Below are 277981 nucleotides of genomic sequence, written 5' to 3' on the forward strand. Positions count from 1 at the left end.
CATGGCGTCCTGGTTCTTCGTTGAGTGTCGAGAGGTGAGTGGTTTCTCTTCCAAGTCCTGTTTCCGCCATGCTTTTGATGGTGTTGGTACTGCCCCGGAAAAGCTGGTGGATTGGTTTGTTGTGATGGGGTGGGGGGTACATTGTCTTCCGCTGCGGTGTTTGTTGCTACCGCCTTGGTGGTTGGAGTGTTAAAGTGTCTGTCTGTGTTGGCAGTTTTCACCTTGGTCGTGATCCTATTTTTTTTACCGCCGGCCTGTTGGCAGTATTACCGCCGCTTTAACCCCAACCGCCAGGGCTGTAAAGAGGACCTATGTCTTTATTGTGGTGCTTCCGGTCATCTAATTCGTGCTTGTCCCATTCGTCCGGCGAGGTCCTTGGGAAATGCCAGCTCCCGTCCTCTGTGAGAAGGGAGAGGATGTGATATTCTGAGATACCTTCCATCTGTTCCTCCAGAGAAGAAATAACAGCTCTTTTTCTTTAACCTATCACCTTACAGTTAGCAGATGGCAGAGAAGAAAAAGCTTTAGCCTTGTTGGATTGTGGGGCCAGCGGTATCTACTTAGATGAAACATGGGCTCTGAAAAGGAAGATTCATTGGGTACCGAAGGACATATCAGAGCAAGTTCATGCAGTGGATGGTTCTCTGTTAGCTTCTGGTCCTGTTACTAATACCACTCCTACCTTGTGTTTGCAATTCGGAAAACATCAGGAATATGTTTCCTTTGATCTGATGTCTTCACCTAATCATGTCATGATTCTAGGTATTCCATGGCTTACCTGGCACAATCCCTGTATTAATTGGGAAACTTGAACCATTTCTCTGCCCTCCCAATTCTGTCAACAACACTGTTATTTAGCAGAAGCATATTGGTCCCCGAAGAAAATGTTGTCAACTAAAGTGAACTGTTCCATCAACCTCCTTCAAGGAGTACCCAGTCATTATCTGGAATATGCTGACGTGTTTCAAAAACCTGATAAACTAGTACTTCCGCCTCATAGAGAATATGATCGTGCCATTCCTTTAGAATCCAATGCTGTAGTCCCCTTTGGGAGAATGTATTCTCTTACTGAGCCTGAGAAGAAGATCCTCAAAGAATACCTGGAAGAGAATATACAGAGCGGTCTGATTGTTCCTTCCTGTTCTCCCGCAGGGGCTCCCCTCTTTTTTGTACCGAAAAAGACGAAAGACTTGCGCCCTTCGCAGATTAAATAAATAAGATTACTACTAAAGATCGCTACCCGCTGCCCCTCATTAAAGACATTCTAGAAGCCGTCAGAGGAGCCAAGCAATTTACTAAATTAGATCTTAGGGGAGTCTACCATTCTTTAAGGATAAAAGAGGGTGATGAATGGAAGACTGCCTTCAGAACCCCTTTGGCCATTTTGAGTATCCGGTAATGCCCTTCGGCTTACTAACGCTCCCTCTATATTTCAGAGATTCAGGGACGCCATCTTTTCTGACCTTTACACCAAACAGTGGTTGTCTATTTAGATGCTATTCTTATCTTCTCCATTCGCCCTGAGCAACACACTAAACATGTACTCCAAGTCCTAGAGAGGCTTAGGCAACATCATCTATTCTGCAAACCAGAAAAATGTGAATCTGACCAGATTGAAGTGAAGTACTTGGGGTACCACATCAACCAAGTAGGGATTGCTATGGACTCTGACAAGGTTTAAGCCATTCTGGATTGGCCATTGCCCTCTTCCATCAAAGAAACCCAGTGTTTTCAAGGACTGGCCAATTTCTACTGACAATTCATAGCTGATTTCGCCCAGCAGACCAGTAATATAACTCAAACTCTTAAGAAAGAAAAACTTTCAATGCCAAAATAGTTGTCAAGCGAGATGGGCCTTTTTTTTCAGCCAATACGACTTTTATATCACGTATATCCCTGGCTCCCAAAACATTCTTGCTGATGCCCTATCACAACTCTTTCTAGAATGTAGTGATTCTACTGCACAAAACCTAATAGAACCTGATAAAATAATTGGGGTTGTGCAATCCTTTCTTGACAAAGATCAATCTGAGTATTCCAATCTAAGGGAGACTGAAAGGAATAAATTACGTCCACAATTCTGCAAGGATAAGGAATGCTATTACAACAGGAAGGATTTGTTCCTGCCTACTAAAACAGTCCAAACTGAAGCCCTACGAATGTGCCACGACTTCCCAATTGCAGGTTATTGCGGAACCAAGACCACCCAAGATCTCCTTCTTCGCTCCTTTTGATGGCCCACTCTTAAGGCTGACACTGAAAGTTATGTGGCTTCTTGTCCTATCTGTGTACAAGCGAAGACATCTCGTAATAGACCAGCAGGATTGCTCCTTCCCTTACCGGTTCCCCAGGCTCTGTGGCACACTGTATCCACTGACTTCATGTGTTCTCTGCCTCCCTCAACTGGGAATCGAGTAATAATGGTGACAGTAGACTCATTCAGTAAAATGGCACATTTTACTGCATTAAAAAAGTTGCCCACGGCAAAAGAATTAAGTCAAATCTTTATTCAGGAGATCTTACGGCTTCATGGCCTCCCTGAAGTCATCGTCTCAGACCGTGGTTCCCAATTAATCTCACGCTTTTGGAAACAATTCTGTAGGACACTCAAGATCGACGTGTCTCTTTCCTTTGGTTTTCATCCTCAGAATAATGGACAGACTGAACGGTTAAATCAAGGACTTGAACAGTATCTACGAAGTTTCTGCAATGCTACACAAAGTAACTGGTACATGTACTTACCTCTTGCCAAATTTTCATATAATAATGCAGTGCATAGTGCTTTTATTGCTCGTATGGGTTCCATCCTAAGGCCTTTCCTTTTATACTCAGAGAATCTGTTACACTTCCTGCCATCACAGCGTTTGTTCGACGACTACGCACCATCCAACGTGTCATACAATCTAATCTTCAAGCCACCAAAATACACATGAAAAGATTGGCTGACAGGAGACGTTGTGAGGCTCCGTCGTATCAAATCAATGATAAGGTCTGGCTTTCATCAAAGTTTTTACCTCTCCGGTTAGCCCAAAATAAGTTGAAACTCCAGTATTATGATCCTTTTCTGGTTCTTCAAAAGATCAACCCCATCTCTGTTCGTCTTCGTCTACCTAGGACTTGAAAAATACATCCAGTATTTCATGTATCTCAGCTTAAACCATATGTACCTGATCCTTTTCACAGACAATTCTCCTGTCCTCCTCCCCAGTTGGTTGACAATGTGCCGGAATACAAGGTCTAGGAGATCTGTGACTCCCGGTATTTCCGTGGACATCTTCAATATCTCATCCATTGGAAGGGCTACCCTATGAGTGAATGCTCCTGGGAGGCTGACTCTTTGGTGCATGCCCCTCTCTTAGCCTGCTGTTTTTCCACCTTTTCCCTCATAAACCTGGGGCTTCAGGGGGGGGAGACCTACTGTCACATCAAGGGGGCCGCTGTCCATTTTATGGGCCGTGGGGCCCGCCGCGCCCTTTTCTGCCGGCCTCGTGCCATCCTTTCTGCTGCAGCGGGATGCGGGAGCCCAGGATTGGGCTTCGGTTCTCGTTGCGTGTTGTGCGCATCAGGGATATTAATTCTGGACGCCTGCGCACCCCCCCTCGGCCTTCCACTCAACTGTGCCCACTACTTGGCCTTCTCCTGTTCTTCTTTCTGCTGGTAACCATTTTTTCCTGTCTCTCCCAGTCCCAGCATACCTTTCTCTTTTCTAGTTCCCTGCATGCAACTGCTTCCCTTCTTACTATGGTGTTTTTCCTATCTAGTCCTATAACCCCCTTCCCAATCCAAGATGGCAGTTTTTTCATCTTCCTGTTTGTCACTTCCTGTCTAGGGGTATATAAGGGTATCGAATTCTCTTCTCTTTGCGTTGCAGCACTTCTCCTGTGGTGGTCACGCTCCAGCTGGTCTTCTATTCGGAATCCAGTTTTTGCTACTGTTTTTTCCTCTGTTCTTCCTGAGTTTTTCCTGGCATCAAGGTTCTGATTTTTCTTGTGTCCTCCTTTTCTTCCAGTGAGTTCCTGTCTGGAGGTTTTTTTCCCTATGGGGTTTTTCCTCTGGGACTCCTTCTGGAGGGCACGGACTGTAGTGGCGTATTACTGTCAGCAGCACTGTGGCTACCGGAAGGGGTCAACCCTTCCTCAGCCAGAGCCGGACTTGCAAGAATCGAGGCGGCACGCCATCTCCCTATGACCTGGGCGGTAAGCCAAAGACAAAACCTGACAAGGTGATGGATTGCATGCACAACCCCCCCTATGCACAGGGACAAAGGAAATCCAGACTTGTTGGGGCACATGATCCTCACAAGTTAGAAGACACAAATGTTGATCATGGACAATTGTGTCCGCTCAGATCTGGGCCCTGTTGTTTCAAGTAAATTTTTGTCATCCCAATGACATGTACATGTAACTGATGATTGCTGGTAGGAAATAGTCATATATGAGGAGTGTGTCATTTTTGAGGAATGTGTGTTGGACTGTATGTGTTATCTGCAGTTGCAGTGTACATTATATGTCTGTACAACCTCCATCCAATGCTGATACCGATGCTTGCGTCTCCTTGTGTTTCAGCTGCCAACATGACTGAGGCACAGAGGCTAGACTTCCATAAGAGGGCCGAACGATACCGCCACATAATGGAGGTTGATGATGCCTACCACCAAATGGGCAGGAGATTCCAAAGGGAAAAAGCATCAGGGGAATGGCATGTCTTTCCCCATGGGAGACCTACAAGACAGCCACAAAAGGACACTGGAGACAAGCCATCAAATGTGCAAGAGGCCACAGCTGGACCACAGCCTTCAACATCAGCTGCACCAGTGATAACACAGCCACCACCACTGCCACCTGCAGTAGTAGTCCCTAGTCAATTTGAGCAGCACACGAGGAGAGACAGTCACCAGATTTTGGCCAGACTGACCAAATTGGAGGATGATGCTGCAGAGGATCGCAAGTTATTGAGATACATTAAGAAAAAGTTTTTAAAAAGCAAGAAGTGAACTATTGAAGTGTTGTACAACATCCCAGTTCATTCCCCTCCTTTTCACTGTTTTGTATAGTTTTATATGGGGTTTTAGATGTGTAGTGTTAGGTTAGTGTAGGGTAGGCATGGGTTAGGTCAAGTATAGTGGGGGTGTTTTTTTACTACATTTTTTCATTGTTGGGGGTTGGGTGGGGCTGATGTTGGGGTATTTGTGTATTAAAAATAAAAATACTAAAAAATATATATTTGTTTAGGCCAGAGGTTAGGTTAGTACATGTGTAGTCAGAGTTTATGTTGTCCTACTTGTATCTCGTCTCTTAAAGGGGGTAGGGGGATCAATGTTTAGAGTATAGTGTTACATGTGTAAGATACGTTTAGAATATGTTAGCTAGGTGTAGTTTTAATTTAAGGATAGTTAGTTTAGATTAGTTTAGATTATGGTAGGTTTTAGGTTTTCATTTGCTTGATGGTTTAATATGAAATACTGTTCATCTTAGCCTAATTAGTTTTGTAATTGATTGGGTCTGGGGCTTGTCATGAGTGCCCTGAGTATGCTTACTGTCTTGATTTCCCAGGTTTCCCATACACATCCCTATGACTAAAGAGCTGTCAGAATGGCAGCTACATACTGTCCACTAGTGCATACATTCGCCATCCTGTATTCCAGCCATTTACAATGTGTATGCAATCTCTATCTAGGACAGGTAAACATGGTACTTCACCTGTAATTGGTGGGGTCCTTGTAGTCCAATTTTGGTAAGTGCGGTACATCTGACAACTCCCAATTTTGGAACTGTATTCTGCAACACTGACAAGTAGCCATCTCTGATCAGGTTAGCTTTTCTCGTTCCACACAAATCAGTTGTACGGGTACTCCCATCTGGCTTAGTTATAATTGATTGGGTAATTTGCCACCCATGCCGTATGTCTACTTCAAAGGATATGGGTTCCAAAGCATTTAGTAAACACAGTTAATTGGTTGTTGCCCACAACACCATCATTTAGCTTCCTCTTGTTTAGATCCTAGTGTGTGGCTTATTGTCTGACAGTCATGCACTCATGTACTGATATTGTGTACACACTGGCATGGATTGACACAATGCAAACCTTTAGCTGTGTAGATGGATCACAGTAAACGTAGAAATGCTGCATGGGTACAAGGTGCTTTATTTACAGGTACAATTATTATTGTGATTTCTATACAATATCCAATTCATAGATCCTATGAGTGAACGTTTGCCATATGTAGCACAATTGGAGTCAAGGGTTGAGGTACATGTCACGAGACATGGTTAGGATTAGTGTGAATAGTGAGGAGTGCCTAACATTGCCATTTAATTTGGTAGAGACAATGACCGCCTATAGCAGACATTTCTACAGTGGTTAGGTGAAGAGGGCACATTTCATGCTGTCACAACACTAGCATGAGCTTAAGCCCAGAACTAAGGAGAAACTGTCCATGTGGCACAGACTGGTGCTACCGGGTGCTTTTCCTTGTGAATGTTATTCCATCCACATCTTCATCCTCTGATGTGTGTAGTGCCTCTTGTGCCATGGCCGATGCTGGTGTAGAGGTAGAGGGGGCTGCACATACTTCAGGGGATAGAGATGTGGAGTCAAAGAACCCGGCAGTTGCCATTTGTGGCAACACATAAGGCATCACTGCTGCAAGGAGGAATTGCTGATTCTTCAAGACCAAAACAACATCGCAGTGGTAGGCAGCCATGTTCTTACTGAGGGAGGTGATGGAGCACCAACATCAGCTATTCGTCACCTCCAAATTGCTAGCTGGGAAGAGAGACGGAATATGGCAGCAAATAGTGGACAAAATAAACAGTGTCGCTGAGGTGAATAGAACTGTCACTGAGGTCAATAAGCGCTGGCACGATTGCAAGAGCAGAACTAAGGAGAAACTTGCCAGGAATCGAAAGGCAGCACTGCAGACTGGAGGTGGAAGTCCTGCACCACAGGAGGACCTAAATTAGCTGGAGGAGCTGGTTGCAGCGGTCATCCCAGAGGAGCTGGTGACTAGAATCTCAGGACAGGACAGCGCAGAATACTAGGAACCACTACAAATGCAGGGTAAGTTGCAGGGGGGGATATCTGGAACTCCACTGATGGCAGAAGGGGAAGGCACATAGTATACACTCATTGCATGCTAAAGGGTTTCATCCAGACACGTAGGCTCTGAGTAAAGACGTACCACCCTCACCCAAGCCACATATGTACTGACACTTTGGTTGTGTTATGCACACCAACATATACACAACGTCAACGTAGACCAATCACTAGGGCTATACTCCACCATGTAAATATGCACTACATTGCCTGGTAGGCACGTGCAAATAGTGTGGCTGTGGCATCACAACACCCATTGCATATAGTCAAAGCCCCTGTACCAGCACAACGTAGACATCAGAGATTAGGACAGAAGTCAATACCACCCCAGGGGGTATCAGGGTGGTGAAGCAGGACAAAATGCTTCACTACCTCTATGTCACATTGCTTTTACTTGTGTGTGCTGCACCTTGCAGCACACATTAAAATACCATCTCCCCCAAAATTGCTTATATATGTGCAGGAAGGGACACCTCCCTGACCATAAAAAAATCATCACTTCAAGGCAACCACCCTGTCATCATGCTGCAACAATGCCTTTGTTGGTACAGGGAGCACTAATCTGTGCAGGGGGGATTGCAGGGCTGTATTGTATACAGGTAAATATGGCACATCACTGTGTATCAAAACTGCTGCAGTGTACTGCAACACATCTTGCAGCCATGCCGAATGAGAGAATATCTGCCTTAAAGCTTTCAACCTGTGGAACACAGTGAATACAGTCTGCACCCACCCAACAACTCACACACAACCATATGCGTCAGATGGGAATGGCCACAGAAAAAATGCATAGAACACATTGTGCATGTATGTGAACACCATGTGTGAAGCTGAACAAGTGGCTGCAATTTCACCATTTGAAAAGTTAGAGGGCTAGATCAAACAGAAAATGATGGTGTGTGCTGCTGCACAAAATTAGGCACATTACACATCATTGTATTGAAAAAGGCAGAGATGCACCACATATATTAGAATACATCGCTCCCCTGTATACCTCCCTGTGCAAGTGGTAATCAGTTGTTGTGCACCAGTGCAGCTACCCTTGCACCATAGTGCAAGGATGGCTGCGTTGAGGGGGAGAATGTTTCTGTGCAGAAAGGAACATCGTCCTGCACAAGAACAACCTGAAAGTGTGATTTACTCTTACTCTGTGTGCTGCATGATGCAGCACACATAGTAAAAGCAAGAAATGCAGTACAAATGTAAGCATCACTCCTAGATCTTTACATGCGAAACCCAACCCTGGGCTGGTGTCGTATATTGGGCCAGAGTCCAGAATACAAATAGTCAAAAATCTGAGGCAATGTCAAAATGCAATGGGTGTTGCCGTGGCATGCCCATGGCAACACCCATTGCATTTGGACGCTGTCTCAGATTTACGAGTACCAGTGAATATGTGGCAGTGCAAAAATCTAAGGCCTTCCCAGGGGTGGTGTCAGCAAGGCCCAAGGAGGAGGCATACATGTATTTCCCCTTGTGTATACGTGCACACACAGAGGAGCCAAATTGCCATGAGTGATTGTGTATGTGCAGGAACGGACACCTTCCCACACATAAACAATCAAACCTTTCAACACAGACATCCTTGAACGATGGTGCAAGGATGCCTGCATTGTCGCTAGGCAGCTCTATGTAGTGCCAGCGCAGGGGACAACACAGGTGTGGGCCAAATGCAAATGAATAAGTTGCATCCCTGCATTGTGCAATTGACTCAGTGGGGCGCTGCCATTCTGAGCGCAGCGTTGCGCTCCGTCATATTCCATTACTATTGAACTTGACCCATGTGTGATGGACAATACTACATATAAGTACAACCACAACTTTGGGTGAGTGACATGTCAGTGAGCCTCCAGTGGCAAATACATGATGTCCCATGTCTACAGCCGATGCAATACAATATTGATTTTACACTATCTCTTTGCAGAGGATGATGGCTTACCTCCTGCCGACCTGCTTGTCCTGGATTTCCCTCATGACATGGATGACCAGCTGCCAAGCCTCAATGAACAGACCACCCAGGATGTCCTAGGAGCACTCCTTACAACACCTCCAGTTGCAGGGAGGACACACAGCGTTGCGGGGTCTCGACAGGAACTGCCCAGCCACCAACAAGTACTCACACAGCCCTGGACTCCGAGGACCCAGAGATCAGCTTTCAGAGGACAGTGGTAGGAGTCCAGCAGGAGCTAGCAAAGCAGGTTCGGTTGTGGATGGAGACCATGGCATCCAGCTTAGAAGGAGTGCGGACGTGCCTCAGTCCAAAGAAGGACAACTCAGCTGCCATCAGAGGCACCCACACCCCTATAGGTGGAGTCCAGCAGTCTCTGGTGGATATAGTTGCTGCCATGAAGCAGAGCATACGACACATGCCCTCCCAAAATGCCAGCAGCATGCAGAATACCCTGGAATACCCCACACACCCTCACACACACCACTCACACTACACCCATGGCACCACAAAGACACCCCAGGTTCTCAGAGGAGGAGGTAAGGGTCATGGTGGAGGAAATCATCCAGGTAGAGCCACAGCTATTCAGATCACAGGTGTAGCAGACGTCCATTGCTAGGAAGATGGAGCTATGGCGGGAAAGTCGTGGACAGGGTCAAGGCGGTGGGACAGCACCCCAGAACAAGGGATGACATTCAGGAAGAGGTGGAATGACCTACGGGGGAAGGTGCGTTCCATGGTAGCAAGACACCAGATAGCTGTACAGAGGACTGGCGGTGGACCCCCACCTCCTCCCCCACAACTAACAACATGGGAGGAGCAAGTCTTGGCGATCATGCATCCTGAGGGCCTGGCAGGAGTAGCAGGAGGACTGGACTCAGGTAAGTCAACTCTTTACTACTTTCACCCCCTACCTGCATGCCATCACATACCCCCACCCCTACCCTCACCCCCATCACTCCACCACCTCACATAAACCCCACTATCACAACCCACCCATCCCAATACCATGCCCTGCATGCTACACCAATGCATGGACCCCCATCACAGACCTGCATGGACACCCATCACCACAACATGCACACTAGTGACAATCACTTAGCCAACCAAATCACAACACACACAAGCCAAAGTTGCCTTGGTAATAACAACCATTGAGGGAAATAAACCCATGCACAAGATGTCACACGCAGAAACAATAACACTGCATTTACTTCCCCACAGGACCCCCACACAATGTCACTGGAGAGGAGGTGCTAGCCACATCCAGTCCCCCCCAGAAGAGGCCCACAGTGATGATAGCAGCTTTGCACGACTGGATCAGGATGATCAACCTGGCCCATCAGGGACCTCTTTACAGTCGGTGACCCAGCCACATCCCCAAACAACCACCAAGCCTCCCCCCTCAGGAAACCCCACCACAGCACCCACCCAGCGGGCCCATCCCTTTGTCCCCAGGACACGTCAATCAGCAGTGTGTCCACCATTACAGGGACCCCAGGCAACCCCACAAACACAGAACGATCAGGGACCTGGGATCAGTGGCAGTGGGAACACGGTTCAGGAGACAGAGGCACAGAACAACAGGGAAGCTGGGAGGACTGCTGTGCGACAGGGGGAGGACAGGCCCAGGCAACTGACTCTCCACGAGGCACTCACCAACATCCTAGGAGCATACCACCATTCCCAGGAGACCATGGGCCAGATATTGGCCAAGCTGCAGGAGACCCAGCGGCTGCAATAGGGACAGTACATGGGGATCATGGAGGACCTGCGAGACATCCACACCACCCTGGTCACCATTGCAAGGGTGCTGGCAGACAAGGCCGACCATGAGGGAGGCAGTGGCACACCAACGGGCCCCTGACACTAGCCACACCGGTGAACAGCCCTCCACCTCCGCTGATGCTAGTGAACAGGAGGCCCCACCAATGGAGCAACAGGCCATCAGAATCCCCACCCCCTGCAGGAGGAGAACCACCATGCAAAAGGTCCCTGCGATCCAGGCAGAAGCCAGAGAACATTGCCAAGACCCGCCAGGAAATTAGACTCTCCTGAATGTCACTCTGTGTCCCACTCTGTCATCCTGTCCACCTTGAACTGCCATTGCTCCACTTCCTATGCCCCCTTGGACAATTCACCTGTGATACAAATAGACTGGACTCTACCCTGGACATTCCTCCACCATCAACCCAGCCCATTGCAATACCCCCTACACTTATTATCACAGAAATAAACACCCTTGGAACTAATACAAGTATGGAGTCTGTCAATTGTTTGAAATATGTTTTAGTTTAACAATCTGTGAACATTGCAATTCAAATGTACAGTTACATATACATGGGCATGCCCTGTAGTGGATAGCAGTAAACACACCATGAGCCATGTTGGGGCACAGATATCTGAAAATAGAGATGCCAAAGGGTACAGCAAATGGCCATACAATTCTGAAATGCAGGCTGCCATGCACAATGTCCAACACAAAACTGCAATGGAAGGTGAAGTTACAGTGTCTTACCTGAGTATCACTGGAAGTACTGTTGTATTATAGTAGTGCTGTTGTCCACATCCTCTTCCTCTGCCTCCTCTTCGTCACTGTCCACAGACTCCACCGCTGCCACACGACCATCTCCAGCCTCATCCTCCTGTAGAAAAGGCACCTGGCATCTCAAGGCTAGATTGTGCAACATACAACTATGATCTGGCACACCTTCTTGGGTGAGTAGTACAGGGATCCATCTGTCAGATGGAGGCACTGGAATCTTGCCTTCCGATGGTCAAAGGTTAGCTCAATGATCCTCCTTGTTCGCCCATGTACCTCATTGTAACGTCCCTCTGCCATTGTCCTGGCATTCCTTACTGAGGTCAGTAGCCATGAAAGGTTGGGGTAACCAGAGTCACCTGCAAATATCGAGGGATACCTGTTAGCCAGACACTCACCCTTAGGGCCAACCCCACACCCATATACCCCCATGGGGACCATGGGCCACACCCTGTGCCTCTGGAGTTGAGACATCACATATGGGGTGCTGCTATTCCTCAGGATAAAGGCATCATGCACAGAGCCAGGATACTTTGCATTGACGTGGGAGATGTACTGGTCTGTCAAACACACCATCTGCACATTCAGAGATTGAAAGCTCTTTTGATTTCTGAGCACCTGTTCATTTCTCTGGGGTGGGACAAAGGCAATATGTGTACCATCAATAGAACCAATGATGTTGGGGATATGTCCCATTGCATAGAAGTCAGCCTTCACTGTGGCCAAATCATCCGCCTGGGGGAATACGATGTAGCTGCGCATGTGTTTCATCAGGTCAAACAAAACTCTGGTCAGCACGTTTAAGAACATAGGCTGTGACATCCCTGATGCCTTGCCATTGTCGCTTGGAAGGAACCACTTGCCAAGAAATGGAGCACTGACAGAACATGCACTAGAGGGGGGATACCTGTGGGGTGGCGGATAGCTGAAATCAGGTCTGGTTCCAATTGGGCACATAGCTCTTGGATTGTGGCCCTATCAAGTCTGTAGGTTAGGATAATGGGCCTGTCCTCCATTGTCGCCAGGTCCACCAGGGGTCTGTACACGGGGGTATGATTCCATCTCCTGTTCATCCTCAGCGGTAGAACTCTAGGGTGAAACACGGTGAGCAGATGGTCATATTCAAACATATACACAGATTGACATGCTTTTTTTTCATTTACAGAAACAGTATGTGAACTTGTAGGTCCGTTGATGTGCCTATGTCTGCTGTGACGCAGTTAGGTGCCATGGCCTGTGCCCCCCTGAAATGGTGGCCGCCTGACCTGTGAGGAGGGATAAGTGGAAATGAGGTACTTCCGCTGACGTTGTGTGCCGTTTCGGGAGGCGGTCGACGACTGCAGTGCAACACTGGATAGGTTATCATTGGGGCCTACGGGTTCCAGGAGCCAATGGTGACGTTCGCTGGCAGTGACGGTACGCACCACTGTGGACGTGACTGCCATTTTCTATCTGTTCACTCACTTGCTACCTGACGTTCAACAGGAGAGGACCTACATTGCAAGTGCTGCTGTGACCTGTGTCTGGAAGCAACCATGGCTCGAGTGTCTGGGGAAAGAGGCCCTGCCTTCACTTCGGAGGAGCTGGAGAGACTGGTGGATGGGGTCCTACCCCAGTACCGTTTACTTTATGGTCCTCCAGACCAACAAGTGAGTACACTGTGAGCACAATCCGTGGGGCATGAATGTATGGAGTGCTGTGTGTGTAAGCCTCGTGAAGGGGGGGCTGTGAGGTCCTGGGTAGAGTGCTGTATGTATGGTGGTCAATGTATGTGCTTAACAGGATGGGCGGAATATGTTGGGCCATGAGTATAACAGTCCGGACTGTATGAATAATACCTTTTCTGCTGTATTTTTTTCTGCAGGTCAGCGCCCATAAGAAAAAGGGTATTTCGCGTGCCATCGCCAAGGAGGTGAGGACCCTGGGGGTCTTTGACAAGCGGAGCACCCACTGCCATAAACGGTGGGAGGACCTGTGCCGCTGGGCAAGGAAGATGGCAGAGTCCCAGCTTGGGATGGCCTCCCACCGAGGAAGGGGTGTCGGTCGTACCCTGACCCCCCTGATGTTCCGCATCCTGGCTGTGGCCTATCCGGAGTTGGATGGGCGCTTGAAGGCATCACAGCAGCCATAAGGGGGTGAGTACAGATTCAGAATCATGACTTTGCGCACGTTAAGGTGTTACCAGGGTGGGGGATGTGGGGTGTGGGTGCCCGTAGGCCAGGGCAAACATGGCAGGGTAGGTTCCATGATGGGCAAGCTCAGATGCACTCCAACCCCAATAATGTTAGTGGACATCTACTACTGGGCAGGGTCCTGTGGGTTTCAGGTGTAAAGCTAATGGCGTTAGGCATTGTACCCCATGGGATGGTGACTAGCATTGTAATTGGTAGTGCGTGGCCTAGTGCATAGGGCTGGTCCCTGTGAGTTGTGTATGCCAACGGTAGTGTTGTTGCTGGCATTGACCAAGTGTATCCTCTGTCTCTTCCCCCCCTTGTGTTTGTCCTAGTGTGCATCAACATCATCTGGCGGAGGAGCAGAGGCAACGGCGACGGAGGGAGCTGCATCCCACATTGGCCTGGAGACCGAATCCACCAACGGTGAGGGCACCGGTGGGACGGAGGGCGAGGGGAGTACCATGACGGAGACAGGAGGGGATAGTACCGACAGCGACTCCTCCTCTGATGGAAGCTCCCTGGCGGTGGCGGACACCTCTGTGCCCACCCCAACTACAGGTACAGCCTCCACCCCATGTACCAGCACCGCCCTATCAGCAGCCCCTCAGCATGTTTCCCGTGCCTGCTCACCCAGGAGGGTGGGCATCTCCTTCGCCCCAGGAACCTCAGGCCCTGCCCCAGTCAGCCTTGCTGCCCTCAGTGGGGAGGCTATTGACCTCCTGAGATCCCTCTCTGTTGGGCAGTCAACCATACTGAATGCCATCCAGGGTCTAGCAGGGCATTTGCAACAAACAAACGCATACATGGAGGGCATTCCCTCTGGCGTGGTGGCCCAACAGAGAGCATTCCAGGCTCTGGCCAATTCACTAATGGCAGCCATTGTCCCTGTCTCCAGCCTCCTCCTCCAACTTCCTCTACCCAGTCCCAATCCCCTCAGCCACAGCCTATCCCAAGCACACCTTCAGACCTGCAGGCACCCAAATCAACACACAGAAGTGGCTCAGGCAAACACAAGCAACACACTTCATCCCACAGGCACTCACACAAGCACCATCTAGATGCAGACACACCAGCATCCATTGCCTCCACTGTGTCCCCCTCCTCCTCCTCATCCACCTCCCTTCCAGTAGCTTCTCCACTCACACCTGCATGCACTACATCCTCATCCACCACCTCCATCACCAGTACACCTATCATAACAAGCCCCTCACGGGCAGTCACCACCATCACATCCATGCACTCGCAACAGCATTCAGCCCATGCACCTGCACCCAAAAACAGCAGACACCTCCGACAACCACTCGCACTTCCTCCACTCCCAAACCTTCACCCTCTTCCCGCCCCAGTGTCCCTAAGAAGCTTTTCCTCGCCACCATTGACCTATTTCCTGCCGCTCCTCCCCCGTCCTTCACTTTGGGCCAGGGTGGCCAGAACCCAGCCCAGCACCTCAGCCACCCAGTCCACGGCCACTGTGGTTTCTGCAGCTACTGCTGGTGTGAGAGGCTCCAAAGAGGCACCCATCAGCAGAGCTAGTGTGCCTGTACCACCTGCCAAGGGCAAGAAGGGGCCGCCCCATAGCAAGGGCAAGAAGGGGACACAAGCCAGCAAGGGGAAGGAGGCACCACCAGCCAGCAAGGGCAGGAAAGGGACACCAGCTGGCAGAAGCAAGGATTCACCACCATCTGCCAAGGGCAGGAAGGGGCACACAACACCAGCCATGGGACTTCAGCCGTCCGAGGCTGCAGGGTAAGGGCTGGAGGCTCCCCCCACCACTGACAGCACCGCCACCTGCACCGCGGCCACCACCGCCACCTGCACCCTCGCCAGCACCGCCCCCTGCACCGCCAGCAGCACCACTACCAACAGCAGAAACCCCAGTGGGCAGCTGTCTGAGGCTGCAGTGGAAGAGCTGGAGCCTCCCCCCCACCCCTGACAGCACCGCCACCTGCACCACAGCCAGCACCGCCACCTGCACCGCCAGCAGCACCACTGCCAGCAGCATCAGCCCCAGTGGGCAGCCGTCCAAGGCTGCAGAGGAAGGGCTGGAGCCTCCCCCCCACCACTGACAGCACCGCCACCTGCACCGCAGCCAGCTGGCTGTTGGCGATTACCGCTGCGGTGCTTGTTGCTACCGCCATAGTGGTCGGAATGTTAAAGTGGCTGTCTGTGTTTGCGGTTTCCACCATGGTCATAATTCCATTTTTAATACCGCCGGCCTGTTGGCAGTATTACCGCCGCTTTACCACCGACCGCCTGGTTGTGGGATGCAGCTCCCTCCTGCTCCGGTACCACTGCTCCTCCGCCTGATGATGCTAATGCACACAAGAAAAGGGAGACTACAAAAAGGGGGGGGGACGACAGAAGAAAGACATGTTGAGTGCATGCATTACCGCTACAGTTGGCGGACACAACAGACACAGAAGCCCCCTGCACTACGCCGCGCCAGGATCCTGAACATCAGGGGGGTCATGGTGCGATGGTCACCCCTCCCACGTTGGGAGGCCATCCCCAGCTGGGCCTCTGCCGTCTTCTTGCTCAAGCGGCGAATGTCCTCCCATCTCTTACGGCAGTGGGTGCTCCCTCTGTGGTAGACCCCCAGGGTCCGGACGTCCTTGGCGATGGCACGCCAAATATCCTTTTTCTGGTGGGCGCTGACCTACATGAATTGTACGGAGGAAAAGAAAAGTTATTACCAACTGCACCGTCACAGTCATTGGCCCCCATCCCTACCCTTGCCATGCGGCACATACACTTACCGTCGTTTCATGCACGTCACATTCTCCCCCCCCCATCTTTCATCCACCCCACTCCACACAGGCATAGCCCATACAGCATGCTCCCAGTGTACTTACCTGTTTGTGTGGAGGACCGTAGAGCAGCGTTTACTGGGGGAGGATCCCATCCACGAGTTTCTCCAACTCCTCCGATGTGAAGGCAGGGGCCCTTTCCCCAGACGCACGAGCCATTGTCTCTTCCAGACCGAGGTCACAGCAGCACTTGCAGTGTAGGTCCTCTCCTGTCGAAGATCATGTATCAAATGATTGAACAGATAGAAAATGGTGGTCACGTCCACGGCGGTGCGTACCGTCACCGCCGGCGTACATCGTCATCGGCTCCTGGGACATATGATCATCACCTACAGGCTTGATCGTGCCACAATCCAGGAACTGTGTGCCCAGTTGGAGCCAGACCTGATGTCAGCTATCCATCATCCCACAGGAATCCCCTCTCAAGTGCAGGTGCTGTCAGTACTCCATTTCCTTGCAAGTGGGTCATTTCAAACAACAGTGGCCATAGCATCAGGGATGTCCCAGCCTACGTTTTCCAACGTGTTGTCCAGAGTGTTGTCTGCCCTGCTGAGACACATGCAGAGCTACATCGTTTTCCCTTCGGTAGAGGATTTGCCTACATTGAAAGGTGACTTCTATGCCCTGGGACATATCCCCAACATCATAGGCGCCATTGATGGGACCCATGTGGCTTTGGTACCCCCCGCAGGAGTGAACAGGTGTACAGAAACCAGAAGAGTTATCATTTCATGAATGTGCAGATGGTGTGTTTGGCAGACCAGTACATCTCCCATGTGAATGCCAAATTCTCTGGCTCAGTGCATGACGCTTACATCCTGTGGAGTTGCAGCATCCCTTACGTGATTGGTCAACTCCATAGGCAACGTGTGTGGCTAATTGGTGACTCTGGTTACCCCAACCTGTCCTGGCTACTGACCCCAGTGAGGAATCCCAGGACAAGGGCAGAGAAACGGTACAATGAGGCCCATGGGCGGACTAGGAGGGTGATCGAGCGAACCTTTGGCCTCCTGAAGGCCAGGTTCAGGTGCCTCCATATGACAGGTGGATCCCTATTCTACTCACCAAAGAAGGTGTGCCAGATCATCGTGGCCTGCTGTATGCTTCACAACTTAACTTTGCAACAACAGGTGCCTTGTCTGCAGGAGGGTGGTCCAGATGGAGGTGTTGTTGTTGCAGCTGTGGAGCCTGTGGACAGTGAAGGCAAGGAAGCAGAAGAAGAGGACATGGACAACAGGAACTCGGTGATCCTTCAATATTTTCAGTGAGACACAGGTAAGAATAGAAACCTGCCTACTACATGTACTTAAACACTACTACCTCTCTACTCTCTGTTGTTTTCACCCAGTGTATGGTCACTGAGTTGTCACTTTCCCTTTCGATTTCACAGATGTGGGTCCCACTGTGTTTCCTCATGGACTAGAGCTGTGTGACATAGGTATGTTGAGATTACATTTGACTGATTTGAAATCACAGACTGACTCCAGATTGTTTTGTGCTTCAAGGGTGTTTATTTAAGTGCTTAATGTTGGAGGGGATTGTAAAATGGTGAGGGGTGATGGTGGAGGAATGTCCATGGCAGAGTCCAGTCTATTAGTCTCACAGGTGCATTGCCCAAATGGGCATAGGAAGTGGAGCTGGGGCAGTTTGAGGATGGACAGGGTGACAAAGTGGGACAGAAGGATGACATTCAGGGTGGTCTCATTTCTTGGCGGGGGTCTTGGCATCGTTCTCTGTCTTTGTCCTGGATCTCAGGGACCGTTTGCGGGGTGGTTCTCCCTCTGCAGGGGGTGGGGTGCTGGTGTGGTGGTCCTCTGGCGGGGCGTCCTGTCCACTAGCGCCGGCCGAGGTGGTGGGCAGTTCATCGTCCAGGCTAGTGTCAGGGGCCCCTTGTTGTGACACAGTGTCCCTCCTGGTGTTGAGTACTTCCTTCAGCACCCCTACGATGGTGCCCAGGGTGGAATTGATGGATCTGAGTTCCTCCCTGAAGCCCAAATACTGTTCCTCCTGCAGGCGCTGGGTCTCCTGAAACTTGGCCAGTACCATTGCCATCGTCTCCTGGGAGTGGTGGTAGGCTCCCATGATGTTGGAGAGGGCCTCGTAGAGAGTGGGTTCCCTTGGCCTGTCCTCCCCCTGTCGCACAGCAGCCCTCCCAGTTCCCCTGTTTCCCTGGGCCTCTGTCCCCTGAACCGTGTGCCCACTACCACTGCCCCCAGGTCCCTGTTGTTGTTGGGGTGGTGGGTTAGCCTGGGTTCCCTGTAGTGGTGGACACACTGCTGATTGATGTGTCCTGGGGACAGAGGTATGGGCCCGCTGGGTGGGTGCTGTGCTGGTGTTTCCAGAGGTGGGAAGGTCTGTGGTGGCCTGTGACTGTGTGAGGGGAACCGACTGTCCCGAGGTCCCCGATGGGCCTGGCTGGTCATCTAGATCCAGTTGGACAGAGCTGCTGTCATCACTGTGGGCCTCTTCTGTTGGTGGTGTGGACATGTGTGGACCCTCCTCTCCGGTGACGTTGGGTAGAGGTCCTGCAGGGGTATAAAAGGATGTTTATTACATCTGTGTGTGCTGTGGTGTGCAATAGGTGGGTGACCGTGCACCCCAGTGCTTGCATTCCTGTGTGGGACCTTGTGTGATGGTGGTTTAGGGGTGTGTATGTGCAGTGGCCATGCTTTGGTGATGGGTGTCCATGCTTTGTTGTTGCATGCAGGGCTTGGTTTTATGATGTTTGGTTTGTGATGTTGGGACATTTGTGAGGAGTTGAACTGGTGAGGGTGAGGGTTGGGGCATGTGATAGCATGCAAGTAGGGTGGGGGATGTAATAGCTAAGATTTGACTTACCAGAGTCCATTCCTCCATCTACTCCTGCGAGGCCCTCAGGATGCAGAATCGCCAAGACTTGCTCCTCCCATGTTGTTAGTTGTGGGGGAGGAGGTGGGGGTCCGCCGCCAGTCCGCTGAACCGCAAGGTGGTGTCTTGAGACCACGGAACGCACCTTCCCCCGTAGGTCGTTCCACCTCTTCCTGATGTCATCCCTATTTCTTGGGTGCTGTCCCACTGCGTTGCCCCTGTCCACTATTCTGCGCCATAGCTCCATCTTCCTTGCTATAGAGGTGTGCTGCACCTGTGATTCGAATAGCTGTGGCTCTACCTGGATGATTTCCTCCACCATGACCCTGAGCTCCTCCTCAGAGAACCTGGGGTGTCTTTGCCGTGCCATGGGGTGGTGTGGGTGATGTGTGGGGTGGTGTGTGTAGTGATAAGTGTGGTGATATTTAGTGGTGTGTTGTGCGAGGTGCGTGGAAGTTCTGTGGGTGATGGTATTGTGTGCCTGTGGATGCTTGGTAGTTGTTTGTGTTGTCTCTCTCTGGCCTTCTCTCTGTAATTCTGGTCGTAGCGGTTTGTGGGTGATGTGGGTGTGTGTTATATTTTGTAATGGGTGTGTGGGAGAGGTGTGTGTATGTGTATCAGGTGTGTGTATTTCGATTTGTCCAATGTGGCTGTGTTTTGTAGATGTGTGTGTATTTTGAGCGCGGCGGTGTGTATCGCCAATGGAATACCGCGGTTGAAAGACCGCCACATGGATTCGTGGGTCGTGATAGTGTGGCCGTATTTCTGTTGGGGTGACGGTGGAGGATTTATTTTCGCCAGTTTATCACTGACCTTTGGTGTGGCGGAATCGTGTGGGTGTCTGAATTTTGGCAGATTCCGAGCTGTGGTTCATAATAGCTGTGGCGGATTTCCGCGGAGGTGTGTTGGGGGTCTTCTGCACGGCGGTAAGCGACTTTTACTGCCAATGTTGTAATGAGGGCCATAGTAATGTGTTTTATATGTCCTGACAGTGAAATATTGCTAAATTGGTTTTTCACTGTTGCAAGGCCTGTCCCTCTCATAGGTTACCATGGGGGCTACCTTTAAATCTGATTAAAGTGTAGATTCCCCTTGGAGCGGATGGACATGTGGAGTTTGGGGTCTCTGAGCTCACAATTTAAAAATACATCTGTTAGTAAAGTTGATTTTAAGATTGTGTGTTTGAAAATGCCACTTTTTGAAAGTGAGCATTTTCTTGCTTATACCATTTCTGTGACTCTGCCTGTTTGTGGATTCCCTGTCTGGGTCAGTTTGACAGTTGGGCTGGTTGCACCTCACACTAGACAGTGACACAAAGGGAGCTGGGGTGTAGTCTGCATTTCCTGAGGAGCCATATGTGCTAGGAGGGAGGGGAGAAGTAGTCACTTACACCTGAAAGGACTGTGCCTGTCCTCACACAATGCAGTCTCTGACCCCCTGGTGAGTGTCTAGGGGTGGCCTGGGCAAGGCAGGATTTCACATTCAAAAGAGACTTTATTGGGTATAAGAAGGGCACCCAAAACCACAGACTTTAGAACACTTCTGGAAACAAGAGGAACCTCTTCCTGGAGAAGAGCTGAAGAGCTGAGGAAGAAGAGCTGCCCTGCCTGTGACTGTGCTTTGTGGAGCTATCCAGCAGTTGCTGCTTCTGCCAGAGTAAGAGGGCAAAGACTGGACTTTGTGTGCCTTCCAGCTTGTGAAAAAATCTCCAAGGGCGTGATTTAGAGCTTGCCTCCTGTTGTTTGAAGTTTCAGGGACAGCAAAGACTTCTCTCTGCCAGCACCTGGAGTCTCTGGAGAGGCTCCTGCTCTGACAAGTGGTGCCCTATCTAGTCCCTGCACCCTTGAAAGGAAAGCTGGTGGAAATCCAAGGAAATCGACTTCGGACGACTTCGGACCGACGCCGCTGCTGAATCCGGTGATCCCACCTGCAACCAACTCTGTGATCTTCGCTGGAACGCGACGACCTACACATGCCCGATGCCGCTGCAGACCCGCTGAAGTCTGCGACTCCGTGGAAGTCACTGCACCACGTCGTGACTCACGCCACTTGAAGTGTGCGGATTCAACTTTTCGCACAGACGCCGTGATCCCTGCCTTCGGGCAATGACTTGTTTTCACTCTTCACCAAAGGTACTGTATTTGGGGGTCTAGGCGACTCTGTGTCTGGCGCCGCTGGTGTCGGCTTGTTGGGAACGACTCCGTCATGATGATGTGTTAACATCTCATCGAAGCATTTTGTGTTTCTAAGCGGTATTGTTGAGTTTAATCTCTAAAAATTCATAACTTGACTTGTGTATGCCTGATGTTTGTCGTGTTGGCCTTGTTTCGTTTAGATAAATATTTCCTATTTTTCTAAACTGGTGTTGTGTCATTTTGTAGTGTTTTCATTAAGTTACTGTGTGTGTTGGTACAAATACTTTACACCTAGCACTCTGAAGTTAAGCCTACTGCTCTGCCAACCTACGAAGGTGGTAAGCAGGGGTTAGCTGAGGGTGATTCTCTTTTACCCTGACTAGAGTGAGGGTCTTTGCTTGAACAGGGGGTAACCTGACTGTCAACCAAAGACCCCATTTCTAACATTGGTGAACAGGGTTGGGATTTGGACTTGTATTTGTACTTGACATACAGTGATTAAGTGTACACTATTATTTTGAGTGCAGACCACTATGTTACTTGTTTGGTGATCTTTTGCTTTTTCTCTTAAGGACTCCTTTTTGTTCTACTTCCATGATTTTGCTGATCCCTTGACAGATTCTTTTTACTTCATTGGGAACTTAGGGCCAGATGTAGGAAGCATTTTGCATGGTGCAAACTGCAAAAATCGCAGTTTGCGCCATGCAAAATGCCGAATGCGATGCTCATTCACAATTTGCGAGTTGGTACTGACTCGCAAATTGTGAATGCGACTCGCAAATAGGAAGGGGTGTCCCCTTCCTATTTGCGACTCGCATTGCTATGCTAAATTGCTTTGTGACCGCGAATGCGGTCGCAAAGCAATTCGCAGTTGCCAACAGTGTCACACTGGTGGTAACCCATTTGCAAAAGGGAGGGGGTCCCCATGGGACACCTGCCACTTTGTGAATGTTTCCAAAAAGGGGTTTTCAGAGCAGGCAGTGGTCCAATGGACCAGTGACTACTCGGAAAAACCGAAACCAAATGGTTTTGTTATTTTTTTTATTTTGCAACTCGTTTTCCTTTAAGGAAAATGGGCTGGAAAATAATTTTTAAAACTGCTTTATTGAAAAAGCAGTCACAGACATGGAGGTCTGCTGTCGTCAGCAGGCCACCATCCCTGTGAGTGCAGGGACTCGCTATGGGGTCGCAAAATGCGACCCACCTCATTAATATTAATGAGGTGGGTCCTTGTGACCCCATAGCGACTCGCAGAAGGTGTCTGAGACACCATTCTGCATATGCTTTTGCGACTCGGAAATTGCGAGTCGCACCGACTCGCAATTTCCGAGTTGCAAAAGCATTTCTTGCTACATCTGGCCCTTATTTTCTGCCTTTGGAACTTTGCACTTGTGACCATCATGTCTCAATCTGGAGATGCAACAGCTGGAGCTGTGTTTGAAATAGAGAAACTGAAGGAGTACCCAGTTGCTCAATTGAAGCAGTTCATTAAAGATCTTGACTGTCCCACTGAGAGCTTTACCAGGGAGTGGGAGCTGCAAAAGGCACAGAGGGCCTGGGTGACAGTCAAGGAGGCTGGTGGGCACACAGAGGAGGAGGATGTGGGTGGGGAAGTGCAGAAGATACATAGTGGTGTAGTGGAGGTACCTGTTACGCCTCAGGGGAGGATCCCCAAGAGGGGTAGCAGGGTGTCACCCAAGGGTGTCTGACTCCTGAAGAGTTACAGGACAGACAGGCAAAGAGGGCTCACCAGTTGAAGTTCAAGGAATTGAGGATGCAAAGGGAGAAGGAGTTGGAAGGAAGGAGGAGGGACTTAGAGATCAAAAAGAGGATTTGGGTTTATGAGCTCAAAATGAAGGAGCTGGAAGTCATGAGGGCTGAGTCCAGCTGGAACGGTGGCAGCAACAATTTTATATCCAGTGCTGCTGAAGAAGTGTACATGCCCAGGGACATGGTGCCCTACTTGAAGGAGGGAGTTAACACACACCAGGAGGTTCAGGGGTATGAGGTAGCTCCAGTGATGCATAGGGTCCCTGAGGTAGATTGGGGAACTGACATAGGGAGTCATATTCCTAGTGATGGGAGGGACACTCTACTGGCTCTAGGTGAGAGTGACAGGGAGAGGGGTTCCCCCCGATAGAAGTCCTGGTTCTGGAGTGTGAAGACATCCCAGAAGAGTGTGGGTTGAGTGTCAGGGATAGTCAGGTACTGTCTCACCAGTCTCAGGAGGGTGATGTGGGGTACTTTTTCAAAGCAGAGTCACTGGATGGTTGGGTGAAGAGTACTTTGGGTAATTCATGTGAGGGGCTGAGTGATGTAATTGCTGGAGAGCATATGTCTAGTCCTTATTTTCCAGAGCTACGCCAACACCAGGTGGAGTTTGAGTTCTCTGACCCCAGGGAACTTACACTGGGAGCAGACGTCTGGGTGAGTACCAGAGAGTCTGAAGAGGCATTTGGGGATGCTCCTGAGAGGAGTGGTCTAGGTATTTCCCAACCAGGTGAGGTAGGGAAGGATTGTAGTGTCCCAGGTAGGTTCCAGTGCAGTGGGATGGGTGAGGAACCCCATGTCCAATCTTAGAGGAGAGGAAATGGGGATGCGCTGAGGCCCAACGTGCCAGAGATCCGGTCCCAGGTCCTGGAGGGTTCCATGAGGGAACACTAAGAGGGGAGCCTAGCCTGTACCGTAGGGCCCTCTGTTACCCCACAGTGTCAGGAGAACTTGGAGGGGCGGCTGTAGCCAGTGTCCCACCAGTTCTGGTGTCTGGCAGTACCACTCCTAGTGAGGGGGTGCAGAAGTCCGGACAGAGGGTTGAGATGGGGTTGCGGACCATTTCTGTGACTCTGTCTGTTTGTGGATTCGATGTCTGGGTCAGTTTGACAGTTGGGCTGGTTGCACCTCACACTAGACAGTGACACAAAGGGAGCTGGGGTGTAGTCTGCATTTCCTGAGGAGCCATCTGTGCTAGGAGGAAGGGGAGGAGTGGTCCCTTACACCTGAAAGGGCTGTGCCTGTCCTCACACAATGCAGTCTCCGATCCCCTGGTGAGTGTCTGGGGCCTGGCCTGGGAAAGGCAGGATTTCACATTCAAAAGAGGCTTTACTTTGAAGTAGGCCTACTTCAAAGGAGAAATTGGGTATAAGAAGGGCACCCAAAACCACAGACTTTAGAACACTTCTGGAAACAAGAGGAACCTCTGCCTGGAGAAGAGCTGAGGAAGAAGAGCTGCCCTGCCTGTGACTGTGCTTTGTGGAGCTATCCTGCAGTTGCTGCTTCTGCCAGTATAAGAGGGCAACGACTGGACTTTGTATGCCTTCCATCTTGTGAAGAAATCTCCAAGGGCTTGATTTAGAGCTTGCCTCCGGTTGTTTGAAGTCTCAGGGACAGCAAAGACTTCTCTCTGCCAGCACCTGGAGTCTCTGGAGAGACTCCTGCTCTGACAAGTGGTGCCCTATCTAGTCCCTGGGCCCTTGAAAGGAAAGCTGGTGGAAATCCAATGAAATCGACTTCGGACGACTTTGGACCGCTGCTGCTGCTGAATCCGGTGATGCCACCTGCAACCGACTCCGTGATCTTCGCTGGAACGCGATGTCCTCCGCAGGCCCGATGCCGCTGCAGACCCGCTGAAGTCTGCAACTCTTTGGTAGTCGCTGTACCACGTCGTGACCGACGCCGCTCAAAGTGAGCAGATTCAATGTTTCACACAGGCACCGCGATCCCCGACTTCGCGCATCGACTTGTTTTCACTCTTGACCAAAGGTACTGTACTTGGTGGTCTAGGCGACTCAGTGTCCGGCGCTGCTGGTGTCGGCTTGTTCGGAACGACTCCGTCACGATGCCGTGTTAACACCTTATCGAAGCATTTTGTGCTTCTAAGTGCTATTTTTGAGTTTAATCTTGACTTGTGTATGTTGGATTTTTGTCGTTTTGGTCTTGTTTTGTTTAGATAAATATTTCCTATTTTTCTAAGCTGGTGTTGTGTCATTTTGTAGTGTTTTGTTGACAGCGCTCAATCGAACAACACCTCACTTGCAGACAATAAACTAACCAATAGTCTCCATACACTTGTATAATACTCAGGAGTCTTGGGCCTCACAGGACCCATAAACAACAAGAACCATGTGGGCAATGTATGAGCACAAAGTGCAACATTCACTTGAAGTACGCCAAATCCCCACTCTCTTACCTGAGGTACCCAAACTCCCTACTCAACTACCTACTCACTTCATACATCACACTTCATTGCGATTTAGCTAAAGCATTGCAAGCGCAAACCCTATTCAAAACACGTACCGTACACTTGTAACACATTGCTGGAACTTCATCAATTCTTTCACTACACCAAGAACAACTCACAATGTGGGAATATTCTGACTCTCCTCCTCACAAGACAAAACCATATCTCTGCTACCAAAACTGTGTGCGCATTGTGCCTGGAAGATTTTCTCCCCGATTGGGGTTCAGAAACCACAAAGGCGCTGGTGAGACACCATCACTATTCTTACCAATTAAGGTCGACTAGATCTTTGGACTTTGTGAAGAGTGCTATAGTGAGAATCATTCAATCACAACTCAATGACATAAATCATAAGCAATACAAGACACCATGAGCAATGTAACACTAAATCAAACTCCAAACAGATTTACGTTTCAAAGCTTTATTAGATTCACAGAATCAATGTCACATATATGTTGTGGAAAAATTAATTATGAGCATACATGAAAACCATAGGCTGACCAAAATGTCTGATAAGATTTAATCTACTGAACATCAATACTGTTAAACACTCCAAAAGAATAATATAGATTAGCAACAGCACAATATGCACATTATTATCAGATTTCAAAGCAAATGATGGTGACATCAGTAAATTATCAAAATACAGTTTTTCACAATCAATTTCAGGGATTCAGAGCTGGGCGATTCCTGTCACTAACACAAATTTAGACTTGCATGTGTGGGAACTGGCTAACACATGTGGACAAAAGCAAAAATGAAAGAAAGACAAAAAAAAATTGGAAAAACATCTAACTAGGGCAACTCACTATAAAAATACACTCTGGTAATTATCTAACTGAAAATGAAACAAGAAACTACATTTAGTTGTACCTCTCCTAATAGGACAGCAGACAGTAATACTTCATCAGATAGGATGGTCACTTTCTCTAGTTGTCAGTTGTCAGCAACATCAGGGCAGTGCAGAACACGATATGCACATGACAGATCAGCAGTTCAGAATTAGTTGGGCTTATTAGTACTGGAACGCATAACAGAATAGGGCAAATAAAACTAAGACTTTATTCTTCAGAAGGCAACTAATGGTTAAAGGGATTCAGAAGAAGCAGAGAGAGAGAAGCTGAACATCTTCAGCACCTCAGGACCGACTCGAACTCACACCAACAAAACAAACTCTTTGTTTTCAAATACAATTTTCATGGGAATCATAACTTTCCTGTTTTGTTCGACAGCTAGAACAAATAATGCAACATTGTTATTAACAAACATGTTCTTCGTCTTCAATACAATAGGACATTCAACATCACATTAGCACCTCAGGAAAATAATTCAGGCCAGAGGGGACAGAATAAACAAGTGATTTACCAGGGATTGTGGCCGGCAACATGGCCGATCAGAAGCACTAAGGGAGTGCTCTTGGCCCCGGTTTTTTAATCCTCCATCATCCTGCCGTCCAAGACCCAGCTGACCCAGTGGAACGGTTGTTGGAGGCTTCGGGATGGGAGTGGGGGTGTGAGCAACGGAGGAAATCACTGCGATTGAGCCAAGGGGCAGCATTAGTTGCGGGTGCCTGACCCTAACATGGCAGCCGCGATTGTGGAGGTGGACTGGGCCGGCAACAGTTGAGCGCTGAGCCCGGTCAGAGGAGCCCGAGTGAGTGAGGCCCCGGTGAAGGATCATCTGCTGGTAGGAGTTCGGCCCGGTTCGAGCTTCATGTCCCCTTCAGCCCCTGCGTAGTGTGAGCAGTGCTAACGGTGAGTGCCTGGGCCGGGAGGACCTACGGAAGAGGCCTAGTGAAAGTTGGTGTGCGGCTTGGTGAAGGTGGGAGACCGGACTTTTGAAGGACAGTGCGGCGAGGGAGGTGGGGCGCGCCTGCCCTGTTGATTGGCCTTTGAGGTGAGCGCCTTGACTGCATAATACTAGTGGCTGCCGATTCGCACCTGGGTTGCAGAGGCAGCTTAGGCCCATCGCTGGACCAGTGGTGGGGGCGCGGTCTCCCCCCACCGCAGCCCCCTGGCTGGATAAAATGTTGTTGATCCGTCACTTGGGCGTAGAGCTGGCTAGTTGGGGTGGACAGCGTACTGCGACACGTAGAGCGCTCACTCTGGTACTGCCTGTGCGGGACACAGACCTGGTGTGGTTAGGCGAGAGCTAGCCCCTTGGTGACCGTGATGTGGTGAGATGTGAGTGTAGAGATCGAGCGCTTGTACTGCTGCTGGCACTGTGCCCCCAGTACCCTGTGGATTTAGTGGTGGCCGGCACTTCGGGTGGTGTACAACATGGGAAAGACGGATGGAGCAAAGGAGTGCAGCAAACCCAGATGGACCAATACACTGCCCAGAACACAGGAGGGAGTTTGCAAAAAGAACTCTCTGGTCCCATGGAAAGGGGGGATGTGTCAACATCAGGACAGTGCGCGCTCTACGGGCGACAAAAAAGCAAAAACCCAGTCTTTATGCAAGAGCATAATTCATGCATTGTGTTTATATGCAGTATGTTAACCTTTTGCATTGCAGAGTTTAACCTTGAAAAGCACTATTAATGATGTTTGCAATAACTGTTCATTTGTAAGGTATTGCTGCAGGCTTACTGAATGTGTTAGGGTGTGGTCCCTTTCTAGGACCTTCTAGAGGCATTCTCTGCAGCATGATTGGGTGTGGTTTGTGGGCTGGGCTTGTCTCTATATAAGGGAACCAGCCCAGCTCCATGTGCTCACTATTCAGAGGTCCCGGTGCAGAGCAGCAGCACCTTCCTGAGCTCCTGTTCCGGAGGCCTACCTTGATATTCCAGGCCTGCCATCTGGGCGCCCGACCCCCCGTTCTCAAAGACATTTGAGTTTTGGGCCTAGTTGTGAAACTCTCTGTGTGTGTGAGTGTGATTTCATGGCATTCAGATCGGCAACAGTGTGGGCGATCATTTCATGGCATTTGCATATTCTTGTTCGAATCGGCAGAGTGCGCGATTCATTTCTAACACGTAAACCTTGGCATTCAGATCGGCAACAGTGTGTGCGATCATTTCATGGTATTTGCATATTCTTGTTCGAATCGGCAGAGTGCGGGATTCATTTCTAACACGTAAACATTGGCATTCAGATCGGCAACAATGTGCGCGATCATTTCATGGCATTTGCATATTCTTGTTCGAATCGGCAGACTGCGCGATTCATTTCTAACATGTAGACCTTGGCATTCAGATCGGCAACAGTGTGTGCGATCATTTCATGGCATTTGCATATTCTTGTTCAAATCGGCAGACTGCGCGATTCATTTCTAACATGTAAACCTTGGCATTTAGATCGGCAACAGTGTGTGCGATCATTTCATGGCATTTGCATATTCTTGTTCGAATCGGCAGACTGCATGATTCATTTCTAACATGTAAACCTTGGCATTTAGATCGGCAACAGTGTGCGCGCTCATTTCATGGCATTTGCATATTCTTGTTCGAATCGGCAGAGTGCGCGATTCAACCCTGGCATAAAACGCTTGGGTTTTAGATCGGCAGTGTGTGCGATCATTTCATGACATTGAAAACTATGGTGTGCCGTGTTTGTTGAGGTGCACACATTTATCCTGAGCATTTGGATTTCTTTGATACGCTTAATTCAAAGTGCGACATTCTTTGTGCATATTAAGTTACTAATACAGTTCCTGTTGTTACCAGGGAATGTTTAGATAGCCTTTGTCCTCATGTAAAAATGCAATGTTTATTCTGAAACATTATTGATGAAGGGTCTTGTATTCTAGACAGTATGTGATATTTCCTGAAGAGCTCATATGAAACATTGTATTAACCCATTCCTGATTTTTCCAGGTACCTAGATTTCTTGAGGTCTAGTTATAGTCATTTCTTAGGTTATCCATGATTACAGTCTAAGAACTCTTAGAACCATAGTCTATTGAAAGTCAATGTGATTATATCTTGACATTGTGTTGTTTAACCTCTTGCTTCCTACAGGTCTCCTTCCCAGCTTTTCCCTACCTAATCCCCTTTTCCCCCACTTGGACTCTCTCAGGCTCTGTGGTATATCTATCGGAGCTTTGGAGCTGTCTAGTGGTGGACATGTTGGGAACGTGCGCAGGCCCGAGGATCTGGTCACCCTGACAGGGTGAGCCTACCGGGGCACAAATCCTGGCTGCCATTGAGGCATGTGGTCAGGCGGTGCAAACACAAATTACGGCCATAGCGGTAGATGTCAATCTACTGAAAGCTGACTTGAGGATAGTGGCAGAACGCTCGGTGGCCACTGAGCAACAGGTGACCTGCATGTAGTCTGATATAGATAGGCTGAAGGCCTCAGTGGCCGCCCTCGAAGTTAAAAAGCGCAAACTGGAGGTGAGGGCTGAAGATGCGGAGGGCAGAGCGAGAAGATGTAATCTCCGAATAGTGGGCTTCCCCGAAGGTGCGAAGGGGGCGAATGCCGAGGCCTTTTTAGAGGACTGGATTAAAAAAACATTGCCTGCTGCCCCCTATCATTTGTGTTCGTGGTTGAGCATGCACTCAGGGCCTTGGCCCCACCGCTGCTTCCGGGAGCCCCTCCTAGAAAGATTATAGCCAAGATTCTCAACTATAGGGACCGCAACATTATCTTACAGGAGGTACGCAAACAATGAAACCCTATCTACGAGAATCACACCATTCGCTTTTTTCCTGACTACACTAGAGTGGTGCAGTTCCAAAGACAATCGTATATAGGTGTTAAGCGAAAGTTAAAAGAACTGAGTTGCACCTATATACTGCTGTATCCAGCCAAGTTGAAGGTTCTCCATGTGGGCCGCTCCCATTTCTTCCAGTCTCCTGAATCAGTTTGGGACTGGTTGGAATGGAGTGATGGAGCTGGAACCCTGTGGGGAGAGACAGGAGAGAAACCGAGGGGCAGAGGAGGTACAGGCCACTGAATGCAGAAATAACAGACGCCGTCGTACCGACCGTGGCGAAAGAGTGATAATACGTCCGGGTGGCACCCTGAGTCTTGACCGAAGAAGGCAGGAGCCAGAGGAGGCTAGGCTGCTTCTGCAATCCATCACATCAGAGGCATCCTCGCGGTCCAGGTCACCGTGTGGCAAAGATAGACTGTCTCCAGATACAGATAATGCTGACATCTGAGGGATTTTGTTGAAACACAGAATTGGACAGCAAGAGCTAGACCTGTCTGAGGCTGGGAAATCATGTTCTTCCCTCTTTTTGCTCTTCTTCCTCTTTCTTGCCCCCCTCTCCTCTCTGTCCTGCTGCCTTTTGGTGCTGGGGAGCAGGGGTTTAGGACGGCAACTGGACACGGGGTAGAGGCGGTGTGGTGTATTTGCTCTACCACCGTTGTTGTTCACAATTAACCCTCTTTTCCTATCTTCTTTTTCTAGACATAATGTGATGCTTACTACAGTTTATGCATTTTCTGTAGCAAATAACTCAGCTATTTGGGTACAGTGTGTGTGTGATTTGGATAGTTCTGCGTGAGGTGGGAGAGCTGATGAACAGTCTAGACCAGTACCTGGCTATCGAGCAGGGACTGCGATTCCTCTCCCTTTCTTCCGGACTCTGGAGAAGATAGCGGGGCACACACCCGGTTTGGACATACACTAGTTGAGGGAGGTGTTTACCCGGGATGGAATTGGGGAGTTGTATGTGTTTCCTAGTTGGAGTTGGAGTTCTGTTTTTGGCACTGTGAATACTGTATGCACTGTAAGGAAGAAAAGGCACAGAGTTACAATATTAAGAGTACACCAGACTTAAGGGCGGGGCTGTGGGGCTGCAGACGTGGGGGGATGGTCGAGAGATGACGTGATGAGTGTGAGTCGGCACAGATCATGGCGGGTACCTCATGCAAATAGTTACATGGAATGTTACATGGAATGTGAGAGGGCTGAACTCTTTTGTGAAGCGTTACAGAGTACATACATATCTTAGATGGCATGTTGTTTTATTCGGCAACATATTCTTCCTACCCAAGGGGGGTGGCTATTTGGGTTGCCCCTGGACTCCTTTCCAACTCAAAAGTCTAGCGGCGGACGTGCAAGGCCAGTACATATTCTTACATGGCGAATTAGACGGCTGGGAGCTCTGCATTTTAAATATTTACGCCCCTAACTCAGATGATGCGGAGTTCTATCAAAGGCTCTGACAAGAATTAATACCTTACACGGGGATGCCCGTCATTTGGGCGGGTGATTTTAATTGTGTCTTAGACTGCACTCTGGATAGAGACCCACCAAAGCTGGGCACTAAGCCACATGAATGCCAAGCTCCGTGACGTCATGAGTAACCTACACTTCGTAGATGTTTGGAGAGAAATGCACCCCACATCCAGAAAATTTTCTTGCTACATCCCTACGCATGGGGCATATAGCAGATTAGATAGATTTCTTCTAGCTAATGGAGGCAGGCTTGATATCCTCTGGGCTGTCTATCAGGTCTGATTCCTATCGGATCATGCCCCCCTGCTATTAGAATGTGAGACACTCAAATCCAAACCGGCGATCCCCCTATGGCGATTGCGACCTGAACTACTTGGGGCCCTGAATATAAGAGGGACTTGCAGGTGGCGCTGAATGGATATTTTAGAGTGAATTAGAGCACGGCCCGGACCCGTGGCATAGAATGGGAAGCCCTAAAGGTAGTCATCAGAGGCGAAAGCCTTAGTAAATCATACGGTATCGGGAATCAGCTGGACTGGGAGCTTACGCAGCAGGAAGACGCCCTGATAGCCCTGCAGTGTCAAGTAGACAACGGAGAAGCATCGGAGACTGATTGCCCCGCGATGCGTGGTAGAATAGAGGCCCTTTGGGGTAGGCTGGATAATTATGTCCGTTGGGACTTTATACAGCGGCTGTACCGTGAGGGGGACCGTTCGGGCGCATGTTAGCTTGGCTCCTCAGAAGTGAACGCCCCCATCATCCTATCTCTTCGCGGAACTTCCGGGGAAAAGATTTTGGGGCAAGTGCTGGTGAACATACATCTGTAAGAACACTAAAGAATATATACATCTCACTGAAGAGTGTAGATAGTTCTCCAATGCATGAGTACCTGGATGGACTCCGGCTGCCCCACCTTACCGAACCTCAAGTTGAGGAGTTGGAGGGGGAGGTGTTGCTGGAGGAGATACAGGAAGCACTGGGAGGTATGGCGTCGGGAAAAGCGCCTGGCAAGTTGAATTCTACCGAACATATTCTGCAGTGGTTCTTCCCCGATTGCTGGAAATGCTTCATGAGTCACGTACAGAAGGCCTTTTGCCACCACACATGAGAGAAGCATTGATAGCCATGTTACCGAAACCAAGGAAAGATGTTGAGGACCCGGAATCCTATAGACCGCTGCCCATGCTTAATGTTGATGTAAAATTGCTAGGTAAGGTACTGGCAACTCGATTAAGTCAAGTGGTGACTCATTTTGTGCAGAGAGATCAATGCGGATTCATACCTGGGAGAGGGACCCACATGAACCTATGGAGACTATTGCATAAAATGCACGAGACTTGCGACTCTGCACTCCGCGCAGCACTGGTGGCCTTAGATATAGAAAAGGCATTTGATACTTTATCCTGGGAATACCTATGGGAGGAATTATGCAGGATGGGCATAGGTCCATACTTCCTATCATGGGTACGTCTGTTGTATACAGTAGCGCGGGTGAGGGTGCGTACAGGGACGATAGTGTCATACTCCTTTACTATTGAACGGGGCACACGACAGGGATGTCCCTTGTACCGCTACTGTTCGTGTTGGCCATGGAGCCCCAGATCATACAGCTGCGGACAGGCCTGGATAAGTGGGGCATCCGAGTAGGGACTAGAACACACATTATATCACTGTATGCAGATGATGCTCTAGTGTACGTTATCTTGTTAAGCATGATGGATGCTTTTGGTTGGGTTTCGTGCCACCGGGTTAACCGTCGGAAGACGGTGTTATTCCCTATGGCGGGTCTGTCGATGGTGGTGGCATCAGAATTACCACAATTGGATCTGGATTGGGAGACTAAGGGGGTCATTCCAACCCTGGCGGTCGGTGTTAAAGCGGCGGTCAAACCGCCAACAGGCTGGCGGTAAAAGAAATGCAATTCCGACCCTGGCAGAAACCGCCAACAGAGACCGCCACTTTAACACACCGCCCGCCACGGTGGGACAAACAAACAGCGCGGCGGTCACCGCCAAAAGACAGGCGGAAGACAATGTACCGCCCACCCTATCACAACCCACCAATCCGCCACCTTTTCCGGGGCGGTAGCCCCGCCGATAAAAACACGGCGGAAACAGCCATTTCAAACGGAAAACGCTCACCTCCATACACCCCACGAGGAATCTGGACAGCATGGAACCCGAACTACACATCCTACCAGCCATTGTCTTCCTGCTCCTCTACCAGGAGCACGAATGCCGGCGCAGAAGACAACGGTGAGTACTGCACCTACGACACAGGGGAGGGGGAGGCAAAAACTTACGGGGACACACATATGCGACACACCCACCCTCACCCTCAACCACTACAACACACACATCAATGCATAGCAACACATCACAGTTACACCCCCAAGCCCCCTGGAAGAATGCAAAGGCAAAAGGAAATGATTATAAATATAGAATTATATTGTAAGACTGAGTATAAAATATATCACACATCTATTACTTTATATACATAAATTGTCCAGTCCGATATGTCTATCAGCCATTGTTCGTGGGCCACTGGGCCAAAACACATGGGCAAAGCCCACACAGGATACCTGCCTCCAACGGAGAGAACACTGCAGGGGCATCAGGTAGGAAAACCACAGGCACCTCAGGGGGAAGGGAAGGGGGGCACCTCAGCCAGATGAGTCCACGACGCCAGATCCACGAGGGGCCTCCATGGCCACTGTGCCATCCTGGGGAGTGCAAAGCCACAGTCTCACAAGTCTCTACAGTGGGTGGGTTGCCCACTGTGCCATCCTGGGGAGTGCAAAGCCACAGTCTCTCAAGTCTCTACAGTGGGTGGGGTGCCCACTGTGCCATCCTGGGGAGTGCAAAGCCACAGTCTCTCAAGTCTCTACAGTGGGTGGCTTGCCCACTGCCATATCCTGGGGAGTGCAAAGCCACAGTCTCTCAAGTCTCTACAGTGGGTGGGTTGCCCACTGTGCCATCCTGGGGAGTGCAAAGCCACAGTCTCACAAGTCTCTACAGTGGGTGGGTTGCCCACTGTGCCATCCTGGGGAGTGCAAAGCCACAGTCTCTCAAGTCTCTACAGTGGGTGGGGTGCCCACTGTGCCATCCTGGGGAGTGCAAAGCCACAGTCTCTCAAGTCTCTACAGTGGGTGGCTTGCCCACTGCCATATCCTGGGGAGTGCAAAGCCACAGTCTCTCAAGTCTCTACAGTGGGTGGGTTGCCCACTGTGCCATCCTGGGGAGTGCAAAGCCACAGTCTCTCAAGTGGATAACAGTCTCCACTGGTACTGGAGGGGGACTAGTGCCCAGAGTGCTTCGTGCAGCCCTGCCCGACACAGATGCGGGCCTGCCCCTTCTGTCAATGGGCCAGCGGTGCTTGAGATGAAGGGCCCAGTTCAGCGGGGCTTGAGATGAAGGGCCCAGTTCAGCGGTGCTTGAGACGGCAGTGCCCAGCGGAGCAGTGCTTGAGATGAAGGGCCCAGTTCAGCGGTGCTTGAGATGAAGGGCCCAGTTCAGCGGTTCCTGAGACGGCGGTGCCCAGCGGAGCGGTGCTTGAGATGAAGGGCCCAGTTCAGCGGTTCCTGAGACGGCGGTGCCCAGCGGAGCGGTGCTTGAGATGAAGGGCCCTGTTCAGCGATGCTTGAGACGGGGGTGCCCTGTTCAGCGGTGCTTGAGATGAAGGGCCCTGTTCAGCGGTGCTTGAGACGGCGGTGCCCTGTTCAGCGGTGCTTGAGATGAAGGGCCCAGTTCAGCGGTGCTTGAGATGAAGGGCCCAGCGGAGCGGTGCTTGAGATGAAGGGCCCTGTTCAGCGGTGCTTGAGACAGCGGTGCCCTGTTCAGCGGTGCTTGAGATGAAGGGCCCAGCGGAGCGGTGCTTGAGATGAAGGGCCCAGCGGAGCGGTGCTTGAGATGAAGGGCCCTGTTCAGCGGTGCTTGAGATGAAGGGCCCTGTTCAGCGATGCTTGAGACGGCGGTGCCCTGTTCAGCGGTGCTTGAGACGGCGGTGCCCAGTTCAGCGGTGCTTGAGATGAAGGGCCCAGTTCAGCAGTTCCTGAGATGAAGGGCCCAGTTCAGCGGTGCTTGAGACGGCGGTGCCCTGTTCAGCGGTGCTTGAGACGGCGGTGCCCTGGTCAGCAGTGCTTGAGACGGCGGTGCCCAGCGGAGCGGTGCATGAGATGAGTGTCCTGGTCAGCGGATCCGGCCCAGGCATGGATGTCACTCGCCACCTGACATGTGGCTGGCGGGGCCTTCCTGCCCATCTGTCTGGTGGCTTGCGGGGCCCTCCTGGGCTGCAGTTCCCGGCCTGTGGGTGTCCTCCTGCCCACCTGGGATGTGGTTTGCGGGGCCCTCCTGGGCTGCAGTACCGGGCCTGTGTGTGTCCTCCTGCACACCTGGGATGGGGCTGGTGGGGCCCTCCTGGCCAGCTGGCCTGCTGCCGGACTTGTCGGGCGTGCTGCCCTTCCCAACCTTCCCTGCACGCTTGTGGCCCTTTCCCACCTTTGGCGGTGTGCCAGGTGCCACCCGACTTCCTGCCGGAGCCAATGTAGGGATTTTTGTCCCTGGGGTCTTTGGTCGCTCGCGCCGGGCACTGGCAATCTTAGGATGCTTTTCCGGTGGTGGGCTGGCCGTGCCTTGGCTCCTAGCTGAACTGGATGCCCTTGAGGGTGGGGGACTCCACAGTCCATGGACAACAGTCTTCACAGGTCCCGGTTTTGTGGTGGCTGAGGTGCTGATTGGAGTCTTATGAGATGGACGGGGTGGGGGAGTTGTTGGAAAGAGGTTAAGGTTGGCAAGGAAAAGCAATTTGGAAAGAGAGGGACGGGTAGTTGTAGTGGGTATGGGAGTGGAGGAAGAGGATGTGGTTGTAGGAGTGTGAAGTCTAGTGTCTTTGGGTGCAGGTGCTTGGGCTGGAGGCTGTCGTGAGGTGGATGGCTGTTGGGTGGGTGGCTGCCTGCGTTTGTGTAGTTTGGAAGAGGGGGTGACAGACACACTGGGAGAGGACACAGGGGACGTGTAAATGGTAGTGGGGGTGGTGACTGCACGTGTGCGGAGTGTTCTGGTGGGTGTGCTGTGATGGACGTAGTGGCTGAAGATGTTGTGCATGCAAGTGTGAGTGGACACGTGACAGGGAGGGAGGAGGGAGACGAGGAGGAGGGGGACACAGTGGAGGCAGTGGCTGTTGGTATGTCTACATGTGGATGTTGCTTGTGTGAATGCTTGTGTGATGTGTGGTGCTTATGTCTGGATGAGCTTCCCTTGGGTGTTGAGGTGTGTGCAGGCTGGTCTGATGGTGTGTCTGGGATAGGCAGAGGTACAGGGGATTGGGTCTGGGTGGAGGGAGTTGGAGGGGAGGCTAGCGACAGGGACAATTGCTGCCGTCAGTGCTGAGGCCAGAGCGTTGAACGATCGCTGATGGGCAGTCTGACCCGAATGAATGCCCTCCAGGTATGCATTACTCTGGTGCACCTCCCTTTGTACACCCTGGATGGCATTCAAAAGGGTAGACTGCCCAACAATGATGGTCCTCAGGAGGTCAATGACCTCCTCACTGAGGGCAGCAGGGGCGACAGGGGCGACAGGGGCAGGGCCTGAGGTGCCTGGGGCGAAGGAGATGCCCACCTTCCTGGGTGAGCGGGCACGGGGCAAACGCTGAGGGGCTGCTGGGAGGGCGGTGCTGGTGTGCTGGGTGGCGGCTGTACCTGTTGTTGCGGGGGGCACGGATGTTGCCGCCACCATAAAGGAGCTCCCTTCAGAGGACGTGTCGCTGTCACTGACATCAGCACGAGTCCCCGCTGTGGAGCTCCCCTCGCCCTCCGTCTCACTGGTGAAATCCGAGTCAGTTGCATGGCCCGCCATGGCCATGTGAGATGCAGCTCCCTTGTGCTCCGATGCCACTTCTCCTCCGCCTGATGATGCTAATGCACACATGAACAGGAAGACCACAAAAAAGGGGGGGAGGAGAAATAACGACATGTTGAGTGCATGGATTACCGCTACCGTTGGCGGACAAGACAGACACAGAAGCCCCCTGCACTACGCCGCGCACTTGGGGTCCACTACGCAATCCGTGGGACATGGCCTACAAGCCTATGGACGACAACTGCACACATAGATGACACAGGGCCATGGATACCTGTACTTGGCACCCTACAGAGGTGGGGGGCGGGGGCACAGGGCCATGCCTTACGGAGGGGCCTAGCCTACAGAAATCGCCCTGGCCTAGGGATACCCACAGCCCTCCTCCCCCACCCAGACACCTCCACTGCGCGCAAAGTCAGCAGAATGTATTTGTACTCACCCCCTTGTGTCTGCTGTGATGTCCTCACGCGCCCATCCAAATCGGGGTAGGCCACCGCCAGGAACCGGGACATCAGGGGGGTCAAATGACGACTGGCACCCCTCCTACGTTGGGAGGCCATCCCCAGCTGAGCCTCTGCCGTCTTCCTGCTCCAGCGTCGGATGTCCTCCCACCTCTTCCAGCAGTGGGTGCCCCGTCTGTTGTGGACCCCCAGGGTCCGGACATCCTTGGCGATGGCACGCCAAATCGCGACTTTCTGGTGGGCGCTGACCTATGTGACGTGTACAGGGAGAGAAAAATTATCAGCACCTTCTGCATGCTCGATGAGTGGCCCCCCATCCCCACCCTTGCCATGTGGCACATGCTCTCATCTGTCGTTTGATGCATGCCTCAATCACTTCCCTCCCCACCATCTTTCATCCACCCCACTCAACCCAGGAATTGCCCACTAAGCATGGTCCCAGTGTACTTACCTGTTGGTCTGGAGGACCGTAGAGTAGCGCATACTGGGGGAGGACCCCATCCACAAGTTTCTCCAACTCCTCCGCAGTGAAGGCAGGGGCCCTTTCCCCAGTCGCATGAGCCATTGTCTCTTCCAGACCGAGGTCACAGCAGCACTTGCAGTGTAGGTCCTCTCCTGTCGAAGATCAGGTATCGAGTGATTAAGCAGATAGAAAATGGCGGTCACGCCCGCGGCGGTGCGTACCGCGGCGGTGCGTACCGCGACGGCCGGCGCACATCGTCATTGGCTCCTGAAACCCATAGGGTTCAATGTTAACCAATGCGGCTTAGCGCCGCGGTCTTTGACCGCCGCGGTGTGCCACGCCAGTGCAATGACCTCACATCCCACTGTCGCACTTCACAGGTCAGGCAGCCGCCATTTCAAGGGCCCACATGGCCTAATTACCAACTGCGTCACACATACCTAGGCCATGCACCAACACTCATACAAGCCATTCAATGCATTGGGAATCGTGTTATGTGCAAGCTGTGGTTACGTACCTGTGGGTTGCTTGACTCTGTGCTCGCTGTTGTCCTTCATAGGCACTGTCCGCTGGGACATGCGAGGAGATGGAGGAATCTTCCTGTGTACAGACCGCTGGTGGACCTGTCGACAATGGAGGAACGACATGTCATACTGACATACAGTCTTGACCGAGCCACTATACAGGAACTGTGTGCCCAGCTGGAGCCAGACCTGATGTCACCCATCCGCCAACCCACAGGGATCCCCCCTCTAGTGCAGGTGCTGTCAGTACTCCATTTCTTAGCAAGTGGGTTGTTTCAAACAACAGTGGCCATATCATCAGGGATGTCCCAGCCTATGTTTTCCAAGGTGTTGTCCAGAGTGTTGTCTGCCCTGCTGAAACAAATGCGGAGCTACATCGTTTTCCCTGAGGTGGCGGATTTGCCTACAGTGAAGGGTGATTTCTATGCCCTTGGACATATCCCCAACATCATAGGTGCCATTGGTGGGACACATGTTGCTTTGGTCCCCCCCAGCAGGAGTGAACAGGTGTACAGGAACCGGAAGAGTTATCATTCCATGAATGTACAGATGGTGTGTTTGGCTGACCAGTACATCTCCCATGTTAATGCCAAGTTCCCTGGGTCAGTGCATGACGCCTACATCATGCGGAATAGCAGCATCCCTTACGTGATTGGTCAACTCCATAGGCAACGTGTGTGGCTAATTGGTGACTCTGGTTACCCCAACCTGTCCTGGCTACTGACCCCAGTGAGGAATCCCAGGACAAGGGCAGAGAAACGGTACAATGAGGCCCATGGGCGGACTAGGAGGGTGATCGAGCGAACCTTTGGCCTCCTGAAGGCCAGGTTCAGGTGCCTCCATATGACAGGTGGATCCCTAATGTACTCACCAAAGAAGGTGTGCCAGATCATCGTGGCCTGCTGTATGCTTCACAACCTGGCTTTGCGCCGCCAGGTGCCTTTTCTGCAGGAGGATGGTCCAGATGGTGGTGTTGTAGCAGCTGTGGAGCCTGTGGAGAGTGAAGAGGAGGAAGCCGAAGAGGACGACATAGAGAACAGGAACACAGTAATACAGCACTATTTTCAGTGACACACAGGTAAGAGTAGACACCGGTATATTACATTTACTTAATGACTCCTACCTCTCTACTTTCTGACTTTTTCCCCCAGTGTATGGTAACTGTGTTGTGACTTTCCCTTCCGTTTTCAGAGATGTGGGCCCCACTGCGTGACATCTGCTTTGTTTCCCCATTGACTACAGCTGTGTGACAGCGGTTTGTTAGCATCACAATGTGAATGAACATTTTGGCACGGTCATGTCTAATACATTTCTTCTAAATCACAGCCATACTCCAGATTGTTTTGTGCAATAAGTGTTTTTATTCAAGTGCTCTAAATTGGATGGGTGGTTGCAAATCGGTGAGGGGTGATGGTGGAGGATTGTCCATGGCAGAGTCCAGACTATCAGTTTCACAGGTGCATTGTCCAAATGCCTGTGGGAAGTGGAGCAGGGGCAGTTTAAGGTTGGACAGGGTGACAATGTGGGACAGTGGGATGACAATCAGGGCGGTATCCTTTGCTCTGTCTTCTTCCTGGATCTCAGGGCCCGCTTGCGGGGTGGTTCTCCTTCTGCAGGGGGTGGGGTTCTGGTGGCCTGTTGGTCTTGTGTCGGGGCCTCCTGTCCACTAGCGCCGGCGGAGGTGGTAGGCAGTTCTTGGTGCATGCTAGTGTCAGGGGCCCTTTGAGGTGCCACAGTGTCCCGCAATGTCGTGACTACCTCATTCAGGACCACTACGATGGTACCCATGGCGGAACTGATGTTTCTTAGTTCCTCCCTGAACCCCATATACTGTTGCTCCTGCAGAAGCTGGATCTCCTGAAACCTGGCCAGGACCGTCGCCATCGTCTCCTGGGAGCATTGGTATGCTCCCATGATGGAGGAGAGGGCCTCGTAGAGAGTGGGTTCCCTGGGCCTGTCCCCCCCCTGTCGCACAGCAGCCCTCCCAGTTCCCCTGTTTCCCTGGGCCTCTGTCCCCTGGACCGTGTGCCCACTACCACTGCCCCCAGGTCCCTGTTGTTGTAGGGGTGGTGGATTAGCCTGGGTTCCCTGTAGTGGTGGACACACCGCTGATTGACGTGTCCTGGGGACAGAGGTATGGGCCCGCTGGGTGGGTGCTGTGCTGGTGTTCCCAGAGGGGGGAAGGTCTACTGTGGCCTGTGGCTGTGTGAGGGGAACCGACTGTCCCGAGGTCCCCGATGGACCGGGCTGGTCATCTAGATCCAGGGAGACAGAGCTGCTGTCCTCACTGTGGGCCTCTTCTGGGGGTGGAGTGGACATTTGTGGACCCTCCTGCGCGGTGACGTGGCGTTCGGGTCCTGCAGGGGTATAAAAGTATGGTTATTGCTTCTGTGTGTGTCATAGCGTGCAATGGGTGGGTGCCCGTGTACCCCAGTGCTGGCATTCCTTTGTGGGGGTTGTTGTGACGGTGGTTGGAGGTTGTATGGGGGTTGTATGTGTATGTGCAGTGGGCATGCTTAGGTGATGGGTGTCCATGCTTTGTGGACGCATGCAGGGCTAGGTGTTGGGATGGGTGGGTTGTGAAGGTGAGACAGTTGCAAGGGGTAGGATGTGATGGGGGTGAGGGTGAGGGTGGGGGTATGAGTTGGCATGCAGGTGGGGTGGGGGGAAGAAGTAGTTAAGATTTGCCTTACCAGAGTCCATTCCTCCGCCTACTCCTGCGAGGCCCTCAGGATGCAGGATGTTCAAGACTTGCTCCTCCCATGTTGTAAATTCTGGGGGAGGAGGTGGGGGTCCGCTGCCAGTCTTCTGCACCGCGATGTTGTGCCTGGATACCATTGAACGCACCTTCCCCCGTAGGTCGCTCCACCTCTTCCTGATGTCGTCCTGATTTCTTGGGTGCTGTCCCACAGCGTTGACCCTGTCCACTATTCTGCTCCATAGCTCCATCTTCCTGGTAATGGTGGTGTGCTGCACCTGTGCCCCGAACAGCTGTGGCTCTACTCGTACAATTTCCTCCACCATGACCCTGAGTTCATCATCAGAGAACCTGGGGTGTCTTTGCGGTGCCATGGGGTGGTGTGGGTGATGTGTAGGGTGGATTGTGTGGTGCTAAGTGTGGTGATGTGTATTGTGTGTTGTGTGAAGTGCGTGCAAATATTGCTGGGTGACAGTGAATTGGGCGTCTGGGTGCTCGGATGTCTTTTCTCGGTGCGTGTTCACGAATCTCTAGGAGTGGAGGTTTGTGGGTGATGTGGGTGTGTATTTTATATTTAATTGGGTGTGTGGGAGTGGTGTGTGTATGTGTCTCAGGTGTGTGTGTTTTGAATTGTCCAATGTGGTTGTATTTTGTAAGTGTGTGTGTATTTTGAGCGCGGCGGTGTGTACCGCCAATGGAATACCGCGGTTGAAAGACCGCCGCGTGGATTCGTGTGTCGTGATAGTGTGGGCGTATTTCTGTTGGCGTGACGGTGGAGGTTTGGTCATCGCCAGTTTCTCGCTGCCCTTTGGTGTGGCAGACTTTTGTGGATGTCTGTATTTTGGCGTTTTGCCTGTTGTGGGTCAGAATGACCGTGGCGGTTTACCGCGGCCGTGGCGGTGTTATGGCGGTCTTCTGAACGGCGGTAAGCGCCTTTTACCGCCGAGGTTGGAATGACCACCTAAGTCCTTTCAATAGTTGGGCATGCAGATAGCGCATTCCCCCAACTACAATATGATTTGGTCATGGGGAGAGTGATGGAAGGCCTCCGTGCCTCTATCCAATTCTGGACTTCCCTCCCGCTATCGGTTATGGGCAGAATCGCACTTAGTAAAATGATCTTGCTCCCGCGGTGCCCGTATGTTATGCAAAATTCGTTCTGTGAACTACCCCCTTTGCTGTTTCGACAGTTAGATAAACTGCTACTGTCCCTAGTCTGGGAAGGTAAGAGATGCAGAGTTCGCATGGAGGTGTTGAAGCTGGACCTAACTGATGGGGGCCTGGGGCTACCAGACCTACACTGATATTACATGGCATTGTTGCTACAATATGCAGCCAGGTGGTGTGACGATGCCCCCAACTGGGAAAAAGAATTGTTAGAAGGCTCTATATGTGTGTTGCGTCTACCGTACCTTTTAATGGGTGGCTCTAGGCTTCCGCAGGATGCCCCCTACCTGGTTGAGCAGGTGTCGCAGGTATGGAAGCGGGCTGTTATGCGGGTTCTGCGCAGAACGCCATATGCGCGCTTACTTCCGCTATAGTGGATCCGGCCCTTTGCCAGAGCTACTGACATGTTGGACTTTGCGCAGTGGCGTGCAGGGGGCTATAATAATGCACGGGATTTATATCAAAATGGCACGTTTATTACGCGGGAGGAGGCTGAATCCCTTTTCGGAATCGACCAGAGACAATTCCTGCAATATGCAAGCATATCACAGATGGCCCGGGAGATCTGGACGTCCTTTCCCGGGGAACCTACCGAATCCCACCTCGTAGTGGCACTTATTGACCCTGGCTTTGACCGTGGTCTCCTCTCTCGAACATACAAGGCTCTAAAAAGAAATAGGCTGATAAACATAAAGGGGACTAGAGATCGCTGGGATGCAAACTTGGGAACACCTCTTACGGATGGGGAATGGAATAGGACCTATTCTCTAGTACGGGGTGCGACTAGCAACGCTAGATTTAGGTTGACACGCTTTTATTATTTACATAGAGCATACCTGACACCTCAACGCTTACATGGAATATTCCCATCACGACCTGACAGCTGTGATCAATGCGGCAAGCCTTCAGCTACTTTTGCGCACATAACGTGGATCTGTAATTCTAGCCAACCCTTTTGGCACCGGGTGGTGAAGACACTGAGAGTGGTTGTGGCTGTTGGAGTGAAGGTTACAATGAGACACTGCTTGCTGGGACTACTCCCCATTCCTAAAGCAGGGCGCAAAATGGCATATAGATTTGTGCAGTTGGGGCTTATTTTTGCTAAGAAATGCATTGCGAGCCGGTGGGCCAGCCCGATTCCTCCACTACATGTTACGTGTCTGGGTGATTTTGTTGAATGGGCGACTGCGGAGGAATGCCGATTACGTAAGGTTCATGTAGATGAACACGCTGAGCGTGATTTGGAGGCCTGGAAGCGTATGATTGATGGGCTGCCCGGGGAGCATGAGAGTGATGGAGAGGACTCCTCAACAGATGCTTCAACTAGTTTTGACCCTGGTTGGGCTCATTGGGCAATGTGTATGTGAGCTGTGGGTGAGTGGTCGTGAGTTTCTGAGGGATGGGGTGCCTCCCGTCACCCCCCTTAATTTCCGTATGAGGTCCCTCCCCTCTCTCACCTAGGTTGAATTACCTGCTCGTCCGCAGGCTGGCAGCCTATTCCCCCTTCTCTTGTCCCCCCCCACACTAGGCACCTTCCCCATCTGAGCCCGATAGCTTGGATGATTGGACAATGACCGTTGCTCTCTCTCTTCAAGTTTTTCTCTGATAAATAAATCTCACAGTAGTTCAATAAAAGTTTTAATGTATTATGCACTGCAATCATTGTAGATAATGCCGCTTGTCCCTATAATTTCCGAATACTATAGAACTTGAGATAGCCTATTATATTGCCATCATTGTGTTGTTTATCCATACACTAGGCTTGAACGGCTGGACTGAAATGTAGCACTAAAGTAATGCGGTTACAGTACAGTGTGATTCTGTATGCATTGTTTTATATTGTATGAATAAAATTATAAAATATATATATATATTTTCCATTATTGCTGCAAAAGCAGTCATTTACGCCTAGTCAAGCTAAGAAAGCCTTAATACACATTAATACACTCAATACATCAATAAACCTATTGCACACCTTAGAATTCCATTCAAATATGCAAAGCAAAATATTTAATTGCAAACATAATTTATGACATGGTACAACAATTTTAAACATGCATTTATTTTTCTGTACACATGTAACTTGTATTAATAAAATTCATATAATTCAATATAAGTATGATTAATTTATATTTAATGTAATATTTCCATCCTAATATTACCCTTAATAAAACACTCTTTACGTTAACTCATTTTAGGACTTCATTTAATATGATAGCAAATATCTCATGTTAAAATGTAGTGCTTTATAAGAATGGTGGGTTTTAAATGTAGGTTAACTTCTATGCTACCTATATATTAATGCATCTGATCTCTTTCACTGTGAAAGACCAAAAAAAGGTACAGAATATTTTGTTTTTTTAGCCACAAGTTTGACCCTGCCCCCATGCTCTGGCCCTGCCTCCAACATGCAATATCACAGTTCCCATACTTTTTTAATGCATCTTGACCGCTGCACTGCCTGGCGACATTTCATGTTGGTGGGTTTCCTTTTATTCCGTGCAGTTCATCACCCAGCTCTCCTTTGCTCATGTTTGTTGTTTTCCTCACGTCCCTTCCCTCAAATTAGTCCTGCTAGGATTAGTCCTTGTTTTTTGGTGTTTCAGCTTTTTTTCAGTTGACAGTTGGTTCCAATGGGACTAGTCTCCTTCACTTTCTCTGGACCAACAGTCCCGGCCATGTAGCATGTCAGTGATATTCATTTTTTTGTGATAATTGTGTTGATTTTATTTAGCTACTGCATTAACTTTTGTTACTATCTTCTGAACCTGTTCGCAAGTCCTGGTGCATCCCATTTGGTGTTACTGTTTTTTCAAATTTTCCTTGTTTTGCTCCTGAGTCCCTCGGCCATCTCTTTCTCAGTACATTATACTATGGCTGCTGTGAAACTGGGGGTTATCAGCACTATCACTTCCCATATCCCTGAATCCTGACACATAGTCGCTTTAGATACTGTCCTACATTTTATAACTTACTTCAAGCACATCTTAAACCTCTCATCTATCTTAAACTGCATTTTGTATGTGACCATTTAAGTAAATCAAAACAGCTTCTTTATCACATTTTTCCTTGTTGACGTTTTTGTAGAAGGAGAGTTCATGAAAAAAAAATGCAAAGGCTGACTGTGATTGTACACCTCATGACGCACTCTCTCATAACTCCGGTGGTGGCCGTGCATAAAGAAACGTATGGTAACTGTGATCCTGAGTAGACTGGGGCCTGGGCAGCGACGAGAACAAAGAAGAACAAAATAATGTGGAACTTTTTTTTTGGCCTTACACCTACAGGTAAATGCATATAAAATATAACGCATAATAACGCATAAATGAAAAATAAATGCAATTAAACTTTATCTATGGGAAGCGCATTTTTCTGGTAGGACTGCTCGGCTGGATTATATGCTCAATTCAGATGTCTGTGGGTGCAACCGGATAGTCACTGATTTGAATCCTGTATGGTGCAATGGGGAAATCATGACATATTTGCAGTGCTAAGAGGTCCAAGGCTGTGACTAAAAGCACTGTGAATAAGTAAGTCAGTAGTTGAAAAAATGATTACATACAGTAGAAGTTGCACATGGTGTACATAGGCTGTAGCAAAATGTGCAAAAAGATTTTGTTTAAAGGTTTACAGAACTTTAAACAGCTATGGCTTTTATTAATAAACTGATTATTTGTAGTGCAAACCCTTTTTTATTGGTTTACATTAAAATGGCCCATTCCAGATTCAATTAAATAAAGCATATACTGGCACCCAAGCAGTCTTTAGATTTACATTTAGCTCCATTTTCAAGAAGCAGCAACTCAACCGTTCAAGAAAGATTGTTTTTAAAATAAATGTATGTCTTGATCAAATTAATAAAGCTTGGGAATGTTGTTCACCTGCCACTACCATCTTTGCTCCACCCCTTTTCTGTGGCAATGATGAGATGACATTGATGACTGATGCCAGTAACAAAGGCTTGGGCACTTTCCTGATTTAGAAGTCTGGTGGTCAGGACAGAACAATTTAATATATTTCAAGCGGTTTGAGAGGAGGTGAGATTAATCACTCAGTGGTGGAGAAAGAGGCCTTGGTTGTATATTGGGCAGTGAGGGAGCTCAGGAAGTTCCTCTAGGGACATAATTTTGGGATCAAGACAGATCACAAGCTTCTTAAAGAGGTCTTTTCAAAGAAAGGCATTGATCTGGTGTCACATCGCATCCATAAATGGGTTGTTGAACTTCAGGAATTTGAATTATGTATTCAGAGCAGGTAGTATACAGGAGGACTGTTTTTGGAGGTTGTGCCATGCTCACATGGTAGGTGATGAGGATGATGATTATATTGCTGAGGAGGATTTTGATGAAGAGATGAAGGTGTGTTTGATGACTGATGGAGTCATTCAGGAGTCAAAGTGGAAGAGAGAACTTCAAGATTATACAGTTTTGCAAAAAGTGATGGAGATGGTTTTGGGTGATTGGGGTACAAAATGCAAGTCTGATCAGGAAATTTTGGGTTACTGGCAGGTGAAGAGTGAGTTAGCAGTGATGAAATAAGTTACTTACCTTTAACTGTAATTCTCCAGTGTTAGACCTGACAGCCTTAGGGTGGTCACCCCTAACTTTTTGCCTGCCTCCCTCCAGTTTGTGGACACTGTTTTTGCTGGCTTTTAGACTCTGCGCACTTTACCACTGCTAACCAGTGCTAAAGTGCATATGCTCTCTCCCTTAAAACATGGTAACCTTGAATCATACCTGATTGGACTATTAATTTACTTATAAGTCCCTAGTAATGTGCACTCTATGTGCATAGGGCCGGTAGATTAAATGCTACTAGTGGGCCTGCTGCACTGGTTGTGCCACCCACTTAAGTAGCCCCTTTTACTTGTCTCAGGCCTGCCATTGCAAGGCCTGGGTGTGCAGTTTCACTGTCACCTCGACTTGCCATTTAAAAGTACTTGCCAAGCCTAAACCTCCCCTTTCTCCATATATAAGTCACCCCTAATGTGTGCCCTAGGTAACCCCTAGAGCAGGGTGCTGTGTGGGTGAAAGGCAGGACATGTACCTGTGTAGTTTACATGTCCTGGTAGTGTAAAACTCCTAAATTCGTTTTTGCACTACTGTGAGGCCTGCTCCCTTCATAGGCTAACATTGGGGCTGCCCTCATACAGTATTGAAGTGGTGGCTGCTGATCTGAAAGGAGTAGGAAGGTCATATTTAGTATGGCCAGAATGGTAATATAAAATCTTGCTGAATGGTGAAGTTGGATTTGATATTACTATTCTAGAAATGCCACTTTTAGAAAGTGAGCATTTCTTTGCACTTAAATCTTTCTGTGCCTTACAATCAACGTCTGGCTGGGCTTAGTTGACAGCTCCTTGTGCATTCACTCAGACACACCCCAAACACAGGGTACTCAGCCTCACTTGCATACATCTGCATTTTGAATGGGTCTTCCTGGGCTGGGAGGGTGGAGGGCCTGCTCTCACACAAAGGACTGCCACACCCCCTACTGGGACCCTGGCAGACAGGATTGAACTGAAAGGGGACCTGGTGCACTTCTTAGCCACTCTTTGAAGTCTCCCCCACTTCAAAGGCACATTTGGGTATAAAACAGGGCCTCTGCCCTACCTCATCAGACACTTGCTGGAGAAGAAACCTGAACCAGAAACTACATCCTGCCAAGAAGAACTGCCTGGCTGCTCAAAGGACTCACCTGTCTGCTTTCTACAAAGGACTGCTGCCTTGCTGTTGGCCTGCTGCCTTGCTGAACTCTTGTCTGGCTGTGAAAGTGCTCTCCAAGGGCTTGGATAGAGCTTGCCTCCTGTTCCCTGAAGTCTCAGGACCAAAAAGACTTCTCTTTTTCACTTGGACGCTCCGTGCGCCGAAAATTTTGACGCACAGCTTGTTCCGCGGCGAGAAAAACGCCGCACACCGACGCTGATCGACGCGACGCCTTCGGGACGACCGGAACTTCGACGCACAGCTTCACAAGGACAACGCCGCCCGACCTCTAGAGGAGAAATTGACGCGACGCCTGCCGTGAGATCGTAATTTCGACGCGCAGCCCCGCAGAACGACGCGCTGACGGAAAACAAGCAGGAAAATCCACGCACAGACCCGGGACATCTGGTAATCCCCGCGATCCACAGAAAGAGACTGTCCACGCGCCGGAAAACGACGCACGACTTCCCCGCGTGAAAAACAACGACGCAAGTCCGTGTGTGCTGGGGAGAAATCGACGCACACACCCTTTTTCCACGTATCTCTTCTTCTGTGGCCCTCTGAGGAGATTTTCCACTCGAAACCAGGTACTTTGTGCTTGAAAGAGACTGCTTTTTAAAGACTTAAGACATTTTATATCACTTTCCAGTGATATCTCTACAAATTCACATTGCAACTTTATTTCGTTTTGACCTACAATTATCCTGATAAATATTATATATTTTTCTAAACACTGTGTGGTGTATTTTTGTGGTACTATATGGTGGTATTGTATGCTTCGCAAGGACAACGCTGCCCGACCTCTAGAGGAGAAATTGACGCGACGCCTGCCGTGAGATCGTAATTTCGACGCGCAGCCCCGCAGAACGACACGCAGACGGAAAACAAGCAGGAAAATCCACGCACAGACCCGGGACATCTGGTAATCCCCGCGATCCACAAAAAGAGACTGTCCGCGCGCCGGAAAACGACGCACGACTTCCCCGCGTGAAAAACAACAACGCAAGTCCGTGTGTGCTGGGGAGAAATCGACGCACACACCCTTTTTCCACGTATCTCTTCTTCTGTGGCGCTCTGAGGAGATTTTCCACTCCAAACTAGGTACTTTGTGCTTGAAAGAGACTTTATTTGCTTTTTAAAGACTTAAGACATTTTATATCACTTTCCAGTGATATCTCTACAAATTCACATTGCAACTTTATTTCGTTTTGACCTACAATTATCCTGATAAATATTATATATTTTTCTAAACACTGTGTGGTGTATTTTTGTGGTACTATATGGTGGTATTGTATGATTTATTGCACAAATACTTTACACATTGCCTTCTAAGTTAAGCCTGACTGCTCGTGCCAAGCTACCAGAGGGTGGGACCAGGATAATCTTGGATTGTGTGTGACTTACCCTGACTATAGTGAGGGCTTTTGCTTGGACAGGGGGTAACCTGACTGCCAACCAAAAACTCAATTTCTAACATCCAGTATTGGAAGCTTTCATAGATTCACATGCTTGAATACTTCCCCATCGTCGAGATGGGAGTCCCCGGTGGAATATATAGACTATTTCTAGATGGATCTCAAGCGCAATAACCTTTTGCCATCAAAGGGCTGGTCGACCCCTGGACGCCAGAGTACGTGCACATTCCACCAGGGCAGTCTTTACATCCTGTGCGCTCTTCTCTGGGGTATCACTGGCGGACATCTATCGGGCAGCGATGTGGAGAATGACGCATGCCTTCACGAAGCATTACTGTCTAGATGCTGAGACGCTCCGAGATGCAGGGCTGGGTCAAGCAGTCCTTAGGCATTTGTTCCGATAAGGTGAGCGGTTTGTTTTCCCACCATCCGCTTCTGCTATAATATCAAATTTTCTGTTCAATATTAACGTACCTCTTATGCATATAGATTTATGTTTGAGTGGGCTAGCTCTTATTGCTTTGCGTTTACTTGTTTTAATGCAGATGATATCCTATTATGAGATAAGCAGTGTTTTATGAATACAGAAAATGTGCTGGTTACTGTTTGCTAGTCTTATTCAAGCATGTGAATCTTTGAAAGTTCCAATACTGGAATAAGAAATAAGTTACTTACCTTTAACGTAGTTCTCCAGCTTGAAAGCTTTCATAGATTGACATGCGACTCACTTGCCTCCTGGGGGGAGCTCACCTTTTCTCTTTTCTCAGTACATCTTTACAGCAATTATGTTCGGAAAATCTGAGGGAAGGCAGCTCCTCACAAGAGGTTCTAAGGGGTAAGGCAATCTGATTGGTTCAAATTTGAGTTTGGGTTTATTTGACAAAACAACTGTGATAGATTATTCTAATGAGGCCTAGGCCATGTATTGTATATGCACATTTTCAGGCCTAGGTTGCAAATTCCACTGGGGACTCCAATCTCAAGGACGGGGAAGTATTCAAGCATGTGAATCTATGAAACTTTCAATAAATGGGTTGTTGATGAGTAGCAGTAAATTGTTTCAGCCGCATAAGGAAAAGACTGGTTGATCATGCACATCAGCCATGTAGGCATATCGAAGACCAAGGAAAGCGTACAAGAAAATTATTGTTGGCTGGCTATAGACATGCTGATTGAAAGGGAGGTATGAAACTGTTTGGAATGTGTGTGGAATTAAAAGGTGCTCAAATGTAGGACTCAGCCCATGGTGGTTAGAGAGGAAGCTTCAGGGCCTTGGGTGGATATTGCTTTGGACATATTAGGCCCAGTCAAAGTGACATTGTGTGACAGGTATGTAAATGTTTGTACTGACATGTGTTGAAAGGTGGCCTAGGATCACATTTGTAAACTCAGTAGGGTCTAGTGTGAATATAAGGTTTTTGAAAGAGCTTTTTGAGATGGAAAGTTTCCCTTCCGCTATACTCACTGACAGTGGTGTTCAACTAACCTCTGAGGTGATGGAAAGGTTTTTGAAAAATAAAGGGATAAAACACAAGAAAGGAACGCTGTATCACCCGAGTCAAATGGTATCGTTGAGTGCTTTGTTAAAGTGCTCATGGAAAGTATCCCTAGTGTGTGGTGCTGCCTGGGACAATGAGATGAGAAACAAAGTGAGAGAATACCACCTAAAACTCATTCTATCACTGGTGTCTCACCTTTCTAGTTATTCAAAAGAAGGGTTCCCAGTTGTGAGGAATCTCCTGGGTGGGTGACAGAGAGAAGAAAGGAAGTGGATGAACAGGTGAGCAATGTTGAGGGGTGGAGAGAGAGAGAGTGAGAGCGGGTGAGGAAGGAGCGAAGTAAAGAACTCTATAACAAGAGAAACTGTGAAGGAGGCTCCTGTGCAAGTGGGAGTTTGGATAAAAATCAGGTCTCCATGGAAGGATGGTAGAGCTTCAAAATTTACTCAACCCTCCAAGGTTTTGAAATAGTAAAAAAATCCTTTGAAAACAAGTGATCACAGGATTAGGATTCTCAATAGGGTTGCCAAGTAATATCCAGTGAAACAGGAGTCGGAGACTGAGGCTGAAGGAACATATGAAGCGATCCATCAGAGGATTTATTAGTGAAACAACAAAGGCAACCAAAAAAACCTGTGTGTTTTCTATGATCATCCTTGTTGTAGTGTGCTTGTACATATGTGTCTTTGGTCATAAGTGTAGTTAGTGCTTTAGTTAAAATGTTTGTTTGGGATTGTATTGGGTGAAGGAGGTGATGTGGTGTTCTGTAACCAGGTGATGATGCGGTGTTCTGAAACCACTGCATCATTTGTGAAATGTAGGCATTACGGTTGGCTGAAAACTGGGAGACAGACCTGTTCCTACCTGCTAGTGTGGTTGGGCCTATTACCAAGATACTCAAATAAATACTGTGTTTCTTAAACTTACATCACCTCTGGAGAATACACTCTGTTTTCTCTTAGTTCGGAGTAGGAATTAATAATTTCTGAGCAGTCTTTCGCAAAGACCTGCGAGGGGACATTGTTCCTAAGAGACAGCATGACTCTGGCGTTCAAGTAGGACTGGGGCAGCGCCAGTTGTCAGGCTTGCTCCCAGTGTGACAATCTTTGACGACGGTTGAACATTCATTTGGAGGAACTGCTCTGCTGGGACATCAAGGGATTCAAGAGTAACCCACTCCACCGCAAATGATATCTGGAATGCATTTTTATGCTCATTTGAACAGTCTACATATAAGTTCCAGGAAAGACGACACTTTTTCCACTGCCAGTATGGTTAGTTTTATTGACATTGCTGAAAAGAAACAGTTTGAGTGCAGAATTAGCTTTAATTCTTCATGTTAACTCTGGCGGTTTTCACTGTTGGTTAAAAGCACAAAAAAAAATCAGCTACTAAAATTGTCCTTTCGATTGCAACATAACCAACCATTTTATCATTTACAAGCAGCCCTCTAATTATAAACAGGCCTCAAACCAGAACTAATGCTATCAATCAACCCCGTTTCAATGAACAATGTAACAGACCCATCATCAAAAAAAGCCCAATCACCTAACCACACCCCTAGTGCAACAAAACGGATCTTGCAACAACACATCTGTGATTTAAAAAAAATAATTGTCATAGCTCATCTACTGAAAAGATAATGCCCTTTAGAAGCAAGATATGATAGACTAAAGAAAATGCACATGAACAATATTTTATAACAAAAAATACCTTGGTCTTATTTTGAAAAATTGGTGGGCCTGGTCTCCTAACAGTGGGACTGGCCTTCTTTTGGCATGAAAATTGATTTAAAAGGATTAAATGACTTGGATCGATCGACTACTTGTCAAGTGCGAGACTTGGAATGCACTTGGCTTTGCAGCAGTGACCAGCTCCGGGGAGCTGAGGGATGTGCCCAGGAGAGTCCTTTAATAAAATGATAAACGTCCTGCTCTGTCATAACCCTGCAACCAAAAAATCGCACTTTTTTACATAATTATTGCCGACGAACAATACAGTACTACAATGTAATGTTTTAATCAACCACTCCCATATTTGTGTTTCAAGGCTGCCAATACCTTTGAGAACTTTTAAACAAATGTTCTGAACTATCAAGTTATAAAACGGAATTTCTCCCTTTAGACGTAAGTGGCAAAAAATTCAAGGTTCTCGTATGAGTTGAGAGATGCCCAGGAATGGCTTTCCTGTGGCAAAGGCGTCAGGAAACATGGAGTTTGTGATGTAGACCAATGAACCTCTGAGAAAAGTCCCTTTACAAATCTCTCAATATCGTTATAATTTCTACCTGGAAACGCAATATGCTACATGTTAGCAGCACAAGCAAATCGCATGTTTTTTTCTGGGCCAAGACGTTTCGCTGGCAAAGGAGCTGCAAAATGTATGCTTGCCCTCTCAAAGATAGCACCAAGGTACAGGCACAGAATGCCAACATTCCACAAGCCCCCAAAAGTGTGACCACCTGTAAACGTTAAGCAAAGGTGAATGCAAAATAGACAGAAATGCATACTCCATTTTAAAAAGTGGAATGTATGCAAAAATGTAATAAAAGTCATAATGTTAGCTAACATTACAAAAATAAACGCACTGCAACACACATAAAGCTAACATATTTTATATTATAATAAAAAATATTTCACAAATGTCTCAGAGATATTGTCATGGCTAAAGAATCACACTTACGAATAAAAAGCAACCTGGCAGTCCGCAATTATTACATTTTTCAGTAAGTGGATACGAATTTAGAGAACGGACGACACAGTATGTTACTACTGTGATTCACACATGACAGAGCAAGAGTAACAGCATGCAAATTCAAAATCCAACACTGCTGCACGGTTTGCAAACAACACATTCAACCTGATCTTGGAGGACATGACAAAGTGACCAGTGAGAGTGTAAGTGAGACAAGAACAGACAGGTAACTTGATAGATGCACGCTACTGTTGAAAGGCAGCAGGGAGCCACCTCCTAAAAGACAACTTAAATTAGTTGAAGATGGACCCTTTAAGGGAAAAATTTATTGTTTTATATCTGAATTAGACACATAAACTGAGAATAAATTCACTCTGAGAGGTGCAGAGGCAGCTGTCACAGAAGCAGTGTGGCTGGTGTCATCCGGACCAGGTAGTGATGCTAGTGAGTCTCATAACAATGATGGCTCAAGAGCAGTCCCAACAACTTCTGTATCCCCACAATTCAGTGGACCACTGAGGCATTGGATAACATCCAACATCACCTACCAAAAAGCCACATAGCTTAAAAATTATAGTGAGACATACCTTCTGACCATACCTCCAGCCGCATAGCTCTGTGAATCATGAACTGTGTGCACTTAGGGAGAATGTTGAGTTACACCTCTGGGTCCCGTTCTGACATCCTGATGGCAAAGGATTTCAGGGCTAGTGCAGTCTCCCCGGGAAGAGTTTCAGATGACGAAACTCTTTACCGTGGCCCTCAGTGAAATTATAGGTCAGAAATAATGAATTAAAGTTTGTGTTTATCCAGTGCTAAAAACACCCAAACATGATGTTAGCAATCTGACAAACTTTTACCAAGATTCAAATCTACTCTATCCACCAAAATCGGCAGACAAAAAAAGTGTGCGGCCAGCCTTCAGTCTTTCATACATAATCATGTTATCCTAGACACAATATAGGCTGGATTTAGACAGGAACACAACAAAAGCTGTATCAATTACATTGATTCCTGGCTATCAGAAGGAAGTTGAACAGCAATGATGCTGGGGCTTTGGTTGCTCCTTGAGGAACAATCACATAAGATGTTTCTACAAATCTTTTATCTTAAACCTCTGAGACTCAACTGTGGGATGACAAAAAGCTCCCCACTATTGCATTTGTTCTTTAATATTTCTCCCCTCCACTTATCTTTCTATGAAAATCTTTTGGAATAAAACACTAACAGCTACTCAGAAGACACAGCATTGATACTGAATTTACTTCCTGAAAATTTGTGAAGGAGGAATTTGGATTCTGTCTTGAAGCAGCAGACATGAGGTTGGGTTTCAGACAACCAGTTCAAACTGAACCCAAACAAAACAAAGATCACAGTGGTAAGGCCAAGAATGGTTGTATGGCCTAAAGAAGCTTGTCTGGTTGTGCTGAGAAATTTCCTTTAACAGTCCCTTTGCTGAAAGATCTGGAGTTCTGGATAGACCAAGACATTTTTTTTTTCACTTTAAAACAATTGCCTCCATTTTCCTGTTCTTATATTTCAACACAGTGTCCATATGGTTGTGACATCGGTGCTATGAAGATTGAACTACTCGAAATATTTTGTTTATGGTGAATGCCGGATTACAGTGATTACAGCATGCAGCACTTCAGACACCTATGCACCTGAACAAAATGGAGCATGGTCTCTGGCATAGGTGACACTACCCTTGTTACAGTTATGAAATGGATACTTTGTAAGTCTCTGTTTTGTTCACAGGGGCCTATGAAGAAAAGTGCCAGGGTTTCCTAATGGACATACTCATCTGGCCTAAACTGCATAGATTTGTGTGATTTGAAAAGCTGGCTTTTATAGTACTCCCTGTTTCAAAATGGTATGGCATGGTGACCACGCATTTTCCACCAGGCTGCTAAAGCATGTAATGGGTTATATTTGGCATAATACTTGAAAAGTGTAGTATATCTACTTTCAGAGCCAAGAAGCTCCATTAGGGCTACATATGTGTTTTAACATAGCATAGTGACAGACTTGTAGGGGCAAAGATTGAAGGGTAGGAGTTAGAAGTGATTTGTGACACCATGGACTAGATGCTTCCTATCCTTTTATTCTCTCACTAGGCCATCTCTAAGGGCTAAAAGCTGCACATCAAGCCAGCTGCAGCACGGTTCCCCTTGTAATTAACTACCATGGACAATCTGTACATATCCATGCTCAAAAAGCCAACAAACCCCGTTAGAAGAGGCCAGTGGAGATACGTTTTCGGAGTGGCTGGACTGAAGCTTTGGCCAATGACTAACCATCAGATAATCTAGAATTGCCACTGGCATGCTCTCTGCTTACCAAATAACTCAAAGAGCTAAATAAATATTCAGAATCATTGACCAGGGAAGACACCTATTCAGCAAAGGAGTAATGCATCGGGAAAGAACTTGCTGTGCACTATTAGCAGATAAGATCCAGTAAGATACCCAAGCCCCAGCAACAGATGACAGTCCACTGTCAAGGGATCTGTCCACTTGCTTTTCTTTATGTGATGAATTGTGACAAGTTCAGATCGGAATATTGCCTATATCAACATTTTCATATATGTTCCATTCGATGCTATGGATAAGCATTCACCTTTTGCTATGGGTATTAACTCTCAAACTTGCATTGTTTCTCACTCTCAGTCCTATCTGTGTACCCTTTTATTGTATGGCACATCCCTTTTGTGAGTTTCACTCTACTTCAGGATGGCAAAGGTCCCAGTTACTGAATTAACCCTGTGTGTGAAACATAGTTAAGCTCCATTGTGCGCATTATATTACCACTAGCTGGACAGCAGTCACCGTTTTTATCGTCTTCCATTTCAGTGAACCATACAACTGTAATGAAGGAAACTCGTTTTTTGTGTAAGCCTTAAAGGAAGACACCTTATAAAGCTCAAAGAAGACAGCGAAACCACTTGCATTTGAGGTGGGGAAATAGAAACAATCAAAGAGTCTAAAGTTGAAACTGCTTTTCAATGGCACATCTTGATTCCGGGAGATGTATACTGTACTTCCAAGAGAAGACGAGAACACTGCATCATAAAAATGGAGTTTCGCAAGTATTCAAGATATTTGTTAAATCGTGTGTGTATGAATTGGTTAGAAAGTGGGGGGAAAGCGCTATTAAGTCAATGGATTATTTGAGTAAGAATAACCACGATCATATGTGCAGCATTCTTAGGTTCCGTAAAGATCATCAAAGATAGACGGGTACACAGCTTTCTCCCATACAAACCTTTGCTTATTTGTCACCCTGCGCATCAACCTGTTTTCTTGCTAATTTAGCTCAGTTGGTGATCCCTTTGGCTAAGATCAGGACAGCTATCTTGCATTATAAAAAGCACAGAGATCTTTGATTAAAAAAGTTCAGCTACTATTGCCATCACTCTGGCTAATATTGCGTGAATCACAGCAGTAACAACCTGCATCCATCTTCCATCCTATATAATATTAATTGGCATGCCTACTAAATATGACTTTACTGTGGCAGTATATTTACTTCTAAACAACATTTGCAAACCGTTACATTTCCAAATAGTGCCCAAAAGATCAGCGTATACATCATATCTGCCTGCCTGCCTTGAGCTTATGTCACATTAGATTATCCAACAAATGGTACTTTAAAACATCAAGCTTGTATTTTACTTCTTAAGGTCCAGGTTCTAGTTTTTACTCCCCAGTGTTCCTTGCCTGGCATGTGCTGGTTTACCCTAGTGAAATATTCATTTCAGGTGCTCCATGTCCGAACTAGGCACCATCCTGGTCGGAGTAAACTCAGACGTACAGAACACAAGGTATAGGTACATACGCTCCATGAGAAGAGTTTTGTATCGAAGACAAAGATGTGGTTAGTTCTAATGGAGATGACTACTGTACTGCTAGTGTGGAATTGAGATGTTGGACTCCTCATTCCAAACAATTTGCCATAATCACATGGTTTTGCTGTCGTCTAAGACAAATAACTATCTGCCTACTTCACTTACAGCCACCCAAAGCCTCAGTGAATGTTGTAGGTCAGATGGATATATTCTAATGAAACCTCTCTGTTAAGCTTTGGCTTTTGTTTCAAGTATGCACTTCAGGGTGATCTCCACAACTGTGCAAACTTCACAACTGACAGCAAATGAGAGCAACACCTGGGCCAAGCCACTGTCCCCGCTACTCTTCGTTCTGACTGAGGCAAAGAATGAAACATTCACAATACAGCTGGTTGACATACTGAGAGACTAACAAGACCTACTCTGCCCATAGTGATGACATATACACACACACACCAGTATGTAACTGTTGCCACACTCCAGGACGCCTGTCAAACTAGCCTACATCTGTGCTATTGCCCCACTCTCTCTCTTATGAAAGCCACGGATGGGCCTGTACTCCTGCAGAACATTTTTGATGGATGGCCTTGTGCTCCTGTTCAGAGATTTATATTACCGGGAAATACCCTGAATTCTAGCTTAGTCAATCCCTTTTATAACAGTGTATGGACACATAAGTCTATAACTACATAGGCATATGCACAGACATGGAAGAACATGCACGGTACACTGCGGTTTGGAGATTTCTCAGCAGGAAAAAGAAGCGCACGGTGGAGATGCGTGTCAGGCAGGAATCACTGCGTCATCTTCTGTCCACTTGACAGTTCTTTGCTGGATGTTATATCTGACTGAGATTCACACTCTTGGCCCAATCTTGTTCCTGTGTATGATAAACTGATACAGTACGATGACTTTACCTCATCTAGCTTCATCTGATGAAAAAGAAGAAAATGCCCTTTCGATCCAGCTCTCAAACCCCAACAAATCTGAGAGCGATGGAGGTAGGGATAGCTCCAAGACAGTTCAGACATGAGAGAGTCACCAGACAATGTGTAAATATATGAGGAGGTGGAAAACAAAAGTGGCACTAGCTGTGTGCACGCTTAACAGAACTGGTAATTGTTGCTCTTCAGCAGGGGCTGGCTGGCCTCACCCTGCTCGCAGGATTCCTTGTCGCACTTGGTCATTTCGCAGTCAGAGTTCCTATCCCCCTCCGCATTGCATGGAAGGTTGGCACCCTGAAAAAAAAAGATGCAAGGTTCAGTTTACATCTTACGAAAAGTGCAGACAGCAATTGTACAAGGGATTTCAAGACTCAAGGCATAAGAGAAACATTTTCGAAGGTTGCACATCCACCAAGTGGCACCCTTAGACGGCTGTCCTACCTCGGCATGTGGAAGTGCTGACAGTGAGTGTAGTTCCACCACGCCGGAGCAACAGCCCGTTTTACTAAGACGTGTGTATGTAGCAAGAGTATTTGAATGGTAGAGAACAGTATAGTGTGTCGGGCACGGTAAGTGTGAACATGTATGTAGATATTTTAAAATTTGCATATTTCTTTGTTTTTACTTATTATTAGTAGACATATTTGCAACTTGAGAAACAAGAGAGGAAATGTTTTGCCTTAAAGTATTAGATTTCTGATGTTCAAGTTACCAGGCGAGCAATGTAACCATTGCATTATCGTTTTAATACATAAATCAGTGACCTTTAGCACCGCAAACTTCCATCGTGTACAACTTAAATCAGGTACAGCACAGACAGTAGCAGAACAAGATGCACATCAGCATGAAATAGGCAGTGGGATATACAAGCAGTACAGGTTTTCATCACAAAGAATAGTTATAGCACATGCAGTAGCAATGTACCTGCCTTGTACAAAATGACAATGTGCAGCACAGGCAGCAGGGGCATGTTAAGTGTCTGCCAAATATATACACAACAGGTCCAAAAAGGAACCAATAGAGCAAGCTTTATCCACCCACAGCACATTTTCAACAATACCCTATTGATGTGTAGCCACCATGAAGAAAGGGGCAATTTATATTACATCAATTTGATTGTTGGCTTAACTGAAAGGACGGAAAAAGAAGGCATAGATGCAATAAACTTAGTTATCTATTTTGTGAGGAAATCTTTTGCCGTGTTTGAATATTACTGCGGGTTTACCCATGTTATGAATCTGCAGATAGCCTTCCTTGTGTTATCCCACTTAGTTTGGTGCTGCATTATACAAGCATACCCAAAATGAATCAGCTCTTACCTCTGAGTCAGTATAACCAGTACGATGGTCTTCACATGTTAGCAGTAACTTGTTTCCCCGCCACACGTTCCAGTCCAATTCAGTTCTACTTTGAAAGTCCTTAAAAAGTGCTTCTTTGCACCGCTTATTCAGGATACTACTCTCCTTAGATACATTTATTTCCTCATGATCGGTGCCCTTGTGACGGGCATCCTGCCATGCCGCTTTGAGCAAGCCTATTTTGGACGTTTCTGGTCAAACATTCAGGGAGACTCTACTTGAGACTTCAAGCCATCACTTGAGGTGACCCTAGTAATGGGTATTACAGTTATCAGATAGAACATCTTACATTTTTATCACACCTAAAGGGTCTCTAGCTCAAGAGTATACTGCACTCTGAGATCCGAGCAGAGCTGACAAAGAGCCTGATTTTTAATTTGGCAAACACAGTACATTTGCCAAACACCTGTGGGTGTCCCGCCTGCCCTATCTGGAGTGTTTAGGGCCTCAGTGCTTACTAAACAGGCAGACAGGGCATGCCCAGCTTTTTGGTACGTCTCGCATCCATCAGACTCTAATTAAGGCCACCACTTTTTCACAGTGGTTACAAGCAATGCTATCATGGCATCATAGCTCCCTCGGGGGCAATATTACTGTAATGGTTCACTGTCTGTGTTTGCGCGGTGGTGTACACTGGGTGCACCACAGGGACAGTGCGCCACATTACTGATATGCATTGCACAGAGCAGTTGTGAACTTGTGTTGTCCTAGAGGCAGCACAATAGTGAAAGACTGACCAGCTGATTGAAGTAGCCTGTCTACCTCTCACAGTACAGGCAGCACCTGGCTTGCACTTTCAAGGGGGGTTTCTGGATGGATACATGGTATTAGCAATACCAAAGTGTTACAGGGGGCGCAGAAAGTAGGCACACACACACCTGGGTACATTACATATTCCACTTCAGACTGGATTACATTAGGATTGATAACTTTTAAGTAAAAAATACATGCTGAAAATCTGTAAGTTCTCATTGCATTTCGATGTGCACTTCTCTAAACTCCCTCATCTATTAGCAAGCTTTTAGGGACTCACCTGGTTGTGGTCACTTGAAATCTGATGTTGAATGAAGTCACTGATCTGCTGGAATGTGGGGCGGTGCGTGGGCTCCAGGTCCCAACATGCCCTCATGATTTCATACCTGTACGAGAAAAAATATGAATTAACACAATGTAAAAATATTTCCCCCTTTTTTATAGCACCTATAGACAGGAGCAGGGAAAGATAGAAAGTGAAGGAAGAGAGTGAGAGGAAAAACTATGAATAGGTCAAAGTGAGGAGGAGGTGGGAGTAAAGGGAGTAAAGATCTGGAGAACGCGACAAAAGACCAGGAATGTTGTAAAGTTACAACACGTCCCCATGCCAATCAACAGTATTGTGAGGCCCGTATGCTGAAGAGTTTCAAAAATTGATGCAATGGCAAAACAAAAGAACCACTCTGCATGGACAATGCGTTCTTGGTGTAGCATTAGAAAGTTATAAGAGGATACACTTGCTTTCAAGCACTCGACAGTAGGAAAACTCTAGGTGGTCTGGCCAACTCCTTATAACTCCACAGTGGCTCAGAACTCTATGGTGACCCAATTTTCAAGGCTATCCTTCAGCTGTTCCTGGTTTCAGGAACGCTATTCGACTTGCATCCCTTCACTGTGCCCTATCTTAGCTTTTCCACATTTACATTTGATCTTTTGTCCGGCCCATTTACAACGGTCTGGGTACTAATGCAGGATACTGTCTCACTCTGGAAGTTTGACATCACGACATACCATACTTCTCCAATGTCTGAGAAACCAGTGTCCACTCCAGTATGATTCTACGGCCTACACCCCAATCACTTTCCACAGACACAATCTATGTAAAACAAATTCAACTGAATTCTGGGGTAGCCCAGCTCATGTGAAAGGAAATCCCACCCCAAGGCAGTGGTCCATGAACATCTAACTGGAAGCAACAGTGCTAAAGAAGATGTGTACTTCGGGGGAATATTGCTTTACTTGAAAAGTGATAACCTCTCCTGCCCAAGACTCTGGATTTGGGAACAGGAAGCAATGTTCAGGGAAAGGGTACAAACACTGGGGGCCAGGTTTCCTAACATTTTGTGCCTTGATTTTGCCACTTTTGTGGCACAACCATGATGCAAAAACGCTAGCAGATATTTACAAAGCCAACCAATGGGCTATTTACACCACCTTGTGTGGCTTTGTAAAGCAATGTAACACAACGTAGAGGCTTGTGCTGCATTGCAGTACGTTACATTCTGGTGGGCGTTGTATGGGTAGAGCACTGGGGTTCCCAGGCATCCACCCATGGATTTCACGCAATCCCAGATTTACAAAGGTTTGTAAGCCTGGGAGTGCGTCTCAGAGGATGGCATAATGAGGGGAAAAGTCTTTTCCCCTCATTATTACCTATTTCTATGTGTGCTGCACTCTGCAGCACATATAGAAAGAGTAAATGTCTCGAGGAATTATTTTTGTGCAGGAAGATATCCCTTACTGCACAAAAACAATTCTCCTTGTAATGCATGCACCACTGCATGATGTTGCAAGCTTGCCTGCATTGGCTCTAGACTGCCTGAAGTGTGCCTGGTCAATGAGAGAGCTGAAGTGCATCATGTGTTAGTAGATATGGCACATTTCTGCTCTCTCCCTTTCATGCAACAAAGTGCAGCAAGTTGTCTTGCTGCACTACATTGTGTGAAAGGTTAGTAAATCTGACCCTGGATTCAAACGTAGAGATTCCATACTCCTAAGTATCAAAATCTGAGTGTTTGCAATATTCTGATTCCAAATTCCAACTGGCTGCGCACTCCATTCCCTTTTTACGCTGCTTTTCAAACTGAGGTAATTCATAGTGATGTTCAAAACTAGCAGTGACCAAACAGAATTGAAAAACAGCTAATTCAATCTGTGATTAGTGATCCAAATTACAATGTCCTAGACTTCAAATGGCTAACCAGTATTTCTTTGACCAACCAGATTTGCAAAAAAAAAAAACACAAATCAGAATTTCAATTTTGACAAATTAAAATTCATATTGACCAACCACAATCCTAAATACGAAATTGGCATCATGAATTCCAATTGGCTTTCCTTGCATTTTCTTAGACTTTTGGATCCTCTCTGCAAAATCTGTTTTCAAATCCAAATCACACACAATTCCAAATTATATTTTCAAATCAAATATTTCCAACATTTTGAACGTGCAAGCTATCAGCATCGACCTGCCCCTAGGACAATAGATGAAATTAAAGTCCCTAATACTTACATTTCCAGAGGAGCGAAATCTGGTCTGGCCATCTGGTATCCCTGTTTCACCAGCTTGTAGAACTTTCCGTCCACCAGTATGCCTGGATATGGGCTCATGCCTATTAACAAGATGTACGAGTGAGCAATGAGGGTCTTATCTGGAGACCAGTTAGCAGATTTCGGTTGAGACTACTTCCAATCTATAAGCAGACTCAGCTCTAAGTTCCCTCTGAGAACTTCATTTTTCTAAAATCACAGTGTCCTGATAAAAACAACTGGGATTCCTCTTTCTGTGTCAAGCAGCACACGTACTCACAGTTTGGGGACTGATGGAACTATTGGCTCTTAACTAACACCACTGAAGTCAGGGGTTTGGGAGTTTAACCACCAGACCAGTCTAATGCCAGGTTGGAAGAGGTGGTGAAGAAACGCTCACAAGTCAGTATGTTATTGGCAAACTTTCAAAGGTAGGTCGGTGTGCACATTGAGAGGGCCTATATGTGCAGCAATATTTGCACATGGGCACCCTGCTCCCTGTCAATGAGGTGCTCTGAAGGACCCTAGGAAGATGAGTGCAGTCTTGTGAGAACCTTCAGTAAAGATCGAATTAGGGAGCCCATCTGCACAGAGACACAAAACGGCAGATTCACCAATTTCTTTGTGTTTGCCTGCTGCATGTGTTCCTCTGCCCACCACTGACAGCATCTGAGCATTCAAGCAGAGGAAGGAACTTATGTTTTCTTAGTGGTATGCACATCCTTGATGTTTGTGTAGTGCACGTAGTTTAGATAACCAGGTACAGACACTGGAACCCTCAGCCACACTGGACAATGCTACCCAAACCTTTAGAAACTGGTCTTGACTCTCTGGACTTTAAAAGGCATGACAACGTCTGCACTTCCTGATTGGCTTTCCTAGTCCTTGATTGGATTTGGAAGTTTGCATTAGGGTTTCAGAAGCAGGAATTGAGACAACTATCATGTATCTGGATTATGTGCTCATCGGGATGGGTAGGTGCTTGTGCTATACAAAGGCCATAAATTAAATAAATAAAAGGCAGGTAGACTGGGAAGGAGTCAGACAATACCACATACTGCCTGACTCCTGACCTTATGCTCTAGCCCTAATAGCCTTTCAGAATAAAAGTCAACAAGGAAATGTCTTGATTTTCATGTAGGGCTACACACCCGAGTCTTGCAGTCTTTGATCATGGTGAGGCCCATTTTATGATTTAGAATTCCAGCGATTATTTGTTGTAATTGTTTACTGCACCCTGGCATCAGTCCCCTACCACTGGCATAAATGGCCTGGGCAGGACATAAATAATGTCCCACGTGATCAAACAAACTGCACCAAGAAGGCAACTGCGTTTGTCAAATAATGAAACATTGCCCTTACCCAGAGAGAAGATCTCCCACAGCAAGATTCCATATGACCAGACATCGCTTTGGACAGTGTAGATACAGTCAAAGATACTCTCAGGGGCCATCCACTTCACTGGCAGCCGAGCCTAGAATACATAAAGTGACACTAGATTGCACATCACACTTACTGTTAGGATCCACTATCTGGTCCCTTTTCACCCCCACCATTTTTTGCTATTCTTTACCGCTATAACAGTTCTTAACCATCCAAGTAGTTTCTTACTACGTTTACATTTCCTGATCAGCCCTATAATGGTATAACAAGGTTCTATTTGTAACGGTGATACATGAAATGTGTTGCTGGCTTATCCAGCAAATTACTCTTTTGTAAGATAGAGTGTGCTTGCTGTGTGCTTGTGAACGGTCCACGAGAGGACATCATTTTCATTCCAATGTGGCACAGGAATTTGGCAGGACCTTGAGGGCTCATTATATGCAAGGATCACAAATACCAAACATAGCACCTTTTGGCAATTACATTTACATTAACATTCTTGGCACTCCTTCCAGACAATCTTTGTGTGGGAGGATACAGTGGACACCCCAGAGGAAGAGCAACCTAGGAAAACCTCTTCTTATCACTGATGTGTAAGGGCCACATGTAAGGAAGAAAGTAGGGCTGCACAAAATTATAATTACTGTTTATTTACCACAACTACATAGATGGTGCAATATGTACTATGCCAGCATCTCTAGTGATGTTTTGTACTGAAAATAAATAAACAAAAGACATCAGTTTCTTTATTTGGCTCAGTGTTCAGAGTTCCAAGTTGCCCTGAAAGTCCCAATGAGAGCTCATGTGAAGCTTCAAGCCCTGAGCTTGAGGAGGCCAAATACATTGTTTCGAATGTCACTTGATGTGCATGGGTTACAAGAATGGGTAGTGATCTGGGGCCAAGGTGAGGACCATGGGTCCTGGGGTGAAGGCACCAGACCGCCATGTCACAAAATGCCTGCAGGCATACAGTGCTCCCCTGCTTGGCCGAGTGAAAATCTGTCCAGGCCCGAGTCAGACTTCCAGTTAGCCTTAGGGTGGAAGCCTCCATCTTGTGCTCCATTATCTGGGCTGCTATGTCGCAAAGTGCCTGGGTCAGGGTCCTGCAGGTGGGCTCCCATGCTTGGCCGGGTAAATAATCTTTGACCGTGCCCCGGGTCGGAGCTCCAGCTGGTCTGGGGTTGGAAGCCTCTATTTGTGGGCTCCATTATCTGAGCCACAATGTTGGAAAGAGCCGGGAGGCCTCCTCTGCTTGGTCAGGTGAAGAAGCTCTGACGGAACCCTGGGTCAGAGCTCCAGCTTCCTTGGGGATTGAAGCTTCTGCCCTTCGGCTCCATTCTCTGGGCCACAATACCACAAAGTCCCCAGAACAGGGTATTGCCGGCCCGGTAAGGGCTCAAAAGCTTTGTTGGGTAAAGAAGCTCTTACTAGGCCAGGTGAGAGCTCCAGCTGGCACTGGGCTCGAAGCCTATGCCTTTGGGCTTCATTCTCAGGGTAGCCTGTCACAAAGTGCATGGGACCGGGTCAAGCAGGCAGGGGCAGGGCTCCCCTGCCTCTACAGTTTAAGAACCTCTGACCGAGCCCTGGGTCAGAGTTCTGGCTAGCCAGAGAGTGTAAGCCTCGGCCAGGGCTCCCTTCCCTGGCCCACTGTGTGACTTGGAGCAGGAGACAGGGCTCCATTCTCCATGAAAATTACCAACCCAAGAGGTGGTTTGGTAGTAACAAAAATGAAAAATTAGTTTCTCTTTTGAGTCCCTCTAATTGGAATGAGTACACTTTAATGAGGATCCATTGGTGGGCAAGTCTGCTGCCAGCAGCCATGTTAATTCAAGTTCCAATAGCATATCTTAAAGTTACTGCAGCTTTAGTTGAATCTTAAGATCAAGTTGGCAGTCTGCAATGAGGTGAGCTGCTGCCTGTCCCAACCCATACTTCTCGGCACCCCCTTGATGCTCTTGACTGAGTGACCTGGGGGTCCGAAGTGCTTACTCTGAAAAAATTAGAGTGTTCAAAGCAGGCCGGTTGCCTGAATACGTCAGCTAGCAATAATGGGACAGGACTCCAGGTCTGTTTGGTTTTAGGAACTGGGGCCATGATTAAGATGGAAGACCAGGGACATTTGTACTGTGCTTTCTACAGGTGAAAATCTTGGGCTGGCGCTAGCCGAACCAAAGAACATAATTTGCCAGTAATGTTTTAATTAATCAAGAAAGAAAGAGATTCAAAGGTGATCAGATACCATTGTAGTACTGATCATAAACAATTGCGACTAGGGATCCAGCCATCAGTTATTCACATTTCCAACTGAGAAACTCCTTGGAAACCAAAGTCTTTGGGTTTCAAGTGGACTATGGTTGAAAACTGAAACTTAAAGGAATTGGTGGAAAAGCACCAGAGGGAGTGGAGGTTGTGGCTTAATTTGACTCAGATGGTAAACACCTCACCTGGCTTGGACACAGAAGGGTCTGTGCCCAAGCAAGGTGAGCTCTTTTTCAGTTCTATGGGTGCTGGTGCATGGCCATTCTTAGTGGAGATATCTGCCTGGTTAATTCTGATTACGAACCAGACTCCTACATGCTAACTAGTAATGCAACCCGCAGTGGTCAGTGTTCAAAACTGTAGAAAGACAAGTGACTTTCAGCCACACTCGACTGAGCAGTAATAAGTCTGTGATGCCTTAGATGTTCAGGGCTGCACTTGGTCTACACTGAATGATCAGCTTGTGTCTTCCTTTCGCTAACAGGTGCGGGTAACCAGCTGAACTCTATTAGAGATAGGGATTGCAATTATTTCCTATGAACGAGGAATTCTCAGTATTTGCAGGTCAAAAGCTTGGAATGATTAAGTCCCTGCCATTTGTACACACCGCCTGTTGCTACTACTGATTGGATGGTTTAGTGCAGTGGTTCCCAACCTTTTGATTTCTTTGGACCCCCACTTTAACATTAATGGAACCCAGGGACCGCCACTGAATCATCATTGGAATCCGGGGACCCCCATCTGAGTCATTACTGGAAGCCGGGGACCTAATTTGTCAATATTTGTTACTACTTTTTAATTTTCTAGGCTCTCGTGGACCCCCTGAGATGGCTTCGCGGACCCCCAGGTGTCCCCGGACCACAGGTTGGGAACCACTGGTTTAGTGAGATCCTCAAATAAGCCACTCTGGACTGGGCAATGGCTCTCACAGAGCACTGAAAGGATGATCAAACTTGACTATCTAGATGATGTAAAAGTAGCAACAAGTGGCTGACAGCATCACCCTGAATCTCTGCTCACGTGCCCTGGCTAGTGGACCGGTCCATGGCTGACAGGCAACTGGGAAAGGATCAGGTGCAGGGCAGGCTCTGCCACACAGAAGGACCTGACCAACTTAAATGACATTGACATTTTAGTGCACACTACCCCAATGAGCCAATCCATGACCACAGTGGCTGTCTGTGAGCAGTGCTTTTAAGAAAAAAGAAGGACTCACACTTCAAACAGATGTCAAGTTGTTTGAGTATTGTTTTACTGATAAAGGTGCTGCTCCAACATAAAAAGTGCCACAGCTTCTCTGAAGTACAATGGGCCTCATGTATGAGGCCTTAGCGGCACACTGCACCACCGTTGTATCATTTTTGTTGACTTTCTAGTGGCGCAGTGTGCCAGCCCATATTTACAAAGCCAGGCAAAGCCACCTTGTGTGGCTTTCAAGTCCTTGTAAATATGGATCCCTTTCACACATAGCACTGCATCAAAGCGGCGTTCCATCTGTGTTGCATGGGTGTTGCTTGGTGTGTTCCCATGCAACACCCATGGAACCCAAAGGAATCTGACACATTCCCAGATTTACAAGGCTGGGAATGCGTCAGATTCCTAAGTCACCTCAGGGATGGCGTAAGAATGATGCAACGGGGAGAAATATCTTTATTTCTCCCCATTTTTTTCCACTTTCTATGTGTGCTGCATTCTGTCGCACACATAAAAAGAGGAAAACACTTCTTGTGATTGTTTTTGTGTGCACAAAAACAATCATCCCTGCAACCCAGGCATCCTTGAACCATGGTGCAAGGGTACCTGCATTGGTTCTAAGCAGTAATTTGTGCGCTAGTGCATAGGGAGAGGACAGAAATGCACTGTTTCTTGCAGAAACGGCACATTTCTGCCCTTTCCCGGTGGTGCGGGGTGGCGCAGCAAGCTACTTGCTTCACCGCCACAGGCCACATAAATGAGGCCCAAAGTTTTATAGGAAGAATTAACTACAATATAAGATTTCGCAAAAACCAGACCGCCATCACAGGCTACTAAGAGTCCTACTAAAGTTGAGTGTGCCATGGACCTGAAACTAAGCACAAGAGGCAGCTTGCTAGGAGACCATAGACGTCCTTTCTGATTTAGCAACACGGAATATATTGTTTAAGCAACAAAACAGAACTGGTAATGGACATTAGTCTCATCTGGAACTGACAAAACAGGTAAGCGGAAGTACAAGGTTACCTAAACCAAGCAGGAGCCAACAATAAAAGACATGCACAAACTAACAGATCGCACTGAGCAGAGGCAAAGACAGCTCAGGAAGGGTTTAGTTGCAGATACATTAAACATGATAAAGAAAAATGCAGAGCTGGAGGGAGTAATGTAGGTCAGAAAGGGCAAGACGACAAGGTGCAGGTACAGATCGATAGAGTACAGATAGAGCAGGCAGGTTGTAGGTAAAACCATAGCAGCAGGGGTGCAGGAAATGATAAAAGAAACAGGGATGAGGTGTAGTATGACAGATCGTGATCAGGCAGTCAATTAACTGACGATAGTTCAGCCAAAAAGCAGGTTCACATGGAAAAGACAGTGCTGGTAAAGTCAGCAGGCATAATGGAGGCAAAGGCAGAGCAGGTTGATATAGATAGCATCACACACAGAATTACTTACATTTCCTTTAACAACATAGTTGGAGTCATTCATGATGTCCCTAGCCAGTCCAAAGTCACAAATCTTGGCCAGACGTCCGTGGGTCACCAGCACATTTCTTGCAGCCACATCCCGATGAATGCACTGAAGATGAAAAGCAGAAATGAAGTGAAACTCCGGAAGGACGTTCTAGGATGTTACATTACTGTGTGGCAGCCACTCCCTCGGGTGCACTATAGAGCTATCTGGCCTCTGAGTGCTGGAATAAAAGGACTATAGTAGTCAATGGTACGGTTTATTTCTTGGCTCGGGATCTATATCAGAACAATACTTGGATGCTATAAATTAATGAGGACGGTCTGGAAGAGTAGGCCCTATTTGGGGTGCATTGACAATAGCTGTCTGTGTGATCCAATATGTGAACAGCAAGGTTACAGCATGTAGAAGCAGAGGGTTTTACTAACTAGGATTGAGTAGCTAGATGTGTGTGGGTCCAAATATAAAATAAAGAACTGAAATATTTGCGCTAATGCTATTAGGAATGCCTCTGTGCATTATTTCTTTCCTGATGATTTTTCGTTTACCTGATCAACCACGCACAAATCAATCCTGGCCTCATCACAAAAACAGACGATCAGCAATATCTGCTAGGTCACGCCCCACTACAGGGCTACGCAAGAAGCCCAGACGCACGTCTGGCTCACTGACCCTCCATGTCCATGGAAAGGAGCAGTTGAAGTCTATTAGGATGCAAAGCTGCTCCAGCCAATGTGTGAGCATATATTCCTGTCATTAGGCAGCCTTTTGACATAATAAACGTGAATGAATAGAAAATGCTTGGGCCAAGAATTGGAATGGGTCTGGACTATCGTAATACTGGCCAGTATTTTAAGGGAAAAGAAAAACAAGGAGAACAATGCACTCACAGATCCTCTCGTACCAATTCGCCCATCCATCCAATCACTGGCTGACTAATCTTTCTACCCACTCACTTAACAGTCGTTCATTCATTCACATACTTTGCCAAAATTCTGCTTTCCCATTCACACGACACACACTCTAACTCACCCATTAATTAATATTTTCACACACCATACCAATCCATGCATTCACCTAACGGTATGTACTTCAACTTACCCATCCACTAACTCACAAACATTTTCACTCATTCACCCATATACACCCTCTCAACAACCTCTGCGAGCATCAACCCTCCGACTCACTGCCTCACTGCCTCACTTACTCACCTACCCACCCACCGAGTCACTGACTGTCTCACTCATACATGCACCTAATGACCCAGTCATAATAACCCATCCGACCTTTACTTACGTACAGTGTAAATATACATACAGTGGAAACCTACTCTGTGATTACTATACTCAGTACATACATGGACTGCTTTTATCTTCTCCGTAAACACACTGTTCCACATGTCTATTCACATCATTAGGTGTCTACATGGTTTTTCGTGGACTCAGTGTGTAATGCTATGCACCTTGCACATTCATATACTTAAATATGCAGTGCACGCTTTTCTTGTACAGTTGCTGTAAATTTACTGCACAAACACACACATTCTCTTACTCGTCAATAAGCCTGAACGGTAACAATATCGGCAACATTGTTCTAGACTTATACTCACAGTAATCAACCAGACAATGATAATTAACTACACACTGTGTAATTGCACTACTAACCCATAAAGATGCCTATGCGTGCAGAGCAATATCACTGTGCATGAACATACACAAACGCCAATAAAAATACATAAAGCTTAACACACATGTGCACTCCACACAGTGGTTTTCACTGTCACCCACCTCAATAACACGTTGCACACACTCAAAGTTACTACTATTTACACACAAACTCACACACCCATGACATAAACTGTAATGATTCTGAAATACAGGTGTTCAATACTTGTTTGCATTGCTCTACAAAACCAAGACTAACAAGGCAAATGACGGAGACCGATAATGGTCTCTGGTTACGTTGAAACCGCTATATGATGCCAAGGTAATTTGCCTGAGGGGCAAGTGCCATTCTCAACAACAACCTACTCTCAGGCACCTTGCCTTCCAACTGGAAGAGTTCCTACTTTAGACCACTCATTAAGAAAACCAGCAGGCCTAACCAGCTACTAACTGTTCTCCACTGGTCCATGGAGAATGGAAGAGGTGAAACAATCTACTCTCAGACCATCAAATGGCCTTCTGCTAAGAACGATGCATTGAATCTGCCCTGATATTGATAATGATAATCTGAAAACTACTGTGGATAGAAACGGAGTGGCTGAACTACTAGTGCTGAATCTATCTGAAGCTTTAAACGAGGTTCACCAAAGACTCTATGATTGATATCAAAGGAGCCAGGCATCTGATGAAGCATCTTGGACTGGAATACTTTCTGCCTTTACTGTAGGTCCAGCATTATCTCTCTACCCCTGTGTACATCTGCTCCAATCACCACCAATCGTGGTGTACCTCATGGACTCCAACCTTTCTTCTGTCCCTCAAGTGAACCTAGAATCAAATCTTTTTAATGCACCATATCTCATCAAAGTTTCCCTCAGGAGTTGCAGGCCATTATGACTTTTCTAATGTCTCAACTAGACTACATAAATGGTCTCTACCTATAGGCCCCAACTCTTCCTACTCTAAAGCATGCAAAATATCTAATATGTGGCAGCAAAACAATGCCTACACCCCACCCGAGAGAACACATCATTCTAGCAAGCCGAGCACTTTACTGGCTCCCTATGGTCAAGCACTCTGCCTTTGACACATTCTGAATTGGCAAAGGGGTCTTCCATGGTCAGGGCCCATTCTTCATCCGATTAGAGCTCCAAACATACTCACAAAACAGAACCATCTATCTGATTCTCATCTTTGCTTTTCTACTAAACACAAATATTTCCCAAGATCACATGCTCTTCCCAAATTAGTGATACAGGCTCCTTTGAGCGCAGATTTGTTAACTAAAAATGTTTGTTTTCGTGTGCTTAATTTAGTTTAAGTAGGCTGAAAACTAATTTATTGGGACTGCTGTGTGGTTACACTGACAGCTGAAGAAACGTGGCTTTTAAAACTTTTCCATGTTTTCATTCTGTTTTTGTTTTTCCTTTTCTTCATAAAATAGATAAAATTGTCCTCTCTGTGTGCTATAACAATTAATGTGCTTCAGAGGAAGCCTGCCTGTCGGGGTAACACATATATGGGCTTTTTTACAATATTCTGGTGCAGGCCAGCGCCGGCAGGCTCTCTGCTGCACTGCCCGGTGTCAAAATTGAAGGGCAGGAATGTGCTGTATCTATGAGATACAGTGCATTCCTGTCCTCTTCCACTGTGCCGGTGCACAATGGACTGCCATGCGCCAATGCAGGCACCCTTGCACCATGGTGCAAGCGTGTCTGCGTTGCAGGAATGATTGTTTTTGTGCAGGAAGGGACCCAGAATGAGGCACATATAGAAAGAGGAACAAATCAGGAGAAATAAAGATATTTCTCCTTGTTACACCTCCCTTAGAGAGGCAAGGCTTTTGATGCATTCCTAGGTTAACAAATCCTTGTACATCTGGGAATGCATCAACATCTATTGGTGTTGCATGGGAACACCCATCGCAACACCCATGAAACGGCTCTCTGATGCAGAGTAAGGCAATGCATCGACTTGCGCTGTGCTTCCTTACTCCATATCTACAAGGCTGTGAAGGTGCTTTGCATGGCTTGTAGATATGGGTCTGCAGCCTGCGCCACCAGCGAGTCAGAAAAAGTGATGCCTTGGTGGCACAAACCGCTTGTAAATATGCCCCCTAATGTTTCAAAGCTCAAGGTTGACATGTAACTGTTCGTTGAACTGTGCTTCACACCATTTTGTAAACAGTAATTTTTCAGAAGTGCAGTGCAGTTTCCACTTGTCTGTAGGTTAGAAGTCCTTATAAAAAAATAATTTTGGGAGGGTTTCTATAGTAAGCCTGTTGTACATAACACTATGGGGGTGATTCTGAGCTTGGCGGGCGGCGGGAGCCGCCCGCCAAGCGGGAACCGCCAGAACACCGCTGCGCGGTCAAAAGACCGCCGCAGTAATTCTGAGTTTCCCGCTGGGCTGGCGGGCGACCGCCAGAAGGCCGCCCGCCAGCCCAGCGGGAAACCCCCTTCCATGAGGATGCCGGCTCCGAATGGAGCCGGCGGAGTGGAAGGGGTGTGACGGGGTGCAGTTGCACCCGTCGCGATTTTCAGTGTCTGCTTGGCAGACACTGAAAATCTTGGTGGGGCCCTGTTAGGGGGCCCCTGCAGTGCCCATGCCAATGGCATGGGCACTGCAGGGGCCCCCAGGGGCCCCACGACACCCGTTACCGCCATCCTGTTCCTGGCGGGGAAACCCGCCAGGAACAGGATGGCGGTAAGGGGGTCGGAATCCCCATGGCAGCGGAAAACCGGCGGGACACCGCCGGTTTTCCGTTTCTGACCGCGGCTGTACCGCCGCGGTCAGAATGCCCAAGGGAGGACCGCCAGCCTGTTGGCGGTGCTCCCGCGGTCGTTGGCCCTGGCGGTCAATGACCGCCAGGGTCAGAATGACCCCCTATGTCTGTAAGGCACGATTCACTACTCCTGTTACCCTAAAAATGTTTGTTTTTTAGATGTATGGCAGACTTTTCGGGGACTCTTACCAAGAGTGTCCTTAAGGTGGTCTGCTCTTTGACTTTGTACTTAGAATGTTTCAGAGCTTTTCAATTATTCTTACTGAAGTCTCTATAACAGATTGTGATTTGACTCTATGTGAATTGACTGAAGAAGTTATCTTTTTGCTTTTGCCAGTGATTCTTAATTTTAGATAAACCTTCATGTTTTGGTCTTTGAATCTTGTCTTGTGTGGATTTTCCTATCTGGATTTTCCTGTGTGGCTATTCCTTTATTTGCCTAGGACCCTTATCCTTTGGAACTTACGTGGCCCGATCCATCCAATCGGCCGTTTTATTAAAATGCTGACAATCTCACTCACCAATAAACTATTGTCCCTACAAGGAAATTATGAACAGCAGATAACTCACTTTGATAGACACCAAGAACTTGAACTAGCACCTGTCTCAAGGTTGGTAGGGACACACGCAACCTTTTGGTCTAAACAACATATATGGGGTTACTCTGCTCTGATTACTGTCCTTTACAGCAACACCTTGTATACAGGTGAACCTTCCAGAGTGGGCATGCTGAGGTTTGCAGAATATCAGGTGACAGTTAAGCTGAGTGTGTAATAGATCATTTTTTAGTTTTTTATTTCTTGTTAGATGAAACGTGTGGAAAAGCAAATCTTTTCTCTTTTTCTGCTTCCCGTCCTGCAAATAAGGCCAAGAACACATCTCCACTCTTCTTTATGAAGATGATATGGCCTTGAGTGACCATACTAAGGTGGGTCTTCTGAAGGCCTTCTCTGCTGCTAATGGGCTTTCTTTAAAATGAATTGAGCTCTGCTCAGCCCTTGAGAAGCTATTCAAGTTGAAAGCGTGGCCCGCACCTGGCCATGGAGACTCTTACCTTTATCTGGGAGTTTTGACTGTTATAAGAAAATTCGAGGATTCCTCTTGGAAGGAGGAAGAAACAATTGGGGTCTATGATTACAATGAATGTCCTGAATGTAATTAATTCTTTGTGTGGTGGTGAAAGTGCTGTGCCATTTCAAAGTATATGCTTCTAAACTGCTCCTATCTCTGACCTATCGTGCTACTATTTGGATTTAGGATAGTTAAAAATCTAGTACAAAATTTCGGAAATCTTGAGGCGATTGAACAGTCACTCAGGAAAAATGATTTGAAACTGTGACCTGTATTCCAAGTAATCAGGTGGGTAAACTCGGGCAGTTGTTAAAGAAATCTTAATTTGTGCCTTTGTCGCTTGATGCAAGAATGTGTGTTAAGAAGAGACCCACCTGCAATTAAATGCAAACTAAATCTCTGTTCCTACGATGAGAAGTTAAGTCTGATTTTGGGATATCGTGGCATGGGTGGGTTAACATTTGAACACAGTGGGCTGATATTGCCCAAGAGAACACAATGTGTCTGTTTGGCAAAAAAGGAATCGAAACCTTAACTCATATGCTGTGTCTTGAGGTATGCATAGTTTTTTCCTACATCTGTGAAGTTCCCCATTTTCATGTTGAAAGTTTCCAGTTCACAAGTCCAAAGTGTTTTTGCACAAAGTGAATCCATTTAGACCAAACAGTGATATTATTTTCACCCTAGTTGAACTCAGCAAAGGTAAAAGATGAATGCAGATATTTTTCTGTAAAAGTGTATCGTGTGTATACTTTTTCTATACACGGTGGTATTGTGAACACACTAGGCCTCAATCAGAGTGCTCTGATATTTTTTTAATCGGGCACAAACAGTGTTAAATAAGGGTACAAACAACGAAAACTGTTGAAGAAGACACGATTTTCATAAAGATGTGGCACAGCCAAAAGTTCTTACATTTTGTAAAATTGCAAAGACCTCAGGAAAAACTTCGCAACTTCACTCACCCCTACCTGTGTGTTTGCCCGCAATTGCCGTGTTCAACCTTAATGTCTGGGCTTCATTATCCCTTTTAGTACAGATTAGAGTTCTCCTACCTTATGCATAAACCTATAAACCAGGATTTTGGGGCATTTGGGGGCATTTTGTATCCTAAGTATTCAGTTGTGTAACGCTTTAAGTTGGATTATAGCTTTTTTAACTTAATCAAGCTTTAATTCATAAATGTATGAAAAGCTTTTGCGTTTTCTAAATCTGGAAATGCATTATACAGCAATGTAAAACCTCTATTAGCATAGCATCACGACTGCGTCTACTACTGCTGCTGTTGGTACTCTCACTACAGTCACTGCCACATCTATCACTTTAAGTGCTCAACGTATATTAAAAATGTCATCCTTAATAGTCCTACAACATTCCCTGCTACTTCTGGTACTGCTACTACTAGAAATACCCCCAGTGTGTCATCCCTGCTTGCATTTCTCTCACAGGCACACACTCACTCTCTCTCTAAAGCAAAGCCACTGTTCCATGCTTATGTGCACTGCACACATACTGATTTGGTGGTTACAGATGCTATTGGTTTTTAGAAACACCCACACACAAGCACAAATATATATACAGACACCTACACACCTAAACCTTAATGATAAAGCTACCTCTTTCGCTCATGCTGCGCATATACTGATCAGCGCTCATGCGTATGTTTTAGTGTTTACACACCATGTGCTCGTTGCTTGGAGCTAACTTATGCAGTATGTTGCAGACTGGCTTGACTGAAAACCCCCTTGTTTCCGATCTGTAAACATGAACACTCACGTTCTTTGAGGCCAGGAAGGCCATCCCCTGGGCCACCTGGCTGGAAAACTGCAGCAGGTCGAAAAGCATGAGCGGTTTGGTGTCTTCCTCCTCCTCTTCTACTGCCACCAAAGCACTGTCTGAAAAATGGAAGGCAGCGGGTGACCCCAGTTATTTCCAATTATATCATTGGACCTCAGTAACCCCATCAAGCCTGATAGTGCACATGTAGCAGTGAAATGATTAAAGATAGTGCAGCTGTTCCTTTCTGACTGTTTCCCATATTATAGACATCACACCTTGATCAGTCTCCCAAGATATTATCTGTGCACAGGGCCCGAAGTGCACATCAGCAGGACTGGACAGAAATGCATTGTGGGATAGGGATGAGCTCTTAGACCAGTGTCATGACAGTGAGTTCTCCATTCTTTCTTCGCTTGAGTACATAAAGATATGTTTACTTTTATTCCTTTACTCTTGTGTGTCCTCAGTTCACAGACGTATGGCTCATGGTATAGTGTGTTTCCAGTTTTGCCCACTTTTTACTCCCCTGCAGGTCATTATTGATTTGTATTCTATTTTCCTACAAAATAAAGATGCACTGAGCTTCAACGAAGAGGTATACTCACATTACATACATCAGACGCCCAGTTAGGGATCTATGTATGATCTTCCTTATTCATACCTTCTCACAAACTCAGACCATTCCTGACTCGGCTAGTCACCCCAGTGAGATTGGTGATTGGAAACTCCTGTTGAATTAGCTGATTTCCCTCCAGAGCGAAAATCCCTAGTACGCAGTGTAATTTCAAGTCCCACAACGCAATGCTGGTGTTGCTTTGTGCTTCACAGCTCCAAGCTACGTTTATACCATTCAAGTACCAATGTAGGCATATATCCATCTGAAATATCACTCACATCCTCAATGATTTTGTGACCCTTTTTAATGCCTCCTCAACTCACGTCCCTTTCCCAGTGTTCCTCTTAACTTACCTTGCTTGGAAGTAGAGTCACAACGGACAGGTCTCATTTCAAGGTAGCTTTCACGGCACTGGCTGGAAAAACCGCTGTCACTGTCACAAGAGGTAAAGAATATAATATTATCAACTGCAAGAAATGGCTGTACTGTTAGTGCCATGATCGGGATGCTCATAAATACAGTCTTTGGTTGGGAAGAGAGACCGTGGAAAGTGAAGCATTCTGGTCTTCATGGAATTCAGGTGTTTTTTCAGTAGGATAGGGCTTCTGAAGCACTCGGGCAAAATGCATAAAATGTACTGTTCATCCCACCTTTGAAGGCCAGCTTCCCTGCAGATTGGCACTACAACACCGATGATACAATGATACATAAGCCAAGCTGCTTAGGTTCAAATGCCAGTAATTGTGACATTTGAGCACTTTTAATTTAAAGTGTTGTATCACACCAAAGACTGATTTCTTTTTGGGTGGGAGACTCCTTTAATGTTTTTTGAGTGTGCGAATGTGAACGTTTATATAGGGGACCGAATTGTGGGCCCGATGTACAACCTTTTGTTTTGTGACTCGCAATTTGCGATCCATTTGTGAATCGCAAATTGAGAGTTGCAAAACAAAATGTACAACAGTGTGAATCACACTGTTTGCGATTCCCAAATGGGGTGCAAGGGACCTGCCTCATTAATATTTATGAGGCAGGCCACAATTTGCGATCCATTTGGGAATGGCCTCATTCACAGGGACGGCTGATCAGCGTCAGAATGGATACGGCTTGTTTTTGAGGTCGAATTACGATTGCAGATTACGAAGATACATACATATGAGGTTTCTGAGAAACAAATTGGCTTTGTCAAACATATGAATTTCATTTTGGAATGATGATTTTGATTTACCCTGTAGAAAACTTATCTGCTAACTGAACAATAAGTATAAGTGAACTCTTGGATTCAAATTGATCTCTTCATTTACAAAGACCCTTGAAAAAGTCCTGTCACAGGACCAAACACGTGTCGAAGTATAGCTTCAAATATGGATCCAAGTGCTTCCTCAGGTTTTTTGTGGGAGGCTAAGAGATATCAGTTGGGCAACAGAAGGAACTTTTCACAACAAATGCAATCAAAACGAAAAGAAGAACACGTAGAGGAAAAAGGAAAAGGGGCTGTCGAGGAAATCAAAGCAACTGGAGTACAAACCAGAGCTGCCAAAATCAGACACTCAAACAATTGACAACAATACGTTCTCATGATGGAAATGCAACACATAACAACGTGTGTAATGATGTTATCTCCATTGTCAATGTATCTAATTGCGTACTAACTCATTTTAACTGATCTCTTTAAATTTTTGCGACAACTTTAACTCAAAAAACACTTTTTGGAGAAAAATAACAGATCATACATGGACCTGATAACCACTCTGCCCAGCACACATACAATAAAAAGACATTGGGGGTATTCAAACTTTACTTTCTCTAGATGGTATGGACAATGACGAAATTGACATACAACAAGTATTGGATGACTTAAGTATTAAACAAGATCCGTCACTTAATAGTGGACTTAAACCTAAATCCAACTTTATACCTCCACTACCCACTGACAATGTAATAGACAGATTGGTCAAAGATGATTTAAATAAATTGGAAAAAAAGATCAATGGGGTAAATGATACACTTCGTATAACATAACCCGAAAGGAAAGATTGGCTTTACAAAATCTGTGTGACAATCAGACGTTGGTCATCAAAGAGGCAGACAAGGGAGGTAACACAGTCATTTTCAACAGATCGGACTATGTCAATGAAATCAATCGACAACTGGCTGATGAAACATCATACATTAAATTGAGGGATAATCCATTAATTCAGATTGTTCGAAAATTGGATGCACTATTACATTTGTGGTTAGAACAATGTCTAATTTCAGATTTGGAATACAGATATATACTTAACATGCATCCCAAGGAACCCTGTATGTATATATTACCCAAGATACATAAGCACAAGATGTTACCTCCTGGAAGACCCATTATATCAGGCATAGGTTCACCTATTGAGGGACTTTCAGAATATTTTCAGAATATTTCAGAATATTTTGACAGCTATTTGCAACCCACTGTAAAAAAATTACCGTCGTATCTGCAGGGCACACGGTATGTTCTAATGAAATCATAGGACATCACATGGTCTCCAGAGATGATTTGGGTAACCATGGATGTTAGCTCTTTATACACATGCATACCTAAAATTAAGGGCTTAGAAGCAGTACAACATTTTCTCTCAAACGAATCAGCTTCATACTTGGAACATACAGATATGTTGTTGGATATGATTGATTTTATATTGGAGAAAAATGTATTCATTCATGAGGGAGAATGGTACATACAGGCCCAAGCAGTGGCTATGAGCTCACGATTTTCACCATCGTATGCCAATTTATAAATGGGCTTATTTGAAAAGGTAGATATTTGGCAAAATGTGCCACCACATTTAACTGAATACATCTTCTTTTGGGGGGGCGGTACATTGATGATGTACTAATGATTTGGACAGGAATAGAGTCATTGTTGACAGAATTTGTTAACTACATCAGTACAAATGATTATAATATAAAAATGACACATGAATATAGCAAGGATCGGATACAATTTTTGAATCTGGAAATATTCACTGAGAACAGCATAGTCCATTCTAAAATATATTGTAAGCCCACAGACTGTAATGCACTACTTCATGCTGACAGTTCACACCCCAATACTCAGATAAATGCCATACCATTTTGAGAAATGATTCGGATAAAAAGGAATTGCAGTAAATTAGACCTATGTGAATTGGAATTGGATTGTCTGGAAAAGAGATTAATTTTGTTTTAGGTTGAAATAGATATATTTAAGGATTGTGTAATTCTGTGATAGATTATTAATTTGGGTTTTTCTGTTTGTTTTCCTCTGTTCATTCCAGATACATATATATGTAATAATTGGCTTTGTCAAACATATGAATTTCATTTTGGAACGATGATTTTGATGTACCTCGTAGAAAAATTACCTGCTAACTAAACAATAAGTATAAGGTTGGTTGATCAATTGAGTTGGATATTTCTTAGTGACATGACTTAGCACAATTTGTGGCTATTTGTCAACAGATTCTTTTTCTATATCCTTAGTGATCTCTTGGATTAAAATGGATCTCTTCATTTACAAAGAGGTATAATTAGTGACGCAATCTTTATTTTATGGGATATTATTTATTTATAATCATTAATCCTACTGTATCTTTGGGCTGTGGGATCACGTGGTTGTTCTCTATCATCTACTCTTTTTTATTCCATGTTCTTATTTTCTTTTGTATTTGGACATTTAGATAATGGTGTGTGTCTTAAAATGGACTTGGTCTTTCATTTGGTGTCTTTTTGGGTATGTGGTATATTTATTTTTTGATTAAATTGTTATTAATTAGTAGATTGTGAATCGTTTTAAATATATGGTGGTTTGATATTTGGAATTTTTTAATTCTTGTACGATTTTGTAAATATAGTGTATGTAATATTGTATTTATATGTTGTTATTTAATCAGCCTTGAAAAAGTCCTATAACAGGATGTTAGCCTGATGAAACACGTGTCGGCTGAATCCTGTCAACATTTGTGAGATTGCCTGCAGATGGACTTTTCTTGAATTGTCTAAAATCAGGCTGGATTATACATCAAATTTCAACATCTTTTTAATGTATTGGAATTATGATTGTCAGGAATTGTATTCTGTAATGGATATATTTGTGTTGAATAAATAGAGTTATTTATAGTAATTTGCCACATATCTGTTTATATTTTTAGCAACTATATCTCTAAATTACACTGTTGTCTATTCTTACAGATTTATAATGATCACTGAATTCATTACTTTGGATAGTTAGGATTTATATATATGTGTGCTCCACTAACTGTTTGTTTTTTATTTCACAGGGATGGTGACCTGCTGGGCTCAGCAGATCACAATGTCTGTGATTACTTTTCAATAAAGCATTTTTTTTTAATGCATCCCTTTTTCCTTAAAGGAAAACCAGATGTATTTCAAAAATAGAAAGTTTCCTTTTCATTTTTTCTGAGTAGGCAGTGGTCCATGGGATCACTGCCTACTCTGAAAAAATATGTTTACATGCATTCACAAAGGGGAAGGGGTCCCTCAGGGACCCCTTCCCATTTGCCAATGGGTTAACACCAATTTGAAACTGGTGTCAACTGCAACTGTTTTATGACCGCATTCATGGTCGCAACACAGTCATACATACCACTGCAACTCGCAATTTGGAAGTAACATCCTCAGGACACCCCCTCCTAATTGTGAGTCGCAATCCCTATTTTGCAAGTCAGGAACTGTGTACTGACTCGCAAAATAGGGATGTTACATCGTACCTACCCATTCTGCATTCGCAAACGGCGCCATTTGTGACCGCAAAAAGGCGCTGTACATCGGGCCCTGTATCTTGGCATTGGTCACCTCATTGCCCGCAAAAATTGGGTGAAGAGGATTTAGCACCAAAAAAAAATCTTTGAGCCCTTCTTCCAATTAAAATGATTTGTACTGCTGCCCCCATTCTCTGACAGAATATGCCCGAGTTTGGATCCCCAGTCTTTGGTACTTTACCCTTGGAATTTCTGAATTCCAGCTAAGGAGTAAAGAGTTATTGAGGTAGAGTACTTGGTGACGTTATGGGCAAGAAAAAGAGGTAAAGAATAGAGAACCATATGAAGGCAACCTGCATCATAGTTAAGAGGAGAAGAGGGCTGTAACGGCCCTCCACTAAAAGTCATCAGATGCCACATCCACTCAACCCTTTGGTTCTCCAGCCTAATTTAGAGTTTAAAGATCTGCTGAGTTCCGCAACCGGCCACAGAACCAACACCATCACGTTCATCCGGCATAGGAAGTTCCACCCCATTTAGGTCAGTGGCTCTGACACTTTTTTATGTCCTACCCATCACCACCATGCATAGCACATATGCAATAAAAGGAAGGATACAAACTAGCAATTTCCCCAACATGGAGACAGATTTTTTACTTTTGAAAGGATTTTGGGATTTATGTTTGAAAATGAAAATGTCACTTACCCAGTGTACATCTGTTCGTGGCATCAGTCGCTGGAGATTCACATGTTCTGCATAGCTCGCCATCTGGTGTTGGGTCGTAGTGTTACAAGTTGTTTTTCTTCGAAGAAGTCTTTCGAGTCACGGGACCGAGTGACTCCTCCTTCTGTCTCCATTGCGCATGGGCGTCGACTCCATCTTCGATTGTTTTCCCCGCAGAGGGTGAGGTAGGAGTTGTGTTGTAGTAATAGTGCCCATGCAATGGAGTGACTAAGTATGTACCTATTTAAGGTTAAAATAATATATATACAAATGTACAAAGTTGAAGCTAACTTCCGAACTGCTACATGCTCCCGGGGAGGTGGGTGGGCACATGTGAATCTCCAGCGACTGATGCCACGAACAGATGTACACTGGGTAAGTGACATTTTCAGTTCGATGGCATCTGTCGCTGTAGATACACATGTTCTGCATAGACTAGTAAGCAGTTATCTCCCCAAAAGCGGTGGCTCAGCCTGTAGGAATGGAAGTGGTTTGAAATAATGTTCTTAACACGGCTTGACCTACTGTGGCTTGCTGTGCGGATAGCACGTCTATACAGTAGTGCTTGGTGAACGTGTGTGGCGTAGACCATGTGGCTGCCTTACATATTTCTTGCATTGGGATGTTTCCTAGAAAGGCCATGGTAGCACCTTTTTTTCTGGTTGAGTGTGCCCTTGGTGTAATGGGCAGTTGTCGTTTTGCTTTAAGGTAGCAGATTTGGATGCATTTAACTATCCATCTGGCTATACCTTGTTTTGATATTGGGTTTCCTGCATGAGGTTTTTGGAATGCAATAAATAGTTGTTTAGTCTTTCTGATGTTTTTCGTTCTGTCAATGTAGTACATTAATGCTCTTTTGACATCTAATGTATGTAGTGCCCTCTCAGCTACGGAATCTGGCTGTGGGAAGAACACTGGTAGTTCCACTGTTTGATTTAGGTGGAACGGTGAAATAACCTTTGGTAAAAATTTAGGATTAGTCCTTAGGACGACTTTATTTTTGTGTAGTTGTATAAAAGGTTCTTGTATTGTAAACGCCTGAATTTCGCTTACTCTTCTTAGAGATGTAATGGCGATGAGAAATGCAACCTTCCAGGTTAGGAACTGTATTTCGCAAGAGTGCATGGGTTGAAAAGGTGGACCCATGAGTCTTGTTAAGACAACATTTAAGTTCCATGAAGGAACAGGTGGTGTTCTTGGTGGTATAATTCTTTTAAGGCCTTCCATGAATGCTTTAATGACTGGTATCCTATATAGGGAAGTTGAATAGGTAGTCTGCAGGTATGCAGATATTGCCGCAAGGTGTATTTTAATGGAAGAGAAGGCTAGGTTAGATTTTTGTAAGTGAAGCAAGTAACCCACTACATCCTTTGGAGTTGTGTGTAAAGGTTGGATCTGATTATGATGGCAGTAGCAGACAAACCTCTTCCATTTACTTGCATAGCAGTGCCTAGTGGACGGCCTTCTGGCTTGCTTTATGACTTCCATACATTCTTGGGTAAGTTGTAAGTGTCCGAATTCTAGGATTTCAGGAGCCAGATTGCTAGATTCAGCGATGCTGGATCTGGATGTCTGATCTGTTGATTGTGTTGTGTTAACAGATCCGGCCTGTTGGGCAATTTGATGTGGGGTACTACTGATAGGTCTAGCAGTGTTGTGTACCAGGGTTGCCTTGCCCAAGTTGGTGCTATTAAAATGAGTTTGAGTTTGTTTTGACTCAATTTGTTTACCAGATAAGGAAGGAGAGGGAGAGGAGGAAAAGCGTAGGCAAATATCCCTGACCAGTTCATCCATAGGGCATTGCCTTGGGACTGCCTGTGTGGGTATCTGGATGCGAAGTTTTGGCATTTTGCGTTCTCTCCTGTTGCAAATAAGTCTATTTGAGGTGTTCCCCAGAGTCTGAAGTAAGTGTTTAGAATTTGGGGGTGAATTTCCCATTCGTGGACCTGTTGGTGATCTCGAGAGAGATTGTCTGCAAGTTGATTCTGGATCCCTGGAATAAACTGCGCTATTAGGCGAATGTGGTTGTGAATTGCCCATCGCCATATCTTCTGTGCTAGAAGGCTCAACTGCGTTGAGTGTGTCCCCACCTGTTTGTTTAGATAATACATTGTTGTCATGTTGTCTGTTTTGACAAGAATGTATTTGTGAGTTATAATTGGTTGGAAAGCCCTTAATCCTTGGAAAACTGCTAGCATTTCTAGGTGATTTATATGCAGTTTTGTTTGATGTACGTTCCATTGTCCTTGTATGCTGTGTTGATCGAGGTGTGCTCCCCACCCTGTCATGGAAGCATCTGTTGTTATTACGTATTGTGGCACTGGGTCTTGGAATGGCCGCCCTTTGTTTAAATTTATACTGTTCCACCATAGAAGCGAGAGGTAAGTTTGGCGGTCTATCAACACCAGATCTAGAAGGTGACCCTGTGCTTGTGACCATTGTGATGCTAGGCACTGTTGTAAGGGCCTCATGTGTAGTCTTGCGTTCGGGACAATGGCTATGCATGAAGACATCATGCCTAGGAGTTGTAATATCATCTTTGCTTGTATTGTTTGTGTTGGATACATGCGTTGTATTTTCTTGTTGAAATTTTGAATTCTTTGTGGACTTGGAGTGGCTACTCCTTTTGTTGTGTCTATTATGGCTCCCAGGTATTGTTGTACTTTGCACGGCAAAATGTTGGATTTTGCAAAGTTGACGGTGAAACCTAGTTTGTAGAGGGTTTGTATGATTTGATTTGTGTGTTGTAAGCACTTTGTTAGTGAATTGGTTTTGATTAGCCAGTCGTCTAGATACGGGAATACATGTATTTGCTGCCTTCTGATGTGTGCAGCCACTACTGCTAGACATTTTGTAAAGACTCTTGGTGCGGTTGTTAAACCAAAAGGAAATACTTTGAATTGGTAATGTATTCCTTTGAATACGAACCGTAGGTATTTTCTGTGAGATTGATGTATTGGTATATGGAAATACGCGTCTTTGAGGTCTAAGGTTGTCATGTAGTCCTGTAGTTTTAGCAATGGTAACACTTCTTGTAGCGTGACCATGTGAAAGTGGTCTGATTTGATGTAGGTGTTTAGTATTCTGAGGTCTAGGATTGGTCTCAGTGTTTTGTCCTTTTTTGGTATTAAGAAGTACAGTGAATAGACTCCTGTGTTTGTTTGTGTGTTTGGTACTAATTCGATTGCATTCTTTTGCAATAGTGCTTGAACTTCTATTTCCAGAAGTTCGGAATGTTGTTTTGATAAATTCTGTGCTTTTGGTGGTATGTTTGGAGGGAATTGTAGGAATTCTATGCAATAACCATGTTGGATAATTGCTAAGACCCAAGTGTCTGTAGTTATTTCCTCCCATGCTTTGTAATAATGACCTATTCTTCCCCCCACTGGTGTTGTGTGGAGGGGGTGAGTGACATCTGAGTCACTGCTTGGTTGTAGGGGTTTTGGGGCTTTGAAATTTTCCTCTATTCCTAGGGAATTGCCCTCCTCTGTATTGGCCCCGAAAGCCTCCCCTGTAATGTCCCTGGTAGCTGGACGGTGTTGCCTGCGAGGTGCTGGCTTGTGTGGCCTGACCCCGAAACCCCCCTCTAAAGGGTGTCTTGCGGAAGGTGCTGTAGGTTCCTCTGCTCTGCGGGGAGTAGAGTGCGCCCATGGCTTTAGCAGTGTCAGTGTCTTTTTTAAGTTTTTCGATTGCCGTGTCCACTTCTGGTCCGAACAGTTGTTTTTCGTTGAATGGCATATTGAGCACTGCCTGCTGTATCTCTGGTTTGAACCCAGACGTTCTTAGCCATGCGTGCCTTCTAATGGTCACAGATGTATTAATTGTTCTTGCAGCTGTGTCTGCTGCGTCCATAGAAGATCGTATCTGGTTATTTGATATGTTCTGTCCTTCCTCAACCACCTGCTTTGCCCTCTTTTGTAGTTCCTTGGGAAGATGCTCGATGAGGTGTTGCATCTCATTCCAATGGGCTCTGTCATAGAGCGCAAGTAGTGCTTGAGAGTTAGCGATGCGCCACTGGTTTGCAGCTTGTACTGCAACTCTTTTCCCAGCTGCATCGAACTTGCGGCTCTCTTTATCTGGGGGTGGTGCATCCCCAGATGTGTGGGAGTTGGCTCTTTTCCGAGCTGCTTCTACTACGACGGAATCTGGTGGCAGCTGTGTGGTGATGAAAACAGGGTCTGTAGGAGGTGCCTTATATTTCTTTTCCACCCTTGGCGTTATTGCCCTACTTTTGACCGGCTCCTTGAAGATTTCCTTGGCGTGCCGAAGCATACCTGGCAGTATAGGCAGGCTTTGGTAGGAGCTGTGGGTGGAGGAGAGGGTGTTGAATAAAAAGTCATCCTCGACTTGTTCTGAGTGGAGGTTTACGTTGTGGAATTGTGCTGCTCTAGCCACCACTTGAGAATATGCTGTGCTGTCTTCTGGTGGTGAGGGCTTTGTTGGATATGCCTCCGGACTGTTGTCCGACACTAGGGCGTCATATAAGTCCCAAGCGTCTTGATCCTGGTCACCTTGGCTCATGGTGGTGTGAGCCGGGGAATGTGACGGAGTTTGCGCTGGTGAGACGTTAATTACAGGTGGAGGAGAGGGTGGCGGAGTCACCTTTTTCACCATTTTTGTTTGTGGCGCCTGGTCTGTTTGAAACTCCAGTCTCCTTTTTCTCCTAATAGGGGGAAGGGTGCTTATTTTTCCTGTTCCCTGCTGTATGAAAATACGTTTTTGCGTATGGTCCACTTCGGTGGATTGCAGCTCTTCCTCAAACCTATGCTTTCGCATCTGAGAGGACAGTGATTGCTCCTCTGTATAAGAGCCTGGACCTGGGTCGGTTACGGGTTGTTTCGGCACCGAAACCCTGCCTGTATCTTTTTTCGGCTCCGAGGTGGCTTTTTTCTTTTTTGGAGTCGAAACCTCTCGGCGTCGATCTTCGTCGGTGCCGCTGTCTCGGCGTCGAGCCGTTTCTACACCGCTATCTCGGTGTCGTTGCTTTTCTCCAGCACTTTCTCGATCCCGAGAAGGCTGCGTGCCGGTGTCTCGACCGGAGTCGGACGATCTCGCCACTGTTTGGGCCTTTTTCGGTGCCGATGGTCGGTCACCGAATTTATGGGTGGAGCCATGGCCTGGTGGCAGTGGCGTCCCCTGGGCCTTGTCACTTTTATTATGTGTTGTTTTCGACGTCTTACTCACGGCTCTTTGATCGTCGAATTCCTCGGAGTCCGATTCGTGGATCGAAAAGGTTTCTTCTTCCTCTTGTTCCTCGAACTCTCGGTGCGCTGTTGGCGTGGACGCCATCTGAAGTCTCCTGGCTCGACGGTCACGGAGTGTCTTTCGGGACCGGAACGCGCGACAGGCCTTGCAAGTCTCCTCACTGTGCTCAGGTGACAGGCACAGGTTACAGACCAAATGTTGGTCTGTATACGGGTATTTGTTGTGGCATTTGGGACAAAAACGGAACGGGGTCCGTTCCATCCGCGTTGTTCGACACGCGGTCGGGCCGACCAGGCCCCGACGGGGGATCGAAAACTACCCCGAAGGGCACCGGAGCGCGTCGATCTTCGATGCGGTGTTGAATCTAACTACGCCGATCCCGAACGCAACAATACTGACGAAAATCTTCCGATATTTACTAACTTTCCGTTCCGAAACTCGGAGCGACAGGAACACGTCCGAACCCGATGGCGGAAAGAAAACAATCGAAGATGGAGTCGACGCCCATGCGCAATGGAGACAGAAGGAGGAGTCACTCGGTCCCATGACTCGAAAGACTTCTTAGAAGAAAAACAACTTGTAACACTCCGACCCAACACCAGATGGCGAGCTATGCAGAACATGTGTATCTACAGCGACAGATGCCATCGAACACAACAAAAATTTGGTCTGGTCTATAATGCCACTTTCATTTGAGGGGACAGTTGTCACTAAACAGTTTCGCTAAAAGTACTCTTGCCATGTCAACTGAAGCACTTTTGGGCCACAATAAGAAGGGATCTTAAGATACGGTGAGCAGGTCATGAGGGGGCTTAAATTTGTGACCCATACCCCAAGTTCTACATGAGACCATACTGTTTCAAGATCCATTCTGGCTGCCAATGACAGACGGTGCAGTTGCATCATGACTGCCAACATATGGTCCCATGTGGTTAGGATTTGAACCAGACAAACAGTGGCGTACTGGGCTGAGTGTGCAGGCATATGAAGAGTGAGCATAATCAAGCCTCACATTCTTTTTGAGCTCCAACTATTATATGCCAAATGTCAGCGGTGATGAAATGGTGAAAATCACAAGAATTTGGAGATAACACCTTATAAGGTCACATTGATGTTGGCGAGCTTGTTGTAACTTGTGTGTCCATTTATCAGCAGGTGTTCAGAATGCTGAAGGTAAATGATAATATGTGTGCTAAGGGGAAGGTGGGACAAAGTTCAGTAGCGGCTCATGGCGTGTGGCGGGGCTGGGGCAGCACGCGGTGGTGGAGTGGGATCAGTAAAAAACAAATACAATTTTAAAAAATATAAAAAAACTTACATGAATGCTCCACCATCGCGCAGCTCTCCTTTCCTTTGCTGCAGGCACAGGCTCCCAGCCTGCCCTGCGGCCAATCTGAATGCTGCTAGCAGCATGACAGCATCGTTCGGATTGGTCGGAGCGCCCAGCCAGGGTGCTCCTAGGCAGACTGGGAGAGTCTGCCAGCTCTCTCCAACACGGCACTGCATTGCCGGGTTGGACAGAGCTTAGTGCGCATGTATGTTTGGCCGGCTTGCCACGGCCGGCCATACATACATGCGTACTCAGGCGGAGTGCTCAGCACTCCCCCTATGCTCGTCACAGACTGTGGCCCCGCCCCTTCTACAATACAACGAAAATAAACACCGGAGGAGCTGCCTCTGACAAAGTTACATTTGGAAGGACCATAAAGTCCTTGCAAGAGCTCTGTTTCCGGCTGTGTATTTCAGAGCTATCATGTGAAAAAGTTGCCAACCTCTACTAGTGACTCCTGAGTCCTTCTTCCAGTGATAGCACAGCTGTAAAAGTGTCTTGCCATGTGGGTGGATCAAGCGGACTGAGTGAGCCTTCAGACGTCTGCATCAGACAATAAAACTGTAACAAGCATTTGAAATGCAATAGGTCTCACTTTTGTGAGAGTTTAGGGCTATTGGTATTGTAAATGATAATGCTTTTTACCTATGTGTTTTGTTTATTGTGTAGTGGATGTATGTGATGTGCAGTGGAATTATGTGTGTTGTACTGGAATTATTAGTTGTTTATTTGTGGGGTGTGGAATTGTGTGTTGCGTAGTGTATTTGTGTAGTAGAATTATGTGGCATTGTGAATAGATAGTTGTGAAAGCTGTAGAGAATAGATAGAAAGGAAGACATTAGAGGTATAGGTAGTTTGTGCAGGTAGTGGTTATTGACAATGAGACAGGGGAGAAGAAATAGTGTGTGAGAAAGAGAGAAGGAAGGGGAGAGCAGGCCTTAGATGCTTAAAGAGGGAGCTTTTGTGTTTGTAGAAAACGCCCTTAGAAGAGTAGGAGGCCATGTGTTTCAGCGACAGAAACTGTGTAAAGGTCTGAAGTTAACCATATTAGTGAGGTGGGGATAGTGCATGAGACAGCGAGATAGATGAGTGAGAGAGTGTATAAGAGAGAAAGAAAGAGGGAGAAGTGGAAGGAGCATATGGAGGGAGTGGAAGATGGGAAAGGTAGGTCCGTGCACAGTGTTAGGAGGTATAGGAAGGTAGTAAGTGTTAGGAGGCAGTAGAGAGGAGATAGATAATGTGATGGAGGGATGAGGGGGTAGTCGTATTGCGAAATGAGAGGGGGTAGTGGCATTGTTAGAGAGAGATAAGAGGGGTAGTTTGTGGGGAGGAGATGACATCTGGGTAGAAGTGCAAGTGAGAAATGTGTTGTATTTGAATTGTTGGTTGTGGAAATGTGAGGTGTGGACTTGTGTGGGTAGTAAATAAATAGTACTTAGTGTATGGAATCATTTACAATGAAAATGTCTGTTATGTAGTTAATTATATGTAATTATGTGGAATGGTAGTGTATGTTGTGTAGTAGCATGTTGTGGAGTTTATGTGGTGCGCTGTTAAATTTTGTAGCATGATGTGGAACTATGTTGTGTGCTCTGTAAGTATGTAGTGTGGTGTGTAATTGTATTGGGTTTAGTGAAATTATGTTTATTTGAATTATCTGTTATCATGTTTAGTTCATTTATGTGTATTGCTTGTATGTGGCATATAGTGCATTTATGTGTGGTGGATTTATGTTGTATTTAGTATAGTGTAAATAGTAGTAAATCTGTGTAGTATAATAATGTGTTCCACGTAAAGCATTGGCAAAGCCAAGTGGTTTCGGCATTGCAAGAGTTATTGGCGTTGTCAATATCAATGTCTTTAACTCCTTCGCTGCCAGGCCTTTTCTCCTCCTGTGCCGAGCGTTTTCTTGGCTATTTGGGGCAGTTCGCGCTTAGGCCCTCATAATGTTTTCTTCACATAAGCTATCCATGCCAATTTTGCGTCCTTTTTTCCCAACATCCTAGGGATTCTAGAGGTACCCAGACTTTGTGGGTTCCCATGAAGGAGACCAAGAAATTAGCCAAAATACAGCGAAAATTTAGTTTTTTTCAAAAAAATTGGAAAAAAGGGCTGCAGAAGAAGGCTTGTGGTTTTTTCCCTGAGAATGGCATCAACAAAGGGTTTGTGGTGCTAAAATCACCATCTTCCCAGCGTTCAGGAACAGGCAGACTTGAATCACAAAACCCCATTTTTCAACACAATTTTGTCATTTTATTGGGACATACCCCATTTTTACTATTTGTTGTGCTTTCAGCCTCCTTCCAGTTAGAGACAGAAATGGGTATGCAACCAATGCCCAGAAAGCTTAACAGTTCTGAAAAGTAGACAAACTTCTGAATTCAGCAAGGGATCATTTGAGTAGATCCTACAAGGGTTTCCTACAGAAAATGCCAGCTGAAATAATAAAAATATTGAAGTTGAGGTGAAAAAAACTGCAATTTTTCTCCACATTTTACTCTGTAACCTTTTCCTGCAATATCATATTTTCAAAAGCAATATACTGTTACGTCTGCTGGACTCTTCTGGTTGCGGGGATATATAGGGCTTGTAGGTTCATCAAGAACTCTAGGTACCCGATGCCAATAAATGAGCTGCACCTTGCAACGGGTTTTCATTGTATACCGGGCACACAGCAATTAATTTGGTGAAATATATAAAGTGAAAAATAGGTATCAAGAAAACCTTTGTATTTCCAAAATGGGCACAATATAAGGTGTTGAGAAGCAGTGGTTATTTGCACATCTCTGAATTCCAGAGTGCCCATGCTAGCATGTGAATTACAGGGCATTTCTCAAATAGATGTCTTTTTTACACACTGTCTTACATTTGGAAGGAAAAAATGTAGAGAAAGACAAGGGGCAATAACACTTGTTTTGCCAGTCTGTATTCCCCAAAGTCTCCCGATAAAAATGGTACCTCATTTGCATTGGTAGGCCTAATGCTCGCGACAGGAAATGAAACATTGACACATCACATTTTTACATTGAAATCTGATGTGTTTCCTGCAAAGTGCCTAGCTGTAGATTTTGGCCTCTAGCTCAGCCGGCACCTAGGGAAACCTACCAAACCTGAGCATTTTTGAAAACTAGACACCTAGGGGAATCCAAGATGGGGTGACTTGTGGGTCTCTCACCAGGTTCTGTTACCCAGAATCCTTTGCAAACCTCACAATTTAGCCAAAAAACTACTTTTTCCTCACATTTCGCTGACAGAAAGTTCTGGAATCTGAGAGGAGCCACAAATGTCCTTCCACCTAGCATTCCCCCAAGTCTTCCGATAAAAATGGTACCTCACTTGTGTAGGTGGGCCAAGTGCTTGTGAAAGGGAAGAGCCAAAAAACATGTTGAAATTGAGGGGGAACCAAAGCGGGTCCAAAAGGGCAGTTTGAAAAAAAAAAAAGTGCAGTAGAATGTTTATCAGTATTGATGAGACAATGCTGGGTGGTAGGAATTTTGTGGATTCCTGCAGATTCCGGAAGGTTCCATCACAAAAATGTGGGAAAAATGTGTAATTTCCAGCAAAGTTGGAGTTTTGCAGGGCATTGTGGGTAAGAAAATGGTGCAGGTGCCTGTGAAGCACACCACCCTGGAATCGCCTAGATGTTTAGTTTTCAGATGTGTCTAGGTCTTGTGGATTTTTCTACATGGCAGCGTCCCAAAGTCCATAAAGTGCAGCCCTCACCATTCCAAGTGGGACGATTTTGAGAGTTAGCCAAGCTCTCATGGCTCAAATGTCAAACGAAAACCTAAAATAATCAAATGTCCTCTTGCTTGCCGTGGGATAAGATGTTTTAGTGTGAGGGGAAGAACTGAAAGACTGTTACCCCCTTCAGTTGGGGTGGGGGCATAACCAGGCCCATACTGGTTGGTAGCCACCACCCCATTATTTTTTTTAATTATTTTTTTAATTCCCAGGCATCTAGTAGACTTTCTGCCCCACGCCCCAGGGTGTGGATCGGGGGTAATAGCCCCATCTGCCCACTGGTGGGCAGAACAACTTTGTCCCCATTTATTTGGGGTGGGGGTATGGCCATAGCCTCAACCTCTTATTTTGAAAAAAAAAATCTTCCCTGGTCTCTGGTGGGCTTTCGGCCTTCCAAAAATAAGCCAATCTGCCCCTGAGGGGGGCAAATATGGCCAACAGTAATGTGCCCCCATGGGGAGCGACCCTTGCCCAAGGGGCTGCCTCCCCAAACAAAACACACACACACACACACACCAATCCCTGGTGCCTAAGTGGTGTATGTCCCCCCCCCCCCCCTCCAGGGGCAGATCGGCCTAATAGAAATAGGCCGATCTGCCCCTACGGGGAGGAGAAATGGCCTAAAATATATTTGCCCCCCCAGGGGAGCGACCCTTGCCTAAGGGGTCGATCCCCTTGCGTGAAATTGGCGCAAATTAAAAAAATCCCCGGTGCCTAGTGGTTTACGCCCCCCTTGGGGGCAGATCGGCCTAATAAAAATAGGCCAATCTGCTCCCAAGGGCCAGAAATGGCCTAAATATAATTTGCCCCCTAGGGGAGCGACCTTTGCCTAAGGGGTCGCTTCCCACCTCTAAAAAACAACAAAAACAACAAAACAAAACAAAATAAAAAAGATCCCTGGTGCCTAGAGGTTTTTGCAGAAAAGTCCTTGAAAACAAATGCTGCCCTGGTCGCTCCCCTCATGCCAGTTTCCTAACAAAATAATATCCCTGGTGTCTAGTGGGCATTTTAGCAGCCAGATCGCTTCACAATCCGGCTGCTAAAATGCTCTGAGAGACTTCAAAGGGAAGGAAATTATTTTCCTTCCCTTTGAAGCCTCTCAGGTCCCCATCACATGATCGGAAGAGAAATGCTTTTGCAATTCTGACAGATCAGCGCCAAGAAGGCATTTCTGAATAAATTCCACTGTCTTCACTGTCAGTCTGTGGCTAGACTATAGGCAGAACAAGGGCAGTAAATCGGATAAACACACAGCAGTTGATTTTGCACTGCGTGGGTTTAAGGCAAAGAACTCAAAATAGAAAAAAAAGAAAACGCAACACAAACAACAACATCGTCTTCAAAAGTTATAATGGAGTTTGCCTGCCTGTGGCCCTGCATTAAAATGCATCCCACACATAATCCCATTTTCGTTTCTGGATCCAAGCAAATCAGATATTGTATAATAAACAGCATGGAGTTCGTTCTGCGGAAAACTCCAGCGGTAAATGCACCAAGCTCTGCTGCTTCTCAATAATCAAACACAAAAGAAACATCCAAAAAGACTTGTTTTCATGTAAATATGCAGGAGAACAAATTGTTTACACAATACGATACAGGTGCATGTTTGAAGCTTGCAGTTGTATGTAGAAAAGCAGAAGCACACCATCAGAATGACACTTGGGCGCCCTACCTTGGGATGCCCTACGTTTGCAGCAGATCCCAGCCATAGCGGTGGACCCACAGCTGTCCTTGCATCCTCTGCCCGGTGTATAGAGACAGCAACAAGTTATGCCAGGGAGTCACCCAAAGCGCTGTGGGTTCCTTCGAAAATCATTGTCTGACATTTGAGTGGTTGGCACCATGCTGTTTAAAGCATTGAGCGACCAGTTCTTTGCTGCTGCTGAGCACTGCTCAGTCCCCAAGAAGCCCAAGGGCCACCCCCTGTGCCCCTAGGCCCGTGCTTGGTCAGCTGCAATTCAAGAGAACCCACTAAGTCACTGTGTGCTTTTTCATCCAGCTCGGAGAAGAGCATCTCCTTCAGGCGATCAGAGGGGCCTGCTATCTTACCTGCCTGCGCTCTCCGAAGCTTTTAGATGGTTGACTCAGTGCACCTACGATACTGTCTGGGGTGTTATGGGAATCTGGAGACAACAAAGGATCCCCATCTCAGCTAATGAGTTTCCTGCCAAGGCGTTTTATTTCTAGTCACGGGTGTTGCAGCTATAAAGAAGGCAACGGCAGCTGAACGTAGTGTGGGTGGAGCATAGTAACTGCTGTACCCCCACAGGAAAAAGCAACCACAGCAGTAGCTTTATCAAATATTAGAATCAACAGTGTAAGAAAAATTCACTCTTTCACATGCTAATCACAGGGGCATATCCAGACCCAATCTTCGGATCTAACACAATTGACTAGTAGCAGCAGATGCGGAGAGAGACCAGGGCTCAGGGAGAGCTGACACAGCACTCTCTGTTTTTTTTTGGGGGGGGGGTTCTTTTCTGTGAAATGAAACAAAAAACAGCATGAGACACAATAGCACAGTGAAACCACACCGCCACTGTGCCTTGTTGCCCCCGCCATTTCTCTTGGTAGCCAATAGTGTACAGAGCAAATTAAATGCGGGACAGGCTAATAAAAAAAAAAAAGGCGCTCAGTGTTAGAAGCAAGCTTTTGGCGCAAACGTGACATAAACAACCTGCTAAGACACACAAGCAATTGTGTGCTTTTACAAATACATTTAAGCACACACACAACATAAACAAATTTAAAAAAACACAAACTGAAAATAAAACACAAGGGAAGACACACAATCGATCATATTAATCCCTTCTACAACAACAACAAAAAAAGAAGTTCCACAAACTCATGCTATATTACTAAACAGTGGAGTAATATTGTACTTGGTCGCTGTGCTCAAGGAGGAATGAACACTAAAGGAGGCATGCCAAATGCATGCCATAAACAAATAGAAAGCAAGATAACAAGCCTATAGGCAATGTCTAAGCCCCTGTACTGAATACAGCATGTCTCGCAAAGACAGTGCATGCGCTGCCTAGGCTCGACCTAAAAACAAGGGGTCCCTCGCTTCAAACACCAGTGCCCTGCCTGTCCTGCCTGCCTGTCACGTACCCACCTGCTGATAGCAGGCCCTTCATCCAGACCTGCACCACCTAAAAGACAAAGCAGCATCCATGTGAATATGTTTTGTCTCCTCAGTCAATCTCATCTTTCTGCCTCCTCTTAACCACTTCGCTGCCAGGCCTTTTCCCCCTCCTGTGCCAGGCCTTTTTTTGCCTATTTGGGGCAGTTCGCGCTTAGGCCCGCATACCTTTTTGTCCACATAAGCTAACCAAGCCAAATTTGCGTCCTTTTTTTCCAACATCCTAGGGATTCTGGAGGTACCCAGACTTTGTGGGTTCCCCTGAAAGAGGCCAAGAAATTGGCCAAAATACAGGGAAAATTTTGTTTTTTTCAAAAAAAATTGAAAAAGTGGCTGCAGAAGAAGGCTTGTGGTTTTTCCCCTGAAAATGGCATCAACAAAGGGTTTGTGGTGCTAAACTCAGCAGCTTCTCAGCTTTCAGGAACAGGCAGACTTGAATCAGAAAACCCAATTTTTCAACACAATTTTGGCATTTTTCTGGGACATACCCCATTTTTGCAATTTTTTGTGCTTTCAGCCTCCTTCCAGTCAGTGACAGAAATGGGCATGAAACCAATGCTGGATCCCAGAAACCTAAACATTTCTGAAACCTAGACAAAATTCTGAATTCAGCAAGGGGTCATTTGTGTAGATCCTACAAGGGTTTCCTACAGAAAATAACAACTGAAAAAGAAAAATATTGAAATTTAGGTGAAAAAAACATAAATGTTTCTCTACGTTTTACTCTGTAACTTTTCCCTGCAATGTCAGATTATCGAAAGCAATATACTGTTACGTCTGCTGGACTCCTCTGGTTGCGGGGATATATAGGGCTTGTAGGTTCATCAAGAACCCGAGGAACCCAGAGCCAATAAATGAGCTGCACCCTGACGTGCGTTTTCATTCCATAACGGGTATACAGCAATTCATTTGCTGAAATATAAAGAGTAAAAAATTGCTATCAAGAAAACCTTTGTATTTCCGAAAAGGGCACAAGATAAGGTGTTGAGGAGCAGTGGTTATTTGCACATCTCTGAATTCCGGGGTGACCATACTGGCATGTGAATTACAGGGCTTTTCTCAAATAGATGTCTTTTTTACACACTCTCCTATATTTGGAAGGAAAAAATGTAGAGAAAGACAAGGGGCAATAAAAATGATACCTCACTTGTTTGGGTAGGCCTAGCGCCCGCGACAGGAAACGCCCCAAAGCGCAACGTGGACACATCCAAATTTTTGGAAGACAACAGAGGTGTTTTTTGCGAAGTGCCTACCTGTAGATTTTGGCCTCTAGCTCAGCCGGCACCTAGGGAAACCTACCAAACCTATGCATTTCTGAAAACTAGAGACCTAGGGGAATCCAAGGAGGGGTGACTTGCGGGGCTCGGACCAGGTTCTGTTACCCAGAATCCTTTGCAAACCTCAAAATTTGGCTAAAAAAAACACATGTTCCTCACATTTCTGTGGCAGAAAGATCTGGAATCTGAGAGGAGCCACAAATTTCCTTTCACCCAGCGTTCCCCCAAGTCTCCCGATAAAAATGATACCTCACTTGTGTGGGTAGGCCTAGCGCCCGCAACAGGAAACGCCCCAAAGCGCAACGTGGACACATCCAAATTTTTGGAAGACAACAGAGGTGATTTTTGCGAAGTGCCTACCTGTAGATTTTGGCCTCTAGCTCAGCCGGCACCTAGGGAAACCTACCAAACCTGTGCATTTCTGAAAACTAGAGACCTAGGGGAATCCAAGGAGGGGTGACTTGCGGGGCTCGGACCAGGTTCTGTTACACAGAATCCTTTGCAAACCTCAAAATTTGGCTAAAAAAACACATGTTCCTCACATTTCTGTGTCTGAAAGTTCTGGAATCTGAGAGGAGCCACAAATTTCCTTCCACCCAGCGTTGCCCCAAGTCTCCCGATAAAAATGATACCTCACTTGTGTGGGTAGGCCTAGTGCCGGCGACAGGAAACACCCCAAAGCGCAACGTGGACACATCCTAAATTTTGGAAAAAAACAGAGGTGTTTTTTGCGAAGTGCCTACCTGTAGATTTTGGCCTCTAGCTCAGCCGGCACCTAGGGAAACCTACCAAACCTGTGCATTTCTGAAAACTAGAGACCTATGGGAATCCAAGGAGGGGTGACTTGCGGGGCTCGGACCAGGTTCTGTTACCCAGAATCCTTTGCAAACCTCAAAATTTGGCTAAAAAAACACATGTTCCTCACATTTCTGTGGCAGAAAGTTCTGGAATCTGAGAGGAGCTACAAATTTCCTTCCACCCAGCGTTCCCCCAAGTCTCCCGATAAAAATGATACCTCACTTGCGTGGGTAGGCCTAGCGCCGGCGACAGGAAACACCCCAAAGCGCAACGTGGACACATCCTAAATTTTGGAAAAAAACAGAGGTGTTTTTTGCGAAGTGCCTACCTGTAGATTTTGGCCTCTAGCTCAGCCGGCACCTAGGGAAACCTACCAAACCTGTGCATTTCTGAAAACTAGAGACCTAGGGGAATCCAAGGAGGGGTGACTTGCGGGGCTCGGACCAGGTTCTGTTACCCAGAATTCTTTGCAAACCTCAAAATGTGGCTAAAAAAACACATGTTCCTCACATTTCTGTGGCAGAAAGTTCTGGAATTTGAGAGGAGCTACAAATTTCCTTCCACCCAGCGTTCCCCCAAGTCTCCCGATAAAAATGATACCTCACTTGCGTGGGTAGGCCTAGCGCCGGCGACAGGAAACACCCCAAAGCGCAACGTGGACACATCCTAAATTTTGGAAAAAAACAGAGGTGTTTTTTGCGAAGTGCCTACCTGTAGATTTTGGCCTCTAGCTCAGCCGGCACCTAGGGAAACCTACCAAACCTGTGCATTTCTGAAAACTAGAGACCTAGGGGAATCCAAGGAGGGGTGACTTGCGGGGCTCGGACCAGGTTCTGTTACCCAGAATCCTTTGCAAACCTCAAAATTTGGCTAAAAAAACACATGTTCCTCACATTTCTCTGTCAGAAAGTTCTGGAATCTGAGAGGAGCTACAAATTTCCTTCCACCCAGCGTTCCCCCAAGTCTCCCGATAAAAATGATACCTCACTTGTGTGGGTAGGCCTAGTGCCGGCGACAGGAAACACCCCAAAGCGCAACGTGGACACATCCTAAATTTTGGAAAAAAACAGAGGTGTTTTTTGCGAAGTGCCTACCTGTAGAGTTTGGCCTCTAGCTCAGCCGGCACCTAGGGAAACCTACCAAACCTGTGCATTTCTGAAAACTAGAGACCTAGGGGAATCCAAGGAGGGGTGACTTGCGGGGCTCGGACCAGGTTCTGTTACCCAGAATCCTTTGCAAACCTCAAAATTTGGCTAAAAAAACACATGTTCCTCACATTTCGGTGACAGAAAGTTCTGGAATCTAAGAGGAGCCACAAATTTCCTTCCACCCAGCGTTCCCCCAAGTCTCCCGATAAAAATGATACCTCACTTGTGTGGGTAGGCCTAGCGCCCGCGACAGGAAATGGCCCAAAACACAACCTGGACACATCAAATTTTTTCATAGAAAACAGGGCCTACCTGTGGATTTTGGCCTCTAGCTCAGCCGGCACCTGGGGAAACCTAGCAAACCAGCGCATTTATGAAAACTAGAAACCCAGGGGAATCCAAGATGGGGTGAATTGTGGGGCTCTGACCAGGTTCTGTTACCCAGAATCCTTTGCAAACCTCAAAATTTGGCTAAAAAAACATGTTTTCCTCACATTTCAGTGACAGAAAGTTCTGGAATCTGAGAGGAGCCACAAATTTCCTTCCACCTAGCGTTCCCCCAAGTCTCCCGATAAAAATGATACCTCACTGGTGTGGGTAGGCCTAGCGCCCGCGACAGGAAATGGCCCTAAACACAACGTGGACACATCACATTTTTTCATAGAAAACAGTGCCTACCTGTGGATTTTGGCCTCTAGCTCAGCCGGGCCCAGGGGGGGCAGAAATGGCCTAAAATAAATTTGTCCCCCACCTCCCACCCCCCTGCCCCCCCGGGAGCGACCCTTGCCTATGGGGTCGCCCCCCCCCCCCTTGCGTGACATTGGTGCCAAAAAAAAAATCCCCGGTGCCTAGTGGTTTCTGCCCCCCTTGGGGCAGATTGACCTACAATCGGCCAATCTGCCCCCAAGGGGGGCAGAAATGGTCTAAATACAATTTGCCCCCCAGGGGAGCGACCCTTGCCTAATGGGTCGCTCCCCATCTCTACAAAAACAAACAAACAAACAAAAAAAAAACACAAAAAAAAACAATTTGCCCTGGTGCCTAGAGGTTTCTGCCCCCCCGGGGGCAGATCGGCCTAATACCAATAGGCCGATCTGCCCCCAGGGGGGGCAGAAATGGCCTAAAATAAATTTGCCCCCCCAACCCTCCCGGGGAGCGACCCTTGCCTGCAAGGTCGCTCCCCTTGCGTGACGGCGCAAAAAAAAGATCCCTGGTGCCTAGTGGTTTCTGCCCCCCTTGGGGGCAGATTGACCTACAATCGGCCAATCTGCCCCCAAGGGGGGCAGAAATGGTCTAAATACAATTTGCCCCCCAGGGGAGCGACCCTTGCCTAATGCGTCGCTCCCCATCTCTAAAAAAACAAACAAACAAAAAAAAAAAACCCACAAAAAAAAAATTGCCCTGACGCCTAAAGGTTTCTGCCCCCCCCCCGGGGGCAGATCGGCCTAATACCAATAGGCCGATCTGCCCCCAGGGGGGCAGAAATGGCCTAAAATAAATTTGCCCCTCCACCCCCCCGGGGAGCGACCCTTGCCTGCAAGGTCGCTCCCCTTGCGTGACTGCGCAAAAAAAAGATCCCTGGTGCCTAGTGGTTTCTGCCCCCCTTGGGGGCAGATTGACCTACAATCGGCCAATCTGCCCCCAAGGGGGGCAGAAATGGTCTAAATACAATTTGCCCACCAGGGGAGCGACCCTTGCCTAATGCGTCGCTCCCCATCTCTAAAAAAACAAACAAACAAAAAAAAAACCCCCACAAAAAAAAATTTGCCCTGGCGCCTAAAGGTTTCTGCCCCCCCCGGGGGCAGATCGGCCTAATACAGGGGGGCAGAAATGGCCTAAAATAAATTTGCCCCCCCACCCCCCCCGGGGAGCGACCCTTGCCTGCAAGGTCGCTCCCCTTGCGTGACGGCGCTAAAAAACGATCCCTGGTGCCTAGTGGTTTCTGCCCCCATTGGGGGCAGATTGACCTACAATCGGCCAATCTGCCCCCAAAGGGGGCAGAAATGGTCTAAATACAATTTGCCCCCCAGGGGAGCGACCCTTGCCTAATGCGTCGCTCCCCATCTCTAAAAAAACAAACAAACAAAAAAAAAAAACCCACAAAAAAAAAATTGCCCTGACGCCTAAAGGTTTCTGCCCCCCCCCGGGGGCAGATCGGCCTAATACCAATAGGCCGATCTGCCCCCAGGGGGGCAGAAATGGCCTAAAATAAATTTGCCCCCCTAACCCCCCCCGGGGAGCGACCCTTGCCTGCAAGGTCGCTCCCCTTGCGTGACTGCGCAAAAAAAAGATCCCTGGTGCCTAGTGGTTTCTGCCCCCCTTGGGGGCAGATTGACCTACAATCGGCCAATCTGCCCCCAAGGGGGGCAGAAATGGTCTAAATACAATTTGCCCACCAGGGGAGCGACCCTTGCCTAATGCGTCGCTCCCCATCTCTAAAAAAACAAACAAACAAAAAAAAAAACCCCACAAAAAAAAATTTGCCCTGGCGCCTAAAGGTTTCTGCCCCCCCCGGGGGCAGATCGGCCTAATACCAATAGGCCGATCTGCCCCCAGGGGGGCAGAAATGGCCTAAAATAAATTTGCCCCCCACCCCCCCGGGGAGCGACCCTTGCCTGCAAGGTCGCTCCCCTTGCGTGACGGCGCAAAAAAAAGATCCCTGGTGCCTAGTGGTTTCTGCCCCCATTGGGGGCAGATTGACCTACAATCGGCCAATCTGCCCCCAAAGGGGGCAGAAATGGTCTAAATACAATTTGCCCCCCAGGGGAGCGGCCCTTGCCTAATGCGTCGCTCCCCATCTCTAAAAAAACAAACAAACAAAAAAAAAAAAACACAAAAAAACTATTTGCCCAGGCGCCTAGAGGTTTCTGCCCCCCCTGTGGGCAGATCGGCCTAATACTAATACAAGGTCGCTCCCCTTGCGTGACGGCGCAAAAAAAAGATCCCTGGTGCCTAGTGGTTTCTGCCCCCCTTGGGGGCAGATTGACCTAAAATCGGCCGATCTGCCCCCAAAGCGGGCAGAAATGGCCTAAATACAATTTGCCCCTCCAGGGGAGCGACCCTTGCCTAAGGGGACGCTCCCCATCTGTAAAACACAACAACAACAAAAATCCCTGGTGCCCAGTGGTTTCTGCCCCCCGTGGGGGCAGATCGGCCTAATAAAAATAGGCTGATCTGCCCCCATAGGGGGCAGAAATGGCCTAAAATAAATTTGCCCCCCAAGGGAACGACCCTTGCCTAAGGGGTCGCTCCCCTTACGTGAAAAACAAACAAACAAAAAAAACTCCCTGGTGTCTAGTGGTTTCTGCCCCCCTTGGGGGCAGATTGGCCTCATAAAAATAAGCCAATCTGCCCCCAAAGGGGGCAGAAATGGCCTAAATATAATTTCCCCCTATGGGAGCGACCCTTGCCTAAGGGGTCGCATCCCACACCTAAAAAACAAAAGAAAACAAATAAAAAAACAAACCAAAAAAAATATCCCTGGTGTCTAGAGGTTTCTGCCCCCACTGGGGGCAGATCGGCCTAATAATAGGCCGATCTGCCCCCAGGGGGGGCAGAAAAGGCCTTACAAAAAATGACCCCCTGGGAGCGACCCTTGCCCAAGGGGTCGCTCCCTTCTGTCAATTTCATAGAAAAAAAAAAAATCCCTGGTGTCTAGTGGGGTTTCAAAAGCCGGATTGCAAGCAATCCGGCTTTTGAAACCCTCGGAGAGACTTCAAAGGGAAGGAAATACATTTCCTTCCCTTTGAAGCCCCTCCGGGCCTCCCCCACGTGATCGAAAGAGAAATGCTGAGCATTTCTCTTTCGATCGCGCTGGGAGAGGTTGTGTGATTGTCAGCGCGCGCTCGCGCGCTGACGTCACAGGGGGGGTGGGGGGGGGGGGGTCAGGGGTTGAAGGGGAAGGGATTCCCCCTGTCAGCCCTGACCTAGGGGGGTGGGGGGGCGGCCCTCGGGAGGAGCGCTAGCGCTTCTCCCGAGGGCAGCATTCAGGACGTAATGGTTACGTCCATGGCGCCACACGGGCGCTGCCATGGACGTAACCATTACGTCCGTGGCGGGGAAGGGGTTAAAGGTACTCTGATGAAGATTCTGAGTGATGTACACAAATGTGAATACACATATATACATGAAGAGGGAAAACGTGTAGAGGTGTAGTAGTGCTGAAAACTAGAAAGCAGTGAGACACTGAGAAAACGGTGGGTGGCAGATAGTGTTTAGAGTATTTTGTTAGTCATATTACAGGTAAACAAATGGTTACCTTCGTGTGTACTTCTTGTCCACACAGATATTCTTGTAAGCAACTGTCCCTTCTAGGAGAGTTTCTGTGATGGGGTCTTTGATGATGAAAGAATCCCCCTTTTTCCGAAGGAAGTTCAGCAGGTCTCCATGTTCGCAGTATTCTGTAATCACCAAGATTGGGCCTGAGAGGGAAGGTGGGGGGCATGATTAGGATCACCAGGAAGGATATGTTTTTTTAACCACTTTATTTGTATTTTTCTATCCATATACATAAAATCATAGAACACTTCAGTATAACAAGTTTTAAGGAAGGGGAAGTTTACTATAGAGTTTAAAATGGAAAAAAGAAAAAAAAGGAAAAAAGTAAAGAATATAAACGAGCAGCCAAGTTAGGAGCACACCAAAATGTAAGGAATGGCTTCATTAAGGAAAGAGAGGAAGCATCAGGTGATAGAATTACAACATTTGCTCAATGGAGAGTGACCTGTCATGTTCAAGTCCTCCACAACTGGTTGTGAAGTTATAGTGCGAAACAGTAATCCCGGACCTCTCTGCACCTCAGGCCCTCTAGAGTGTTGAAGTGTCGTTATCTTCGGAGTGGGAGAGTGGGTAAATACTGGAGCTGCATATATCAGTGTCACCACCAATGAAATTCTGCCCACTCCCCATTTGATCATCAAATGGATGACGATGGGGTGCCAGATCTTTTCAAATTTGTACATGCAGTCATGGACCAATGCCGACAGGTGTTCTATAGCATAGATTGACCAAACCCACCCCCACCACATGGAATGTGTTACAGTGAGCTTCCATAATTGAGCTATGCTAACCCGAGAGGCCAGCAGGAAATGAGATGTCAGTTTTCAAGTTAGGGAAGTTTCTAGAGCCAAGGAGGACAGTCAGGGGACAGTGTAGGAGAGTGACATGCGTTATCTGCCTTATCAGAGACAGGGTATACTGCCAGAAGGTTTGGATGTGTGGACATAACCACCAGGTATGATGTAGCATGCCTTGTTCCCAATAACCCTTCCAGCGTTTGTCTGGAATACTAAACACAGCATGTAACCATGTAGGAGTGAGGTACCATCTAGCAGTTTATAGGAGGTTTGTCCTGTGCTGTATGCACATAGAAGACCCTGCTGCTCTCCTCCATATTACCCTCCAGTTGTCATCAGAGATGTCCAGGTCCAGATCCTTCTCCCCTTGTGCGATGTGTGTGAGTTTACAGTGCGGTCCAAGCTCTGTAATTTAGTTACATAGCCAAGAGGTACCCTCCCTACGCACACTGGTGCTGAAGAGGGACTCCAGGTGAGTATCATCTCTACTGATCCATTGTCAGTGTAGTATTCCTGCTACCCAATAGATCAGTTGCGAGAGATGATAGTCATCTGATCTAGTTAGGGCCCAATTGTTTATCAGGGTTTCCCTGAGGTAAAAGATCTTCACCTTCAAAGACATTTTTGAGCCGAGTGGGGTAACCCGGTTTGTGGATTAAAAGTGTTAGCGGACAGAGGTATTTGGGAAAGGCCTTCCGCGTATCAAGGATTTCCAGTGGTAAAGTAACGTTGCCGCAATCTGGAGAAGGACTTGTTTAATTTGGGTTCGATTGTTTGGGAGCCGTACAATGTATTTGAGGGGAATGTTGGAGAATGCTTGTTCTACTGCAACCCATGGTTTGATCTCTGGATTGTTTTTCCAGTCTAAAGCTGGTTTCTCTGGGCTGCTTGAGAATAGGCACACCTATCAGGAAATCACAATTCCCCAGTTCCAAGCAGAAAAACGTTGAGGGTGCTACTCTGGCTGACTTACCACACCAAACAAAGTCTTATACATTCTGGAAGATATGTAGCAGAGTTTGTTTGGGGACAGTCCGGGGCAATGTTTGTAGTGCATCCAGTAAACTAGGCATGAAGTTAATTTTCAAGCTATTTCAATATCCCAGCCAGGAAATTTCCAATTTACCCCAGTGATAAAGGTCTTTGAATAAGGTTCGCAGGAGGGGAGGAATATTGCAATTCTACAGTGATTGAGTTTGTGTCAAAAGGTAGATCCCAAGATATCTGATGCAAGATCCTGCCCCAAAAAACCCTGCTGCTTGTATTTTGTCTCTCATCTGCTGTTTGAATTTAGGCTAATTTATTTTAAAGCCTGAGACTGCAGCAAAGCGGTCTAGTTCTGCTAGTAGAGCCGGGAGTGAGCAGTCAAGAGTGGTAATAAAACAAAGTATGTCATTGGAAAATAGCACCACCCTTACAGTGCTAAGATTTGTGTTACTTAGTATCTTCGCCATGAGGGGTTCCATTGAGAGAGAAAAGACCAGAGGAGATAAGGGGCACCCTTGCTGCATGCCTCTTGTTATCAGTTTGGGTGAAGGGTAGTCATTGTTAATCTTAATCTTTGCTGAAGAACGTTTGGAATTCACCTGAATGAAGTATCGCATTTTAGGGCCCAATCAGCCTTAATCAGTAGTTTGCTGAAGTAGGGCCAATCCCAATCAACTCGGACAAAGGCTTTCTCTGCGTCAGCTACCTCCATTACAGCAACTTTGAGTCAGGTATTGTCTGGTGCTTGTCTATTTTTAATAAAGCCTGATTGCTGGGGAGAGCTGAGTGTCGGCCAACAAATGAGAAGTCTCCAGTTTAATATGAATGTGAACAATTTCAGATCACAATTAAACAATGCAATCAGGTGGTAGGACTAGCAGAGCTGCAGATCTTTGTCCGTTTAAGGAGCATACAAATATGAGAATCTAGCATGAGTTCAGTGACCATTCGGGTGGACAGAATACAAATGAACACCTTGGTGAGAAGTGTGATGAGGAGGGAGACGTAGGCCTTGTAAAAAGAGGCTGAGAAGCCATCAGGGCCTGGAGATTTCCAGAGTGGAAGGTCATTGATCGCCTCCCTTACCTCATCTCGAGTGTTGTCAAGTCAGTCACAGGAGCAGTAGGTGCACAGCCAGTTAAGTATGTGTCTTGGGTTGTTTCATCAAGCTGCTGGTGGGTGAACAGGGCAAAATAATATTGATGAAAGGCAGCTAAGATCTCAGATTTGTCAGATGTATCTTACCCTTGTGTATTTATGATGCTCAAAATGTGGTTCCTAGTGATAGTCTTAATTTGTAAGCCACCTGTCTTATTGTCTTTCTCGTAGTATGTTTGTTTCATGTAGAGAAGCGTATTAGCTGCATCTTTCATCTGTAACTGTTCTAGCTCTCCCCCGATCCTACGAAGGTCCTGTAATGTGGCACTGGAACTGTTCTGCTTGTGGTGGGTTCTGCTTGTGCCACCCTGGTCTCACATGTTCACCCTATTTTGTTTGTGGAGGCTTTTGAAAGCAGCCGTGTGGAAGATCAGTTTGCCCCTCCTGATAGCTTTAGCAGCCTCCCACAGCACACCTGTGCCATTTTCTGTGAAGTAATTTTCTATTGTGTCTTTTATTTGGTCCCTCAAACCCACATTGTTGATCAGCTATGGGCGGAAAGACGGATTCTGGGAAGATTGGGGAGTCATTAAAAGCCATGTTGGGGCATGATCTGACAGGAAACAAACATCAATACTAGTTTCAGTTGGGGTAGAAATGTTTTAGTGACCAGGAAATAATCCAGTCATGATTATGCCTTATGTACATTTGAACATTATGAACATTCAGTCGGTGGTGGAGACACCAAACATCTGCTAGATTCAAGTTGGTGACTCCTTCTGGCAAAGATGATGGTGGCAATGGGTCATTATGCTGTCGATGAGATTGGCCAATGGGGGTGGGGTGAATTTTGTAGTCAACCCCCAGAATTAGCTCTCCCGTCGCAAAGTGGGCCACAGTAATGAAGATGGCAGCAAAGAATATGTCTCTGTCCTCATTTGGACCATACAGCGAAGACATAGTGAGGCGGGTTGTACCCAATTTACCCATAATCCCCACCCAACGGCCTTCAAGATCTCGTAGTGTGTCTTCTAAATGGTAAGAAAGGCCTCTTCAGTTAAGGATCACTACCACTTGTTTTCCTTGTATTTGATGCATGGAAGTGTAATGGAAACCAATAGGAGTGTCATTTTCTTGTGTCTGTATGTAATAAGCGGGTCTCTTGAAACAGGGCAACGTCTGTCTCCTTGTGTTTCCATCACTGAAGCAAGGCTTTGCGCTTCATAGGCGAGTTAAGGCCCTGTATATTATAACTGACTATTTTAAGCAGCATCATTTCTGTAAGTGACATGACATTGCTTTATGGCTTGGAAGTGAATTGCTAGAGCTCCATGAGGGACGTTAGGTGAAGGGCTAGCTCCTGTAAAAAAAAACTGATGTAGGTTACTGTTGCAGTGAGGCATGATATGGAGTATGGAGTGTGTGTCCCAATTCTCATGGGTAGCCTGGGTAAAGGGAGAGAACCAAAAGAAGAGAACCAGAAGAGCAGCATACGCGGTCCCTGAGCTCTTGTTAAAGTGCAGTATCAGAAGGTATAACCAGAGAACACCCTAGGCGAGTATTGTATGAAATCTGTTAATAAGGGGGGCTGGATCAGAGAGAGGGTTGATCCCCACCATCTCCGCAAACATGCAATGAACTTCAAACAAGCTACTCATATAGCATGGAAAACAACAAGTGAGCTTGCTATGAAAGCATTAGGGGTGGAACAACTACAATTCAAATCAGTGTGTCCTCCCCTGAGGACAGTGGGCGGCTCTCTTTTTTTCTTGAAGGCAACGTTGTCTCCTTGCTACTTTCATCCTTGTCAACTGTTGACCAACCGAGAGAGAATGCACGTGTGGTGGAAAGCACAAGCAGAGGTATATCTTGGCAGCCTCCCAATTTAGTTCAGTCCAAAATTCCACCTTTCTCTGGCGACGCTGGATGTAAAGTCGATACAGCCAATTTTTAGCAAATTGACTACACCCATCTCTTTTTGAGTGTTGACTTCCTTGAGAAAATTGTGCAGCAAACAGGTTTTACGTGCTGAACAATTTTCAAGGGAGCACGGATGCACTCTAGGGCCTTGCTCTAGGGCACCGAAGTGGACTCCTAATTCGCTTGAGGAGTTGAAGATATTTTTGGGCCTTACGCTCAAAATGGGGTTAGTCCAGAAACCAACCTTGCAATCTTACTGATCTACTCACACAATTTTATTAACTCCCACCTTCACATTGTACATGAGCAGAGATAATTTTTTGCTATTGCAGCACATGCTGCATTTCAATGACAATTCTGCTACATTGCCCCCGGACCCTTCAGACCATGACAGGTTGCTCAAAATTCGGCCTGTCGTGGAGCATTTGTCTGTCAGGTTTCCAGAGATTTGTACTCCTGGGAAGAATATAGCCATCAATGAGTCCTTGATCCAGTACAATGGGTGGCTGCTCTTCAGGCAGTACATTGCGAGCAAAAGAGCTCACAATGGCATCAAGCTGTACGTGCTGTGTGGGAGTTCTACTGGCTATGTGTACAGCTTGAGAGTGCATACAGGGAAGGACTCCACTCTAAACCCTGTAGGTTGCCCCACACATTAGGAATCACAGGAAAGATTGTATGGGAGCTTGTCAAGCCACTCCTTCACAAAGGTTATAACCTTTATGTGGACAATTTCTACATGGGAGTAGAGGTGTTCAGTGAGCTGTGCAAAGCTGACACTGTGGCCTGCTGTACAGTTTGTTGTTGTCGCAAAGGATTACTGCAGGAGTTTGTTTATAAGAAGCTCCAGAAATCCCAGAGCACGTTTCAACTAACTGCTCGCAGTCAAGTTCTCAGATAGGTGTGATATGTACATGCACCCTAGAATTCATCATGAGAGCACTTCCTGTGTCACCGTTTGGGGCCGAAGTTCACAAGCCCAGCTGTATACTTGATTACAACAAGTACTTGGGTGGAGTAGATAAGAATGACCAATTTCTTTAGCCATACAATGCGAGTCGTAAAACTTGCACTTGGTACAACAAACTGTCTACCCACCTGATCCAGGTGGCAACATATAATGCGTATGTTGTTTATCGTCAGGAAGACTCATGTCTTTGCTTGATTTTCAGATATCCATCATTGAAAGTCTTACTGCTACAGAAGCAACAGCCTCCACTTAATATGTTTTGAAGGACTTGGCAAGGCTGCAGGAGCCGATCACATTCTTGATACACCTAAAAAGGCTCAACCATGTTGTCCTTGTAAAGAATGATCTCAGCATGGAAGGAAACAGGAGAGTCATGTTTACTGTCTCTAGTGCTCATCTCAGCCAGCCCTGTGTTTTCTTGCTTGCTTTATGTTGTATCATACAAAAGTGAAGTATTAGGACATTGACTGAGATGGAGCTGCCATTAGGTAAACCTTTCAATGGCTGTACATGAATACCTACTTTCCACAGACCACTACTTTGCTAGGCAAGCATCCACAGAATTTGATTTCCTCTACTTGAGGGAATCATGGACTTCCTTATGGCATGCTCAACACTTTTATACACCGTCAGAATGTAGTAGGTGTTCTATTTGCCAAATGACCAGTGCATTATATTCCCCACAATGAACATAACATCCGCCATGTTGTCACGCAGTACCCTGTTTGGCAAACTTTTAAAGGCTTGACTAGATTTTGAAGTGCTTTATTAGGGAACTTATGTATACAACACAAGGACCACCCTGATTGTCCACAAGAACCAGGGTAAGTGTAATAAGTCAAACAGATGTTCTGTGGGGCTTATTCACCAATATGTCTACTTGCCTTCAAATTGTGCAAACTCAATTAGTAACTTGAATCCTAACCAATGTTATTGCAAAAAAGTACAGGACACAATGGCCCTCATTCTGACCTTGGCGGGCGGCGGAGGCCGCCCGCCAGAGTCCCGCCGTCAGGTTACCGTTCCGCGGTCGAAAGACCGCGGCGGTAATTCTGACTTTCCCGCTGGGCTGGCGGGCGGTCGCCTTCAGACCGCCAGCCAGCCCAGCGGGAAAGAGGCTTCCACGATGAAGCCGGCTCGGAATCGAGCCGGCGGAGTGGAAGCTGTGCGACGGGTGCAGTTGCACCCGTCGCGTATTTCACTGTCTGCGCAGCAGACAGTGAAATACATGTAGGGGCCCTCTTACGGGGGCCCCTGCAATGCCCATGCCAGTGGCATGGGCACTGCAGGGGCCCCCAGGGGCCCCGCGACCCACCCTACCGCCATCCGGATCTCGGCGGTCCGACCGCCGGGATCTGGATGGCGGTAGGGGGGGTCGGAATCCCCGCGGCGGTGCAGCAAGCTGCGCCGCCGCGGAGGATTCAATGGGGCCGCAGTACACTGGCGGGACCCCGCCAGTGGTGCCGGTCCGACCGCGGCTTTACCGCCGCGGTCGGAATCCCCATTGGAGCACCGCCGGCCTGTCGGCGGTGCTCCCGCGGTCCTCCGCCCTGGCGGTCAAAGACCGCCAGGGTCAGAATGACCACCAATATCTTGTATGATGATTGTTTTTACATCTTTTGTAATAGATTTGTTATTTTGTTATTACGAATTGCATTTCGCTGCACGTGTGCCTTTCAAACATAAGTCAGTGTTTGAGAAATCAGACATTTTGACAAGTATCCTCTAAATCATACACTAGTACAGATAAGCAAACATTCAAACATACAACTAACCACTGCCCCTGTACCCATTTCAGAAATACATAGGGTTTCTTGATACCCATTTATTACTCTGTCTATTTCACTATATGCATTGGTCTATACTCAATGAAAAACCATTGTGAGGTGCAGCTGAGTTGTTGGCTCTGGGTACCTTGGGTTCATGGGAAACCTACAAACCCTATATATCCGCAATGGTATATTGCTTTTGTAAATCACCCATTCTGACAAAAAGTTACAGAAAATAATGTCACAATCTTCCTACTCAATTTCAATATTTATTTATTTCTACAGTTATTTTCCTGGGAAAACCTTGAGGGACCTACACATATGACCTCCAGCGAAATTCAGAAATGTGTCTACTTTTGAAAAAAATGTATAGCTTTCCTGGATTACCCATGGGTTTCACACTGGTTTCTACCACAAACTGGAAATTGGTTGAAAGCACAAAAATAGGAACAATGGGCTACCTCTTGCCATAACTGTGGTACAAAATTAGTTTTTATTTTATTCAGGTCTGCATGTTCCTGAAAGCTGGGGAAATGGTGACTTTAGTATAGCAAACCGTTTGTTGATGCCATTTGTAGGGAAAAAAGAGACACTTTTGTCTGGAGCAGTTTTTCCCTATTTTTCTAAAAAAAAATCTACATTTTGCTATATTTCGTCCATTTCCTCAGTCCCTTGCAGGGGAATCTATATACCTTTGATGCCTTTAGAATCCCCAGGATATTGGAAAAAAGGACACAAATTTTGCGTGGATACCTTATGTGGAAAAATTTTTATTGAGACCTGAGCCTGAAATACCCCAAATTTCCAAAAAGGCTCAGCACTGTGGGAGAAAAAGCCCAGCAGGTACGGGGGTAAAACAGCATAAGGGGCAATGCAGTGACTGTTTTGAGGGGATTAAGGGTGCAGATCTTGGAGCTCAGTGGAGACACATCCGCTCAGGTCTCTGCCCTGGCCACACACATCCGCTCAGGTCTCTGCCCTGGCCACGCTCCCTACAAGTATGTGACCTAAGCGAGGGATTGGTAGTAAGAAACTATACCATGTATTATGACAATTCAATTAAAGGTAAATTGTTGGAATGTGTAGAACAAACTGCAAGGTTCCTGATTGCTCCACAAATACCATGCCAAGACTTACTCTCATAAGGCCACTGCAAAATAAATGTAGAAAATTAATGACTGTTTTATAAAAGCAACAATCTGTGTTCCAAAAACATGAAATTAAAGAGTCAGGTGTGATGCTGTACATGTCAACGGGCCTTTGGTGACTGATATAAAGCCTGATTAAAATATCATAACCGGATTTGCTCACAAGTAAAATTACATGACTGTGGTGTAATTGTATCTGCTTACTTGGGGAAAGAGTGAATGTCAAAGTGTGGGAATCTCTGCAAATCGTTGTAACCATGTACAGTCAGAGGTATTTATTCACAAAAAAGATCTGTTTTCAAAGTATGGAAGGCATGGGGGTGTAGAGAAAGGCATTCCTCCATGAGGACAAATATTGTCGCTGCGTATGAAAACATTTAACCAATGCAAAAGCACTTATACATAACCTTAACCCATTTGCAAATATACACCTGCTACAATGTTGCATGCGTAAATAAATATTCATATGAGTACTCGTAACAAACAGTGTCTCGTCCTACTCTTAGATTTCTTTGTAAATTCTAAGAAAATGAAACAAAATGCTCCAAATGAAGGAGTGCACATATGTGCTGAAATGTGCAAATTTATTTGTGAGCTAAGCCTTCATACATAAGTAATGAATCGTGGACCCTAGCAAGGTAAACAAACCCCAAACAAGGTAGGGACCAAAGGGCTCTTATAATGACTTGCCTATGAAGACATGGACGGACATAGCAAGATGCAGCGAGCAGCGTCCGCTCAGACCACTGACCTGGCAGCGTCATGACATGTGGAATAGTGTTCTCACCTCCATGTGTACATGCACCCAGCAGGTTAACAATGTTCTCATGTTGACCCAGGTGGCTCATAATCTTCAGTTCCGACATGAGGGCCTCCTTTTCCTCAATGTGCGCGCTCGCTGGTCGAAGAGAGAAAGGCATTAGTAGAGTAAGGCAGGGAAGGAAGACTTCTATCTACAAATGTCCCAGAGTCGACTAACCTTGACAAATTCAAAGTACAACTTGGGCACCCAGCTACATCAACGGCAGTGGCTGCTCCCACTGGAGGGTAGGAGTGAATGAGTCTATTAGGGTAGTAGATACCAAGCCAAACACTTCAGGATGCCGCTCTGCAGCTATGACCACTTTACAGGGGGAATCTTAATTCAATACTCCATTACGGGATCAGTTTCAGACCTCCCCTACAGGGTGAGACAAAGACCTGGAAATAGGTGAAACTGTCTCAACATGGGAATTATGGGCACTGGGAATTCTGACTACATGGTCACATTGTGCTGTCCATAGGGGAGGTAGAACAGGTAAAAACAATCCCACAAGCCCCTCTTGCCCATTTAGGTGCAGTTAGGCTACCCTTTTCTTTCAAGCTGGCCAGTAGACAACAGGATCTTCCCATCATCGGTGCAACTTGACGTGATCAGATAGGTAGACTGCTTCTGAATCTCCCCTCTGGTGCTGGTTGAGACAGTTGGTCCATTTGCGCCATTTTATGACGCAAAAGCGGTGCGAACTTACAAAATACAATTATATTTTGAAAGTTTGTGCCACTTTTGCATCAAAAAAATGACGCAAATGCAGCACAAAAAAAGGAATAAATATGGGCCTAGGTCTTTAACCGTCCGTGTTTTGGGTTGGGAATCTACCTCTCAATTCCAACTAATTTTCATGACAATTCAGACTGCATCTTCACCCATAATGGTACAAAGTAAATCTCAACAATCTTTATCATTCAAGATCGAATACTCAGTCCCAGTACTTACGTTTCAGCATCTTCACAGCCACCTTAACAGAGGTGTCTTCTTTCCCAAGGCCATGGGCTGTGGCTTCCAGCACCTTTCCGAACGCCCCAGCCCCCAGGGTTTTGCCTGTAGTGTGTAGAATATGATAACATTGTCCATCAGCAGCATGCACGCACCCAGCACATTAGCTGAAAATACTTTATCTCTATTAGTAGGAAGCTGAATAGAGCCAGCACCACCCACATGAAAATATGTAATTTCCCAACAGGAGGAAAGGGAGGTAGGGTTGGCGAAAAGTCAGTTACCTCTCAGGCACCAGAACAACCTGCCCATCAGTAATCTCCTAAAGCCTTTTCATATATGTGTTGTGATTCGCCTTTCTAAATATTGAGACCCATCAACACACCACAACCCATATACCATGTTGTATTTAAGGGACAGAGTTTGCTTCTCACCAAAAGTCAGTTTGCTTCGGGGGAATTCTAGCTTCTCGTTGTAGGGGAGCTGCGTTGGGTCGATGAAGGTATAATTGTTCCCCTCTGAGGCATCTATGATCTGCCAGCGGGCTTCATACTTGGGTTTCTGGGGAGAGATACATGGAGGTTGCATGTTTAAAAAAGGCGCACTTATAAACACGGAAAACACTTCATTGCAGTTGTCAAGCCAAGGTCCCTTTCGTCATCTGGGTGATGTAGGGATGATTATGCTTTTCTAACCCTAAAGATGCTTTAAATCTGTGTAATCACTAACAAATGGGGTCAGGAGGATAGTGAGAGAAGAAAGAGGAATGCTACCACATTTTCGTCAAAGACCTATACCGTCCTAGTTATAATACAGAGGGTCCTGATGACACAAGGGCCAACGGTGATAGCTCTTGAAACATTCACAAAACTGCATATGTGTGTGCTGAGGAGCAGGCCACCTTTGTCTCTATAGAGGAATAATGAGGGTACGGTGGGAATGGTGATAATCATCACTTGATACAAGAAATTTGGATACGTATTTGTTCAGAAAAGAAAACGAGCAAGAACATGACACAAATGAGAGTTCTTTGAAATTAGTGCAGCGTTTGTGGTGACAGTTCTTTGTGTTTTTTGGTACATCTCACCTGGATCTCTGGCTTTTTCTGGGACTCGCCTTTGGGTGCCGACTGTTGTTATTTGATCTACTTCATTTTTCTGGCTGGGTTCTCCCAGTTCCAGTCATGGTTAGGAGTGTAGTTCCCATTATGGATTTAAGCTGCTCCACAGGCTTTCTCCTTTCTCTGTGGGCTGGCTATGGAGATGTTCATTCTCTGCAATTGAGAGAGGATCCAGTCTCCTCTTCAGTGGTGGGTGATGTTTGTAACAGGTAGTTTTTTTGGGGATATGTCTTTTGATGTACTGTTCCGGAGCTACTGCGACTGCTTTGGTATGTTCTCACATGTTAAGAACATGGACAAGGAAGGAAGATGAGGAAGTAATGCCTAGATTACTCACATTATTCAATGATAATTTTATAGCTTCAGTTCAACCTTCGTAATCGCCTTTCGCTCTCACCATCCTTTATTTGTCAGCAACTTTGGCTTTGGGCTAAGGCAGTCACAACCCGGGGTTAATATGGGTAACACGCTCTTTAACGAGGTCTACTGAAAAAATGTGCTACACAATGGGCTGGGCTGGAGTTGGTGACTCCTCACATGTTAATGCCTGGGACAAGAAAGGGATATTTGAAGTAACTGAATTACTAATACTCACTGTCACCTGGTTCCTGGAGGGGAGGGATGTTGCAACAAATATGCAGAAAGCAGACAATTCTACTTTTCTGCAGCAGAGCATGTGGGCTAAAGATAATGGATCTCAGGTCACTTATGGTCATGTTGATTTTAGTACTTTTTCTAAAACTTACAGTTTTACTTTTCAAGATCGCATGGCCTATGCTGGCTTTAAAAATAGCTCCTTGAATTAAAAATTGGTTACTCTCCATCTTGTTTGGCTTGCGTAAAAAGGTCAACCTATTTCTTCTGGAACGTGGCAGGGTTTGTGGTTGCATCCTTTACACTTCAAGGCTTCTAATCTCTGGGAACTAATGTCCCTAAATCTTTATACCCATTTACCCGTTGCTTGTTTCCAACTCCTTTCACAGGTGAAGGCTCCAAACCCATGGTGCCTTACATTGCAGCTAGTCGAACGTAAGGCGGTGAGCTTAACCTGTGCTTGGGGGCACCTGACAGTCAAATAAGCCATACAAATGAGGAGCATCAGTACCACCTTAAAAACTACTCTGGAAAGACGACGATCTTTCTTAATACACTTCTGTATTACGACTTCATTTGAGGCTTGACACTGTGTGGATGTTTTTGTGGGCTCCTTTTAAAAGGGAATTGCATTATAACCTTTTTTAATATTAGTACATTTTTGCAACATCAAATAAACAGTGAAGTCAAACTTTGGGGATTTTGGTTGGTGACTCCTCCCTAGCTGCTGGTGCATTTGTTTTGAACTAAAGACACATATGCTTACGGAATTACATACATCCTTCTTTCTTCTAGTACGCCTACGTTTGTTTGTAATGCATCTAAACACGCTGATATACACAGCCAACAGCAGGGCCGATTTGCTGATCATGCGTGCCTCTCCAAACTCGGCCACTGATCAACTGGCTCCCTTTGTGTGTGTACAGACCCATGCTTCTCTTTGTTATCTAGTTGAGGCAAAATACGTCGTGCACTTTGAAATCACAGGGTTGCCTTCTTGTCCCATTTTTAGCCCCTCAACAACCTCCTATTTGCAACTGATGGAGGTAGTGGATGTGTAAGGTGTTGAAACTTCAGAAAATAGACGGGATCTAAAAACCCTTTTTTACTTTCTGCCTCCATTAGCTCTACGAGGAACTTCATTTTAGCCCACAATCTATGCAGATCTTTCGGGAATACTTCCTTTATGAAACTCCAGTGAACATGAAGAAAGCCATCTGAAATCACCATCATCCCATCACTGTATAAAACGTCATATTGTGTGCTTCCATGAGCCAATGCAGTGATTTACTAGCTCAGCCGCGTGCCTGCTATAAATGACATGCAAGGACTTACTGTGCAACAGCAAAATGCTGGCACTGACTCTCCCGTGCACTTCTTGCCGATGGGGTATAAGGCAGGCAGTCAACTCCAGTTTTGCGAAATCTTTAGACAAGAACATTGCTGAGCATGCAAGGGGTGGACTCCCTCCCACCTTCTCCCTTTCACTTCCTTCATAACGTCCCCAAACCAACGCTAACTTTGTGCTTGAGGATTGGGGGCTGTGCCTCCTATACGTTCCATCATCGGATGTGGCTACCGCCAGAGAGATCTGAGTTCTTCTTCATTTGGATCATATTGTGCAATATTTCAACACATTCTGCATGATCAAGGAAGAGGTTTACTGAGCGTGGCCTGAAGACAAGGAAGGTCCCACGCTACAATGTCCTTTGCTGTAGGTTCCTCTGCAGAGAGTCACGCTAAGGCCGCACGAAAGATCCCAGAACGGAAACAAAAGTTAACTGCTTCTATCATTCTTTCCCACCAGGACTGTATTGAAGTCGACTACTAGGTTTCCTCCTCCCTGCCTAGTTGAAACTTCCCAGCGCCCATAGGCTACTGGCATCTTCCTGTGCCATGGGATAAACTATGGCTCTTTATCCCACAGTTCAAGGGGACATCTGAATAAGTTGTGCCTACCTAAAGGCAATCCCCCTAGGGACTGTGGTTGGTGGAAGACAGGTAAGACTTTCCCCCTTAGCTGCTGGCTTTCACTGTTTGTTGGCCGCAGTTTTTCTCCACTTGCTGTTGGTCATGATTCATAGGCCTTTCCCTTTCCTGTTCTTTTTTGCGATTGACTGTGATCTGTGATAATCGTTTCTACCCACAGATGCCGATGAGGCAACACTTGCAGATGGGATTGCTTAGCAGTGAAACCAAGCCTTACTCACAGACAATTCAGGATATGTGGAATGTAGCCATGGCAAAATGTGCAGCAGCAGATCTCCTACTGGCCCAAGTCAGTGTCTCTTGTAGTGGCTTTGAGGAAATCATTGCAACAGTTGCCTCTCCATACTGAGGGATTGTATAGGTCATATTATTAGGAAGAGGCTCTCAAAGGGCTGTGGTCATCTGAATGGAAGTGAAGGTTTTGAGTGGCATACCAATGTGTAAATTTGAAATATGCTGTGAGATATGCTGAGTACTGACTAATTTGCAGAGGAGTAAGACATCAGCAAATGAAATCAGCTGTTTTGTAAGTTACAACTTGGTGATCAGTTTCTCACAATCTGAGTTTTCCTGGAAATTGTCCTTAGAGATGTTGGAGCTCACGAGAGAGACGTCTAACTATGAGCTGGGAGATGACGCAACTGTTGTTTCATTGAAACCACTGTCAGTCTTCTTGTAAAGCACTGGAAATCCACAGAGAGTCTTGAAAATTACAGCAAGTCAGAAATCAAAGCCTGATTTCGAAAACTGTGAGGCTTGAAGAGAAGGTTATAGTTTGGAGGAGTAATTACGAAGCATTTCCATTTTCAGTTGTATTGATGGCTATACATGGATTTCTGAATTCCTTTTATTTTAAATGGTTATAAATGTAGAGCTAGTGTCAAATGAACAATATTATAGGGGGGCTCTCCATATAATCATAAAGGTTAAACTTTCTCACCCACCCCTCTTTATCCATCGTAATTAAATGATCAATTGAGTTTCTTGCTGCACTGTTATATTTCATAATCTATGCAGGATTGAAAAGTTCCCTGATTCAGGGACACGCAGTGAGAATATTGTGGCACACACCTGTTTATACTTGTAGAGGAGCAGAATCAGCAACAGGAGAAGCAAGGCAGCCAAGCCACAAAAGGCCCCCAGCGTGGGGGTGAACAGCTTGTTTTGGACTTCTATTTGTATGACGCGATCTGCGATGGGGAAAAAGACATAAGTCAAAAGAAGATGTAGTAATTTAGTGGAGAACTTGACCAAACACAATGGGAATTTTGGTTGTGGTGGCATTAGTCACAAGTTAGCCAAACCGTACCTGACAAGTGACTGATTCTGCCACAGCCAAACCAAGCAAGACTTTTGTAAAATCTCTCAATTCCAATAACAGAAACACAGATCTTTCACAAGCATCTGACATAAAAGCCTCACACTTTCCATTTAGGACATACTGCCTTTGTTGGAAATCTCATCAGCGAAAACAACTAGTAATATGTTGTGCAGACCCTCCCAGATTACTCAGATTTTAAAAGGCGTTACTCCAAATTTACTATGCCATGCAGAGTCATAATAAACCTAACTGGGCAAAGCACTAGTTTTCTAGTTCTGACTTTTTAATTTCTCTTACTCTTAACCCGGATAGGTCATTGCACTACAGTTTAACTGAATACTTCCTGTGGTCACATTTCAAGCAATTTGCTTTCATATTCCCAGACTAGAGAATTAGGAGGTAATTATATGCAATCTGGGGAAACATTGATGGTATTTTCTATTTGAAGATTGGCAACTCAACTTCCACCTGGTTTGCATTATAATCTTAATTGCAATGAAAATCAGTGAAAATTTAGCATGCTGAATCAGAATGTTAGAACGTCTATCTCACTGTGACCAATTGTAACATTTATATCTAGAAATTGCATCTGACCACTGCCCCTCTGAACCTTGCCTACAACCTTTACCTCGGCATGTGCAGCCCCAGTATAATGTCAAAGATATGGAGTAAATATTTGTTAGTGCTCCTAGAGAACCTGCTAATGGGTACATAGTGTCCTTTCTGACAGAAAACTTTTAATTGGGCTGAGTCATGTCTGATCGGCACCATCTTGTGCGTGATGTCCAGTACCTACTCGGCATTCTACGGTTCCCCTCTGCTACAGTTTCACAGCCTGGAAGGTCATTAACACATAAGGCGTTAGTACGATGGAGAAAATTCTGGCTGGAGAGGAATGAGTAAAGGCACAACTTGGCAAAAATTCGAGCCAATGTGACATCAAAGAATGCCATCAAGGAACCAGGGTATTTTTCAATATGGTGGCGAGCATGGGCCTTTCCTGCCTCGTTGTTTTAAGAATTGTGATAGAAAAGAGTGATATGGCTATGCAAGGATAAGCATGAGTGTAATTCCAGGAATCACAAAGCCTTTTTCTACACTTCATGAACTAAAAAGACAAATCCAGATAAATGACACTGCCAGTCATTAAAATTGGATGCATTCGACCAAAGACTGTTTAATGTAAGAAATAAAAAATTACCTAGCTGTGGCAGATATGTTGCAGGTGGTGTGAACAGATGTAATCTTTAGTTACCAGTTGTTTCGTGCTGCAGACGCCAGGGCCTAGATTTGCTAAAAAGCCATGCAGTGCAACACAGCAAGACACTTTCTGCTGCAGAACACATAGAAAGAGTAAATAAGGAGAAATAAGCCTGGAAAAGCATAGCATTTTGACGAATTGCCAGGTTTACTAGACTTAGTAAATCTGGAGAAGTGCCAAAAGCCATAGTTGGATGTGTGGGAAAAACCATACTGCACCCATGAAACACCTTCCACATGCAGAGTAATGTAAATCAGCAACCTGAGCTGTCTTGTGTGACTCCAGATTTACTATGTCATGCAGAGCCACGCAAGAGAAGAGAGACTGGGCACGTGGGCCCATAGAACGACTATCATCAAGTGCTTTTGTTGAAAAACTTACACTGTGGCCCTGCCCTTAATCACTCAAAACGTAAGGGATGGTGGTAGTGAAGACACAGGTTATTGTCAGGGTATGAGAATTAAACACCTTTTGAATAGGATACTGCTGAAGCCCCATTTCACATAAACCAGCAAGTGGTAATGACAGCAAAGGTTGTAGAAGTCTGATGAAAAAAGCTTGTTGATAACTGAAAGTTACACAAAGAACACAAAGGATTGCTTTGAGATTTCTGCCCGCCCTGGTCAGGTGCAAAAAGATGCAATTCACAGTACCCACCAGTAAGGCCTTTACTATACATAATAAGCGTAAGATGCTTCGTCAATCTAAGACAGATGGTTCTATTTGAAAAAAAGATTCTGAAGTTGTTAGACCTGACAGCCTTAGGGTGGTCACCCCTAACTTTTTGCCTCCCTCCCTTCACTTTTTGGACACTGTTTTTGCTGGCTTTTAGACTCTGCGCACTTCATCACTGCTAACCAGTGCATGGTAACCTTGGATCATACCTGATTGGACTATTTAATTTATTTATAAGTCCCTAGTAATGTGCACTATATGTGCCTAGGGCCTGTAGATTAAATGCTACTAGTGGGCCTGCAGCACTGGTTGTGCCACCCACTTCAGTATCCCCTTTACCTTGTCTCAGGCCTGCCATTACAAGCCCTGTGTGTGCAGTTTCACTGTCACCTCGACTTAGCATTTAAAAGTACTTGCCAAGCCTAAACCTCCCCTTTCTCCACACATAAGTCACCTCTAATGTGTACCCTAGGTAACCCCTAGAGCAGGGTGCTGTGTGGGTGAAAGGCAGGGCATGTACCTGTGTAGTTTACATGTCCAGGTAGTGTAAAACTCCTAAATTCGTTTTTGCACTACTGTGAGGCCTGCTCCCTTCATAGGCTAACATTGGGGCTGCCCTCATACAGTATTGAAGTGTTAGCTGCTGATCGGAAAGGAGTAGGAAGGTCATATTTAGTATGGCCAGAATGGTAATACCAAATCCTGCTGACTGGTGAAGTTGGATTTAATATTACTATTCTAGAAATGGCACTTTTAGAAAGTGAACATTTCTTTGCACTTAAATCTTTCTGTGCCTTACAATCCACGTCTGGCTGGGCTTGGTTGGCAGCTCCTTGTGCATTCACTCAGACACCCCCCAAAAACAGGGTACTCAGCCTCACTTACATATATCTGCATTTTGAATGGGTCTTCCTGGGCTGGGAGGGTGGAGGGCCTGCTCTCACACACAGGACTGCCACACCCCCTACTGGGACCCTGGCAGACAGGATTGAACTGAAAGGGGACCTGGTGCACTTCTTAGCCACTCTTTGAAGTCTACCCCATTTCAAAGGCACATTTGGGTATAAAACAGGGCCTCTGCCCTACCTCATCAGACACTTGCTGGAGAAGAAACCTGAACCAGAACCTGCATCCTGCCAAGAAGAACTGCCTGGCTGCCTAAAGGACTCACCTGTCTGCTTTCTACAAAGGACTGCTGCCTTGCTGTTGCCCGCTGCCTTGCTGAACTCTTGCCTTGCTGCTGAAGTGCTCTCCAAGGGTTTGGATAGAGCTTGTCTCCTGTTCCCTGAAGTCTCAGGACCAAAAAGACTTCTCTTTTTCATCTTGACGCCTTGTGCGCTGAAAAATTTGATGCACAGCTTGCTCCACAGTGAAAAATTCACCGCACGCTGATCCGGAAAGACGCCGCTTGACGCGACGCCTGCGGTGCGACTGGAACTTCGACGCACGGCCTCGCGTGGACAACGCCGCCTGACTCCAGAAAGGAAATCGACGTTACGCCTGCCATGAGGGAGAAGATTCCACGCACAGCGCACCAGAACAACGCGCAGCCGGAAAACAAGCCTAGGATTCCACGCACAGACCCCGGGACATCTGGTAATCCCACGAACCACAGAGAGAGACTGTCCGCGTGCTGGAAAACGATGCACGATTTCCCCGCGTGAAAAATAACGACCCAAGTCTGTGTGTGCAGGGAAAAAATTGCACACTCCGTTTTTCCACATATCTTTTCTTCTGCGGCCCTTTGTGGAGATTTTCCACTTTAAACCAGGTACTTTGTGCTTGAAAGAGACTTTGTTTGCTTTTTAAAGGCTTAAGACACTTTAGGGGTTATTCCAACTTTGGAGGAGTGTTAATCCGTCCCAAAAGGGACGGTAAAGTGACGAATATACCACCAGCAGTATTACGAGTTCCATAGGATATAATGGACTCGTAATACGGCTGGTGGTAAATCCGTCACTTTTCCGTCACTTTTGGGACGGATTAACACCTCCTCCAAAGTTGGAATAACCCCCTTTATATCACTTTTCAGTGATATCTCTACAATTTCATTTTGCATCTTTATTCGTTTTGACCTGCAAATATCCAGATAAATATTATATATTTTTCTAAACACTGTGTGGTGTATGTTTGTGGTGCTATATTGTGTTATTGTATGATTTATTGCACAAATACTTTAGGCATTGCCTTTTAAGTTAAGCCTGACTGCTCGAGCCAAGCTACCAGAGGGTGGGCACAGGATAGTTTGGATTGTGTGTGACTTAACCTGACTAGAGTGAGGGTTCTTTCTTGGACAGAGGGTAACCTGACTGCCAACCAAAAACCCCATTTCTAACAGAAGTGCTGAGTGCTTTCAATTAAAATTGGAGACTGGTTTTAAATTTTACCCATGGATTCTTTCTAGTACATTTCTGTTACACCTGACAGCCATGGGGAGATCATCCCCCAACTTTTTGTCTGCCTCCCTCCACTTTTCTGACCCTGTTTTTGTTGGTTTTAGGACTGCACACTTTACCACTGCTAACTAGTGCTAAAGTGCATATGCTCTCTCCCTTAAACATGGTAACATTGGTTCATCCCCAGTTGACATATTTCATAGTAAAGCGCAAAACAGGTTCCCAGTGCCTGTAAATTAAATGCTACTAGCGGGCCTGCAGCACTGATTGTGCCACCCACATAAGGCGCCCCTTAACCATGTCTCAGGCCTGCCATTGCAAAGCCGGTGTGTGCAGTTTCACTGCCACTTCGACTTGGCATTTCAAAGTACTCGCCAAGCCTTGAACTCCCCTTTTTCTACATATAAATGACCCCTAAGTTAGGCCCTCGCTAACCTATAGGGCAGGGTGCTATGTAGGTAAAAGGCAGGACATGTACATATGTGTTTTATATGTCCTGTTAGTGGAAAACTCATAAATGAATTTTCCACTACAGTGAGGCCTGCTCCTTTCATAGACAAGCACTGCATTTGGACTGCCCTCATATACTTTTTGAGTGATAGATTCTGATCTGAAAGGGGTAACCAGGCCATATTTAGTATTCCAGAATGGTAATAGAAAATCCTGCTTATTAGTGAGGTTAGAATTTTCATTACAATTTCAGAAATGCCACTTTTAGAAAGTGAGCATTTCTATGCACTTAAACCATCTGTGCCTTACAGCCTTTCTCCCTTGTGCATCTTACCCAGACAACCACAAACACAGGATACTTGCATTTATCTGCATATTGAATGGGTCTTCCTGCACTGGAAGGGTGGAGGGCCAGACACTTACATTTCAAAGGCCAGGGGCCTGCCCTCACACAATCAATCAATCAATCAATCAATTAATTTGTTCAGCGCGCTACGAACCCGGTAGGCTCACAAGGCGCTGGGGTGGGGGAGGGTGGGTGCTACTGCTCGAAGAGCCATGTCTTGAGGCGCTTTCTGAAGGACAGGAGGTCCTGGGTCTTACGTAGGTTGGTGGGGAGGGAGTTCCAGGTTTTGGCGGCGAGGTGGGAAAAGGACCTGCTGCCGGATGTGCTGCGTTGAATGCGAGGGACTGTTGCGAGGGCTAGGTCGGCGGAGCGGAGCTGGCATGTCGGGCTGTGGAAGTTAAGTCGATCGTTGAGGTAGGCCGTTCCGATGTCGTGGAGGGCTTTGTGAGCCTGGATTAGGATTTTGAAGATGATCCTTTTGTTGATGGGTAGCCAGTGTAGGGTTCTGAGGTGGGCGGAGATGTGCTCGTGGCGAGGGAGGCTGAGGATGAGATGTGCTGAGGCATTCTGGATGCGCTGGAGTGTTCTCTGGAGCTTGGCCGTAGTCCCTGCGTACAGGGCATTGCCGTAGTCCAGTCTGCTGCTGACGAGGGCTTGGGTGACCGTTCTTCTGGTTTCTACGGGAATCCACCTGAAGGTCTTGCGGAGCATAGGGAGGATGTGGAAGCAAGAGGACGATATGGCATTGACTTGCTGGGTCATGGAGAGAGAAGAGTCTAGTATGAAGACGAGATTACTTGCATGGGTGGTGGGTGTCGGGGGTGGTACCAGGGTGGCCCGCCACCATGAGTCGTTCCATGCTGACTTGTTGGGTCCGAAGAGGATGATCTCGGTTTCTCCTGAGTTCAGCTTGAGGTGGCTTGCTGTCATCCAATTAGTGATGGTGAGAAGGCCGGTGTGGAGGTTGTTCTTGGCGGTTGAGGGGTTCCTTGTGAGGGAGAGGATGAGCTGGATGTTGTCAGCGTAGGAATTGATGTTGAGGCCGTGGGGTTGGACGATGCTGGCGAGCGGAGCCATGTAGATATTGAAGAGGGTGGGACTGAGTGAGGATCCCTGGGGGACTCCGCATATGGTCTTGGTGGCTTCTGACCGGAATGGGGGGAGGCGAACTCTTTGGGTTCTTTCGGAGAGGAAGGAGGTGAGCCAGTCCAGGGCTTTGCGGCGAATTCCAGCGTCGAAGAGGCGTGTGCGAAGGGTTTGATGGCATACGGTGTCGAAGGCTGCGGAAAGGTCGAGAAGGATGAGGGAAACCATTTCACCCTTGTCAAGTCTTGTTCTGATGTCGTCAGTGCAGGCGATGAGGGCGGTCTCGGTGCTGTGGTTTTTGCGGAATCCAGACTGGGAGACGTCGAGTATGTTGTTGTCCTCCAGGAAGCGGGAAAGTTGGTTGTTGACTATCTTCTTTATGACCTTCGCGGGGAAGGGGAATAGAGGGATAGGTCGGTAGTTTGTGAGGTCTTTGGGGTAGGCTTTGGGTTTTTTGAGCAAGGTATTGACTTCGGCATGTTTCCAAATATCCGGAAAAGTGGCAGTCTCGAAGGAGCTGTTGATGACTGACCGGAGCTGGGGAACAATGATTTAGCTGGCCTTGTTGAAGACGTGGTGGGGGCAGGGGTCTGTTGGAGAGCCTCAGTGGATGGTGCTCATGGTTTTGGTGGTTTCTTCATTGTTGGTGGGGGTCCAGGTGCTCAGTATGTTGGTGCGGAAGGGTGCGGTGGTGTTGACCGAGTCAGTGGTGGTGGTGGGGGATGGCGTTGAAATGCTTTCATGTATGTCTGCGATCTTGCGGTGGAAGTAGCTGGAGAGGGATTCGCAGAGGTCTTGCGAGTGGGGTGGGTCGATGGTGCAGGATTTGGGTTTGGTGAGTTCCTTGATGATGTTGAATAGTTCCTTGCTGTTGTGTGTGTTATTGTCTATCCGCTCTTTGTAGAAGGATCTTTTGGTGGTCCGGATGAGCTGGTGGTATTTGCGCATGGCTGATTTGAGGGCGGTGATGTTGCTCACTGATTGATCTTGGTGCCAGGTTTTCTCAGTTTTCCGGCATTCTCGTTGTGAAGCCTGGAGTTCTGTGGTGAACCAGGGAGCTTTCTTGTTGATGCGGGTGTTGTTGGTTTTTTTGAGTGGAGCGAGGGTGTTTGTGCAGTCGTCGAGCCATCATTTGAGGTTGAGGGAGGGGGTGTTGGGGTCGTTGGTTTTGGGGGGTGTAGACTGGGTGAGGTTGGAGATCAGCTGATCCTTGGAGATCTTGTTCCACTTTCGGTGAGGGATCAGATGTTGTTGGTGGTGGGTGGTGTGAGAAGTGAATGCAGTGGTGGTCAGTCCAATGGAGTTCAGTGGTGGGAGTGAAGGTGATGTGGCTGCTGGAGGAGAATATGGCGTCAAGCGTGTGTCAGGCTGAGTGGGTGGGCAAGGTGACCAGTTGCTTGAGGCCGAGGTTTGCGAGGTTGTCCAGCAGGGCAGCGGAGCTGCAGTTGCTGGTGCTCTCCAGCAACAATGGGCTGCTAAACCTCCTACTGGGATGCTCGTAGAGAGGACTAAACTGAAATGGGAGCTTGTGCGCTTCAAAACCACTCTTTAAAGTCTCCCCCACTTCAAAGGCATTTTTGGGTAAATAAACTGGGTCTCTGACCCCCACCAAACCAGACACATCTGGACCTACAACTGCACCCTGTCAGAGGAGCTGCCTGGCAGCCCAATGACTCATTGGACTGCTTTGCTGAGAAGGACTGCTGCCCTGCTGGCCTCTGACTTTGCTGTAAAGGACTCTGCCTTCCCCAAAAGAGCTCTCAAAATCAACACAAAGCCTACATTGGGAAAGAGAAATCGCTGCACAGCCGACCGGCTGGAAATTCAAGACAGCGCCTGGCTTGCGACGGAAAATTCTATGTCTCGCCTAACCGATCAATGCAGTGCCCGTGCCTTCTTCCAGTGCGTCAAGGATTTTTTCTGCATCGTCCCTGGGTGTCAAAATATCCCCGCACCACAGTGAGGAACCAAGACTGTACGCCAAAATTCAATGCAATACCCTATTTTTCCATGCATCTCCTCCTTTGCGATCCCCACGCATCATTATTTTTTATGCATACCAGGTACTGGGTGTAACAAAGAGACAACTGTTTATTTCTAAGGATTAAGACTCTTTTAAACCTTCTAAAAGTGTGCTTCAACGTGTGCTTATTGGGTCTTTGTTGTTTTGACCTTATTTTATTCAGATAAATATTATCTATTTTTCTAAACCTGTGTGGTGTATGTTTGTGGTATTTTCACTGTGATACTGTATGATTTATTGCGCAAATATTTTACACATTGCCTTCTAAGTTAAGACTGACTGTTCAGTGGCAAGCTAGCAGAGGGTGGCACAGGATAATTTGGATAGTGTGTGACTTACCCTGACTAGGATTGTTGCCCCTTCTTGGACAAGGGTGTATGCCTCTGCCAACTACAGAACCCATTTCTAGAAATTTCTTAAAGTTGTGTGCCAAGGACAAAGGACTGCCCACAAGAAGTGACAAACGATTTTGGTCAGGTACCAGACTGCAGCTGTGTACAAATACCTTGTTGAGACATATACTGAACATGTTAAAGGAACACCAATTGAGTCCAGAGCTTTTTGACTGCATCTAGAAGATCTGAGAAGGAAGAGTAATCATAGAACATGCATAAATCTAATCAGTCTGATGTTACAGAAGTACAAGAAGCCCTGTCAAAAACCATAAGGGTCCCAGAGACAGAGGGCTTCATTATGAGTAGATGCCGTATTTATTGCCTCAGATAAATAATGATACTGCGGAGTACCTTATTAATCAGTTTCGACAAAATACAACTAATATGAGTTCATGGGCAATAACATGCACATTTCTGTGTTTAACACAAGAAAATCCACCTGATACGGCAATTAGCTATGGTTTCGCCTGTTAAATTTCCTCAGGTTTGATTGCTGAAATGTAAGGAATGTTAGGTTATATAATGGATGTTAGAAATGGGGTCTCTGGTTGGCAGTGGTTTGTACCCTGTCCAAGCAGGGACCCTCACTCTAGTCAGGGTAAGGGAGTCACACATCTAAGATAATCCCTGCTCACCCCCTTGGTAGCTTGGCACGAGCAGTCCGGCTTATCTCCGAGACACTGTGTAAAGTATTTGAACACACACACACAAACACACACACACAGTAACACAGTGAAAACACTACAAACGGAGTCCACACCAGTTTAGACAAATAGCCAATAATTATCTGAGTAAAACAAGACCAAAACAACAAAAATCCAACATACACAACTCAAGATATAACTTTTAAAAGTTTAAGTAAGTTTTGTCCACCGAAATCAATGGATACCTTGTTTTAGGGCAAAGTACCTTGGATGTCTGTGTTAGAAATGGGGTCTCTAGTTGGCAGAGGTAGGCACGCTGCACCTGTAGGGACCACTATCCTTGTCGGAGTGAGTCAGATATACACCAAAATATAACCTCTGTCCACCCTCTGGTAGCTTGGCACAGAGCAGTCAGGCTTAACTTTTTTGGGGGGTCAAATTTGTTTTTGTTAAGTTGAAAGTCAGTACAAAGAGAATAATAACATGTCACAGCATCTCCTGTCTGTACGTAGTAGCTATTGACGTAACACAGCTTATATTGAGAAAGAATTTACTATCCAACAACCATCAATCTTCTGCAAATGTCAACCATTCCAGTAATGTGTAATTATGAAATAAAACAAAAACACCAATTGAACAAACCTAACATAGGTCTAGGGAGGTAGATGCAGTCCAATTTCTGATAGAGCACGTCAATCAACATGATAGAGTATAGCTCATTCTCCCAGTGGGTCTCCGGGGGGCTTCCACCCAGCCGGACCCCAAAGGCCCCAGTGGATGAAGGAAGAGAAGGCCAGACGAGGGGGAATCCCAAACCCCTAAATCTGGAACAAATGCAAAGCCCTGGTGCATGCGGAGCAGCTGAATAGCGGCAGACCTACAGACAAATAAGATGCTACAGGTCCCCAAGTATATTCGAAGTTTTTAAAATCATCCGAGAATATATCTGCCATCCTCTCCAGTTTCAACGCCCTCCAAAGGCAGACTTGCCACTAAGTGAGTGCCGGGGCCCTCTTTTTTTCTAAGCTGCCTCTATTGCCATTTTAGTAGCACCAAGGCAAAGCCAGAGGATTGCCCTACCACTGTGTGTTTTTGGTTTTGGAGAGAATCCTATTGTAATGCCAGAAGAACTTTTTTTTATTTAATTTTTATGCAATAGTACAACAAAAAGTACATAATCCCTTTAGAACCAAACAGTGAGTCAGTGATTGCAACCTCAACCCTCAGAGATGTACAGCATGAGGTTGTGAACACACCCGTCATGTCCCACCAGGTGGGACCAACATCCATACATTTGGCATATATAACATAGACTCTTATAAAACAGGTGCCACGTGCCCAGCATCATCATTGTTGTGTTGAGCTGTGAGAAGGTTTGTCATAAGTGTTGCCCATATGTCCTTAGGTTTGGATGACTCAGGTAGCTGTGAGCACTTTGGGGATATTAGTGAACAAGTAAAACCATTTTGGCAACACCACCATCTTCATCAGAGCAATCCTGTCCCATAAAGAAAGGGGCAGTGTGATCGATCTCTAGATCTGATCTAACAATTGGTAGATGGCCCTTCCATATTTGTAGTACAGTACCAGTTCAGGATCTTTATGCATCCATATCCTAAGTATTTAATGGGACATACTCCCTAATAACTAGCACCAAGTTTGTGTCGGGTTCCGAATGTACAGCACCATATTTTCTGCTTAGAGCCATACGCTCAATGGACGCAGTCGGAACTGTAAGGCTGACTGCACATAGCGCTGCCTGATCACGCCTGCTAGTGGTTCTAGTGCAATGGGGAAAAACAATGGAGATAAAGGACACACCTGTCGCATGCATCTGTATATGTGGAATTCCTCTAATATGTTGCCATTAGGACGAACGCGGGCCATCAGTTGGTTGTACAACAGTCTTTCCCAGCCAATAAAGCTTGCGGGCATTCCCATATGGGCCATATTTCTAGACATGTATTCTCAAGCTATAGAGGTGAATGCTTTTTCTGCAGCTGATAAGACTGCAGCTGCCTGAACTGAAGGATCTAGGATATGTAGTAAGGCAAACAAGGTCCACAAGTTATGCACGTTTGAGCGAGCCGAGAAAATGCCCAACTGGTCTGGCGAAGGGACAATGCCCGACTGGTCCGGCAACACTTTCTTAGAGAGAAGCAGTTTCAATACATTCGCCCATACCTTTGCTAACATTTTTGCACCAATATTAATGAGAGAAAAAGAACAGTATGAGTCACACCTGGTCGGAGGTTTGTCTGGTTTCAATAGCGTAACTATTAAAGCTTCTCGTAGAGAGGGGGAGTATTTCCTTGTCAAACGCTTCCACAGATGTGGAGTATAGATATGGGGCTAATATGTCTGCAAATTCCTTATAGAATTCTATAGTCAGCCCATCCTTACCTGGGGCTTTTCCGCCCGGAAGTGACCTGAGAGCAGCTTTAATCTCTTCTACGGAGATAGGTTGTAACAAGTATTTCCGTCGCCCTGGAGATAACCACACAAGTTCCACATCCTCGAGGTAGTTGCTCAATTCAGTAGCTGTGATGTTTGGGCGGGCCACATATAACTGGACGTAAAAAGTCCTGAGTGCATTTAGGATCGAGGGGGTGTAAAAATAGTCCCTCTCTTTCGAGGTGGTAATTTCAATGATATGTGATTGGGCTTGAGACAACTGCAGTTTAGATGCCAAATTACACCCTGCTCTTTCTGCCTTGCCAAATGCACACGATTGGGCACGTTTTGTCACAAGCTGCTGTTCTTGAGTTGTAAGTTTCTGAAATTTAATAACTTGATCCCTAATAGCTTCTAAGGTGATCGGGTCACAGTCTACTTCATATGCCCTTTTCAGAGGGAGTAGTTTAGATTCAGTGGCACATACTAGATCCTGAATGGTGCGTCGCATACCTACCTGCTTACTAATACATAGTATTCGTGAATGACGGACCGTAGTCCCTCACAAAATACCCGATGCAAAAAGGCCGAGGCCTAAAACTGCCACCTAAATTGCGCTGGAGCACATGGGTATCGACACTGTGAGGAGCACCGGGGAATGATGTTTCACCTCCGCCCTCCATGTGCTGACCTCCCAAGCAGCTAACCAGTAATATACCCAGAACCAGGAACTATGTACTGATTATATAAATGTCCCTTCACACCTACTGGAGTATCGTAACCTCCATTTATCAATCATGCCATGTTCCACCATGCCATCATTAATTACTTTCACAGATTGTTTACCATGCTACCGTTGCCGGTGAAAGATCGTGAATGTTTTGCCAAATTGTGTAAAAGTTAGGATCATCAATGTCATCAAAATAAGGGCGATATGTGTTCATCAGTGTTATCAGTGTGCCTCAGGGTGCACACTGCACTACGATGAATCTTCCCTGGTCATCTGTGACTGTATGTGTTTCCACAAATGGAGTCTCTTTTTTAACCAGAATCATGACTCCCACGGGGTAAGTAGAAAAGGAGGATGCAATTCTGTAAACTGCCCACCCGGCGCCAACTGCAGCTTCTGTGGCTTTCGTGAGGTGCGTCTCTTGAATAAACACTAAGTGAACCTGATGTCTGCCTAAATGTGCGAGCTCCTGTTGTGTTTCGCAGGGATCATTGAACCTCCCATACACTCCAGGAGAGTAGCTCTATCTGATTACTTTGTGTACCCATAACAAAATATCTAACAGCTGGTAGTGTAGTGTCTGAAGTGCATCTGTCTCTCGCGTCTCCAAACAACTGACAACTACACCGTCACCCACTTCAGCATCCCAACCATGCTAAATACATCCCCTTTTGAAACAAAGACACAAGCAGACCAATATTGAGAAAAAAAACTGAACAACGAAGATTAGACATGCAAAATTTTTATCGCACATTAGTAGACAGCGGTGTGCGCTACCAGGGGGGTCATCAGAGTCCCGTCTCCCTCTGAGATGTCAGAGGTAGCCTGAACGGAAAAGTAAAATTGAAGCATCTGTCATTAACTGTTTGAACTGGAGCTGCTCAGCAAATTGGGGTATCTCAGTGTGCATACTAAAAGCACCAGGATACCACGAGGGTTGCAAAGATTTACTCAGCCGATGCAATGCAGCAATAATGAACTGCCCTCATTTTGATCGTCGGGCCTTAAGAATAGTCTTTATATAGTCCTTGGCTTCCTGTGGAGTCAAGTATGTTTTCTGTTTTCCCTGGAAGTCAATCAGCAGGCGAGCTGGATAGAGCATAGCATATGCAATCTTCACCTTCTGCAATTATTTTGTGATGGGCAAGTACTCTCGTCAGTTGGTCTGGACCCCGCTGTACATGGCCTCGGAATGTAACTTCTCCGATCTCCCTCGCCAGCCATAGGATCGTGTTGCGGTCTCGATAGTTGAGTAATTTAGCAACAATAGGCCTTGGGGTTTCCCAGGTGCGGGTTTTGCCGTCAGTGACCGATGAGCTCTCTCCACCTCCAACAGTGGCGATATTTTTTCAGCTCCAAAGACATCTTGGAGCATGGTTTGCCTGATGGCCTCCATTCTCCCTGTGTTGGTTGATTCAAGGACCCTGTAATATGTAGATTGTTCCTCCCCGACCACCCTTCTAAGTCCTCATTCTTGGCTTGAGTAACAGCGAGGACCTTCTCCATGTTGAGATTTTTCATCATGACTGCCATTAGGTCATCCTTCGCTGCAGATATACGCCGTTATGTGGCAGTGATGCAGGCCGATTGTTTATCAAGCTTGGTTGACATATGGTCAAAGTGCAAAATTAAAGATTTGATTTTGCCATCTATACGCTGAAGGCTTTTTTGCATAGCTAGAAGTGTTAACTCCACCATCGTCGCAACTAGTGAACCCACCTCCTGTTCCTGATCCAACATCAGTTCCAGTGCTGGCTTAGCCAGGCGTTTAGTGGAAAAGGTTAGGCATGGTTGTGAGCGATCCAACCTTTCCATCTCGCCTGTGGAATGCGTCTATAACTGGTTCCCAACCAACAGATGTCTTGTCCGAGAGTGCAGTATTGTCATCCCACTAGTTTTAGAGCTATTGGTTAGAGTGCCTGATGTGCCAATGCTATTTAGCAGGTATGTTGCAGAAGTAGTCAAGAGAGACACTGTTTCTACAAAGTTTGCAATGGACTTTGGATGTCTGTGCTTGTGCCCTACACACTCCTCGCATTCTCCAAGGCAGCAGCGTCAGCAGACAATGCCCTATGTTACGCCCACTAGCAGTTTCAAGGTCACAATGGAGGGTAAAAGCGAATAGGTCTCACCAGTCCAGCATCCAAAAGAAAAAAAACAATTGGTACAAGGTTTAAGCCTTCATTCATGCACCAATCTCAGTCTGCTGCATTCTAGCCCCTGAATACTGAATTATGGTAGCTGGCACAAGTCTGATGGGGCGCAGTCAGGGGCGTTTGATTTGTTGTACAGTACCTTAATGTACGGTAGTCCGATTTAGGCTACAGCTCCTGCCTTGACTGGCGTGGGTATCTGGTAATCTTCCTTAGCGGCCTTGCCGCACAGGTCAGTGGCAGCTAGGTCACACAGGTACAGGTTCCTCAGTCAACTCCAGGGAGGACCCACAGCTGCTTGTGCGGCGTTGCCTACAGCCACCACCCACTTCTCACTCACTGCGCTGCCCGCCACCGAACACCCAGGAAGCTGAGCATCCAATCACCCCAAGGGCCCCAGGTTGTTCAGGCCTTCCCACGAGGTCGGGCGCTGCGACTGTCAGTCAGGAGGCACCTAACACTTTTAGGCAGTTTCCTCATTGTCAGGACGGCTCTGCCAAGCCATAACAGCTCCCACTCTCTCCAGCCGGCTGTGGCACAGCCGGCAAGCGCAGCTCTCCTCACTCTCTCCCCGGCTGCACACTACCGACACTGCTGTAAGCACCAGCCTTACCATCTCTGCCATGCCCCCACCAGCCAGTCAGCCATCTACTCCAGCACTTACCTAGGCCACAGTGCGCTTCTGCCCAGGGCCATGGGGGACACAGCACCAGGCACCACTGTCCTTTGTCTCCCCCAGATCTCCGCACCAACTCCACTTCAGCACAGCGGGACCTCGTCTTCACCAGGTAGGCCTCATCATGAAACAGCTGAGATTATGGATTAGTCTGGGTGTCTGTAAGCCATGTAGCGCTCCCCTTGGGTAATTAACAGGGTGCCCTCTTCCCAGCTCCTCAGAACCCCGCTTTAGGTGAGGTAATTGCTAGTGGATGACAAGATTTTGAGCTGACTGTCCGTTAAAGCCAGCAGAACATCACTAAAGTGTGCCCATCTTGCTTCGGGCTCTCTGGCAACCCCAGTCAGGCCTAATTTAAGAGAGATTGTGCTAAGTATTTGTGGACACACCCACGCAACTCAATGAAAACATCACAAAAGGAATCCACACTGATTTATAACAATAGAGTATCTTTATCTAAATCTAACAAAACCAAAACAACAAAAATCCAACATGTACAAATCACAATATAAGCATTTAAAAGTATACATCTGGTTTAGTGCTTTGCGTGCACTCATGATTGCTTAACACTGGTGGGCACATAGAGGAAAGTAGTATGAACAATGTTAAAGTGGGGGAGTAAAGTTTTGGAACCCTTACGGTAGTTATGTGTCCCACAGCTGTGATGCTCAAGTGGTCCTTGCAAAAAAGCTATCCACGTGTCCCTGGGGACCGATGAATTAAACAAGTCTTGGCCGCAGCTCAAGTTAAAGGGATTTTAGCCTCAGTTGCGAGCCTGGGGCTCGGCTTATTGCACAGTACCTGGTTCAGTACGAGCCACTGGGGTGAAGGCCTCTGGGTCCCGGACCTTGTCACTGGGGCTCCCAAATCAAGAAGGCAGTGTGGCAATAGGCCGGGTGAGTCGGCCTCCAGTAGTTGCAGTGATTTCCCTCTGGGCACCAGCAGATTGTCGACGTCCGCGTGCTGCATTGACTACGGTCACATGGGAGGCTGATGTCGTCACTCAGAGAAAGTTCCAGTCACTATGGTAACATGGTGGGCGGGGATGAAATGGCTTCCCTTTGAGGAGCAGCGTTGTTGTCGGGGGCATTACAAAGCGCTCAGAACCCGCTGATTTCTGGGAAACTTTAAAGCGCTCAACATGCGCTGGTGAAACTCAAAGTTTCCAACACATGCTGGCCTTTGCACTGGAGGAACAAGAAGCACTCAACCCACGTTGGTCTTGGTAAATGCAGAGTGAGGGAGTGTTCGATCACAGCTCCCAGTCAAGAAGCCCCTGCCAGACTTATGAGTCACAGATTTCCACAACAGTGGTGCACCAGTGAAATCTTTTATGGCCCTGATATTTCAAAACAAGGGGCAAGCCAACAAGCCTGTGGAAAATCTTGGCTCCAGGATGTAGAAACTAGGCTTAGTCCAGGGGTCTCCAACATTTTCTATAGCGAGAGCTACTTCTGATCAGTGAAAATCATCGTGAGCTACTGAAGGCTAAACAACTTGCACGTTATTAGCAGACAACCCCTGAGCAAATTTCCTTGACTTTAAACCTAATGTTCATACAGCCAGATGCTACTGTAGTGAATCCTAGTTTGTTTTAATGGGATACAGGAGTTAGCTTAGCCTGTGGCTTGCAGACTCATGCACCCCTCACCCAGTGACTTTTACCCTACTTAGCTTGCTCTGTTTTAGCGCATTTATTTAATGAATTATTTTAAGAAGGCTGCCTTGTTTTGACTTAGGCCCATGTTTTAGTTTGCATTATCAGTGTCACCGCGGTAAGGCGTCAAGATCAGGGGATAATACAAACAAACTGTAGGTGTTCACTTTAGGTACTTTCCCTCTTTATGCTTTCGAAGGGAATTGTTTATATTAATTACCGTCCCAAGCACGCCTTGTTATCTATTGTTGGGGAACAAATCTATGTCAGGGGTCCAAGTAGATCTGTATAAATACTCCTCACTTTATCATATAGTCAGAGTGATTCCGACCAGATGCCATCGCTGGTATCGATGATGCACATAAGGATCCTCAGATCTCTTCCGTTCGTGTTCCTCAGTGGGCTGTTCAGGGAAATAGGGCTCCATCTCCGATTAAGGCCACGTGGGCCTAGTTGGCACCGGTGCCAATGTTGTGCGATGCTGGTCCAGCCCTGTATTGGAGTCAGGAATCAGAATGGGCGTTGGCGGCACTGGGAACGGCGCCACTGGTACGGTCACTGGAGAAGGTCGCGAAGCAGCAGCTGGAGCGGATCTACCAATGGGCACTGAGGAACTGACTGGTGCCAAGGACGGACCCGCTGGTGGAGATCCAAATAAAGACCCTCCGAAACTCAGGGGGACGGGAGGTGCTCCAGTGGGGTTTGGCTGCCCAAATGTGAGGCTCATGTCCCATAGAATTCACAGGATTGAGCTAGGGTCGCTCGAGCTCAGGGAAATGCAGGGAAGCGTGGAGAGGACCCAGTTTTAGACGCCGGCTGCACCAGAACAACCTGCGAGAAGGGCATGGATTTGTGGTGTCGTTCCCTCGCATCGTCCGAAGAGTGGGGAGGGACGCGGAGAAGTTGAACAGTGCATTGACTTCTGATGGCTTGGAAAAGAAGGAACTGAGGTCAGCGCACTGGGGTGGTGCCTATAAAGGCTAGGCGCACGTCACTTCCAGTGCAGACGATGACGTCACGTGGAACCGAAGGCAAGTAAAGGGATTGCTCAAAAATATTCAGAGCTAGGTTTTTGACGACTAGGCAATATTCTCAGGTGAGGAATCTGTAGCTAGAAGCCTCTATGAGATAAACACCTTTTTTCATCTTAGTTGGTGGCCTTCTTAGTGCAGTCATTCTCCTTACCTTCAAGTTCTCACGGCCGGAACTCTCTTCCATGTAGTGGTGTGATTTAAATGTCTTCATCAATCATTCATTCCTGACCAAAATAACTCCAGCTCAAGAAGTTCTATCCAGCAGACTTCAACAAAACACACCAGGAAGAGCCTTACCTGGAAGTTTAACATTTATTGAATCCCTAGCACTTCCAATGACATTGAAGGCTATGCACATGTAAGTAGCGTTGGCATCGATATCTTTCAGGTTCAAAGTGCTTATTGTTTTTGCAAAATAGACCTCTGTGTTGGCACCCTCCAATGGCAGCATCTCCTCCTCGTCACATCTGTGGGAAAAGAGGTTAGTGTTGAATGCACATTATGTTGACAAGCATGATTGTGTTGCGTAAAAAACACTGGATATCATGAGTCAAATTGTTTTGAAGAGCTCCAAAGCTGGTTAACACATGCCCCTAAGGTAAAAATACGCATTTGCTTCTGGACAGGAATAGGTTAGTCTACCAAGATACATACTAGAGGACACAATTTATGACCTGTAGTTCTGGAAGACTGATTTGGCTTGGTGAAGTCAGTCACCCTATTACTCTCACTTAGCTGTTCTTTGACTTACCTGATATGACTGACTGTGTCCTGTGTTCCAACTATTAGGCTCAAGGGAAATGTTCCTGGTTTTCCTGACGCCAAGTCGATCCTTAGGTATAATGGCATCTTTTTTCCCTTGCTCATTTTCCATGCACAAGCAGGTATATTATTGTTAATGTGCAATATGTTTGAGGGAAAATGGGTCAGAATTTTTCTTCTCACCTTTCCTTCTTTCCCTTGCACCAGTGCCAGCTGATGTTTGGTGCAGGGTAGCCCGAAGCATTGCACTCCATTTCCTTGGAATTGTTGAATGGATTCAAGCTGGCTGAGACCGAAGGCTTGTCTGGAAAAGGTAGGGAAGGTGGGAATGTTAAAACATCCTTCAAAGTAAGCCATCGATTTCAGCACAAGGATATCACAGCAGAGGGAGCTAAAGGTGCAATATTAATGCAAGCATGTTAATTTCATTGTATGTGTTTGTTTAAAACAATGAAACGACACAGATCTGATCCGATCAGGGATGCCTACGATGCTGATGGGGACATGCTCACTATAATTCCTGGAAAGCACCAAATGGGAACATGCTTACTGGAAAATAATAGTAAGATGGGAGCAATTTGGCTTTACAGATATCTCTATTCAACCATTTTCACTCTACTTTCTTAGTTACTTTTATAGCTACATCTACTTCATAATTAACAAAATGTAAATATGGAAAAAAGGCAATATGAGTAGAAAATAAATATAGACTTGCCACTCAGTATTTCAAACTTGTCCATGGTAATCCTCTCCTTTCTAGGCTTCCTTTAAAGTCCTCCCTCCAGATCCGTTTCCCTTCTATGGTCTTCTGAGTACCCAAAATTATTTCTGCTTCTTACCGGAAAAGTTACCTCTTGGTTCATGTCACAGGGACTTCACGGCCTACTCTGGGTCCAAACATTGCTTACATGTTCTATGCTGAAACAGTAATCTGATTTCTAATCAGACTCACTGCCCACAAATTACTCTGCGCTTACATGCTCACAGGCACAATGCAAAATTATGTGCCTCCGCAGAAGGTGATATGGGGTCCGGTAGTCTCCCATATCTCATAGATATTCCTTATCCTTGGGCTTAATATGGCCCTCACCTGCTCCGCAGTGGCCTGTGTTACACCCCCCTGTCACACCTTCACTTCTTAAAACGTCCAAAATCTCAGTTATGAGTCCTACACCCACTGTTACCTTCTCAGTAACACAAATCTCCATGGAACCCTACACGCACGAATGTGTTCTCCCTCTTACAACTTCTCTTGCTGGATACACCATTCGGATAATTTAAATCACTGTTGGTACTGTTACTTACTGTACAACGAGAAGGTTATGGAGTTGTTGGCTTCAGAATTGACAGCAAAGAATGTATATAGGCCAACTTCGGACTCCTTCGGTCGGTACAAGGTGAGTGTGCTCAAGTAGCTGCAAGAAATGAAGTTTGGCACAAGACTTGTAAGTGTGACCCTGAAGACAACAATCCCATGAGACACATACTGGGTCATAAAAAAGAAGCAGTGAGGTGCTTCCTTAACATTGCTTCAGAAAGCCAGAACTATGTACTCATGTAAATAGAGAGGCAAATATTGTTTACATTTGAGGGATGGAGGGACCCTCTGTGTTAGCAGTACAAATAATGCCATTTGCAAATGAAGAAAAAACTTAAGGCCACATTTAGAGTTTGTCGAAAGGGTTACTCCTTCACAAATGTGCCAGATATCCCGTCCACTGTATTACACACGCATTTTTATCTGATGACACTTGTAAAAGGGTAGACAGGATATCAGTCATGTTTGCGACCGAGTAATGAGTCAGACAAATTCTAACTTCACCACATTTTTTCATATATCGTGATTTTATGGATCTCCTAATGCACCATCCCTAAGAGCCGGGCGGCAATGCTGTAGAGCGCAGGGTGCACTAGCACCATCACAATGTTCACTGTCTGCATAGCAGACAGTGAACATTGTGATGGTGCTGGCCAGCGGGACCCCTGCACCCGTTCTCTGCCAGCCTTTTCATGGTGGTGCTACCGCCATGGCGGATAACAAAGTCGTAATCCCCAGGGCATCACTGCTTTCAGCACTGCCCTGGTGGATTAGGACCCCCACGACCATCAGACGGTCGGGACAACTAATCCTGGCGATACTGGCGGTCTGACAGCTGCAGGACTGCTGCAGTCATAATATGGCACTCGGACCGCTGCACTGGCAGCGGTCCAACCACCATCCACAAACCAGGTGGTCATGAGACCGCCAGGTTTGTTACGAGGACCTATTTGTGCAAATGAGTAATGTAATGGTGCGTATGAACGTAACTATGAACTAATGAATTTTTACTTAAAACAATATGAGTATATCAATTAGAAGTGTGATAAATGATGTATTATGCCACATTGTTATGCAAGGCACCATTTAAATAAAATGGATGAAGATCCAATGCAAGTGTGCAGAAGAATATAATTCTATGGGCTATTGTTAAGACATTTTTCATATTGGGTTGTACGTCTCCGGAGTGCAATTTGTGAGGAAGCAAGCAAAGATTTATCTTACTTTAAGGAACAGGTTTAATAAATTGTTTTTGATTTGCCAATGTGACCTAATCATGATTGTATTATGTCAATTTGCAGTTTTAATCATTCATAAACATAAATTGTGCATTGAAACCCCTGGTTTTGAAAGGATTGGGGCGACTTTCCATTTTGCTCTAGACATTCTGTCCGATTATTCTGAGATTTTCTTCCTCACTTAGGATGCTGTCACTCTTTATTGTATTGTAATAGTATTTATATAGCCCTTACTACCCCTGATGAGGTATTGAAGCGCTATGAGTTTCCCACTTAAAATTTAGAGGGCTTTTTATTACCTAACTAGGATTTTGTAATGATTTCTGATTCCGTATTCTCTATCTGAGTATTCATGACAAAGTATGCATTTCTTCTGTAATGTTTCATTAATGATTCTGTTTTAAACCTTAAGAACTTATTTTTGATCTAGAACTCAGTTCCTGAGTGGACCCAGTTTCTAGTTATGACTTTACTCTGCTACGTTTGAGTTATTGATGGGGAAAGTAGTCTCTTACCACTAGAACAATGAGAAGGCTCATGGAGCTGAACTGCCTAAGGTAAAATTTGGGGTTCATACAATGGGTTCAGGAGATTATTGGCATTTGGCTCTCACACATATGTATATGAGCCATTTAGGGGACGATTACGATGAAAGCGGACGAGTTCTGCCATTGTGTTTTCGGCAGTCAGAGCGCCACCTCCTCGGTGGTCTGACTGCCCGATAATGACGATGGCAATGACACTGCATCTGGACTGCCAAAAACACTGCTGCTAACGCGGCGGTGGTGGCAGTGGAGGCGGTCAATGGAGGCAGATCCACCACAGCAGCCGCTGGACTGATCAGGACCTGCCTTTCCCCCAACCTTCATCTGCTGGGGTCCCCGACAGGTGAAGGTCAGCGGAAAGGCAGGGTAAGGGCCACAACAATGGCCCTAGGGCGATTATGCCCATCGAGCATGTGAGCTAATGCTCACTCACAGCGCCTCAATGCTGGCCAGACAGGTGCACGCACTGTGCCACTTTCTAGGGACACAGTACCGCCGACTGGCTGGCGGCTCAGCAGCATGGCCCGAATTTGCTTCACACTATTACAACAGCCTAAGATTGCCGTCCCCATGATTGCAGCACCAACACATTGCCAGCCCCACTGTGAGGTCAGAATTCGACAGTCAGGATGCCGCCTGCTTGGCTTCCTGTTCCCAACCGCTGCCGAAGCGGGCTGGCAGTGTTGTGTAGCCATTTTAGCAGTAAGCTTCATGCATGTTATTTTAGCATAAAGAGGCCTGCTGCTGTGCACTTTCACTTAGGTACGTTTTATTCAGCTCTGCTTTATTAGTTTTACAGTAGTGACTTTCACGGTCTTGTTTTATTTTCTTCTATCTGACTGTTTTTGCCTAGGCCAGAACTCTGTTCTCAAACAAGACATTCTTGCTCACTCTGTGCTTCTTCCAAGGCTATAGAAAGATAGGTTGCCAGTGATAGGGGTATGAGTTTAGTCTCTGATATTCACAGAAAAGCGACATTCTTACATAGGGACAGTTTCTTAGAACATCTGCTGTTTTAATATAAAAACACTTCCCTGTCCTCTATACGTTAGAGTGAGATTCCAGCCAGAGAATCACAACTGTATGCTAATTGCAGAATGCTTCGCTACAGATGCTAATGCAGAATTCAGGCCTTTGCTCAAGTATGAGGGATGATGTCTTCCCAGGGGAACCTGAAGGACAGATTTAGAGCTTAAAACGCTGTGCTCTAGTCGAACCTAGGTAGGAATTAGTCAATTGACTCTAGTGACAACATGGTAGCGTTATTTTTATGCTTTACTCTTTTTGTCACAATTCTAATCTTGTTATGTTGTGCCGTCTTGGTTATTGCAGCTCACCCTTTGCTAAATAAGATGCAGTTGTTTCATTAAAATCTTACTGAAACATATACTGCCTCTTTTTGTCATTATGTATATGAGACTAATGTAACTGAGAGAAACGGATGTGACCAGAGTGGCCACGGCTTCCCTGAGAAACCATTTATGTCATGTGCTCAGCTGCCCAAATGAGGCATTGCTAGTTAGCCGAAGCAAAACCCAGTCTGGAGCGACAGGTGTCCCCCGTAGTGGGTCAGACTCAGTCTCCCACACTGCAGGTGATTCTGCCGCTCGAAACCCAGTAGTCTCATTAGAATAATGAGAGCCTGCGTGACAGTGGTGTGGTCGCTAAAGTCGGAATCAGGCCCTTAGTCTTTCAAGCATAAGTGTATGGACAGGAATTTGGAGTCCATGGTAACGTAACCATGGGTCATGCATGTGCCATGTGGTGAATTGTTGGTTGTTGGCGCTAGCCTGACACACTAGTCACTCATACACCAGCCACTGTTATGTTTGTCCCAACCATCCGAAGATCTGAAAAGCCAGCAGGGAAGATCCTTTTGATTACAGACTGTATGAACTTCATGTTTTACCCGACCCTTGAAAGGCAAAGTGTACTTTTGTTGGTGCAAGGATAAATGTGGTCCTAAAAAAATATTAACTAAATTAAATAAACAAGTACGTTTGTGCATTCCAGCACTGAGAGACTGTTCCTAACATTTCTGTCCTTAACTGTTTAAAACTGATCCTCAGAGTCTTTCCCTTTTGCCCTCAGCAAAGCATGAATTATTTCATTAGGTCTCCATGATGGATCCCAAAATGAATGCAGGATTATAGGTGCATGACAGGTACTGACTTCATTGTTAGCCCTGACTGAGCTGCAGACCATCAAGTCAGTCATGTCTGGATACATCCAGGATTATGGTGTAACCTGAACAGGTCATCCATTCAAGTCTACTGCAACCTCACTTTCAATTTAACTCTCTTAAGGGGGTCCCTAGTGATGATAGTGCAGTTCTCAGATGAAATGATTACTGGAAATTAATATTCATTTATACATTCACTGTTATTTCTCTAAATTCCCACAGAAAATACAACAGCCGAGGGTAAGCACCCTCTGTTAAACAAACAACTGCAAAGTTCAGCAATCTATGTGAAAGGGTTCATGAAGGTATGTGTCTCTAGGCAAAGAGTGGGGTAAATGCTTATGAAGGAGTTTGTGGTAGATATGCTGCTCATTCCAATGTCTAGGTATAACTATTACTGTGGAAAAATGTCCTATGCAATGCACGAGTACTTAGGGCATACTTTCTCCTATGACCGGGAAATATAGCAATTAAAAGTGTGCCAGGGGTCCTCAAAACAAGAGTTAAAGGAAGAAAGTAAGCATGTACATCAGAATACCGATGAGTGTTAATCCAAGCAGTTTGAAACATAATTCATATGGAGAATAAGTAGGAAAACTGTCCACCTTCGACAAATCAGGTAAAATCATTTGGCATATTAAAGTGTTTACTAATTCACTTTATTTGTGTTATATTTTCGTAAACATATCATGTTGAGGCCATATTAAGGGAGGGAAAGAGGGAAGTGGTCTGTTGGAGCTTTGGGTCCTTAACGTTGAAAGGTCTTGTTTGTGGTGCAGTTGATTAGTTGTTAAATTACTAACCCCAAGAGAAACTGACATTTAATGCCTCATGACATGAAATCACAATATATAAAATGTTGCTCAAATTGAAAAAAAGAATTCTGAAACATGAAGTGTGAAGAATGCATAAAGGTGGCCAGCAAGAAATGCAGGACAAACTGCCACCTTGTTGCCATAGAAAAAGCAAATTTGCACATTAATGTCAACACAATCGTGGGTTGAGGGAATCTTCTGCAATAAGGGAATCACAATGGCACAAAAAGTAGATGCATGCCAGCAGAGTTAAACTCTTCTGGAAGATAGATAAACCACAGATGAAGAATGAGCCAATGTGACCAGTATCACCAAGTCCCTAAATGAAGTAGTTAACAACAAGTTGCCCGGACCCAATAAGGTTCCTTGAACGCCTGACAATTCAGTGAATAAAACTCTGTGAATAAAAAACGCAATGCCCTCATTCAAGTCATTTTCTTGCACACAGGAATTCCCATCCTGATGATGCAAAAGTGTGATTGCCCTAATAAACAGGAAAGGGATAGATGAAATCTAAGCTGATATCAGCCCATCAGCCTTCTGGACAAAGATCTTAAGATATTCACCAAATGTACCCCGTTTCACCTTAAAGACTAGATGGAAGCTGAAAATATACTCAGCACAATGTAAGAAGGCTTCACAAATGGCCCATAGACCATTGAGCAAGCATATGTTCTACTCTAATTGGTTGAGGAATTTAGGGCCTGATTTATACTTTTTTAGCACTGCATTTGCATAATTTTTTGATGCAAAAGCGGCGCAAACTTACAATTATATTTTGTACGTTTATGCCGCCTTTGTGTCAAAAAATTACGCAAATGCAGCACTAAAAAAGTATAAATCAGGCTCTTAGAACAAAGAGATGTCACTGTCCCTGGCATTCACTGATTACAACAGAAAGATTGACACCATCAGATTCAAAATCCTACAGCGCACAGTGGAGAAAATAGGAATGGATCTGGTCATGAAGGTTGTATGACACTATAATGAGAAAACAAATATCGACATACACTAATTTCACCAAATAAACATCAAAAACAAAAATATCGTCACCCTATACATAAACAATAAATACACAAATATAAGTGTCAAGAATATTGCAAGAAAAACCCAAATACAACAATATCATGAACAAAAATTAGAAATCACAAATATTGCCTATGAAATAAAAACTAATGAAACATAACAACAATCACGAAAAAAATATTAAACACCAGAAAACCATTATATTTTTAAATAAAACACACAATATTACATTAAATGTTTACACACAAAAAAACCTATATATATATATATACATATATATATATATCTTAAATAAATAACAAAAATCATTGATTAGTGTTTACCATAAATGATACAAGAAATATTCAAACTTGTCTCCAGTCAAATTAAACTTAAAAATAGTTACCAAATATAAACACTTTTCCAATTAACAATCAGTAAAGAAGCCATAAAGACTTGGTAAAAGGAGTAGGGCAGCATCACTCTGCAAGACTGGAAGGCTACAAAGACTGCAACTGTTCAATTAATCATTAACAACTACAAAATAAGTGTAAAAATCAATGAAAGCTATCAAAATGAATAAATAACTAAAAGTATTTTTAGGATAAGAAATAATTAAAACAATGCAACATATTTATTTCTCCAACACACTAAGACAAAGAAAAAGACATAGGGCCTAATTAAAAATTTGGGGGTCACTAGACCGGCAGACTCGCGGTGGCGATCTGGACTGCTGCTGCTGTGACGGTCCGACTGCCACATTAGGACCCTGGCAGACCAACCAGAAGGGTACAGCCGTCTCAGCCGGGATCGGTGATCACGATGGGCTGATGGCGGGTGCAGATTGCAAGCAGTCAGGGCGGCGCTGCACGCAGCGCTGCTCTGCTGAATACAACCTGGTTCTCCACCAGCCTTCTCACTGTGGTTTCAACCCCATGAAAAGGCTGGCGGAGAACAGGTGCAGGTGGCCTACACTGCCCATGCCCATGGCCCCCTGCCCAGCATCCTTGTAATGTGCACTGTTAATGCGCACTGTCTGCTGGTGCCCCCTGCGGATGGCAGCAGTGCTGCCGCCATTTCCCACTGGACTGATTGGCAAAAACATTGGTTTCCCAGCATCAGCGTCATAATGGGTGGGGCAGACAGGTCACCTCTACAGTGGCGGCCACCATGTCGGGAGTTTGGCAGACAGGTACTCGTAATCAGGGCCAAAATCCCGGAAATTCAAAAACACCGCCTCAAAAGTAAATATATCGCAACCAAAGCACAAAATGTATATTAAAGTAAGACCAATGCTTTAACAAATAATAAAATAGAGTAAAATAATGCTTCACATATTAGAAAATACCATAAAACAAAGCCATAACTACATTTTATATTAAAAAATAAACTGATGCAGCTATCAATGTTTTCCTCACCTGAAACTGCAGAAAATGAAAACTGTCCCAAACCAACACTAAAAGAACCTACAAAGTAAAGTAGTAGAACTAAATCAAAGTAATACAACATCCAGAATGAAAGTTAAAATGTGCACCAACAATGTAAAAATGTTAAAATTAATATAACTTCAACCTATTATTTTTTCAAAAAATGTATATTTTCTATGTTCCAAAACTAACAGATAATGAGCCTGATTACGAGTTTGCAGTCAGAAAACCCAACTGCCAGACCTGTGGTGAGGAGACTGCCATCGAAGTGGCAGTCTCCCCACCGGCCTTATTACAACTTTCCCATTGGGCTGACAGGTGGGAACCAAGATTCCTGCCCATCAACCCAGTGGGAAAGGTGCAGCAGCATTGTTACCAGCTCATAATTGAGCCAGTGGCAATCCTGCTGCATCCGGGGTGTACTGGCACCTTTGCAATGCACACTGTCTGCACAGCAGACAGTGCACATTTCAAAAGTGCTGGGCAGGAGGACCCCTGCACTTCCTATGCCACTTCCTATGCCATTGGCATGGGAAGTGGAGCGGGCCCCCCTGTGGTTCCCTGCAATTGTTCTCCACCAGCCTTCTGATGGCGTCAGACCACCATGAAATGGCTGGCGGAGAACAAGGTTGTAATCACCAGGGCGATGCTGTGTTCAGCCCGCCCTGCTGATTACTACCAGACCATGTAATGAAGAAAAGGTTCACCCAACAAACCCTACCTGACCTGGGTAAGGAAACAATTTATAACAAAAGATTGGTCAAAAGGCCGGGATTAATAACTCTATTCTCTGCAAAGAGAAGTGAGGAATTCTCTCTTGGGGAGATAATTTCTTTACAAAATGTATTCACATAAAATCAAGCAGGACGATGAGAGAGAAAAACTCAGAGAAATGGAATGTCCCAACACAGCTGGAACTTAGCGCCAAGGATACACTTACACAATATCAACAATTACGGAACATATGATTAAATGCAAACCAATCACAAAACATAACAAAAATACTTTGTCTGGAAATTGTCCCAACTGAATTTCCTCCATTGGAGGTAGTGGTACAGAAATCACTTGAAGTTGTAATCCACTCAAAAGCGATGGTTGTGGATAGCTATACCCACAGGTGCTGGACCCTGATAAATTTCTTCTTGGGGTTCCTTGCACTGTGTGATGTAGTTCTGGAGGGTCTAATACGCTTTTTACCCAAACTTGCCACGTTCCAAAAGGTGTAAACGCGTTTCGGCCCCTTCATTTCTGGGCCTCATCAGGACTAGAAAGGGACAAGGTTGCCTAATAATAAACCAAAATATACACAATAAGCTCAAAGCACTAAGAAAGACTTAAAAATGCCAAACAATTGGCCATCCGGTGCAAATTATGTGACAAACTAAATACATGGTACCCCAATGTGTAAGTCTGCATAACCATGCTGAGTCCAGGGTGCTTACAAGAATCTAAAATAAGAATCTAAAATAATGGCAGAAATAATGGCTGAAACAACTTGTGTTCCACACGTGCTCACGGTCCCCTCAAACATGATAAACAACTTATGGTAGTGAATTACTACTGGACCGTCAGGATCACTGATCATGGCGGGGACAGCAGTAGGTTGGCAGTTCTGCCCACCCACCTCGTAAGGTGGTGGTCGGAATGTCACAGCTGCGGCGGTCTTACCCCCAACATGAGACTGGCGGTCTTGAGTCCGCCAGCCTCGTAATAAGGCCCAATATGTTAGAAAGAGCAAAACACATCTAATTCCAAAAGAGAAGCTGTTCTTAAATATTAGACGAAATATTTACAGTAAGAAGAGCACCAACAGAGACAAGACATCCTAAAGATGCACCAAATACTACTCAAATGTCTGCTATGGCAGGGCTATGACTAAAAATTAAATTGTTGAAAACATTAGAGAACATAACCACTCCCCTAATATTATTAAAAGAGAACTCAGAAGTATTTTACAGGACCTAAAAGAGGCCATTACGAGCTCACTACAGCCTATCTTAAAATCGATTATAGCAAACATAGATGATTAGGCCACAGGCCAATTCCTTGGAATGCCAACCCTAAAATATTAATTGCCAGAACACATAGAACAACCAGAGAAACACCAGTAATGCTATCAAGTAGATATGAACATGCCCCAACACTTATTAATCACACATAGAAAATACACCTTTTCAGCATATGGCAAATAAAATAAAGATAGAAAAATAATTTATGGTACCAGTTACAATTTCCTAATCTTAATATAACACAAGGTTGATGGATGGCACTTTCAAAGTCAGGCCCTCCACCATTCAGTCAAATGTACACAATACTTGTTCACTATAAAAATAAAAACATCCCATTAGTGTCTGCACATTTACATACCAAACTGCATCTCAAACAGAACTTAAAAATAAAATGCTAACACATATATAATAACACACTAACAACTATAACTCACAGAAAATCATCATAGACTTCGAACAGGCAATGATTTTGACCATACTTACAATCTATCAACACACTGCATTTTAGGGGTTCTACCATCTCTCTACTATCTACAGATTGAGACACCTCCAAAAACCCACCCTAAATATAGACTATGCAACTAAACTAGGATTTGTGTACGAAATAAAAAAGTTAGCTTTAACATATGTTCCTGCATTAGAAGTCAATGGGCATTATGACTTGCTACTTGAATCCTCCTATTACCAACAACATGAAAAGAAACTAGCTACACTAATGGGTTATTTTAGGGATACTTTGTTTGGTCGCCTGCACCAATCAGGTCACAGATGCCAACCCAAATATCACAATTCATGGTGGAACATCTATAACAGCACCATGGTCCAAGAAGCAACAACAAATAACACAGCAGAAGGCTCCAAAGACAAATCCAGCCTACACTCTACCAATTCCTACAGATACTTAAAAACGAACAAAGCTAATAGAAGTTGAGAATGGAAGAAGTCCCACCTCATCTCAAACCAAAATTCTCCAAACAAACAGAACAAATGCATGAACTTCTAGAATTCAAAGTAAGATTCTTCCCTGACAACCCTGTCATATTTAGATTCAGTAGCAAGAACCCTACTATAACAAAGATGCATACTATGTTACAACACCATTTAACCTGCCTAAAACAGAAACACTAGCACTTTATGAATATTAAGTTCTAGATTGTATCAACGTAAGTGTAAAATATCGAACTGGATACAAAAATGCCAAAAGATAAAAACGCAAGTTAATAATTACAATTTACTATTTAAATATAAAAAAGATAAATATACAATGCAAAACAACCACCCTTACTTTACCTAAACAAACACTTTTCTACTACCTATACAAATATGCACTATAAAATCATAAGTATGGAGTACAGAGAAACATCCCAAAAAAACATTTGCCACCTAATTACATAAAATAAATCAAATAAACAAATACTTACGAATTCATAGCTGAAGCGCTTGTTAGTGAAACGAGGATCCAAAAAATGCAATCCCAAAAAACATTGATAAAGAGAAACCCATATACAGTGAAAATAAACCATATATAAAATAGAACACCCAGTATGAGTCCAATCATCCAAAGAAAGCACACAAAAGCCGAACAATTAGGAAAAAATAAAAAATAAATAACTGGTCCAAGAAAATCAAAAAATGAATGAAAAAGTAAAACGAAATAACATGTTTGGTTAAAAAATAACCATAGCTTTTCCATTGAAGAAATATACAAAACACATTAAGGTTAAAAATAAACTCTGAAGCCTGAAAATAAAAACCTATAAAGAAAAAAACTGAAACTCACAGAAAAACACTTAAAGCATTAGTACACATGTAATCACAGGGAACAAGAATTAAAATCCATCTTAAACTAATAGCACATGCATACAAAATAGAATGAAACATTACATTTTACAGTAAGACCTACCGCAACACTATAGACTAGCGTATTGTGCACTAAATAAAAATACAGTTAAATACATCCAGTTACAAATAGTAGCCTAGTTCTAAACACCTTCCCCATCACTAAACCCATACAAAATAAGTTTAAAGTAGTCTTACCTGAACCAGACACCAGCAACGGAAAACCCTGACTACAAGTTCCAGAAACACCCCAAAATGACAGACAGACTACAAAATCAAAGAAAGTGGAAATAATTGGGTTGGTGGGGAAGATGGCCCAATTTAACCTTATCACTCCAAACTTAACAGATTGAGGAAAGTGTTGGACTTTGAGGGACTCAAGTGCAGTATACCCAGTTCAGCAGAGCAAACATAACCCTATTTGGTAAAGTGTTTTGGAGTCGGGTCTGATTTGGGGTATTGGGAAAAGTGTTGGATTTGATGGGCTCATGTTTACTATTCCCACTTCAAACTTACCCACATTGAGGAAAGTGTTGAACTTTGGGGGTGGGGGATACACTTTACCAGTCCCACTTCAAATGCAACCAAATTGTGAAATGTTTTGGAATTTTGGGTGTACAATTCTCTATCTCCACCCCAAACTTAAGGACATTAAGGAAAATAATATACTTCTAAACTTAAAAATTAACTAATACCATAAATTTATAATACACATTACATTAAAAACAATACATTACAGAAATATGCTTTAATTATCTGAAATAACACAAAAAATTAAAACCTTAAATTGAAATAACTACCACATCATTGCCTAAATAGAGATTTACTATACTTAACTATAAATTTAAAATACTATAATACATAACTATAAATATAAAATTAATACCTATAATAAGTTATAAAAATGTATAAACCATTATATTGTTTAAAAATATAAAACAGAGTAACATAAGTTTATAGGTTCCAATGTACAAAAATATTAAACACCTTAAATAAAAATATTAAATTATTTTAAATAATATATAAAAAGTTTAAACTATCAAAAACATAAGAACTTTTGGAAAATGCCTTTTACAAATATTACAAATAAAAATGTCAATAATACATAATTTGAAAAATACATGTAAAAGTTATACAACTTCATAGAAAATAATTTATAGAAAATACAAATTAGAAAATAACACAACACCTAGGCCCTCATTTTCAGTTTAGCGGGTGGCGGTGCAGGCCGCCCTCCAACTCTTAAGGATGGAAAACCGCCACTCCATTTTTCTGCCCGCTGACCCTATTACGAGGTTCCCGCTGGGCTGTAATTCAGGCAGTGAAAAGCGCAATGGGGCTGTCCATGGGGGCCCCTGCACTGCCCATGCCAAGTGCATGGACAGTGCAGGGTCCTTCATGGGGCTCCCGGCACCCCGTCTCCACCAGCCTTTGCATGGCGGTGGAACCGCCATGCTAAAGCCAGCAGAGAGGGGACTCGTAATCCCCAGGGCTTGCAGTGCTGCCCTGGCTGATTAAGAACACTGGCACCGACAGGCTGTCGACCTGCGGGAACCTGGAGGTGCTGGCGGTTGGACTGTGGCGGCTCCGCCACGGTCATAATGTGGAGGCCGGACCGCTGCTTTGCAGGCGGTCCGACCGCCACCACAAGTCTGGCGGTCCCAGAGCCGCCAGACTTGTAATAAGGGGCCAAATGTGAACCTGACACTCTTTTAAAATTATACATTTTTAATTATTTCCCCTTCTGCCCAACAAAATCCAATATCCCACTCCTAAAATTATTATGCCAAAAATACAAGCAATTTAACAATAAATACAATACATACAAATACAGAAAACACAAAATACACTGAAATAATTATACAAATTGCAATGATATAACACAAAATGATATTTTTTAACAACAAAAGAAAAACTGGTTTATAAAAAAATAATCTTACCTGCAATATTCTGAGCTACAATATTTTTGATATTACAATATTTTAGAAACAATACTTGTGTCTCACTTTATCTTTCCAACTGTATTTTGTGGAACACAGGTCTTGAAAGCAGCAATACTGCAACTGTATACAATTCCTCAGCTCAGGTCACAAGCGGTCTGAACAGAAAGATGTCAAGCTCAGTGAGATGTTATTCTGGCAAAAAAGGCAAGGTTGCTTACTTGCAGCAGTCCTTTATAATCTCTGCACGAATGACATCTACCAAAAAATTTATTAATTCAACATAGGACATCCAAAAGGCAGGACCAGCAAAAATTCCCATCCCAATACTGCTGTCAGCTGATGGCTCAGTCCTATTAGTAAGAATAAAGAATGCTCCGAGACACCTATTGCACACAAAATTAGCTGAACCAAACACAGGTGATAACAATGTCTAAACAAGTCATATACAACAGACTTTCTTTGTAAAGATTAAAAAGTAGAAACATTTAACATCACTCACTTATATAGTTATAAGATTACCAAACCTGGCTCATGGTGAAGACATGTGGATGAAGCAATCAGAAGAGTTGAGAATGCCATTAGAGGCACCAGAATCTTTGCCAACCAGCTACCCCAAAATGTAATGACACTCCTGGACAAAGCCATGAGTCCCAAAATCGAGGAAATGCCAACAGGCAGGAATATGGACCTCTATATTAGCCAGAGACCCTGCATAGAAAAAGTTGAAAAAAGGATGTGGAAAGTGATCTTGCAAGCATTCCAGACCACCCCCCACAATCTCACTAGTTGATACAGAATATATCTGCATTAAGGAGAGGGTACACATAGCACTCCTCAATTATGCCATCACGAAAGCAACAACTTCAAACAAAAACCTAGTCAATATATGCTAGAAAGAAAACCTGATAGCCTATTACAAGGACGCTGTGAAGCTTGGCATGGAAAAAAATCTTCAAGCAGAGATAAACACACAGCCAAATTAGGCAAAACTAAAGGCTACTTTCAAATTAAACATGTACAAATATTACATCCACCAAACTCACAAGACAATAAAAGATGGGCCAACGCACACAGTGCAACCATGTGCCACATGGTTTCAGTTCCCTTCGCATGGTCACCCAGTGTGGAGCCGAAATCACACTGTGGCATTCAAGGTAAGTTGGGAACCACTATATATATATTTTGTGATTTGCTGCTGTAAGCAGCTGATGTCCATTAAGAGGTATGAAAATCCCCCGGGACACTCGCAACAGCCATAGGAACCATTTGTTATTGTGAGGAATGGGGAAGGGTTGATGGGCTTGGTGGAGGGCAGAGTGCCTCTTGGGTAGCTCTGGGAATGAAACCCCCCTCATCCAAGGCTCTGCCCCCTCCTTACAAGTTAAAATCAAAGAGTCTTCTAAAAGTTTGTACTGTGATAGATTTGCAAGTGTAAATATGGTGACATCAAGATAAAAAAGAGTGCTGACTCTTAGTTGCAAGAACTAATCACTTACACACATCTGACAACATGAAAAAAGGAGCCTAGTAAAAAGCAACAAATGCACTTGTGACAGAAACACTAGAGCACCTCAACCTGCTATTTCCGCTCTTGAAAGCGTAACGGAAAAGAAATAAACTACAGCAGCTAATTAAAAACTCCGGGCATTCCAGACGAAATGAGATGCTGACCTACCTATTGCCTGACAAAAACTCGGACACAAAGGAGCAGGATTTTCTTATCCGAAACTAATAGAAACATGGCAAAGCCAACAGGACATAACAGTTTGACCTGTTAGCTTTGTTACTGCTATTTTTTCAATGCTGTGCAGCAGGGGCTAAATGAACAAGCATTTTCAATGCAGCGGGTCTCGCATTTGGTCTAGTTAGAGCTATTAGCGTTGTAAACTCCTAACTGGACTTTTCTTGCCACACAAATTAAAAGAAAAAAAAAATGCAGCGCGATCGCACTATGTAAAATGCAGCGTGATTGTGCTGTTATTGAAAACGGAAAAACCGAGCACGATCGCGCTGTGTAAACCCCAGCGCGATCGCGCTGCGTGGAAAATAAACAGATAAAGTACTCCGGAAACCATGCTGAAAACATCGATCCTCGTATGTTTTCAGTAGTTTACCGGTGCTGTGTAGGTGGACTAACCACCGGAAAAGGCATGATGTATGCATGCCTTTCACAAATGAAAGCAAGCAGATTTTAAAAGGCAAGCCCACGAACCAATGAAAGTGACTGATATGACATAGTCGTGGTTGGAAGCCCAAAGAGAGATTACTACAGGGGACGGAGCGCTTTGCGTTCGCCCCTAAAAATGTTTTCTGACAGTCAGCAAAAAAAAAAGGAAAAAAAAAGAAAAAAGACATGAGGAGCAGATGAACATGTATGTGTCATGATGACAGGCATCATTCAATAGGCACAGGCATGCATGATGACATATTCTTCGATATGCATCACAATGCTGAATTTCTTTTTTATTTACCAAATTCTAAATTTAGGCTCCACTTCAGGTGGTTATTAAAAAATATGAATTTTCACCCGTGCAAAATGGCATTTGTGTAAGTGAATTTGTCTGACAGGAAATGGAAGCTGTCAGACCTGCCAAAAAATGTAAAAATACATATTTTAAGGGGTGTGGGAGCAACAAAAGAGTGGGTGGGGAAAACAAGAGGGAGTAGGCAATGGGGGGGAATATTTTTTTATTTTTTAAAAGTCAGAGGCCTGGGGATAAGGGAACAACACAGACATCAGCATGCAGGTATCTGACAGGAAAAGCAGCACATAAGAGAAAGAGCAACGGGGTGGTGGCAACACAGCATGAGTGAGGGGTTTTTTGGGTGTAAGTAGCACACGAGGGAGAGATTTGCAAAACATGTGCACTCTTAGGGAGTGCTAAAAGAAAAAGAAAAATGTAGCAAATAAGAGTGACACTAAAGCCAACTAAGGGTAAGCAAGTTTTTGGGGTGGTCAACGAAAGGCCATTACTTACAGACAGCAAAAACCTGTGTGGTAGGCGAGACCTAAAAACAGTTCAGGCTGGCATGTTTCCACTGGAGCAGGGTCGAGACTAATTTGCATATGGATGGGTCCAAAATGAAGTGGCATTGTGTGCAGAATAATAATGGACTGGGATGAAGCCCGAGTAATTACCAGTGGATGGGATTATTTCAAGCATCCCAGCTATCACTTTTTCTACATTTTAGTGAGTTGGCCTAAGTGGGACAGGTATGCCCAGATGTGGCTCCCATGCAAACTATGTCACTAGAACCAAGCTATATCTGGAAAATGAGCTCTAACTAGGGCAAAGCTAGTGCTGGTTTGTTTATGTTCTGGTTCAGGAAGGACCTTGCCTGATTTGTATATTGCTGGGTCCAAAATGAGGTGGCATGTTGTACAGAAAAATGATGGACTGGTATGCAGCCATGAATAATTATCAGTTGTTGAGATTAATGCAAGTGTCCCACTGATTACATTTTTGTATACTTCATTATGATTGGAACAACCATATTAAAGATGAAAACAGAGCCAAATACAGACTCAGTACAGAGTGGACTTATGACAAAATAGCCTCCGCACAGAGGAATTTCAAGCTGAAGTATGTGAATTAATGGAAAAATTAAAACTTAGAAATCACATTAGAGGAAGCCAACTCATGGAAACGCACTTTTGAGGATGGATTATTTAAACGTAATACAAAGAATTGAAAATGAAAGGAAACATTTGAAAGGAAATACCATTTTAAGGAAAACAGTCAAATGAAACCTTTCTAAACAACATTATTTTATTATATTTAGAAATTTAAAAGTTCAGTAAATCTGCAACCGTTAAAAACAGAAGGCAGTAGGAGAGGTGCTCCTTCGATGCTATTTATCCAGCAGAACCTGGTGGGGTGGAAGAAACTGCCTTGAGGGTGACTTGGCCCACTGATGGTGAGCAGAGGCAGTAATCGGCAACCACTGCCTGCCCAGGTGCTCTTGATTGTGCTCATCAACTAAAGAACTGAATGCATCTAGAGGACGTGATATGGAGGATACAGTGCAGGCCCTTAGGCGGTGAGTGACCTCTGCCCACTAGGGTCATTGCTCATGCTCATGGTCCGGAATAGGATGTCGTGATTGATGTTCCCCAACCAAGATACACACAGGAATATATACAAACTAGTGGGCTCAAGAGCGTCCAAAGGCCAGAAACAAATTGCCCAGCAGCAAGGGAAATGTGGAGGGCGAGACTGCGAGGGACCGCACCAGCGATGACCTTCGGGATACTCCCAGACCAAAGCCATATTCTTGCTGTGGATGTCAATGAGATCGGGGTTATATCCTTTTTCCCTTTAATTGCAACCGACTGCAGCCAAAAGTGAGTCTGGGGCCTGTCTTATTATTATTTCACCCGTCTGTAAACCCAAGATAAAAAAACAGGCCTGCTGTATTCACATTTTGTTTTATGGTGAGTATGTTTTATTAATTTTAGAAACATATACAAAAACAAACAACACAAGTTTGGAATATTGTTTGCCAGTAAACAAGGAAGCTTAGGGTACATAGCCAAAAACAGCGCTGAATACTGGCAATAAATAATTTGGCTGCCGGGATGACAGCTTGTCCATAGAGATGGGGTCAGTATAGCTACAGAAAGCACTGGGTTGGCCAGACCCCAGGAGGGCAGAAGCCTGTCTGTGGGTTGGCAGCAGCAGTAGCTGCAGTAAGAACCCCAGAGAGCTAGTTTGGCAGTACCCAGGGTCCATGCTGGAGACCCAGTGATGCATGGTATTGGCACCCCAATACCAGATTTGGCATGGGGGCACAATTACATGATCTTAAACATGTTACATGGCCATATTCAGAGTTACCATTGTGAAGCTACATATAGGTCTTGACCTATATGTAGTGCACGTGTGTAATGGTGTCCCCGCACTCATAAAGTCTGGGGAAATTGCCCTGAACAATGTGAGGGCACCTTGGCTAGTGCCAGGGTGCCCTCACACTTAGTAACTTTGCACCTAACCTTCACTAGGTGAGGGTTAGACATATAGGTGACTTATAAGTTACTTAAGTGCAGTGTAAAATGGCTGTGAAATAACGTGGATGTTATTTCACTCAGGCTGCAGTGGCAGTCCTGTGTAAGAATTGTCTGAGCTCCCTATGGGTGGCAAAAGAAATGCAGCAGCCCATAGGGATCTCCTGAACCCCAATACCCAGGGTACCTAGGTACCATATACTAGGGAATTATAACAGTGTTCCAGTGTGCCAATCAGAATTGGTAAAAATGGTCACTAGCCTGCAGTGACAATTTTAAAAGCAGAGAGAGCATAAGCACTGTGGTTCTGGTTAGCAGAGCCTCAGTGACACAGTTAGGCACCACACAGGGAACACATTCAGGCCACAAACTATGAGCACTGGGGTCCTGGCTAGCAGGATCCCAGTGAGACAGGCAAAAACAAACTGACACACAAGTAAAAATGGGGGTAACATGCCAGCCAAGATAGTACTTTCCTACACAACCCCCCTCCAAAGGAGGGACAATAAGGCTAACCTTGCCCAGATGAGTCATCATTGTCTAAGTGGAAATATCTGGAGAGTCCATCTGCATTGGAGTGGGTACTCCCAGGTCTATGTTCCACTGTATAGTCCATTCCCTGTAGGGAGATGGACCACCTCAACAATTTAGGGGTTTCACCTTTCATTTGTTTAAGCCATGATAGAGGTTTGTGGTCTGTCTGAACAATAAGGTGAATACCAAACAGGTATGGTCTCAACTTTTTCAGTGCCCGGACCACAGCAAAGGCCTCCCTCTCTATGGCAGACCAACGCTTGTCTCTAGGGGTCAACCTCCTGCTGATAAAAGCAACAGTGCATTGTCATGGCACATTTGGCCAGGACAAGAACTACATCAGTGAAGCAAGCCACCATTTTATATTTTAAATGGCTCTTGTAAACAAACCTACCTCCCAAGTGTCAAGAAGTAGGTGGTCCATGGTTGCGGCAATAGTCAAAAGGACATCTTGCCAGAACTGGATGAGCTGAGGACAGCCCAACAAAAAGTGCTGGAGGTCAGCCGCTGGAGACGGGCATTCGGAAAACGCAGTGTATTCGCTGTGGTGAGAGGAATGCTCTATCTAGTATATAAAATTGAAATCATTGCACCGTGGGAGTGCTAATGCCTCCTGCCATTCCTTATCATGTCGGACCCAAGCAACCTCTGTTTCCCATGCATCCCTGAGTAATTAGAGGGGGAGCTGTGTATGTGCAATCATGGCCCTTGTGAGTCAGGTCGCCAACTGTCTTCTATCTTCCAAAGTATGAAGACTATCCACTACGTCGTTGGTAGGTGGTACAGACTCTGTCACCCTCCACTTCTCCCTCAGAAGGTTATGGAGGAGGTAATACATTAGGAACTATCCCTGGTGAATTTGCATTGCTCCACCAACTATTCAAACAAGAGGAGTTAGCTATTGGCAAATAAATTCCTAAGCATCAACAAACCGACTCCGTCCCAGGCTGAAAGGTCTTGTCAAGTGAGATCCCCAGTACCCCAAGGAAAGCCCAGCAGAGTGATTGAGGGAGCATAAGTGGGAGTCTTATGGGTAAGGAAGCAACTTCTCTGGAAACACTGGAGCGCCACCCGTTCTAAATGCAGGGGTGTTCAGGGATCACTTGTCCCAGGGATCACGAGGGAGAGGAGCAACCTCGCAGTCAAGGTGGATGTGCAACGGCTCTGGTGTCTACCAAGTCATGGCCAGCCAGCCAGTAAGCGAACTATTGTACTTGAGCCACAAGGAAGTACAATGCAAAATAAGGACCCCACTGGCCCCCCGCCTCTCTCAGGAGTTGTAGCTTAGCTATGGGTACTCTGAACCTACTGAAATGCCATATAAGATCACTCAACAGCCGGTGTAGTTTTTGCAATAATGATTGGCACATGAATATTGGGAGAGTGGTGAAGTGGTGGAGCAGGCGGGGAGCATCACCATTTTTGCTAAGGCTATGTGACCTGATAAATGGTTTTCCAAAAGGTGACCCGGGCCCGAAGGGAGAACATTGCCCTGGTCAGATTGCCCTCCAAGAGGTCAGCATCTCTGTGGTAAAGATTGTCGCCCAAATACTGGAAGGATTGGTCCTCCCATCAGAGGAGCTCTCCACCCATAACCACCGGGAGATAGTGTGCCTCTGATGTTAGACGGTATAAACAAGATTTTGTCCAGCTCACTCAAAGCAACAAAGGTTTCCAAAAGTGGACAAAAGACCGGCTAGGCCAGATAAGTCCATATTAAGATGTTTGACATATAAAAGAACACCGTCTGCGTACAGGGAAATGATGTGGGTATTGTCCAGGAAAGGGATACCAACACACTTATGATGTGGCGGGCATGTGTGGGTAGTGACTCTACTGCCAGGGCAAACAGCAATGGGGACAAGAGGTATCCCTGGCGGGTACCTCTCCCCACCAGGATGGAGCAGGAGATGAGACCTCCTGTACGGATCCGCAATATAGGTACTGCAAAGAGCAACTATTTGAACTTAATGGCCGACCCCGAACCCATAATGTTGCAGTACTGCAAATAAATATTCTCAAACCAGAGAGTCAAAGGACTTTTCTAGGTCCAGGACAGCCACTCAAAGCCAGCCAGGCCGTGACCCCTCCTTGAATTAAAAAAAGCACCTATATTGACTGCTGTATTGTGGCACGGGATGAAACCACACTGATCACCATGGAACAAGCGAGGCAAAATCTGTTGAATTCTAGAGGTCAAGATTTTTGTTAGAATATTATAGTCCATGTTTAAAGTGGCTATGGGACGGTAAGAGAATAGACTTAGAGGGTCTTTGTCTGGCTTCAGCAGGAAGGCCAGTAATGCCTTGCTCCAGACTCATTTAGTTTTACCAAGCAAAGGGCCAGGACTTCATTTATACTGCTTATTGAATTACATCAGGAGACAATTAGTCCCCGGAGTGTTCCTGGTTTCAATTTATGTTATCGCTTCCCTGACCTCTGTTACTGTTATGGGAGCCTTTCAATCACACAGATAGCTGGTAAAGGAGCCTCAATTAGCAATTGCTGGACTTCCGTGGGGAGTGGGGAGTACAACGAGGCATAGAAAGACACAAACACCTCATGTTTGTCCCGTTGGGAATAAAGAATCACCCCATGTGCCCGTCGAAGTTTAGGTATTGGGGCTGTTGCAATTCCTGTCTGATCAGCTAGGCCAGTAGTCAGCCCAATTTATTTCCTTCAGAGTGGGATTTGGCAACAGATGCTTGGTAATCGAGGCAACGTATTCGCTTGAGTAACTGTACCACCCGTTCCAAGAGCAGTGTTAGGGAAAGACGCCATCCCAGGCCAACAACCACCAGTCACTTCACTGCTGCGTACTCCAGCTCCTTCTGGCTTAATACGAGGGACAGGGTGCGGCCTTCACCACAAATGGTGCTCATGCAGGTGCTTTAAATAAGGCAGTATACCCTTCAATAAGGTGAGATTAATATACTATCTGATCCGAGATCATGGCCTTAAAATGTGGTCCTCCTGGGCTGAGGACTGTAATTTCCACATAGGGACCGGAAAGGGATATGCCCCTATTGCAGATCTATCCGCATGCTGTTGTGGTTGGATATTATTCTATCCAGATAGTCAGGGGACAAAACTACAGAGCTGACAGACGTAGACGTAGACATCATGGACCGGAGAATAGTAAGGATAGAGTTGAGTTCCCAGGTTAAGGTGGCGTAAAGTATCACACATGGACTACTGCTGGAGCCAGACTGTCAGGCTACGAGCAGTAGCTGTCGCGGTGGCTGATAGAAGTGGAGGATGGAAGCATTTCAGGATAGGATCCAGGTCACAGTTGAAATCTCCCCCCAAGACCCATAGCAGCTGGGCCCAGCATGCTAGGGAGATCGAGAGGCAGTGAAAAAAAAGTTAATTGATCGAAATTAAGGGCATAAACACTGCCCAACAGTATGGGTGTGTCATCTAATCTGGCCTCAAGGAGAATGATCTATTTCCTGGGCTAGGACCTGAAGGGGGATAACCGCCCTCACCCTGATAAGTGTACTTCTAGCATACAGTAAATAGTGCAGTAAACCTGTCCCCTCCATCGCCTCTTGAGGTCTAAGCTTAAGGAAAGTTTCAATATTATAGGGATATGTGGGTGTTTGCATTTCTCTGATGTTCCAAGAAATAATCTGAACAATTTGGGTATGGGCATTATAGTAGAGCAGCCCCTGTAGATTCCCATGGGGGGTTAGGGACTAGTAGACCCATCTGTAATAGGGGATACCAGAGGGGGAGGAATGAAATGGTGTGGGTATGTAACAGTGCAAACAAGGAACAAGATACTAACCGGGTATGAGCCATCAACAATATCACGGGCAACTAGCTCAAGGCTCTTTGTCCAAACCACTTAACAAGAACCCCCAACACACGAACTGGGCATGCTAGGTGGCAGTGACAGTCCAGATCTGGATCAGGCTTGTGGTGTCAGGGCGCCAAGATGGACATATCTCGGAATAGTATGGTACGTCAGGGGGGCACAGAGCGGGCCTCCTCACGATGTCCTACTCTGGTTGTGACAAGGATAGGAGTATTGGGTCGGTATTTATGCAGCCCAGCAGCTAGGATGCCAATGAGGTGACTTCTAGTCACTCTTATATTGGTATGACGACAGCAGCCCTCTACATCCTCAGTCCAGTGCTCAAAACATCGTACCCTCTCCTCCAGGTCTGTCACTTGAACTCAGAGGTTGGTCGTCTGTGGTGCTAAATCAGCCAGGGGCTTTCCAGATTAGGTGACACAGTCCAATAATTTGCCGTGGTTGCTACGTAACAGGATCAGATCCACCGCCACCGAATATTTTTTTTCCAGGGATACACAAGATGATTCAATCGCCTGCAGAATAGCATGCAGATTAGCTGATCCCACTGCGTGGGTAGTCGCATCCATGAGGGAGGATGATGGTTGATCCAGCTTGGTAGGCTTTGTGTGACCCTCTGTATAAGAGTTTGATGCTCAGGGCCAGGGGATCCACTAAGAGGAAAGCAAATTGAACAGTAGCATGAGCTTACTTGCGATCACCAATCCCCCTAAAGGGGCATACGGTAGCGCAGCACGAGCAGCCCACTGAACTTAGTTACCACCCAAAAATGGTTAACGTTGGCAAGTTGTGAGGGTAGTGGTTGGTGCTAAGACACACTGCAGTTGTATATTATCTGTTGGGGGGGGTCAAATGCAGTGCACAGTTGGGCCTTCTCCAGACCTCTTTCGCCACCCTCGCATTCTGCACAAATCTCTGCAGACCTCGATGACTCCATTCAGTAACCCTCACAGGAGCCCGCATGCTCGCCACAGCATCATCAGCCAGGACAGATTTTTTAATCCCAAAATTCGCTAGTGCCTTCAAAAGCGCCATCCCCCAGAGTCTCGAGGTGCCTTCCTGCCACCACTTTGTGTGAGAGGAGGTCAAACGCACGCGCCCGAGACACTCACCGGGTCACAAGATCAAGGGCACTGTTCTTAAAGGCAGGTAAAGGACAGAGGCAGGCAGTTATCTCCAGATGGTCTGTATCCCGGGGGAGAAGGAGTTTGTATGGGTCTGCTGTTTAGTGTGATGTTCTCTGCGCCCGATAAAGCAGCATGTGCAATTGGAAGCGGTTCCAATACTGGGCCACATTATGTTGCTGAGCTCTCCCCTCAGTCCTCATGTAGAATTGGGGGTTTTAGTTCCTGGTTCCTCAGTGGTGCAGCGCCACTGGTTCAGCCCCTCTTCTAGTAGCTGCCCCAGTTGGGACCTCATCAGATCCACAGATCATGCTTTGCTGCTCCCGGCCACATGAACAGTCTCGGCATGCTCACAAGCGACCACTGGCATCATCCCCGGAAACTTACTTGGGCAATGCTGTGGGCCACGCAGGCTGAAGCCATCAAAGGGCACACCTAGCCCATGCAATGCCCTGCATCTCGTCTGCCTGGGTGAACATGTCAGCGGTGCTGGGAGCCAGCAATGGGGCAGGATCCTTGAGCTGTCACTGACTGCCTCATGGGAGAGGGGAGAGGAAGAGTCACTGCCCCTTACCCTTTCGTTGTCGTTCACCTCCATTCTAGCTTGCTCCCAACGCAGCCAGCAATGGTTGTCCGCAGGATTAGGCTGTGCCCTGTGGCCTTGTGTCTCCTCAGCAGCTCCCCAAGCTGCCTTCCAAGCTGCGGTCTCTGCACTCGGGTGACAGCCACAGATCCCAGCAGCTCCTCTACCTTCAGGGCTGTCAGGGGAGGTGTTGCGTGCCTAGCACCTGGGATTATTTAGGATGAAACGAGCCAGATCTTTGGAGCTCTAAGACTAAGCAGCCGCAATGTTCATCACATTCTATTTTATATAGGGTTGCTATATAGCTGACCTAGAAGGTGGTACTCTGTAGTGTGACCTTCCCAAGATGGTCCAGTGCCACAACCAAGGATACAACTTGGTTGACAGGACATAGGCATCATGGTTAAATTGAAAACTCAAAAGGTGCAAAACAAACCTTACCCTCGGGCGGAAGTGAACTACTATAATGCTGACCCAAAAGTAGTTGAGACTACACTAGTGGGACAAACAGAGATATTTCATGCATACTACAGGTCATACTGGACACTAAAACTGCTCTTAGAATGAAGACTGATGCTGTGGCTATAGACGTGCTGAGAGCACAACAAATTCAGTGATACAGTCACTGATAATGAACCCATGCTCGCCACAGAAGACCTCGAGTCACAGAGGAAATGGAATTCAAAGACACTGCACCTCCAGTAACAAAGAGCTAGATTATGCTAAGGGAATCTCTCCTGCTGTAATAACATAATTCTGGCGGAATATCTGAGTGAATGGCCAGGAACATTGCGGAGGCATTCCTGGAAAACTGGTTGATTGAATATGTTTACAAATACATGGCCTCGAACTTCGAAGTAGAAAGGGCACGCAGGGTTCCGGCATGACCACTGGTACCTGGAGCATCCCATGACCAATGGTGACCCACTTGTAGGACTATTGAGACAGAGACATCATAATGCAAACTGCAAGAGAGAATGGGCTCTAGATTACAGCTAACAACAAGGTGAGTATATTCCCAAACTGTGTGCAAACACAAAGTCTAATACCCATGGCTATATATGGCAAAATTGAGTGATATCAGAATTGCACACATATCTCTTTACCGCCGCAGATGAGGCTTGAACCTGAGCAGAGACAAATGGACTGACAAGGGACACATCCTAGTGTAGACTTATAAGGGGCACCAGTAAGCATCATCCACAATGTCATAAAAAGATCCAAATCATGGGCATGCCAGTGAAATGTAACTGACATAAGTATAACTTCCACTAATGTGATGAACTGCTTATGAGTGCACAGATTACATCACTATGATGTACTGCTTATGACTGCACATATTACATCACTGATGATGTCTAGAGCCTACAGCGGTGCAAGTTATACTTATCTCAGTTACCTATAACTGGTGAATGTTAGTGTTTTTTTGGTTGAAAACAGTGGTTTGTTTATTATTAGAAGGTTCCAGTTTAACTTTAGTTTTTTTGTTTTTTTCATATTCTTCTTTCTTAAAACTGCATTTGAGGGTATTCTCCCCAAAAGCAACAAGCAATCTATAGGGGAAAGAGGGACAAAGTGTCTTTGTATACCTTGAAGAATATACATACACACACATATACATATGCAAATTAAATTTAAAAAATGGGAGCTCCCAGAAATATATATATATTAATATATATACATACATATATATATATATATATATATATATATATATATATATATATATATATATATATATATATATATATAAATATATATATATATATATATATATATATATATATATATATATATGTATGTATATATATATAGAGAGAGAGAGAGAGAGAAAGAGAGAAAGAGAGAGAGAAAGAGAGAGAGAGACAAACACACCACAGGTTACAGTGACCTTGTAGTTAAGTATGGTAATAATATTTTAATAATATGAGACTCTATATTTCAAAACATCAGATATTCACTGAAGAAAACCAAAGAGAAAGTAACGTTACAGTTCGGTAAGACACTATGGCGGTCATTCTGACTGCGGCGGTCGGCAAAAGACCGCGGCGGCCATTCCGGCTTTCCCGCTGGGCCGGCGGGCGACCGCCAGAAGACCGCCGGCCGGCCCAGCGGGAAAGCCCCTTCAACAATGAAGCCGGCTCGGAATGGAGCCGGCGGAGTTGCAGGGGTGCGACGGGTGCAGTGGCACCCGTCGCGATTTTCACTGTCTGCACAGCAGACAGTGAAAATCTTTGTGGGGCCCTGTTAGGGGGCCCATGCACTGCCCATGCCAGTGGCACCCGTTCCCGTTCCCGCCAGAAACAGGCTGGCGGGAAGGCGGTCGGAATCCCCATGGCGGTGCTGCAAGCAGCGCCGCCATGGCGGATTCCCTGGGCCAGCGGGAAACCGTCGGGAAACCGCCGGCTCCCCTTTTCTGACCGCGGCTTTACCGCCGCGGTCAGAATCGCCCAGGAAGCACCGCCAGCCTGTTGGCGGTGCTTCCGCCGCCCTCCGCCATGGCGGTCATGGACCGTCAGGGTCAGAATGACCCCCTATGGGCCATATTTATGACCAAGTGGCGCAGTGCAGCAAGTCACCAAGCTGCGCTGTGTCACAGGATTCAGGACAGGAATGTAATGTATTTAAAAGAATATGGCACATTCCTGCCTTTGTCCCTGTGCTGGTGCCATTTTGCCAGCCTAGCGCCAATGCAGACACTCTTGTAATATGGTGCAAGGGTGACTGTGTTGTAAGGGGGATTATTTTTGTGCAGGAAGAGGCACGTTCATGTACAAAAACTATCCCCTGAGGCGTTTTCCTCTTTCTATGTGTGCTCCGGAATGCATGTACCACATTGCGTGGTGCAAGTGTGACTCAACTGGGGTCAGCAACATGCTTAAACCTGGTAATAATATATAAAATCTATTTCGTTAAAACAAAAACAAAAAAAGTGAAATTGACCTGATATCATTTACTGAGCTAATAATAACTTATGTGCCTGTCATGCACTGCTTATGACCTCACATATGACATTGGTCATGACATGCTGGCAAACTGGTGGCAGACCGTTCTCTAAGAAGGCAGCCGGCCTTTGAAACAGCTTGCCTTCTTCACTTAGCACTGTTAACAACCTTTATACTTTCAATAAAACTTTAAAGACCTAGCTTTACAATCTTTAGGTATTCGAATAAGTCTCAGATTGGTCACTGATAGTGAGCCCCAGGATGCCTTAGTAGGCAATGTGTGCTTTACAAGTGAACTAATAATAATAATAATAATAATAATATTATTATTAATAAATTACATCATTGATGACACGTAAGTCCTGCAGCTAGGCCCTGCGGAGAACCCTACGAATAAGTAATCCACAGCTGAGCTGGTCATGGATGGTGGGGGACAGCTGCAGGACCTAGCCTCTGGCCAGGCCCTCCACCCATCCCCGTGGGTGGCCAAAGTCCTGTTGCTAACCATCTCCCATGGTTGCTAAACCCCTCATGGACACTAATCCCACATTTTCAGTTGTATTTATTTTATTTTCACTGTACCTCTGTACTCCTGACGTATTTATGCTCAACCAGTATGCCAAGGTACTATGGGGCCGTGCAAGCTTCACTTTTTAATGCTTGCATGGTCCCGCAGGGCCACACGGGAGGGTTGCACTGGGTCAAGCAGGAGTCCAGTGGGACCTCACAGGAGGCCTCGCTGGGTCCCATGAAAAATAAATATAAATATTTTTGGGCCCCAGCAAGGAGTCCCTCTGGGATACCCCGCAAGGCCTAGGGATAAGGATACCACTACTCTGCCCCCTTTTGTATTGTTCTTTTAAGTAACTTAGGACATGAGCACTGAGTCCTGAAATGGTAGGTGTAACATTTTGAGGCTAGCCGATGAGAGTGCTCAGTTCCACAGAACAGCAGGTGCCAACGGGTCAAAAAGCAATCTTGGCCAAACAGGATGATTTATTAATTGAATCTGCAGTTCCACTGGAGTACCGCAGCACAAAACTTTCAGATATTTCTATAAATTGAGGTGAATGAACATATAATTATATGTAAACCTTGTGCAAAGAGAAAAATCAATAGTGAGAACTATTTTTCAAGTTTACAACTTAAATATTTAGCAGGCAAAAAGCAATTTCGAAAAAAATACATTCTAATTGGTTTCTATGCAATGGTAAATGCCATTCATTTGGAAAATGCCCATTAAACAGTTTATGTGAAATGGTTTCTCAGTGATGGTACTCTACGAAATTGGTTTCCTATGCAATCACATACAAGTGTTTCAAACATTATGTAAGGAGAAAGTCGCTGTCCTACTTACTTACTAGATGGGGGTCTTTCGCACCAAATCTAATTATAAAACTTAGGAGCATTTTCTTCGCTCTCCCTACCTCCTCATTTTCACTTCCATTTTCAGTTTTACCTTTTCTACAATGCAGTTTATTTTAGTGCTTTATTCCAGACTAAGGATTATGTGCAATAATCACTTTAATCATTTTCAGGATCTGTTTTTTAGTATAATTTTGCACACCTCTTTTTATAATTGATTACACTTGAGGTTGTGTGAATGGCACCTACTAAATACATTAAATAAACTAATTTGGTTTGAATTTATAACACCTTGGGAAACAAGTGAAGTGATTTGACCCAGGTTTTATGTTCTCTAGTTATTTCTGTGACACATTGAAAAAAAACTGCTTTTCCACATTTGTAGCTTGATAATGAAGTTTTAATGGGAGGGCCATGTAAATTATGTATATCAAATTAGCTTGATTAACAAAGGTGACGGTTACCTTTCTGCCATTTTATGATCGCCAAAGGATATAATAGGATTGTAATATGGTGGACGGGATATCCGTCACATTTGTAACACAGTTTTCCCTTCCACCAAGATCTAAATCAGGCCCTTTACCTTTATTATGACATGTTTATCTTTCCCTTCAGTGTTTTAATGCAGGAGTTCAGCCATTAGTCCACAAACGCTGATTCCATGCTAGGTTTCAGGATAAGTACTGATTTTGTAAATTAATCCTATTTAGATGTATTGGAGGCAAATGTGTCCCATGTGTACGTCTAAAAAATCTAGCATGGTTCCAGCCTTGATGGACCAGCATGAAAGTAATATGGAAGCAATGTTGGACAACCTTCTTTGAGCAGGATGCTAATGGCTGTATACAGATTAAGAAGTATCAGTGGTTTTCATCCAAGTCATAGCGTACTTATTTTTTATTTTTGCAAGTGTGCCTTCAGTTTATTGGGTGAATGTAAAACCTGACTGCAGGTTAAGAAGTAGGCTTTGTAGTTTAAAACACCCAGAATAAACCATTTCACTACACAAACTCTGGTGTATCGTAATCTCAGAATGGATATGTAAACGGTAATGTTGTTTTGGGGATTATTTTGAAGGTTTTTCATTTGTGTATGCTTAGTTGGATCTGGTTTCTAAACCCTGGTAGTGAGGTGTGTTCAAGATTTCAGTCTGTAAGGTGCAAGTTTCAGAACATTTTTTGAGTCAAGACAATGATACAAAGCTCTAAGCCAACAAGTTGGATCCACGTCTTTGTATGTAACCTCCAAGAATTTGTTTAGGGCCATAGTCAGGAAGGAAGAAGAGAATTGTTGGAAATATAGGAGATGCTCTGGAGTTGGAGAGGAGATACAAAATGCAAATGTTTAGGGTTGTTGGTGATTGCCTCCTTTATCATTGATATAGGAGAAAGATAATAAATTGGGTTTTAGAATCTGTGACTTTAGGAATAATCTTATTTTATTTGTTTAGGAGTGTATTAATGGGTGTGGCGCAGGCTGCATTAGAGCTTTTGGCTTACATTATTAATATTTAACTACAGCCTTTCAAATTTATATTGTACCACCTTGTGTCCTTATTAAAATTTGATATGCACCACTGAGATTACAAATTCTGACCTCTGGAATCTAGATTAACTCTTAATAGTAGTGGCATCAACCTTTTGCTGTTTCTTTTGGAAGGGCATTATAGCAAGTGTGGTGTGATGTTTGAATATAGGTTGTTCGTATCTCCTCTGGAGAAGGTGAATTATGCCATTTGCAGTGATTGTGTTTAATGTGTTGTGGAATTCATCCTTGCTGATATTTTATAGGGTTATGGCCTAAAAAGCATCAGGTTACATGCTGCAAAGTGGGAAGAATCATAGTGAGTGGTTTAACTATTCTGATATTTTACTTTAACTCAGTGGATATTAGTAACCTTTTTGAGGTACCAACGTAGAATCAGTATTGTATATGGGAACTAGGAGTGTTGACTGATTTTGTGTTCTAGATGTGCAGTAATGGCTATGCCATGAAATAAAAAGTAAGGCTCTATTCAAAGATAAACAGGACTGAAGGTGATCTGAATCTGGCACCTGGCACTGAAAGAGTATACAGCATCTTAGTGAACAAAATGTGCTGTTCTCTATATTGGTGTAAGGGTCTGTGAACTGCGTCCTGGCCCACCTCACTGTACATGGCATTAACCAGTTGGTACAAGCAGAATAAAGAAACAAAAAGTGTCCCCTGACCAGATGTCACTGTAAGATGTGAAGAAAGCACAACCTTTTCTTGGGAGGCCACAGAAGGAAAACACACTACTCCGCATGTATTGTTGTGCAGTGTGGATACTGACAGTGTGCGAGTGACCAGAGTTGATACTTCTTGAAGTTGGGAGAGATGACATTACCTGTCGTTCTGTTGATCGAACAGACCTCCCAAGTTCGATATGTTGTTTCTCTGAGACATTTCATGTGTCCAACTCCAGCTGAGAATCTTAGGGTACGCCTCAATCTGTACTTGCATCTGCAGCTCATCAGCCAAACTTAGTTGCAGACTGCCATTTTTCGGGACAGCAAGGCGCACGTAGCCCCTGTCTAAACACAAACATGTCATATCAGGCTTCGGCATCTGATCTGTCACCCACAGACCCTCTCACTCTCATACCCTGAAAACATTCTGCATTATTATTTGGTGTAAGGTGAACAGTGAAGGGAACTATTAGGACTATTCATATTCTCAAAATGTTAATTTCTGAGTCGGCATCAAAGTCTGCATCAAATTACAACAACTTAATTAGTTGGGACTTTTTTTGACAATTCAGAATTACGGTTGGAAAAAGGCAATTCTGAATGACTATGGTCTCAAAAAACACAAATCAGTAGTAATTTCCAGATTTATGAGAAGGAATCCGATGTCAGCTCAATGAGAAATCTGCATACTAATGGACCTGCCTCCATAACTAGAACTATGGTGACAAATTAGTCCAGTTATTCAGTTCTAATTGTCACCTTCGGATTTCACACAACCTCAGCCATATGTAACCATCGGCATCCTTCATGGCCTTCCTTCCAGTCAGTATACTGCGGCAGTAGATGGAGGGATTAGTCATATGAATTGGGGAGATGTCTTCTGAATGCAGTCATGATAATGCGGCTCACATTTTGTCAATCATAGTTCACTGATTCTTTTACTGACAATGTGGTCCCTGGTGCTTCAAAAGGACCCTCGCTATAGGTAAAAAACGTCTACGTGAAATTGGAAGATTTCAGTGCGAATAATCCACACTGACGGTCGTCATTATTACTCTAATGAGTAAGTCCAAAATACATATCAGTGTTTCTTCTGAAGTTCCACAAGTTCAACAACCCAAATGCCTGCATTAACAATAATGGCTGAACGCTGATGCTGAAAAGATGTAATATGCCTATTGTTAGCAGCTTATTCTGAGATCTTAATAGAGAGCTACTCATCAAGCGTTTACAGTGCTTTCTCACAACAGAGTGATAGGATCGGAGATTGCCCCTGGTGTCGCAATTTTTGTATATTTCTGTGCCAGATGAAGAGGAGTTGGAGCCCTTCATTTAAGTAAGGCAGAAAGTCGCATGGCTTCCCCACAAACATATGCAAAGCACTTGTCGCACCTTACCTACAACCTGCAGACGTGAGGACATATTGCTGGACCCACCACTATTACGGGCAACACAAGTGAAGTTTCCGCTGTCTGTAAGTTCCACCCTTGAAATGTGAAGGGTAGATGTTAAAATCCATTTGCCATTTTGGTAATCTACCGCTTCTGTGATATTGCCCTGCAAATTAAAAAAAAAAGTCTATATGAGCGTATAAGCTTAGTTGGACAAACAAATGATCAACTTAAAAAAGCGAGAGTCCTTTCTGCACTCTAACATTCTTACATAAATTTCAATGAGTGATTAATAATGATTAAATATTATGTTACCAAGAGGGTCCCTCCCTTCCCACATGGAGAAACATCTCAGAAAGGGCAGTTTCATGACTATGTTTGAAACATCTGTAGTCTCTTGTGTTTAATAAATGGTTTCAATAAAACATCCCAAAAGTATATTTGTAATATTGTTTACTTTTTATTATTCACTCCTTGTATTTTGTGAACCTGTGTATTCTTCAACAACAACAACAAAAAATAAAGGCCCGTTCCTTAGGCAATATTTCAACTTGAACTAATTTACAACTTTAGGGCAATGATAAGATCCAGTGTTTAAGGAGTGGCCTCCACAGCGTGGGGTGTGTGCGAGGTTTAGCGATGTGGAGCATAGTTGTCTTGCTGGGACATAGAAGCTCAGTCGATGGTTGATGAAGGACAGCCCTACGTTGTGGAGTGCCTTGTATGCAAGTGGGAGGATTTGTAATTGGCATCTCTTCTGAATGGGTAGTCAGTGAAGGTTCCTGAGGTGTGGGCTAATGCGTGAGCACTTGGGGAGGATGAGTCTGGCTGCGGTGTTCTGTAGAGTCTGGAGTCTTTTAGGTAGCTGGGAGGACACTCAGGTGTAGACAGCGTTGCCATAGTCGAGGCAGCTGGTGACCAGGGCAAGCATGACTGACTTTCTGGTGTCAGTAGGGATCCATCTGAAGATTCGGCGAAGCATGCGGATGATGTAGAAGCAGGAGGAAGTGACTGAGTTTACTTGTCAATTCATAGATAGTTGATAGTCAAGTCTGATGCCAAGGTTTTCTGTGTGGTCTGATGGAGACAGCGTTAGTCCGAGTTCTGCTGCCCACCAGCTGTGGTCCCACACAGAGGTGTTCTTCCTGAAATCTGGACTTCTGTTTTGTCGGTGTTTAGTTTGAGTCAGTTGTTTTTCATCCATGGTGCTACGTTGGTGATAGCGTTGCAGAAGTTGGCTTTGGCATTGTGGGGGTCTTCAGTGAGTGAGAGGATTAGTTAAGTGTCATTGTCGTAGGAGACTATATTGAGTCCATAGGATATGACAATGTCTGCAAGGGAGTTCATGTAGATGTTGAACAGAGTTGTGCCAAGGGAGGATCCTTGGAGTACACCGCCGGTGATGTTCTTGGGTGTAGAAGTGAAGGGAGGAAGGCAGATGACCTGCATGGGGCCAGAGAGGAAAGAGGTGAGCCACCTGAGAGTGTTTTGTTGAATGCCTATGTTGCAGAGGCTGTTGAGGAGAGTGTGGTGGGAGACTGTATTGAACACTGCAAAGAGGTTCGAGAAAGATCAGAGCTGTCGACTCTCTTCAGTCGAGGAAGGTCCAGATGTCATCTGTGGTGGTGACCAGTGCAGTCTCTGTGCTGTGGTTGGTCCGGAATCCGGACTGTGAGGTGTCGAGAAGGTGGTTTCATTTGAGGTAGTCAGTGACCTGTTGGTTCATGGCTTTCTCAAGAACTTTGGCCGGGAAGGAAAGCAGCGAAATCCCTCCATAGTTTTGGAGGTTGCTGGGGTCGACAGAGGGTTTCTTTAGGAGGGGGCTGACCTCTGCATGCTTCTTTTTTGTTCAGGAAAGCTGCAGTGGAGATGGTGGTGTTGAGGAGGTTAGTTCTGGGCTAAGAGTGTTGGCTCCAGGACTGAAAAGTTGGCGGGGTCACAAGTTGGAGGGCGTCCCAGTGTGGATGGATGACATGATGGCTGTAGTGGTCTGTGTGGTAATCGGGTACCAGGAGGAAATTGTGTGGCTGGTGTCTGCTGCTCGAGAAATGTTGTCTGGGCTGGAGGGGGAGGGTTGTATATGGTGGTGATCATGCTGTGGAAGTAGTCTCAAAGGATGTCGCAGAGTTCCTGGGATGGGTGGATGGTGGTCTCTGTGGCTAACGGGTTAGAGAATTCCTTGATGATTCTGAGGAGGTCTTTCATGTGATTGGCTGCAATGTCGATGTGGGCAGTGAGTGCTGCTCTTTTTTCTGCCTTGATGTGGTGGTGGAAGTTGTGGAGGCTGCCTTGAAGGCAGCTCTGCTGGAGGGGTCCTTGGTCAGGCGCCATTGTTTCTCGTTTGGTGTTTCTGAGCTCCGGAGTGCACCATCTCGCTGGCTTGAAGGTGTTGTTGGCTTTAGATAGTTTCAATGGGGCGATTCTGTCGGATGATTTGGTGAGCCAGGCAGTGAAATTTTGGACAGCCTGGTTGAGGTCGAGGTATGCTGTGGGTTCAGGTGGTGCGGTGCCTAGGGCCTGTGCCCATAGGGTCTCAGTTACCTTGCCACAGCTCGGTGCGGCGTGCTGAGGGGCTTGGAGGTGGTGTGCTGTGAATTGAAGATGGTAAAGTGGACGATAGTGTGGTCATTCTAGGTGAGTTCAGTCACAAGGGTGAAACTGATTCTGTCACTAGAAGTGAAAATGGCATCCAGTGTGTGTCCAGCTTTGTGCATGAGTTTAGTGACTAGCTGGGTGAGGCCGATGTTGTTGAAGTTCTCTATGAGGGAAGAGGAGTTGGTGTTGTTGGGGTCGTTAAGGTGTGAAATGAGATCTACAAGTAGGACTCAGTGGAGACAGTTGATGGCGAGGGGGGCAATGAGGTTGGCAATGGCATCACAGAAGGCTGGGCGTGGTCCTGTGGGTCGGTGTGTGAGGGTGCCTAGCATCGTGGTGTTGGTATCAGTCTGGATTCGGAAGTTGAGGTTGTTGTCTGTGATGATGCAGTGGATGGTTTCCTCGAAGATGATGGCGATGCCCCCACTATGTTTGTTGGTGTGGTCTTGATGTATCAGTTTGTGGCCTTTGTGGTTTTGGGATTTGAAGAGGGTGTTAGCCATGTTTTGGTGATGAAGGTGACTTCCGGGTAATGGGTGGTGATAGTGTCTCAGATTTCCATGGCGGGTTTGCATAAGGAGCGGGCGTTTAACAGGATGGACTGGAGTGGTGATTGGTTGTTCGTAGTCTTTTGTGTGGGTGCATTGGGGGCATTAGTGTGTGCAGGTGGGTCTGCATTGCAGGAGAAACAGCTGTGTAGGCAGGTGAAGGATCCTTTGGTTGAGTGTGGGGAGGCTGTGAAGCAGCTGTTCATGGGGTGTACGATGTTCAGGGCCTGGAGCTCCTTGGTGGTGTAGCGGTGGGTGGTGAGAAGACCAGAGGTCCTGGTGCAGGGCACGGTCCAGGCGTGGACAAGAACAGACAGACTTGCCTTTAGCGCATCTTTGGTGCACCGTTGGTGCACCCGCTGCATGAGTCTGCTGCACGGCCGCACTGATGCCTCCATTATATGTCCTGGAGGCATCAGCAGGGATGTGAGCAGATTCAATTAGGCTCAGGAATGCGGGCAGAGTTGTCGCAATCAGGCTCAGGAATGCAGGTTCCTGAGCCTTATTGTGAACCCTGATAGTGAGAATGCAGGTTATTCAGTTTTGTCCTAACTCTCACTCAAAGGTCCCCTGCTTGTGAAATTGTCTGAGCCAGCATCTCTAAGCTTGAGGGTGGTATGCCCCCTGAATTTCGAAGCTAGAATATTAATTAATACAAATATCGCGGATGAAATATCAAATCCAAAATATCAAAAGGTAAATTTCGATTTTCTATACCTAACTTCACATCTATGTAACTTGAAGATATGTATATCTTCAAGTTACTTAGATGTGAAGTCAAGACAGCCGGCCAAACTGACATGGGCACTTAGGTGAACTCACTCCACTTCTCCTCCCTGCTCCCCCGCCACTCCCTCTACATGCTGGCTCACAGCCAGCAGCTGAAAAATAAAAAGATAATCAAATGTTGTTTTATTTTTCAGCTGCAGGCTTCTAGCCAGCGAAGCGACACTCCTTTGCCATTGTGGAGGAGCCGCCCCTGATAAGAGATTTCAGGCATGGGCTCTGATCTTTGGAAAAACATGGTGTTAGCTCCTCCTCCTCTAGGACGAAATGAACACAGCTTTTAGGTAGACAGGTTTCAGTAGGATGTGCTTACAACTGTAGGTTTGTCTCAGAGGAAGAGTGGTACATGTGCTTCATGCCTCCACCACACACATTGTCACTGGTGGTCGATTTGACAGATGTACTGTGAGAGAACAAGAGAAAATCAGATATGCTCTTCCAGTTGTAGTCCAGGCAACATGTCTCTCGTCAACACAAGACCCACTGTACATCTTTGATGACCCTCCTCTGCTTATATTCATGACCCTCTTGACTCTGGATGTTATTTTGGGTTGAAAGGAAATCTTTTTAACATTAATTTGGCTAACTTTGCAACCAAATGCCAAGTTGACCATTCATCTTAAACACATCAATTGTCATGTTTTTTATTCATAAATCTATCTCTTTCCTCGCAGTTTTTAGCAAGTGTTGTTTTTGCTATTTGTGAGCCAAATGATGTCTCACTGAAATGAAGATGTTTATAAAAACAAACTCTAACCCACACGAAGATAACACTAACTGTCTTATTTTGCAAATATATTTGACACTACACTCTGAAAGTTTGATTTCTACTCCAGTACTCTCTGTAAGCAACTAAGCACATCTGACATGAGGACGAGACTGGATTTGTGTTTTCTTGGTATTTACCAGCAGGGTTAAGTATGAGACTAGGCATGGATTAATACTCCACCACCATGTCAATGCCAACATCGGTGCAGTGGTTGTTGAGGAAATGTTCTACTTGGAATAGTGGTCCTATCATTTAATGCAGAACTGCAACATAAGCACCAAGCAACCACAACATTGCCAAATGTTCAATTGCTGCCTACGTGATTTTCATTTAGAATAATTAAATGCCCATTTATCGCCTGAGAATATTCTGAAACTACGAGCATGACTTTGGGCCTCCTCACCCTGCCCTGAACACTGCTGACATAATGGCTTTGTGTAAACATTTAGGCCCTCATTATGACCCTGGAGGTCCAAAGACTGTCAGGGCCGCGGTGACTGTCTCACGCTAGCGGGCCGACAATGAAGACCGCCACATTATGAGTGTGGCGGTTTAGCCTCTGCCAAACCACCACATCCCCGCTGGTACCGCCAGGGCGGTTGGACAGCTGGGACGGAGATCAGCATCTCCCACCCGGCGGTCCACTGAAGACCGCCGGACATATCACAAGACTCTTTCCTTCCACGGTTTCCGCGGTGGTAGCGCCGCCACAAAAACCCTGCCGGAAAGGCTACCGGTGACAAGAAACTTCTTTCCTGTCGCCGGCAGATGACCCCTCCCAGCCCCCCTGCAATTTCAATACCCCCCCACTGACCCCTTCCATAACAGCACCCCCCTCCTCCCACCCCCTTTCCATAACAGCACCCCCTTCCATAACAGCACTCCCTTCCCCCGGCCCACTTCCATAACAGTACCCCACACCACCCTCCCTGCATACACGCACATACACACTCACACGCACCCCGCATACACTCATTCAACAACACTTACACTCACACGCATACATACACGCATTCACACAAACAATCCAACACGCACTCACTTCTACAATAATACACGCATTCAAACACCCATGCACACAGACATTCAAACATGCATTCAAACACCCATACACACAAGCATACACACATACATACACACATTCACACACGCATACAAAACAACCACTTACACATGCACACACCTCCCACCCCCCTCCTCTGTCCGACGAACGACTTACCTTGTCTGGCGAGGAAGTCGTTCGCCAGGGAACACGAACAGGCACTTCCATCGCCAGCAGCGCCCTGCCATCAGGACACTGCCAGGCCGTATTACAGGTCGTAATACAGCTGGCGGAGTCATTTTGGCTGGGCTCGGCCGGAGGTGGAACCGCCTCTGCACCTCCGACCGCCAGCACGACTAATGGAGGATTTCTGCCCAAATTGTGACGGAAATCCTTCAGTACTCGTAATATGGTGGTCGGAAGACACCATGGCTTCGGTGGTCTTAGGAAAAGACCGCCAAAGTCATAATGAGGGCCTTAGTTCTGGCATGCATTTACTATTTTGAATCATGTTTCTCTCATGTGGTTACTATTTACGAGTGAGGACCAATTCTTTTTGAAGAAAGCTTGGTATGTCTAGGGTCCATTCTGGCTATTACCGTAAGAAAGAGTCTGGCTGTAGCTGTTATAATGTGCCTTTCTTAGTGATTGTCAAGTAGTTGTTTATAAAAATGATGCCCGGAATGTGTCATCTAGCTCGAGATAAGTATCCTTAGATTTTTACAAAAAAAAATCCTACTTCGGTCTCATTTATGTTACCTGATTAAGGTCATAAAATATAGATTGAAGCGGTCCAAGGATGCAGATGAATAGCAATATAAAATAAACATAGCATAAAGTAATTTTCATAAGTGGGCATTTGTTCACATATAGACACAGCGAAAACATGAAATCAATATCAGACTGAATAAACTAATTTGAGTACAATATTGTTGATGAATTTGTTATGACTTGAAGTTCGTCATGCTAACCTGAATTTGCAAGGAAACCGAATGAAAAAAGATTTTCAGGATATGTTCAATTACAAAAAACTATCTGTCGGCTGGTTTCTTCGGAGTATTTCAAAAGAAAAGAAGAGAACTGATTTCCTACATTTGGCCCTTTCTATTCTGCCTAATACTGTCCTAAAATATGAGCTTGGATGGATGAGAAGCGTGACCTCTCCTGCATAAAGAGTGAAAGAGATTTATCACTCGTTCTCTCCAGCTGCACTACACTAAGAACACTAAGAATCTACTCGGAAACAAAAAACGTGAGCTAAGAAGATTGATAAAATCAAAGAATGTTTTGCTCAATATAGGAGGCTTACAAAACAACTGTGGGTATCGTAAAATTCAGATTGTTTCATTTTTCTAATCTGTATTTTTGGAATGCATGGGGGATACTGAATTTTCAAGAAGACCGAACTGAGCCTATTTTTAGGAGATTTGTTTTCTTTTGAGGGAAACAATACTTTAAAAAAATTTAAACTCCTCATTTTCCAATTTAAGGTGCCACTGGAATCCGTAGTTTGCCACTTAGAAATGTCTACAGATGGAGAAATGCTACAGATGAACTAGTGCAGGAACACTTTTACATTTAGGGTACAACTGGCTGTGTGATTGAGGTATGTATATCTGAATTGGTTGACTAGCTCTACTTTTCTGTTATCATTAGACAATAATGACGTATACCAGAAACACATATATCAGTGGTTGTCACCTTACTCCACTATTGAGAGCCATCATTTGGTGTGATATGATTGTTAAATCTATGATTCCAAAAAGTGGCACTACCGGCTAACTTAGAATGGAATGTATATCTCGAGAAACGTGGTCATAGTTGCTAGAAATGACCCTTCAAGGTTATAGTGAAGTGATCAGGGAATGCTGATGTGCTGTAGGGAAATTAATATAACCATTACCCTAATATGAGATACGGAATAATGTTTAAATAAGTACTGGGGAAAACAAGCAGCAAATAGTATTCAAAATCAGATTCTATTTTTGGATCTCTATGAAAATTTGGGGGTCTTTCACAAGAGGGAAGTGACTGTATAAATATCCATTGCAAACACTTTATTACTGTCCGTTTTGTAGTGCTCTGCCTGTTGCTTTTTTGTCACTTTGATACATTACAGAGTTTGATAGAGTGGTGCAAAAATTAGATCCAAAGATGTTAGCTAAATGTGATGTGTAGTGGACCAGTATTCCATATTCTTCAGTGGTACCCACTGTACTTTTTTCAGTTATGTTTAAACTATTACCTGGAGAGCTTGGGTCTTAATTCTACACTAGGGCTTAGTTTCAGTATATCCCACAGAGTGGGACCCCGGACAACCAGGGGTGTATTTTCATATTTTAAACAGTGGAATTTTAACTTGTGCACACCAAAACACGAAGCAGAAAGAGAGTAGTTCAAAACAGTATGACATGTCTCATTATGAAGTGTTGTATGCTAGGATCACTGCTTTTATTTTCAATAAATTATGGCGCATTGTTGTGAAATATTAAGGGTAAAAAAGTATTTTTTACATTTTTTCTTGTGTGATTCCACTCCACGCTGGATGCGACTGAGCTGACCGTTTCACAGCAGATATTGAATTCTTCGCCCACAATCCGCACCTGGCCAACGGATTTCATTTTTACTGTTGGAGGACCATGAAGAATACCTGGATAAATGACAAACAAATCAACATTTAAGGTCTTCTTTACACACAACTTCTACTTAAATAGGTCGGTGGACTCTGAAGCAGTAAGTCTTATTCAAACATTTTTGTCAAGTTCAGGGCCTAGGAGGCCCAGGGCCATTGCCATAACACCAGAAGAAAACTGCCATCCTTTTCAAAACAGATGGCACATTTCTACAGACTCTCCTACCCACGCATATGACACTGGGGGTAACTCTCTCTAATGCTGTTGTCAGATAGCTTCTGCTCATTAACTGCTGAACTACCACACCCAGCCCCTATAACTTCTACCATGTCACTAAAGATCTGCGTCCCTGATTTTCATAGCCTTTGTAGGACAAAATAATAACGTAATATATTCACTTAGACATTTAGGGGGTCATTCTGACCCCGGCCGGCGGCGGAAGCCGCCGGCCTGGCGGGGACCGCCAGAATACCGCTGCGCGGTCAAAAGACCGCCGCGGGTATTCTGGGTTTCCCGCTGGGCTGGCGGGCGACCGCCAGAAGGCCGCCCGCCAGCCCAGCGGGAAACACCCTTCCATGAGGATGCCGGCTCCGAATGGAGCCGGCGGAGTGGAAGGGGTGCGATGGGTGCAGTTGCACCCGTCGCGATTTTCAGTGTCTGCATGGCAGACACTGAAAATCTTTGTGGGGCCCTGTTACGGGGGCCCCTGCAGTGCCCATGCCATTGGCATGGGCACTGCAGGGGCCCCCAGGGGCCCCACGACTCCCCATACCGCCATTCTGTTCCCGGCGGCCAAAACCGCCAGGAACAGGATGGCGGTATGGGGGTCGGAATCCCCATGGCGGCGCAGCTTGAGGATTCCCCAGGGCAGCGGGAAACCGGCGGTACACCGCCGGTTTTCCGTTTCTGACCGCGGCTGTACCGCCGCGGTCAGAATGCCCATGGGAGCACCGCCAGCCTGTTGGTGGTGCTCCTGCGGTCGTTGGCCCTGGCGGATTTTACCGCCAGGGTCAGAATGACCCCCTTAGTTTGTATGCATTTATTAATTGCAACTTTTATTTATTGAGATTTAAACAACACAGCGCAAGTAGAAGAATCACAGAACATCAAAGGATGCAGCCTGGGAGAAATACAGGAAGGCAGTACAAAGATCCTCAAAGTGTAGTCCCAGATAGCTATGGAAAAGTCGAATGGACTATGACTCAAATGCATGTAATACAGACTGCTAAGAGCCTGCGTCAAGTGGTCTGTGGTGGCTAAATCCCCTGCCCAGGCGAGGAAAGGTTGAGCTCCCCCAGGGACATCCTCTCGGCAGACCAAAAGTCACATTAAGTGTAAAGTAGGATATATGGGCTGGAAGGGGGAGGGAGTCAAAGGGGAAGAGGGAACGGAGCATAAAAGAAAATAGCACATTTGAGCGCCCACAGGTATGTGAACATTGTCAGTGAGTGGATCAGAGTGGCAACAGGTCGTCACCGCCCAGGGAATAGCGCCACATCTCCAGTCAAGGTGATGCATCTGTGCTCATTTAGACATTTAAATGCATTGTAAACAGCCTAAAAAAAGTATGCAATAGGAAGAGTGAATTGATTGGTCTTTGTGAAGGCATAAGGGATATTCAGTAATAATCCTCTAAAGTCATGGCAAATACTGGATTACCACACTGTGTTACAGTTTCTGAAATGTCCGAGATGGGCTTCTAAGAGATGAGGTGGGCTCCTCTTGAGGTATTACGCAAAGCATCTATTTATGTTCAGTACAGATGTCTGTCATGACAAACTGTGCAATACATATCTAACTTACTCATTGCACGGGTGGCACTCTTACCTTTCACTATAAGTTCAATAGTATCTGATCTTCTCTTCTCCCCATACATGACACCTTCACATACGTAGTCTCCTTTTTGATCAGTCCGCACCTTGTGCAAAGTTATTCCCTGGTGACGGTCAAATGACATTGACTCTGGTGGCACCAAATGCTTTGCATCCCGCACCAGCGTGACATTACTCACTGATGGATCTGTTGGCAGGCAGCGGAAGAGCACATCCTTGCCTTCTTCGGCAAAAACAGGCCAAAACAGGATTAGCCAAGGATACTTTGGATCTGACAAAGGAAAGCAAATTTACAATGAAATCCCAGAACTAGGTTTATCATTCAAAGTTGAGATGCATGCTTGAAGAGACAAGAGGTTGGCGAACAGTGAATACATTTGGAATTAGAATTTGATTTTACAAACTTCAGAATTTAGAATGATTTCAGATTAGCGGATAACATACAAAATTAGTCATCATTTTTCAGAATTCTAATTGACTTACACAGTAGTTTTGCATTGCAGTTCAAGGGAACGAATTTGGAATTCAATAAGGGCAAAGAAAATGAGCACTGACCATTTCGACCAGACCCTCAAAATACCAACTGGTGTAACCAGAACAGAACAGAAACAGAAAAGTCGTGATTTGAACAATATTTTGGAGCTGTAACTTCAAATGCCTGAAAATAATAGAAATACTGGTAGCCGCACTATCAGACCATTCTCCGGTAGTAATAAACCTGGAACTCAGAAAGATTACACCCGGCCGTAAACCCTGGCGCCTCCCTAACACTAGATACCGATCCCCGACCCATATGGCCACATACTTGAAGGACAATAAAGGCTCAGTGACCTCACCACAACTTCTCTGGGCTGCGGCGAAAGCAACTATCAGAGGGCAATTAATGAGAGGTGCAGCTATCTCCAATGCCCATAGATGGGCCCAACAACACACGCTAGAAGACACAATAACACAGGCCATGAGGAAATACACACAACAACCCACCCCCTCCAATCGCCGCTCCCTAGAACAGCTAAAATGGAGCTTAACACCCTCTACACCTCACAGGCAGAATATGCCCTACAACGGCTGAAGGGACGCCACTATGAGCACGGAGAGAAAGCGGGCCGCTTACTGGCTGCCCAACTACGCCAACGGGAAACAGCACTTGCTATACCGGCACTACGCACCCAGGATAACTTACTCATTACACACCCCCAGGCGATTGCAGAAGAATTCGTCCGGTACTACCAAACTTTATATTCCTCAGAAACATCGGAAGACACTGCCCGCTTAGACGCATTCCTGCAGAGGACGCACATCCCCCATCTTACAGATGAAGGCAGGGCTCTTCTAGAAGGGGATATTAGTAAGGAAGAGATACAACAAGCAATAGCTAATCTATCATATCACAAAGCACCGGGGGAGGATGGGTTTACATCTGAATTCTATAAATGGACGGGAACCAACACTGTAGATGTCTTATGCGAGGCATTTCAAGGGGCCGAAAGGGAAGGCTCCATACATCCTATGTCTAATAAAGCCACTATCACAGTCTTGCCGAAACCCGGAAAAGACCCACTTCTTAGCGGAAGCTATCGCCCTATCTCCTTATTGAATGGAGATATTAAAATATTAGCGGGAATACTGGCCACTCGCCTTAAAAAAGTTATCCCCTCGTTAATCCATCACTCCCAAGTAGGCTTTGTACCGGGCCGCTCCTCCAGGAATCACCTCCGCACACTTTTCCATGCCATTTGGGCCGCCCGCGACACACGAGAAGAAGCTCTAGCCCTCTCGTTGGATGCCGAGAAAGCGTTTGACCGAATAGAATGGTGGTACCTCTTCGAAATCTTGAAACGATTCGGGTTAGGAGAAGGCTTCATTAACAAGGTGCGCCTCCTATATGGCTCCCCGACAGCACAGGTAAACTGTGGGGGGTTCCTGTCGGACACTTTTGAGATCCGGAGAGGGACACGTCAAGGATGCCCACTATCACCCCTCCTATTTCTACTCGCGGTGGAACCTCTGGCGGCAGCCATCTGTAGTTCCAACCTCATATCAGGAATCCCGCTACCAGGCGGAAAATCTGACATATATTTATACGCAGACAATATCTTACTTACCCTCACTGACCTGCCCACTTCCATCACTGCCCTGAGGGAGATTCTAACGGAATTTGAATGCATATCAGGATATCGAATCAATTGGGACAAGTGCAAAGCTCTACCACTTTCCCCAGTCACAGTGAGTGCCTCCATACAAGGCTTACCGATTAAATGGAAACACTCCCGACTAAGATATCTAGGAATTGACGTAAATACAGGGTTGGTCAATGTGGTGTCAGACAATATAGACCCACTGATCAATACCATGAAACGGGACTTTGAGAAATGGGGCCAACTGAACCTCTCCATGTGGGGCAGAGTACAGGCGGTGCGGATGGTAACCTTACCGAGGTTCCTATATGTCCTAGGCATGCTCCCCTTACAGATCCCCTTACCTGTATTAAGAGAGATAGACCGCTGTATCCGCTCCTTTGCTTGGGGATCCATGCGCCCACGACTACCCAAAACCACCTTGATAGCCCGTCGGGAATGCGGTGGACTAAGCCTTCCCTCGATCGAACACTATTCGTACGCGTTACATCTTTCACAAATGGCCCTCCTACTCCCGACTGTAATAACCCCGCTGCTATGGGTGGACGTAGAACGAGCCCTTATGGGGGCCCCCTACGGCCTCCAGCTATTATCCGATACGAGCCAAAAATGCCCCTGACCCACCAATCCTATGATAGGAGCCATGAAGAAAACCTGGCAGCGGGTACATCGGCTCCTTAAGATAGACCCCCACTTACATGACAGGACTCCGTTATGGGGCAACAAAGGGTTCCAAATCGGAGGGAAAACTATTACCTGGAAGGATTGGGGTCAACGAGGCATCAGACGAGTGGACCAACTTATATCAGGGGAAACCTGGAAAACTTTTAGGGACCTACAGGTGGAATTCAACCTCCCGGAATACCACTCATGGCGTTACCTCCAACTCAGACATTGTCTTAAACAGAGACTAGGTGCCCTTCCCCGACAGCTCCCGCGCTCTCCTATACTACACTATCTAGAGACATGGGGGAAGATGAAGGGTGCGATATCGGGACTCCAGGCATTGCTGAATCGCCACCTCTTCTCACTCCCACTCCTGACTTCCCTCAAAAACAAATGGCAGACGCACCTACAAACTGAATATGACCTGGAGGACTGGACTGACCTGATCGAAGCCAGGGACCGCGGAGCACGCGAGGCTCGTCTGAAATTCTGCCTCTTTAAGACACTACATGATTGGTATTGGACCCCACAAAAATTACATATGGCAAGACTTCCCCCATGCAAACTGCTGGAGGTGCCCACACACACACTGCGACTTACTCCATATCCTACACGATTGCGCAGCCGTACAACCTTTTTGGAGAACAGTGGGAAACACCCTCCGAGAATCCCTACCCCTCCCACCACTCCTCACCCCATCTCTTCTTTTGCTACACGACATGGGAGAACTCCATAAGATCACACGAACTCAAAGTAGACTCCTACACACACCGCTAGAAACGGCCAAATTATGCATCCTTAGGCACTGGCGTGCACCGACCGTCCCCTCCCATGATGAATGGTTGACAGCAATGTACCAAGCAGCCACACACGAACGACTTATCTACAGTTTACAGGACAGAACGGAGGTGTTTCTCCAGACCTGGTCACCCTTCATCTCCGGACACTAGGACCAGATTACCCCTAGAGAACTCCACAAAATACCACGTAGTGGGAATATACCATTCCTGCTATCATACCCATGCAGGTACATACACCCACACCTAACATACCAACCCTCCCCTCCTGGACTCAGATGACCCCCTCCACCCCCCCAGTAGAAAGGTAGAAAGCTACCGTACAACCTATGATAAAAACCGCTGCTCACCATCCACTATTCATTTACCTTTTTGGCACGACCTATTCCGTTATTCATATCCCAATCCTTATACATACTATTGATGTTCATATCACCGTGTCATTCCCCGATCCATTCCCCCCCCATCACACCCCCCTGCCCCAAAACATCTTATAACACTTTATAGTCTGGCTCTATCTTTCTCTTCATATGGAAGCAGCCACTATAATGATTTGTCTTTTGAATTCACACGGCCCCCTCCCCTTGGTCACTATCGCTATCACTATCACTACTAATATCACTACTAATGTTAACATCATTATTATTACAGTGATTTTTATTGTTACTATCGTTGCCACTTCCTTATTCTTCTTCTGCCTATTAGACACCATGGACACTAATACAATCCATATATATACACCCTCTCTCCCCTTACTTCTTCCATACCCTCCCTCCCTACTCTACATTTTCTATACACTTAGATTCCTACCCAGACACCTCTCCCCCTCACCCCTCACCCGCCACCCCCCCTTCCTCCCCCCGTTCTCATAACCCACACTAATCACTACTTTTCTTTATATCCCTCAATACACTCCTAATGGTCCCCCACTACCCTTGACCATATCCCACCCTTATCACAAAACATTATGACTCACACTCTTTAAATGGACTAACAGCATATTCCAGGGAGACTCAAGGAGATGGCAAATGGGACACCTGGTTAGTATTGACCACGACTGTTACTACAGTAGAATTGTATAACGAGGACATCATGGAGCAAATGGATCCTTGTTTTTTTTTTTTTTTTTCTCCCTCTTCTTTTATAAGTTGGTTTCATTGAATCGTTTACCATATCTCTGATTGTATATGCATTGTTATAAGAAAAAAGCCACAATTATGGCAAATGGCATAGCAATAGACAAGAGAGATATAAAATAACAATTGTACATGTATGATGCCTAGAAAAAACAGACATGTGTATTGATAATGACTCATAGAATGTAAAACTGTACTTGTTATCTTCCCTATGAGAAAACCTGATTGGAAACAGAAATGGCTTAGGCTAACAGACTGTTCACTATACTATGTAATATGATGCAATTAACAATAAAAAAATACAACACAAAAATAAAATGCCTGAAAATCATAAATTCGCTTGATGTATCTAAAAATATTAGCATTATAACAGTTCACATTTTATCATTTTGCATTCACTCTACCTCCAGGTAAACTAATGGGCAATAATCCCTGAAAGCAATCCTGGCAGCCTAGAAATGTAACCTTAACTTGCACATTTTGCTACATATTCAAAGCATAATTAAAGCCTAACTGAAAACTAAGCTTAGGTTAGAAATGTTTGAGTGCAAATTCCTGAAATTCCACGCACAAACTAGCTTTAAGAACACTTTGTTTATCATTTCATAGTCTTTGGAAAATAATCCTAATCTACACGAATACACAGAAGTAAAGAAATCAATTTTTACTGTCATGTGCCGTACCTCATAGGCATCGACGCTAATGGTATTTTTTACGCTTCGTATGTACCTTTGACGTAGATATGCAGTGATGCCTGTTCTGCCGAGCTGCTGTTACTGTATACACATGTGTACGTGCCAGTGTCCGCGGCTACTGCATTGCGAATCCTCACGCTGCTGTTTGTTGGTGTACCACTGACACGTCCCTTCCTCAATTTTTCCGAAGTAGCCCATGTCACGCTCTGGTTCCCAATACAGTAGAAAAACACCGGTTCCCCTTTGTGTACTGTAAATTCCTTCAAATTGGGGTGAATTATAGGGGTCCCCAGACCTGGAAAAGAAATGTGAAGCAGTTAGAAGCGACCATTCTCAGAATCTTGAGACAAAATACAAAGAGGCATAATCAATTATTGTGAGAAAGGTTGTGAGGGTGGAGGAAAACGTTAAGCATTGGCTCTTTGGATGAATCGCGAAGACTCGCTGTTCCCCTATTGGTAAGGAAATATGTTCTGAGTGTGGATCCAGGAATAGAGCTCATAATAGGTAAGAAATTTGACCCTATTGGTAACAGGAAAATCTCTAGATGCAGAGCTACAATTGAAAAACGTAAATTGGCTTTGCCTCTAAACAACAGATGGCTGTGGCAGTAGGGTTGACGGACAAGGGTTGCCTCAGGAGTTCTATATAAATTGATTGATATGTGAGTCATAACCATTCCTGTTCCTTTTATCTAAAGCGCCAGAGCTCTTGCCCTTTAACCCTACAGATCCACAGCCATTTCTTGTGTTATATAATCAGGGGCACTACCAATTTATGGGTATTATCCCTAGGGCCACACTCAGAATCTGTGTGCTGTGCCTGCAGCCACAGCCAATGCTTATCCTTTATCATTTGAGCTTCAGAGCCACAGCAAATTGTTGTCCTTTATATGTAGAGCCCCAGGCTATGCATACCATTTAATAAATCTTCTCTGACATTGTGGATAAGGGACCAGGATGGCTTGTGACTCACAGATAAATCATAAGGATTGATGCAGCTTTAAACTCAAAGCATAAGAGGATAATAATTGGCTCTGGCTGCAGACACAACAGTTACAAAATGGCTCTAGGGATAAGGCCTGCAATTTGTCTGTGGCTCTAGTTTAATGACTAGCTCTATGGATAAAGGGTTATCTCTAGTTTAGGAGATAAATGGCAAAAATCGATTGACTATGGGGATCTAGAAAAAACGCTGGCTAGGGCTCCCAGGAAAATCATTGCGATTGGCTCTGGCTCCTGGAATAAAACACAGTAATTGGCTTGGGCTCCTGCGATAACACCCAAGGGCTGAAAGTAGGTTAAAGGACAAGAACTGGGTGTAGGTCTGGCAAAAAAGATCAAGGATTAGATGTGGCCATAATAATAAAGGGTAGGCTCTGGCTGTGGTTCTAGAGATTATGCACAATGATGGGGTGTGGCTCTCAGGATAAAATACTGGGATTTGACAGAGAAGGGTTTTTGTTATACCCCTTTAAAGGAAGGACTCTTTGCAACTTCGCAGATGAAGCAAAATGATTTGTTGCAATCCTGGGACAAGAAAACGATTCACCAACTTCTCTGACATCACAGAGGATAGGCCCACTCCTCTCCCATGCCCTTATCCAATTTGACCGACACCTTACCCACCAACAAAGAACCGCTCCCACCAAAACCAACAGACACAACTGGAACATAATCTAAAAAACAAACTGGACCACAGAACTGCAAAACCACCATTCAAAGTACCAACAAAGCCTCTTCAGATTTATTGACAACTTCAATAACTGGATCACCTCCTGCACGGACACCCTGGCCCCACTCAAACACACCACCACCTCTGGACCCCAGAGCGCAAGCAAGCTGATACACTAGTGACTTGCACCTCACCAAACGCAACTGCAAACAGCTGGAGTGCCGCTGGAGTCACCTACAATACACAGACTGACAAATCAGTCCTCCAACACTACCACCTGCAACTCAGGGCCATCAATACTCAGCCCTGACTAAACAGATCAACAGCACCAATAACTCAAAGAAAATCTTCTCTGTCGTAAAGAGATTCACTTCTCATGCTACCAGCTCCATGACTTTCACCCCCTCAGAAATGTTCTGCTCCCAAGGTAAGCACAATTTTCAACAACTTCTCACACAATCAGACCTCTCCACTCTGGCAGCCCCCAATTGGACAATAAGAACACACCAGAAAATGCCCTGACCTGCTGGCCCACCATTACTCTCAAGAAAATCGCCAACACCATGATCTCTATCCACTCACGTCGTCACTCGACCACTGTCTGCATTTCACCTTCACCAAAGGACTCGACCTCTTCTGCACCGCCCTTACCTTGATCCTTAACGACTCTCACTACACGGACACATGGAAACATGCTACCATCCTGCTGCTACTGGAAAAGCCTGAATAGGATACGAACACACTAGCAAACTACAGATCCATCTCCCAGCAGCAACAGTCTTGGCAAAACTCATCAACACAGCACTGGTTGACCACCTTAACGCTACCGACTTCCTAGATCGAACCCATCAGAATTCAGAACAAGCCAGAGCACTGAGACTGCCCTTCTCGCTGCTACTGATGGCATCTGTCTCATCATGGACCAGGGCGACCCCACCACCCCCATCCTCCTCGACCTCTCTTACAACACCGTCTCCTGCCCAAGGCTCATCCAGCTCCTCCACAAGGCAGGAGGTAGCAGACTGTCTCTTCTTTGGATCAGTTCCTTCCTTACAGGCCACATACAGGCTTCCAGCCTGGATCCCTTCACTTCTGAACCCTCCAAAGTGATCTGTGGCATCCTCCAGGGCTATCAGCTACATGCACTACAATATCTACATGGCCTCGATCGCCTGCATCATCTGTACTTGTGGCCTCAGCATCATCTTGTACGCCAGCCACACACAGCTCATCCTCTCACTCTCAGTTGACAATCCCAACACCAAGGCAAAAGTATTCGACTGCTGGTCAGTTTATTGACTTCATTCAGAGTTGCCCTCTGAATGAAGTCGAACTGCCTAAAGCTCAGCACAGATAAGACGTAGGAGGTACTCTTCAGAATAGACACCTCACTCTGGTCCTGGGCCTCTTGGCTATGATGTTCAACTCAAATAAGACAGAGGTGGTACTCTTCAGACGAGACATCTCACTCTGATCCTTGGCCTGGTGGCTATCTGAACTAGGACTCAAAACACCTCCACCTCCCGACCTCCACCCAACACCTCAAATCAAGCTACGATCCAAGGGATTGTGATGGTTAGTCATATCTTGAAGTCCTGTCAGGTCAACTCAGTTGTCGTCTCCTGTCTTATTCTCAACACCTGTTGTATAATCAGCAAAGTTCTAATCACCAGGAAACTAGGCTGCAGAAATGCACCTTAAGTGTGAATCACCGCTCAACTCACCAAGAGGTTCCAGGTCATCCAGAATGCAGTGGTCAGATTTACACTTAATTTCCCACTCTAGAATGCAAAACCTAGGACTCATGTACCTGGACAGCTGCATCAGCTTTCACACACTTGCCAGACACCTTCCCTCCACCGGTCTTCTGCTTGCCTCAGTCCCTTGCACCTAAAAAGGCCGAGCTGCTAGCACAGTCCTATAATGCCAAAGGAAACTGAAAACCTAGCTCTTCCAATAGTCCCCAGATAGGACAATTTCCCCGTATACGTGCCAGGATACCCACTTGGGTGATTTGTGTGATCAACTAGTAAATTTAACCTAACCTAACCTAACCTAACCTACCCTAACCTAATCTAACCTGACCTAACCGTAACATAACATAACATAACATAACATAACATAACATAACATATAACAGCAGTCAGCCTAAAAAATAGACACCATTCCCTGGCATTGAAGGATCTCTACTATCACCTTAGGACAAATTAAAATTCCTGTACTTTGTATACAAATGTCTGTATGGACTTACTCTTTCCCCTTGTACTATATATGCATGTCCTCTGTGTGCCAAACTGGCACCCACTACACTCGGAAAATCTCCCACACAATGCACAAACCAACCAGTCCAATTATAATTTTAAGACCTCTCAAATACAATTCTAATCAGCTCTATTGTTCTGCAGAATGCAACTAATACCGACACATCAGTATTGTTATACTATGAGCTTTTTTGGACAGTGCTGATGTTACCGGAAGCTGATTTGAAAGACCTACTGAAACAGAAATAGGAGAAGTTACGTAGAGGTAAGGCAGAATCAATGATCATATGTTTAAAAGTTCGAGTCAGCAATTAAACAATGAGGATATAATTTAAATGTAAACCAAATGTAGGAGGCTTGCCTGGTTTGTAGTAGGTACCAGAGGTCCTTACACCTTATACCAGGTCCAGTTACCCCTTATTACTGAAATGTAGTCAGTGTCTAGAAGCCAGGCTGTCTAGGGGTAGCTGTAGCTGAGCAGCAAAGGCTGAACTAGAAGACATGCAAAGCTCTTGCAATACCACTGTAGTGAAAGGAAATACTGAGTGTTACAAAAATAAAGGTACTTTATTTTGGTGACACAAATGCCAAAAATACCTTAGAGACTATACTCCCTTCGGAAGTAAGTAATATACACTATATATACATAGTAACCAAAACCATGTTTGTAAACCGTCAGAAAACAGTGAAAATCACAATAGGTTGCAATGGGCCTAGGGGAAACACAAACCATACACTAAAATAGTGAAATGCGAATGTCGATTTCCCACCTAGGCAAGTGTAGTGTGTAGAAGGGCGCTGGGAGTGTAAGAAAACACCAAAGGTAAGTAATAGAACCCACCCCAGAGCCCAGGAAAACAGGAGTAAATCACAGTAAGTTTCCTGAAACACACAAGAAGTCGTGATAGAAGATTATGCAAGAACCAGAAGAGACTGCAAGACACCACTGATGGATTCCTGGACCTGAAGACCTGTGGAATAAGGGGACCAAGTCCAAGAAGCACTGAAGAGTCCAGGGAGGACAGGAGCCCCTGCTAACCCGAATGAAGGTGCAAAAGTGAAACTAGCGGTGAGAAGACAATATCGGTTATGCACCCAAGAAGACCGATGCGGGTTCCTGGTTGGTGCAGAAGATGTCCCACACAGATGGATGATTGCAGTCTCCTTTGCGTAGCTGGATTTCGCCAACAACCCTTGGCACACGCAAAACTCGTGGTTAGTGGAAAATGGCGCTGCCTGGGACCAGGAGGGACCTGGTGGCCTCTACCCAGAAGCGGAAGACAGAGGAGGCTTTCAGCAACTCAGAGAGCCCTCAGAAGATCAGGTAGCACACACAGGAGTCCCACAGCACAGGGACAAAGAAGTGCAAATGGAGGCCCAGGCAGCACGACACAATGGATCCCACGCCGCTGCAGAACTACTCAGGAAGCTGTGCGTTGCAGGATTGTGTGCTGGGGGCCTAGCTGTGCTGTGCACGAAGAACTCCATGGAAGGTCATGCACAAGCCTTGGCAACTGAAAATCAAGCGGTGCATGGGGGTATTGTCTTGCGAGGGAAGGCAAGCTCTTACCTCCACCAAAGTTGGACAGCTGGACCTTGGGACTGTCGGGGTCACTTTAGTCCAGCATCCGTGTTGCTGGATCCAAGTTTGTCATCAGGAGAGGGGACCAACCCCACTGGTCGTCGCTGCAGAGAGGTGCCTGCTCAAGCAGGGAAGTGACTTTGTCACTCCACAGGAGATTTTTTTGGTTTGTCTGCTGCAGGCTGAAGACAGGAAGTCCTTTGAGGACGCACAACCTGGAAATAGTTACAGTTGCTGGCAGGAGCTGAAGTTACAAGGTTGCAGAAGTCGTCTTTGCTTCTTTGTTGCATTTTGAAGAGTTCCTGGAGGGGTCAGCTGCGGTTTTGTCGTAGAAGATGAAGTAAAGGATGCAGAGGATTCCAGCTGGAGTCCTGCAATCCGAATCTGAAGAAATACCCAGAGGAGAGACCCTAAAAACCCCTGCAAGGGGGATTTGTCACCTAACCAGGTAAGCACCTATCAGGGGAGGGCTCTGACATTACCTGCTGGCACTGGCCACTCACATGCTCCCAGAGTTCCCTGCCCATCCTGAAAACAAGATGGCAGAACCCAGGGACCCTCTGGTAGAACTCTGAGCACCACCCCTGGGGTGCTGATGGACAGGGGGAGTGGTCACCCCCCATTTCTTTGTCCAGTTTCGCACCAGAGCAGGGACTGGGGGTCCCTGAACCGGTGTAGACTGGATTATGCAAGGAGGGCACCATCTGTGCCCTTCAAAGCATTTCCAGAGGCTCTGGGAGGCTACCCCTCCGGTGCCAGTAACACGTATTTCCAAAGGGAGAGGGTGTAACACCCCTATCCCAAAGGAAATCCTTTGTTCTGCCTTCCTGGGCTTGAGCTGCTCAAGCAACAGGAGGGTAGAAACCTGTCTGTGAGGTGGCAGCACCTGGAGCTGCGTGGAAAACCTCAGAAGGCAGGTATGGCAGTACTGGGGGTTCACTATGGAACCCCCAGAGTGCAGGGAATTGTGCCACCAATACTAGAATCAGTATTGGGTACAATTCCCAGTTGTAAGACACCTTACATGGCCACATTCAGAGTTATCATTGTGAAAATAGACATAGGTACTTACCTATGTCCACTGCACGCGTAAAATGGCATCTCCGCACTCAAGCAGACCAGGAAAATGGTGCTAGATGACGTGGGGCACCTCTGCTGGTGCGGGGATGTCCTCACACACAGGTACTTTGCACCCAATCTTCAGGGTTGGAAGGCCTGACATATAGGTGACTTATAAGTGACCTGGTGCAGTGTAAATGGCTGTGAAATGGTGCATGCACCATTACACACAGACTCCAATGGCAGTCCTGTAAAAGCCTTTGTATGGGTTCCCTATGCGTGACAAAAGTAATGCTGCAGCCCATAGGGATCCCCTGGAACCCCGATGCCCTGGGTACATAAGTATCATGTACTAGGGACTTATAAGGGGGGGCAGTATGCCAATTTGGGATGAACTATTGGGTTAACAGCATGTAGTGACAAATTTGAGAGAAGAGAGAGCATAAGCACTGGGGTCGTAGTAAGCAGGACTCCAGTGACAAAGTCAAGCATACTGACAAAAACAGTGAAACAGACTGACAAGCAGGCCAACAAACCATAAGCACTGGGTTCCTGGCTAGCAGTGACACAGTCAAAACACACTGACATTAGGCAGAAATTGGGGGTAACATGCCAAACAGAGGGTACTTTCCTACACCAAAGAATTTTCAAAGCAAGTTATTTTTCAGTATTATTCTGATTCTCAACGGATTTGTTTTAAGGCAGAGGTGTAAACAGAGATTGAAAGACAGGAGACTTGTACGCACAGTGTTCTGCCCACTAAATCTTTGTTTTCGCCAGGGAGGCAAGATTGTTTTTTGGGAGGGTTATCTTAGGTGTTAGATCGGCTTAAAAAGGTGTCATCATCATAGGGAGGTTTACGTGTGCTTGAGCACAGAGGACCTCATGCATATGGCATGAGAAATAAGGTATTTAATCAGGCCCATTGCTTTGTTGTGAACTAATGAAGACACATCAGTTAATTTACAGTTCAGCTGTATATGAGTCTTGATGTACAATCACTGTTCACAAAATATTGGTCGCAAATTGCAACCATTATTTTTGTGACTAGTGCTGAATTTTGCAAACCTACCTATGAACAAAAAGGTAGGTTAGTAAAATTATTGTTCAGAGTGGATCTCTATCAGACCTACCTCATGAGTATTAATGAGAAATGTCGCAAAGTGTGACTTATTGTGTTTGGATGCCATTAAATGACCATCATTACCTGACCTGACCTGTGATCAAATTTAAATAAAGTATTGTTTTAAAATGTAGCCTGTGTTTTTTTAAATGTTTTTAGAGTTTACTTGAGACTTGGCAGTGGTCCCCTAGACTACTACCTTCTCCTCACTAAACCTTTTTTCTAACTCACAAAGGAGAAGGGACCCCATGGATTACCACCCCATCTTGAGAGCCAGTACATTTTGAATTAAATAGTGATATTGATTGTGAGCATACCTGTTCACAATCACATTTTAGAAGTTGGTAATGCATCTGTTTTATGAACTGTAGAGTTTGTTACTGTAAAATGGTTGCACATCAGGGCCATGGTGTTTGTGCGTTATCCATATATTTGGCTTGCAGATTTCCAATGCTGCCTTTGCTGGACTCCTTTACAGAAATAACTATTGCTTGAACAAGGGCAGTCCTCTGCGACAGGTGAAGCAGGAGGATTGCTAGCAGGAGTTACAGGTGGCAGAAGTAATTTTGGGCGACGTTGTTATCCAGAAGGATCAGTTATGGCTTTGCAATCAGGATGACTCCCAGGTTTTGAGCACAAAGTGAAGGAAGGCCCATTGAAAGTGGCCGATTATATGAGGATAAGGTGAGGCCATTGCTGCTAAATATTGTCCCTTCAATTCTGCAGGCAGAACCTAGGTTAAAGGAATGCTATGCCACCCTGAATAGGGACTACGAATTCTATAAGTAAGTAAATTAAACAAAAAATCTGTTTGACTTGAAGCTGAGACCTTGCTGTTTTCAGAATATGGACCTTTGTGGAGTGGTAAGCCAAACCATTTCTGTCTTATATAAAACACTATGGGCCACATGTAGCAACATTCAGATTTGCGACCCGCAAATTGTGAGTCGCTAATCCGAATGTTGGATGGTGTCCCTGACACCATCTGCGATTCGCAAGGGGGTCGCAAATGCCCACCTCATGAATAATCATGAGGTGGGTTGCAATTTGCGACTCCCTTGCGAATGGTAGCCCTCATAGGGATGGTAGCCTGCTGCGGACAGCAGACCACCATGTCTGTGACTGCTTTTTCATAAAGCAGTTTTTTTTTTATAATGCAGCCCGTTTTCCTTAAAGGAAAACGAGATGCATTACAAAAATGAAAAATTAAACGTTTTCGTTTCATTTTTTCAGAGCAGGCAGTGGTCCGTAGGACCATTGCCTGCTGTGAAAAAATGTTTGCAGTGCCATTCACAACGGGAAAGGGGTCCCATGGGACACCTTCCCTTTTGCGAATGGGTTACCACCCATTTGAAATGGGTGCAAAATGCGATTGGTTTGCGAACGCGTTCGCAATCACAAACCAATCCTACATTGCACTGTGACTCGTAATTAGGAAGTGAACACCCCTTCCTAATTGCGACTCGCAAACCTGTTTTGCAATTCGGTAACCAGGTCACTGAATCGCAAAACGGGGTTCGTGCATTGCGATGTGCTTTTTGCACGTCGCAAACAGCGAAATTCGCTGTTTGCAACATGCAAAACGCTTGCTACATGCGGCCCCATATTCTTTACCAGTACTGAGAATCAAATGGAACTCTAGGAAAGCACCACCTGTCCACATGTCCACCAGTCTACTGTATCCCTCGTAAAGTGAGACACAAAATGAGATTTCTCAGTGCATCTTGTAGTTCTGGCATCTACAAGTGGTACTGCCAGTGGTGTAGCCACTGCTTACTGTGTGCATGCATGTTTTTCTCTTGAGATGATGATCAATGCATTGCATGCTCAGAAATAAGGATCTCTTTCTGCTTCGTTGACAAGACAGTTAACCACAACACGCTGGGACAGCACGAAGCTGGGGTTTATTTTTGCTTTCTTTGCAAAATACTCTGCCTGTGCTTAGGTTTAGGGAGATGCAGGAGGAACTGAGAGAGTAGAGAATGGAGTAGTAAGTAAAGATTTGGAGGGGAAGGTTTCACAATGACAGGAAACATATTGTCCCAAGCCTTGTCCACTGGTTCCTCCTCCCTTCTATCACTTCCACGACAAACCCAATAGCACTTCTCCTCTTTGTAACTCTTTCATACCATCTCCAGGCATAATGTGCTACCTGGTCCTTCTTTTTCTCAGCAGTAAATTACAATCAACCAACTTAAAGCAGTACTATTCCCTTAAGTGCTTGTAGTAAGCCCATTCTATTGAGTTTTCTTAATGGCTCGATACTGTAGGCTTACTAACTAGGAGGACTGATATGTGTAATTTTCGCTTCTGAGCTATATCACAAAGCTGCTTCTTTACTGGTGATAATGCTTTGGTCAGACCCGCGTTTCGTGAATGCGGGTCACTGTGTTCATGATTAGTTATTGAATTTGCTTAGCAAGTGGAATTCCATGTGTTTGTTGAAGAGAAATTTCGTATGTAACACACTCCCTGTGGCTAAGGCTGAGAACTGCACATTTCAGAAATCAGGGTATTTTTTGTATGCTGTATGTAACTTTGAGGGGTGTACGGAGGAACAAAAAGGTAATACCGATAAGGAAAGGGAAAATGAAATTATCTTGGCACTTTGTGTTTTGGGTTCACCTCTTTTTTTGGCTGAATTCGGTCATTTAATAGTATTTGAGAGAATAGTCCAGCAAGGGGAATGTAAGTGTATTTAGGTTTGAGGTAAAGTTGGCAGGAGATTGATGCAAAATATCTGATTGTGTCATAGGAGCATAGATTTTGCGATCTTAGTATTTTCTATGGTCAAAGGTAAGCAGATTGTTACTCCTCGTAAAGAGATGTGCCTTACACACTCCTTGCTCGCCAGCCGGTGTTGAGGCCATTCAGTGGCAGTGGATACACTTACACTGATGTTCAATAGGGCATCTTAACATGTTAATGCTCCCTGGAAAAGCCTAAAGTCCAGATCTTTCGTGATATCTCAACAGTGTATGAAACAGTGGACTATGAAAACGGCCTGATTGTCTCGTTCTTGGCACTATAAAAATTGGTGTTAGTATAGGGGTTGGTACTATAATTATAGAAGAGGTTCTTATTTTCATTACGGTACTGAAATTAAATTAGTTAACATAATAAGAATGACCAATGGCTGAGGCTAATGTTGGAACTAGGTTTGGGGTTAATATTAGAGTAAAAGATTCTCGCTCTTTTTTTGTTTTTAAAGACAATTAAATTCCGTTTAACTAAAATGTAAATGAATTTAAATAATGTAATTAAATATTACACATTGGTTACTGTAAGTTTAGAAACAGCGTTAGAAAGGGAATGCCACATTTTAATGAATTTACAATGATTTGCTTTTTGCTTGTTGACTGTGTTAAACACAGGACCGATATAAAGTTTTATTTAAAAAGAGTTTAATGAAATCAACTAAATATTTAGCATATTTTACACTTACTAATAGGTTAATGGTAGTGGTTTAACATTTAATTTAATTTAAGTTAGCTTGTTTTGTTTAATGAAAAATACTTTAATTTTTGCTGAAATACATAAATATGTATTATTAGCAAGGGACATGTTTGGGCATATTTAGTGGCAAGGTAAAAGTGCTAATGAGGAGATTATCTTGAGTTTTTTCTAATGTTGATGTGACAAGGTAAAGCCAGATGAGGTAAAGGTGATGAGATAGTGGTGTACGCCATTCCACTGATATTTTAACTATAACGTTCCTTTAACCTTTGCTTACTATTGAGGGAGGAGTGCAAGTCCCAAATGTTTTCTGGGGATAATTTTGAAAAGCAACCAACAATAATGGCAGTCATCAAGGGTGTGGCTTGACTGGCTATGGTGTGAGGCATATCTTGGGAGCTCCTGCGCCCGAGAGAGGCCTGGGGTCATTAATCCTAGATATGGAGGGGGTCGAGCCTGGGGACGTTGAGGGGCCGACTGTTAGGATGGGAGATGAGCAGCAGCTGCGTCCTGGGTAAAAATCTGATTGTGCATGCTGGTGCAGCCGAGCAGCCAAGATTTTGGCCTCCCAACAGAGAAGAGGAGCTTGCATGCTAAAGGAGTCAGAGGTGCTGTGTCCCTGTTGAGGGCCTGAGAGCTGAGTAGAATGGCACATTTGACCTCGTTGGGTCCCTGGAGGAGTTTACATCCTAGGGGCCAAAATGGGGCTTTGAAGTGGCCCAGGGCCAGGCGACAGAGAACACTCCAACGCAGAGCTGTGAGCGGCTGGAGGCTGGGCCCAGGAGCTGTCTCTGTGGCTATAGTGAACTTATTTATCCTCCTGTGCAAAAAGGGTGCACGGGAGGGAGACGGCCTAAATAATGGCGCTAAGCTTGCTTCACGCTATTATTTAACGCCTGGGTCAGGGCAGGCGTTAGGGAACCTGTAGTCCTATTTCTATGGTGGAACACCATGGAATAATTCTACAGGTGCCCTCCCCAGACCCCAGGGACTCCCCACCCACACCAGAGAGACACCAGGGGATAGGACCCCATCCCAGTTAAGTATAGGTAAGAAGAGGTAAGTATTCTTGAATTTTTTTTTAAGTGCCATTGGGGACCCTGAAAGGGACCCCATACATGGCACTGGGTGCAATGGCCTTGACCAGGGGACCCTTGTCCCCTGTGCTGGCCATTGAGGTGGTGGGCATGACTCCAGTCTTTTATAAGACAGGAGTCACATGGTATGATAGGTTTAGCGTCAAGAAATGATGGTATGCTGGTTAGAGTATTCTTTTCTGCCTCTAACCAGCCTAATGTTATTTTTTGATGCAAAACCCCTTTCTCCCATACCGCCACCCCCACCTGGCTAACGTCATTTTCCATGACGTTAGCCCACCCTTTGCCCGGATTGCGCCAGTCCATAAATAAGATGCCCGGCCGGCATCTTGGAATGGCGCTAGCCGCAGTAAACGTTTTCACGCAAAACTGCCCTAACTTATAAAAGTATAAATATGGGCCTAGGGTCGATTCTCCATTCGACCTATTTTTTTCCCATTTTTTACTTCTGCTCAGTATTTATTTTTAATAGATTACATTTTCCAATTCACATTCAACTTTGTCAAAATGATTGTTTATGTTACCTAATCCAAAGGAGCACAAAGTATAATATCTTTCTCTTCGACTTATCCACAGCTGTTTCCAATTGCCTTTTGCCCTCAGGCAAGCGCCAAAGTCAGGCTTTGTCTCCAGAGGCTATTTATAGAAGGAGAGTCAGGTCTGACTTTCCCTTGTATTTAGACTTTAGATACAGCGTTCCCCAGTATGGGAAGATGCTGCCAGTCTACCCAGCTCTTATATTAGGGTAAAAACGGTTCTTCTCTCCCCTCAATCTGTCATTCATTTATTTTCCACAAGATCATGAATGCTTTTCTTTTTTTATGTGACAAAAGCACCATTCTGGGTCAGACAGTGGTGAGTTAAGCCTTAATATAACTTGCTCCCACAAATACTAATTTTAATATAAGCTTATTCACTGAATTGAGCCCCCTTTTTTTCCAGATACCAATGTTTGACATCCCGCTGAGACTTTGATAATTCCAACCTTTCACCAGTACATGTATTATTTTAAATATACCCCTTTTTGTTTCTACACATCATAGCACACTTCTTACTGATGGTCTTTTCCTTGACAATTCCCCAGGTAATTTTTGTCCTGATGAGAACCTAGTATCCAGCAGGAGGGTCAAAAAGTCGTTGACACGTTAATCAGACAAGACCTGTTCGATTATGTTTTGATTATCAATCAATGTATTGACAAGCACACTATATAACTTAATAAGATGCTGTCTTTGTGAGATACACTGAAGATCATAGAACTATAAATGATTTCCTTATTGCTTTATGGTGTGTTGTCTCTTTTCTCACTTGGGGATCAATTTTTTCAATATCACTCCTTGTTTATTTTCCTAAAGTATGATTATAAAAATGATTCACCACTATATGCTGATGCAGCTTCCAAAACATTAAAAAACGATTTTCACATATGTGTCTGTACTGGATTCAATGGCGCTTTTTTGAAAGATTCTAGACAGATGATTTTCGTCTTCATTTAAAGAAAATTTGTATCAGTTAACCAGTAGCAAGAGTATTGTGCTATAATATTTAAACTGATTGAAAATGAGTTTCACATGGATATGTGTTTTGTGATAATTATACCCAGGTTCATGTGGACATCCTGGGCTGCTCTTGTATTTTTTAGTGGCATCAGAGATAAAGCACTGGATTGGATCAGGGCCATCCTTACTGGAAGAACACAGAGTGTTAGACTACCACCGTTCACATCAGAACCCAAAGACACATGCTGTGGAGTGCCCCAAGGATCATCACTCTGCCCAATGCTTTTCAACATCTACATGGCCCGGTAGCCAAGATCGTCAAACAACACGGGCTAAACATAGTCTCCTACGCTGATGATAACCAACTAATCCTCTCCCTGTCCGATGACTCTGAAAAGGCCAAGAGAAAGATCCACAACGGGATGAGAGCAGTCGCCGCCTGGATGGAAGCCAGCTGCTGCAAACTCAACTCGGACAAGACAGAGATCCTCGTAATCGGCTCTACCCCTTCCACCTTGAATGACTTCTGGTGGCCCACCGCACTGGGAAACACCCCGCTCCCATAGACCATGCATGCAATCTGGGCATCATCCTGGACTCCTCTCTATCCATGACCCGCCAAGTCAACGCCGTCTCATCGTCATGCTTCCACACCCTCTGACTCCTACAAAAGATTTTCAAGTGGATCCCCTGCAACATGAGGAAGACAGTCACCCATACACTCGTCACTGGACTACAGCAAAGCATTTTATGCCGGCATCACCAAGAAACTACAATCAAGACCACGAAGAATCCAGAATGCAGCAGCCAGACTCATCCTGGACATCCCTCGACATAGGCACATCTCCTCCCACCTCAGAGACCTACACTGGCTCCCAATCAACAAGCACATCACATACAAACACCTGATCCACACCTACAAGGCACTACACAATATTAGGACCGGCATACCTCAACCACTGCCTCGCCTTTTTTGTACCTAACATATATCTCCGTTCTTCCTAGCTCGCCCTTGCAGCAGTTTCCAAGATCCGGAAAAGCACAGCAGGAGGAAGATCCTTCTCCTACCTCACAGCCCAGACACGGAACATGCTACCTCTCAATCTCAGGCAGAACACATCACTGAAGCGGTTCAGGAAGGACCTCAAGACCTGGCTCTTTGACTGAGCATCACACGCTCAAACAGACCCTACGGGTGATTAGACGTGATTCAAAAATCACTGATTGATTGAGTGACAGCTGCAAGAGTACTCTTTTGAGTTAATAGAGTGTCCAGAACAAACTAACCCAGCTGATTATCTATCCCCCAATATCATTGGGCTACCCCCAAGCAGAAGTTGACATAGCAAAACATACAGAAGAATTGTCAAACTCTATTCACAACACAAACTCCCAACCACTCACCTTAAGATAGGTGTTCCAAGCTAGAAGAGATGACTGCCTACATAATATACAAGGAGCACTTCCTGACAACAGCTGGTGGACTATACTCAGCATCAATTGCCAATGTGATAGCTGCCCTAATTTACAAGATATCATTAGTTCAAAAGTTTTAAACATGAACGTGGTGAAGTCCCAGGGTACAGAGGACCCACACAGGGGAGAATAAGTGCATCAGCTGTGGCAGGACTTGACATCCTAGTTGGCAGTGGCCTCACCTCACCTGGCCTTTCCTAGAAGACCTCTTTAGACACCAAGGGGGTTATTTACAAGCCCCTTGTGCTGCTGGTGCATAATTTTTTATGACGCTCTGGTGGTGCAGACCCATATCCACAAGGCCATGCAAAACCACTTTGCATGTCTTTTCATGGCCTCACAGATATGGTGCAAGGAAATGCAAAGCGTTGCTGCATTACCTTACACTGCATCGGGCTGGAGGGCATTCCATGGGTGTTGGTTTTCCCATGGAACACCCATGGGTTTTGATGCATTCCCAGATTTACAAGGATCTGCAAACCTGAGAATGTGTCAAAACTGTATGCCTCCCCAAGGGAGGCGTAACAAGAAGAAATATATTTATTTCTCCTTGTTATTTCCTCTTTCTATTTGTGCTGCGTTTGGCAGAACACAAAGAAGGAGGAATATGCTTCCATGGATTGTTTTTGTGCAGGAAGGTGTTCCTTTCTGCAGAAAAACAATCCTACCAAAAATGCAGACACTCTTGCACCATGGTGCAAGAGTGCCTGCGTTGGGGCTTGGGAGCAAACTGTGCCCCAGCGCAGGCTGAAAGGCTAGGAATGCACAGTATCTCATAAATACCATGCATTCCTGTCCTTTCGAATTGGTGTAGGGCAGCATAGCATAAAGACTTGTGGCGTTGCTCTATGCCAATTCACTGTAAATATGCCCCTAAGTGTTTCTTGTTGGTGTCTCCATGCACTCCACTCTCAATCAAGTTACATGATAAGAACATTAAATCATACAATGAATATGTAAGAGCAGTTGGTGTTCTTCACTTTGGCGATCCTCACACACAACACAGAAATGTTTCATACAGGATCAAAACAAAGACACCACACTTTCAACCACATACCATGTACTGTTCTACCCATGTAGGAAAGCACTTCAGTGCCACACATAGGGGTAGTAAGCACTATATACATTTTGCAATACAATACAATACAATAAGATGTTCAACTAAGATCTATCTGCGAATGAGAAATCACTGAGGGAGGAGAGGAAAAAGGGGGGCAGAGGGGAGCTTTAATTCTGAGTCTTCTGCATAAATAATTTACAGTGGAACTCCCATGCTATCTTATGTGTTTTTAACGTGCTTCATCCTACAAAAACGGTTGGATTTATTGTTTCATGAAACAGCCTTTCTTAGGATTGAATGTTTGAAATATGTATGTGTATTCCATAACCTCTTCGTCTGGGAAGAAAGCAAACTTTTTAGATGTGAGATTTTGTTTTATCTAATTCAACAACTTTAATATTCTTTTATTGTTATCTACAGAAAAGGTAATTCTGACCTGGAGAGCTTGTGTGTTGTATTAGCACTGGGTGTTAGTCCAATTAAAGGCACCAAAACCTTGAGTGCTTAGATGTTTAGACTCGACTAGCACAGCATTAAGTTTCTTTTTGCATACTAGTTTTTGGGAAGCTGTGGTTAACGTTCACTTTCTCCCTGTACATTTAAGAAGCACTGGGAGGTTCCATAAGGCCACAGTTGGTCTTCTGTGGGCTTTTCCTCTTTAAAGAAACTTCAGAACAACTTACTAAGGCGCCTGAACACTCTGACTATATTTTAAAATATCTGGAGGGCTGGCATTGTTTTCTGGGATTTGCTTTGCTACTATGGATTAGTGGCAGCAGATTTTCAGTGATGGTGATGAGAAAGGTGGTTTGCTGATGTGATCGGTTTGCTCATCAGTGTATGTTGTTATTGTTATCAAGAAGGATTGGTTTGGGCACTATCCACCATTTGGAGTAACTCATCCGTGATGCTGAGGAGGGCTGGTTTGCCCTTGTCTGAGGTTGCTGGTCAATTTTGGAGAGTGTGGGTTAATATTCTGTTTCTGTCAGTTGGATATATCTGTGTGAATATTAGACAGTGGTGATGTACTGTCAGTCTTGAGTGACCACGAACCCATGGAAACCTTCAACTTAACTACAAATTGATTACCAATTATGCTTCCCTTCCAGTGACTAGAAGGTGACAATTCCCTTCTCGAGGCAAAGGATTACCACTCCCTTCTCGAAGAAGGCAGTGTCTCTGCCCCCTCTCAGAAGAAAGGGTACTTCTACGTACTGAGGCTGTCCCAATAGTTCCATCTTTCAAGTGTCAGAGACAGGAATTTTCTATCACTGCTGCAAGTTCACAAGTCAAACACGAGGCAAATCACCAAGACATAGAGACAAGGGATATATTTTTCAACAAACTGCAAAAACATAAGGCACAACCTCACACAAGGTGCCTAAGTGTTTTGCCAGGAAGACAAAGAGCATATCTTTTCATAGGGTCAAAACAAACAACATGCAAGCATGTTATTTTTTATGGTTGCTTTCATAGGAACCCTTAACTGATTTTTTGTGCAGGCCAGTTTGCTGCTGTCAGACAGGTAGAAGAGGCTGTCAGAGAGGATGATAAGGGCTGAATTTTCTACCGTCTGTAAATTGAAGTTTATTGCCAGAGATCTTGGGGTGTTCACACAAAGCACAAAAAGGGTCGAAGAAAATAATTCAACCAATCAGCACCACTGGTAAATTACTCTGGGTATATCCCATTGTCACCTGGTTGTCTATAATTTTACAAAATGGGACCTTAGAAATATGCAACTAGTTCTTGGTACCCTTAAAAAACAATCTAGCTCAAACTCCTAGGATACGTCTCTTCTGAATCAGAATTCAAGCAACAGAAATGCAGGTGTGTATTATTCTAAACAGGCCTCATCTACGAGATACACCTTTATAAGCAAAACCGCTTATGTGGAAGGGGTGAACCTCCCTATTCAGGTTACTTCTGTTTTTCTTCAAAGGACATTGGCCTGGCAGTTTGGGCTTGAGTCTCCTTTTTGGGATGCGGGCAATATTTAATTTGATACGGTTGGTCCGTGTAACTAATATAACAGGCAAACTAACAAGGGATGGAATGCACTTGTAGTATTTTCAATCTCTTCAGCTTGATTCATTATTTTACATCCACCACATTTTGCTATCTAAGTTCATGGAGCCAGTTACGTTGGTTTACTATTTTGATCAGTCAGGGATGTTTGTTGCTTATGTAGATGACTGGCATGCTTATTTAGATGAGTTGGAGCAATATGTCCACAACTTTGAGAAGGGCACTGTTGAACAGTTGGAGCATGTTACTGGTGAATTTGAAGGGAATTGGTTTGTTGCTCCCTCTTAATGTTAGGGGTTTCTACGAGGGCTAGATTAGATGGTGAAGAATTGGCACAGTAAGAAACTTAAAGTATTTGTCTGGGAGGAACTTATTCTCCAGTAGACTGTTTTTTCTTGACATGGTTGCTGCTGAAATGCAGTTATTAATTTGTATGTTTGGAAAGGAGAACAAGTTTGAGTTGTGGTTGTTAGTTGGATTTATAGTTTACAAATGGAAGACTGGATCCCAAGTATTTGTTTAGGGCAAGAGTGCGGCTGTTCTTTTAGGTAGCGTAGACTTTGTTTGCGTTAAATGATGCATTGATAGTGCTTGCAGCAAGCAATTTTAGCATTTGGATACTGTCTTTTACTAGCTTGAACGACAATGAGACACCTAGGCAGGATATGCTATTCAGCTCGTTGACAATAGCAGTGTCAGTGGCTTTGTTAGGTGGTAGTGTGTTTTATGTCAGAAGCTTAGCAGACAGACCTATGAGTGTGTAGATTCTTAAAATCAGCTTTCTCTTGAGAGATCTTCACAGCTTATGGAACATTTACTACAGGCACTGTAAAGGATAAACAGATTCTCTACATATTCCATAAAAGAGCTCATGAGGCTTTTAGGGTGAGTGATGCATGCTTGTGACTCATTACCCACCCCTTCTCTAATTTGCCAATATGGAATATGCTTCACGCCTCATCAGTAGTAGTAGATGCTATATAAACACCTTTGTAATACAATACAACCAGTTTGTGGGAGGCAGTCCTCCAAAATTAGGCCGATATCCATCAAGGGAAACATCATTGGCAGAGTTTGCAAGATTGCAAGGAGCATTTTCTCCTTTTCTGCCAGTATTATGACCACTTCCAGGGCAGGTATTTTCTGTCAATCCTTAAAAACTTGGGGATTGCGCCAAATGTTAGCAGACCCGGCTATCTGTTTTGCTGCTGAGGTCTTTTTAAAAAGCACCTTATCTTGGCACAAATCAATGCATTTTTAATATATTTTAGGCTTTATTTTTTTGGGATCGAACTGCTGCTTTGAAGGTTTATATTCCTTTATATTCATTGATAGCACCCACGTGCTATGTTGTACGAGGTCCTCTTCTCTTACAGCTATGTCTGTTCTATGTATTTGCTGTGCAGGCAGGATATTCCTGCCTTACTTGATATATGTGCCGTGACTTTTTACCCTTTTTATTGCCAAGAAGAAGTTGTATATGATCAATGTTATCTCCCTATGTAGTAATGTATACTTTCTCTGATCGTGGTTATTTAATTTTATTTGTATTGTTTATTGCTTCTTGACTGTATTGCTCTTTTATGATTAGGTTAATAATCGAATAAAGATCGTACATCGTCATCAAACAAGTTTGTGCATGTGTGACTGACAAAACGTGGGTGTGTCTCAGGCAGCTGTCTCATTTTGCTTCTCAGCGAGGCAATAACGAATGAATGAGGCCGATAATGAGGATGAGCTCCTGCTTTAGCCCTCGCGGGAGTTATATGGACATACAGGTGGGTGGGAGTAGAGTTGGAATCAATGACAATGAAGCCCTGAGTATTCTCAAGAAGGTTATACAACTCAAGGTTACAGAATAAGGTCACAGAGGTAAAGTAGATGGGTTTTTCTTATAACATGTCATTTGCTATCAAAGTGGTTTTGCAGTTGCATCAAAGGGTTCAAATAGAACAATTAGCTGGGATTGTATGGATTGTCAATGTGTTTTTATGTCTTTTTAGTGCTCTGATACAGTTTCAATTCTAATTGTTTCAGATGGCAGCAGGACTTCATAATTTGTACTTTAAAGGGACAGATAAGAACACTATTGGGGCTGGATGCTCTTCTGATACCAGAATAATATCCCCATTAAGAGATATTTGTGAGAGAAGATATTTTTTAAACAGGAAAGGGGGGATGCCTGAATGTGGTCCTCCTGCTCCCTTTGTGTCCAACAGGTATATTGATCAGAACGTGACAACGAAGATGTCCGATAAAAGATGTCAGTGAGACCTGAATGGAGTCTTTGCTGTTGGGTCGGACGTGTCTGGTCTGAGGGTTTTGAACCTGAGGCAAATGAGCAATTACAGGGTTAATTAGGGTTAAGATTTTTTTTATAGAAGTATGGATTTTAGTAATAATTGTATTTATCAAAATGCTGTTTAGTTAATTTACTAGTTTATAAGGTGGTTGTTTTTTTAGATCCTGTCCATAGTTGAGATATAGCGAAGTGTGAGTCGTCCAAATGGCAATATCTGACATACAGCCTCTCAATTGGGACAGGAGGGACTATGTCACCATCCCGCCTCAGTATAAACCAGAGGTATTCAAACTGGGGGGCCTCAAGTGATCATGGGGGGGATGCCAGACTCTTGCCAAAAGAAGCATTACACAAATCACAGGCCTTTGTTTTAAGCAGAAGCATGTTTTTGCATCTTTAAAAAGGTAACAGTACTTAACTGCAATGTTTAAATAGGTCTAGACATATTTAAACATTGCCATCTTTATACAATAATTGTGCAAAATTCTGAGGAGGGGGCCCAAAGATTTGTATGTTTCAGATGGGGGGGCGTGGCATTAAAAAGTTTGGAGACCTCTGGTATAAACTGTGTATCTTTGGCAGAAGAGAAAAAGGAGAGAGCAAATTACCTAATGAGAATTGCTAGCAGGGCAGCAAGGGGACACAACAGTTGGACTATGGGAGCATCCCTGTGGACCTGCACAGTGTAGAGGTTTGAAATCCAATTGATAGGGACACAAGGAAAATACTTGAAAACGTACTGGTGAAATACAGCAGCCAATTCCAGAGTACAGCACAGTTTTGCCTCCCATCACTGACACACATACGGGCATGTCGACTAGCGACACCCACTATCAAGGGAACTCAGAAGAGGGAGCTTCGGCCACGAAAGGGGCAGGGGACACATTACATGTTTTTTGGCAGAAGTTCAATTCCTGCCGTCTTTTAAAGTAAACCGACTGCACCAGTTTGGCCACGTGCGCAGAGGGCAATTGCATATTTTTGGGGAGAATGTACGTTGCTTGCCGTCCTCCTCTAAATCTGTCGAGGTGTGCGTTTATGAAACCTTTTTATATTTCCAAAGTGTACGGGACGTTCCAAGTCGTCATATTTTTGTGGTCGGCTCTGATTTTTTCACAAAATGTACTAATTTTTGTTCTTCCCCAGCCGATAGGATGTCAAGACCCAGTATGCAAGTCACATCCCTGAAATGCTGACAGCTAATGGTTAGCTTTACACTGATCCAGCCTTTGGTTTTTATCAAAGACGCCTGGGTAGAATGAATGGGTGTGTCCCACAATCTGCCGTCTGCAATATGCCCTCTTGCACAATCACTTGGTGTGAAATACAAGAAGGCTTTAGGTTCACTTCCCCAGCTCTACCAGTAAATAGGGTGTAATCAATTAATGGCACAGAAGTTGTGCAACATTCACTCGCATTCAAAGCCTGCCCACTCCATCTTCCTTTACACACCCTTCCTCCAAGACAGGCATGGCTTCTTGTTGCACGACGTATTTATTCTCTAAATGCCACTTCAAATGGTGAGGTGCTGTGCCTTATGACTGAGGCATTCTGAGCCCTGGAGACGTGTTTTACAGGGGTTTTGCGGAGCAGGAGCATTTACAAACAAGGTGAAGAACTCAGTGTGAAAAAACATATAGGGGGTTATTCTAACTTTGGAGGTGTTAATCCGTCCCAAAAGTGACGGAAAAGTGACGGATTTACCACCAGCCGTATTACGAGTCCATTATATCCTATGGAACTCGTAATACGGCTGGTGGCATATCCGTCACTTTACCGTCACTTTTGGGACAGATTAACACTCCTCCAAAGTTAGAATCACCCCCATAATGTTCACTTTCACATCGAGACACCTTTCCAGAGGTTTATTACAGTGTAATTTAGCATGAAAGGAGACTCCGGTACAGCCCCTTTGGCAGATGTGTAGCCCCCAGAGAAACAAGCATTTGCAATGCAACGGGTCTCGCTTTTGCTCATGTTAGAGCTGATCGCGTTGTAAACACCTAACCCGACTTTTCATCTATCGGCAAAAGTGATTTTATGTACGTATAAAAGTGAAATTAACTGTGCAAGCGCTCGACTTCTGCCAAGCGAAATCGCGCTAGGAAAATAGAGAAAAAGTAGTCCACGATCCGACAGAAAACAGCGAGCCTCGCATGTTTTCTGTACTTGGTCGCTGCGCTCGAGGAGGGCTAACCACCGGAAAAGGCATGACGTGTGCATGCCTTCGACTAATGAAAGCAAGCAGATTTGACTAGACAAGCCCACGAACCAATGAAAAACACTGACGTGACGTCGACAGGGCTCCGAGCCCTTTTCTAATAACTAAAGCGTCTCGCTGCGATACGCATGCGCGAGCGCATTCAACGCTGGCTCGACCCTAAAAAGGATATGTGGATTACCTCAAAACACTTTTATTACTTCAGATGAGAAGATCACACCACACGATGGCTATGGCGCCCTGAGGATCTGACTTTCGTGTGCATTGGTTGCTAAAGCTGATGCGGCAGATGTACAGCTGCAGAGACATTGGATGTTTATTTATTATTAAAGTAATAATATGTTCCATACGATAGATAAAACCTTACGTTAATGTACTTCATATATTGGTTCCATTGCAATTTGCATGAATTTCCGTGGTTTGGCTTTTCTACTAGTGGAACTAAAGCCCAGGCTTTACCCGGCATGTTTCCCATAAAAACCAAACGTGGTGATAGAGGGTACAGGCGGAGAAGAATGGCTCTTTTATTGCTGCAGTGCTCCTGTGGTCGTCCATTTTCTAACAGAGAACAGAATGTTTTATTTATTTATGCATTTTGATATAGCGCAGACATTAACCAAAGGTGCTAGCAGCTAGAGTACTTTACAATAAAACAGGTTTCGAGAAACACTGGCTCTCTACAGTAGAATCAGGTTTCAGACACCCAAGCTCTTTCTTTCAGACAAGACAGCATCCATTGGCAAAGAGAGTTGTTTGTTAGTTCATGATAGGATGGCACATCATCTATCTAATGAGACGAGGTGGCCTCCGGTGAGAGTGACAAGCAGAAGCAAGGTTACTCCACAGAGGAAGACAATAACAGAGTATGTAAAAAGAAATAACAAAACATATCACATCTTTTCACGTGTCCATACGAGCTCAAAATATCTTTATTTAGGTCAGCGACGAGAGTAGTAATAATTGTGTTGAATACTCGGCACAATCGAACCATAAAATCGAATACTGTGGCATTCATATTATCACTTATGCTACAGATGTTCTAAGCCGCACCTGAACAAAAATTCAGACTGTCGTTCTAAACAGCTTTACTATATCAAATTCAGAGCTCCAGCACATTTCACCGAGACAGTGACACGTAGACTTTGGGTTATAGACTCATGGGCACGCACACTATACGTGAGACACGACCCAAAAGGTTTGAAAGCAATTTGATGGTAGCATACCAGACCGGACACTGCACTAGACCATGCAACATTGCACTAAGTGTCACTTTCGTGTGAGTAAAAAAAAGCAATGACATCCATGGAAAGAGATAAATATCATAAATTACACCCTGTTGAGCAATGAGAAGCTATACAAATATAGCGACATTGTTCCAAAGCCCCAAAAATGGAAGGTCATTAACCTGCTTGATATGAAACAGTAAGTCTGTTTGCACATTTTGAAGAAGCCTATCACATACCGTCTGTAATATAGTTTTAAAATAATGATTTTCACATTCACTGTGCTTTAAGTCACTGACTGGGACCTTGTAGCACTTTTAAATACGCAAGTCAGTAACATCTCCAGGGCCAGCCAGGATTCACTTCCGTTTCTGTCCTGGTTACACGTGCACATATGCAACGCCTGCATTATTCAATGATGTTTCATAATGTAAAAGCGTTCATTTTCTATTGAGTACTTTAACTTGGATTAATCTTTCATTTTGAGTGTGCCTTGTTATTTCTTACCTGACATTAAAGGCCAACAAAAAAAGTGCCAGAAGAAAAATATTTTGCTGTTTTTACCCCGTCTTTGACCCCACCGCCCACTCTGACGCTGCCCCCATTGCAGCACTAAAGTTTGTTGAGCGCTACCTTCTGCTAGACTCACCTACAGTAACCAGAAGTGATTGCCAGGTGGAGCCACAGAGAGTATCTAATCCAGTGAGCTTGAATGGGCAGCAGCAGACTGAGCTGAGATTTCAGTCTTGGGGTCTTTTAGGCAAGCCTGATCTTGGTTTTGGAAGGTGACGATAAGCGCCTCTCACTGTCACAAAGTGTTCTGACTGAAGAGGCAAGTTGCCTGAGCAGCCAGCCTCTTGTGGTTGGGGCTGCTGAGACATTGTCATTAAGTGGAGGGCAGATAATGATACTTTCATTCCAGCACCCCAACGTGACAATCCGACTGTCCAAAATATCCTGCATCGTGCCAGGGAGAGCCTGATCTCCTCCAATAGTCGCACGTGGACAATGAGCCACTCTGGTGGAAGTGAGACTGGCAAGAAAAACAAAATTGCTGCCTGCCGCAATCAGACACTGGAGATGCCGCCATCAGGATCCACGAGGGCACTGTCTCTGCTGGTGCCATGGGTTCAGATAAATGTTTATATTTACCATGCGCTTCACTGAGAGAAACAACAAGGGCATATGATTTTCTCACTCTGAGCCGGACAGGCAGTGGTAGCTGCCACTCTGAACGGGGGTGACGGGGCAGGAGGGGGAGAGTAAAAAAAAAAAACACTTACCTGCTCCGAACAGAGACAGGTTCGCCTCCTTTGGCCTCCTCCGGAAGCACACAGGCTCCCCGACTGCCCTCAGCCAATCACGATGCTGCTGTCACCAGCAAGACAGCAGCATTGTGATTGGTGTGTGTGGCCTGCTTCAGCACTCACACAGTGATTAGGAACGGGTGCACTTTCTCTTCCTGGTTGTGCAAAACAGCCGGGAGGAGAAATGCAAAGTGCGCATGTCTGTTTGGCCAGCCGAGCATTGCCGGCCAAACAGACATGCACACTTATAGTGTGCTCACCACACCTCCTCCAGCCCTGCCCCGCCCTAACCTGGCTCAGCTAAAACTGAAATGACAATAACGCTCCATTATTATCATTTTACTTTTCCCTCTGCTGCAAGCAGTGGGGCAACGCTCCTCTGCCTTAGCGGAGGAGCCGCCGCTGAGGACGGCGTGACGGGTTCATTGAGCAACTTACAAATTCAGGTACAACATATTACCAAATGTTTGTGGACCATTAAGGACAAGTCGGGTTGCACTGCATTGCAGCAGCTGCTAAGACTAATAAACTTAATTACAGATGGTCTCTGCACACAACAGCTGGCACACAGGGCTGACCACAGCTGAGCAGCACAGTGACACTGTGATAGTACTGTACACACTAGGAGTATCTGTACAGTCAAATCTGTCAGTGCAGTGGCTGGGAAAGAGGAGTGGAGGTTTCAGCGGTGCCAGGGGAACTACTAAGGCTTTAAGTGCCCTCCTCTGTGACAAGATGACCCTGATCAGACTGCTGGTGAGAAACTCGATCAGCAATAAATTTAAAGGATGTGGCTCTTGGGGCCAGCTCCCAGGGCTCTGCTCAAGTCACTGCAGTGTGCAAAGCCCTGCCAGATACCATGCATCAGGAGTTAGGCAAATGCATTTTAATGTGGTGATCCACATCACAGCATTAAAATGCACTATCATTAATTTTTAGGGCTTTGACCACCTGCACGAGCTGAGCCTAGGTCAACTAAAGCAGGAAGTTACTGTGACCGTAGTGCCATGGTCACACGGCAGCAGTGTGGTGTCCGAGAGCCCCTGTTAGAGTCAATCTTGGGGCAGGCTGGGCTGGGGCAGAGCCATGGCGGGGCTGCACAAGCAGCCAGCTCTGTGTTCTGCACAGTTGTACGTTGTGGCAGGGCTGCTCTGACAGGACTGAGGAACATGCCATTAGAGTGTGTCTTCATAAGAAGCTCTAAAAATATATTTATACTGTTGCAAAAACAGTCTGACACATACAGGGTGGAGCAAGGTGGCAGTGTTATGTAGTATGACTGGGGGGGTCTTACCACGGAATTGGTGGCGGAGTGCCAGCTGCCAATCACAGGAGAGTCGAGCCAAAGATGCTTTGTCATTTAGTAGAAGTCACCTTCTTCAGGACTCAGGATCTCAGCAGTGGGGTCGTTGCCGACGTCAGTCACTATTGCCAGGAGTTGCTCTGGAGTTGGTAATGTCCGTGGACGGGTCGGTTACCAGATTGGTGACCAACTAGCCTTAGCAGCGGCAAAAGTAATTCACAGGAGCGGTGTAGTGGCTCAAAACTTAGTATGGGCCTTAGTACAACTTCCGGGGTGCAGGTCACCGATTTTCTTTGGGCTCGCTCAAGAGGGGCCCGACGGGCTGCACTTCTTGAGACATAAACTTACTGCAGGTTGCAGGTCACTGGTTCCACCATTCAGGGGAATCTGCTTCATTTTATGGCATCCACTGGAGCCCCTCTTTGCTGAGAGTAACAACATTTTGCCATGGGCACATGTTGAATACACAGTTCTAGTATATGGTCTCCTCTGGGCACTTAAGTGTCCTCTCTTTGAGCTGCAGAGTCCAAAGTCCTGTTGTTGGTGATGGCATCTTCTCTGTGCCTCTTCTAGGATTCAAAGTCAGAACTGAGGTTCTGGTGCCAAAGGAGCCACATAAATCCTAGTTTAGGTGACGTTAGGGGTGTGAGGGACAGTGGCCAAAGGGCTACTGGGTCCTGCAGCTAGTCCGCCCCTGAGGTGATGACATCCCTTGGGAGTATGTCACTTTTCTACCCAGAACCCACTAGAGTTTGCCAAGATGGCAGAATCTTTCCTTGGCTGTACAGATCTCTTAGCCCACCCTAAAGGTATGGCTAGCCTCTAGGTGTATGCCCCCTGCATTACTAAATTTCCGCCTGTCATCCTAGACAGGATAGGAAAGGTTTTGTCCTCGGGTGGGGGATACAAGATTACATATCAAGGGTTGTCAAAGCTTTAGAGGCTCACCACCTTGATTACTGTAAACACTAGCCATCCTGGTAGGGTGGAGATGTGACCTCCTCCCTGCCCATGTCCTTGTCTCCATCCTAGGGGAAGTGCTAGCACAACCAGCAAGACAGCAGACTCTTGTCTTGGCAGCAAATGGGTCAGGGGAGCCTGCCAAGGCAAGATAAAGCTGGCAACTTGTTGGGCATCCTTTAAAGGTGCCACCAAATTACATGTTAGGTAACCCTGCGCACAAGAATTGTGCTCAGGGTTAAAAAGCACAGTGTTTGACACCAAACATGGGGGAAACTAATCGGGCCATCATGGAGCTGGACATTTGGAGTCTGCAAGGATGCCGGCCAATGTTATCCCATGGACTGCCAGTCTCTTGCAGTAGCATTACGTTTTAAATACTATCACAGGGTCATTTATGCTTGTGCATATATGTCCTCACTCATAACACAGTGCACCCTGCCTCCTAGGATATAAGAAGCCTGCCTTAGGGCTGACTGACCTGTACTACGGGCAGTGAAGGGACTCCGCTTGCACTTGGTGTGGGTAGAGTCAGACTCGAGCAGACAAGCTGCTTGTGCAGGCTGGCATGGCAACTCTGTAGGCATTGCTTTTACTCGGGCCAAGCAGTGTGGCACAATCAGTGCTGCAGCCCTGGTGACCCCTTCAACATCCCTGGCCTGAGTATCACTGGTATCATTTATTAGGCATTTACAGGGTTAGAAGCATTCTTGCCAATTGGGTTTACAAATTCATAGTTTAAGGGAACGTGCACTGGCACTGAGGTCTTATTAGCAGGCTGTAGTGCTCTTTCAGATCATGAACAATAACATCAAGCAGCAAAAAGTGGGGAGTGACCATCCAAAAAGGGGACTTTACAACACAAGGGTCCTTCAGCTGAGGTATCTGTGAGCTGGCCTCGGTGACTGCAGATATCGCTGAGGTGCATTAGGATAGCTGAGTGTGGAATCCAGAAAGAATATATGAGAAGCCACGCTTGCTGTTCACTGAGGTGCATTGGAACAGTTAAAGTCAGTCTAAACATTAGAACAGCAGGGAGTGGTGTAGGGCAGGACTGAGAATTATAGGCAGAGATATTTAGCCAGATTCTCTGAACTAAAATTGCAAGGGCTCCTGCAGGTTAGGACTAAGATGCACTCAAAAAAATACACTGGATGAGTTGAACGTCTGTGCAAGTGACGGAATTTCTTGACTGCTGCAGCTCACGGTCAACGTACATTGCCAGACCTACAAAACAGCAGGCACAGCTGTGTGTGCTTCTCAGTACTGGTATAACAGGGCGTGTCACATTTCAGTTTTAGACTCATTTCGCAAGTGTAGTTGAATGTTTGGGTCTCATTATTGGATAAAAGGATGGCCGAGGTGCACTAGCAGAGCTTTCTTTGAGTCCACTACTAAAAGAGCAGGAAGAGGTGTAAGTGAAGACTGAAGTAAATTGGCAGAGCTTTGCGTGGAGGCCTGTGATGGAAAATGTTTGGCAATAAAAAGGGTAGCTTGGGGAAGATGGCACCTCGAACGTGGCTTCTGAGCAGAATTCGGCACAGTGTCTACAAGGAAATAGACATGGAGTGTTATGGGCACCTTAAAGAAATATTGGCTGTCGCATGCAGCAAAAGCGTGCTTTAAAAAATTTAATGTGGACTGTAGTGAGGCTCCCTGGTTGTAATGTGGTCCCTCTGGCAATTCAATGCCAGCACTACAGTGGAACCATAAGTGCACACTCGAACGGCCAACAGCAGTAGACGAGGGCAGATAGTCCACTAGGCTGAGCCACGATGTGACTGACAAAGTCTCAAGCCAATGGCTGAAAGAGGCTGCTGCAATAAAGCCAAAGATTGAAAGAAGCAGACCCAAAACTTGCTATATTTCTCCTTGACTCATGCACTGTCAAAACACAGACATGCACCCTGAAACGAAACACCTCAAAGAAACCGAAGAATCATTAAAGAACTGAACAGTAATTCGAGTTGTAAATGAGGCGAGCAGTGAAGGCACTCTCATATACGGCCTGTAAATGTCTCCCAGGGCCACGCACACCTAAAATACCGATTTACTTTTTCTTCAAAATCACCCTTGTATTAGTTTCAAGATGTTGGCATCTATGTCCAATGCAAACAAATCCAGCCCTCACCTCCCCACCCGACTGGCTTTTGACAGCCCATAAGATATGGAAACAACCATGCCTATGTCCATGTCTAAAGTGTGAACCTGGCTTTCTGGTTCTTAGAGTGCTGTACAGATGTGGTACAATACAAGTATAGATCTTATACATTCAGGTATCTAAATCAAAGGTACTCGAGTGAGCAGGATTTTGTGGAAAACTCTGTGCAATTTAACAACCTTATTAGTGAGGCAGCAATATGTGTGCAATACAAGTAGAGAGCCATTAGAATGAGCATCTTACTACAATGTCTCTGTGTGTGGACATATATACAGCAGAGTACAATTTCTGCAATTCTGTAAAATGCCACAGTCGGGTGTCAGCCACCAAAGACCTTAAATTTACATTCAAGATATATATTTCGGTGTGTTCAGATGGGCTGCATTGTATGCAATACAAGAGAATTAGAATTGGCATCCTGTTTCAATTGGAAGTCATTGCAGCTCATTTAGTAAAGAAGTGGTGTGACCAGTGTGGTGAGTGTCTGGAATTTAAGCATACAGCTGCATGCAAGACAGCATTGGCAGGGCTCTTCGAGATTTAGGGACATCCTTGCATAGGAGACTGACATAATTTATTCTGTTAGGACCAGACTTTGTATGATTTGTTTTGGGTCTTACTTCTGAGGGAATACATATGTGACTCCTTTTCAAGAGGGACATCCCCGAGTTCTATGCTTGAGGGGACTGGAAGAAGAAAAAACTATTTAAAAAAAAACAGAAAGTGCCCTGCAGTATGTAGTAAAACACTTTAGGAGGCGTCGATGCACCTTGCTGGCAGTTACGCCTCACTTTTGTGCAGCCTATTGGTTCCTGAAGAGCATCTAACCTATGTGGTGTCCAGATATTGTCTAAAACGTCCAGTCTTGCTCTGTTCTCTGTTTCATTCATCTTATTTCCCCGACGTATGTGCAAATGTGAGTGCATGCTCAGTATTGTGTTCTTTATCCCATCAGCTGCTTTCAACTTACAGCCCTTGTGTCTTTGGACAGAACCCTTCCACATTCAAGTACAGGAACTGGCCAGAGAATGATGTGACAATAGGTGTTGGATCTAATCAGTCTTCACCAATCAGACTGGCATCTGGGAATCGGAAGGAATGTTGAGACGACCTCAATGAGACCACCTCCCAAGGGTTTCAGTAGTCTGGTCTACATGCCCCTTGTGCATGCACACTAGTTTTTCTAGTGCATTACGGAAAAAAATAAACAGAGATTCAAGGTCGTGTGAGCTGATGGATTGATTGTGCTGGAAGAAGCACACAATACAGCCAACCTAAACACAACCTTCTGTTTTTGTCTTCTCCCAAACAAGCAGCCAGCTTGCTCCCCTGCTTCCCTGACTCAACCTTACTTGATTTGGGCTGGAAGAACACGTTCTTGGAAGAAAAAAACGTCATGCAGTGCAAATAAATGCAAATCTGCATTAAAGGCTTCATCCGTGGGTGATGCGAACAGGAGCAAAACGCAGATGTGCTACGGAGGGTGAAGGAATTAGGAGATGCTTCCTATCGCCAAAGTGGTGCCCGGAGAAGCAGCCACTTGGCACAGTGGCTGATGAATCCTATAGAACCACGTGTATGTAGCTTCAGCCCGTTATAACTGTTGTAACTCTGCCACTTTGTGTGTAGGAGCATGAGGAGAGAACAGCATGCAGGTGAAAGTTGAGCTTGGAAGCATGCTAGCAATGGGCCTTGCACCGAAATAGAGCTTTACATAACGTGGTAGTTTTCTCTCTGGCATGACAGTGGTGCAATAAATAATTAAGAAATGTGGATTGTAGAATGGCAGTGGTTTTTTACCAACCAGGAAAGGACAATGGTTCTTATGCGGAAATAAATATTCTGAATTCAAAGTGGTGCTTTATGAGCCTCCAAAATGTGGTTTTTGCAGTATAAAATTTGCACCGGTAGTTGGGAGTGGGCACCAGAGGCACTTATTTGGCAAGCCTGGGAATCTTTTCACTACTTCATGCATTTTCCCGGTTCAGTCCCAAGCGAAAATGCCTTGGGTTGAAAATTGTTCTTGTCCATCCACCATCTCCCGCTCACCCATGTGAGGCACGCTTGGCAGAGTAGTGACACAAATCATCATGGTATGAGTATGTTGCCAGGACGCTGAGCTGTGAGGAACAGGCTTCGTTCCATGTGCTTGCAAAATATGACTCGACTTAGTTCTACAGTCCATGTGTGTTGGTGGACCTGTGGTATCTTGCTGTCTTGCAGCGGTGATAGCATTTCTTTGCCACCTGCGGCTTGTCTGTCCTACTGCAAGCCTGCTCCCAGCTGTGAGCCTGGATATCAACCCTGTGAGCTCACTAAGAAGGGCAGGAAACAGTGTCAGAGCAGAGCTTCATCGTCACCCCTCACGCCGCGAGCTGAGGACCTTCCCGTGCCACTTACGAGAGCTGACAGCGTTAAACAATTCTGTAAAATCCATTTTATATAAGCTATTTATTTATGTAACCGATGACCTTGGAACTGAGACAGCAGGTGTTGGGTTGGATATATTTTCATTATGGAATCTTGACCCTGGCATGCCTGCCCCTTTCTTTTTCCGAGGACACAGGCAATGGGTGTATAAGGGAGTTATATTCTGGCCCTGAATTTAAAACTAGCGCATTTTTCTTGAAACAACATCCGAATAGGCATTTATTTAATGGGGTACATTGCACGAGATAGGTATTTAATTGACCTCTGGACAAGTGCTCGCGTGCTTTATAGCAAGTTTTTCTTCGAATCAAGTTCTTATTAGCAAAACCATGCATTACTACTTTAGAGAAAGAATGCTTTGTGTCTGTGTCAGACCATAAAGTATTCATTTTTAGGTGAGCTTTCAAGACCTCTTGTATATACTTTAGTATATACTTCTTTGTAGACTTCAATTCCGCCCACTGCTTCTCATTAGTTTATGTCACTGTCCTTTAAATATCCTTGCTTATAAGTGGCTAACCTTTCCTATTTGTCCCACCTTCTCCTCCTTTGTCTACTCCCACGGAGCACGCTTCTAGTACTTGTACCATTCCACTCGTCCCATTATGGTATCTTTGTCAGGGACTTTTTTTTCCCAGTTGCTCCAAGTGCTTTTCAGCCAGACGCAACGTTGTTATCTCCTCCAAGCTTGTTGTCCATCCCCTGCCTGCAGAGTTACTTAATTTTAATTATACTCCGAAATCACTTCATCTGCCCGTGCCATTCCTCCCTTCGCCCAACACCTCCCTCACTTCGCTGCTGGCATTTCATTACATCCTACATCTGCTCATGACTAGGCCCCCAACCTCCTTTGCTCCTCGCTGCTTGTTTTTATTAGCATTTGGATGAAAACACGCACAGTTGTTGGCCTTTTAGTTAGCTTTTTTAAAATAAACATTTAAACATTTTATAAAAGCAATTCAGACAAAAACACACACACAGGACATGAGCATGGAGACAGGATGCCTGCAAAACATAAAAAAAGTTTTCAAAGTTAGCATCAGGTGAGCACTTTCTGGTCACAAAACAAAAATAAAGTTGATTAGAAAAGCAGAGAATGGCATTTTGTTTAGTGACTAGAAAGCGCTCACCCAACGCAAACTTTGACAACGGTTTTGCTTTTCCTGGGACTCCGACTCAGTGCTCTTTCCTGTATGCGTGTTTTGTTTCAAACTGCTTTCTGGCTGAAAAGAGCTCACTCACTTTGAGCTTGTTTTCTGAAATCTTTGCATGCCTCTTTCAGTGTACGCTCATCCAATATGTGCGTTGTACGAAGTAAAACATAAACCTGTGTGGTCTGTTGCCTTTACAAAGCATTTTTTGTTTTATTTCTGACACAAAAAATGTGAGCTTTCAAAACTGTTTTCTTTTTGCTGGACCTCTATCACAGCGAATTGAAAACTTTTTGAAAACTCACGTCGGGTGCGCTGTTTTGTCTATAAATTGTAAATAAAACACGATTCTTAAAAAAGCCTCAAACGCTGCTTTGCAATTACAATTGTAAGTAAACAAAATCGCTTTTCTTGCTTCACTGTTGGACAAAGCAAGGGATATAATTTTAAATTTCTTTGTTGTTGGGGAAGGTTTATGTTTTTCTTTTTCAAAGAACATATACCCAAGTAGTTAATATGCATTTTGGTGGAAAACAAATGTTAAGTTTGGAAACACATGTTGTTTCTGGCAGTGATGACTATCTTGGATGCTTTCAGCATTTACAACCTTTCACTGGATAAGACTAATTAGTGGTGCATGTGGGACACAGACTTAGGATACTTTGCCTCCTTTGCCTCCTTACAGCAGGGCGGTCTCCAAAATATTTATAAAGAAGTGTTAAGTGTTAATGCTTTAATTAAAAGTGGGCTTAGCGTAGACAAAAGGCTTGCTGGGACAGAAAGGTCGCTTGCAGCCTCATTCTCTACCCGTCTTCAGTAATTTCAAAAACATAACACCTATCCTTTACTAAGTGTCATCTGCACCTACTAAACTACTCTGTTGCCTTTGTAAAAGGCGATAGTTTTTTTCTTTCAAATCTGTGTGGTCACAGCTCTGTTTTCATAAGCAGTGATTATTTAAGGTATGGGGTATTCTTAAATTTCTCTCTTTAAAAACTCAAACACTCATGCTGTCACTTTGACATTGCCTCTTCCCCCAAGGCGCATGCACACCTTGTCACAACATCCAAGATGCATCAATTATTTAGCAAAACATGAAGGGCTATTTTTAATATTTCTACTCCTAGCCTTCCCCCAGCATTTCTGTTAGTCAGCCGCAACTCTGGTGGTGGGGAAAGTGGTATTCTATTGTAATTAGCATGGCTGATTTAAATTAGAATGCTAAATGGCAATATTTTCATTTTTTGCTGTAGATGGAGGAAGAAGGTAAATGGAAGTGCTTTACTTATATGCCGGGCCACAAGAATTATGTGGCAGAGAGGACCAAATTATGTGGCAGGGTTGACCAATTTATGTGGTAAGAAAAGTCCAGTTATACATTTACAACACCAATAACTCCAACTCTCACAAATGGAGACCTATTGCATTGCAAATGCTTGTTCTGTATTGGTGTTAATGCTGTCTTTTTAGCATAATAGTTTATCATTATTATTATAATTATTATTTTAATCTTATATTGCGCTCAGCTGCCCAAACCGAGTTTCCCGGCGCTTTAGCAATAGGTTAGGTGTAGCAAGGTAGCACCGAGCTGAAACATCCAGGTCCTCACATATTTGCAGAAGATGGTGAGAGAGGTGCAGCTTCTCAGGTACTCAGGTAAGGAATAGTGAGAAATTGCTTGAGCGCAACACACAGAAGGGCTAGTAAGTTATCCCTGATTTTTTAAGGAACTGTGGGCCCGTACCTGCCAGGGCCCTATATGCGTAGCATAGTGCTTTAAACTCTATCTGTTTTTCTACCGGGAGCCAATGAAGCTCGCAGAGAAGGCCCAATGCAGAGGTATGTTTAGGGAAATGGTATAGAAACCTGGCGGTGAAATTCTTGACTACTTGAAGAAGTCTGATAGAGGCCTTGTCTGCCCCTAAATAAAGGACGTTGCCGTAGTCCAGCCTCAATAGATTCAGTGCCTGAATGACCGTCCTTTGGGCTGGAAGCAGAAGCAGCCAAGTGATTTTTCGCAGCTATTCCAGGGCTGCAAAACAAGTTACGGCAACCTTGTCCACCTGAAGCTTCATAAAGAGCTTCTCATCCAGCCAGTAGCCAAGGTTCTTTACCCTGCGGGCTGGTTCACGAGGCTCACCTAAGTGTCCCAGCCAGTGCTGTGGAACCTAAAGTAGGGGGTTCTTTCCCAGTACCAGGACCTCAGTCTTGTTGCCATTGAGTTTAAGTAAATTGCTGTTCATCCACGTAGAAATCAAACCAAAGCAGGAGTTCAAGACCCCAGACTTGTGGCCCTGGGCAGATGGCAAACAGAAGATGATTTTAAAGTCATCTGCAAATGAAAATACAGTGAGGCCACAACTTTCCACCAAATCCACATGTGGACAGATGTAGATGTTAAATAACTTCAGACCTGGGGTGATCCTTGGGAGACTCCAGAGGTAAGAGAGTGGGTTCAGAGGAAGCACTGGCTGAGAAAACCTCAACAGGGCAATCTTTAAGAAATGATGCCATCCAGGATAGAGCTGTCCCTTGAAGATCCAGGTTTGCAAATCTCTGTAATAGTATTGACGGCTGCGCTGAGATCCAGTAAAATCAGCACGGCCGTCTCACCCTTGTCCAGAAGCCATCCAAGATGTTCAATGACTCCCAGAAGGGTGGATTCAGTACTGTGTCTGGCTCTAAAGCTAGAAGGGGGGGAGGGTGGCAGTGTATAAATGTTTTGTATTTGTGAAGATAGGATCTAAGAGGTGACCTACCTTGTGTGTTGGTAGGGAATTAATTAAAACCAGATTTAGAACCCTATGATCCTCTATCATGGCCTGGCCAGGGCTACACAAAGCACCCTCAATATGAATATTTACATCTCCTAGCAGACTAAAATTAGAACATCTAAGAATGTATGATGCAAATAGGCCAGGAACAAAGGCACACCAGTTCCTGGCGCGTCCAGAGGGACAATATATTAAGGCACTGGATACTGTAAAGTTATGCATAAGGACAAATGAAAAAACAAGGTTTTGCAGGCTGGGATTTATAGGTCCTCTATTTTCCATTTATAGTTGTCCTTAAAAACAATGGCTATCCCACCTCCAGATGTATCCAGCCTATCTCGTTTAACAATTGAATAGTTTTTAGGTAGTGCTCTGATAATATCAGGGAAAGAAGCCTCATGGAGCCATGTTGCCATTAGAAACATGGCATCATGGGGGTGGTCTAACAAAAAGTCATATAAATACTGTTGGTGGCATGGCAGCATGATAGGGAGCGACAGTTAATAATAAAGAAGCTGAATTTCTTCCCAAAGTGCTGCAAGAGGTGGTGGGCGCTTTACTCTCTGATTTTGAAGCACAAGTGACCTTTCCAATGACTGTGTGACAAGGTTTATCATGTGAGCTGAGCACAAAATTGCAAAAAGTGAAGCTCTGAGAACTAGTTTGCAGGTCCAAGGACATTCAACAGGTCTCTAAGCAGACGGGGCAAAGTGCTCTTAGTTGGTCAGTGGAAATCCTTTATATCTGGCCCAAAAGATGCAGAATACTTGGCCCCTGGACCTATTCGGGCACGGACGGGTGCAGGCGGCCTTGCCATATGCGCTTCTTTGGCCAGCCAGTGGTGTGTCCCCATGAGGTCCGCTCTAGGTAGGGCTATGCATCAGAAAAACGAGCCCACTAACCGAGCGGTGTAAGCCTCCCAATAATGGCCGCTTGCTTGAGAAGCTATGAGTGGGGCACTTGAACATATGCACTACGCTTGAGAAATGGCTCAGTATCCTATATTTGTTTTTAAAAAGAGCCCAGGGCCCCCAACACAACATAACATAGTTCTTTCATGTTAAAACTAATAAAAATGTGACACAGAGTAGCAGTGCCACCAGACACCCTACCTTTTTTTTAAATATCACTCTAATGCCCTCCACTTGTAACCACTTTTAACTCATTCTTTTTAGAGGGAGCTCTCTTCAACCAGAGCCACTTGGGAGGTGAGACTGATACGCTCAAGTCAACTCTGCAGTATCTAGATAGTTTAGCATCTGAGTTTCACTTGTGGAACTTGTTTGTTAGTCCGATGTCTGTTCCCTCAGATTCCCATCCCCGATGCCCACTGGCTCAATGCCTTACCCTTGTTACAGTTGTAATAAGTGGACTCTGTCTTCGGGTGCCTGCAAATAAATAGACTGGGTTAGCTGTCCAGGTAGCACAGAGTAGACTCTATTCTACTGGTGTGTACATAATAAATGAACTCAATTAGCTGTCCCTGAGTGGACTCTTGCCTACCAGCGTGTGCATAATAAATGGACTTGGTTAGCTGTCCCAGCAGCATCGAGTTCACTTTAGTCCACTGGTGTGTACGTAATAAATGGGCTGGATTAGCTATCCCAGGAATATCTGCATCAAAGCGCAGCTCTATGTACACAAAAGCACAAAACTGAGATTCCCTATTTTCTTGATTGCTAGATTCCAGCAGGAACACCGGAAAAATTGACATATAAATAAGACACACATAAACCTGGTTCTACAATGAAGCTGTCCAGAGGTGCATGACTGACATGAATGGCACTGACATACATGTATTATGCTAGTGGTGCAGATTTAGATATGTAGCAGTAGCATGCATCAAATATTAGGGTGAAGAGGCAATCCTGAGTGTTCCTGGCATTGCAACTTCTACAGTGCTTCCAAATTTAATTGTGGCACATTCTGATACCTGCCTATCCAGCACTTCATCACAATCACCAACCGTAATCCCAAGGTCAGTCAACATAGGCTGCAGACCAATGTTCAATAGCCCTTTGCCATGGTGCTTTGGTACAAAGTGCAAATGGACACGAATGGGAAATAATATTATTAGAATATAAAAACATCACTTTCACTTCTGCCACTAATTTTGTTCCTTCGTATTTAGAGGCTTTCTCTCATAAAGGTTCCCAAAAATGACATCACATTTCTCTGTCACTAAATGTATCAAAAAGACACTGCTAGTCTCTAAAGCCTGTTGGTCACAGTCTTGGAGAGAAATGTATTATCGAAATTTAAGGGGGTGAACAATTACACTAATTCTCTTTATCATAGGTTTGTTCGATGATTGAGTAAAAATCTAATGATCTTAAGTTAGTTTGTATATTTAAGAAAAAGGGCCACTTTTTTAATCTTTATATATTTTATTTTGATGATCACACAAGCCATTTGTGAACACTGAGAACTTCAATTCAAGCCACCCATTCAAATGCATGCTGAGCTTATTATTAGCCTATGTTACTAAGCTACTTTCTCAAAGTATAAAAAAGTTGCATTTATTTTTCATCTAAAAATCCTTAAAAGAAACACGGGACCAAAAGGAGCAACGGAAAGTTGTCTGACTTCTACCTCTGGGGGAGTGGGTACAGGGCTCCATGTTAAAACCTCATCCACATCTTCATGCACTACTCAAAAGAAAGATGTGCAGAATTCAAGGTTGTAGGATGTGGATGATATGCCAGTATGTATGTTTGATCAAATTAAATGCATCCTTGAACCAAACACGCATTCGTTGATTCTGATGATAACACAGATTGATTTGTATCTTATCAAACATGTTCTTTTAGGTCAACACAGGGTACAGCATTATACAATTTTCTCACCAGCATCTCTCTCTGCCTCAAGTAGTCAAATAAGTGCTGGAACAGAGCTGGAGACAACTAGAATCCGGTTCTGGCACTTATTCTTATGCCAAACTGCGTCCAGTGTCTCCTCAGCTAATCATCTGAACTGTGTCTTTGCACCAGCACTGGGACACTGCTATGCTGCCTGCACACATTCAGTGTCTGTGCAGAGCAGCAGTGTGTACTCTGCATTGGAGACTGGGGCTCTGTTTTTTTTCTTGTTAGACTGCCAGGTTGCAAAAGGTTCTCTTCATGAACAGTCAGTAACTACATCTGTCTGAGCTGTGTTCTAGACAGGAGCAGATGTTGGAAGTCACAGGCATCTAAGGTGGATACTGCTTTACCAGGGCTCTTAACTCGGCCACCCAAACACACATTCTGAGTATCTCTTCATAAGCTGAATTATATGCTTTGAACCCTTCCTTTCGCAGATCTGCTCCAAATTTGGGCATCTCTTCCACGTCCTCCAAACCATTTGCTTCTTCCAGGCTTAGGGCACCTTGGTCGGGAGGCGGGGCGACATTATTAAAGGTAGAAATCATTGATTTTCCATTAAGTGAGGTGTCACATCATTAACAACGACCGTGCCTCTGTAATGTATTTTAGAAATGAAAGCCAGAAAACAGACTTTAACACCCACCAGATTTGAGCGGACTTCAACGTTAATGTTAAAGTTGTATTGCTTGCTTTTAGCATCCTTGATTAATGCTTTCTTTGTTTACTGCATTCTAGAGTTCCCTCTGTCAACATGGAACATCTATTTTTAGATAATGTGTCACTGTGGAAAAATGTAAACATCTCAAATGTAATCTTGGTGGCAGAATTGTGTTTCCTAATTTCCAGTTCCACCTTCTTTAGTTTTAGCTGCCAATCCTATTTTTTTCTAAAACTAAAGGTTCTACAAATGTATTTTATTATTTACCAATAAGGCCTTCATTCTGACTGACCCAATAAACCTGATTTGACTGTTAGCAGGACTTACTGTTGAATAGGGATTACAAGATGGAGCACATTACCTGCAGACTTCGGTAACTGCATATGAGGAAAAATACCTCCAGTTATGGGATTTTGTGGGAATACCATATTGGCCAAAAACATGCAGGCATCAGTACAGAAATACTGATTTGCACACACTACATTCCAAATTCCATAATCTGAGCATTTTCGCCCCTGATGTTACTTGTGTCCTCATCCAGTCTTGATAACTTTGGGTTGGAGGGATTCGAGGAAGACATCTTGCTCTGCCTCCACCCAATTCAGAATGGATCCCTGAGTAGTAGTAGTAGTGGAAGTCAAGCCTCCTTGAAGTGTTTAAAGACATAGCAAGACATTTCTATTACATGTAATTATGTATCCCTGTTGTTATGTTATCTCAATGGCATTTCCGCATTCCTCAACTTGACTGCAATGTACCCCTTGGCTTCTGTGAACCCCACACCTTTCTTCTACAATTACTTTCGTCTTTTACAGCTTCCATAAGAAGAAGTTATACATAAAACGAGTTTCTAGCATACTTTGTAAGCTGATGTAAAGTCTTCCCCCATCTACCTGGGTCTTCCCAGTAAATGAAGGCTGCTGCTACCTCTAGAATCTCCTCAGCCTATCTTCGGGCCACCACTAGATGTGGAGTAGACACAGGTGGGATGGTACCACCACCAGACATCTTGCTCTGCCTCCTCCAAGTCTGACTGATAGGAAGAAAAGGGTAGGCTCCACTACTGCACCAACTTATGTTGCCCTTTCTCACCACCTCTAGGTGTAGAGAAATGAGAGGAAGCAGGGCAAATTATCACGTAGGCAGAAATACTGCTGACTACAGTGCCTGCTACCAGTCTCCAATAGGCTACTTTAGAGTTTTTTTTAAAAAAAATAGAAATGTATGCATCAGAGGTTTATTGCTACAACGTCCATAGATTGATGACTTCAATTGATTGTACAAAGATTCTGAGTACACATGGGGATCTAAGTAAATAAGAGATCTGATTGCATACTCTTTTTCTACCCTTAATCCTCTGGACTATCCACAGGGAGAACAATCTACATGATTAGGCACTGCTGACATGCAGTAAGAACAGCTCCACTTTATCACATTTTTAATTTCACCTGAATAATATCACTTCCTCTAATGCACCATGAATTATAGAGTGATACACATACTCCTCTACCCTAATACCATATTCTTACCTAGAGTTTTTAAAACAATAGATATATCATACATGGCAACACTTGGGAACAGATAAGTGGGAGATTCAGGAAAAAACAGTGGGAGAGATTAATTTCTCCATTGACCTTATATTCAATTGAAAGAGGTTTAAAGTGGAAGAAAGCAAACATAAAGTTATTTCTGCAATAAAAAATAAAAAAATCCGGGTCTCTCACCTAGTTTAGGAATGTTGCCATTTGTTCAAGGGTCGGAAAGTCCCTGCAAAACTCTTATCAATACCAAAAGAAATCAGACTTTGTCAATAGTCCATGGGTTTTGCATTTGCCAGACCTTATAGCCTCCCTAACTTCCCCAATCCTTCTTCTCCCATACGTGACAATTTTCCCTGATAGAATGTGTTGCTGGAAAAAGTTGCAAATTCTAGCTCTGTGAATCAGGATGCAGAATTTACGACTGCAATATAACTTTTGTGAATTGGAGCCTCAGAGCAGGAAAAGCCTGTATGCGACAATATTCCCAAAATTGTTGCTGGTGTTCTGGGTGATATAAACAGACCTACCAAGGCCCGACGCCATGCACTCACACTTACAGGGATGCAGCAGGACAGGCACCTGATGCCCCAGAAGAATAACCCAAAAATGACTGCACACAGGACCTCCTTGCCTGCTTAACCATTACCATGCCCCATCCCACCAACACACATATGCACACACAATACTCCCTTGAACCAAATATGAAAGGCAAGGCATAGGTAATTTATGGCAGCAAAATGTGTAGTTTAACTGACAGGTTTTGTTAATGTGTATGTGAAATTACTGATTAACAATGAGACAGACATATAGGTAACCACATTCATCAATGACGTCAAAATGTATTTAGAAATAAGCAATTTACTCTGTTGAACAACGTAAATAAAACACCATCTTCTGTAGAATAGGTTTACAGACTAAAAATGACCTAGCATGGGAACGTTTAAACTATAGTGCTCCTGAAATATTAATCCCCACCGTATAAAATACTCCAGAGACATAAACGGAGGAATTTTTTGCACTCATTGTAAGCCAGCATTTTGCCATTACACGGCTTCACTGTCACCTAGTATTACTCTTACTTTTGCATATTTTCCTTGTGATTTGGTCCCATACGTTGAAGCAAACTTACGTTGCCTTTTATAAATTCAGCAGCTGCCTTTAATACATGGGCCACCGCGCCTCCTCTTCCTGTGTCTCTAGTACACTGCACCTCTTGTCAGGGTCGTTTGTGACACTTTGAACTGCATGTCACATCATGCTGTAATATTGTTTAGCATTTAAATGTACAGTGCTGAACGCTTGTGAAGTTTACCAACATAACATTCGTTGTTTACGAACGGCAGACTCTATAGATGTGGAAAAATTGTGAGTCTATAAAAGAGAAACATATTCAATTTCTTCTTAGTTTATTGTACAGGAATCATGTCACTGTAGATCTTGTTACAATAATACCTAAAACAATTCTGCATCCCGAGACGTTTATTACCGATTTTAAAGGCTCTCTAAACTCTGACTGGTTTGCTGAAGGTCACTCCAGTTTCCTTATGTAAATGAGATTGGTAAAATCTTCCACTCTGAGCGTAGACAGAAGTCCTTGTTCAGACCGGTCGCCAGACCATCCCAGGGAACAATGAAAAAAATGTCACAGGCACTTGTAAGTTCTAGCCTGCCTCGTCGCCTGGTAAACATACATTATTGCTACTGCTTGGGTCAGATGACAGTTCAAGAAGGCCCAAGTGGGAAATAATGTTACCCTAGGGTGACGTATTTACCATGTGTAATACATACCTCCTATTTTGATTTTTCAACTTGAAAATGAGGCACAACCCGTGAATCTGTTTTTATCACAAGGAATTCAACATTGTTGCCTTTTTTCTTGGTCTTTTCCATGATAACTTTTGTCAGGCTTGACCTGACAGAATCTATTAAGGGAAAACTGTAAAGGTTTTACCACAAAACTTTTAGTTCAGATCATTGTGAAAACTATTGCTGGGTCAGATGTTAGTCCATACATAACGTGTAATGAGTGTCTTAATCTCCTGATTCCATTTTTGCCTCACTAGCAAGCACAACTCTTCCCTCATCCCCCAGTGGCTGAATAGAATGAAAGCCTTCCTTAACAAGATTATGGAGCAGACCTTCATAAAATTGGTAATCCTGGACGTTCCTAGAAAAAGACAATACAGGTCATGATCTATCTGAGAAGTAAAGACGATATCTGGACTTCCCCAAGTAAACAAAGATTATTGAAAAGTGTGTTGTCAATCAACTAACTGAATACACCATGGAGTATCACTCGTTGGGCAACTTTCAATTAGGTTTCTGTTGCAGTCACAGAAGTAATACCAGTCTCCATGGGACGATAGATGATACCTTCCTGATGTTGAGGTAGGTCATGCCTGCCTAATTAGTCCTTCTGCATCTATTAACCATTGTTAAAGGAAAAATCTTCCCTCACTCTCAGAATGTCTAACCAAGAAACACATGTGGATGACAAGGCTAAAACTAAAGATCAATGTACTAAGAATGGATGTGTCCTGTTTTCTAAACCAAAATGACAACATTTCCTCTCTCTGGCAAGAGAGACTTTATTCCCTGAATCTGACACAGAGAATGTTGTCACTGCTAAATAGCAAAGTTTTGTCTTCGATTCTACGCTATGCTTCATTTTGACTCTCCTTTCAAAATTATGTCCACTACTGCAAGGTTTCAACTTAACTTGAGATAAAACAGGAAGCACTTCATTTTCTAAAGGTGACCCACATTGGGGATCCAAGCAAGGGTTTACTATGGAAACTCTCTCCTTACTGGCCTCCCAAATGAATTCTCTCCTATCTCACTCCTGTCCTCCACTCTGTTTCTTGACTTGTCTATAATATCAAAAATTTGGACTACCTAACTTATGGTTTCGCTCCCTTTAAATGATTATGCCTGGAATCAACATGCCAAGGCACGTCAGTCTGCATTGCCCATAAAGCTCTCTGCATAAAAAATATCAAATCCTGGTACTACAACTAATGTTCCTTGGTGGCTCGTTGGATTTGTTTCCAGAGCTTTTCTGTGCACTGAAACTTCCCATTTCAGAAAAATGAATACTTTGAAAGGATCTTTCTCTGACTCGCCTAAATATCTGGAATGATCCCCTGACACGCATCAAGCTTGCTCCCTCTCATACTCTGCTCAAAAAGTATGTCAAGACTCATTTTTAAAATAACCTTGGCCACTCAGTTCTTGAAATGTCTTCTTGTGGTCCATGTATTCCCTACGTGGTCTTATGTATCAAGCAAACTAAACAACTCATAGTACTTGTCCCTGTGCCCATTAGTATGTGAAGTGCTTGCCTCCCTCCCTGTAGATATGGTTTAGGGTCATACAAAGAACAAATCCATAAAAAAGAAACCCTTGCACATTACTTCTACTAGAGGAGCAGTGTACGCTTCCGTCATACACTCCTAACTGTATTCCACGGACCAAAGTTCAAACATTCTATAAACATTTGGACAGTCACAATGCAGAACAGGTACAGCAGAATCCTATTTTATACAAGCTAAAGGTATGACACAGCAATAGTAATACAAGTTCGCCTCACACATAAAAATGGGTGGATATGCTAAAGAATTGAAAGATTCTGTTACGCAAAAAATAATAATGTAACCTTCCTGTCCATACGGAGGTAGAATCTGAACATGTCTTGCTCACATACAGAACAAGCACAGACGAGCCAGATTCACTGCAGTCTTCCCTCACACAGAACAACACGGACAGAATGGGTATAAGCACCTGCTTCGTACTGCATGAGTTACACAAATGCATGTATCCCTCCAGGGTCTGACTGGGACAGAAAATAGGCCCAGGCATCAAAAGAAAAGTGCTCCCACCCTCCTATTAGCTAATAAATAAGATAGCAAACAAGTGCCACGCATTTGCAAATCAGAGTAGTTTGAACTTGTAAGGGCACGCTGTATAGGTGGTTTGTAAAGTATGGGGGACTGAATGCATTTATGCTTGCTGCAGGCAATGTCTGTGTTAATATAATGGAAATCAACAATAAAAACTGGCCCACCATAAAACAGGCCCAACAAACAAGCAAAAACTGGCCCACACCAGGGACATCGTAAGGATTTTTTGGGGCCTCTGGCCAAACTTATTTTTTGGCCCCATGTTTAGAACAACTCAGCAGTTTTATCCATTTTGTGCTCATTCATGCCCTCGATACTATAGTTTAATCACTGACAACCATCTTCCATGTCCAGCCTACGCCTGGGCGCAGCCACTGAACAATCTCGGACTAGTTGGCACCAAGAAGCAGAAACACAAATGGTGTGAACAAGCCTGCGGCATGTGAGACAGTGAACGGGTGCCTCAACTTTCGGGCCTGTGCAAATGGAGAGTGTTTTTTATATTTACTGCACTCCAGTCCCTTTCCTCTGAGGAACAGCAACTCTGAGATAAGTGGCTCTAGGTTGTAAGTGCGCCGGTCAGCAGCTCCAAATGGAAACATTTAATGCTGCTATGCACTGCACAGTGATACATGGCCTACCTTTGTGCCTTATCTTGGCACAAGCAGACTCTAGCTGAACTAGACCAGAAAAGTAGAAAGCGTAGTGATCCTATCAAACCTTCTAGCCACAATGTGTGGCGTGCCTGTGCTGTGACTGGTATTCGGAGTTAGGAGTCATCAGACTGTCATTGCACTGGTCTGGGAGCACCTACAAAAGGATGATGACGTCAGAGAGGGAGAGCACAATGTCAGTTTTTACTGCACAGTATATGGCACATGCTGCATGAAGGCAAAGGCATGGGCAGTTGGGCTTGGCCTGTGAATTTTAAAAGGTTAAATCGCTTGCTGAATCTAACCTCAATCAACTAGGCATTTTTTCTTTATACATCATTATCTCTCAAGTAGGGGATGCACTGGCCGGGCACCCTGGGCTGGCATAGAAAAATGAACGTAAGTAAACAAACAGGTTATTGTACAACTATAGACAGTATGGGACTTTTCTGAAAGGCTAACGATGGGCCCCCTTCAAAGGTGGGAGCCCTGGGCCAGAGCCAACTTTGTCTATTCCTTAAAACGTCTCTGGCCACAAACTAACCTGTCAGGCAGACCGACAGACACGAACACAAGGACACACCAGGAAGGTTCAGTGAAGGTTGCACTCAATATAGCACTGGCAACATCGGTGCAAATGCCAATGACGGAGAGTAGCGCCATAAGTGTAAGCTTCCTTGACAAAAAGAACACGAGTAGCACGTTCGGCAACATTAGGCACTTTCCTTCTAAAAAAAAGTGCAAGTTGCCTTCACAGAAAAAGATAAGACAGAAGTGCATGCTCCCTTCATGTAGAGACATTTTAAGGCATGGGAAAAGTAGGCAGCAAATAGACCCACTAGGAAACTGAATTTTCTCTTTTCACATTTCTTTCCTAACTTTATGTCTCTTCTTATTCTATTCATATACGTCTGGCTGTATCTCTTATTCCAGTGTAATTTTAAGGATTTTCGTGCCCTGATAACACATATTTTAACTGTTTTGTGTGACTCTCTTGCCTAACGCTTAGCATATGAGCAAGCACTGTTTGGCATTATGACGGCTTGATTTAGGAGAAAACGGGTAATAAAATTCAAAGGTGTTCCAGTCAGGGCCCCTCTAAATATGCCTTTGCCAGAGCCCGCCAAATGCCTGAGATGTACAACCTCCACGCACACACATAATACAGCGCTGCCAGACAGCAACAGTGTATGTTTGCTCACGCGAAAGAACAGGCGAAGCACTGCTTCTTCGGTTATTATTGTCATTAGGGGCTGTTGTGTCGTCCGAATATGAACGGCGTGCGAATTTTAAAGAGTTGCGCTACGTAGCACCCCTGTACTTTTGTTGGGCACTACGACGACAGTAGACACCAGTTCGGGCGTCAGTTAAGAAACAATGATTTAAGAGATTTTACATATCGTACTCTACGAAATTATCTGTCTCCTGCCCCTTGAATAAGGTGGAGGGAGTTGGAATTTATCACCCAACTCAATGACACTCATTTATCGTGCAAGAATCAAGAAATAAAAGCTAATGTGGCCTGATCCCATAATGACTTCAACGTTTCCTCAACGGCCATCCCACTCACACGGCGGCCCTCTCACATACCTTGGTGGGCACAGACTGCGACTATCAGTGCCAAGCACACCGGGCCCATTATGCTCCTCGAGGGAGGCCTGCCCTCTTCTGGACGCCGCGCACGAGGGTGGCCTCGCGCAGAGGGGCGCAGGAGACGTGTCGACGGAGAGTAGCCGGTCTGCCTCGCTTGACCTGCACAGGAGCTCCTGTCGGCGTGAGTAGGAAAGGCGTCTGGCGCGGGCACGCGCCGGCCGATCACATCATTCGGGAAACTTCTCCTTTTTGAGGCCGACCGCTGGGTTGGGACATCTCTGAAATTATCAGGAGAAGGAAGGCTTGAAGGTGGTGACAAGTGGGTGTTGCAATGAGTTCTACGCAGAAGCCTCCTTTTGAAGAAGACCCCAAGTTGTGTTATGCCCCTGTATCCTTAGCGCTGCTACCCCCAGCCCTTTGGTTGCATACTCCTGGTGTTTGATCACAATCTTATACATGCAACATAATAAAATGCCAGGACAATGTTTGTGGGTATAATATGTCGCAAGTTTATTGATTACACAGGTAGGGTTATCTTACGGGCGATCCAGGTGTCGGAGATGAGTTTATGAATATGGCCGACACCCATCCTGAGAAAGCTAGAGCTGTCCCTTGTGGTGCTCTCTGCACCTGCGTACTCCGCATCTTACAGCTCGTTCCTTTCTCGTGGTTTACCACTTTGATATTTTAGTCATGCTCCTGACAAGTCAGAGCGAGACCCCGGCCAGTCTCCACAGTTGCTCAGGATTCCAACTGCCCCCCTTTGCGGGGTTGAGGAGCGCCGTCACATCATCCCGGGCCCCGCCGTAAAGGCTCCCAGTGGCCCGAGGAATAGCCTTTGCTCCAGGAATCACCATCTGGAGGCCTTTTAGTCACCCTTAAAGCTTTAGGATCGCCCTGTAACTCCGCTTTGCGACGACTTTTACGTTTCCTGTAAAGAAAGTAATGTTAAGCCTACGCTCCCTTTCTGCCCTTAAACCCTTCTATATCCCTTTGTTGTCGGGGTGGGTGGGAGGGCTTGCGCGTCGTTCAGCCAAAGAGGCCCCAGCCCAGTCCAGTTGCCCCTTAAGAGGCCTTGTGGCCTCACTCCGCCTCCATCACACCTTTGGGGGCCATAAACTCGAGGTGGCCCACCCTCCCAGTACGGAGGCCCCTCGGGCTCGTCTCTACCAGGCGGGGGAGCGACGCTAGGATGCTGTCCGCCTTAAAGACGCCCTACGTGCGTCGCGGCCATCCACATAGCGCTGCTACCCCCAGCCCTTTGGTTGCATACTCCTGGTGTTTGATCACAATCTTATACATGCAACATAATAAAATGCCAGGACAATGTTTGTGGGTATAATATGTCGCAAGTTTATTGATTACACAGGTAGGGTTATCTTACGGGCGATCCAGGTGTCGGAGATGAGTTTATGAATATGGCCGACACCCATCCTGAGAAAGCTAGAGCTGTCCCTTGTGGTGCTCTCTGCACCTGCGTACTCCGCATCTTACAGCTCGTTCCTTTCTCGTGGTTTACCACTTTGATATTTTAGTCATGCTCCTGACAAGTCAGAGCGAGACCCCGGCCAGTCTCCACAGTTGCTCAGGATTCCAACTGCCCCCCTTTGCGGGGTTGAGGAGCGCCGTCACATCATCCCGGGCCCCGCCGTAAAGGCTCCCAGTGGCCCGAGGAATAGCCTTTGCTCCAGGAATCACCATCTGGAGGCCTTTTAGTCACCCTTAAAGCTTTAGGATCGCCCTGTAACTCCGCCACGCCTCGGGGATCGCATCTCGTGATACCCGAGGCCCCCCCACCTGTGCTCCTTCCTTCCCAGCTAATTGCAGCCGGCTGTCTCGAGAGCGTCTCTAATGCTCATTAGGAACATATCCGTGCCCGTGTCAGACAGGTGTACCCCGTCTGCCGCAAAGTTACTGCTCAAGCGTCTACACAGCAGGGTATGTCTAATGAACCCATAACCGTGCTGCTTCGCAAATTTCTCTAGTGACTTGTTGATTCTCCGCCTTGACATTTCAAGTGCGACCGGAGACCTGGCCCCTTGCCACACCCCCCTTGGGAGAATCTCCGACCATATTACTTCCCCGCCCTCCATCAGGGCGGCCATTCTGGCCAGGCCATGCGTCATGGCCTGCAACAGCGGGCCCCTCCCCCAAGTCGTTAGGTCATTTCCGCCCAGGTGAATTACAAGAATGTCCGGTTTTGGCCCATTCTCCCCCACCAGCTGGCGAACTCTAGGTTCTAGCATGGACCAACTCATTCCCGGGGTTCCCCTCCAAGTGAATTTGGTGTTGCTGAAACTGCGCGTCCAGTCACTCTCCCTGGCCCGGTGTTCTGCTCTGTCCACCAGAGAGTGACCCATCACCCATACTGTCTTAGCCCCTAGATGGACAAGAAAGTAAACATTACCACACACTTTATTGACATCGTAGATCGCATACGTTCCGCTCACAGCGTTCACATTATATATAACTTGTTTCCAACCCTTTAGCGTTCCCCAGAGCGTATGTACAGCTTGTATCTATCGGACTGCCACCTCCCGATCCGCTTAATAGCATCCGCATGCAAACCCTCTTTGAAAGCCGTGGTGGCAGCCCCGATTCTAAAGGAGTGCGTTGACCATTTAAGCCCCTGGTACCCGGCCTTTGCGATTGCTCCCTTCAAGATCCTTCTAAATTGAAACTGAGTTAACGGCTGGCCATCCAGGTGAAGCAATAAATACCCAGGTAGCGAGGGGCGGCATGCTATGTACCTCCTGAGAAGTTCGATCGGGCAGTATCTGGTGTCCCCCAGTACCCGCAAACGAACCACTACACCTTTCCCTTTCTGGTCCGCCTTAGAGCGACGAACCTTGATTTCCGCCATGTCCAGACCCATTTTGATATCACCCAAATTCAATGCCCTGTTGGACGTGTCGCTCTTTGACCCCGCCACTAACTCTGAGGTCCTGAAGGCTCCAAAGAAGGCTAGGGAAAATGTGACCCCGAATAAGAGCTCCTCATACTGCGAGCTACAAATGGCTGTGAGTGCCCCCACCAACTTCTTGAGCATGTTAATGTCGATGGGCGCCCTCTGGTCGGGTGTCCTCTCCTCCTGTCTAGCCCATCCCTTCAGTGCAGCCCTCAATGGGAAGCCCGCGGTCGGGTCCCCCTCTCCCCTCAATTTCGAGAAGTGGGCGATAGCCGCCACGTGCCTGGAGACCCATGCGTGCGATTTCCCATTGTCCTTTGCCCATAGTACGAAGCGCTGCACCCTTGTCGCCAGGGGGTCCCCAGCCTCCCCAGCCTGCGTTACTGCCGTGAACCTGTTGAAACATGTCTTGTACTTGGCACGGGTCGCGGGGGCCAGTGATAACTCTCCTAGCGCCCCTATCCTTTGCTCCACTGTACCAAGTGCCACCACTCCGCCTTGAACGGTGTCATCTCTGCCATCGCCTGAGGGCATGCCGCCCTGAATTTCGCCCACTGAAAACGAGAAAGAGCATCAGCGGCCACATTCTTGACCCCTTGCACATGCCGCGCGCGAAACTCCACATTCCTCAACAGGCAACCCCTGACTAGTTCCCTCAACAATCCTAACAATACTGGGCAGTTCCCGGATTGGCAGTTGATGGCCTGGACCACTGCCATGTTGTCGGACCAGAATGTAATCCTCCTGTTGGCCAACACCTGTGGCCACAGGTAGATGGAGAGGACAATTGGGAACATTTCCAGCACGGTAATGTTCTTTGTGAGTCCATGCCTTGCCCATGCATTCGTCCATTTCGCCGCACACCACTGCCGGTCTAGTATGACCCCAAATCCCTCCCTTCCTGAAGCATCGGTGGCGAGCTGGAGCTGCTGACTGGTGCACCATGCGGTGCGCCACAATAAGGCACCGTTGAATTCCTCCAAAAATGACATCCACATGCGCAGATCTTCCTTCAGCCCAGCCCCGAGACGCACCATGTGTCGGGGTTTTCTCACGTTTGCTGTCGCCCTTGCTAAACGCCTGGCAAATATTCTGCCCGCTGGTATGATCCTTGCTGCAAAGTTGAGCCTGCCTAGGAGGCTCTGAATCGTGGCCAACGTTGCCTTGTCCCTGCTCAGGACCAGCTGGATGTCGGCCCGCAGCGCCGCAACCTTGTCCTTCGGCAACCGGCACAAACCCGCGGTTGAATCAATTTCAATGCCCAGGAAAGTCAAGCAGTCTGTTGGCCCCTGAGTCTTACCCGGGGCCAATGGAACCCCCAACGTCTGGCTGAGGTGCTCAAATGCACTGAGGGTTGCCTTGCATTCGCCGGAACCCGCTCTTCCAATAAAGAGGAAGTCGTCAAGGTAGTGCAGTGAACTCCCCGGGGGTGTCCCCTCCCTCAGTGCCCATTCCAAAAAACAGGCAAAGGTCTCGAACAAAGCACAAGACACTGCGCAAACCCATGGGCATGCACTTGTCATAGAAGTATTGGCCAGCCCACTGCATCCCTAGGAGGTGAAAGCTGCTTGGGTGGACCGGGAGGAGGCGGAAAGCAGACTCGATGTCCGCCTTTGCCATGAGCGCACCTAAGCCCGCTGCGCGAACCAAGTCGACGGCCTCGTCAAATGATGCATAGCAAACTGAGCATGTGCCCTCCTCCAGGTAGTCGTTTACTGAAGACCCTTTGGGGAAAGAGAGATGGTGGATCAACCTATATTTGCCCTGCTCCTTCTTTGGCACGATCCCCAGCGGTGACACAATAAAATTCGGAAGCGGGGGGTGGATGAAGGGACCCGCCACCCTCCCCAATTGGCACTCTTTCTCCAGCTTCTCCCGCACTACTCCCTGAGCCTCCATGGCAGAGCGCAAGTTATTTGCTCCCCGCGAGAGCGAGGGGCCATCGTATGGGATCCTAAAGCCCTCACTGAAACCATTAAACAGCAGCTCGCGCTCAGTGGCCCTTGGGTAATCCTTAAGGATCAAGGCCAATGCGTTAAAATCTATGGGAGATGGAGCTAGTGTAGTGTGGTGTGACTGAGGATGGTTAGGGCTGCTTGGCACCCCCATAGGTGCCCATTGGCTTATCGGTCTTACTCCCTTTGGTGCATTCGGTTGCAGGGTGCCAACCGGCGCACTTGGAGCAGATGTGAGTGAATTTGCACGCAGGACCCCAAGAGCATGCCCCGGCATTGTATGGCCTGCATGAGTTGTTGCTGGACCTATACTGGTACCCCCCTCTCCCCCTCTGCGGGGGCTTCCCTCGAAAGGGGGACCTAAGCTGTTGCTTAAAGTAGAACGGCCTCGCTTGTTTGTGTCTAGGGAAACGGGTTTCGCTGGTTGTTGTTCTGCAGCCATTGCCCATATACTGCACCCAGAGCTCAATCTCGCGGCAGTCCCATGCCATCTCGGGTGCCTGTTCCATTTTTTTGCCTGAACTCCCTGTCATAACACAGCCACCCTGTACCCCCATTACGGGTATATTCTTCGTATATGACTCTGTTGTATTTGCATAGAGCTGGTCCCTGCTCCGGGAACTTCTCCATGATCACTGTGGACAACATGGCGAATGCCTCAAGCCAATTGTCCATTGATTCCTCAGGCTTGACCTTCCTCTTCCATTTATGCTTCTCAACCTCTTTGCTGGGCACGGTTATGTCTGCACCCTCTTTCGCAAAGGTGAGCAGGGAGAAAATATCAATAAATTCCCTGTTCCATATTCTTTCTCTAGCTTCTAGTGGGACCCTCCAAGCCAGGGATGACCTCCCGGACAACAGGGGGGGATCGGGCCTCACCACAGTCCCTTTGTCGCTTGTACCTGCTAGCGTGTCTGACGCCGACCCCCCCAGATTTTTTGTCTCCTGCCCCGTGACCAGGCCCTGACTCTTTGGAGGATAGCTCTCGCCCTGGCTCCAAACCTGTCCTGCGCATGCACTCCCGCTACCCGCGCGCTGTTCGTTCATGCCCCCGCCTGCCAGCGCCTTCGCTGAGGCCATGAAGTTGTGCATCGCATCCATCATCTTACCCAGCCCGACCTGCAACCCCTGCCCCGCAGGTCCTGGCGCGGGAGCACAGCACCCATTGTCTGCAGGCTGGCCAGATTGCCCCTGGTCCCTTTGTAGGTTCTCCCTAGTGGTCGAAGCCCCAGCCGTGAGGGGCGCCCCACTGGCCACAGGCCCCCCTTGCTCCATACTGTCAATGTTCCTTCTCAGTCCACTGTCCTCCAGCGGGGTTGCTGAGACCTCCGGCAAAACGTTCTCCGTTCCGACCTTTTTGGCCGGTTTGAGCTTGTTCCCCGCCGTAGCCCTTGGTGGCCGCTTCCGTCTGGCCGGTGCTGTAACACTTTCTACGCTCAGTAGACAAAGGCCTGAGTCTGTGGGCTGCACCTCGTCCGTGTTGGCCGCGGCGTTGTCCTCCGACTGCTGCTGGGCACCCTGCACCGCCACCATCTTCTTTACCCAATCCAGCCCTTTCGCTTGCCCCAAGGCCATGAATTTCGCCCAGACCTCGGCCTCTTCCTGGTTCACATCGGGGGAAAAAAGCGCTGGCGACCCTTCGACTTCCATCGCAGTAATGTGGTTGTGGGTTACCGATTCCAGCCTGCAATTGATATAATACACTTCATTATCTTGCACTTTATGTCGCTGCACTCTCTCCTAATGTCACCCCACCTACCCCTGCGTCATACAGACTTCACCCTGTTATGGGTTGCAAGCTAATCCCATTTTTTTTTTTTTTTTTTTTTTTTTTTTTTTTTTAGGGCAGTGGCTAGAATCGTGTTTACGTGCTGTCTTCTGTGCCCAAGCTTCCTTGCGTTCCGGACCCTAGGTCTACTCCCTGATAATTAAATGTACTTATTTTTCCATTTATTCTTATTTATTTATTCTTTTTTTTTTTTTTTTTTTTAATTCAGATTGGGCACGCGCATGTCCCAGCCACGGCCATATGGCCAAACGGCATCCTCACCGCGCCCAGCGCGCATTCGCAGAGCCAAATAGCTCGTGCAGTCTGGGCCTCGGGCACACGCGGCACACAACTTCCGCGTGTGCTGTGCTCTGCCGCACCGCGTCGGATGGAAAGCGGCCGAGCTCCGCCCATCCTCGCGCGCGTTTGCCGAGCCAAATGGCTCGTGCAGTCAGGGCCTCTAGCACACACGGCACACAACTTCTGCGTGTGCCGCGCTCTAGTTTTTTTTTTTTTTTTTTTTTTTGTTGCCGCGCGCATGCGCGGCGCGACGGAGGCGGCCGCCCTGGCCATGCCCCAAGTCCCCGAGCCTCCCTTCCAGCAGGGTGGGGGGCACGGCGCCCTGCAGCCGCCGTGCCCCCCCTAGCCGTGGGTCCCTGCTTCGTGTGCCCGGTGACGTGCCCCCACTGCCTGCTCCCTTCCTGGAGCTGGCTCGGAGAGCCCGATCGCAGCCCCCACGCCCCGGATGACGGTAAGGTTTGCAGTGTGGGGCACGGGGCACACAAATTTTCACGTGTGCCGCGCTCTAGATTTCCCTTTTTTTTTTTTTTTTTTTGTATTTGCCGCGCGCATGCGCGGCGCGACGGAGCCGGCCTAGGCCCCGCCCGCCCTGGCCATGCTCCACGTCCCCGAGCCCCGTTTGCGGCTGGGTGGGGGGCACAGCACGCAGCAGCCGCTGTGCTCCCCTAACCATGTGCCCTCGTCTCATGGAACGGAGACGCGCCCAACTGCCTGCTCAATTCCTAGTGCTGGCCCAGCGCGCCCTATCGAAGCTCCACGCGTCAGATGACGGTAAGCTGCTTAATCTGTTGGGAGGGGGTGGGGGGTGGGTGTGAGAGATGCGGAGTTATGCCTTTTTTTTTTTTTTTTTTATAAATATATGCCGCTGTCCTAAATGGCCCGGTCGGCGGGAGGCCCACACTCGGTTCCAACCGCACGCGCTGCCTCAGCAACCCCTCCAATGCGCTCCAAGGCACCCCACCCACCTTAAGTACCCCAGTGCTCGCCCCCCTCCCAGAAGTCTATAGTCCCCCCCGCAACCGCCCAAGACCCCCTTGGTCGCAGGGTTCCTTCCCCACCTACCCCCCCCAGCATCTTCCGACTCACCTTAGTGCTGCTGCTGCCGTCCTCTGGTCACTCCTCGTCCCGCTTGTACCCTGGTTGCGTCCTCCGGTCTCCGCGCCAATTCTGCGACCCCTTGCGCGTCGTTCAGCCAAAGAGGCCCCAGCCCAGTCCAGTTGCCCCTTAAGAGGCCTTGTGGCCTCACTCCGCCTCCATCACACCTTTGGGGGCCATAAACTCGAGGTGGCCCACCCTCCCAGTACGGAGGCCCCTCGGGCTCGTCTCTACCAGGCGGGGGAGCGACGCTAGGATGCTGTCCGCCTTAAAGACGCCCTATGTGCGTCGCGGCCATCCACATTCTCCAAGGCCTGAAGAAGGAACGTTTGTATTTATGTTATATAGTCAACTTTGGCTCACTTATACGTTGCTTTATACCGTGGGGTAGCCAATTAGTATGGAGGGCATCCTTGGACTATATAAAAAGAAACCGCTACTTAGTTTCAAATCAACAGAGTAGTTATATTTTTCTAGACATCACAGTGTCTTAGTGCTTTGATGAACAACCCTGAAAGGTTTCAAATTTTTTTAAATAATTTTGGACTTGAAAAATCGAAGTCGATTCCTACTTTATATGAATCCTATAGAAACCATATGATTTGTATACAAAGGAGTGCCATAACAATGCTGTTTGTGCAAATAAGTATATAGCAATCGTTGAATGAGTATACTGTGCCTTTTATCAGTCATGTTGTTCTTCACAGTCCTAATTGGTTTACTGAGGTACAGTATCTTTTATCTAGACCTAAAGTTGGACTGGTGTTAAGTCGATAACACCCCCCCTCGAACTCAGTGCAACAATAAAAGCAAAATAAAATTTTTACAATGTGAAAACTTCTATACTTCCATGACAGGAGGTTTCGATTCTATTTAAAGACATGTCGACGAAAAGTATGAAATGAACTATAAATCTAGCAACAGATTTAAAAAGACATATATGAACATTCCCATCATGGATCATCTACTTTTTCAGTGCAGGATTAACAGCAGTTTACATTGCATTTAAGTTCAATGACCACACAATGAGACTTCTGTTATCATCATCAACCATGTAAATACTGCAAATATAGGCCCTCATTCTGACCCTGGCGGTCAAAGACCGCCAGGGCGGAGGACCGCGGGAGCACCGCCGACAGGCCGGCGGTGCTCCAATGGGGATTCCGACCGCGGCGGTAAAGCCGCGGTCGGACCGGCACCACTGGCGGGCTCCCGCCAGTGTACCGCCGCCCCATTGAATCCTCCACGGCGGTGCAGCTTGCTGCACCGCCGCGGGGATTCTGACCCCCCCTACCGCCATCCAGATCCCGGCGGTCCGACCGCCGGGATCCGGATGGCGGTAGGGGGGGTCGCGGGGCCCCTGGGGGCCCCTGCAGTGCCCATGCCACTGGCATGGGCATTGCAGGGGCCCCCGTAAGAGGGCCCCTACATGTATTTCACTGTCTGCTGCGCAGACAGTGAAATACGTGACGGGTGCAACTGCACCCGTCGCACAGCTTCCACTCCGCCGGCTCGATTCTGAGCCGGCTTCATCGTGGAAGCCTCTTTCCCGCTGGGCTGGCGGGCGGTCTGAAGGCGACCACCCGCCAGCCCAGCGGGAAAGTCAGAATTACCGCCGCGGTCTTTCGACCGCGGAACGGTAACCTGACGGCGGGACTTTGGCGGGCGGCCTCCGCCGCCCGCCAAGGTCAGAATGAGGGCCATAGTGTGCTTCCTCTTCTTTACAAATTTCAAATCGAACCAACAATAAAAATGGAACTGTAAACTTCTTGAAGAAAGTGTAGTGTTATCCGCTTACTTGAAAATCATAGAGAGTTCCAAGACAAAAAGTAACAAATACTTGAAGGCAGAGACATCAGGCACACCCTGGACGCCTACTTCATGAGAAGTCAAACCAACATAATAACACCAAACGCAGACTTAGGGAGCATCCGGGAGGGATGATCTTGGCCTCTGTGTCTTTAATAGATTCTAAACCTGTCATGATAGTGGGGGAGGTTTCACATTGTACTGCAAGACCAGGAACTTTATTACATAGAGTGCCCTGGGGACACATCTGCAATGTGCCCCTGTTTTCTGCCCACCAGTGTACTGTAGTTTTACAAAAGGTGCCGCAGATGCGGGCCTGGCCCCTTCTGTTGTAGTGACCCTGTTGGCACACATGTAGCTTCAGCATTATCGTAAGGGAATGTTCCCATATCTGCATTTGACCTGGCCTCATGCAAATAAGGGAATCATTTTGCCTTTTTGCAGTACTCTGGATGCAGGAAGTGAGGGAAAGACGTCATCAGGAGGCGAACTGACTATGCACCAGAGAGAAGTGGCACAGACTCAGTGCTCTGGTAGGATTAAACGGGGGCCCATGTACCAGTCAGATATCCCTAAGGCACTGCTAGTTTTTTGGCTTCCTGAGGGCAGTACATTATTTGAGTTAGGGTGTATTGTCCTTGTTTGCGCCCAGCACACTGGGTCATAGGTGCGCATGGTGCAAATAGGGACTGTGGTTTGGACACAAGGACCCTTTCTGAGAAATTGGGTTGGTTAAGGGAGTGTGAACCCTTCTCAAGTAAGAACCACATTCCTTGTCACGGTGAATTATAAAGAGTCACTAAATCAACCTGTGCTCAACCATATGGTAGCTTGGCACAAAAGCAGTCAGGTTTCTTTTAAAGGCAATGTGTACAGTATTTATACAGCACTCACAAAGACATGAAAAGAAAAGACAAAAAGGATCCCACACAAATTTAATAAAATAGAGTACATTTAATAAATTATTTGACACCAAAATGACAAAAATCCAATCAGTAGAACCAGAGTTATACAATTTCAAAGATTTAACATACTTATAGCGCCTAAAAGCACAAATCGCAACTCATGGTTATCTGGTAGTGCAAGACTTGGGAAACGTCACAAGTTCAAGTCAACTGCAAAGGAGCACGCAGGGATACAGAAACCAGGTTAGTCCCTGTGAAAAAAATACCTTCTCAAAGCCTGGTGCAAAGAGTCCAACGGAGGCTTTGAGGAGTAGGGAGAGCATTGCGGATGGTCGTCGCTGTGCGTGAAGAGCAGTCTAGGCTTCACTGATGGCCGCTGCTGTAGTGCAAAGACCCTGTTGAGCGTTACAGGCAGTTGTTGTTGGAGCTTCACGTTTTCGGCCACATCGGGCTGTCGATGCTCAAGCATGAAATGCAGATCTTGCATTACCGGTTGTTGCTGGCGGTCACTGTAGCGCGAAGAGTCGGGTTCACCGGAGCTTCATGTTGGCAGTCAGCACGAGCGGCAAGATCATAGTGGAACTGGGCCCATTTGTGGTCATTAAAAGCCCAGAAGTGCAGGTTTTCTCCCTTTCTTCCAGCAGGAACTAGTAGGGTCCAGGAAGGCTATGATAGGTCCAATTGTAGGTCCATGGAGGTCCAGTGCAGCCGTTCAGCTGGGGAGTTGCAGGGAGTCCCCTGGAGCTTGTTGTGTCCCGGTAGCTGAGAACAGGAGGACGCCAATTAGCTTTTGGATTCACTCAGGTATCCTGGGATGAAGGGAGCAGGTCATGTCTTCTTTTTCAGAGAGTAACGGAGGCCTCAAGCAACAAAGCAGTACTCTGGCAGCAGGCAGTCCTTCTTCTGTAGTGTCCACAGGTCTAGGAGTGTACCGAAAAGTGAGTGTAAGGGCCATAGGGTCCTAGTTTTATACCTGATGCCAGCTTTGAAGAAGAAGAAACTTCAGGAGTTGTTCCTCCACAGAAATGTCTGTTATTTCCTGCCTCCCTGCCCTTGTCCCAAGATGCCTGGCAGTATAATAGACTTGTGCGAACTTATTTGTGTGTGTGCTAAGACAGTCTCTCTGAAGTGCAAGTGGGGCTGTACACAATTCCACCCCTTCATCCTTCTTGGATGGGGCATCCTCCCGGCACCCAGTCCCTTTAGTGTGTTGCTGTCTGCGAGGAATAAAAAAAGGCCATCTGCCAACTACACGTAGTCATGTGACCAAGGAAACAGGCTGTAGTCACTAAATGATTATGACAAAAAAACGCCAACTTTCTAAAAGTGTAATTTTCAGAATTGTGACTTAAAATCTGGCTTTCCCATTAAGGAGGATTTTAAATTATAATTCCTTGGAGACCAAACATGATATTTCTATCTGCTCTCAAACAAATGTTATCTCTTATTAAATGTATTGAGGTAACACACTGTTATCCTATAGAAGAGGTAGGCCTCACAGTAGTGAAAAACTAGTTTGGGTGTTTTTCATTATCAGGGCATGTAAAACCTAAAATTGCATGTCCACATTTACCCTTGGGGTGACATAGATGTATTAAAAGGGAGTTTTAGGCAAAATGTTTATTTTGGCAACTTGAATTGGCAGTTTGGAAATGGATACTGGCTGAAATGGTGGGCCTGAATAATTTCTTAAAAGGCTACATCGTCAACATCGTCAGATCCATTGGACTCAACATAATTTCCAACCCAGATGACACCCAACTCATCCGCTCACTCACAGATGAACCCTCCACCACCAAAACCAAGAGATGCATGACAAGCTTCGCTGTCTAGATGAAGAACAACTGCCTGCAGCAGAACACAGATATGACGGAAGTACTGATCTTTGGCAATGGCAGCAAAACATGAAAAGACTCCTGGTGGTCATCAGACTTAGGACCCACACCACTCCCTCCAACCATGCTATAAACCTCAGAATCATCATTGGCAACAAGCTTACCATGAAATCATAGATCAATGCCGTCCCCTCCAGCTGCTTCCTCACTTTGCGCATGCTACATAAGATCTTCATGTGGCTATCCCTATAAAGGAGACGCACTGTGGCATAGGCCCTCATCACCAGCTGACTGGAGTACGGCAACGCTCTCTACATAGGAATCACTGCACACCTCCTACAGAGACTTCAGACCATACAGAACGCTGCAGTCAAACTCTTCCTTGGCCTTCCTCGTTGAACCCACATCACACCCCACCTTAGGCAACTCCATTGGCTCTCTGTACAGAAGAGATGCCAATTCAAGCTGCTGACTAATGCACAAGGCTCTACAAAACCAAGGTCCCGCGTACATTTACCACCACCTGAACTTCTACCAACCATTGAGAAGACTGCGCTTTTCCTCCCTTTCACTTGCCCATACTCCCCGCATCTACTGAAGCGAAAGTGGCAGACAGTGTTTTTCTCACATCACAGCAAACAATTAGAACAGTCTCCCCACACAATTCTGGACCATTTCCTCCCTTTCAGAATTCTGAATGACCCTCAAGACCTGGCTGTTCAAATAAGCCTGCAGGACCTCCAAGCACCTGGTACCCTGTCGGGTGATTAGCCGCGATTTATAAATCTTGATTGATTAGGTGACCTAAGTAGGTCACACAATAAGTGCTGCAGGCCCCTGGTAGCATTTAAGTTACCAGCCCTGGGTACATGGTATACCACTTTACTACTTATAAATAAATGAACTATGCAAATTAGGTGGGAGCCAATTTTATTATGTGTTAGGGGGTGAGCACACGCAATTTAGCACTGGTTAGCAGTGGTGAAGTGCACAGAGTTCTGTAGCCAACAAAAACAATCTCACCAGAACAGGGGAGGTGGAGGCAAAGAGTTTGGTGGTCTACCACCCAAGGATGTCAGGACTAGGACCCTTTTAGTAGAATGAACCCCAACAGTGTGAAAATAAATCCCAGATTTACTCAAAACCTATCAAAACCCATCTCACCCACCTTCCCAAAATAAAAAAAGAAACTGACATAAAAGGCGTCTAAAAATACTTCAGCAATTGTGAAGAATGGGAAGGTTGTGCTTCATAGCACGTTAAACATTTGACATCACATAATTATGTTCAGCGATTGATGTGCAAACACTGTTGTAGATAAGATCCCAATTCACCTGGTAACATAAAAGGTTAACCCCTGTAAAGACAAAGATCTGCTACCAACATCAAGGGCTTTTCATATCAGAAACCCTATAAAAAGAAATTAGACATAACAAAATCATCAACTTTACTGAAAGTTTTTTCAAGGAAAGGGTTTCATCCATTTAAAAGACAATTTAGTATCAAAGTGATAATCATGAGTGTTGAATGTATGAGTTTGGTAGGTATATTAATACCAGTAGATTGTAAATCAATACATATCAGGCGTTGTTTTCTACTCACTGGCTCACCATTGAAAAGAAAGTGACAGTACCTCCTGTGAATGCTCTGGGACATTCCAGGATCCCGGAAATCTTCCAAGCCATCTGCTGAAGGTGGCCTTCCAACACAAAGTGGCAATGCTGCCCTCAGGGAAATATTGGTAGAAAGCTAGGAAATCCACTGAGATTTCTTACACCCAAAGGTACCAAACATGAGCCAGCCAAATCGAATTTATTAACTCTAGAACAACTAAGTCCCTTCTTATATGTATGAGTTTCCTCAGAATCATAGCAAACTGATGGATAATGTACCTCCAAAGAGGCCACAAGGGCTGAAGGAAAACATCAACTACTTCTTCATCCGGGCATGGTGTCCATGGGAAATCAGTGGGCCTCCTTGCACTTTGCAAAGCACCACAATAGTGTCAAAATGTTTGACACTATTGTGCTAATGACTGCCATGGTGTGCCATATTATAAATACCGGCGTAACCATGGTGTCGTTAGGTACCAGTAGGAGGGGCACAAGAAAAGTGGTACATCATTTATGATGCGCCACGTTTTCTTAATTTTAAACCTTGGTATTTAACAACCATGGCATTCTGTAGCATCAGTAGGGGCCCTCTAAAAACATGTGTACACTTGTACATATGTTTAACAGATTAAGCACTAGGTATCATAGTATTTTCTTTCCAGGAACACCTACCCATTCTTTTCTCAATACGTCAAATACTTAGCTTGAGAAAGGATCAGCTAGACAGTGTTTAAGCTAACTTATTGGCAGCTTTTGAGATTCCCATCTCTCCAATTTTACACTTTCCTCTGGATCTTTATTAAGGACTGTATCTGTTCTTTGAAACCCTGTAAAAAGTGATAACTATAACTAAGCTGAACAGGATCTTTTTATGTCTGACATTAGTTAACAAACCTTTGTTTAAAAATGCTTCAAATTGACATGCTTTACGTACTTATAACCACATACCCTTTATCTGTTGGTCTGTTCCACCCACCATAGCATTCAGCATTCGGCAGTGGGCCAGGCCACGTCTGCCATTGGTTCTCTTCTGGGTAAGTGACACCATACTGCCCAAGGGCAATGTGGTCACCAGTACAGAATTAAATTCCCTTGAGTGCCAGTGTGTCATTTGTTAAAAATATCCATTTTCATTTAACTGTTTTTGTTTTACTTGTGAGGAGTTAGCTGCTTCTCAGTTCCTTCTCAAACACTGCTACCAGACCCTCATTTGTAGCCATGCGCCACCAGGACAGTATAATCCACCATCTTGTAAAATCTTGCAAAATGACTTTTGTAACAATTCCAAGATGACCAACTGTGCATGCGCACAGGCACCCATCTTTAAATGGTTGTACAAAGATGTAACAGAAAACACTTGAAAGACAGCCACCTTGAAATGATTTTTGTAAAACATTATTATAAAAACCATTCCAAGATGCCCCCACACCAGTATCTGTCCATGTATATGCATGTGTGTTGATGCTTGGGAGGCTATCCTGAACTATTTTCTCTTATACAGTTTTACAAAAAACATATGCAAAGGAAACTAACATTGTCAGAGCCACAAGGTCTACAGCCAATGCCAACAATGCTTGTTTATTATGCCAGTAAGGACTTTATATTATTCTTCAAAGCTTAGGAGTCATTTGATGGCCTAAGAAATAAAATGTTTGCTCCACACCACTGAGATTTCTAGCTTGACAACATAGCTCCAGCTTCACACACATTTGTGTAAGTACAAGGCAGATCTCAAGTAGATGTTATTAGCAACAGTTGGAATTTTGGGTAACATGACCATGTTTATTTGGGAACACAAAAGGATGATGGACGGAGTGCTGAACAATGCGAACACTCACCCCCAGTCACAGATCTGGGTTTAATCCAGCCCGAACTCCCAAGCCAGGTACTCCCTGGACCGGAAATAAGCATCCTGGGACCGGTTTCAGGGTATCACCCTTCTTCAGCCAGGCTAGCTTGAATCCAGTGGCACAGTGAGCACGGGACCCACGTCTGGGCATACCCTTTCCACTTAGGGCAACTTTAGCAACACAAAAGGATGATGGACGGAGTGCTGAACAATGCAAACACTCAACCCCAGTCACACATCTGGCTCACCCCCTGTCACACATCTGGGTTTAATCCATCATTCTTTTGCTCACCATGCCACCCCAGTTTGGACCCAGCCATATGCAAATCAGTCTTGACCCTGTTCCTCATGGGAACAGTCCAGCCCGAACTGCCAAGCCAGATCCTCCCTGGACCAGAAACATGCATCCTGCGACCAGTTTTAGGGTATCACCCTTCATCAGCCCAGCAAGCTTGAATCCAGTGGCACAGTGAGCACGGGACCCATGTCTGGGCATACCCTTCCCACTTAGGGCAACTTTAGCAACACAAAAGGATGATGGACGGAGTGCTGAACAATGCAAACACTCACCCCCAGTCACACATCTGGTTTAATCCATCATTCTTTTGCTCACCATGCCACCCCAGTTTGGACCCAGCCATATGCAAATCAGTCTTGACCATGCTCCTCATGGGAACAGTCCAGCCCGAACTGCCAAGCCAGATCCTCCCTGGACCAGAAACATGCATCCTGGGACCAGTTTTAGGGTATCACCCTTCATCAGCCCAGCAAGCTTGAATCCAGTGGCACAGTGAGCACGGGACCCATGTCTGGGCATACCCTTCCCACTTAGGGCAACTTTAGCAACACAAAAGGATGATGGACGGAGTGCTGAACAATGCAAACACTCACCCCCAGTCACACATCTGGTTTAATCCATCATTCTTTTGCTCACCATGCCACCCCAGTTTGGACCCAGCCATATGCAAATCAGTCTTGACCATGCTCCTCATGGGAACAGTCCAGCCCGAACTGCCAAGCCAGGTCCTCACGTTTATTTGGGGTCAGGAGGAAGATATCTTGTCCAACAGCATTCTTGATTTCACAAGTGAAAGCTAGCTTATTCTAATAAGATTTTATGACTGGCACATATCAGTATCTAGAAGTTAATGTTAAACATTTGAGGAATTTTAACCACTGGGTCTTTTGTTAGACCATGATAGATAGCTGCGATGGTCCATCTTGTTAGCTTTGACAATTAGTTTTCTCAGGTCAGCACACAAATTCTACATAAGCCCTGTCTCTGCCATCCACTGGTAACAAGATGCCTGCTGTTTGTAGATGTGTGACTTTGAAATTGGAGGAAATTAAACTGAAGAGTTAACTTAATGTTTCTATTGATTCAATGTAAATGGCACCGTATCTACTGGCCAATGGCAGCAAGATGCCTGCTGTTTGTAAATGTGACACTTTGAAATGGGAGAAAATTAAAATGAAGAGTTAACATAATCATTAAGTTAAAGTTCAGTTTAATTTTCTCCCATTTAAAAGCATTCAGAAGGCATGTCCACATATCCAGTATTATTGGGAACAGGTGGCAAGCATATACAATTATAAGATGCACCTGGTGCTGCAGAACAGTCCGCAAGTCTTCTTGTTGGAAATTGAGGGTCCCTCCAGTTAAACGGCCAACAAAAAATAGGTTTGTGGATTTTACTCTATTGCTGGTTAGAAGGTGGTTGATGACACACTGGCTATGTATTAAGCCCCCAAAATTGAAAGGCAGGCTGCAAGATGTGGCCGAGTGGTGCACAGCAGAGGGAGCTTGAATTAAACTAGTACAGACTGGCCCTATGCTCTTGCACAACTTAGACCTTTGGCATGAGCTGCATGGGGCCCTGCAATTACAACCAGATAAACACCCAGCGTGAAGGGGCCCTTGGTGGGCTGAATGAAATCAAGACTTCAGCATATGGGAATTTTAAAACCAGAGTGGACCAGTGAGAGGATGCTCCTCCCATTACCAATAACAGCAATATTGTATTGTACCGCTATATCCCCTGACACCTTACATATGCATAACCTTAGACAATTGTCTTGCCCGTGTAGATGACGCACCTTGTTAAATTACATGTTGGGATAAATACAATTCCAACTAGTTTTTTTGTTTTAATAGTGATGCACATGTGTACTATACTGGAAAAGAAACATGCAGATGTTACATAATGGATTGTTGTAAATTGATGTGCCCTGTGGTGACACATAAAAACACAATAAACATATATAGCTCCAATACTGAGCTGACAAGGACTTTCCTTTAAGAGTTAAATACTTCAATGCTACATTTCTTCGCTGTGCCCAACCTTCCAAACAAAGGTGAGTCAAGTACTGTTCATTGTTAGGCCCGCTATCAGCAGTCTCATGATAATAATGAAAAATAAACACAGCTTTCCCTTGACCTTAAAATTGATCCAGTGCCTATTTAAAAATGAACTCAAGACTGTGAGCTACTCTGAAGGTATCCATGAGCTACTGGTAGCTCCTGGTCCACTCTTTGGAGGCATCTGCATTATGATTAGGGATGGTAATAAGATTTTAGCGTACGATCAATCAAATTCCTAAAAATTCACAGAAAAAAACAGGGGTCAAAATGAAGTTATAGTTAGGTGGTGAAGTATGGTAAAAATAAATGCTTACAAACCAAAACAAAACCTGTGAAATACACCTGTTTGCTGAGCTTACTATAACTCATGTCCCCACCATGCAGTGCTTATGATTTCACATATTACGTTACTCTTGACATATCAAATTACATCATTGATGACATCACTGATGACATCACTGATAACACAATTTACGCCATAGAGTTACTGAGATCACACATATGGAAATAGGCAAAATCTTACAGACAATTGTAATTGTGCATGTTGGAAGCTATGGTGCACTGTTTAGAAGTCACTAAAGTTTTGGGAGGAAGTAATGCTTCAAGATAAACAAGATAAAGACTGACCACACCTGATGTTGGTTGTAGAGTTATTAGTGAAAGTAGGTTGTGGCTAAAGTCTGTTTCATTAACATATACTTGATTGATAGCATACAATGCAAGGTCAAGATCCTAGTCTTAAATTTTCCAATTTATTCATTCATTAAGTAAATCAAAATCATTGAAATGTTTCTAAAATGATTCTTTGTTCAATTCTTCAAACAAGCATATCCAAAAGAAAAGCATAGCCAATTTGTTTCGTTCCAGAAACCAGAATTTGTTCATGGCTATTAATCAAATAAACCATTTAAACAGCAATTGAAAACTTTGGAGCTGAATTAAACATTGGCGGACGGAGTAATTACTGTTGCCCTGGTGGTGTACTTCACTTCCATCACGATGAGAGTACTCTACCTTTCATATTTAGAGATGTCTGGTGCCCTTTCGGATATCTCTTGCATTTCCAGTGCCTGCCTTCACGGCAGTTCCTGGAAATGCAGTGTAAGTTTGATGAATTGATCTTTCAACATGACAGAGAAATACATCAAACCTACAACTTTTTTATTTTCACAAAGAAAATCCCAAACAGGGTTTTCTTCATCAAAATAAAAAGAAATCAGGGTCTGAGAACTACAGGTTAAAGATTCTAAATACTCACCAAGTCTTGAAATTGGAAAAGCAACAACTGTAAGGAGCCTGCAAACAAAGAATGGACATGTTATTGCACATTGATAATACAAGTTTTAATTATACAGTGCCAATTGTTAAGTGACTTGTGGTGCTAAATACTACACGTTCCATTTAGTGAGAGAAGCAGTTATGGGGTAACACCAAAAAAAATACTGAGCCATTGATACACTCAGGGTCAACGGCTAATTTCTTTGAAATCACTTTTGCAACCTCTTTAGGACTTCCAATCCTCAATAGGGAAAACCCAAAAGTAGTGCGCACAATAGATCGAAGCAAACTGTCATCTGAAACTTTAACAAAGAGAACCAACCTTTTTTTGTTAACAATGGAGGATGAACATTCTGAGGAGATTCAACCTGATCTATTTAAGGTTCCACAGTTTAAGTCAGTACTCTGAATACCATGGTTAGAGAAACACAAACCCAGTATAAATTGGTCAGAAAAGAATTGTGGAGTTCCAACCATAATTGTGTTGAAATCATTGTTTAGTAAGACAAACAGATATGGTCACAGATAACTTAGGTGGCATTAGAGTAGCTGAAAACTCTTTGCCAGAGGAGTACAGCTTCTTTGCCGATGTCTTCAACAAAGTTAAGGCTGCGACCTTACCCCTTCAAAGGCCATTCAGCTGCAGAATTGACTATAACCAGGGGTCCAACTCCTGTGCAGCCACATTTATATATTAACAGAAAAGGAAAATAGACACCTTCTGCAGTGCCTGTACGAAATGTTGGAAATCGGTTTCATCCCGCCTTCTCGTTCACTAGCAGCATCACTGTGTTCTTTGTTCCAGAAAAGCAAGGGAGAATTAGGACCCTGTATCAATTATAGAGCCTTAGATCGGATAACAGTCACAAATTGGTACCCCAGTCCTTAATTTCATTCTAACTTGATCTGGTAGGAAAGGCGCCAATTTTCACTCAGTTGGACTTGAAAGGAGCTTACTATCTGGTGCGAGTCAGAGAAAATGATGAATGGAAAATTGTCTTTCTCACCAAATGTGCCCTATCAAATACTTGGTAATGCCATTTATCCTATGCAGCCCACCAGCTGCATATCAGTTTTTCATCAGTGAGGTTTTGCATGAGTTTATTGATCAATGCGCTGTGGTCTTAACTGACTAATATCGTTATTTGTTCCAGCTCTAAGGATGAACACATTGTTCATTTTTCAGTGTTCATGTTTCAGGTTCAAATTTTGCAACAACTGCAAAATCATTTTTACACCAAACCTGAGAAATGTGTGCTCTACACAGAGAAAATAGAATTTTTGGGACTTTTTATAACTCCCACACATATCTTAATGGTCCCCTAAAAGGTGGAGGCAGTTGAACAATGGACGGCTCCTGAAATTGTGAGAAAGTGCAAAGCTTTCTTAGGTTTGTGAATTTTTTTTGTAGACTCACTGAACACCTCTCTGCAACAATAGCGCAGATTAATGAACCCCTTGGGTGACTTGGACAAGCTGGTCTCGACCTAGGCCACGGCGCTCATGTGCCAAGGACGAGACCAGCTCGTCCTGCACCCGGCCCACAGGGGGGAGGCGATAGCTCTCCTCCCGTGGTACTCCCACCCACACCCCCAGTCAGGGATGTAAGGGGAATTGCTCCCCCTTTTCCACCCCACCACTCTCCTGCCACCCACCCCAGTGACATCTCGGGAGGAGGGGGCAGACAGAGGCATGAAACTAAAAGAAAGGCCTTTCCTTTCCTTTTATGTGTCTGCATGCATTTCTGCAGCCCGATCACAATGCGATGCGATCGGGCAGCAGAAATGCCCACTAGACACATGTTTTTTTTTATACTTATGCATAAGGAGAGTGGCCTCTTGGGCAGGGGCCACTCCCCGGGGGGAGAATATTTTCAGGCCTTTTCTGCCTCCCCTGGGGGCAGATCGGCCTATTATAATTAGGCCGACAGAAACCCCTAGACACCTTGGATATATATATATTTTTTGTTTACTTTATTTTGTTATAGGAGGGGAGTGACTCCTTAGGGAAGGGTCGCTCCTCTGGGGGCCAAATTGTACTTAGGTAATTTCTGCCCCCCTTGGGGGCAGAAACCACTAGACACCAGGGATTTTTATTTCTTTGCGTCAATTTCTTGCAAGGGGAGCGACCCCTTAGGCAAGGGTCGTTCCCCTGGGGGCAAATTTATTTTAGGCCATTTCTGCCCCCTTGGGGATAGATCGACCTATTTTTATCAGGCCGTTCTGCCCCCAAGCCGGGCAGAAACCACTAGGCACTGGGGATTTTTTTTTTGCACCAATTTCACACAAGGGTCGCTCCCTTGGGGGAGGGTGCAAATTTATTTTAGGCCATTTTGCGCTCCCCTTGGGGTCAGATCAGCCTATTTCTATTAGGAAGATCTGCCCCTGGGGAGGGGCAGAAACCACTTAGGCACCAGGGATTGGTGTGTTTGTATGTGTGTGTTATGTTTAGTGGGCAGCCCCTTTGGCAAGGGTCGCTCCCCATGGGAGCACATTACTGGTGGCCATATCTACCACCCCTGTGGGCATATCGTCCTAAGTTTGGATGCCCCATCTTCTCCCAAGGGGGGCAGGAAGCCCACCAGAGTCCACATAGTGTTTTGGGACATTTCCTTTCCTGGGCACTAGGCCTACCCACACAAGCGAGATACCATTTTAATCGGGAGACTTGGGGGAACGCTGGGGGAAATGTGTGGCTCCTCTCAGATTCCAGAACTTTCTGTCACCAAAATGTTTGGAAAAAGTGTTTTCTTGGCCAAATTTTGAGGTTTGCAAAGGATTCTGGATAACAGAACCTGGTGAGAGCCCCACAAGTCACCCCATCTTGGATTCCCCAAGGTGTCTAGTTTAAAAAAATGCACAGGTTTGGTAGGTTTCTGTAGGTGCCGGCTGAGATAGAGGCCAGAATCCACAGCTAGCACTTTGCAAAAAACAGGTCTGTTTTTGTTGGGAAAATGTGATGTGTCCATGTTGTGTTTTTGGGGCATTTTCTGTCACGAGCGCTAGGCCTACCCACACAAGTGAGGTACCATTTTTTTGAAAAAAAACAAAAGTTTTGCTGTATTTGGGCCAATTTCTTGGTCTCCTTCAGGGGAACCCACAAACTCTGGGTACCTCTAGAATCCCTAGAATGTTAGTAAAAAAGGCGCAAATTTGGCGTGGGTAGCTTATGTGGACAAAATGTTATGAGGGCCTAAATGCAAACTAGTCAAAATAGCCAAAAAAGACCTTGCACCTGTGGGGGAAAAGGCCTGGCAGCGAAGGGCCTAAGTTGTTAAAAAAGGGAACCAAAGTTCAGTGGAATGACTATGTTCCCCAATTCTTGCACACCCAGAACTGGAATTACTATTTGTCCTTGAGGCGAACACCCTTTCAAGTTGCTGTGTTAGGGGTGATGTAAAAACAGGACCTACAAACTGGACTCTTACACCCTGTGGCCTTCTTTTCTCGGAACTCACACTAAGCAGAACAAAACTATTTAGTAGCAGACAGAGAGTTACTCACATAAAAAATGCTTTTGCGGAATTACAACATTACTTACGGGAGGGTTTCACACAGTGACAGTTCTTACCATTCATAGAAACCTACAATTCCTTGAATTGGCTCAGGTTGGCTCTGCTTACCAACTAAGATGGGAAGTAAAATAAGAAGGCTGATGTCTTTTCCTGTTATGGCTTATTTCTTAATAAGACAGTAGGAGCAATAACCATGCCAGAATTCTTTAGGGTGTGGCTTGACGCCGATGGTGGCGGACAAGCTTTGAAGACTCCCGGCCAGGCACCAACATCCAACATGATCCAACTCTGACATACCAATCTGGGACTGACTGATTCTCAGCTAAATGTCCCCTGGAGGACCAGCAACCCCCTACTGTGCCCACAACAGTGTTATCTGCATGACCCAGCCGCTGCTGCACCCCTCCCCAAAATGGCGGGCTGCTTGTGCGCTTGGCGCGAGGACTGCTAGGAGGGGAGAGATTGCAGGGAGCTGCCCTATTTGGCTAGCTCACTCACTGATCAACCCAGGTACTGAGGATCGCCACCCTACAGCTTTCACTGTGGATTGTGGTGGATGGTGGCCTCGGCCCCTTGACTGGCCCAGCAGGGATCTGACCGCAGCGAGGAGAGGCGGTGAAACTACTGGGTGGCGACATGTGCACTGCCGGCTGGAGGCGGTGCATTGGCCGACCGGGACTGCCTGCAATGCCTCCCTTGAATTGCCAAATAGGCTTCAGGCCCTAAACTTGGGACCCGGCTGGTGGTGCGTCCTTCTGCAGCCCTTGCAGCCTGTTTCGGCCTGGGCAGGCTATGTGCAAATTGCAGCGGCTGGTCTTGAACAAGGGGCCTGACCTATATGTCTCTAAGTGCCCCAACTGCACACAGCAGCCCTTTCAGAGGAATCACCTGGTAGGGAGAGTGGCCCTCCCCCACAACAGCATGCAGAGGAAGTATGGCAGTATCTGGGGTAATTAACTTATAATGCAGGCCTCTCCCAGCGGGGAGGGTCCTCCCACCACTGGTCTCCCTAATCAATAAAGAGTGGCAGCGACTGGGGTATCTGGGCAAACTGGGTGTGCTATGTAGAATGTAGAACTGAATATCTGGCATGCCCCCACACATGCCAGACCCCAGCGCTGTAACAGGACTTACATTAATACAAAAGCTGCCCTACTGGGTGTTTGCGGAGACCGGACCCTCTTCCATTGGCTGTGGGGTGCCGGGCCTCGGGATTGTCTAGCCTGGGTCTACCAGCTTGATCCTGCCCCACTGATGGGCCTTTGGTCAGCCACAACTGAGAAACCTCACCGGAGTTGGAGTCTGCCCTTGAGGACAGGAGAGACTGTGCATAGGATCTTTGCCTACAGCAACTGGGGTGGTCCTTTCTTTCACCCTAACCCACTACAGGTTCTACTCTATCTTACGCTATGTTGCCTTACAGAGGGTATCTGAGTTATGGAGGAGTGTCCTTGACCCTATAACTGCTGGCACCTCTCTATTATGCATTGAGTTGTGCCCCATGACGGCTTAGGTTGCTTTCTCCCTGGGAGCCCTTGCAACCCGGCGCTGCCGGGGTGGTCGTAATCATGGGTAAAATGGCCAAGGGGAAAAAAGATACACCAGACCAATGCTCCCCATCTAAGGAGTGATCCCAGGAGCTACCAATCTCACCCCATAAGATGGAAACCACTAGGAATGGCAACGAGGGGCCAATGCTGGACACAATACTCGAGGCTATGCAGCATCAAGAGAAGCCCTGGAATTGAAAATAGATTGATGTTAATGGACTTGGGTCTCCTAAGGGACGACCAGCAAAGATTAGCTGACTGAGTCACGACCATAGGAAGGGACGTGGATGACCTCACTCCAGCAGTATCTTCACTATAGACACAGTTAGCATTCATGGAGGTGAGGTTCCAAACCGCGGAGTTGACGCCGAAGGCGCCGAAAATAGGTCCCGTCGCAACAACATTAGAATAGGTCTCCTGGAACGTATTGAAGACTCGCTCTCCAATATGATTGACTTTCTGGAAAACTGGATTAGAGAGTACATAGCTCCGATCGGATTGTCTCCCTTCTATGCACTAGAGCATGCTCATAGGGTTCCGGCATGGCACCCACCGCCTGATGCAGCACCCTGGCCGAAAGTTGAGAAACTGCTGCATTATACGGACCAGGACCATATTCTCAACCAGGCCAGGTTGCATGGGGAACTACAGGATTACGTTTTTCTCTGATTTTTCACAAGAAGTACAGAAGCAGAGGGCATCATTTACAGAAGCCAAGATGCACCTTTGGCAACATGATATTCTGGCACATTTAAAGGTGACAACTTCTGTCAAAGTGCATTTCTTTACCTCACCTCAAGCAGTATGGTACTGGCAGGACCTCCTTCAACAGCAGGGCGAGGAAACACAGCGTACTGGGGGCTTCCCCGTACAGAGGAGACCACATAAACAAGTCAGGTGAGGGCGGGGTGCTATCCCATCACAGGTCCGGTGTGATTGGAGTGGCATCGCATGGTGGAGGAGGTGGTGGCCCTGAACACCAGGAGACGCTCCGCTCCACCTTCGCTTGATGTCACGGATACTGTGTCACACTGATTCTGACGGATCCCTGATCTCCTCCGGCCACTCTAGTCAGGCACAATCAATAATAGATTTCAGAAGTTCTGTATGACACTATATACCCCCTACCCTACCTTATCACCCCTCTTGTATGGGGACTTCCTCCACCCAATTACTCTCCCTATGCTTCCCCCGGTAAAAGCGGATACCATGGGGCAATCCATGATGATCCAGGAAATTAGGCTCCTATCAAATCCACGACTTGCAGCTAGAGCAGATAGATTCCCAATTGAATTTGTTGTCTACTATGTGGATCTATTAGCGCCGAAACTCGTGGACCTCTATGTGACTGCTTGCACAACAGGACACCTGCCGGTGTCCACATGTGAAGCACTGGTTGTGCCCCTCTTGAAGCCTGGACGCCCACCCATTGATGTCCGTGCATACCGTCCGCTTTCTATGCTCAAGGGGGATTATAAAATACTCTGTCACATCGTGGCAGCCTATTTCCTCCCTCGCCTTAATCCATGCTGACCAAACCGGTTTTATTCCCGGTCGCAACACCGCCAATAATATCTGCCGGCTTATCTCAATCTTGTATGATAAAAGCTTTGACAAATGGACAGTGGCTGTAATAGCGTTGGACATTGAGAAAGCATTTGATAGCCTAAGCTTGAAATATCTCTATCACACTATGGCTAGGATGGTGTTGGGCCAGGGCTTTATTCGATGGATGAAACTTCTTTACATGGCTCCAAGCGTGGGTACCACAGGCAAGATGATATCAGATTCCTACCCTGTTGGACGTGGAAATAACAGGGGTATCCCCTCTCCTCATGACTGTTTGCCACAGCAGTTGGACCTCTGGCCTGCAGTGCATGCACAGGAGGACACTATGGGGGACTGCCAGTCTGGGGACAGATGCATTAGGCAGCTTTATATGCTGATGCTATGCTCCTCTTTCTTTAAAATGGGGAGCGGGATTCCCCTGGTGCAATAAGCCTACTAGAGCGATTTGGAGTGATCTCCTGCCTCTGAATCAACTGGCAAAAATCTCACTTATTCCCGATTACAAGAGATGCAGTGCCTCCACAAGACCTTCAAGGCCTAAGTTGGTCTTTGACCTGTTTGAATTATCTCGGGGTTCAAATATATAACGACCCCTGAGACCTTCTAGATGGGAATATAGGTGCTTCTATAACAGCGCTTCGAACTAACGCACATTTCTGGAGCTTGCTGCCACTCTGTGGTGGGCAAGGTGGCTGTCACTAAAATGGTGGCACTTCTGAGGTTACTTCATATCTTCAATACCCCAGCGCTACTGGTCCTCGAATGTTCTGGGAAATGGATTCCTTGCTGATTGAATTACTCTGGGGGATGGGCAGGCACAGACTAGCCCTTACAAAGTTGCAATGTCCCGCGACTGAGGGTGGTTCAATAGATGGATTTCTGATAGCCTACGTCCAAAAACTTGGACCTTCACTGACCTCCTGGCCATCTGAGAGCTTATTTCCCTCCTCCTGATACCCCACCGTGGCCTCTCAGGTGCATCTCCACAAATGCAGGTGGTGTCGAAATGTTGGCGCCAATTTTTTAGTACAAAAGACGCACATGACTGCTCCTCATTTCGCCTCACATACCACTAAAAGTGCTAGAGCGACTGACCCCGGGGGTTATGGAGGGAACTGACGAGTTGGGTGTCAAGGTAGAACACCTGTGTCAGTGACTTCTACAGAGATGCTAGGCTACTAACCTTTGAAGAACTCTTGGATGCATTAGAACTACTAGGTGCCCCTTTTTTACTACACCCCTCATTGATAGAGATAGTGCACAATCATTGGAGAATGAGAGACATGGAACCCTCAGTACACCAGGGTTGCCAGCAGCTTTGTACTGCAACTGGGTGTTTCAAGGCAGTGGCCTGTTTATATCGAGCTATATGGGTAAGTGTTGTAGGGCCCCTCAAAGACCTCAAAACGAAATGGAAAACTGATTTGAACACCAGTTAATAGTTACTGACTTAGATAGGATATTGTTGCATACCACCACTGTGTCCCGAAACTCCAGGTTTAAATTGATTAATTTCTATTTCTTACACAGGGCTTACCTCTCACCAGGTAAAATTAATAGACTTTACCCTTAATCTATGGCATCCTGCCCCACGGGTGGTGAAATAGATGCTGAGTTCTACCACCTGATCTGGACATGCCCTTCCCTAGCTGGGTTTTAGGACGTGCTTATACATCACATCAATGAAGTGACCCTCCTACCGATCCCCTGAACTACCATTAATTGCATATTGGTGGAGGTCGGGTTCCTAGGCAATTGAAACAGAAAATTATCACCTGCTTTGCAGACCTGGCATTGGTTCTTGCTAAAATGGAAAATAGCAGTACAATGGAAGGCAGCCAAAGGTCCTAGACTTGAATCGTGGAAAACAGAATTGAGCAAATTGGTGGCCTTAGAAGGAGCAGTAAGGAACAGGCATCTGAAAAGAGGAATTGGTAACATGGATAATGTATGTGCATGGACTAACCTTGTTGACACTCTCCTGGCTTTTAATACAGACACTGAATCTGAAGTACACTTATCACACAGTTCCGACAGCTTAGATAATGGAACCAAACATGGCAGTAATTGAACCTTGCATTGGGTCCGGGGTATGCATAATAATGTCAATATTCAAGTTCATGCTGACACCTGGGAAGGCCTACACCTAAACTGGTCCTGTTGGATAAAATGGGAATGAGAGAGATGGCTTAAGGGTGGGAGGGTATTGGAGCTGTAGGGTTTGTTGTTAATCACCATGTCTATTGTGCTGGATTTGAAGCTCAATAAGAAGCAAAATGGGAATTGTAATGACTTTAGTATTCTGTAGGCACCCTCTTATGCTTTCACACACAGTACTTCCAATTGCCTATCGATGTGGATGAACCACCAATGTACAATGCAATGTTTTGTAAAATATCAATAAAATCTGTTTAAAAACATGCCAGAATTCTTAACCTAATTGCAACATAGGCAATCTAATACTGAGATTTAACAGCTAATTAATACAATAGAAGGGAACATTTGATCTCAACTCTGTTATGTACACAATGCTTTGTTCCTAGCAACCAAAAAATTACAAGAACAAGCTATTGAGTGGTGACATTCAAGTATCATGGCACGTCATCCAGGTGAAAAGCAAACCCTAGATGTATTCCTAAGGGATTTTTGGTGCCCATCAATTCCCTCAGAACCTAGGGAATTTGTCATGCCCCATCCACACAAAGGCGAGAAGCTCACATCAAGTTCCACCTGGCCTTTATCTGTCCCACTGCAGCTGTGGCACACTGTGTCCCTAGATTTAATTTGATATCTATTGTGATTCTGAGAAGGTTTTACCATTTCAATGGTTGTAGACTACTTAACAAAAATGCCTCAATTCATTCCTTTGAAGGCCTTACATTTTCTGCAAAATTAGCAACTGGCTTGCTACAAACTGTTATTGAATTACACAGGATTCCATCGGTGCTAATCTCAGATACAGGACCACAATTTATTTCAAAGTTCTGGAAGTCTTTATGTCTATTCATGGAAGTTAACACCAGACTTTCTTCCATTCATGACCCACAAATGGACGGCCAGGCTAAAAGGGTGAACCAGTGTCTGGAGCAATACTTTAATTGCCAGCTACTGCAATCTGAAAAAGATTGGTCTTAGTTTTTATGGGTAGCGGAACTCATGTACAATAATGACAGCCATGCCTCAACATGTTACCTTTTCTAATATGCAAATGGAACACATTCTAGAATTCTAGAATGTTAGCCTTTGATCTGGAAAAGCACCCACTCAAACTTAGCAATATCAAAATTCACAGAACATCTAAGCAAGATATATCATCAAACATAAGACAACATAACTTTCACCAAAGAAAAATATAAAGGGTGTGCTGACAAATATGGCTGTTAAAGTCCTGAACTCCACTCTGGTCAATTGGTCTGGTTATCTACCTAAATGTCTACTTCCCTTTAAAGTATAGGAAAGGAATAGTAAAACTGTAGTGATGCAAGACATTAGCAGGGGACCCAGTATTCCATATCTCTTAGGTAAAGCCTGTTTCTGAGGGAACTGACATGCTGACCAAACCATTACCAGTAGTAGCAAACAATCACCCATAATTTGTGGTTAAGAGAATCATAGACTCCAAAAGTGTGAAAGGCAAACTATACTACCTTATTGACTAGAAGGGGCATGGCACCTAAAATATAACATGGGTGCACCCTGGCCATGTCCACACTCCTAGACTACGAAACCCCTCCAAACTGAAACCTATGGGAGGAGTACTGGGAGGGATGTACTGTTGGGTCTGTCCCATAATATCAAAACCCTCATGAATACAAGGATACAACTGCCCAAAGACCTGCACTTAAGGTCCAGACAGTGTGATTGTGCACACGGACCCTCAATGAGGCCTCTCTCAAGTCACATGATTGTGGCCAGTGTGCTCTGTTTACCAATGCTGGATACAGGTAAATAGCTAAAAGTATGTTCTCATGAAGTTTTCAAATCTGGCGAGAACAGCCACTGTCTTGAGTATGGTTCTATTTAAACCACACCCAGGAAAGTTCTGGTGCCTGCTATTGGGGTATTCTTCCTGAAACATTCTCGCTGTGGAGCTCCAGCTCTACAACAATCCTGTACAATCCTGCTGCAGTGCTTCAGACTCTTGGGCTCCAGGGACCTGAAAAGAAGAAACAGATAAAGCAGTTGTGAAAGAACAAAGAGCGGTAACACATAGAATATTCACCAAGATGAACATGATTTAAAAAGAAATGGTTTGCAGTTTTGATATCTGGTCATTTTGGGTGGGAACTTGACACTAGGAGTCTTACATTATTTTGGCAAAGATTATGAGAATGCAGTAAAAGCAAATCTAAAAAACTACAGGTACAATGTTCTAAAGATACTCACTATTGTTTGAGATTGGGAAACCGAAAACAGTAAGGAATCTGCAAAGAAAGAATGCACATAACATTGCATATTGAGAATACAAATTTTAATTTATTATCATACATACTGATAAGTTGCTTATGCTATGAATCCCTTATCACTTAAAAGATTCAGTTTAGAGAGAAAAACCCCAGGTAGAAGATCAAATTTAACATTTACCCAATCCAAGTCCCAACAAGGGTAGGTTGGGTTGGTAAGGCTTGTATATCGGTTGCAATTTCAAGAAGCTTGGTAAACCTAGAAAATGATTGGTTAAAGTAAATGTTATTTATATTGTTCGAGGAAAAAAAAAAGAGAATTAATAACAAGGAGATTCTTTTGGGGTTTTTTTTGCAAAAAATATGGAAAAAGTGCTGCACAAGAAATTTTTTTTATCTAACAATGGCATCAAAGGGAGGTTTGCTGTGTTTGGAACACCATCTCCCCAGCTTTCAAAGACAAGCACAGTTGTATCAAAAACATTTTTTAGTACTGTTTTTGCATTTTTCTAAGATGTAGTCTATTTTCGGTAATTTATGTGGTTTCAACCTACTTGCTATTTGTGGAGGAAACTGGTGTGAAATCTATGGGTGATCCTGGAAAGCTATACATTTTGGAAAAGCAGAGAAAATAAAATTGAATTTAGGAAGGGGCCAGTTATGTAGATACTCCAAGGTTGTCCCAATGAAAGTAACCATTGAAATAACCAAAATGAGAATGAGTAGAAAACAAAACAGCCATTTGTGACATTTTCATCTGTAACTTCTTGTCGCAATGTCCAATTTACAAAATCAGTACACTGTTACATGGACTAGACTCTTCTGGTAAAAGGCATTTATTGGGATTTTAGGTTCTCCGAAAACACGGAATACCCAGAGCCAACACCTGACCTGAACCTTACTTATTCTGTACAGATATTACAGCAATTCGTATGGTAAAATATTAAGAATGAAAATTGAGTATGAAGGAAACCTATTGATTTCTGAAATGAAGATGCTTTGGGAACAGTGGTTATTTGTACACCTCTGAATTTGTGGTCAGCCATAGTATCATGTGATTCAGAGGGCATTTTGTAAAAATCCTCCTTTCTTGCCCACTGGCTTATATTTGGAAGGCACAGATGCAGAAAAATCCAGTTGTTAATAACAGATATCCTACTATTCTCTGCTTCCACATGTTTCACAGTAAAAATGGTACTCCACTTGTGTAACTGGGCCTAGCGCCTGTAAAACAAAACTCCTTAAATTTGACCTACAGTCATCATATTTCACCCAGCAAAACCAATGCTTTTTTTATGATGTGAGAAGCTGAGGATTTTGAGCCCTCGCTCCACCACTACCCAGGGAAACATATACCCAGACATTACAGAAACCTAAACCTAGGATATCAAGGGTGGTGTGACTTGTGTCATTCTAACTAGCTTTTTTTTCTTGTTCGGAGGCCCTTACAAACCTCAAACCTTAGGTAAAAACACATTTTTTCCTCACATATCTGTGAGGTAAAATTCTGGACTCTGTGGAAGACATACATGTTCCACTATTCACTGTTTCCCTACATCTCTTGAGATAAATGATACCTCACTTGTGTGGATAGGCTTAGCTTCCCAACAGGAAATCACACAAAAAGCAACATAACCAGGGCAAAATATTCCACTTATATCCACCCTTTTTGCAATTTGGATAGCTGTGGATTGTGGGCCCTAGCTCAGATGGCACCCAGGAAAACCTAACAAACCTGCACATTTCTGAAAAGTAAATACCTGGCGGAGTCGAGGGTGAAGTGACTGTGTGGCTCCCACTAGTTTCTATTACTCAGAAGATCCTTGCAAACCTCAAACTATGATTAAAACACACATTTTCCTCCCATTTTGTGACTACGGTACAGCATCTGTGGGGATCTATACATTTCCTACCACCAGCGAGCACTAGTCTTGAGCACTGGATGGTATGAATTTTGTGGATCCCTGCTGATTCTGGAAGTTTAAGTCACAGAGTTACAAGGAAAATGCTTATTTCTAGCCATAGTTTAAGGTTTACAGGTCATTGTGGGTAAAAAAATGTTACAGGGTCCACAGGGAGCACACCACCCTGGGCTCCTCCGGGATTCTAGTTTTCAGATATGCCTGGGTTTGGTAACGTTTTCTAATCGGCCTGTGAACCCTGACCCAAATACTTTAGCTATCCCAATTGCTAATTTCTCAGCATTTTGGGGCCTTTTGTGTTGGGGGCACTAGACTAACTCACACAAGTGGGATAACATTTTCAAAGTGCCAAGAAGTGAAATCCTGAGTGGTAGGAATTTTCTGGAGCCTTGTGGAGTCCGGACGTTTATGTCACAGAAATGCAGGGAAAATGCATGATTTTAGGCAATGTTCGAGGTTTGCAGGGCATTGTGGGTAAGAAAATGTTGGGGGCTCTACCTGAGGAACACCATCCTGAACTCCCCTTGGTGTCTGGTTTTCAGAGATGTCTGGGTTTGGGGGTGGGTAGCGGCCAACCTGACCAAGAAAACTACAGCCATTCAGCATAAAAAGTGGCATGAAATTGGTATTTAGCCATTATCTGCTGGCCCATATGTAAGAACAGTGCCCAAACAAAACTGACATTTCCTCTCTCTTTCTGTAGAGATTGGATTTTATAAAAAAAACTTTATGCCTCCTACTTTCATTGGGGCAAATTGAGGCAAACCCCATCTCTGCCAGGGTGGGCAGAAAAGAGTAGTTTACCCCACATGGAGTGGGTATATAGCCCTGTTAAGGATGGGCTTTGAACCTCTTGGGGGCTGGTTAAGGACAACCTCCATGCCTAGGACAAACCTCCTATCTGCCCCTACTAAAAGGCCAAAAATACTTTCTGCCTACTCTCAGTGGGGGAATGGCTCAAAGCAAAGGTAGGTCTCGCCCATCCTTTTGTTTGTTGTGGCCCCATGTTGAAATCCCTGGTCTCTAGTGGCCTTTCTGTGTCCTAGAGGCAGATATAGGGTACACATCCCCAATTAACCCACAGTCTGATGCACCTTTTCTGGCATGGGGGCACGGTGCAATGACTGGGTGACCCGCCCCACCACCTTTTTTTTGTTGGTTCTATTTTTCCAGTGGTGACTATTGACCTTTTTGTCCTACAGGGGCAGATTTCAGGTAGATAGCCCCAGTGCACCCCCAGAGAGTCAGAAATATTGATGCACTTGTTCTTGGGTGAGGGCATAGTGCAACACCTAGCTGGGTTACCCCCAATCACGTTTTTTAATTTGTTGGGCCTATTTGTACCCTGGTGAATATTGTCCTATCTGTCCTCAGGGGCACATTTTTGGTAAATACTCCCAATCCACCCCCAGGTAGGCAGGTTGGGGTTAAAAGCATCCCATTCCCACCTTGGGGGCGGCAGAAAGTCTGCTGAGCCTGGATAGAGGGGGGTCACTAGCCCATTGACATGGGAGGACCTCAGCCGCCCATTTTTTGACAATATATTTCCCTAATGTTGAGTGCATTTTCTATTTCCCCTACGAGGTAGATTGGGGGTAAACACCTCCTATCTGCCTCCCAGGGCATTGGCCAGTGGCTGACAGATGCATTGGGGAGGGAGTGCCCACTTAAGACTTTAAAAAGTAATCTAAACATTCTTACTATCATCTAATAATTAACTAGGTTAGCAAATTCATCTTTTCATGTTGAAGTCTCACAAAGTGTGGCACAAATAGTAGTAACGATCAAAATAAGTCTCACTCATATTATATAACATCTCTAAGGCTACTAGGAAAAAAACATATGATACAAGAGGCTTCTAGTAAGAACAATTGCCAGTTTCTGTGCCAACCCCCTGCCAACAACACAACCCTCATGGGTGGCCAATCCCCCCAAAGACTCCCATCCCTCATTTTTGTAGGTTTTTTATTTTGTTATTATGTTATCCCATGGTACAGCAATCAAGCATCACCTGTGTGCTACTGTGGGAAAAGTGAAACTGTCATGGTCCCTTGTTATAACTGTTGCAGAAGTACGCCAGCACTTCACTGGAGGGCCACGCTGGTTTTCACAGGACCTCACTACCTCACTACCTCATGGGTGGATCGTGTTGGGTACTTTGGGAGTGGAGCAGGACCAACATTATGAAAAAAGATATATCTTTTACCTCCAGATGGTAGTGCCAGGGGTTCAGGGTATTCTTACCCTTCCCCCTTATACTATATTTGTTTTTTGTTTTTTACTAAACTCTGGACATGGGGACGCAGTCCTCACATCCTGTAATGGCGGCTGCAACATTTTTCTTTAGGTTGTGGCCAGCTAGTTAGATCTCTCGGGGAGGACAGAAATGACTGACAGCAATAAAAGGTCTCCCGGTCAATCAGATTACTCTATTTTTTTAGTGTACATTACAGGAGTCCTGTTGGATCAATCATTAAGATATACTTATTTTTTAGCTCCTTCATCACTCCTGAGCACCTCATTACCTTATGGCGGTCACCAGTAGGTAGTTATAGTTAGACCCTAGTTTCCATTGACAAAACGTTTTTTGTTCTGCTAATAACTTTGGTGCCTTTTGAAAATCTTCACAAGATTTTCAAAACTAGTTTGCCACTCACTTCAGGTGCTCTTTGAAAGTTTTGGGGTGATTCCTCAAGTGGGTGCCAACAAAAAGGGAGCTCCCAAAATGCATCTTCCCCATGCAATTTTCCATATTGGTTTTAGACACTACTCCAGCCGAAATCACTGGATGGAATTACACCAAATTTGACAGAGAGCAAGATCCTGGTCCAAAAAGATCTTTATTTGTAATTTGGTGTAAATGCTTTCAGTAGTTTTGGAGTTATTAAAGAAAAAAGATTTATGTATATCAAGGGATGCAAATCCACCGCGAATGCACTGCACCGGATCCACACGCAAACAACAATGCCGTAATTGGCTGGCTGCAACTTTCCAGGGGAGTTGCAGCTACCATTTTATATGTCAGGACTCAGTCCCCGGGCTAAAAAAATTCTTCTGAAAATGAATAATGGGGTCAGGGTAGACGTATCTGTTGTGGTGCTCAGCAAGCACCCTCCCATTCCACATTTGTGATGGATCCGCGGATCCAGTGCCCAGTCACAGACCCACTCACACACCCACTCACACCCCCACACAACTGATTTTACACAAACTTGCACATTCATAAACACCCACTCCCACACCCATACAGGATTTCTCACACACACACACACCCACACAACCACTCACACACCCTCTCACAGACCCACACATCTACTCACACAACCACACAGCCACTCACACACTCACCTGCACACCCATATAGGCTCACACACTCACTCAGACATCCTTCCACCCACTCACACCTCCACTCCTGGCCCCCACATCCACTCACACACCCACACCGCCACTCACACACCAACTCGCAGACCCATCCAGGCATTCACACATCTACTCACATAGCCACTCACACACTCACATACCCATTCAGCCACTAAAACACCCACTCGCACACCCACGCATGCATTCACATGCCCACTCAGACACCCACACAACCATTCACACCACACAAATCCCACACAGCCACTCACACCCCCACTCACAGACCAACTCACACACTCATTCAGACCTGCAGAAAAACACTCTTACACCAACTCACACATCCATAAACCCACTCAAACACACACTCAGAGACCCACAAAGCCACTCACACAGCTGCTGACAGACCCACACAACCAGTCACACAGCTGCTCACAGACCCACTCAGACACCCACTCTCAGACCCAAAAAACCACTCGCACATCCAGTTACACACTGAAACACCCACTCACACAACCTGACAGCCATATACAACAGACGTACTCACACACTAATTTATCAACTCATACACCCATTCAAATACCTATTCACACGCTCTCATACTCACTCACAGAGGAACACATCCATTAACAGTCCCACTCACACATCCACAAAGCCACTCACATACCCACTCACAGACTCACACACCCAGTCACAGACCCACATAACCAGTGACATACCCACGTATACACTCAGTCACTCACTGAAACACTTATGCCCTCATTACAACCCTGGCGGACGGTGTTAAAGCGGTGGTAATACCGCCAACAGGCCGGCAGTAAAAAAAAATGGGATCACGACCACGGCGGAAACTGTCAACACAGACAGCCACTTTAACACTCCCACCGCCACGGCGGTAGCAACAAACACCGTGGCAGTCACCGCCAACAAACAGGCGGAAGACAATGTACTGCCCACACTATCACAACCCGCCAATCCGCCAGCTTTTCCGGGGCGGTACCAACGCCATCAAAAGTTCAACGGAAACAGGACTTTGAAAGGAAACCACTCACCTCTTGACACTCAACGAAGAACCAGGACACCATGGAGCCCGAACTGCAGGTCCTGCCGATGCTGGTGTATCTGCTAATACACCAGGAACACCAAAGACAGTGGCGGCGACGACCACGGTGAGTACTGCACCTAGCACACAGGGGATGGGGGAGGAAAAAGAGAGTGACACACACGCAAACCGCAACACCACCACCCCCACCCTAAACCCCAACACCATACACACAAATACATGCAGCAACAGTACATTTACACCCCGTAAACCCCTGAAAGAACGCAAGGGCAAAAGGAATTGAGTGAAATCAGTGATATATTAGAAATATGCAGATAAAGGTAACAATTGGAAAAAACAGTATATACAAATATTTACAATATGTACAGAAGGCTGTGCACTGTCCTTTGTAAATGTTTATGGCTCAGTGGGCATATAAATCATGGGTGAAGCCCACAATTGACTACTGCCTCAAAATGGAGAGAACACTGCAGCGGCATCAGGTCGAAAACACACAGGCACCTCAGGGGGAAGGGGAGGGGGTGCACCTCAGCCGGAAGATGGTACTACGCCACTGTTCCTGGAGGGGGCAACACGCCGACAGCGATGTCCTGGGGAGTGCAAGCCACAGTCTCTCAAGTGGGTTGTTTGCCCACTGCTTGGTCCTGGGGAGTTGAAAGCCACAGTCTCTCAAGTGGGTGGCTTCTTCCAGTGGTTCTGGAGGGGGCCTTGTTGCCAGTCTGCTTCATCCTGCCAAGGAAAGTGATAGTGGATGCATTTCTCTACTGGTTCTGGAGGGGGCCTTGTGCCCAGTAATGCTGCATCTGGGGTGAGGCAGTTCCCATTCCCTCACCTGGGTGTCTGAGGCACAAGATGTTCAGGTAACAGGTAGCATGATACTCCATGGAGGCAGAGCCAGACTCCACCCTGCGGCGACTAAGGCTGCAAACTGCTGGTAGTGCTCGTGCTAGTGGTGGTGCTTCAAGTGGTGGGGGGAGGGTCCATGCTGCCTCCTGCAGCCCCGGGCGCCTGCCCACTGGGGATGCTGATGCTGACAGTTGTAGTCGCCCCGGCTGGGCATATGGTGGTGCAGGTGGCGGTGGTTGCTGCAGTGTCTGCGGCGGGGATGCTGCCAGTGCTGGCCGAGGTGCAGGTGCTGGTAGTGGTGGAGGGAGACACCAGGCCGTCTCCTGCAGCCTCGTACGGTTGCCCACTGGGGAAGATGCTGCTGACAGTTGTTGTGGCAGCGGCGGTGCAGGTGACAGTGCAGGGGGCTGTGCAGGTGGCGGGGCAGATGGCAGTGCAGGTGGCGGTGCCTGCGGCGTGCTTTCGGTACTGATGGTGGGCACCAGTCCCTCACCTAGAGCCTCCGAGGCCTGAAGTGCCTTGCCTTGGGTTTTCTTCCCCTTCCCACATTGGCAGATGCTGCTTGGTCGTTGGCACTGGCAGCTTAAGTTTTGAAGGAGGCCTTGCTGGGTGGGTTGTGCTTCTTGGCCGTGCTGCATGCGGGCCCCTTCTTCACCTTGGCAGGTGGCGGAATGGATTGGTCCTTTGCAGGGGTCGGTGGCACACTGGCTGCCCTGACGGGTGCCCCCTTTGATCCTCTGGGACTTGCAGGTACCACAGCGGACGCCGACTTGGTGGCTGGGGTGCTGGCCTGGGATCTTGACACCCTGGCCCAAGGGGAAGGACGGGGGGAGGCGTAGGGAAGAGGTCACTATTTGACACACTAAGACGGGAAGATGGAGAGGGTTTGGGAGTGGAAGAAGAGGGCGTGGTTGTAGAAGGTGTACTTCTGCTGATTTTGGGTGAAGGTGCGTGGGCTGGATGCTGTTGTGAGGTGGATGGATGTTGGGTGGGTGGGTGCTTGCGTTTGTGTACTTCGGGAGGAGGGGTCACAGACACACTGGGAGAGGACACAGGGGATGTGTGCATGGTTGTGGGGTTGGTGACTGCCAGTGAGGGGCGTGTAGTGATGGGCGTGCTGGTGATGGAGGTAGTGGATGATGGTGTAGTGCATGCAGGTGTGAGTGGAGACGCTACTGGGAGGGAGGTGGATGAGGAGGAGGAGGGGGACACAGTGGAGGCAGTGGATGTTGCTGTGTTTGCATGGGTATGGTGCTTGTGTGAGTGCCTGTGAGATGAAGTGTGATGCTTAAGTTTGACTGAGCCACTTTTGTGTTTTGATTTGGGTGCATGCTGGTCTGAAGGTGTGCTTGGGATAGGGTGAGGTAGAGGGGATTGGGTCTGGGTAGTGGAAGTTGGAGGGGGGTTGCTGGACACAGGGACAATGGCTGTCATCAGTGCTGAGGCCAGAGCCTCAAATGCTCTCTGTTGAGCCGCCACACCAGAGTAAATGCCCTCCAGGTATGCATTTGTTTGCTGTAAATGCCCTGCTAGACCCTGGATGGCATTCAGTATGGTTGACTGCCCAACAGAGAGGGATCTCAGGAGGTCAATAGCCTCCTCACTGAGGGCAGCAGGGCTGACTGGGGCAGGGCCTGAGGTGCCTGGGGTGAAGGAGATGCCCACCCTCCTGGGTGAGCGGGCACGGGAAGCAGGCTGAGGGGCTGCTGGGAGGGCAGTGCTGGTGGGGGAGTGGCGGCTGTACCTGTTGTTGGGGTGGGCACAAAAGTGTCCGCCACCGCCAGGGAGCTTCCTTCGGAGGAGGAGTCGGTGTCAGTGGACTCCCCTCCTGTCCCCATCGTGGAGCTTCCCTTGCCCTCTGTCTCACTGGTGCCTTCACCCTTGTTGGATTCGGCCTCCAGGCCCATGTGGGATGCAGCTCCCTCCGTCCCCGGTGCCTCTGCTCCTCCGTCAGATGATGCTAATGCACACAAGGACAGGGTGACAAAACAAAAAGGGGCGGAGAGGCAGAGGATACACTTGGTCAATGCCAGCAACAACACTACTGTTGGCGTACACAACACACAGTGAGCTGCCCTATGCACTAGGCCAAGCCCAACCAGTCACTAAGGTAGTCACCAGCCTATGGGGTACAATGCCTAACGGCAGCATCTGCACACCTGACACCCACAGGACTCTGCCCAGTAATAGTTGGCCACTTGTACCATTGGGGTAGGAGTGGTTCGAGCCTGCACACAAGGTACCTACCCTGCCATGATCGCCCTGGCCTAGGGGCACCCACAGCCCACATCCCCCACCCAGCTAGCTCCTAAAGCTTGCAAAGTCAGCTTTCTGAATCTTACTCACCCCCTTGTGGGTGCTGTGATGCCCTCAAGCGCCCATCCAACTCCGGATAGGCCACCGCCAGGATGCAGAACATCAGGGGGGTCATGGTGCGACGGGCACCCCTTCCACATTGGGAGACCAGCCCCAGCTGGGCCTCCGCCATTTTCTTGGTCCAGCGGGTCAGGTCCTCCCATCTCTTGCGGCAGTGGGTGCTCCGCCTGTGATAGACCCCCAGGGTCCGCACCTCCTTGGTGATGGCACACCAGATACCCTTATTATGGTGGCCACTGACCTGGAGGGAAAAGACAGCAGAAAAGGAAATTACTCACCTGTCCGGACCGTCATACTCATTGCCCACCAGTTCCCACCCATGCCCTGATTCACATTCACTGACCACCTCTCATGCAGCACTCAGGCCAGGATGCCTCAGCACCCCCCAACATGTGGCTTACATCCACACCACTCCAAACATGCATTGCCCACACATCATGCTCACAGTGTACTCACCTGTTTGTTTGGAGGACCGTAGAGTAATGTATACTGGGTAGGACCCCATCCACCAGTTTCTCCAACTCCTCCAAAGTGAAGGCAGGGGCCCTTTCCCCAGAAACTCTAGCCATTGTTGCTTCCAGACTCAGGTCACAGCAACACTTGCAGTGTAGGTCCTCTTCTGTTGAGGGTCAGGTAGCAAGTGAGTGAATAGTTAGAAAATGGCGGTGACGTCCGCGGAGGTGCGTACCGTCACCGCCGGCGTACATCGCCATTGGCTCCTGGAACCCACAGGACCCAATGATAACCAATGTGAAGTTGCGCGGTGCTCATCGACCGCCTACCGCGACGGCACACAACGCCAGCGCACTTACCTCATTTCCACTTGTCCCTCCTCACAGGTCAGGCAGCCGCCATTTCAGGGGGGCACATGGCCTGGCATCTAACTGCGTCACAGCAGACATGGGCACATCAACTGACTCTCGACTTCACATACTGCTTCTGTGATGTAAATTCAGCAACAGTAGTGCAATAAATGTGGAAATATGACCTTCTGCTCACTGTTCTCCTCCATAGGTTGCAACCGCTGAGACAGATGATGAGATGGCGGCATCCTCCGGTGTACAGATCCCTGGTGGACCTGTTGACAATGGAGGACAGACACATTATCATCACATACAGACTTGATCGTGCCACAATCCAAGAACTGTGTGCCCAATTGGAGCCAGACCTTATGTCAGCTCTCCGCCAGCCCACAGGAATCCCCCCTCTAGTGCAGGTCCTGCCAGTGCTCCATTTCCTGACAAGTGGTTCCTTTCAAAATACAGTGGCCAGGGCATCAGGGATGTCTCAGCCAATGTTCTCCAACGTGTTGTCCATAGTGTTGTCTGCCCTGCTGAAACACATGCGCAGCTACATCGTGTTTTCCCATGTGGGTGATTTGGACACAGTGAAAGCTGACTTTTATGCCCTGGGACATATCCCAACATCATTGGTGCCATTGATGGTACACATGTGGCATTTGTCCACCCCTCCGGAGAAATGAACAGGTTTACAGGAATAGAAAAAGCTATCACTCGATGAATGTGCAGATGGTGTGTTTGGCGGACCAGTACATCTCCCATGTGAATGCCAAATATCCTGGCTCTGTGCATGACGCCTATATCTTGAGGAATAGCAGCATCCCATATGTGATGGGCCAACTCTAGAGGCACCTGGTGTGGCTAATAGGTGAGCCTAAGATCCCCACACAGTATAAGTAGGTGTCTGGGTATAGGGTTGTCCCTAAGGGTTAGTGTGTGTGTAACAGGTGTCCCTCGATATTTGCATGTGACTCTGGTTACCCCAACCTCTCAGGCCACTGACCCCAGTGAGGAATGCCAGGACAAGGGCAGAGGAATGGTACAATGAGGCACATGGGCGTACAAGGAGGATTATTGAGAGAACCTTCGGCCTCCAGAAGGCCAGGGTCAGGTGCCTCCGTCTGACAGGTGGATCCCTGTACTACTCGCCCAAGAAGGTGTGCCAGATCATCGTGGCATGCTGTATGTTGCACAACCTGGCCTTGAGACGTTAGGTGTCTTTTCTGCATGAGGATGAGCCTGGAGATGGTCTTGTGGCAGCAGTGGAGCCTGTGGACAGTGACGAAGAGGATGCAGAGATAGAAGATGTGGACAACTTAACAAACATAATACAGCAGTACTTCCAGTGACACACAGGTAAGAGACTGTAACTCAACTTAACATTTCAGTAATCTTTTGGACATTGTACATGGCAGCCTCTTACCCTCTGTCTATGGACACTGACTGCTCCCTTTGAATTCTCTATTTTCAGATCTGTGTGCCCCATTCTGGCTCCTGCTGTATGTACTGCTGCCCACCAAAGGTCATCCTGTAGTATATTTCACTGAACATATACGTTGCAATGCTTTGATAATGTTGTACTAATACATTTGAGATTCATAACACTGACTCCAGTATGGTATTTGTTTCAAGGGTCTTTATTTTTGTGCCAATAAGTATGGGGGGCATGTGCAAGGGGCTGGGTTGATGGTGGAGGAATGTCCAGTTATAGTCCAGTCTCTTGGTATCACAGGTGCATTGTCCAATGTGGCATAGGAAGGGGAGCAATGGCAGTTCAAGGTGGACGGGGTAACAGAGTGGGACAGAAGGGTGACAATCAGGAGAGTCCTATTTCCTAGCGGGGATCTTGGCAATGTTAGCTGTCTTCTGCCTGGATTGCAGGGACTGTTTGCAGGGTGGTTCTCCTTCTGCAGGGGGTGGGGTGCTGGTGACCTGTTGGTCCTGTGATGGGGCCTCCTGTCCACTAGCGCCGGCGGAGGTGGAAGTCTGTTCCTCGGTATGGCTAGTGTCAGGCACCCTTTGTTGTG

The 277981-nt window shown here is 45.8% G+C and overlaps 1 protein-coding gene across 1 annotated transcript; it reads right to left on the bottom strand.

The window, feature by feature from the left end:
* Nucleotides 1-52973: 52973 nt before the first annotated feature.
* On the bottom strand, nt 52974-235095 carry CSF1R (colony stimulating factor 1 receptor). The gene is made up of 21 exons (XM_069199529.1): nt 234875-235095; nt 187557-187817; nt 182086-182361; nt 180139-180275; nt 171892-172051; nt 170653-170839; nt 139893-140002; nt 138771-138891; nt 138123-138292; nt 119656-119774; nt 115316-115442; nt 114882-114986; nt 113913-114023; nt 104417-104579; nt 78409-78488; nt 77437-77555; nt 70126-70248; nt 65197-65308; nt 63818-63917; nt 61586-61691; nt 52974-59488 (listed from the first exon to the last, which is right to left on the bottom strand). Exons 1-21 carry the CDS (start codon nt 234921-234923, stop codon nt 59354-59356), a joined length of 2871 nt encoding a protein of 956 aa, XP_069055630.1. The 5' UTR covers nt 234924-235095; the 3' UTR covers nt 52974-59353.
* Nucleotides 235096-277981: the final 42886 nt, after the last annotated feature.

This window comes from Pleurodeles waltl, chromosome 7, assembly GCF_031143425.1.
Source record: "Pleurodeles waltl isolate 20211129_DDA chromosome 7, aPleWal1.hap1.20221129, whole genome shotgun sequence".
NCBI lineage: Eukaryota > Metazoa > Chordata > Amphibia > Caudata > Salamandridae > Pleurodeles > Pleurodeles waltl.

Bases quoted from the DNA above. Each gene is read 5' to 3' on its own strand.
- CSF1R (XM_069199529.1), bottom strand. From the start codon at position 234,923: ATGGGCCCGGTGTGCTTGGCACTGATAGTCGCAGTCTGTGCCCACCAA. The intron at 172,052-180,138 runs GTAAAAAATACT...TTTAATTTGCAG, and splicing joins GGAATCACACAAGAAAAAAT to GGCAATATCACAGAAGCGGT. The intron at 104,580-113,912 runs GTGAGAACACTA...CTTCCCTCTCAG, and splicing joins GGGTGCATGTACACATGGAG to GCCCAATCTTGGTGATTACA.